The sequence below is a fragment of the Sarcophilus harrisii genome, chromosome 3 (assembly GCF_902635505.1).
Source record: "Sarcophilus harrisii chromosome 3, mSarHar1.11, whole genome shotgun sequence".
Taxonomy (NCBI): Eukaryota; Metazoa; Chordata; class Mammalia; order Dasyuromorphia; family Dasyuridae; genus Sarcophilus; species Sarcophilus harrisii.
In genome coordinates this window covers 466,738,937-467,027,294 of record NC_045428.1, presented here as the reverse complement: position 1 = coordinate 467,027,294, position 288,358 = coordinate 466,738,937, and the positions used below count along the sequence as shown (strand labels likewise).

The 288,358-nt window shown below is 34.9% G+C and overlaps 2 protein-coding genes and 1 pseudogene across 2 annotated transcripts; all 3 read right to left on the bottom strand.

Annotated features, from left to right (window-relative positions):
* Nucleotides 1-6,608: 6,608 nt before the first annotated feature.
* Nucleotides 6,609-7,422, bottom strand: LOC100923066 (annotated as a pseudogene).
* Nucleotides 7,423-54,333: 46,911 nt separating this feature from the next.
* PANX1 (pannexin 1) lies at nucleotides 54,334-110,500 on the bottom strand. Its single transcript, XM_003764315.3, has 5 exons — nucleotides 109,768-110,500; nucleotides 84,084-84,223; nucleotides 63,188-63,411; nucleotides 59,532-60,190; nucleotides 54,334-58,792 (listed from the first exon to the last, which is right to left on the bottom strand). The coding sequence occupies exons 1-5, from the start codon at nucleotides 109,946-109,948 to the stop codon at nucleotides 58,704-58,706; spliced, it is 1,293 nt and encodes a 430-aa protein (XP_003764363.1). The 5' UTR covers nucleotides 109,949-110,500; the 3' UTR covers nucleotides 54,334-58,703.
* Nucleotides 110,501-117,545: 7,045 nt separating this feature from the next.
* Nucleotides 117,546-208,400, bottom strand: HEPHL1 (hephaestin like 1). The gene is made up of 20 exons (XM_031961008.1): nucleotides 208,231-208,400; nucleotides 189,891-190,135; nucleotides 176,633-176,845; nucleotides 175,542-175,721; nucleotides 166,013-166,267; nucleotides 164,427-164,595; nucleotides 162,355-162,494; nucleotides 162,075-162,206; nucleotides 157,671-157,882; nucleotides 154,097-154,247; nucleotides 147,009-147,221; nucleotides 142,893-143,106; nucleotides 140,606-140,745; nucleotides 133,891-134,031; nucleotides 131,763-131,869; nucleotides 125,904-126,126; nucleotides 124,340-124,479; nucleotides 122,016-122,178; nucleotides 120,399-120,470; nucleotides 117,546-120,308 (listed from the first exon to the last, which is right to left on the bottom strand). Exons 1-20 carry the CDS (start codon nucleotides 208,398-208,400, stop codon nucleotides 120,109-120,111), a joined length of 3,480 nt encoding a protein of 1,159 aa, XP_031816868.1. The 3' UTR covers nucleotides 117,546-120,108.
* Between the last annotated feature and the right edge of the window lie 79,958 nt (nucleotides 208,401-288,358).

The following is a 288,358-nucleotide window of genomic DNA, read 5'->3' as shown; positions in this document are numbered from 1 at the left end:
CCCTTCTTTCCCCAACTCTCCCTCCTCATTTCTCAGGGGCTCTTCCTGCTGACCCTTGGGAAAAGAAAACAACAGATATGGGGAGTGAGAGAAGAAGCCAAAAAAGAAAATTAATTCACCCAATTGTTCCACACTATGTGCAATTTTCACTGCCACAGGAGGATAACAAGGTTTTGGGGGTCTAATACTAAGACAGACTGAGAAAGCTGAAGTACTTCAACCTATGAGAAGTCAGGGAGTTTTTTGGACCCTTGAACTTCTCAGGTTACTATTTTAATGATGTAAGGATAACCATAGACACTATTATATATATATATATATATATTAGCAATGCACCCTGTTCTTGTGTAACAGTCTCTATGCCCATCAAATATGAACATCATCATGTTTGCCCTCCATTATGTATTATATGAAAATCCATAAGAGCTTTCTCTCAACTTCTCTGAAAACATGCAGCCCTAGGCGCAAATGGCCCTCCTTACATTTACTAACTGTATGGTTCTTGGCAAGTCACATCCTCTTAATAATCAAGGAGACTATAAAATTAAAAATTGCAGCATAATTGTAATGGGTGGGATCCGGCCCATTGTAGAGTGCCTCTGATGGCATCACACCATGTGGACAGCTGATGAGCCTGAATTTGAGAGAGCTTTGATGAAATGGAACAGAAGAACCTTGGAGAGATACTGGAACATGCATAGATATTCCATAACTGGTTTTGTTTGACTGACCCAAGATGAATGGGAGGCTCTTTGATTGACGAGAGGCCTTCAAAAGGCTGAGTTAACTTTGTCTTGGTCTCTTTATATCAGCACTTTTGGGGGGATTTCAGTTACTCTGTTGCTCACAGCAGCTGATAACCAGCAATTGCATAGGAATAGAAACCTTAAGACTTCCTCTCTCTGAGGCCATGTGAAACTGTGAAAGAGCCTTGGTCTTTGTCCTTTTATATTCTAGATAAAAGGCATGGAGGTTCCAATCTTGCAAGTTTTTAAAGATCAAGATGGTATCTTGGATTCTACGTGCTCTATGATCTGGATTTCTATCCAGGATGGCATCAATTCTTCAAGGAATAAGGAATAGCCTTTGGCAATGATCTTTGGAAACTAAGCTATTGATAGGTGAGATGAGGACTTCTCTGGTAGTCATGTAACATCTGAATATGGATTTGGTGGGACCGATGCTATGTAGCAACTGAGCTATGAAAATGTCACCAAGGTTGGGTTTTTTTTTGGAGGGGGACAGCTTATACCTTTAAATCCTTGCTGTATCTTTGATATAATATCTCTTTATAAAAGGTAATAAGTATTATGATTAAATGGAACAGGGGCACTAGTCACTGGTACCTAATAATAAGGGAATGGAGCCTGTAAGCCCTCACACCAACTGCAGTAGTAAAAGAAATATTCCCTCAAAAGTCATAATGTGTCCTCAGATCTTTAGAGGCAAATGTAGCCAACCTGGCTCTTTCAGAATGAGCCAAGAGATATTTGCTAAGTTTTCTCACGAGGAGTTCCAAATACCAATGAGGTTATAAGTTTAGTTAAAAACAAACAAACATAAATAAAACCCAAATCTGGTTTCCAGTTTCTTTCATTTGGGGAAGAGGAATTCTGCCCCTGTTTATGAAGATTCTTTGGCCACTACCTCCATTAAATATATATAAAGTGCATATGTACATATTGCCTCTTCTAAAAGGATATAAGTTCCTTGAAGGTAAGATCTGTTTCATTTTTGTCTTTACATCTTCTTCACTTAAAATAGTTTCCTGCTTTGCCCTAAGGTAACTTGCACAAAACTTCCAGAAGAAGTCACAGGATACTGCCAGTATTTTTCCATCAATCCCTTTTTTTCTTTCTTTCTTTTTTTTTTTTTTTTAAGGCTAAACATGTACAATCATGTTAAATATTTTTCCACATTAATCAAATTGTGAAAGAAGAATCAGAATAAAAAGGAAAAATCAAGACAAAAAAAAATCCCAAAACAAAAAAAGTGATAATAGTGAAACTGCATTTCTCTAACCAATATTGATTCAGAGCATTTCTTCATATGCCTATAGATAGCTTTAATTTTTTTCATATGAAAACTGTTTCTTCATATTTTGATCATTTATTAATTGGGGAATGATTTTTATTCTTATGAATCTGATTCAGTTTTCTATATACTTTAGAAATGGGACCATTATCAGAAACACTGGCTGTAAAAATTGTTTCTCAAATTTCCATTTTCCTTCTAAACTTGCTTGCATTAGTTTTATTTGTGCAAACACTTTTTAATTTAATGAAATCAAAATTATCCATTTTGCAATTCAAATGTTCTCGTTGATTTTTTGTCATGTTAAAACTATAAAAATAGAGTGTTCAGAACAAAGGAAATGACATTCATCTGACCTTTTCAGAAAACCACAAAAGAGAGTATTCTGTTCAAATCATCACAATTTAAGAATTTTGAAAATAGAACATCTAGAGGATGATTTTTTTAAAGAGGAAGAGACTCAAACCATGATACATGAGAATAGGAAGAAAGAATTAGGTATATTTGGGTGATAAAGAAGGATAATTATTTGAGTTAGAGTACCAGATATATCCTCAGGTCCAGAGGACAGAATTAGGATCAATGAGCTTAGATCAGTGAGTTAGAGGGAGATATAAGGAAAAAGCTTATATCAGTAAAAGTTTCCCAAAATAAAATGGGCTGCTTCAGAAAGTGAATACTCAGTTACTGGATGTCTTAAAAAAAGAGACTGAATAACTATTTGCTTAAGGATTTTATAGATTGTAGTCATACTTCATCTCTGGGTTAGACTTTTGAGAGCCCTTCTAATTCTAAGAATCTATGTGTATATTTTTCACTTGTCACCAATTCTTCATGATCTCATCTGGAATTTTCTTGGCAAAGATACTGGTGCAGTTTCCTTCTCCAGGTCATTTCACAAGGAAGGAGACTGAGGTAAACAGGGTTAAGTAATTTGCCCAGAGTCACACATATAGGAATTGTCTGAAGTCAGATTTGAACTCAGGAACATGAATCTTTCTGACTTCAGCCCTGGCATTCTACCCACTTTCCCACCTAGCTGCCCCTGGTGTGTGTGTGTGTGTGTGTATGTGTGTGTGTACATTTGAAAACATACATGCATATTATATATATACATATATTTTATGTAACATGTATGTGTATGTATGTAGTATTTACAAAGTCAAAATTTACTTCAATGCCTTGAACTAGAATGCTGGTTTTCAAATTCTATTCTAAATTTTTCTCCCACACTACATTGTATTACATTGGGGTGGGGTTCACCCTAGTGGTTCTTGAAAGCAGAAAAAGAGGATATATAGAAGGGCAAGAAAAGAATTGAAGGAAGAAAGAATGAAGGAGAGCTTGATAAAGGATTCATGTACACATTTCCTCTCTCATTCAATTTTCTCTAGAAGTCTAACATATCTAACCTTTGTAAAATTCTATTGACCTCCTTAATTTCATATTTATTTTGTGGTCAGATTTATCTAGTTCTGAGAGGAAAGTTGAGGTCTCCCACTAGTATATTTTTACTATTTCCTTTTGTAATTCATTTAACTTCTTTTAAAATGTGATTATTCTACAACTTGCATGCACACATTTCCAAAGCACTTTGCAAACAGACCCTAGCTATGATTTGAAGCTCATATGATGAAACTCTCCATTCAAAAACAGATGAAAGGACACAAATATTCAAACTATTCTTCCTTATGTATTCTTATCTATTCTTCTGGAGAATTAGTATCTGGAAAGAAACTGTAATTTCATTGTTATTGTTTTAAACTGCATTTCAATAATTTTACTGAAAGATCACTTTCTTAGTACCAGAACATAATGGCACATGTTAGATCACTTCAGCCAAGTTAGTTTGCATTGTTCTTGTCCTTTACTTTTGAAGAAGACCAAAATGACATCACTGTGTTAGAATTGAGTTATAGTATATCCAACTATGGCTGATCAGAACAATATGAGCTCAGATTGCTCTAACACAGGTGAGACACAAAGAATACATATGAACATTTGAGGTAACTTTTCAAATTTTGCATATTTTGTGTTTCATTTGGGCTAATTCAATTCTGCTTTGCTCATAGAGCATAGCACTTTCTCTGACCCTTGTCCAAGCTGGGTGATCCTGTACCAGTGTGTTCCATGTCATACAATCAGTTCTGAAATTCTTAAGAAATATCTTGAGAATGGCAGCATATGACTTTTTCTGACCACTTTCTGAGCACTTGTCCTGTGTGAGTTCTCCATAAAATAATTTTTTTTGGCAAGTGTACATTTGGCATTTGAACAATGTAGCCAGCCCAATGGAGTGGTGCTCTCTGCAGTATAGTTGGAATGCTTGGCAGTTTAGTTCAAGAAAGGACTTTGGTGTCTGGTATCTCATCCTGCCAAGTGATCTTCAGAATTTTCCTGAGACAATTCAAATGGAAGTGATTCCATTTCCTGGCATGGCACTGGTATACTTTCCAGGTTTCACAGGCATACAATAATGAGGTCAGCACAATGGTTCTGTAGACCTTCACTTTGATAGTCTAATACTGCTTCTCTCCCAAACTTTCCTTTGAAGGCTCCCAAACATTGAGAAGACTCTGGCAATGCATGTGTCAATCTCATTATCAGTATGGACATCCCTGGAAAACATACTGCCAAGGTGAGTGAACTTATCCACAGAACTCAAAACTTCACCATTTACTGTTACTGATGGTTACACATATGGAAGGTGTAGTGCTGGCTGATGGAGGACCTGTGTGTGGGGGTGTTGTTTTTTTTGGGGGGGATTTTTTTTTCATTTATTAGGCCAAAATTAGTGGAAGCAGCAGAGAATCAATCCACACTTTGCTGCATCTCAGCTTCAAAGGCTGTACACAATCATCTGCAAACAAAAAATCATGCACCAACACTCTCTCCACTTTGGTTTTGGCTTGTAGCCTTTTCAAGTTGAAGAATTTACCTTCAATGCAGTAGCTGAATTTTTGATTCCACGTTTGTCATCATTGAAGACATTTGACAACATGATGAAAACATCAAGCTAAAAAGCATGAGAACAAGCACACAGCCTTGTTTCACTCCACTGGTGATTGGAAAAGCTTGAGAGTATCACCCATTGTCCAGAACCCGGGCAAGCATGCCGTCCGAAACAGAAGTACTATACTAATGAATTTGAATTAGAAAGAAAATTCTTCAATGAATCAGGTGTTTAAGAATAACTGAAGAGTGCATCTGCAAAATGCTTTACAAAATGAAGGATAAGAAATATGAGAAATACTTTGATTCTTTGGTTTATCATTAAAGGGAAGTTTTTTTGTTTGGTTGGTTTCCTCCCCCATAATATGCTGTCAAAGAGAAATTTGAACAGTTATAGCTATTGTAGAAATTAAGCTATATATTGCACAGATTAACTAAATGCTTTCCCAATCTTAGATGTCAATTTAGATTCATTAATCTACAACTGGCCTTACCTGTTCTGTCTACCACATAATTAGTCAATTAAATAGCTGTTTCACTGAATCTGGACAGACAACTCTAAATTTAATTGTTACAGGAGATTATGACAATAGCGTACACTTTATGTATTGCTTTTAAATACAAAGCTTTACACTAATGGTCCCATTTCACACTGACAATAATCCTTAATTAAAAGCTCTAGAATATTAGCATTAGCATATAATGCTTTAGAAGAGCATATCTGAGATTTCAGATTGGCAGACTATGAGAGATATTTGTACAATAGAAATTATTTTTTTCTAAAGGGCTAGAAATTGAAATAAAAATTATTCTTCATAAAACTTTATATAATCCTGACACTTATTCCCTAGGATAATATTGATAATCACTTAAATTTAACGTCTGTCCACAATTTTAATAGAATTTTAAAATCAAATTTAAATGAAAAATATGCCATGCTTTTGAATTATTGGATTATCTAATTATATAAGACTTTAACAAGGTTATTTATACCACTTCAAAGACTAGTAATCATGACTATACTAAAGTGCATCATACCATTTTTCTGAAGTTGATCTTTTTTGGTGTGAACTTTTATCAAAATTCAAATAACATCAATTAAAGTCAATCATATCTCACCATCAATTCTACCTACAATCAGTATGCCAGTCCAGATACTACCAGAATTGGATTAATGTTAACTGTTAATTCACAGTAGTCTCCCATGCTTATTCTATGTTAAGGTTTCACATCTGAGTTTTAGTTTTAACACATATGCTTCAAAGAGGATCTTAATTTAGTCCTGAATATGTTTCCGACTGCAGTACACAAAACCAATTTCCAACTATAGCCTACTTTCCCCTTAAGACTGAAAACATGTCAAATTATCTGTGCATATGTTTTGAAAATAAAAAGCTTTAAAAATTAAAAAAAAAATTCTGGAAACATCAATGATAACCTAGTTGCTATGTTTCAGGCTTCATAGCTTACCCACATTCTTGTACAATTACATAGTTCTGAGGTGACATAAACTTTCAAAATGTTTATTTCTTCACCATAAGAATCCTGTTAAGATCAAATTTCTGGAATTGTTGGAAAATGAGAGATTTGTAATGAATATGATCAAGTGATTTGCAGTACACCTATATAGCACTCCACCTTAACTTATGAACATTTGGTTTAAAACACTTGTTAGATACGTATTCAGTTAGGGATTTTACTATAAATTTCTGCCAGATGATCAGATCTTTGCAATTTATTTTGGAATGTTCTGAAGACATTCTACTTCTTCTGTCAATTCTATAAATTTCCTGTGCTTGAAGTTCCAGTGCAATTATAGACAATGCCAATAGAGAAGGTTTTGCTTTAGAAAACATAATCCTAATATTAGCCTTAAGCTAAGCTTCCAGTCTTTTAAAATTCAGGTTCTTTCTACTTTTGACCAGTAAGTTTTCATGTTGACTAATAGAGCTGTAGAAAATGAAAGGCAGTAGTAGCTTTGATTTTCCAGCACACCTTCTTAAATACAATCTTTTCTATACTCATCAGGTCAGAAACAAAATTTGTAGTGCTTTTTTTGAGATCTAATCAGTGGTTATGGGGACATTTTTTCTTCCTCTCTTGATTTCACAGCCAGATAAAAGCAATTTAATCCCATGTATCGAAGTTATTTGGGCTGTAACTTCATACTGGATAGAACTCTGTCTGTTGAATTAACAACTAAGGAAAAAATCTGTGTCAGAACCAAAGAACTGAGTTTGGTAAGAAGTTTTGGTTAAGAAGCCCTTTCAGTTTGAAGTCCTTCAGTCTTGCAGTCATTTGAAGGGCATTTTCATGAGCAGATCAAATTAATCTCAAGCCACAAACCTTTGGCTGAGATCTGGACTCTAGTTCCAACAGAACATTTATCTGGTACAGTACTTTCTGAGCATCAGTTATTACCAGTGTTTTTATCATGTTGAACTACTTGGAGTGGCTCTTCCTCGGTAGCAAGCCTTTTTCCACCCTCCACTCCCAGACTGTCCTTTCCTCACCCTGAAATATTAGTTCAAATGACTCCAAAGAAACAGGAACTATATGAAGGAGAAGAGAGGGGCCAGAATAGAGGGTGGGATATGATGGAGAGGAGTTTCTGGGCTAGCAGCTCCAGTGAGCTGAGGATGATGCCAGTCCTAGACTGTGGATTTCTGAGTGTAATTTTGTTTTTTATTTTTATTATTTTTTCATTCCTTTTTTAATTTTTAATACACAAAAAGGAAAAACCATGGGAGAGGGAAAAAAACAGAAAAAGGAAGTGAACATAGTATGTGTTTATTTGCATTCAATCTCCATAGTTCTTTTTCTGGATGCAGATGGCATTTTCTGTCCAAAGTCCATTGATATTGTTTTGGATCACTGAACAACTGAGAAGAATCAAGTCTTTCATAGTTGATCATCGCATATTCTTACTGTTGTTGGGCACAATGTATTCTTGGTTCTGCTTGATTCACTCAGCATCAATTCATGTAAATCTTTCTAGGCCTTTCTAAAATCAGTTTGTTCATAATTTTTTATATTTCATTATCTTCATATGCCACGATTTGTTTAGTCATTCCCCAATTTATGAGCATCTACTCATTTTCCAATTCTCTACTACCACAAAAAGAGCTGTTATCAACATTTTTGCATATGTGGGTCCTTTTCCCTTCTTTATGATTTCCTTGGGATACAGACACAATAATGGCACTGGCTGGTGCAAAGGCTATGAACAGTTTTATAACCCTTTGGACATAGTTCCAGATTATGCTCCAGGATGTTTGGATCATTTCACAACTACATCAACAATGTATGAGTGTCCCTGTTTTCCCACATTCCCTCCAACATTTATCATTATCTTTTCCTGTCATTTTAGTTAATCTGAGAGGTATGAGGTGGTACCTCAGAGTTGTTTTAATTTGCATTTCTCTAATTGTGATTTAGAGAATTTTTTCATATATAGATATGGCTTTAATTTTGTCATCTGAAAATGGTCTGTTCATATACTTTGACCATTTGGGGTCAGTATCATTATTAATTAATGAATAATTAATAAATCATTCATTAATTAATTTTTGGATCTGGGTCCAAATTCCACTTCTGAAACATTTCTCACCCATGTGACCATGAGAATCTAATTTAACCTATCTAGATCTTAGTTTCTTCAACTACAAAATGAAAAGATTGGATTTCCAGCTTCTCTTTTATCTCTATGGCCATGAACCAAAATGTGGTTTCCTAGAATTGAAAAGTTTACCATTTTATGGTCAAAGGATATGAACAGACAATTCTCAGATGAAGAAATTGAAACTATTTCTAGTCATATGAAAAGATGCTCCAAGTCATTATTAATCAGAGAAATGCAAATTAAGACAACTCCTAAGATACCACTACACACCTGTCAGATTGGCTAAGATGACAGGAAAAAATAATGATGATTGTTGGAGGGGATGCGGGAAAACTGGGACATTGATGCATTGTTGGTGGAGTTGTGAACGAATCCAACCATTTTGGAGAGTAGTTTGGAACTATGCTCAAAAAGTTATCAAACTGTGCATACCCTTTGATCCAGCAGTGTTACTACTGGGATTATATCCCAAAGAGATTATAAAGAAGGGAAAGGGACCTGTATGTGCACGAATGTTTGTGGCAGCCCTTTTTGTAGTGGCTAGAAACTGGAAACTGAATGGATGTCCATCAGTTGGAGAATGGCTGAATAAATTGTGGTATATGAAATATTATGGAATATTACTGTTCTGTAAGAAATGACCAACAGGATGATTTCAGAAAGGCCTGGAGAGACTTACACGAACTGATGCTGAGTGAAATGAGCAGGACCAGGAGATCATTATATACTTCAACAACAATACTATATGATGACCAGTTCTGATGGACCAGGCCATCCTCAGCAACGAGATCAACCAAATCATTTCTAATGGAGCAGTAATGAACTGAACTAGCTATGCCCAGAAAAAGAACTCTGGGAGATGACTAAAAACCATTACATTGAATTCCCAATCCCTATATTTATGCACACCTGCATTTTTGATTTCCTTCACAAGCTAATTGTACAATAATTCAGAGTCTGATTCTTTTTGTACAGCAAAATAATGTTTTGGTCATGTATACTTATTGTGTATCTAAGTTATATTTTAATATATTTAACATCTACTGGTCATCCTGCCATCTAGGGGAGGGGGTGGGGGGGGGTAAGAGGTGAAAAATTGGAACAAGAGGTTTGGCAATTGTTAGTGCTATAAAGTTACCCATGTATGAATCCTGTAAATAAAAGGCTATTAAATGAAAAATAAATAAATAAATAAAAAATAAATAAAAATAAAAATTAAAAAAAAAAAAAAAGAAAAGTTTACCATTTTAGCAAGGGAAACGTGAAATGTCTTTCATTTTGGTAAACCAATATTTCCACCTAAGTTGAACTAATCACTCCATAATAAATAGTTGTTGATTAATTGATTTTTTTTTTATCTCTCAAGAAAGAAATGTTCTTCCTACATCCCCTGTGATGGAAGTACAGGGAGAAACCCTTCTAGGCTGCCATGTTATAAATATCCTTTTCTCAAGGATTTGCAGTTTCTTGTGGGCAAGTGAGAGCAAGAAAATATAGCAACAGATTGTTACCAAAGAAGAGTTTTTAATCCTTCATGAAACAGAGAGAGTCAACATTTTCCAGATCTTCAAAGTATCAATCAGCACTATTGAGGTGCTGAATAGATGCTGAAGGCAGAGTAGGGTGTTACAAAAGATTTTGTAGACATTATCGGCTTGCTTTCAGGGAGCTTTCACTCTAATTAAGGCAATGGGCATAATAAATAGGAGCAAAACCAATCAAAGGATAGAGCTGAATAAATCATGAACAAGAACAAACTAGTATTCAAGGAGAGTACTACATAGAAATCTACATAGATTAAGAGCTAGAAGAGATTATAAAAGTCATCTAATTGGACTCTTTTATTTTACAGATGAAAAACTGAGGTCAGAAGAAACTTGAGCAAACAGTAAGGAGGAGAGTAGGATATGAACTTGCGTCCCTTGACACTAAATAAAACAATTTTTAGAAAACCATTTTTATAGTAGAAAGAGTATTAATTTTGGAGTCAAAAAACATGGGTACAATCTTGTTCATATTACTCACTATCTACACGACTTTGGGAAAATTCTTACCTGGTCTGGGCTTCAGTGTTCTCATCTATAAAATGGAGTTGGATTTGTTCTATAAAGTTCAGATCAGAAATCCTCTGAAGGATTTCCTACAGTTCTTGGGAAGTGAAGGAGAAGGGTTTGGGAGATGGGGAGGAAGGATAAAGGTTATAAGAAGGGAACCAAGTGCAAGATGAAGTGACTTCCCCAATTTTAAGGAGAACACCTGCTAGCTCAAGGAAAGCAGCTCTAGATGATCTCCAGTGATTCAGAGATGTTGTTCTGCAAATGGTTCTTTAAAAAAACTACATGCATATTTACACTAACAGTCAGTTATTGCTAGGTATTTCTGATCTTTTGAGATAGACCTGTCAACTCTTGCTAAATGACTAGAGACTAAGGCTTCCTGCTGGGATACATCTAAGTGCTCAGCTTCATTTTCTGTGATTTAAATTTAAAAAGAAATCTATCATGTAGGCATAAGGTAGGAATTTACAGAAAACATTGGAAGAAAGCATGTACTGAGATTCAGTTTTGCTCTCACCAAACACAGGGTAGTTTGGACCTTGATGTACCAGAACCCTGGGAGCCAATCCAGACTGTTGTTTTTTCCTGGAACATGTTTTCTTCACAGGTCCAGGCTAACTTTGGTCAAGCAGCTAGACAAGCAGTAAAAACGAATATAGAGGACCTATTATAGATATAAAACAAGCACACTGTAAATCCTTTCTCCCCCTTTCCCAGAAAGATGAGCAAGTCTATTGACGAAAAGTCCTTCTACATGCCACTGTCAAAAAAAGAATAAAGGGAAAAGTATATAAAGTCAATCAGTAAACAAAAAGCTCTTACTATGTGCTAGACATTATATAAAGTTCCAAGGGTACAAAAAAAAGGGCAAAAAATGTTTCCGTCCTCAAAAATCTCAGTCTAAAAGGAGAGACAACATCTAAATAAGAAATAAATAAGACCTTTTAAAATTTAATATAATCAAAATTTCCCATTTTGCATTTTACAATGTTCTCTGTTTCTCGTTTGGTCATCAATTCTAGATATGATGGCGAACTTTTCCTGGCTCTCCTAATTTGTTTATGGTATGACTCATTATGTCTAAAATTATGTACCCATTTTGATTTTATCTTGCTAAATGATGTGAGATGTTGGTATATACCTAGTTTCTACCATACTGTTTTTCAGTTTTCTGAGCAGTTTTTGTCAGTGAGTTCTTATTCCAAACACTGGAGTCTTTGGATTTCTCAAACATTAGACTACTATAATCATTTACTATTGTGTCCAGTATATTTAATCTATTCTATTGATTCACCACTCTATTTCTTAGCCAATAACAGTTTTGATGATTGTTGATTCATGATATAGTTTTATATCTGATATGGCCAGAGTACATTCCTTTGCATTTTTTCCCATTAATTCCTTTGATGTTCTTGACCTTTTGTTCTTCCAGATGAATTTTGTTATTATTTTTGTAGCTCTATAAAATAATTTTTGGCAGTTTGATTGGCATGGCACTAAATAACTAAATTAGGTAGAATTGTTATTCTATTATATTAGCTTGACTTACCAATGAGTAATATTTTTCTAATTGTTTAGATCTGATTTTATTTGTGAGTGAAAAGTATTTTATAATTTTGTTCATATGATTCCTGGCTTTGTCATGGAAAATAGACTCCCAATTTTTTATATTGTCTATAGTTATTTTAAATGGAATTTCTCTTTCTGTCTCTTATTTATTGATAATATTAGAAATGTTTATGTGAGCTTATTTTGTATCTGGCATCTTTGATGAAGTTGTTGATTATTTCAGGTAGTGTTTTTTAGTTGATATTCTATGTATACCATCATATTTTCTGCAAAAAGTGAATGTTTTGTTTTCTCATCACCTATTCTAATTCTTTCAGAAATTTTCATCTCTTATAGCTAACATTAACATGTATAGTACAATATAAAATAATAATGGTGATAATGTGTATCCTTGTCTCACCCCAATCTTATTGGGAAGCCTTCTTCCTTCTTCCCATTACATATAATGTTTGCTGATCATTTTAGATACTCTACTTAATTTTAAGAATAACTTCATTTATTCCTCTACTTTTTAGTGTTTTAAATAAAAATGAGTGCTACATTTTTTCAAAATCTATTTCTGTAACTATTGAGCAGTTATTATCTGTATTATTCTGTAATTATTGAGATAAATAATTTCTATTAGTTTTCTTATTCATATGATCAATTATGCTAATAATTGTCCTAATATTGAATCAGTCCTGCATTCCTGGTATAAATTCCACCTGGTCATAGTGTATTATTCTGGTGAAAAAAATTGCTGTAATCTCTTTGATAATATTTTATTTAATTTTTTGGCATCTATGTATCAGGACAATATTTGTGCCATAAAAGGAATTTGCCTATTTTCATTGCCTTTTTCCCTTCTTAGTCTACTTCCCTAAATAGTTTATATAGTATTGGAATTAATTGTTCTTTAAATTTTTGGTAGGATTCACTTATAAATCCATCTGGTCCTGGAGATTTTTCCTTAGGAAATTCGTTGATGGCTTATTCAATTTCTTTTTCTAACATAGGTTTATTTAAGTATTTTATTTTCTCTTCTGTTAATGTGGACAATTTATATTATAGAAAAAATAATAGCAAAGTTCATCTGGAAGAACAAAAGATTAAGAATTTCAAAGGGAATTAATGTAAAAATATTGCAAAAGAAGGTGGTCTAGCTGTGCTGGACCTAAAAGTATAGGATAAATCAGCAGTCATCAAAACCATTTGCTACTGGGTAAGAAATAGAGTAGTAGATCAATGGAGCAGGTTAGATGTACAGAACAAAATATTCAATGACTATAGTAATATAGTGTTTGATAAACCCAAAGACCACAACTTTTGGGATAAGAACTCAATATTTGACAAAAACTGTTGGGAAAACTGGAAATTAATATGGCAGAAACCAGACATTTACCCACACCTAACACTGTATACCAAGATAAGGTCAAAATGGATTCATGATTTAGACATAAAGAGTGATATTATAAGTAAATTAGAAGAACAAAGGATAGTTTACCTCTCAGATCAGTGGAGAAGGAAGGGATTTGTGGTCAAAGAACTGGAGTACATTATTGAACACAAAATAGATAATTTTGATCATATTGTTAAAAAGCTTTTGTACAAACCAAACCAATACAGACAAAGGGAAGCAATAAACTGCGAAGAAATTTACATTCAAGGATTATTATAAAGGCCTCATTTCTAAAATATTGAGAATTGACTCAAATTTATAAGAATTAAAGCCATTCTCCAATTGATAAATGGTCAAAGGATATGAACAGATAATTTTCATATGAAGAAATTGAAACCATTTCTAGTCATATGAAAAGATGCTCTAAATCATATTAATCAGAGAAATGCAAATTAAGACAACTCTTGGGTACTACTACATACTTCTCATTTTGGCAAAGATGAGAGGAAAAGATGACAAATGTTGGAGGGGATGTGGGAAAACGGACACTAATACATTGTTGGTGAATTTGTGAACTGATCTAGCCATTCTGGAGAGCAATTTGGAACTATGAACAAAGAGCTATCACACTGTGCTTACTCTTTGATCCAGCAGTGTTTCTACTGGGCTTATATACCAGTAGATCTTAAGAGCTCTTAAAGGAGAGAAAGGGACCCACATGTACAAAATGTTTGTGGCAGCCCTTTTTTTAGTGGCAAGAAATTGGAAACTGATTGGATACCAATCAATTGGAGAAGGGCTAAATAAGTTGTGGTATATGAATGTTATGGAATATTATTATTCTGTAAGAAATGATCATCAGGAAGATTTCGGAGAAGGCTGGTGAGACTTACATGAACTGATGCTGAGTGAAATGAACAGAATCAGGAGATCATTGTACATGGCAACAGCAATATTATATGATGATCAGTTCTGATGGACATGGCTCTTTTCAACAATGAGATGATTGAGGCCAATTCCAATGATCTTGTGATGAGGAGAGCCATCTACTCCCAGAGAGAGGACTGTGGGAACTGAGTATGATCATAACATAGCATTTTCACTCTTTTTGTTGTTTGTTTGCACTTTGTTTTATTTCTCTTTTTTCCTGTTTGATATTCTTGTGCATGATAATTGTATAAAATATATGCAGATATTGGATTTAACATATTTAATATATATTGGATTATTTGCAAATACAGCTAGAGGAAGAGGTGGGGCAGAAGAGGGGAAAATTTTGGAACACAAGGTTTTGCAAGGATCAATGTTGAAAAATTATCCATGCATAAGTTTTGAAAATAAAAAAACTGTAATAAAAATAATAACATTTTTAAAAGATAATTCCTTAAAATATGCTGTCTGGGCTTTTATGTTAAGGACCATAACTAGGTGAAGGGGCAGATCAATTTTCTGAGAGCCTCTATGGCTGTGAATAATAATATCTGAAGGAGTTGTAAAGCAGCCTTTACTGTCACAGGTGTTACTTGTGGACTGGAAATGAAATAAATTGGAGGCAGAAGAAAGAGGAGAGAGGTTAGACAATGCAACTGCCTCTCAGTCTCCTTGTATCATCTACTCACATCTATCATCATCACCTACTCACATGAAGAGATCCATTTTACAGTCTGAGTTAGATCTCCAGCAGCTATTGGGAGGTGGCTCTCATATCACAACACTTTTAAATTAAAAAAAAATTATCATGGCCTTCAGATAGTCCAATAATTCGTAAATTATTTCTCCTGGATCTATTTTCCAGGTCATTTGTTCTTCAAATGAGATATTTTATATTTTCTTCTATTTTTTTCTCCTTTTGATTTTGTTTAATTGATTCTGGATGTGTCATAGAGTCTTCTGCTTGCCCAATTTTAACTTTAAGGGATTATTTTCTTTAGCTTTTGTGCCTCCTTTTGCATGTGGCCAATTCGCCTTTTAAAGGAATTGTTTTCTTCAGATTTTTTTTCTCATTTGGTTAATTCAGTCAATTTTTGTGTTTTCTTTTGCAGCTATAAATCATTTTTCCTAAATCACTTGCATGCCTCTTATTTCTTTTCTCAGTTTTTTTCTATCTCTCTAACCTGATATTTAAAATCCATTTTTAGATTTTCCAAGGGATCTTTTGAGCTTGAGATCAATTCATATTCCTCTTTGAAGCTTCATATGTAGGTATGATGGTCCTCTTCTGAGGCTGTGTTTGAATCTTTTCTGTTACCATAGTAGTTTTCTATGGTTAGGGCTCTTTTCTCTCCCTCATTTTTAAAAGTTGAATTTTGCTATCGGGACCCCCAGAGCACCCATGGTGTACCAAGATTTTTGCACTGGGGGCCAGTTACCTGGTCACTGGCTTTCTAAGATGGGGTATCTAGGGCTGGTGGCTAGCTCACTGCATTAGGGTGGCCCCGCCTAGTTGCTCTTTTTGCTCCCTGGATTTCAGAACTGGCAGTTTACCTGCTATGACAGTGGTGTGCTGATCTAGGACCAAGAAGCCTCAGGTGCTGATCTGTATTGTGGCTAAGCACCTTCTACTGACTTGCTCAGATACCACCTTGCTGGACTCTATTCCATTTTTACCAAAGTAAGACAGACTTTTTTTCCCTTCTAAGTTATCTTGGGCTGTAAAAATTGTTTCACTCTGTCTTCTTGTGGATTCTGTCACTCCAGAATTCTTTTAGAGACTCAATTTAACATTGTTTCTGAGGAAAAGTAGGGAAAGCTTAGGCTACTTTCTGGCTTCTCTCCACCATCTTGGCTCCATTACCTGAGGCATCACATTGTAAAAGTACTAGAAGTAGACCAGTACAGCTGGCTGGCAAGGGACATACATGAAGTGGAGTCATGTAAGAAGACTAGAAAAGAAAGAAGAGACTGGATTGTAAAGAGCTTCAAATGAGAAATGGAAGAGTCTTATATTTCATTCTGAAAGTAGAAGAGTCATTGTGCATGGGAATGATATAGTCATACCTAACATCTCCCAAGAATAGAGAAGTTTACAGACACACTTGAATTCTATTAGGTTTACATTCTTCAGTTCATCACCACTCAGGGATTAGGTTATGTGACCACATGTGAATCTACTTAACAGTACAATCATTGAGCTCTCATCTCTTCCTCCTGATTCACAAGGATATCATGGGGACCCTTCATGAATGCTTTGCTGAAATCCCACCACACATACATCATTTTCTGCTCCACAAATCTATTGATCCTGTCAAAAAAGAAAAAGGAATGAGGTATTTAGTATGCACAATCTGTTTTTTTTTTTTTTTTTGAAGCTTAGAACAGGTGCTTTATTATAACAGCCTTATATACTCTTCACTCTGACAAAGTTATTTCAGTGCAATTTTAAAAAAATTAAAATGTAACACAACTTGCAAATGCCTATTTACATATAAATCTCACATAAATACATTTAAATAAGTGTTTGATACTGGCAGGGAATGGGAAATGGGATATAAACTAATCAAATATCTTTTAGATCAATTTTGAATTTTGGTTCCAACTCATTACAGAATGTGGGTACAATGCAGATTTTCTTTAAACTAACAAACAAAAATCAATAGACATCTACACAATCTGTTTTTGATGAAATAGATATTAGTGTCATTTTTTTTGGTAGGGAGAGGGTTTGTTTGTTTTATTGACTTTTTAAAAAGTTATTGTGTTTTTACCTTATATATTTATAGATTACTCTTAGTTGTAAAAACAGTAAAATAATTGAATAAAACTAGTAATGTAACATTTCCTCTCTGTAGCACTACTTGCTTTCACCTATTAAAAATATTACAAAATCTATTTTTTCTTCCTCTCACCTCATTCCATTGGAGAAAAGCTCAGGTAAAACAAATTTCTTGCAAGAAATTTTATAGGCAAAATAAAATTCCAATATGGCTACATAAAACAAATATGTGTACCACATATATATTTAAAAATGTGTATACATATGAATATGTGTATTATTTTAATCCCTTAAATCTTGAAGAAATTAAATTAGTACTGTATCATTTTATATTTAATTCTATTCTGTACATGATCCTATTCTGTATGCTCAGATCATGAGTTCAAGAATTCAGCTTTCATTTAAATTAGTTTAAAAGGTAAAGCTAAAAGGCCTTATCTTTAAAAGTCTACAAGTGGATGTGGTATAATGTCTATCCTTGCCTGTCTTTGTACAATTAAAGAAGGTATTATGTCCCTAACAAACCTTCTTAGGAGACAAGGAAATCTGCTATCCGTGGTTCACTAACAATATCCTCAGAATACTGATAAATCCTATAAATCAATCAAGCAATATTTAATGATAGAGAAGGATGGTTACTAACCTCACTTTTCTTGATATATTCAATGATGCTGTCCCCGCTGTCATGATGTTATCTATTTCATTGATTTCATTCATTTCAGTTCCTACCCAACTCTGAACTCTCCTAAATTATATGAAGGCCCGTGAGCCCTACTTTGGGGTCTTTGATCATTGAGAGATGCCACTGATCCAATTTATTGGTTTGTTATTCAATTATTTTAGTTGTGTCCAACCCTTTGTGACTCCATTTGGTTTTTTAAAATTTGGTTTATTAAAAAACAGAATAAAACAAAGAAAAACAGAGAAGGAAAACAAAACAAAACAGAACATTGTCATGTCCCAGAAGAATATGAGGGAGAATTCAAAATATTTAACAATAAATTTGTTAGGATATATAATAGTAGAGGATATATTAGAAGGGATATATAATAGCAGAAGAAATTATATTCATAAGTGTCCATCTTTCCTTTACTTCCTTATAGGTTATTCTTTTGTTCTCTGCTGCACACATTTTTTACTTTATTCTTTTTTCCCCTTTCATCTCCTCTATCTCCCCCAAGCAGGCTAACATTAAGCAAAATAATATTTATGGATACATATATAAATATATACATATACATACATATCTACTCCTCTCCCCTCACCCCATCTCCACATACATATTTTCCTATTTTGGTTACTCATTGTTTTAATTCTGTTCCTTAACTTGCTTTATTATTACTTAACCTTCCCCCAGATATGGATTCCTCCTTTGTCTTTTTCCCCTACTCTTCACTTCCCCTTCTCTCCATTCCTCCCCCTTTATTTCTTTATAGATTTTGAAGAGTGCTGTACTTCTTCAGGAACTATATGAACAAAACTACAAAACACTTTCCACACAAATAAAGTCAGATCTAACCAATTGGAAAAATATTAAATGCTCTTGGATAGGGCAAGCAAATATAATAAAGATGACAATACTACCTAAACTAATCTATTTATTTTGTGCTATACCAATCAGACTCCCATAAAACTATTTTAATGACCTAGAAAAAATAACAACGAAGTTCATATGGTAAAACAAAAGGTCAAGAATTTCAAGGGAACTAATGAAAAAAAAAAGTCAAATGAAGGTGGCCTAGCTGTACCAGATCTAAAATTACATTATAAAGCAGTGGTTATCAAAACCATTTGGTATTGACTAAGAAACAGACTAGTTGATTAGTGGAATAGGTTAGGATCAAAGGACAAAATAGTCAATAACTTTAACAATCTAGTGTTTGATAAACCCAAAGACCCCAGCTTTTGGGATAAGAATTCACTATTTGAATTCTTTTGGGAAAACTTCTGGGAAAATTGGAAATTAGTATGGCAGAAACTAGGCATTGACACACACTTAAACACCGTATACCAAGTTAAATTCAAAATGGATTCATGACCTAGGCATAAAGAATGAGATTATAAATAAATTAGAAGGGCATAGGATAGTTTATCTCTCAGACCTGTGGAACAGGAAGGAATTTATGACCAAAGAAGAACTAGAGATCATTATTGATCACAAAACAGAAAATTTTGATTATATCAAATTGAAAAGTTTTTGTACAAACAAAATTAATGCAGGCAAGATTAGAAGGGTAACAATAAACTGGGAAAACATTTTTACAGTCAAAGGTTCTGATTAAAGGCCTCATTTCCAAAATATATAGAGAATTGACTCTAATTTACAAGAAATCAAGCCATTCTCCAATTGATAAATGGTCAAAGGATATGAACAGACTATTCTCAGATAAAGAAATTGAAACTATTTCTAGCCATATGAAAAGATAGTCCAAGTCATTATTAATCAGAGAAATGCAAATTAAGACAACTCTGAGATACCACTACACACCTGTCAGATTGGCTAGAATGACAGGGAAAGATAATGTGGAATGTTGGAGGGGATGTAGGAAAACTGGGACACTGATACATTGTTGATGGAATTGTGAATACATCCAGCCATTCTGAGAGTAATTTGGAACTATGCTCAAAAAGTTCTCAGACTGTGCATACTCTTTGATCCAGCAGTGTTACTCCTGGGCTTGTATCCCAAAGAGATCTTAAAGAAGGGAAAGGGACCTGTATGTGCAAGAATGTGTGTGGCAGCCCTCTTTGTAGTGCCCAGAAACTGGAAACTGAATGGATGTCCATCAATTGGAGAATGGCTGAATAAATTGTGATTTATGAATATTATGGAATATTATTGTTCTGTAAGAAATGACCAGCAGGATGATTTCAGAAAAGGCCTGGAGAGACTTATAAGAACTGGATGCTGAGTGAAATGAGCAGGACCAGGAGATGATTATATACTTCAACAACAATACTATATGATGATCAATTCTGATGGATGTGGCCCTCTTCAACAATGAGACAAACCAAATCAGTTCCAATAGAGCAGTAATGAACTACACCCAGCAAAAGAACTCTGGGAAATGAGTATGAACCACTACATAGAATTCCCAAGCCCTCTATTTTTGTCCACCTGCACTTTTGATTTCCTTCACAGGCTAATTGTACACCATTTCAAAGTCTGATTCTTTTTTGCTATCACCTAAATAACTGTTTGGACATGTATACATATATTGTATTTAACTTATACTTCAACATATTTAACATGTATTAGTCAACCTGCCATCTGGGGGAAGGGGTGGGAGGAAGAAGGGGAAAAGTTGAAACAAAAGGTTTTGCAATTGTCAATGCTGAAAAATTTCCCATGCATATATCTTGTAAATGAAAAGCTATAATAATAATGATGATGATAATAATAATAAAATATGGTATTCTTGTTCTTCTTTACTAAAATATGATGGTTCTCTGTGGGAGCAGGTTTCTTGGGGAGGTTTTCTGGAGGTGGCCTTCGTTTCAATTGAAAGCAATAATCACTCCAAATGCAGCCAGGAGTTAAAATCCAAATTCTCTATTGTGTCCTTTAAAGTCTTGAGCTTCAACTCCTAGCTCCCTCTGAATGTCTCCAGCCAGCACCAAGGTGAAAGTTGGAATGAATCTCTCTTGACTCCGGGAGAGGGCTTCTGGCTCTCAATCTCCCGGATGCTCCTTCCCAGTCTTGTCTCCTTGTGGAGAGCCTTTCAGACCAGCTTTGGTCTCAGTGAGGGAAGTGAAGGAGGCCAGCCACCACAGTGGTGTGAGATGGGATGAAGGAATCTGGTTGGCTCCGAGAGAGGGCTTCTCCTGAAATGACCCTGACTGGCTCAGTGAAGCTCTATTTATGCTGGGTGTAAAAGGTTGACTCCTTTTCCAAGAGAGTGGGATTATGGGATCTGAGAGTGGGATTATGGGTTTCTGATTTGGGAATCTCCCCAAAGTGTGAACTCCGATGAGTACTTAAATACATTAGTGAGCTAGAGGATTTGCTAAGTACCATGCTAAATTAGGCAACTGATTTATCACTTTATAAGGATTCCAACGATAAAAGAACAAGAAAAACATTTATTGTAATATAATCTGAGACTTGGAACTGTGAGGAACCTTATTATCATTTCTTTTCATTCTTTATCTTGAGACTTTTAACCTTTTTTCCTCTACATGAAATTTGTGATTTTTTTCTAGTTCCATAAAGTAATCTCTTATTAGTTTGATTGGTATGGCATTGAATAAGTAAATTAGATAGTACTATCATTTAAAAATATTGGTTTGTCCCACCCATGAACAATTCATATTTTTTCCAACCACCTAGTTCTAGTCTTACTTCTATAAACAATGGTTTATCATTGTATTTATATGGCTCTTGTTTGTATCTTGGAAAGTAGAATCCCAAATTATACATATTGTAGTGATTTTAAATGGAATTTTTCTTTGTATCTCTTCCTACTGGGTTTTATTGGTGTCATGTAGAAATGCTAATGATTTCTGTGGATTTATTTTATATCCTGCAATTTTGTTGAAGTTATTGCTTCAATTAATTTTTAGTTGTCTTTCTAGAGCCAACATATCATTTGAAAAAATGCAATAATTATTCCCTCAATTACTTTTCTTCTTTTATTGCTGCTTACACCATTCTCTCATATATAATGGGAACGTTTTATTATGAATATATGCTACCTATTTTCAGAAAAGTTCTATTTATTCCTATTTACTAGTCATTTTAATGGAATTGGGCATGTATTTTGTCAAAATTTTACTGATTTTGTTTTTAATATGATTAAGTTTTTTCCCTAATATTAAATCTACCCTGAAATCCTGACATAGACCATAGGCTTTGTGATATATTATTTTAGCCTTTTTGCCAATATTTTTAAAAATACTTTTAAAATCTATGTTTATTAAGGATATTTATAGTTTCCTTTTTCTGTCATAATTCTCTCTAGTTTAGACAAAAGAATATTTTGTCATAGAAGAAATTTAGAAAGATCCTTTCTTTTCCTATTTTTGAATTCAATTTATAAAATACGAGAATTAATTATTTCTTGAATGTTTGACAAAATTCACTTGTGAATGCATGGGGCCTTGAATTTATTTTCTTTGGATGTTCATTTATGTCTCATTCAATTTTTTTCTCTGAAATTGGGTTGTTTTAAAATCTGTTTTTTTATGTGTTCTGAGGTGCCCCCAAACTATTCTTTTTATACGTTCTGTAATTTCCCCAAGTAATCACTCTGAAGCTCACCAACTTATAACCTGGAGATGATACTTAATTTTTTCTTTTGAAACTGGAGTATTTGCCTATTTTCTGCACTTCATTTCCTCTCTTGCTATCCAGGATTTTCCACAGATAACCAGCATCTACAGATGATTACAGATGTCTCAGTAGTGAAACACATATTTAAGATAATTTTGAACCCAGCATGTAGCTCACCTGGGCCTAGTTTCTTTTAACCCCTTGAAAACCCTATCTTTTATCAAAAGTAACCTTTCAGTTTGTTCAAGCAATCTCATTTCATCCTGCCTTTTCCGAAAGATTATCTTTCTATCATCCCTACTCTTTCACTTATCTTTAATCTCTCTCTCTCTGTCTACTGGCTCCTTTTCTATTTTCTGCAAACATGCCTATTTCTCCCCATCCTTAAAAACTCTCACTTAATTCTTGTATCTTGTTTAATGATTATCTCATATCCTTCCCTTCTTTCGTGGCAAAACTTCTTGAGAAGACTGTCTAAAATAGTGCCTCTACTTTTGCCATAACTCTCTTTAATTCTTTTCAGTCTGGCTTTCAACTTCAACATACAATTCAAACTGTTCTTTCCAAAGTTACCAATGACTTCCTAACTACCAAATCCAATAGGCTTTTCTCAATTCTCTTTCTCCTTGACCTCCCTGTAGCTTCTGAAATTGATGATCATCTCTCTGTCTTAATACTGTCTTCTCCCTTGATATTTATGGCACTATTCTCTCCTATTCTATCTTTCTGATTGCTCCTCTCCTTTGCTGGATCTCCATCTAAGTTGTGCTTGCTAACTGTCCATAACTCCAAGAGCTTTGCTCTGGCTGCTCTCTCTCTCTCTCTCTCTCTCTCTCTCTCTCTCTCTCCTTTCTCTCCCCCTCTCTCTTTCTTTCTCTCTGTGTCTGTCTGTGTCTGTGTCTGTCTGTATGTGTGTCTGGCTGTCTCTGTCTCTGTCTCTGTGTGTGTTTTCTGTCTGTCTGTCTCTGCTCTCTGTCTCTCTTCTCTCTCTGTTTCTCTCTCTCTCTGTCTGTCTCTGTCTGTCTCTGTCTCTTTCTCTCTCTGTATATATATATATATATATATATATATAATTTCATTTCATGATCATATCATCTTTTAGGATTTGATTATCATTTCTATGCTGATGATTCCCAAATTTATTTATCCAGCCCTAACTCCTCTGCTCACCTCTGTTCTCACATATCCAACTGCCAATTGGTTTTCTTGTTGGATATTCTGTTGACATCTTATACTCAACAGGTCCAATACTGAATTCATTATCTTCTTCCCATCCCCACCCCTCTACTCTTTCCAACTTTCTTAATATTCTTAGAATACCATCATCCTCCCAGTCAACTCAGTTTACAATCTGTCATCCTCACGTCTTCATTCTCAACCCCATACTCAATATATTGCCAAGTACTTTTGATAAAATGTTCGTAACATCTCTTGTTTATTTCACATTATCAAATGAGATATTTGTAAACCATTTAGCATAGCACCTAGCACCTAGTAGGCACGTAAATGCTTGCATCCTCTTCTCCTTTACCTCCCAGACTTTTCTCCTCAAGGTTGAAGCCTTCATTACCTCCTGCCTTGATTATTGTAATAGTCTACAAATTAATCTATCTGCCACAAGTCTACCCCCACTCCACTGCATCCCCCAATTAACTCCCAAAGTGATCTTCCTAATATGTAGGTCTAACATTGCAATTCCCCCTTCTGCATCTATCTATTCAATTAACTCCCTATTGCCTCCTGGAGAAAAATGTAAAATTCTCTGTTCATACATAAGTTCATAATCTTGATCTATCCCACCTTTTCTGTATTTCTCTACCTTACTCATGCCCACATACAATGCATAAATTGACTTTCGTGATGTTACTCAAAAATCCCATATCTAGACTCCATGTACTCCACTGACTATGAATTCACTGAAATTCTCTCTTCTCAAATCTCCCTCTTAGCTTCCTTTAGATACCAGTTAAAATTCTACCTTTTATACAAGAAGTATTTTCTGATCCCTTTTAATGCTAATGTCTTCTCTCTGCTGATTCCCTCCTTCTTTGTTTCTAAAAACTTTATAAACATAGTCATTTGCATGTTGTGTCACCCATTAGATTTAGAGTTCATATATAACAAAAATTATTTCTTGCCTTTCTTTGGAACCCTAATATTTAGCATATTGCTTGCCATATAGAAGTCCATATATGGACTAACTAATGGGAAGGAGACTGCTGGGAAGGGAAGAGAACACTGGATCTGGAATCAGAAGAGCCCAAGTTCAAATTTGACCTCAGAATCTTAACTCTGGATCCCTAGGCAAATAATCTAACTTCTGTTTGTCTCAATTTTTTCATTTGTCAAAATGGGGAGCATAATAGTAACCACTTTTTAGGGTTGTTGTGAAGATCAAATAAAAATAATATTTGTAAAGCACTTTGCAAATCTTTCAGCATTATATAAATTATTGATGTTATTATTATTCAGTAGCCCCCAATGTATGTTTAACACCTGGGGGAGTAAGTTTTTAATCAGTGGATAGAAAAAGAGAAGGGAAGGAGTATTTAAATAGCATTTACTATGCATCAGGTACCATGCTAAACACTTTATAAGTTTCTCATTCGATCCTAACAACAATCCTATAAAGTAGATTATCCCTTTTTTATGGTTGAAGAAATTGAAACTATCAGAAGTTAAGTAGCCCATTCTAAAGTCACATAGCTAATAAATGTCTGAGGCTGAATTTGAACTCAAGTTTTCATGACTATGGGCCTAACACTCTATTCACTGCAATACCTAGCTACCTCTCAGAGTATTATAGGCCTTGGGCAGGGGGTACTGTATAAATTCCTTTTTTTCTTCTTTTTTGGAGGCAATTGGGGTTAAGGAACTTGCTTAGTATCACATAGCTAGTAAGTATCTGAGGACAGATTTGAACTCAGGTCCTCCTGATTCCAGGGCTAGTGCTCTATCCACTGGACCAACTAGCTAACCTGTAGATTGTGTAAGAAAGAAGAACTCGAGATCTTGGCCCAATGGCCCCCTCAAAATTCATTTTCTTTTCATGAGTTAGTGGGGCGCTGAAGGACTATTGTGAGTATTTTACATGTTTCTGACTCAATCTTTGGTCTTCTGTAAGGTTTTAAAATTTATTTTATTTTATATTTTTGTTGGGTAAAATAAAGACTGTACCATACCTCCCATGCATGTGGTAACGTGGGTTTATCAGGGATTTGATGAGCCTCTTAACCGCATTTGAGAGAACCTAATGAGTTGTAATCTGAATAAATTTAAAGATTTTCCTAATGCATAGGTAGAAACTTATCTTTTTGTGTCATTAGTACCTAGAATAGAACTAGGTCCATGTTGATTGAAAGGGTTTGATGGGGCTGTAGGCCATAGGGTAACAAGCCTTCAGGGCCATATGATACTTGTCTGGTATGTTATACAAAGGGTTACTTTTCTTTTTTTTTTTTAATTCAATTTTATTTTTATTTTCAGTTCCAAACTCCCTTTACCCACTCCCTGACCCATTAAAAATGCAAGAATTAGGGAAACTAGTTGGCACGGTGAATGGAGGAGTCAAGAGGATCTGAGTTCAAATCTGAACTCAGACATTTAATACTTCCTAGCTGTGTGATCCTGAGCAAATCATTAACTCCAATTGCTGTCCAAAAAGGGGGCAAGAATTCTAATATCCATTACACATAAAAGTCATGCAAAACATATTTCTGTACTGATCATTTTCTGAAGAGGGGATCAAAAAAAAAGAAAGAAAAAAAGATTGAATCTATATTCTAAGTCAATCAGTTCTCTATTTAAAATCCTTCATCATGAATCTTTTGGAAATGTGGTGGATTATTTTATTGATCAATTATCAGTTGATTATCTTTATAATATTTCTGTTCTTGTTTTTTCCTGGTTCTAGTCACTTCATTTGTTCATACAAGTCTTTTCAGGTTTTTCTGAACCTTCATTTTTTCTTACAAGATGATTTTATTCTATCACTTTGAATGTCTCTGTTTCTTGTTTGTTCATGAACTCTACTTCTATCCATAGACCTGATAGGTAAATTCTTCCATGTTCCCCTAATTTGTTTATGATATCACCTTTTATATCTAAATCATAAACCCATGTTGAACATAGTAAAAAGTATAAGATACTGGTCTATACCCTGTTTTTTCCAGAGTACTTTTCACTTCTGTTAAATTATGAGTTCTTGTACCAATAGCTGGAATCTTAACAGTTATCAAAAACTAGGTTACTATCCTCATTTGTTTCTGTATATTGTGTACTTAATCTATTTCATTGAATAGCTATTCAATTTCTTATCCAATACCAGATTATTTTGATAATGACTACTTTGTAATATAGTTTGAGATTTGATACTACTAGGCTGCCTGCCATCATTTTTTTTTCCTCATTGATTCTCTTAATCTTTTTGATCTTTTGTTCTTCCAGATGAATTTTGTTATTATTTCTTTTAGCCCTATATAGCAATTCTTTGATAATCTAATTGGTATAGGACTGAGTAAATTAATTTAGGGAATATTGTCATTTTTATTATACTGGTTCAACCTACCTATGAGCAATTACTATTCCTCTAATTGCTTGTATCTATTTTTAGTTGTTTGAAGAGTGTTTTATAATTGTGTTCATGTGGTTCCTGGATATATCTCAGCAGGTAGACTTGCAAGCATTTTTTACTGTCTGCAGTTATTTTAAATGGAATTTCTCTTTCTAACTCTTCCCACTGGGATTTTATTGGCAATATAGAGAAATTATTATTTGTACAGGGATATATAAAATATATATTGTAACTTTCCTAAAGTTGTTCTTTTGACCAGGTTTTTCTTTTCAATGGACACACTAGGGTTATTCAGGTAGATTATCATTTCATCTGTGAAGAGTGATGGTTTTATTTCTGTGAGAAATAATACATTTGGACTCCAATCAGTATTAATCAATTTGATATGATTCTATAGAGTACTGGTTATAAATTCTGTATATTGGGCCCCAAAGCAAATTGTAAATTCACTTGCTCAATCATAGGAAGACAACTAGAAGACTTCCATCCTCGTTTTTCCTTATCATGATGACCAAGGTCAGTTTAACAGAGGAAACTCAATTACATGGAAAATCCTCCAATTTATTTTTCTATCTCCTGATCATTCTTTCTTGTCCAACATGAGCAAGTGACTATCTTGAATACCTAGTCAGTGGAGATGTTCCTTGCTTCACCCAGCTTGTGACCTTGCTGACATGTCATTTTTGCTTATGCATCATATGTCAACAAATAAGATTCTGTACTTTACCATGCCTGTTTTGCATATTTTGGCATCAAACTCTACAAATACAAGGTCCTGAAAGAAGCCAAGGTCATTGGTTCAGAGCTCAGTTTTTTTTACTATATGTTGGACAATTTTAATTCCTACATTTCCTCATTGCTTATGCTTGTTACTTCAATTTCTTTTCATTGCTTTATTGATACAGCTAGCATTTCTAGTACAATGTTGAATAATAATCAAGATAATGGACATCCCTGCTTTATCCTTGATCTTATTAGATCTAGTTTATCCCCATTGTAAACAATGCTTGTTTTTAATTTAAACAGCTTCTATTCATCATGTTAAGAAAAGCTCCATTTATTCCTATACTTTCTAGTGTTTTTAATAGGAATGGATACATTTTGTCAAAAAATTTTTTCTGTGTGTATTGAAATTGTCATATATAGTTTTTGTTGCTTTTTTATTGCTACAGTCAATTATGCTAATAGTTTTTTTTTTAATATAGTAGTTCTGCATTCCAGGAATAAATCTCATCTGCTTGTAGCGTATGATTTTTGTGATATATTGTGTAATCTCCTTGAATCTATATTCTTTAGGGAAATTGATCTTTAATTTTCTTTCTCTGTTTTTGTTCTCCCTGAGTTAGGTATCAAAACCAGATTTATATCTTAGAAATGTCATCTATAAAAAGAATTTAGGGGACTCTTTAAGTATTTTTATACAGTTTATATAGAATTGGAATTAATTTAAATGTTTGCTATATAACTCACTTGTAAATACTTCTGATACTGGTGTTTTTAATCTTGTTTTTATCTCAGGGAGCTCATTCATAGCTCATGCTATTTCTTTTTCTAAGGGGAGTTATTTAAATATTCTTGATTCTCTTCTGTTAATCTGAGCTATTTGTTTTTTGGTCAATATACATCCATTTCATTTAGATGGTCAGTTTTATTAATATTTATATATTTTGACATATATAATAATATTGACACACATATTTTTTCTAGTTGGGCAAAGTAGTTCCTAATAATTGTTCTTATTTCATCTTCCTGGTTGTAACTTCACCTTTTTAATTTTTGATACTACTAATTTGGTTTTTTCTTTCTTTTTAAAAATAATTCTTTTTATTTTGTTGCTTCCCCCATAGAACTATCTTCTTTTTTACTAGTTTGCTTTTTTTAGTTTTCAGTTTTATTAATCTCTCCCTTGATTTTCAGATTTTCTATTTTGATGTTTAATTGGAAATATATATATTTATTATTTTTGTAGTTTTAAAAATTTACTAATTTTTTCTTTTATTGATATAACCATTCAGAGATAGAAATTTTTCCAAAAGTTCTGCTTTTATTGCTTTGATTGTATCCCACAAACTTTGCTATGTTGTTTCCTTTTGTTGTCATTATCTTCACTGAATTTATTATTTCTATGATTTGTTTTTTGACCCATCTATTCTTTAAGTTTAGATTTTTTAGTTTCTTTTTCATCTAATCTGCAAAGGCAAAAGTATTCCTTTTCAATTGTGAGTTGAATTAAATATCAACTGAGATACTTTAGCAGCTAGAATACTGGATTTCTGAAATCTCTTAATTCCTTTTTCTTCAGCTCAGCTGAAATTTAAATATTAATTTTTCCAATTTCTGTGGAAAGCATTTTAATGCCTGAAATGGATAGTCTTTCTACACTAATGTTCTAATATATTCATTTTTTGATGGGAGGAAAATTTCCAAGTATGTATTTTTTTTAAACTAAGATCTAAGAGGAAGAAAAATAGATAAGATGAAGTCTGGTCTTAGTCTCTTCACACATAAAATGAAGGAGATAAATTAGTTGTTCCCAACATAGAGTGCTATGACTATCTACAGCTCCTTCCCTCAATCTCTCCTTTTCAATAATTCTTCAATTCTTCTAGCTCCATCAGAGTAAAGCATCAATTAAATAGTAATATATTTCAAAACCTTATGATTTTTTTTATAATATCCAGGACATCCAATGAAGTTGGCAAAAATTCCTTTCAAAAGAAATCTGTGGATGGAAGCAAAAGACTTGAGGATACATGGTGAGGGAGAAGAGAGGGAATCAATCAATCAGTCAAGATTCATTAAGAGACAATTTTGTGCTGGATGTTATACTGAACACAGTAGATGCAAAAAGAGACAAAAGGCAGTCCTTGCATTTAAAGAGTTTACTGTCTAATGGGGAAGACAAGGTGCAAACAAATACAAACAAAACCAGCTATAAACATGACAAAAAGGAAATAATTATCAGAGGAAAGCACTGGAATTGAGGATTGGGAGGAGATTTTCTGTAGAAGCTTGGGTTTTGTTTGGGAGTTATAGAAAACCAGAGGTCCATAGCTACAGTAAGAGAGGGCTAGGCATGCTACTGTGTGGAAGAGCAAGGAGGCTGGTGTTGCTGAATCAAAGAGTATGTGTTGGGGAATAAGGCATAAGAAAACTGGGGGAATAAGGTATAAGAAGACTGGAAAAATAAGGGGGGCTGGGTTATGAAGGACTTTGAATGCCAAACAGAATTTTATATTTGATGCTGGAGACAATAGGAAGCTGCTGAAGTTTATCAAATGCGGCAGGTGAGAGGTGGGGGTCATAGTCAAACTTGCTCTTTGGGAGAACCATTTTAGTAGCTGAATAGAGATGTACTGGGAGGGGGAGAGGCCTGAAGTAGGCCTCTTTCAGAGGCCTTTCAGTATCCACCAGAGACTCTTTCAGTAATCCAGGTGTGAAGTGATGAAGCCCCTGTATGTGGGGGAAAGGGAGGGTAGTGGGAGTAGAGAAAGAGCTGGATCAAGAAATCATTAAAGTGCTTGATGGACTAGTCCTGAAAAAGGCAAATATTAAAAACTACGATCTGAAAATACAGCAATGGTAATAACAGCTGTTGTTTGCATAGTGTCCACTATGTGCCAGGCCCTTTACAAATATTATCTCAAAGGAGCTTCACAACAATACTGAGAAGTAGGTGCTATTAGGATCTCTATTATTCATTTGAGGAAACTGAGGCAAACAGAGTTTAAGTGACTTGCCTATATAGCTTAAGTGTCTGAGGCTGGAGTTGAAGGCAGCTGTTTCTGCCTCCAAGCCCCAAGCTCTGTCCATTGTACCACCTAGCTGTGGCCCTATACTTCACTGGAATGGCTCTAACCTGATCTTTCAATTCTAACATTTCTATGTATGACTGAATATATCCAGAGAAATCTTGCTTTTGCCTTGTCTTGGGCAGGAGGAATGTATTAGGGTTAGTAAAATGTACAATTTGAAAACTATGATTTGATTATATCCTTGGTGTCTGGGCTTCTGGGGCTAAGGGACAAATAGGGGAATAAGAGACTAGGGGCCCCCTAACTCTGCTCTTGGGCCCCAAGCCCTAGTTGGAGCTGCTGAGGAAGAGGCAGACTCAGTAATTCAGATGTCCTGAAAGCACCTACACTGACAGCTTGAGCAGCCAAGGGCTGAGTCATCCTCCCTTTCAGAACCTCTTTGAGCAAAAGATGCAGCAAGGGTTGGAAGCATAGATAGAAAACAGTGGATGCTATTCTAGGGAGCTTCCAGTTCCCTTTCCTTAAAGGCTGACAAGGTACCAAGCCCACCAATTCCCTTCCTTGGAGGACTAAAGAGAGTTTGACCCCTGATGAATTCTTATAATCAGAATCCCCAGATTCCACACTGAACAAAACCTGTGAAATCATCCAACCTTCTCAGTGTACATATGGGGAAACTAAGGTCTGGAGAGAATGGTGGTAGTCAACATTTGTTTGTGCTTGAGTTGCAAAATACTACACAGCTTTTCATTTGTGTCTCCATAGCTTTGTGACATAAATGTTAGGATTGTCTCTATTTCACAGATGACAAAACAGAATCTGAAAGAGTCTATGGCACTTAAACTAGTGTCTACACTAGCTAGTCACACAGCTAGTCAATGGAATTTGATCCCCTGTCTGCCTGACTCTGAATTCAGAGCTTTATTCAGTGACTCATCTAAGGTCTCACATCAAGTTAATGTCAGAGCTGACTCCTAATTGGTGGGCTTTTCATTACAATGGCATTACTGATCTTAGTTTTCATCTCTCCGCCACCTCTCAATGGAAGAGAAAGGGAACTTGTGTCTCTCTGTCTCTCACTGGCCCCCCCTCTCTCTTTGTATGTCTCTCTGTGTGTGTCTCATTCTCTCTCTTTTTCATTCTCTCTGTCATTCTCTCTGTGTGTGTGTATTGGTGTGTGTTTGTAGAGTTGAGGGAGTGGAGAGGGAGAGGAGTGTAAAAGACAAAGAGAAAACAAGTTATCCTGGTACTTGGCAGTGGATAAGGCTGAGAATTTTTTTCCCCTTGCTATGGAAATAGCAGTGTTCTATGTTAGGGTCACTTTGTAGTGGCTTAAGAAGAACACTAAAGATAATTCAATAAATAAAAATAGGTTCTCTACCCTTTGGTTTTCCCAAGTCTATTAGAAAGTACAGATATTCTTCTTTAGAAAAAGTAATGTTTGGAGGGAGGGAAGGAAGGGAAAAAAGATGCTTGGGGCTAGATTGGTCAATGTAATTGATGTAAAAGTGTGAGATGCCTCACTGTAAATTAATAAATTGGTACTGTGGTTTATGAATCAGTCCCTTGTGAGGTGTGTGGGCACAAATTGATTTCCCAGAGCATGATTACCCCTAGATGAATTGATATAATTACTTTTCTGACTTTACCAGTCTAAGCCCAAGGTGCTACTCAGAACAGGGATTTCTGAGGTAATGGTGGGGGTGGATGGTACTTTTCTATAAGAATATCTGCCTGGAGGAAAAGCCAAGAATATAAATTATCTGTCCTTTGGTAACCTAGGAGGACCTCTTTCTGCTTTAAATTATATCCCATCCTCTGTCCCATGCTGGGAAGGATGCTTCATCTGGGCTTCTTGGTTGGCCCTCTCATTCTCCAATCCCCTCCTCCCTTCCTTAATGTACACAATTGTCTCCTAGGTTTCCCCTGAATTTAGGCTGGGACCTATCAGCAGCCATAGAGCACAGAGCCTGAAGTCAGGAAGACCTAAATTCAGATCCTATCTTAGACATTTATTAACAGAATGGTCCTGGATAAATCACTTAAACTTTGCTTCAGTTTTCTCATCTGTAGAACCTATCTAATAAGATTGTTGTGAAGATTGAATGGTAATATATGTGGGTAATTTTTACAAACCTTACAACACTATATAAGTGGGAGTTACTATAGACTGAGAGTGTTTTATGTCATAAATTCATGTCTTCACAGATTGATAACTTCCTGGTAAGACAAGGGAGAAAGTCTGTGGCCAAAAGGTTCCCACTCAGGAAGGACTCAGAAGCAGGGAATGGAATACATAAGAAGGAGTTGGGTACATGTATGTTGAAGGATAACAATTTCAAGTTTGCATAGAATTTGACAAATATCTCATTTCTCCCTCACAACAATTCTGGAAGGTAGCTATTACTATTATTATCTTCATTTTAGATAAGGAAACTGAGGCACGGAGAAGTTAGATGACTTGTCTAGTTACTAATACTTAGTAAATGTTCAAGGCAAAATTTGAATTCAGATCTTCCTGACTTTCAAGTTCAAACTCCTACCATCTAGCTGTCTATTTTATACAAATTATTTCATTTGATCTTTAAAGTAATCCCAATAAGGAAGGTACTATTATCCCCAATTTGTGGTTGAAGGATATAGTAATTGGTAAGGGTTTGAGTTATATCAAGAGTTTCTAACATTTGCTGCAAGCAACTTTCTGTGGGCATTCAGAGAATTTCTTTATGCTTCCAGATCTCTCTAAATTAATTGTGCCTGGGCAATCCCTTCCTTCCACTGCCACTAACATTAATTAGAACTTAAAGGGAATTTAGGAATCATTTTGTCTAGCCCCTTTGTTTTTAGAAATGAAGCAGGTGAGACGGAAAATGAAGAGACTTGACTAATGTTAGCCAATACATAGCAGAGGTAGAAGTCAAATACAAATCCTTTAACTATAAATCTGGGGTTATTTCCACTACATAAAAGCGGCCTCTATGAACACAACCATGTGCCATTGCATACATGTTCATTGTGGTTCCCTTCTCCCAACCCCTTCTAAAATCCCTTAACACTGATTCCTGACTCATGCTCCTCAAATTCTCCTTTGTTGGATTCACATCTGTTAAGTCCCTCTTCCCCCATTCTTCTTTAGGTCAGAGGAGCCAATAAGACAAGCCCCTTAGGAGAGCTCTGCCTTTAGCAGAATTGAAAATAACTCCATTATGAAGAACTAGGGTTTCTTTAGCCTCTTTCTTCCTAACCACAAATAGGGAAGCTTTACCTAGACAATGATGTCCTTGGGATTATCAGGATGCAGGATCAGAGGCAGTTTTCTAGCCATTAAAGGCCATAAAAAGTCCCAACCATGTAGAGTCTAGGCTCCTTGAACATGGTGGATTTCTGAAGTCACCTTATCCTGACCTACTGACCAGAATCATTTCCACAAAGAGAGAGGGCACCTCCTGACTATATCTTGCTGCACATCCTTGCTATGTTAGGGTAGAATAATGCTTTTGTTAATTGATCAGTGACTTTATAAATGTGAGTGCCTCATTTTGTCCCTGTATTGAGACCGAAATAACAGAGTAATAGCATTAGGGCTGCCCTCCAATTCCCATTTTTAGAAAGTCACATCCACAAAGGTGAAGATCAGACTGTAGAACTGTGGTGAAGACTCCCAAATACAGACACCCTGGGAAGAGGAGGTTGAGCCAGCCAGTCTCATTCTTTTACTCTGCTAGCTAGGTTGTTGTATGGATATGATGGATAGAGCTTTGGGCCTAGAATCAGGAAGACCTGAGCTTAGATTCTACCTCAGATATTTTATTAGCTCTATGGTCCTGGAAAGTCACTTTAAAGAAATTCCCATTTGTCTGTTTCATCATCTATAAAATGGGGATAATAATAATACCAACTTCACAGGGTTGATATAAGAATCAAATGAGATACTATTTGTAAAACAGTGTCTAGTATATAGATACTTAATAGGTGGTTATTGATCAAGTGATTGAGATATTTATGGAGCATCATTATGTAAAAGAGTACTAGATTTGTCTGATTTTTGAATTTAGACTCTGCTACTTATTATCTGTTAGAACCTGCTCTCTCTAAGGTCTAAATTTTCTCCTCTGGAAAGTAAAGTCATTGGGAGATTACCTGTAAGGTCCCTTTTAACTTCAGATGTATTATATTTAGTGAATATAAGGAAATTGAAACTATATTTCCTAATTGGCAAAATAAATGAACTATTGACTCTGTCAAGTCTATTAGCTGGAAATTCCTTCCAAGTTCTGTTCTGAGATTTCATCATGAGGTATTTGGCAAGATGTGACCTTGGACTCCTAAAGTCTATCCTAATAGGGAGCACTTTTTGCTAGAATAAAGCAAGTTAGAAGGAGTCAGAATATGGGACTGAAAATGATTATGAAATTGTATAAAGACTAGCTTAATTAATGTGCTAAGGTTTACCATTTGGCTTGTCACAGGCTGATGATTTTTTTTTTTGAATGCAACTCTCAGATAATCTACAAAATTATACTTAATTATTATCTGGATCAGTGGAGAAAATATTCACACATGTAAAATCACAAGCCCATCAAAATTTGAGACTATAATGCCAATTATAACATAAATTACTTATAGTATGGCATCCTTTCTGAGGCAGACCAAAGAGTACCCTGGTTAATCTCATCTGCTTTTACACCTGCTGTTAGGCAACTGCAACCAGAACCTCTCTCAAAAAAAATTTAACCAGAGAGAGAATGTGGGAGAAGAGAGATGGGGATGGTGCTGGATGTGAGAGGAGTCAGAGAAGGACAAGATTATTTATTGCCAAGTATCCATCAGAAGCTCTCAGAATTCTCAGGTCAATCTGACTATGTGACTTTCCTCCGGATGTGGCTTGTAATGCTGTCATGGTACATGTGAGCAGGGGGCTAGAGTGAGTGTAAGAGTACTCTCTGTATTCCCTTAAACATCTTAGAAAAATTCATGACTCAGAATCTCTGTGAAAAACAGCCAGATGGTTGGTGGGCCTTGTGGACGTAGTGGGCCTTCATCATCTGGAATATTTGGAAGCGGAACTGAAAAGGCCATAGAAGGGGATTCCCAGCTTCGTAGGTGGATTGCATAAGGCTTCAACTCTTGCCCTGCACCCCCATGCTTCTCAATGTCAGGATTTCTTTTTGGAAGAGATTTCTGTAACAGCTCATCATTCAGTGTTCTGCGTCACAGAGGAACACAATCTGGTTAAGGCCCAAAATAGGCCATTGGCTCCTTCCTGACTACCTATTCTTTATTCCAAAAAGCGCCTTTTTCTCTTTGTATATGATAGAAAAGGAACTCCTTATATGGACAGCTTCTGAGATTGGGAGAGAAACCCAGAGCCGGGGGCTAGAGCCTTGGCTGCCCCATACCTGGAAGGCTTATAACTGGACTAATCTAGACAAACAAGAAAGATGGTGATTCCTTACAAGAAGCCAATTTCTATAAAAAGTCTGCCCCATGAGGTTTCTGTCAAGACAGAGTTACCACTAAGCCAGCAGGAGGACACTTATTTTCAGACATTTTCCTGTTTTCCTAAATATTAATGCCACTTTATATTTTTAGCATTTAAAGTGCTTTCCTCTTACCATCTTGAAAAAATCAGTATTATGAGACCCATTTTACAGTTGAGAGAACTGAAGCTCAGAAAGGTTCATAGTTAAATGCATTCACTTTTAATACCTGAAGAAGTTAAAGCTTTAGAACAGAGCCTGGAAAATAGCTGGCCTTTAATTAGTGCTTGTTCTTGACAGATAGGTAGTAATTAGAGAAGGTGGATTTAGGTTCTATGAAATTAATTTAGTCTCTTTACTATACCACACTGTTTACAAAGCAAATGCTGATGGGCTTAGATACCCAGTGTTATCATTTTCAGTATTAGCATATTAGCATACTAGGGATAATCCCTAATCTTGAAATCTATTATGTTGAGGTCTAACCACAGCTCTGGTTTAACAGTGATAATGATTTAGTGATTATCCGCTTTATTTTAGAATAAATTGTTTTCAAATATATTTTATGTTGACATATGTAATAATAACACTCTACATTTCTGTAGTATTTAATAAGATGAAAGAGCACTTTTTTGCCCTTGATACATGGTGGGCTGAATGGAATCCAGCAAAAGACCATGTCCTTGGCAACAACCCAGTGCCTGAATGGGCTCCAATGAGGAACAAATTGATCTTGTGGAATTATTTTGTACCGATAGACTTACCTTGTACCTTGTACTGACACCCCCCATTACCTTATACAATCCACAGGTTAAGCTATTGATGTCATCTCCCCAGGCTGTCTTGTAAAAACAAGATGAACATGACTACCAGGTCCTTTGCTGACTTACACAATTAGCATAGTTAGCAAACCTTGTCTGAAGTCATTTTTCATAAAAGGTCCTTCCTCCTTGATAATTTTGAGTTAATTAGAAACTTTATCCACTTTATGGTGTTATAATAAAGCTTTGCTGCTTGACCTGGAGATGATTTGAGTCTTTGAATTCATTCTGAACAATTACCCATCTTTGTGACTTTTGTACTTCATCATGACTTATTGAACTCATCAATACACTCAAGTCTGTTGTCCCTGAAGAACTACATTCCCAAGGATTGAAAGAAAAGAAAAGAAAAAATAACCAAAAATAGCCTATGTGACTGCTGATTCACTGTCAATGATCTAGAAAGGATCATGGAGAATGGGAGAGGTGCTACAGGACTGGAGAACAAATTTTTTTGAAAAAGAAAAGAGTCTGGAAACACTAGGTCAGTGAGCTTGACTTTGATTCATGACAAAATTATAGATTTGAGGTATGTCCAGAGGAATGAGACCAGAGTGGGAAGGATCTTCAGATCATGAGACATGAGGATCTGAGAATGTTTAGCTTGAAGAAAAGAAATCTTGGGTGTAGGACATAAAGCTGTCTTCAAGTATTTAAAAAGTTTTGAAATGAAAGATCAAAAAAGGAGAAAAAGGACCCATATATACAAAAAGTATTTATAGTGGTTCTTTTATGATGGCAAAGGTCTGAAACACATCAGTTGGGAAATGACTGAACACATTTGTGATAAATGGACATAATTGCTATAAGAAATGATGAAAGGGACAATTTCAGAAAACCTTGGAAGACCTATATGAACTGATACAGACTAAAAGGATTAGGAGAACCACTTTTACAATATCATTAATTAGATAGAGCACCAGTCTTGAAGTCAGGAGGACCTAAGTTCAAATCTGGCCTCAGACACTTGACACTTCCTAGCTGTGTGACCTTGGGCAAGTCACTTAACCTCAATTGCCTCAGCAAAAAAAAAAAAAAAATAAATGAATAAATAAAAGAAATAATAACAACATTAAAGAAAAAATTATGCATGGCTTAAAATTTTCATTCATCCCCATTCCAATGGGCTGATGATGAAACATATCTTCCATCTTCTGATGGAAGAGTTGAAGGACTTAAGATGCAGAATGAGACTTTTATTTTGGTCAAGGCCAAATTATATGAATTTGTTTTGCTTTACTATGAGTATTTGTTACAAGGGTTTTCCTTTTCTTACTTCCTTCCTAAATGGGGAAGGAGAAAGAGAAAAAATGTTCATGAATTGAAAAACACATAATTTAATTAAATGAGAAAACTTTTATATGCAAAAGAGATGGAACTATTTCTGCTCAGCCTGAAGAGGGAGAGCTAGAATAGTAGAAATGTCAGAGAAATAGATTTAAGTGGGACAGCAGGAAAATGCTTTCCAACAATTAGAATTGTTGCTAAGTGGAAAGGACTTTTACAGGAGTCCCTCGTGGCTTGCGTCTCAATGAGCAAAGGTTGTAAGGTATGTTATAGAGATGTTTCTCAGGGATATATGAACTAGTTGGCTTCTCAAGTCATTTCTAACTTGGACGTTCTCTGTTCTCACTTTTGCTGTCTAATATTTTAAGACTCATCTTACTGTTAGCTATCTTCTCTTCCCTGAGAGATGTATGAAAGGATCCTACCAAAAAATGTTTTTTTTTCTGCATATGTATATATCTGTGCATATTTAATAGTATGTCATTCTGTTTTCTTTTCTAAAAGGATGATTTCCTTGAGAGTGAGAGATATGGAATTTCAAAGATTTGTTTCAGAGTGTAATTTTTCTCTAGGTGAGAAGACTATTTGGGAGATTAAATTTTGGTTACTGTGAGTCTTGAACATGTATGACTCTTGGTGACCCCATTTTAGGATTTTCTTGGCAAAGATACTGGAGTAGTTTGCCATTTTCTTCTTCACCCCATTTTACAGATGAGTAAACTGAGACAAACAGGGTTAAATGACTTACCTAGTTGACACACAGATTAAATTAGAATCACAATAATAACTGAGCTTTATATAAATGCTCCAAAATTTGCAAAGTGCTTTGCGTATATTATCTCATTTGAGCTCACAACAACTTTGTGGGGGTAGATATTATATTGCTGCTCAACAAGTATTTATTTAAATACTGGCACAGGAATCTGAAGGATGAATAAGTTTGCTGTTTAGTAGTCATACATCTTAGACATCATTTCTTTATTCTCATAACAGGAATGTTCATTTTAAGGAAATGATCTTTGGGAAAAACAAAATGAAAAAGCTGTTACAAATGAACTCTTTTGACTAAATTCAGCTAAATTTTCTGGAACAATAGATAAAACACTGTATTTAGAGTAAGGAAAAACCAAATTCAAATCCAACTTCAGACACTTACTAGCTGTGGTGATGCCTGTAAGCCATTTAACCTCTGTTTGCCTCCACTTCCTCTTCTGTAAAATGGGAATAGTAATAATAGCATCTATCTCACAGAGTTGTTGTGAGGACCAAATGAGATAATAATTGTAAAGCACTTAGTATGGTGTCTAGAAAATAGTAAGCCTTGTTATATATATGTATAAATGTTATATTAAAATGTTATAAATGTAAGTATAAATGTTAAGAAAATTCAACTTCAACTTTTACTCTAGGTACTATGTGCTAGACACTGTACTAAGAGCAGGGAGCAAAAAGAAAGTTTAAAGTCACCTCCAGTTCTCAAGCAGCTTTCAGTCTAATGGAAGTATTATACTCACAAGTATTTTTATATCCATCATACAGAAGTGCCCATGACTACATAGTTAGCAAGTGTCAGAAATGGGATTTGAACCCAATCCTTGTGGATACAAGACTAAAATTCTTTATACTATAATATGTTGCTTCTGAATCATAGTGTTGGAAGGGTCCTTAAAGAGTATCTGATCTTACCTCCTTTATTTATAGATGGACAAATCAAGATCTAAAAGGAGACAATTAGGAATTGAGAAAGGCATATGATGTCTTTACCTTGCTCCCATCCCCGAGTATATTGTTGGAATTTTGTTAACTGGGAGATCATAAAAGCCTCTTCTTTGCCTTTGGAGAGCTCCTCATCTAAAGAAAGCCAAATACCCTTGGCTTCCTGCCCCTTTTTAATTAATCCTGAGCTGATCATTGCTTAGGGATGAATCATCTTGGTTAAACGCCCAAATCCATAGCTGACATACCAGAGAGACTGCTGGTAGGTGAGAAAAGTCAGAACAAGTGTATTGATAGAGCATCACCTCCACACACACTGCTTCCTTTGACTCTGGCAGCATTTTTTTCTCATAGATATAACAGTTTGTTTATTTTGTCCTTCATTGTCCTTGGACACTCCTTCAATCTGTCACTCTTGAGCACATCCTCCTTGATATTCTCTCCTTGTTTGAATTTATGGGAATCCTCTTACAATTGCCAGGTACCATAAGAAGTCATAACATCATAGATTGAGAACTGGAAGGCCATCTGGTCCAATCTACCTTATTTTGCAGATGAGGAAATTGAATTGTAGGGAAGTTAAGTGACTTGACCAAAGTGATACTGGTACTAAGCATCAAAGACAAAATTTGAATCCCAGCAAGGATCTGGAAGGAGCTGTTACATCTTACACCTTGACTAAGCAACACTAGAGACCCTTTAAGTACTAAGTCTCAGACCTTGAAAGGCTTAAAATTCAATAGGAAGACAACAATTATAAATAAGAACAAAATTGTTTCAATTTTGAATATGCATATATATGGATGTATGTGGAGGAATCTGTCTCTTTCTTTCTCCATCTGTATCTGTGTGTTTGTCTGTCTGTGTCTATGTCTGTCTTTCTGTCTGTCTGTCTGTCTGTCTCTCCCTCCTTTCTCTCCCCTCTCTCTTTCTTTCTCTCTGTTTCTTTCTGTGTCTGTCTCTGTCTCTGTGTGTGTCTTCTGTCTGTCTCTCTGTCTGTGTATTTGACTGTCTCTGCTCTCTGTCTCTCTGTATCTCTTCTCTTTTCTCACTGTCTCTTCTCTGTTTCTCTGTCTCTCTGTCTCACTGTCCTCTCTCTCTCTCTCTCTCTCTCTCTCTCTCTCTCTCTCTCTCTCTCTCCCCCTCCCTTCTTCCCTCCCTCCCTCCCTCCCTCTCCTTTCTCCCCCTTCCTCCTTCCCTCCCCCCTCTCTGTGCTATCTATATAACTAAAGACCCTCAGGTCTTTTTAGGATGAATGATTGTTTAGTCATGTATACCTCCTTCTTCTCATACTTGTTAATTTGATTTTTCTTTTTTATCTATTGTTATTCAGTCATTTCAGTCACGTCCAATTCTTTTGACCCCATTTGGGGTTTTCTTGGCAAAGATGCAGGAGTGATTTGCCATTTTCCTCCCCAGCTCATTTTACAGAAGAACTGAAACAAACAAAGTTAAGTGATTTGCCAGAATCACAAAACTGGTAATTGCCTGAGTTCAGATTTGAACATAGGAAGAAGTCTTTCTGACTTGAAATCTAGCACTCTATCTACTGAGTCACTTAGCTGCCCTACTTCTCACCTAATACTTTACATTTATTCCAGTAAAATGTCATCTTATTTGATTTGGCCAGCCAAAGATGATTTAATCTGCCAAGATATTTTAAAATTCTGAATCTCATCCAGATTTGCATTGTGTAAGTATGTTACTAAGATAGGAATTTAAGAATTCATACTTGCATATTCATGTATTGCATGTGCAATGTTATAAAACTATGTATGTAACAAAGTTGGTTTTCAAACCACAATGACAAAGCAACTACATCATTTATAGATAAAGAAAGTAAACCTCAGTGAATTTATTACTAGAGATCACAGAGTCAATCAGTGACAGAGCCAGGATTAGAATCCACTGTTCTAGGCTTCCAGTTGAGTGAAATTTAGTTCTATGACATATACTTTATCTACTATGTTTCCTAAGTGTCAGGACCCTGACCTCCAGTGCTATAGGTTCCAGCCTACCCATCATCCTGGGGACCAACAACTATGGGGATGCGACCTGGCAACCATTTCTGCAGAAGCTACAGCTATTTTCCCTTAGAAAGGGAAGTTCTGGTTAAATCTTGGCACTGTAGAATAGATCAGTGACACAAACTGGTAGAATTTTGTCAATGGAAATTACATTAAAGAAGAAACACTAATATCTGCTTTGCCATTAAACCCTGGAGGATAACATGGGACTTTTCTTTCTGACTTGCAAATAAAACTTTCCATATGTGTTATTGCCTCCCATTAGAATGTGAGCTCTTTGAGAGTAGGGTCTGTCTTGCTTTCTGTCTTTATACCCAGTACTTGGCACAGTGCTTTGCATTTAGTATATACCTGATAAATACTGCATCCAAATACTCTTTCATTCATTCATAAGGTTATCCATCTTTGCTTAAAGAACTGTGGAAAGGCATTGCCTCTGGAGGCATTCTATTTCATTCATACCATTAAAAATTATTGAAGATCTGTCAAAAAGTTTTTGTTTATATTGATTATATTTATAGATATTTACCATTTTAGAAATAAAAACTAATTTTAATTTGTAGACTCTCTGAAAGCTTTTCAGAGACCCCCAGGATTTTCTGGACCATACTTTGAGAATCCCTGCTATTCCATTTTGGGGCATTCCTAATTGTTAGAAGCTAATTTTGTTTAATCTAATTTTCTTTCTTGTAGTTTTCATACGTTATTGATCCTAATTGTATTTTCTAAGGCCAATTAGAATGTGTCCACAATCCCCTTTCTAGACAACGGTTTTAATACTTAAAGAGCTAGCTTGTCCCTCTATGAGTTTAATTTTCTCCAAGTTAAATGTCTAAAGTTCCTCCAACTAATCTGATTCCCCTTCTCTGATTTTCCAGCTAGTCAGTGACCTTTTTAAAATGGGGCATCCAGAACTAACATCTTTAAAAGTTAAAAAATAAGTAAATAAAACATTTTGGTCATGTATTCACAGTTCAGTACAAACTGGTTCCAATCAGCTTCCCAAATTTTTACATTTTATGCCACTTCTTACACCCTCCATTTTACCAAATCAAAATTACTCTTCCCTGGCCTTATCCTGTTGTTTCCATTTCTGCTTCTTTTCCATTCTGAACCTCATTCTTGGAATGATTTCCTCCCCCAAATTCTGCCTATTGAAAACCTTTCTTTCTTTTAAAGCCTGCCCAGGTATTATTTTCTTCAAGAGGACTTTCTAGACTTGGGTGTCTATAAGTGGTTCCTTCAAGTTGATGAGTTTTATAATCTTATGTTCATTCTTTTATTTCCTTTATTTACTGAAGTATATTTATTATGCCAATGGATGTGTCTTTCATTAGAATGCTAGCTTCATTTCTTGGGGCATTATTGATGTTAATTCATTATATTTTCCTTTAGGCCACTTCATTTTCTTTTAATCCATTATATCTATTCATTGAGCTGGAGATTTTTTTTAATCTTTTTTTTTTGATATTATTCCTTTTTCTTTTTCTGAAAAACAATTTTTTATGGAGTTTTTAAAATATCTCTGCCATTTCTTTTTCTCTTTCTTATTTCTATTATTTGCACATCTATTGCAACATTAGAAGTGGATGATGAAGAGCTGAGCTCTTTTGTGACCCTTTGTTTCATCATCTATCCTCACTATATTCCCTCCTCCCCATTTTTAATCCCACCCTCCTCCATCTTAAAGCCTTGTGCTATTCTGTTTGGATTTCTTTTATCTGCTTGCCATAATATAACTTCATGTCACGAGGTGAAATGTAAGCTCCATGAGGCCCCAAATTGTTTTTGTCTTTTAATCCTTTGAACCAATGTACATTACATGTAGTATATACTTAATGCTAATTGATTTGAATTTTTCATTGTATCACATTAGTTATCATTTATTGATTTGTATGCCTCCTCAGCCTACCCTCCCAATAGATTATAATCATCTTAAGAACAGGGACTTTATATCTATGGGGTCTGCACAAATGGTACAGGTATACAAATAAATTATACTACCATATCCCTTACTCTATTCTCTAATCTCTATTCTCTATTCTCCTTGAAATTCTCTTCCAATTGATGGGATGCACCTTCTAGGAGAAACATAGCAGTAATCCTGAGGCCCCCAAGACCTTAGGAGTGCTATTGTTCTAACAATCTGTCAATTATTCTAAAGTCACCTGGCCTTAGTCCTACAAATATTGCTGTCAGATAAAAATCTGTTGGTTAGTGATAACAGTTTCTGAGAAAAATGGTGAGATGCATACCAGACTACTCCTCAACCCCACCTCTAAATCATAAAATTCAATATTGAGGTGCATACTAGACCACTCCTCAGTTGTACTTCTACGCTATAAAATGAGCATTTCAGTGACATGAAGAACTGGCTCTGCCTTTTCCTATAAATTTATCTTCTTGTTCCTTTTGAAGCAATATCCTTTGGGAACTTAGCCTGCTTCAATTGGCATTGCAATTATAATAAACTTTGCCTCTTGACTTAGAGATGGCTTTAAGACTGTAAATTCTTTTGAGACACCTCACAACACTGGTATGCAACCCCAACCTTTTGGGGTTTCTTTTTAAACCTCCACACAATGACCTATGTTCCGACTTTTAAGAGCTAAAGATCTAGGTTTATTTTTCTTGTATTCTTCATTCAAAACATAAAACAAGGTAAAATACATTGATTATGAATTTTTTAACTGATTAATTCTGAGCTTTCCATTTTTCAGAAAAGCACACTCATAATAGTAAATAGTTGCTTCTTCCAGGCTCTCCATCCCTTCATATTCAGCTCAGTAGCATATCATGCATTGTAGGCACAACTATGTATGTGAGAAACATTACAGGCTTATGCTGACTACATATTATCAAGAAAGATTGGGGAAATGGCTGAGCAAGTGAAAGGAGGCAATGATTTGGCATTTACTTTATGCTACCCATTCATTCATTTACATGGGAGAAGGAAAGAGAGTTGGATTTTGAAAATTGAAGGCCCATTGCTCCCCAGGGACATTTACAGCCTTGTTTTTGCAGATTAAAAAAGAAGATATATAGAATGCTTGATAGAGGCCACCATGTAAAAAGATAAAAATTAATAGCATCCCTGATTTTTACTGGATCAACTTTACAGTATAATTGATTTTTATAATTATTAGCATCTTCTTGAATTTATCTTACTCTAAAATGTGGTTTTTTCTAGTCTGAATTAATCTGATGGTTTGGAAGAAAGATAATGTTATTATTACTCATGTGGTTAGCTTTTGGGACACCTGCCTCTTGTCTGTAAGTCTCAACCAGATTAACTTTCAGTCACCCCTACCCACATCCACCCCAAGTCATTTGTTTTTGTCTGTCCTTGTACAATTAGGAGAAGTTAGCCTTTCCCCAAAGGGGCATCTGGTATCCTAACAAAGACTGGTGATTCTCATTAAAAAAAAATGGAGAAGTAAAACCCAGTTTCTCACCTCTTGCCTTAGGGAGGGAGTTTCAGTGTGAGGAGAGACAGTGGTGCACAGAAGTATGGTGATGTAGCCTCTTTGTACCTATCTGGGAACAGAATAGGCTTGAGGTAGAAGGTGAATCCAAAAGGAAAAAGAGTCAGTTCTCCTGCCTTTCCACCTTTGGAAAATGGACATTGTCAGTCAGGACCAGCCATAACTGATCTTGCCTGATAATTCAGTCCAATCACCATCTTCAACTTACTTTCTCCGTGAATGTATTGGGGAATTAGAATAGGTAGTGCAATAGGAGTGGGAGCAAGGAGATAGAACTAATGTTCCAATCTTGTCCCCAAAGAGCATAAATAGTGCTTCCCAGGACGAGGCAAAGGAAGGAAACCCCAGCCATTGTTTAGTTTGAAAAGCTTATAAAAATATTCCTAAGGTAGCACAGTGGATGGAATCAAAATTGACTCCAACTATGTAACTCTGGGAAAGACTCTTACCTCTGTTTGCTTTAGTTAATTCATCTGTAAAATGAGCTGCAGAAGGAAATGACAAACCACTCCAGTATCTTAGGAAAAAAATAGTACAAGTACGGTATCCCTATTTTACAGATGAACAAAGTGATATTCACAGAAGAGATAAGAGGGACCTGGTGGTGAGAATATAGGAGTTACTCAAATATTTATCGTATTTTAAATTTCAAAGAAAATCTCCCCAGTAAATTATCACACAAGGAATAAATAGCAGGGAGAGAATTTGAACCCAGGAAGAACTGCCATCAGGAATCTCTAACCCCAAATTCAGAATTATTTTTTATAATGGCTTTTTTATTTTCAAAATACATGCAAAAATAGTTATCAATATTCACCCTTGCAAAACCTTGTGTTCCAAGTTTTTCCCCCCTCTTCCCTTTCACCCTCTTCCCTAGACAGCAAGTAATACAATACAGATAAAACATGTGCAATTCTTCTAAACACATTTCCACAAATATCATGCTGCACAAGAAAAATTGGATCAAAATGAAAAAAAAAATGAGAAAGAGAAAAAAAGCAAGCAAGCAACAATAAAAAGGTAAAAATACTATTTTGTGATGCATATTCAGCCCCCAAAGTCCTCTTTTTATATACAAATGGCTATTACAAGTCTTATCACTGAATCACTTCATTGTTGAAAAGAACCATATGGATCAGAATTGATCATCATATAATCTTGTGGTTGCCATGTATAATGATCTCCTGGTTCTGCTCATTTCACTTAGCATCAGTTCATGTAAGTCTCTTTAAGCCTCTCTGTAATCACCCTGCTGATCATTTCTTATGGAACAATAATATTCCATAACATTCATATACCATAAGTTATTCAGCCATTCTCTAACTGATGGACTTGAAGTTACAAAAAGGGCAGCTACAAACATTTTTCCCCATGTGGGTCCTTTTCCCTCTTTTATGATCTCTTTGGGATACAGACCCAGTGGAGACCCTTGCTGGCAAATCCAGCATTTTTTAAATTGCAGCAGCATAGTGAGGTAGCACATCAGAGAGAGTGCCAGGCCTGGAGTCAGGAAGATTCCTCCTCTTGAATTTAAATCTGCCCTCATCTAGTAGCTTTGTGACCCTGGTGGGAAAGTCACTTAACCCTGTTTGCCTCAGTTGCCTCATCTGCCAAATAAGCTGGAGAAGGAAATGGTAAACGACTCCAGTGTCTTAGCCAAGAAAACCCCTAATAGGGTCACAAAGAGCTGTTCATGACGGAAGAAAAACTAGTCCAATCTCTTTATTTTATGAGACCAAGAAAAAAATAACAATTGTTCATAAAGCTAATAACTGCCAGAATTTGGGGTTAGATTCCAGTTTTCTTTAGTTCCCATCCATCATTCTTTATACCACACCCTAATCTTTCTACTTAAATAGGGATCCACATAAGGAGTACAGACTCTGGTCATGGAGAGTCAGAGACATTAAAACTCAACAAGAAGCCTAGAATTGGACTCAACTTCTAATTCAGTCAACTTGATTACTCAATCAAGGAGTGTGACCAGGGGTTATTTTTGAGGCTTCCTTCCTTTATAAAACAGGAGTAATAGTAACATGTAATTCACAGGCTTGTAGTAAGCTCAAATGTGATCATATGGAATAATTACTAACATTTTTATCACATTTTAAGGGATACAATTTTAAGGTTTAAGCTTTACAAATCCTCATAACAACCCCAGGAGGTAAATGCTAATATTACCACCATTTTACAGATGAAGAAACTGAGATAGAGGTTGTAACTTGAATTGTCACTCAGCTAATAAATGTCTGAGGTAGGGTTTGACCCCAGGTTTTTCTCACTACAGGATCCACTGGGTCACCTAAGCTGTTTCATATATAATTTTGCAGATCTTACAGTGCTATACAAAGCTATAAACTTTATGCTTTATATATTTATATGCTGTATGCTTTATCATTAAAATACGTATCTGATTATAAATTGGTAAAAACAAGATAAATTGCTCCCTAAAGAAAGATAAAATTGGCCATTTTTTGATAACATGGTTGTCTTCTTCTTTCAGGGATTCAGGGACTGTAGGACAAAGGGCAGTGTCAGTACTGCTGAGAATCAGCCAGAGGACTCCCTCTTATGTCCCTGCACCATCCAGTTTCTGTAACCACAGCTTTGCCTCCAACTCACAGAATTGTAACTTTGAGGCTAAGCCAAACTTCAAACTTCAACCCATCTGGCTTGAAGTGACTTGTTCAAAGTCACATGGGTAATAAATAGGTTAAGTAGTATTTGAATCCAAATCCCCTGACTTCATAGTACCCACAACATAGGGATAGTTGCTTAGGCTATAATGCACAGAGATATATTATATTTCATAACTGTGCATGATTATTTTATACTAGGAAATTTCCATTTCTCTGTGATACTGTGTATACTGTGATAAATTCAGCCCCATGTGTTATAGCAAAGGCACAAAACTTGGGCAGACATCAGCTCAGGGAAGATGCCATTTTGAAGTGTAGATCAAGCCTTATGTTGGGTACAGAAATGCTTTATCTTAGATCTCCTCATGGGCAGTTTATTCTTTTTTGAATTTATCATTGCTTATGCCAAATGATAACATTTTTAAATAAAGTACTTTGAAAGAGACAAGAGGGCCTCATGGGGCTTCTGTACTTAACAGTGCCTCCTTTATTGTAACAGCCCTCATATTTCCCAAGATGAACTAAGTTGTTTCACATTAAAATCTTTATGAGTATCTGATCTACCGCGAACTATCAAGGACAGAACACTTTTCTTTTAAAATGAAGAAGTTCCCATGGAAGCCTAGATTAAATTGGATCCTTAACTTCTGACCAAAATGTAAATTTTGTAATAGGGGACTTAGGAAAAAATAAGTCTGTTTGCCACTATTTCTGCTTTATGCTGACTTCTACCCAAATGAAACTACAACTTCTGATAAATAAACACTAGTCTCATACATATACTTGAAACATCACCTAATTAGTTTATAAGAACCTGGATTCAAATTCTAAATGTGACCTTAATATATTTGTGACTTTGAACAATGAGGAAGCTGAATAACCACTAAAGTCCCATCTAGGATCGTCTGTCATCAATTCATTAACTCTTGAACTTAGTCAACAGCCCCCATGAAGGAGAGCAGTTGGGTCAGCTATGTTTCATTCCTCTCCAAGTTATATTCCCAACTTCCCCAGTTCCCACCTCATTTCTTCTGTTTGTGTCACCTCTTTTGTTTTCTTACTTCATTAGAATATCTGGCCTAGAGCATATGTTTAATAAAGTTCACTTATTCATCGACATATCTTGAAAGAAATTCTTATCCCAATTCCAGATGTGTCCTGGAGGTGATGAAGAGGCCAGGTATAATGCATAAGGTTTGCATAGAAGATGGCATAATGAAATGAATCCTGCACGTGGAGTAGGAAGAAGTTGCAAAAGCATGTCCTTTACCTATTTTTCACCTCATTTCTTCCTCTCTAAAATGGGAATAATGTGGGGCCTACTTCACAAGATTGTTATAATCATTGAGATCCCTGGAAAGCTATTTGCAAACTTTAAAGTACTGTGTATGTCAATTTTATGAAAATGGAGTAAGATAAGGCTGGGATCCCAAAACTCTTTCCTGCAATTCACAATCTGAAATTTGGATTATGAGAAAGTAGGGATTCATTGGATAGTCGGCCAACAATCATTAAGTGCTGATCATGTGTCAGGCACTATGCTATCTCCTAGGGTTACAAGAAAGGTTAGAACAGATTTTTTCCTCAAAAAGTTCAGTCTATTGGGGGAGACAATATGCAAATAATTATACACATATAAGATATATATAGTATAGGTAATCTGAAACAAAAGCCACTTGGAAGTAATGTGGTGAGACTTGAGAAAGATCTTTTGTACAAAGTGAGATTTCATTTGAACCTTGGAAATGAGCAAAGGAAGCTAGAAGGCAAAGGTGAGGAAATAGAGCACTTATAGCTTTAGGGACAAGTATTACACAGGCAAGGAGCTGGGAGATGAGAGTATTTTGTGTAAGAACTGCAAGGAGGCTAGTGCAGTTGGATTATAGATTATACGGAGGACTGGTAGGAGGAAGAAAGGAAGGAATGGCTAGTTGATGAAGGTCCCTAAATGCCAAACTGGATTTTATGTTTGATCTTGTAGATAAAAGGGAATCATTAGAGTTTACAGGGTGAGATGCGATGTGGTCAGACTTGCACTTTAGGAAAAATTACTTTGGCAACTGGTTGGATTGAATTGGGGAGAGATTTGACACTGACTTTGTTGCAATAATCCAAAGTGAAGGGTGATAAGGGCCTGGATGCTGGGAAGAAGGAAAGATTTAAGGAGAAATATAATTCTTCCCTGAAAATGAGTTTGAGATTCTAATGAACATTCAACTTAAGATGTCCAAAAAACCAGTTGGTGGCAAGCAACTAGATTAGCAGAAACACTAAGGCTGGACAGATGAATCTGGGAGTTATTTGCCTAGAGAAGATAATCAAACCCATAGGACTTTCACCAAGGGAGATTAAATCTTAAAAAGAGCAGAAGGACTCAGAACCTAGGGGGACACTTCTGGTTAGTGGGCAAAACACAAATGAAATACCAGCAAAACATATTGAGAAGAAGTATAGGAGGGCTTGCCTTTGTCTCATATGTCTTCCCATTTTATTACTCTTAGTTCCTCTCTGAATTGACAGATCTCTTTCACACAGAATCAGAGAATTCTATAATTGGAGGGAGGCATTTGTCCTCAAATCCAATCCATACCTAAACAATCCCCTTCACAATACCTGACACCCTAAAAGGCCCTCATTGACTCATGCAGGGTCTATTATTATTATCTGTCTTACTTGTCCCTCGCTTCAACTCTCCATTCCAAACTATCTTCCTTATAGCTGTCAATGGTTCTCCAAAAGTGCCAATCTGACCATACCATTGTCCCCACTTATGGATCTAACATTACATGCTAACTATTTGTTATACTATACTACCTTATAATCTAAGATATATTCCTCACTTTGATAGAGCAAAATACTCAAGAAATTCGTGGCAAACTTGCAAAGACTTCACCAAGAAATTATCTCAGTGATTTCCCATTACTTTCAAGATCAAATACATCATCTGAAGTCTTTATAACCTCATCTATTCTTACCTTTCCATTCTCCTCATACTTATACTTTCTTTGTGAAAGTATTTGACAAAAATCAAATTGCAAAGCAAATCAGATGTTTTTGTGCTTATAGCTGAAGAGCATTTATGTGTCACTCCTTGACAAACGGTCACTCAGATCCAAAACAATTTCAAAGAATTCATGATTTTTAAAAAATGCTATCCACATTAAGAGAAAGAATTAATGGAACCTGCAGATTGAAGCACATTATTTTTCACTTTTTGTGGGTCTTCCCCCCTTTTGGTCTGTTTCTTCTTTTACAATAAGATTATTAGGGAAATACATTTTACATGATTGCAGATACAGAACCTATATTAAATTGCTTACCATGTTGAGGAGGAAAGTGGTGAGGGTGGGAAAGAAAAAATTTAGAATTGGGTGTTTAAAAAAATGAATGTTAAAAATTGTCATTATATGTAATTGAGAAAAATTGTGTTATTTAAAAAAATAAACAGTCATTCAAAATCATAAGAAGGACTAGCAGTAGGGAGCTGGTAAATCTAATATTGAAAAATTTCACTTCATTCTGTGGCAAGGGCCTTGTCCCTGAGAGTAGGTAATGAAAGAGCCCAAGAGCAACACTGAAATGTTCAGAGAAACTTCAACTTGGCATTAGGTGGAGCTTCACTTCTAAAACCAAACGAAGCAAGGCTAGTGTGAGTTTTGTGGAGGTCATTTCTGAGGATGCAGAAGAAAATGTTAAAAGATGTTCAGTGACTACCATGCAAAGCCATGTCCTCCTTTTGAGAGAAGAGCTGAATGAATGATTCCTGGCAACTGAAGGTATATTCTCCATCTTTCTTTTTTTTCCTATTCTAGTAATATAAGCCTTAGAATTTCCATCATCTAGGATCTTTAATTGGGAGTTTTCTTTCTTTAGTTACTGCCAGTTGGGCTTCTGAAAATCCTGGGTGTTTGAAATTCAATTGGGAGAGCAGTGGGGCAGACAGATCTTTTGTCACAAAGTCCATGAGCTTAATTCCCATTGAGAAAAAAGTATGACACACACAGATACACAAACACATTGTATTTCTTCAGAAAATTTTTACAGAAAAAAAATTACAGAGTGCAAATTAACAGTGCAAAATTACAATATTGTGTTTAATCTTTCTTTGTAAACATAGCAATCTTATTCGTATCTTATTTCCATCTCATTTTCAGCTTCTCACCACTTTTTAATAGAAGTCTGCAGAGGTCAGAAATTGACCTTTTCAAGGAAATAAGCAAAGTATTAGTATCTACAAACATTTTCTTGCAGTGTTTTAAAGACATTTGTGTCTTATGAAGAGATATTTCAAAAAAAATGTGGGTTTTCTGCTGTGGAGAGAGAGGATACCATATCCATTTTTCTTTTTGAGAGAGAGACTAACAAAGTCCTAAGTTATTATCCTTTTCCTGTCTGCTGGGGTCACCTTTATTAAAGAAACTATAGCAAAAAATAATTTTTCTTTCAGTTCAAAAAAACCCAACTGAGTGCAACATTTCCCAAATTAATTTGCTCGGTGAACACTTTGGGACTCAAAACATATTAATATGACCCATAAATGGTGTTCCAGGGCAGCCATAAAATATTCCCATGAAGAAAAGCCAAGGAGATTTGGCAGTTAAAAAAGGAACAAATTAGGCCTACTTCCATATCCCCAGAATTATTGTATAGAATAAATAATATTTTTGCACATTTAAGTAATTTCGTACTTAATATTTTAGAGGGAGAAATATCAGTAGCATTGACATTATCTTCTGGAGCCCTCAGACTTATTAAATAGGAGCACCAGGTTTCTGAAGAACAGTGTTGAAAAATGATGTTAGTGCTTGGGGTTTTTAAGTCAAGAACATCACTTTGAAACAGACTTTTAACCAGCAATACTGACAGAGTTATAAATAAATTTTAACACAATCATTTCCCCCACAAAACACAAGAGTCACTTATGGATCTAATATTACATGTTGTTATATTACACTACGTTTGTTATATTATACTACCTTATAATCTAAGATATATTCCTCACTTTGGTAGAGCAAAATGCTGAAGAAATTTATGGCTAACTTGCAGAGACTCCACCAAGAAATTATTTATTTTATCAAGTCTCATGATATAAATGGCAAACTATCTTTACAGCTAAAATAGGAACATAAGAATAAAAATACATCCTATTCAAAGCACATTACACAGTGGCCACTTGGAGTTAATTATTAGTAACTATATGTTATAATACCATGCCATCCTCATCAGTCTTTTGAAAAAAGGATCATAAAATTGGGGGGGGGGGAGACAGAGATAAGGGGGTATTACTATCAAAAACACTACCCAGAGAACAATTTATATGAAATCATAGGATGAAAATTTAATTTCTGGAAACTAAGGATTTAAATTGATCTCTATTTCCTCTGAGATTACCTATCCCTTGTAATTTCCATGGACTTCATGCCTGATAAACTAAATGCTCCTTGACCATTTACTTGCCACTGTCCCAGTCTAGAAGCCTTTAACTACCCATCTGTTGAAATCTGATAAGTTTTCATAGAATTACAAACAACTACATGAATTTTGTTGAAATACAAAGAATCACCATAGGCCTTTAAAAATCAAAATATCAACTTACAGGGAATAGGATCTTAAAGTAATACAAATGCCATCACCTGTGGCTTGGACTAAGCAAAATAAATAGAACAATGAAACTATGAAAAATATTTATGTAAAGATCAGATTTTCAGACCTTGGATTTGGCCTTTAGAAAAGCTGCTGAACTAATTCCCAATTAGGCAAAGATGATTGCACCTACTTTATCCAAGGCAAAGATAGTGGTTTCCTGCATTGGGCAGAACCCATTGTACACAGTTGTAAATATTCCTCAGCAGAGTGAGCAGATTTTTCCATATCCTTGAAAGTAAAGACTAAAAAGGTTCAAAATATATGGAAATTAGTTTTTCTATAGTAACACTTTAAAGGAGGGACAAAGCTTTTTTTTTTTTTTTTTTTTTTTACAAACATTATCAAATTCATATTCCCGAAGTCCAGGGAGAGGAAAGGTAAAGGACAATTATTCACCTTTTCAGGATAAGTTCACTATTTTATCAGAAAAAGAAAAAAGTCTCCTCTAAGAAAACAAAAGACTATTTTTCTTTTTTTAGGGAAGAAGTCTTTTGATTCTCTATCAAGGGTATCATGGTTCTAATACATTTCTACTCATTCTTATATTTCCCTTGTTCGATCAAGCTAGTAACTTAAGCTGTTTAAACCAAGAGAGTTCACTCAAAGATTGACAAGAGTTAATTCATCCAAATAAGATGGTCCTCCATGTTTTAAGATGATGTAGATAGTGTTGGTATTAGGATATAATTACAAAGACCGTATTTGTCAAAGAACCTTTCCAATGTCTTGCATACATAAAAATTCACATAGGTTTTAGCCACAGAAATTGCTTGTAACTGGGTATAATCCACCCTTCAGAAAAGCACAAACTTTGTTACTTATTCAGAATTATTTGTTGCTGTATTACATCGGAAATCCCATTGAATTTGGAGCTAGGTGAGACCTGGAAAAGTCAACTTAATATTCGAGTCTCAGTTTCATCATCTATAAAATGGGGGTGGAAGTAATGATACTAAAAGAATTATCTCACAGGATTAATAAAGTGCTGGAGTAACATGAATAGTTCGTTGCCAGGATGGTCAGGCTATTTTTCAGTTATTTTTCTGTAACAATATTATGTCTGGCTTGATTTTTGTAGGTCCTGTGCTGAAAAAGTATACTAGAGTTTATACACCTTGATATTAAGAAGATATGGACACAGCCCTGCCTTTAGAACCTATTGGCTATGTGACTATGAGTAAGGCACTTAGCCCTTCTGTGCCCACAGACAACTTTTAAAGATTATACATTTAAGTTAGTTGTCTGCATCTGGGGAAGGAATTCTTCACACCAATGATATTCAGATCCCAAGTCCAAAAAATGATATATTCCAAGAAGGATTGGGAAAAGAGGGATTAGAGGCTAGACCAAATCAAGTAAAGCTATAGTAAAAGTTCTTAATCATTTGTTATATGGTAGACTTTTTGGGGAATCTGGCAAAGCCTATGGCTTTCTTTCTTGGAAAAACATTTTTAAGAGCATAAAATAAAATACAGAGGATTGTCAAGGAAACCAATTGTATTCAAATCCATTATCAATTAAGAAACCTCACTAGATTTATGAACCCAGTTTAAAAACTCTGATCTAGAGTTGAAGATAACAATAGAAGGGACTAATTGTTTCCTTTTTATAAAAGAGTAAATAAGCTATCTTCCCCTGTAGGAAGTCTCATATGATAGGAGAACCTTATGCCACAATAACTATTCCATTTCCTCAAGAAGAGAATGAGATCAAAATGTCAGGAACTTAGCCACAACTTGCAGTCATTGCTGACTTCTCCTCAACTGGAGGAGCTTTATACCGGATTTTATTCAAAGATTTCCCACAAATATACAAGAATTTCGTAAGGAAAAAAATCATTTTGTTGTTCTACTGCCAACTGGAATCATCCAATTGGAAAGAGATCTAATCTTGGTGTTAGAAGACCTGAGTTCAAACTTAATGGATGACCCTGAGGAAGTCACCTAGATTTCTGGGTCTTAGTTTCTTCTGTGACTTCTAAGGTCTCTTCCAACTCTAGACTTAAAGAAACTTATGAATCAAGATTGGCTAGAAAACTGTCGCTAGACAAGATCCTGTGTTGCCAGTCAAACTATATGGGACCCTGGGAAAATTATGGAAGGGATGAGGGCTGCTTCCATAAATGGTAAAGAATCTCTACACAGTGTGGAGATGGCCTTTTTATAGATGTAATGAAGTCAGCTACCAGAACTATTTAACCCACTTGGAGATAGGTTAAGAGAGATCTTTTCTTCTACCTTTTCATTTCTTCTTCCAATCTCTCTTCCTCTCTCTTACTCATTAGCACTTCTGGCCAGAAAATGGTCAAAAAGAAATAAAGGAAAGCAAAATTCAAAAAAAGTTAATTGTAGTAATCCTAACAAAAAGTTTCAAAATGACCAAATATAACAAAAGAACACCTGTTATATTAGTGGATAAAATAGCAACATTCATTAGGCAGAGTGGTTTAAAGTAAAAATCCATCTAGCCAACCCTTCCTATTTTTGTATGGTCTGAGAGCTAAAAATTGTTTTCTTATATTTTTATTCATTTTATATATGAAAACAAAAATGTAAAAACCATTCTTGGTCCATGGGTTATACAAAAAAAAAAAAAAGAGGTGACACATTTGTGAAACGGACCACAGGATACCAACACCTATTTTAAGATTTACATAGCATTTAACATGTTACCTCCTTTGTCTCAACAGCACAGTGAGATATTATTATTAACATTATGAAATTTTGATACCCATTTCACAGATGAGGTAATTGAGGATGAAAAAGATTAAGTGATTTGTCCAGAATCACCCAATTAGTATTTCTCCTGACTCCAAATCCAGAACATTTAGCTAGATCACTTCCTTCCCTTACTAGTCCCAGAGAACCTAGAGCTATCAGTAAGGGCAATATGTTGGTATTTAAAACTTTACTAAAACAGGCTGCATGAGGGGGACACACAGGATTCTCTAAACAAACATATTCACACTATAAATCATGCGCCCAACATCAAAAAATCTGGGCTTGAGTATCTCTGGTATGAAGACATTTATGCTAATATAGCATAAGGAAACCAAGTTGTCAACATGTCTAAGGTCACAGTGAAATACATTCCAAAAGGTAGTAATACAAACTCAAAAAGTATCATGAAACAGAAAAAAAGATTTTTAACACTGACTTCTTAATTCACTTCAGCTATTTCCAAACTCCAGTTACAGAAAAATCTATCAATTTTTTAAAAAACTATGAGAAAAAGATACTATGATATGATCTTCTACAACTGTCGCATAAATAACTACACTGGATAAACAACTATGACTGACTAGTGAAGATTCAAGTTTGCTCAGCTAAGAACCACTATTCACTTCTATAAACATAGTTAACGGTTAAGATCCCAATGAGAAAATGCAATCTTTAAAAGGATTTACATTAAAAATTTCTGTGGTGACAAGATCTACATGATAGCTTTGAATTCTCACCTGAAAGAAAGTACCTCCTGTATATAGCACATCTGTACATATTATTATGTTTTAAAATTGTGTATAAAAATTTTTTTGGGGAAAATGCTAAATAACACCAGTACCACATTTTCAATCCTTTCCTAATGTGTTATATTTTGTCAGGAATTATTTACTGCTTTCTGATAGAAATACAACGCAAATTTATCTCACTTTTAAGTTAAAGAAATGTCCCTTCAAGTTGCATTTCAATTCAATCAAAACTTAAATACATTAAGTGAGTTCAAGTTTGAAGGAATTCCCTTTTGGGATAGAGTTCCCTTTGCAATATGAAATGTTCTTTCCTTTATCTTTCTACTTTGGCAGTTTGTATTTCTATGTTATGGTTTTTAAAACAAAGTTGTATTTGGAGTCACCCAGACGTAGGCTTAATTTGTTATTTTTGTCTCTATTTTAACTAGACTCTTTTCAGATTAGTTTTCCCTACATCTTGGACTTCCTGACTTAAATGACTGTTTTACAACAATATTTGTTCCCCAAAACCTTCAAACCAAACCAAACCATTGTTGAAGACATCTGACTGGTCAGTTCTAGAAACTGCTTAAATTAAGGATACCAAAAAAACCTAAAACATAATATAAAAACTTTAAAAATAGTCTAATTTGTATTATCCCCAAAATAAGACACTTAAGAGAAAGTCAGTTTTCCTACCCACTTGCCATCCATATATATCTTGTGGTGGTCCAACAGTAATTATTAAGTATTGCCAGGAGCTTAATATTCATTAATATCCTCACTTGATTGTTATAATCTGGAAGTTCATATCTTCTTGTTGATCTGCACTTGATCACCATTATCTTCTACAGAAATGCTTTTCTCTGGATCTCTCATTTGTGCTACTTCTTTTTATACCTTAACTGTTTTATTATTTATGCATAAAGTGGTCTGGTAGCTATACTCGAGGCAATCTTGCTTAGCTCTCATGTAATTTATTCAAGATGTTCTTAAATCACCATGACTTTGCCTTTTGGTCACAATACTGAAAATCTTTGACATCATCCCAGTGCTAACACTAGATCAGTTCCTTGCCACCCTCGCCAAATGTGCCCTTATTATGACTTGGGCTCAATATAAGGTGACGAAGAGACTGATTTTTTGATTTCTTTAATCAACAAGGCTTGCACCATAATTGGGATGCTACTCATCATAAAAGTCACAACACTGAAAGTTAGAAGGAAAAGGTCATTGTGAAGATTCTAGGAGTCTCTGGCGAATTCTCTTCTCTTCATTATTTGCTTTGGCTTCATCGCTTGTATCCTGATCTGTCAAAACTAAAAAGAAAACAAAAAAAGCCACATTTTAGATAGGAGAGAAAGAGAGAGAGAAAGGAAGGGAGGGAGGGAAGGAGAGAGAGAGAGAAAGAGAGAGAGAGAGACAGAGAGAGAGAGAAAGAGACAGAGAGAAATAGATAATAGGTAGGAAGAAAAAATTAATATAGGAAATAAATGGCAGGTAGATAAAGATTTATAGATATAGAGGTAGAGATTGATAAATATAGATAGATATAGAGACCAATAAAGATATATAAAATATATAGATAAATGGAAGAGAGATGGGAGAGAGGTATATAAAGATATAGATAAAACTAGATATAAATATTTTTATAGGTGCAAATATACTACATTATGTATTATACTATAATATATATAATTGTTGAATATTACATATAATGTATGTTATTTAACATAGAAAGATATATGGATAAACAGGAGATAGAGAGGTGCAGAAGCTGGGAAAGGGAAAAGGAAGATGAAAGAAGAGAAAGTGAAAGGGCCTTTGTGGTATCTCCTCTTCAGAAGTCTTTGGGATGATACTGGACTTTTACTCTTTCCTACCAGAAAATGCCCATTCCTGTTCATCTCCACACTCTTATTATCATTACCTAAAATAAAATTAAAATATGATTTGAACTTCAACAGAGGTGGTGATAATATCTATGTTTACCCAGAAAGGATAGATAACAATATTCTGAGGGCTGCCCTTTACTTCTGACTTTAAAAGCATCCCTACCGTTGAGCTCTGTTGCATCATTCCCAGGTTCTTCTCCCTTTTTGTTTGCGAGCTTGGAGGTTTTACCATCTATGACATCAGTCTTGATCATCCCAAGGTTAGACAAGAGTAGTATCGGGTCAGTCCCCTGACTGTTGTTTTTAATGTTCTCCAGGACTTTAAGACACTTGAAAGACTTAAGTTCACTTATATTTTCTTCCAAGAAAAGATAGTAGAGGCTCAAGTCATTGTATGCTTCCGACTTGAAATGTAGGATATCAAAGGTAGGCAGGATTTCATAGACTTTGAGAACATCAGTCTTCTGCCTAAAGGGAACCAAAAATGTGTATACAACCACAGGCACCAAAAGAGCATAAACCATCAGGTTAATGAAGCTGAGAAGCTGAAAAATCCCAACTGCAACAAGCTTACACTGAAACTGCTCTGGAACTGTGCTGTCATTTTTCAGGATTCCTGACTTGATGCTACAGACAAATTCATCAGACAAGGAGGAGAGACTGAAATAATACACCAGGTAGAAACAGGCCAGCAGTATAATTATGAAGGTCACAGCCCGGCAGATGAGGTACTTGACTATTAAATTCTTTGAGTTCTTTTTTGTCTTCAAGTACTGTTCCACTATTGGGTATTTGAAATGGCTTTCAGATATTTCCCAGAGACTGTAAAGTAAAAGAAAGAAAGAAGGAGAGAAAGGGAGAGAGAGAGAATAAAATGATTAAGTAAAATTTGAATTAGAACCTCATAAAATAAGTGGGATGGGTCTATACTTCCATACATTCAGTACTATCATATAAGTCACAGCTGTGGCTTGAATAGATGTGATCAAAGAAATGTGACCCTACATTAAATATTGCAGAGCTTATTTTATTTCTAGATAGATTTTCACTTATTTCATTAAATATTTCCCATTAAATATAAAATGTTCAATAACCATTTAAAATATTTTAATATTTTGATTTCCCTTTTGTCCTGTCTCAAGCAACTTTATACTGATTATACATGTGAAGTTATATTGCAAAAGAAAATAGACAAAAATAAAACAAAGGGTCAAAGGGTATGTACAATTTTGGGCATAATTCTAAATTGAATTACAAATTGTTCTACAGAATGGATCAGTTCACAACCTCACCAGCAGTGTATTATGTCCCTATTTTTCCCACATTCCTTCCAACATTTGTCATTTTCTTTTTCAGCCATTTAACCAATCTAATAAATTTGAGTAGTACTTCGGAGTTGTTTTAATTTGCTTTTTTTCTAACCAATAGTGATTTAGAGCATTTTTAATATAACTATTGATAGTTTTGATTACTTCTTCTGAAAACTGTCTGTTCATATCCTTTAACCATTTACTAAATGAGGAAATATTTTTAATTTTATACATTTGGCTTAGTTGCCTATACAATTGAAAAATCTGCTATAAATATTTTCCCTTAGTTTTCTGTTTCCTTTTAATTTTGACTGTATTACTTTTGTTTGTGCAAAAGCTTTTTTAATTTTATGTAATCAAAATTATCTATTTTACTTTCTGTGATCCCTTTCTCTTTTTTATCATATATTTTCTTACCCATAGATGTGAAAGGTATATTTGTCAATGTTTCCATAATTTATTTATGATATATGTATATATATATATACACGAATCATTTATCCATTTTGACCTTATTTTGGCATGCAATGTGAGATGTTGGTGTATGCCTAGTTTTTCCCAAACTGCTTTCAAGTTTTCCCATCAATTTTTGTCAAAACTCAGTTCTTATCCAAAAAGTTTGGATCTTTGGGTTTATGAAACACTAGATTATTATGGCCACTTACTATTGTGTAGTCTGTTTCACTGATCCAAGATTCTATTTCTTATCCAGATTATTTTGATGATAACCATTTTGTAATACAGCTAGAAATCTGAACTGTTAAGCTGCCTTCCTTTACATTTTTTCATTGATTCCCTTTATGTTCTTGATCTTTTGTATTTCCTGATGAATTTTTTAATACTTTCCTAGCTCTATAAAATAATTTTTGGTAGTTTGATTAGTATAGCACCAAATAAGTAAGTTAGTTTAGGAGAACTCATTTTTATCTATTAGTTTAGACTACTCATGAGCCATTATTTCTCCAGTTGTTTAGATTTGTTTTTATTTGTGTGAAAAGTATTTTGTAACTGTGTTTATATAATCCATGGGTTTGTCTAGGCAGGTAGACTTCCATGTATTGAATATTGTCTTCAATTACTTTAAATGAGATTTTCTATTTCTTTTGATTAAACTTTGTTGTAATACTGTGAGATTTATGTGGATTTATTTTCTATCTTGCAACTTTGCTTAAGTTGTTAATTGTTTCAACTACTTTTTTAGTTGATTCTCTAGAGTTCTTCAAGTACACCCAAAATATCATCTATAAATAAGTGATAGTCTGTTTTCTCAATATCTATTTTTATTGCTTTAATTTCTTATTTTTGTCTTAATTGCTATAGCTAGCATTTCTAGTACAATATTGAATATAGAGATGATAGACAACCTTGTTTCATCTGTAATCTTAGTGGAAAGGCTTTAAATTTTTTTCTTCAAGAATTTGGATGCAATGCCTTTGGTACATATGTGTTTAATATTATTATTTTATTTTTAGATATATTTATTGTCTATGGTTCTTTTTTAGCAAGCTGTAGCTTCCCAGCTTATCCATTTTAATTATGTCTATTTTTTCTTCTATTTTGTCTAAGATCATTATTTTTACCCCTGACTAAAAGCACAAAAAGGTGGAACCCAATAGAGTCATCCTTAGGTCTTGAGTAAGCAGTTCCCATGGCAGGTCCATGTGTGCATGCATTTTGGGGACAATTCTATGAGAACATCATTTAGTCATTAGAATTACTGCATAAGAGTTGTTGAGCCTTGTGATTGTTCAGTAGGATACTGAACCAAATCTGGCGTAGTGGACATCTGGTCCAATTCACTTAGGGGTTACACAAGCACAGAAAGTGTTAGTGTCAGGAGGCTTGATTTATTACTTTCTGCTGCAACATGTCAGCTACTTCTGGCTCTCAGGTCCCTGGGAAAACTTGAGATACTCCAACAAATCTAAATAGTTATTTATTAATATAAAAATCATAAATCCCTCAGAAAATACCTGGTGTTGGTCAAACAATACATTTTACCAGAGGGTGAGATCATCCAGAGAGTGAGGACAAAAGATTATTGTTATACCAAACTCGGGGCACAGCCTATTTGCTGGGTGGAAAACAGGGTATCTCCAGACATGCTGACAATGTATCCACATATATGTTATATATGTATATTTTGGATATGTATGTGTGTGTATATATATATATATATATATATATATATATATATATATATATATACATATATATGTATATATGTATACATATATGTATATATATGTATATATATGTATATATATATATATATTTGAGATTATCTCTGAGAGAACTTTTGTTTTCAAAAAGCAAAGGGCAATGCTTATCCTAAAGGAAGGAGTAGAATTCTAGTGGTAGAAATCTAGGCATCAGGTAAGTGAGAAAGCCAGTTTCCTGAAGATTAATTTTAGGCTGGTTTAGGTCTCAGGAATAGTGTAAAAGACTGTGAGAGTAAGACTTGGTCCCCACATAGCAAGAGTCAGTTAGAATCCCCTTGTAATCTCACCTTTGCTCAACATTCTCATTTACACCCACAAATGGGCTGGCACCATCTCTCACATCAACGCCACGAACACTCTTCACAGCTTGAATGGCCCGGTTGTAAACTTTGTCAAGCTCCTCCATGATAAACTTCATATCCGAACAAAGATGAGGGGCTGCAGTGAAACGCCAAAACAAAGTAGGCAAATACAACAGGATGGCGAGCAGCAACAAAATGTAAGGGAAAAACTAAAGGGAGAAAACAGAGAAATAAAAGTCATTAAACCCAGCCAGAAGCCTTCTTTGACTTTCTATTTCATGTCCTCTCTGTACAGTGCATCTTCAATAGACCAAGAAGTCAGGTTCAAAACTTTGGAGTCATTCTCAACTCTTTCCTCTTAGTAATCTCTCAAATCCAGTAAATTGCCAAAAGTCCTTGGGTTGACCTTTACAGCATCTCCCATCTTCTATTTCCTCACATAGTTGTAATCTTGTTTTAAGTCCTCATCACCACTCCTGGGCCATTGGAATAGTCTTTTAATTGACCCCCTCTACCTCCATCTCTCCCCTCCCTAATTCATCCTTCACAAAGCTGCCAAAGTGATATTTCCAAAGTACAGCTCTATGATGTTACATCCCTCCTCACGAAGCTCTAGGGTTTCTCTCTTGCTTCTAGAATAAAATACAAGTTCCTCAGTTTAGCTTTTAAAACCCTCTTTGATTGGGATCCAATTTAGCTACCTAGCCTGGTGCACATTACTTTCCCTTATATGCTGTATTATAGTCAAAATAGACTGCTTGCTTTTCCCAATTCTCCCCAATCTCTTGTTTCTGTGTCATTGTAGGAGTTTTCCCCCTAGCCTGGAATACACTCCCTCTTCATCTTTACTTCAGAGTCCCTTGCTTACATCAAGGCTTGGCTCACGCGCCATCTCCTTCAGGAAGCCTATCTTGATAGGTACTCTCCCCACAAGCCTTACCACAATTGCTGATAGTTCTCTCCCCTCCCCCCCCCCAATTTTTACTTTATACTTAATTTCAGGTACATATATTTTTCCTCAATAAAATGTAAACTTGGAGAACATAAGGTAAAAAGTACACAGCAGAAAACAAAAGAAAACCTACAAGACAGTAAAGAAAAGCTGGTTAGCTTTGAAAACAATGTGCAGTATTTATTATGTAGGTTCTGTTGAAATGGAAATTTTATAGGAAGAAAGGGAGGGAGGGAGAGAGAGAGAGAGGGGAAGAAAAGGAAGGAAGGAAGGAAAACAGGCTCTTGTTGTTGCTTATTATTGCTAACAAACAATAAATATTGGAGGTTCTTATATTCTCCAATACCTCAGTTGTTTGAGGCTAGTAAGGTTCCAACACCCATGTCTTTAGCAATCCTCCCTATCCCATCAGCAGCACTTAATAAGTATGTATTAAACATTTGCTGTGTGCCAGGTACTGTGCTAACCCAGCAAAACCTAAGATTACAATTGGTTTCCCTTTGTGGGTACTAAACACCAAAGGCAACAGTGAGAGTATCACCATATAATCCCCAACTCAGGTGTGCTCAGCCCAAACAGAAAAAGCCATCATAACAGAAAAACCATTCTTCCCTTAGAGTCTCTATTTATGCCCTATTCCTTACGCAGTACTGATCATCTGAATTTCCTACAGAGGTGGAGGGAGAAAGGTCCTTCTTTCATTTTTAGCAAAGACAGAAACCAGTTCAAACCCTTGGAGACTATAACTCTTGCTGATGTAGTCCCAGCTGACATATGACCATGTAAAATCTTCCAACTTGGGTCAAAGAAAGGACCTCTTTATATTTTCATGGTCTGCTTGGGAAACTAACCAGGTATGTCCTGTTAACATGCAGCTCTCCATGCATTAGTTCTGTTCAGTTCTAGAATGTATCAGTCATACATCCAAACTAATGCCATTCCTTAACCATAACACACTATATGTTATATACTCATACCCTTTAAAAATGGGAGGAACATCGGTAATAGAACCATAAAGATTCAGTTAGCTAGGTTTGTTAAGCATTTACCCTGTGCCAGGCATTTTGCTGCTTACTAGGGATAACCAGAGATGAAAAATGAAAAAGTGTTTGCCTTCACCTTCCTGCCCTAATGAAAGATACAATTAAACACAGGTATATGTATGTATATAAATAATAATATATATGTGTGTGTATACATATTATATATACAATACGTATATATGTATATACAGAGACATACACACATACATATATATTATTTATTGACATGCACATAGTTATACACATATTATGTAAGTCTATATTATGCATATCTCTATTTATGTTCTCTTTCTCTGAAGACAGATAAATTCTTCCTTTATATTTCCAAATTTTTCCATATTTTTCTTAATCACCCAGTTCATCATTTCCTACACCACGGTAATATTCCAACACAATCACATCTTATCTGAGATTCTCTAAGAAAATTTCTCCCAAATTTTCTTTATTTCTTCTATTCTTGGCTACATTGGTATCATTTATACAAGAAAATTTTAATTTAAAATAATCAAAATTATCCATTTTATACCTCAACATTGTTTTCATCTTATGATATAGCTTTAAGATCTGATACTGTGAGATCTCTTTTTTAATATCTTTCTTCCCATGATTTCTTTGAAATCCCTGACCTTTTGTTCTTCCAAATGATCTTTGCAATGCTTGGCTTTCTACAGCAAAGTGTACCCTCAAAATCTTACTTACAACCAGGAGTCTCTCATATGGATATTAAAATAATACACAATCCCTTGGCAAATACAATTATTTAAATAAAACCACAAAATTAAAGATAGAAGTCTTCATTATATTTGTAATGAGAGACTGTTGTACCTGTAAACCCCATCAGCTTCTAAGATGGTATATCTCCATATGGAGGATCATGGGGAGCTGTCTCTAGGACAAGAGTGAAGATGGTTTGGAGAAACATATGAACATTCTGAAACTGATTCTGGATAACACCACATAATTGGAAGGAACTATTTTCTACTGGCTTGTATAGCAGAACTGTTGATATATTCAGCTCTGGCTGCCTCTTTGCTATATTTACATCTAGGGGAACAAGGCATTTTCACTAATGGCATCTAGTGAGAGATCATGCTAAAAGGGGAAGGGCCATGAGAACTCCTTTCCTCACAGTTTCCCCTCCCTGAACTGAGGTCGACTGGCTCCCAAAAAGTAAGGCCTGACTGGTCTGCTCATGTGTTTTTTTCTGTTTTGGGGTACTAGAAGTGGACCTGAGGAATTTCAGAGGCTGGGAGAATTGAGGCATGGGAATACAGAAATCAGAATCTAGGTTATATTTTGCAGGGAGTACAGCATAAATACTCTAAGGGACAAGAGCAATCTTTAGGGGTGACATTTGGGACCTCAATCTAGCAAAAAGACTTATCTAGCAATTATAAGAGTTGGATGTGAACTTGGTAGGACCAAGGTTATGTAGGAACTAAGATAAGTTTTGAACCTAATTCCTTTTCCCCACCCCCAGTAGACACCAATGGAAATTATGTCCCAGAGATATTAGAGAGGAGATGTTTGGTTTATTCTTGCTAAAGGAAATATACTTTTATAAAAATTACAAATATTAAATAGTGAAATGGAACTGGGAGCAGGGATTGGGGAGTTTATTTACTAGTCCTCTAAAATGGGCAGGGAAATGTTAATGGTGGAGTTGAGTCAATAGCAGAGAAAATAGACATTCCCAAACCCAGTTGGAACTTGGAAAGAGAGATATTTCCAGCTGGGCTCTGGAAGAGACATGTAAATCTGTTTTTGAATTTATCTTCATGATATATAGCCCTCTTTCACAAACATCCAAACATACCTACTCACACTATATTAAGGTGTAAGGTTCATTAAGGTAAGTGAGAACATCTCTTTGATCAGATGTGGGCATGAGTACTTGATAGAGTGAAGTCCCAGGGTACAGTGATATGGGCCACACTTTTGGACTTGGCTTTTAAAAAAGAGAAAGTAGGACAGATCAAAGATCAAATCGGAAACAAAAAATGGAGAGAAAGAACTTCAGGACATGGAGAGCAAACTTGGGTCATTGAGGAAGACATAGATCTACATTTATCAATGCAATCCTTCTGAAGTAGCACCTCAGTCCCAGAAATGGTACCAATGGAAAGGCAAGAAGAACAAGTCTCTTAGAGAATGGACAGTGATTTCTCAGCCAGTTCTGGGAGTTCCTGAATCCAACTTAAAGTAGCAAAGAATAGCAAGGGATTAAATAATTATATGAAAGAGTAACCATTGCTCTCAGCCTCTACTTCTGTAAGTTAAATGGACTGTACAGGGTCAATAAGTTAGAGGCTAATTCTCTAGCAACCACAAGATTACTTTCACTTAACAAGGGATAAAAGAAATGGAAAAATGTTATTTTGCCTATTTATGGATAACACCACCATCATCTTAGTCACTTAGGTTTAAAACCTAGGAGTCATCCTCAACTCTTCACCCCCATTCCTTCATTCATATCCAATCTGTTGACAAATCCTGTCAATTCTACCTTTGTAACATCTTCCTTTTATACTTCCTACTACAGTGGGGTACAATCCCTCATTTCCTCTTGCCTGGACTATTGCAACAGATTTTTGATTGCTCTTGTTATCTCAAGTCTCTTCCCACTTTAGTCCACCTTCCATTCAACTGATCATCCTAAAGTTCAAGGCTGACCACATTATCTTCATATTCAATAAATTCTAGTGTCTATTACCTTTCAAAATAAATCTATATTTTCTCTTTATTCTATGCTCCAGGTACACTGGCTTATGAACTATTCCTCACATATAACATCCCATTTCCTGTCTCCATGCCTTTGTCTTGAATGTTCCCTGGTCTAGAATACTCTTATGATCCTTCTCTCCCCCTCTTATTCTTTTTTTCTTCCTTCATTTTCTTTAAGGGTGAGCTAAAATCACAACTTACAGAGGCCTTTCTCAGTACTTCCCAGCTGCTGGTGCCTTCCTCCCTGAGATTACCTTTTATCTACTCCACATATCTTATCTATTTATATATACATATAAATATCGAGATATGTATATGTATGTGTGTATATGTATATACACACACTCTTATTTGCATATTGTCTTCTCCATTATTAGCATGTGAGTTCCTTGAGGCAAGAGAGTTTTTAATCTTACTCTGTATCCCTAGCACTGTGCCTAACACAGAAAGCATTTAATAAATGTTTACCTATTTCTATATACCAAAGAGATAATAAAAAGGGGGAAAGGACCTACACATGCAAAAATATTTACAGTAGCCTTTTCTGTGGTGGCAAATGATTGGAAATTGAGGGGATGCCAATCAATTGGGGAATAAGTGAACAAGTTGTAGTATAGGGATGTAATAGAATACCACTGTACAATAAGAAATGACAAGCAGGCAGATTTTAAAAAAATTTGGAAAGACTTGTATAAACTGATGCAAAGTGAGCAGAACGAGGAGAACATTGTACATAGAATCAGCAATACTGTGGGATGAACAGTTATGACAGACTCAGTTCTTCTCAGCAATACAGTTAGCCAGGACATGGACAGAGAACTCACAAAGGAAAATGCTATCCATAACCAAATAAAGAACTGATATACTCTGAATGCAGATCAAAGCCTGTTTTTCACTTCCCTTATTCTTTTTTATGTTGTTTTTTTCTTTTGATCTGTTTCTTCTTTTAACAACTGTGGCTAATATGGAAAAGTGTTTTACATGACAGCACATGTATAAATTACATCAAATTATCTACTATCTTCAGAAAAGGGGAGGAGAGGGAGAGAAGAAAAAATATTTGGAACTCAAAATCTTGTAAAAAAAATGAATACTAAGAATTTTTATGACATATAAACTATTTACACATTTACCTACTCTCTGACTTATTGAAATAAGGAACTATCTATACTCCATATACAAATTTTATTGTTGTGAGTACTCACATGGGAACTGAGAACCCCTCTGTACCTTCAGAGGCCAGAAATGATCTAGATCGCAATATCTTTAGAAATCCTGAATGTGTACAAAAATGAAACAAATTATGTTCCCAAGGGAAACTCTGCCAAGAAGGAAGGTATGAATCTGAGACATGATTTATGACCATGACTGAACTTGGTCTGGGAAAACTCAGAGTTTAGGATCCAGAAGCACAGGCCATAATTAATTTTAAACTTTTTCGTTAGTGACAGTAATTGAGTATTACAAGTTTGATATAGTCTTCAACTATGCACTCATGACTAGAAGTTTAATTTCTTACTGCTAGAATGTTTCTGCAACTACCACTACCAACAAACTTTATGGCTTACTTAGTTTAGTTGAACAAAAAGTCTCCCATGACCTTGAGCTAATTTCCCCATCTGTAAAAAAAAATAAGGAAAAGATGAATCAAGAATATTGACAACATTTCTTCCACTTCAGAAATTCTATGATTCTATGAAATGATGAGAGTTTCAATAGAGTAGGTAAAATAACTTGAAGGTGATACAAAAGTACTGAGATACCCTCTTCCTTTAATAACTATAATATGATTTGTCATCCACAGCTGGCAGAAAAAAGAGATGTACTGCTTGTTCATGAAAAGGAGAAAATGTCCCCTGTCTCAGAGAAGGAAGGTTGCTCTGCCCTTATTCCAGTATACCTGGTTCATCCCCTAAAATGCTGAGAGGAACACAATCTGAGTAGACATATACACTCACCTTGCTACTCCTGCTGTTAACAAGTCTTCACTCTCCAGCTAATTTCACAGATGCATGTAAATAGGTTTTTGAAAAAATGTTAACTAACTTCCCATGATTCCACTGGGCACACAATAAATGGGTGATTAGTAAGGTTTCTGTTTGCCTCATTTGAGATTCCCACTAACACACCAAGGGAAGTTTTCACCCAGGCCCACACTGGAGGTTTGCATTGTTGTGAAATGTAATTACTAGGATAACAAAGTCAGCCAGGATTCATAGTCTCAAAAGCCAGGCATTATCTACCAGAGCCTACAGGAGAAAAGTATGATTTTCACCTTGGTCTCAAGAAATCTATTTCTAAGCCAGCTTGGTTTCAAAGGCAACAGAACAATAGCATATTATCTCAAACTGAGTGAATGAATGAACAAGTGGCTGTTCTTTGGGCATAGCAATTTTGCCCACCTGTCCCAGCCTTGTGGTAATCAATGTTAATGAACAGCTCACCACAGCTCATTGCAATTAGAAAAATGGTACTTTAATATATTAATTTCTGGGTATTTACTTTTTCTTTTGAGGTTTTCTCACACCAAAGCTATGTTAGCAGGAAAGAATAAATGAGTAGTACCACCTGTACCAGCACCTATGTTTCCTGATTCTATCCATATGCCTAACTTTTCTCCCAATGTACCAATCAATCACGTAGCAAGGAATTATTAAGCAGTTACTATGTCGCAGGCTGAAGTTTCAAAGAAAGAACACAAAGAACAAAATCCCCAGGAAAAAAAAGCGCCTTTCTCTCAACATTCTAGTGGGAGAGATAACAGGTAGATTATTAGATACAAGATACACATCTTTGGGGAGAAGGCAGTAGCAGATGAAGATGGGGTGGGAATGGTCAGATAGAAAATTTGGAAAGGCCTCCTGAAGGAAGCCTGGGATTTTGAGAGGTGGAGATGAAAAAGAGAAACATTCAAGGAATGAAGGACAGCCAGTAGAAAGGTCCAAAGACAGATGATGAAACGTTATATACAAGTTACAGAAAGAAGCCAGTATGGGTACCTTGAAGATTCCAGAGTGGCAGGAACATGTAAATAGATTAGAAATAGAGAAAGGTCCAAAGGCCTATAGATTGGTTGAATCTGTGAGAAGATGGGATTAAAAGTTAATTCATCAAAACAAGCATTTGAAAAAGTGACTAATTATAGACTCTAATATTTCTCTTCACCAAAGAACATAGAACAAACTTGAGCATGGCTTTTGAAAGACTCATAGCATTCTATAATCAATACAATAACAAAACAGAAATCCAAAAAACAAAGATGAAGTACACCATTTCCTAACAGAAAGTAATAAACTTAAAATGAAGAGATTTATTTTTTCAGACATGGCTAATGTGGGAATTTGGGTATGTTGGGGTGGGAAAGGAAGGAGAGGTTACTGAGAAATTTTAAAACAGTGAAAAATATGAAGCTAGGAGAAAAACATCTTACTAAAGGATACCTGTTTTTAGCAAAATTTGATTTAGGATATCTCATGAGTAACCTGAAGGCCTTTTGATGAAAAGATACCATCTGTCCATTTCTGTGTGAGCTAGAGGAGCCTGGGCAAAGAGTTAAGAGGATTTCATTAGTGGCTTTGTTTCAGTTTAAAACATTGGATTTTCAGACCTTACATAACCTTGTTTTATTTTCTGCCTCCAACTCTCCTGTTAAATTCCCCAGGTTTGATCTGAAGGAAGGAGAGGACTAGAACTAGGAATGAAAGAGGAATCTAGATTGTGAAAACATTTCCATTATGGAAATAAAAAGGTAATGAAGATTTAGGAATATCAATGGGCATGAAGGATGAGAGGACAGCAATACTGAATAAAAGGTTTGGTTGAGTTCAGGATTCAGTGATGGATTTGGTGCCACTGGAAAGATAAATTGAAAAGATAGTGAAAGCTTCTGTGTGGCATAGAAGAATAAAAGTTGTACTGAAAACCACAGAGCTGTGTTCAAATCCCAGCTCTGCGACTTCCTGACTTATAATTGTGCAATATCTCTCAGACTAATTTCCCTCCTGTATACAAGGGGGATTGAACAAGATTTTTCTTTCTTTTAACTCTTAACATAGTCATCCTCTCTCAATGTATGACACTGATTATAAAGATCTTTTTTTTCAGAGGCACTGTGATATACAAGAGGATTCTAGAAAGACCTAGGATTCATGTCCTACCTCTGACATTACTAGCTATGTCAAAATGTCTAAGCCTAAGTTTCTGAATCTTGAAAAATAATGAGAATGATACTTAAAGTGCTACCTCACAGAGTTGTTGTGAAGATTAAATAAAATAATGAGATTATAGATTTAGAATCAGAAAGGATTTTATGGGTCATATAGCCCAGAGTTTCTTAAACTTTTTCCATTTGTGACCCTTTTTTGTCTAAGAAATTTTTATGTAAACCTGGGTATTCAAGATAGCTATATAAATCAAACATTTACTGACAAGAAATCATAATTTTACAACCTCTATATTCAGATACATATCCTATATGGAGTTGAGAACTACAGGTTAAGAAACTAGGATCTAGTCCAACCCTCTTCAATTTATAGAAGAAAAGACAGACAGAAAAATGAAATGATTATATAAAAATGTTTTCCAAATCTTAATGACTTACTTAAATGCCAGTTATCATCATTGTTACTATTTTTGCTCTTAATTCAAAAGGAGTAGTTCCCCAACCCACCCTACTCAAAAAGGAAGCACATAATTGTTGAAGATAATTTTCAGCTATCTAGCTTTAAATATGTCTTATTCTTGGCCCTTACCAGAACCATAAGTGCTCATGACTGGAGTTTTATATAATCACTAGATATGAGTTTGATAATCACAGGGAAACCTAGATTTGGAGTTAGAAAGAACTTCACATCCAATTCTTTACTTAACAGATGAAGAAATTGAAGTACACAAACATTATAAAACTTGCCCAGGTCACATAGCTAGTGAGTGTTTCTGAGGTAAGATCTGAATCTTGGTCTTCTTGACTACAAATCTAGTGCTCTACCAACTATTATGTTATGCTCCCACTAATATATGGCATTACTGACATTTCTATTTCTAGTATATCAAGAGTCAAAGAAAAATTCATCACATAATTTTGAATTTGGTTTAAGATTATTAATTTTTAAAGAAATAAAATAAGCATTTCCATAGCACAGCATAATGATGATGATGATGATGATGACTTCTTATGAGTTTTTTCAACTTCAGCCTGAAGGCACACACCAAATTTGTTTCTGCACTGGCTAGATGAAAGTGCATGGGAATAGAAATGAGGAAGCTATGCTCTAAACAGAATAGAATCTCAGTTTTTCCACCTGTAAAATGAGGTCATTAGACCATGAAGTAATTGCATATGAAACTGCAAATCCATTATGTACAACCTGCCATTCCTTTAAAAAAAAAAATTCAATAATATAGTATCTCTCTAACTACATGCAAAGATTCTTCAATATCTGTTCCCACAAGACTCTGAGCTCCAAATCTTTGCAAAGTTTTGATTTTTTAAATAAGCTATATCTTGAGTTTTCAGTGCTACAGAACAGTATTATGCTGCCAAACTTCTTTGACTAAATGATACTACACTGCCATCTGCTGGCTTTATTTAATTCTCCTCAACTGCAAGGATCCATGACTTCTATAAGGACCATCAACTAAAGCCTATGCAACAAAGGGAGAAAAAAGAAAGAGATAGAAGAAGGTAGGAAGAGGAGAGAAAGGAAAAAAATGAGGTCCATATGAGGAGACTGTGTAGGCCTTCTGAGAGATGTAAGAGTTTAGGTGGTACTGAGTCTGGAATCAAGAAGTCCTGAATTCAAATGCAGCCTCATACACTAACTTAGCTACGTCAGTCAGACTGGTTAAGTCATTTAACTTCTGATGGCTCCTGTCCTCAAGGAACATAGAGTTTATAAGTAGTAGGGAAGAAAAGGCAGGCACAGATAATCATGCTACCATAAAATAAACACAATACCACACTTTCTGAAAATTGGAACTTCCAGGTCATCCAAACGGCTCTGGGAAGGTATGGCAGGTATAAACAAGTTGTGCCATATTTTCAAGAAGAATACACACAAAAAGCAGTGGGAAAAGTAGCATCAAAAAGATACAATAATGAGAAAATGAAGAGGGCTAGTCTTAGACAAAGGCAGCTAGATGGCACAGTAGGTCTGGAGGCAGGAAGACTCATCTTTCAGATTTCAAGTCTGACATTAGCTATGTGACCCTGCATGAGTTATCTAAACTTGTTTTCCTTATTTACCTTATCTGTAAAATGAGATGAAGAAAGAAATGGCAAACCTCTCCAACATCTTTGCCAAGAAGATCCCAAATGGGGTCATAAACGATCAAATGTGACTGAACAATAAGTCTTAGAAAAGATGCCATGAAGCTGCACTATCTTGTCTAGAGGAAGTTCTAAATCTATGATGTCAAGGCCCTTGTCATATTAGGTGAACACTGTCAACTATTCACTGAAAGTCACAGAGAGAAGTCAAGCAAGGTGACAAGAAATGGAAGTAGCAGTCCATTCCAGTAGAAGGAATACCTACTTCCCTGAGATAGATCACACAAGTACTGAGGTCTGTGAGAGGTACACATGAAAGACAATACAACATCCAATCCAAGAAGAGGATAGGGAAGGAAGGATTCAGGGAAGACTTCAGGAAGAAAATGGCCTTTGTACTGAATTTGAAAGAATGGACAGATTTCAACTGGCCCATAATAAGATAGGAATTTCATGAATAAAGAAGAACAAAAGCCAATGTATGGAGTGAGTACTAGATAACTTCATGTACATAGACCAGACAGCTGTAGCATCCCAGACAGGAAGAGCATTTGTGAGATATGAGCCAGAAATGCAGGATGACAGCATATTGAATATACTAAGCAGTTTGAATTTGATTTATTAGGCTTAAAGGAATCACAGAAACAAGGCAGAAACAATTTCTTCTGGAGAATACAACCTCTTATGAGTTTTTTCAACTTCAGCCTGAAGGCACACACCAAATTTGTATCCACACTGGCCAGATGAAAGTGCACTGGAATAGAAATGAGGAAGCTATGCTCTAAACAGAATAGAACTTCAGTTTTCCCACCTATAAAATGAGGTCATTAGACCAGTATTGCTTTTAGTTTTAACACTCTGATTTAATAATATTCTAGATATTCCTTTCTTAGTGTCTTCACTATTACGGAGAAAAATTAGAAAAATTGCCTTCATGAAGGATGGGAAAACTGCGGATGAGGAAAACAAAGGTTAAAATGATTTGCCCAGTGTCACAAGCAAGTGACTAAAAAAGCTAGATTTGAGCTTAAATATTCCAGATTCTAAATCCAATGCTCTAGTTGCTTCTAGATCTGGTATCTTACCTTCACTGTTTACACATTGAAAAAACTTCTCAGGGGGATATAACATGAGTTGGAAAACAAGCTAAGGAAAGAATGGGAAGAACTTCTGTCCTGGAACTAAGGCTAGTCTGAAATAGTAGATAGAGGATACAATATAACCATGAAGGGCAGACCCAAATGCTACAACTCATAGAGGGGAATTTTGTAAATCAAAATAACATGAAAGTAATACAATAATATAATGCTGTTAGAAATGGTGAATAAAAAGAATACAGAGAATCATAGTCAAGACACATTATGATCTGAGACTTCAGTGAGTTATAATTTTTTTGGCAATAAAGGGATTTGCCTCCATCTTCATTGCTGCTGACTGATCAAGATGGTGGTTGCCAAGGGTTGGGACAGCTGTGGCAATTTCTTAAAATAAAACAATAATGTTTGCCATATCACCAACTGTTCCTTTCACTTGAACAAACATCATAGTGTTATTAATTGACATAATTTCAACATTGTTGTGTCTCAGGGAATAAGGAAGCCAGAGGAGAGGGAAGAAGATGGGGGATTAGCTGTTCCATGGAACAGTTAGAGCACACACACGTTATTAAGTTCACTTTTATATTGGTGTGGTTTGTGGTACTCCAAAACAATTATAATAGGAACATCATATATCACTGTAATAAATATATTAATGATGAAAAAGTTTGAAATACTGTAAGAATTACCAAAAGGTAACACAGGAACATGATGTGAGCACAGGTTTTTGGGAAAATAGTAGAGGTAGCCTTTGCTTGCTACAGAGTTGTCACAAACTTTCAATCTGTTAAAAATGAAATATCTACAAAGTGCAATAAAATAAAGTGCACCTGTATTGGATAGCATTTATATATCATCTTAAGGATTGCAATGTGATTATATATAATGTGACCCTCACAATAATCTTCAAAGGAAGTACTATTTTATAGACATGGAAACTGAGGCTGAGAGTTTGTCTATTGTCCATCATTACACAGCCAGTAAATGCTAGAAGTAGGATTGGAATTCAAGTCATTCTGAGTCTGAGGCCAACTTTGCCTCTACTACACTACTCATCTGTGTCAAAAGTAACACACAACAACTACAACAATGCAAATGGAAAGAATCACAGAAAAAAAATGACACTGAATGTTACCTAGTTATAATGACCAAACTTGTCCCAGAAGAAGAGAAAATGTACCCCCCTTTTTTTTGTTTCAACATTCAGTTTTGTAAGATTTTGAGTTCCACCTTTTTTTTCTTCCCTCTCTCACTTCCTCCCTCCCCAAGACAGTAAGCGATCTCATACAGGTTATACACCACCTCCCTTCTTTGCAGAGGTGGGAAACTATGTGTGGGAAATGATGAAGACAATCACCAGTTTGGGTTAATGTATTAATTAGAATTTTGAACTTTTTTCTTTCTTTTAAAAATATTCCAAACAGTCAATTAGCATTTATTAAGCAACTACTATGTGTCAGGCACTATGTGCTAAGTGTTGGGGTTACAAAGAGAAGCAAAAAACTGTTCTTGTTTTAAAAGAGTTTATGGTGTAATGGAGAGACAGCAAGCAAATAATTGTATACAAATGAGAAATACAGAATAAATTTGGGGTATTCTCAGAGGGAAGACATGAAATCTTAAAGAGGAGAAGAAAAGGCCTTTTGAAGAGAGTATGACTTTAGCTGAGAGCTGAAAAGAAGCCAGGAAATCTAGGAGGCAGAGATAAAGAAAGAGAGAGTTCCAGGCATCTAACTCTGGTTGCAGGCAGTGAAAATGTTTAGAGTATATTAGGTTAGAGGAACAGCAAAGAGGGGAATAAGGTATAAGAAGACTGTAAAAATAGGAAGGAGCCAAGTTGGGAATGGTTTTAAGAGAATTTTATATTTGATCTTGGAGATAACAGGGAGTCATCGAAGTTTAGTGAATTGAGAGAGTCTCTGAATGGGGGGAGGGGAGAAGAAATAAATTTAGAAATGATGGGGAGGTAAAAATCAAAAATAGCAATTAATAATTTTTAGAAATAATTAAGAAGGGGTAGCTAGATGGCGCAGTAAATAGAACACCATCCCTGAAATCAGGAAGACCTGAGTTCAAATATGACCTCAGATACTTAATTCTTACTAACTGTGTGCCTCTAGACAAGTCATTTAACCCCAATAGCCTCAACAACAACAAAAAAATTATTAATAATAATTAAGAAGAATAACTTTTAAAAGTAACAATGACTGAATTTTCATGATCCATGCAAAGAGATCTACAGAAGACAGCTCAATCTTGAACCCTGCAGAAGAAGAGAGCTTGGAAGTCATGGTGAGGTGGACCTGGGGGGACAGGAAAAGTTCTTGTTTGGAAGGTCAAGCAGCAAAATTAGGTGTAATAAAGGTGCAAAAAAACCCAGACTGAACTGAGGAACTAACTATAGGAGAGAGGCACTCAGACTGCACACGCAGGCCAAAGGGTTGGGAGAATCACATTCCAGAAAGATGACACATCCACAGTCCTCTCAAAACAAATCCATTTGGATAAACCTGGTTAACAGTGTTTGGAGGAAAATTTGGGGTACAAAGGGAAATGGCATTGAAGAAAGGAAGAGACACAGATCAGATAGTACAGGTTTCTGTCCTTATAACCAGGCTTTGGGTGTATTAGTTTGCTGTAGTTGCCCACTTATTTTGCTTTTGTGTGCTTCCTCTTTAATTACCAAAAAATTATTTTGATATTGCAATAATTGGTCAGTGACTACTAAGAGGGGTTTATTTTAGGACTTAAAGAAAGGCCAAAGGGAAAAAGGTTTGATTTGGAAGGAAAGTCTGCCTTAGGAAGTGAGCAGAAAGAGGAAGTTATGAGTTCATTGATATAATTTGAGATATGAGCCTTTATAAGTTTGTAAGATAGTAATATGATTCAAATGCTGAGAAATTAGAATGTGACAAACCTAAAAATAGTTTAAAGCTCTGAGAGAAGGGTCTGTGTTGTCTTTCCAAAATACCTAGCACAGAACAGGAACTAAAGTGCTACTAGTTGAATTAAATTATTTGGTTTACATAAAAAAACCACAGCACTGTTGAATATATAATAGGTTATGTCTGAATGAACAAATTAACAAATGAAAAGTCATTTATTAAATTCTATGTTCCCAAAATTGTGCATTTTCTACCACTCACCAATATGGAACCTTCCCTTTGGTCAGGTCAGTCTCCTTAGTTTCCCCCCACACACATGCTCATGTTCCTATCTCTTTACTTTGGATTATGCTGTTTTCTGTATTGGATTCCTCTTCCACTCCTTTTCAGCCATCTAAAGCCCACCCGTCCTTTAAAGTTCAACTTAACTTCTACTCTTTTATGAAACCTCCCAAACTTTCTAATAAAGGTAGACCCAAAAGGTAGTCATCACCAGCTTGATGTCTACTTGGAGGGTCTCCAAAAGGATATGAGTTTGGCCCTATGCTGTTAACATTTTGATATTATTGATCAATATCACTGATCATTGACTTGTATAATGTCATGGTATGAGCCAGAAATTGAAACAAGGTGTTAACTCAATGGAATTGATAGAAACAATGCTTATGTTTACACCTTTGAGAGTTCACACATTAGCTCACACATTAATTCACAAGTTTGGGAGATTTCAGGATTCAGTATGAGATTCACAAGTTTACACCTCCCACAATCCCACTCTCTCAGAGGAGGAGGCAACCTTTGGGTTCACACCTTTAAGAAATCATATATAAGGAGCTCCTGGTGTCATTTGGGAGGAGGAGAACCATGATTCAGAGAGAATTGGAGGCTGAAGCTGGCAGACAAGCTGCAAGAGCTCTTGGAACCAAGGAGTGAGATAGGCCTCTAAGAAAACTAAGCGGGCTATTTTGAAGGAGACAATAAAGGATTTAAGCTTTTAACACCTGGCTGCATTTGAGGTGATTATTACTTGGAACTGAAACTAAGGCTGCCTCCAGAAGCCCTCCACCTCACCCCACCCCCAACCCGAGAAACCTGCTCCCGGAGAACCATCATATTTTAGAAAAGAAGAGAACACCACAATGTTATATGTGGCATTATTCCCAAAAAGGCAGATGATGACATTGGATGGCTTAGCCAACACATTGGATGATGAAGTCAGGATCCGGAAAGATTCTGGCAGGTTAGAACAATGGAACAAACAGAATAAAATATATTTTAATACTGAAAATTTTTTTAAAAATTGCACAGGTTAAAAAAAAAACCCTAATTTCTAAGTATGAGATGGGAAAGGCATGGTTGTGTGAAAAAGTATAGGAAAATTTATAGACAGAAATCTTTACAGGAGTAAAAGCCATGCTTCAGAAACTGTGATCTTGATCTTCAATAAGAAAACCTCCAGGATTATGGAGGAAGTTAACCTTCTGAACTCTGTCCTAGTTAGATTTTATTGGATAGTCACCTACAAAATTCCCACTTTCAAGGGGAAGAACACTGATAGATTAGAAAGGGGAAGGCAACCAGAATGATGAAAGGCCCTAAGGGTTCCTTTCCCATACTGAAAATGTTAAATCTACAGAATGCTTAGGCGATACATAAGAGTTTTTATTCTACTGAGTGAGTGCCTCATATAACCTAACTTGTCTAGACAGGCTCTCCAATCATTTCTTCTCTAGACACTTTATATGAACCATTGTCCATAAACCACTGTCTTCCTTTTGGTCATAAATAACTCCCACCCCCAATTCTGTAGCTTCAGTCAATTCAATCTTGAAATTGATATTACTCCTTCATGGTATTATTAACCATTCCTGTAGGCTTCAAACCAACATTCCCTCCCTTGGCCACCACCTCACTATGTGTAGAACCCCCTTATTAGAATGTAAGCTTTTTGAGGGCAGAAACTTCCCATTGATATTTGTGCCCCAATAATCCACATATATCCACAATAAGTATTTAATAAGTAGGGTTTTTTAATTGTTAGTTTGCTCATCTGTAGAATGAAGAGTTGGATGGGATTTGAAATGTCATTTCCAGTTCTAAATCTATGCAACTATACTAGCCTCTGGGGGCACAAAGCCAAAACCTGAAACAGTCCATGCCCTTGGATAATTGACATTGTACTGAAAGCTTTGGAACTCCTATGAAGTTACCATCTAAATGACATCATTTATCACTTGATTATGGTCCTGCTGTCCAATATTTTTAAAAAATAATATTTTATTTTCCCAATTATGTGTAAAAACAATTTGCATTGTCTAACATTTGAGGTGCACTGATGATCTCTCTCCATTGAGATATACAGATTCCTTGAGGGAGTAGAGTTGTTTTATTTCTCTTGTGTTCTCCCCAACCTTCCCCACCAACACAGAACTCCATGTAAAGAATTGGCTGTGGCACACAGAGAAGAAAGAATTCTAGCTTTGAAGTCAAAAAATCTGGTTCCCATTTCTGACCTTCTGAGTTTTGTGACTTTGAACAAGACACAACCACTCAGTATCCCAAGTTTCCTCATCTGCAAAGTGAAAATAAGAAATAAATATCTGAACTATAGCAATCTAGTGTTTGACAAACCTAAAGATCCTAACTTTTGGGATAAGAATTCATTATTTGACAAAAACTGCTCGGATAACTGGAAATTAGTATGGCAGAAATTAGGCATGGACCCACACTTAACACCATATATCAAGATAAGATCAAAATGGTTCCATGATTTAGGCATAAAGAACGAGATTATAAATAAATTAGAGGAACATAGGATAATTTATCTCTCAGACCTGTGGAGGAGGAAGAAATTTGTGATCAAAGATGAACTAGAAACCATTATTGATCACAAAATAGAAAATTTTGATTACATCAAATTAAAAAGCTTTTGTACAAACAAAACTAATGCAAACAAGATTAGAAGGGAAGCAACAAACTGGGAAAACATCTTCACAGTTAAAGGTTCTGATAAAGGCCTCATTTCCAAAATATATAGAGAATTGATTCTAATTTATAAGAAACCAAGCCATTCTCCATTTGATAAATGGTCAAAGGATATGAACAGACAACTTTCAGATGATGAAATTGAAACTATTACCACTCATATGAAAGAGTGTTCCAAATCACTATTGATCAGAGAAATGCAAATTAAGAACTCTGAGATACCACTACACACCTGTCAGATTGGCTAAGATGACAGGAAAAAATAATGATGAGTGTTGGAGGGGATGTGGGAAAATTGGAACACTGATACATTGTTGGTGGAGTTATGAACGGATCCCACCATTCTGGAGAGCAATCTGTAATCATGCCCCAAAAGTTATTAAACTGTGCATACCCTTTTACCCAGCAGTGCTACTACTGGGCTTATACCCCAAGGGATACTAAAGAAGGGAAAGAGACCTGTATGTGACAAAATGTTTGTGGCAGCCCTGTTTGTAGTGGCCAAAAACTGGAAAATGAATGGATGCTCATCAATTGGAGAATGGTTGGGTAAATTGTGATATATATGAATGTTATGGAATTTTGTTGTTCTGTAAGAAATGACCAGCAGGATGAATACAGAGAGAGAGGCTTGGAGAGACTTACAAGAACTGATGCTGAGTGAAATGAGCAGAACCAGGAGATCATTATATACTTCAACAACGATACTGTATGAAGATGTATTCTGATGGAAATGGATTTCTTTGACAAAGAGACCTAATTGAGTTTCAATTGAATGATGGACAGAAGCAGCTACACCCAAAGAAAAAACACTGGGAAATGAATGTAAACTGTTTGCATTTTTGTTTTTCTTCCTGGGTTATTTTTAACCTTCTGAATCCAATTCTCCCTGTGCAACAAGAGAACTGTTTGGTTCTGCACAAATATATTGTATCTAGGATATATTGCGACATATTTAACATGTATAGGACTGCTTGCCATCTAGGGGAGGGGGTGGAGGGAAAGAGGGGAAAAATTGAAACAGAAGTAAGTGCAAGGGATAATGTTGTAAAAAAAAAAATTACCCTGGCATGGGTTCTATCAATAAAAAGTTATTATAATAAAAAAAGGCACAAATTATCACACAGGCATATGAGAATCAAAAAATAAATATCTGTTATTGTGTTAACTACATCTTTGTTGTGGGAAAGCAAAAGAGAATAAAAAGGCAAAATGCTTTGTAAACCATAAAGGGCTATGTAATGTTGATTAAGAACAAATGCTTCTTGCTTTAAGAGCTAGTACTTTTGGAAGAAAATAACACACAAAGTTTAAAATTGCAAATAGAATGGAAGAAAAACATCCATCTGTGATGGAAACAGTATAATAGTAATAAGCATTTTCTATAATGCTTTAAGAGTTACAGAAGAAGGAACTGATAGAGAGTGAAGTGATTTACCCAGCTAGCAAATAATTCAAATTCTGGATTTGAACTTGGATCTTCCCAAGTCCAACTGTAGCCCTTTATGAGAGGAATACTGGTTTTTCTTAGAGCATGCAAATAAATATTTTTAGGAACATGAAATCCAATATAACTGGGATTCTCCTGGCTCTACAATTTGAACCTGTGAACTCCACTCAAGAACTGTTTTTCTGAGCTATTTTGTTTCCCTGGTTACTAACGTCTATAGTTAACAAATCCTGTCACGCTTAGGGCTGAAAACCAAAAAATCAAGCAGGGGCAAAAATCCCAGCACAAACAGGATAAGGATGCCAACTGTCAGGCCCCAATAATAAGCCAAATTCCATGAAATAAACATTAAGGAAGCCAGAATGAGTCAGGCAGAAATATTCCTTTAAAAAGAGGGTGAATGCTAGTGTTGTGTCTGTGTTCTGTAGCAGAATAGAGCGAAGTACACTCCAGTATTTGCCTTTTCAGAGCAGGATAAGCCTGCTGAGAGCTGCATCTTTGTGTTCCTCTAGGCAGATGGGGATTATAAAAGATGCACAACTACTCCATTTGTTTTCATGACTGACAAAAGGAATCAGTGGCTGGTACTGAAGGCCAGCTGAAACAGGGCTCTGCTTTCACTAGTGCATAAAAAGTCGTTATGAGCCACTTTATCACTAATGGAGCTTTTTTCTTGAGAAATGCCACTTAGTATAGTATAAGTAAAGTTCATCAACTTTAGTTAGCTGATGTTATTTTTTGCCTTCTAGGCAAAGAAGCATCATCCTCTGTGATATACTATCTTCCATACAACATTTAGTTTCAACTCCAAGGAGGAGCCCTATCAAAGCTGCTACATACAATTCAATTTAACCCAACAAATTCAAAAGAGAAAAGCACTGAAAATCACTTTAATTTCCCTATTAGTAATTTTGTTTTCTAGGTCAATCAGAGGAGTTTTCAGATCCTGACCCTGAAACACTATCTGTGTAACCATGGACAAATCACTCTGCACTTCTACCATCTTCCTCAGTGACATGAGTATTTTGAATAAAAGAACAGCATTTACTGAATATTTTCTGTGTACCAAACATAGTACTAAGCATTAGGGATATAAAAGTTAGACAATCCTTGCTTTCAAGAATTCACATTCTAGTAGGGTTAGCCAGATAACAAAAACAATAACAGTAGCAACAACTATCTTATATAGTGCTTTAAGGTTTGTAAAGAGCTTTATATAGATCATCTTTTTTGAGCTTCACAATAACACTGTAAGATAGATTTTATTTTTATCTGGAAGAGGAGGAAGAGGAAAAGAAAGCAGGGAAGGGAGAAGAAGAAAAAGGAGGAAAAAAAGAGCAGAAGAAAAAGAAGGAATTGAAGAGGGGTAAGGATTTGTACAAAGGTCTTCCTTATAAGGTTCTATTATGTCACCTATCTGCCCCATTATCTCTCAGGTTCTAATACTCTGGAGTAATGAAGTTATAACTACACTTACTTTATGGAGCCACAATGGGAGATTTTCTGAATCACTACTCAATGAACGCCTTTGCTGAACTGCTGCCCAGCAGTAGGAATCCACAAAAGCAGCCTGGCGCCAAGAGAATGAACTAGGAGAGAAGCAGCTTATCTGTGTACCTAGGAAACAAAGCAAAATATTATCAATAACTTAAAACATCTTTGTAAGAAAATTGATAACATACTTGTTAACATGACAGAAATTGTTACTACTTTGTAATGTCAGAATTTCAATAATGTCTTTACATTCCTACTCTTGAGATATTTACTCTTGCTATGGTTGAGGTGAAACACACACTAGGTTTCCCCACCCAGGGATTTTGCCTTGTGAAGAAGATGAGCTTAAACTGAATCTCAGTTTCTAGTGTTTTTGGCACCTTCTAATAGAATTCATGATATGAAAGGCAAAACAGAGGGAATGAAATGGTTTTTCTTGCTCAGATTAATAGGGGAAAATGGGGTCTCATGAATAAACTTTGATACCTCATATTGTTTCTTCGCCGTCTCCTCCTAAAACAATTCCAACTTTTCCTTGAGTTTCTTTGGTTGGGAAATCCACTGAATATCCCCAAGAGTTACAGGTTTAGTATCCTGTTACCTCAATTTAAGACACTTTATTCCTCCCCTCCTGACTTTGATTTATTTCGATGTGACATCTGTAATATGCCTTTTTACTATTTGTTCACCGATTCATTGTCCCGAACAGAATCCACTTCATTAGGTAACTACACAAAGCATATCCTAGGTGGGGACAAGATAGGGACACAGCTGGAGATGAGAAAAGGTTGTATTGGAACAAAATTCAGAAGATGTGGACAACATGGACTCTTCCAGGAATCTGACAATAATCTAGTCTAGTAATATAGGACCCATTTAGATGTTAGAGCAGGAAGAGTCCTTAGCACTCAACTAATCCAATTCCTCAGGCTATACACCCAATTAAATTTTTCTGTCCCGGAGGTAAATCCCTATTTTACAGATGAGGAAAATGAATCTGAAAAAAGCAAAGTTACTTACCTGAGTTACAGTAAATCTGAGGCAGAATTTGAATTCAGGTCTTCTTGAAGATAAGTCTAGAGCTCTATCTACAATCCTTGTTTTGCTCTTAAAAAGTCTGATGCAGGGCAGCTAGATGGCACAGTGGACACAGCACTGGCCCTGAAGTCAGGAGGATCTGAGTTCAAATCCTGTCTCAGACTTGTAATAAATAATTTTTAGCTGTGTGACCCTGGGCAAGTCACTAAACCCCAATTGCCTCAGGGGGAAAAAAGTCTGATGTGAAGAATGTGGGCCTCTTGGTCCAGTCTTGTTTCCATTAAGCCAATAGTGTAAGACATCATATAATAAAGTGCTAAAATATTATTTATATAATTAAAATAACTTACCATCTCATCCCCTGTTAAGAGTGTGTAAGTTTTTCCCCTTCAGGTGAAATAGTTCCAAGCCTGCTTCCCCACCTGCTTTGGGAACTTTAGGCATGTCTCTCTGCATGTTAACTAGGCTAGTCTTATAATGCTGAACATTTGCAAGGGGCTTAGTAATGGGCACCAGTATGGGGCAAAAAAGCAGGATATATTGCTAACTGATCTATCAAGGATCAAGCCTAAAGCCTGATTTCTTTAGTATTGTGTTCTATCACAAGAATGAGAAATACATATTTGAGAAACACTTGAGTTCCCAAAAGCAACTGATTTCTAATGAATAATAAGACTTTGTTTTCATACTTTAAAACAAGGTATAAAAAACCATACCACTGAAATTTTATAACAAGTGAGAAGAGGCAGAGTACATCATGCATGCTTATCTGCCTAGGAGGACAAGATAATAGGTACTGGAGGGCAGTATGAATAAAACACACAAGTAGCCAACATATGAGCCAGTTCCTTAAATAAGAAATATTATAAATTTACATTTAAGAGAATGAAAAGATACTGGATTATTCAGTAGAGAATCTTTTACTGTGGACAGTGAAACCTTCTTAAATCTCTCTCTTCTGTAGAGGAAATTTGTCTTTTTTTCCTCCTAGAGATGGGAGTCTTTTGCCTAGCATCCTACTGGCTGGGAAGAGCAATAGGCTGACCCTCAAATCCTTTCATGCTACAGGCACTTTTAACATCAGAAAGCAGAAATGTATTCCATGAGTTGAGTTTTCAGAAAGATATTTCAAATCCATATGAGAATGAGATCTGTTTAAAAGAATAATGACCTTTTTAAACCCCATATGGAGTCTCATAACTGAATGTGGAAGATGCAAAATTATGATTTATTATTAGTAAATGTTTGATTTGTATACCTAATTTATACCTATGTAACCAAGGTCACCAAAAAAATTTCGTGGGAGAAAAGGAGATATAAGTAGAAAAACTTTAAGAATCTCTGAATTAAACTATCTCAGGAATTTCCAATTAATAAAGGTATTCAAGTAATGGGTGAATGAGCACTTATCAAATATATCCTAAAGGGAATTCCTATTTAAATGTTTACATATGGATTATCACAGTCATCCCTGGAACTCTTTTCCAACTAATATGTTTGACCAAGTATCACTTTACGGCAAAGGGATGAAATATGTATTTATGAAGGTCTCATCAAAACTTGCACAAGATATGTCAAATTACTGCCTCATGCAGTGGTACATAGCACAGCTACAGGAAAGATGGAAGTTATTAGATCTCACAATCTTATATGTTCTGCATTGCAGTGGTAATTCAGAAGTATCTTCATTAAGTTTGACATTAAGATGCTGAATCCTTTCAAGGAAGGGTGCCCAAGCTGCTCTTAATCTTTTTTTTACTGGCTAGAGACCAGTCAATACTTGGACCATTGCGTGGCCTTGTATTTATGCTGTAAGGATTGGCAGAGTAGGCTATAAGATAATAATAGAAGCCTGGAACTAGTGATAGAAAACAGACACCACCATGCTCTGAGTGGATTAATGATAGATGAAAAGTATTGTCAAAAGCATTGTCAAGAACAAGTTCCTTAGTGTGGTTCTGATAAGACTTGAGTTTGGCCAATTCTTTCTTAATGTGATCTCAGGATGTTGTTATTGTTGGTTCTGCTTCTAAGGAAGCTTGTTCAAAGGTCTCTGTGACTATTGGGGCCAAGTGTCAGGGACTGACCACTTATGAAGAAGTCAGTATGTAATGGATCCCTATTTATTACAAAGGACAAGAATAGGAAGTGGGGTAAGAAAGTAAGGCAAGAATACCAGAAAGCAGACTAATGGAGTTGGGGTTGTCAGGATATCAGAAGGTGGATCTTCCTTGAGTATATCCAGGTAACAATGGGATAGTGAATAGAGTATCTTCACACAAGAAAATCCTTCACTTGTCTTAACCATTTTCAAATAGTTCTGACTACCTGCTAGCTTCTCAGGCTAACAAATATCTGTAGAAGATTATCCTGAACCTCTTGGGGTTTGGTGGAGTATTGCCTCCCATTACCTTCTGTGGGATTTTTTTCCTTTTTAGAAATTTACATTTCCTTCCTTATTATGAACTTAAGCATCAACAAACACACGTTTCAATTTAAGAAGAAAAACAAAATTGTATTTGAAATCATGAACTATTTTATAGTTTTAAAACATGTACATGTGAAATTTAAAATAATGACAAAGTTGTCCTGTATGCATCTCCTTCTGAACTTTTTTTGTTTTCTTCTATGCAATAAAATTTTTTTTCATCTCTATCATTACCCATAAATTCAGCCTGTCACCAAAGTTATTTCTTCTAACATATAAATACAGTCAAGCAAAACAATTTAACAAATTGAGCAGGTCTAAAAAGAAGGCCTCTTTTTGTATCTCTAGTCAACCCTTTTTGCTAAGAAATGTGTAGAATTATTCAATCATCTTTACATTAATCAGAATTTTGAAATCTTTCCAAGTTGTCATTTACACTATTGTGGTCATTGTATAAATTGTTTTCCTGCTTCTGCTCACTTCACTCTATATTAGTTCATACCAGTCTACCCCAGGGTACTTTGAGATAGAAGAGATATTTGTCATATTCATAATTTCTCAAAAAGCAGTAGTATCCCACTATCCCATTACATCCATATGCCACAATTTGTCCATTCATTCATCAATTGCTGGGCAATCACTTTGTTTCCAATTCTTAAAATTGCTGCTACAAATTTTCTGTATATATGAGAACTCTGGGGCAGAATGGCACGAACTAAGGTGGAGTGAAGGAGAACAATTTATATAATAACCACAATAATGTAAAGATTTCAAAATTCTTTCTCTTCCCCTTCTTCTCCCCACACCTTTTCCCTCGACACACACACACACACACACACACACACACACACACACACACACACACTCACTCTCTCTCTCTCTCTCTTTCTCTCTCTCTCCAACAGGCTGACCTTTCCCTCTTAGTTTCTCTTCCTAGTTGGTGTAGTAGATACAGCACCAGCCCTGAAGTCAGGAGAACTTGAGTTCAAATCTATCCTCAGACACTTAATAGTTCCTAGCTGTGTGACCTGGGCAAGTCACTTAGCCCCAATTGCCTCAGCAAAAAAAAAAAAACCCTAATACCAGGGGACCAGGGATACTGATCACTGTTCATGACACTTCTCCTATCTATGGGTATACCCAAAGGCTTTGCTTTTTTTTTTTTCCAGGACCTTCTTCTCTTTATCTACTAGTTACTCTCAGCAAGTGATTTCATCAGTTCCCAAGGGTTTAAATATCAAGGGATGACTCAGGATATAGCTAGGTGGCACAGGGAATTGAGTACTGAACTTGAAGTCAAGTAGGCTTGATTGTGTGACACTAGGCAAGTCACTTAACCACTACCTGACTAAGTTTCCTCTTCTGTAAGAGGGAATAATAATAGCATCTACCTTCCAGGGTGTTGTGAGGATAAAATGACAAAATATTTGTAAAGTATTTTACAAACCTTAAAGTTCTCTAGAAACGCCAGCTATTATTATCTATTATCTCTTGAACTACAGTGTCATATCACTAACTGCTTATTAGATATTTTGACCTGGAAGTCCCATATACATACATACATACATCTTAAATATATAACTCCTTATTTTTCCACTAAGCCCATGCCTCTTATGAATGTCCTGATTTCTTTCAGGTTTACATTCTTATGGCATTCTTGATTTCTCAATCTCCCTAATTCTACATATCCAATCAATTACTAAATCTTGTCATTTCTACCTCTACAACATCTTTCATATCTGTCGCCTTCTCTCCCCCATGGTCACCATGTTAGTTCAGGACTGAAGTCAATTCTCATCTGAACTATTACAGTATCCTAGTTGGTCCCCCAGGTTCTAGTCTCTTCCCTTTCCAATCCATCTTTCCCCACAACTACCAAAATTGTTTTCTTGACGTGAATGTCTGACTATGTCATCTACCTACTCAATAAACTCTAGTGGTTCCGTATGGCCTCAAAGATCAACTATAAACTCCTCTGCTTGGCATTGAAAGTCCTTTAAAATCTGGATCCCAATTTATTCTTCTAGACTTATTAAGCATTACACCCTTTTCCAAACTCTATGGACTAACAAGACCTGGCCTTCTTGCTGTTCCTCACATGTACTCTAACTCTCTATGTCTTTATATTAGTTGCTCTCAATGCTTTTTCCTAATGCATTGTTTTCTCATCTCCATCTCCATCTTCCTTGCATCCCTCAAAGCTTAGTTCAAATCCTTCTATCTAAACCTCCTTCCATATCCCAGTGCCCTATTTCTCAAAATCGCCTTGTATTTGTGTATACATATATCCATATGTGTATATATATATATACACACACACACACTCACATACCTGCATATCCACATATACAAAGGTACATATATACACATGCCCAATATCTTTCCTAATAGAATATGAGTTTCTTAAGAGCAGGAATGGCTTCATTTTTGCTTTTCTTACTACTGTGATAAATGATTAATTGGACTCCTATTTTATCCCAATCAATATTAACCATTTTGATATGTTTCATAGGGGTAATGATTAGAAGCTCTAATATTAAGCCTCATAGCAAGCTCACTTGCTTAATCATAGGAAGCCAATTAGAGGATCTCCATCTTGGTTTTTCTTGTTATGGTAACGAAGCCCAGCATGGCAGAGGTGGCTCCCTGGAAAGTCCCTGGAAAGTCCCCCAGCTATTTTTGTTGCCCCTTCATCCCTTGTCATTCCTCTATTGCCCAATATGAGGAAATGATCATAAGCACTTGACCAATAAGTGGTGCTGGTTGTCAGGCTGCAGCCTGCCTTTCTATAAACCCATGACTGCTCATTGACTTGGTAGATCTTCTTTAAAGTCAAGAAAGGTCTGTAAAGATCTTCTCATTAGCCCATATGTCAACAAAAAGGAGTCTGTATTTTTATATTAACCCTCCTGGAGGCCAGGGGCAAGATCTATAAACCAATGAGATTCTGTATTTTTAATTTGCTTCATCTGTATTGTCCAGGTAGCAAGCCCTATTAAAACTAAGGTCCTGCAGAAAGGGGGCATATCAAATTGTAAGAAGAAACTGAGGTTCACATCATTAGAGAGGAAGGACCACAGACCCTTTACTAAAGTGCTACTAGCTCAGAGTTCTGTCTCAACTTCTTTTATTTTAGGAAGGGCAATTAAAAAAACCCCAAACTCCCTAGTTCCTGGCATGTGGTAGATATTAAATAAATACTTATTGTTTTATGTCAAGTATCAGCTGAGAGGAAATAGATGCATTATGTTTGAAATACCACTTCTTACAAGAGAGAGTCATTTTCTGATCCCCTACCAGTTGCTAGTTTCCTCCAAATTCCCCAATTAGTTTACATACAACATACATATGTTGTATATTCACTTATCTATGTATACATAGTTTTCTTCAAGTAGAAAGTAAGCTCCCTGGAGACAAGACCTATTTCATTTTTGTCTTTATGTCCCCAGTACCTACCACAGTCCCAGGTCCATAGTTGTTAATAAATGTTTATTCAATTGGATTCTAAGATACATATGACCCCATTATCAGGCATTAAAAGGAAAGTAAGAAGAGCTCAGAAGAATTAAATTCTGACTATAACACCACAGATATTCCAAGTGAGAAAAAAATGGAGAAAAACAACAAGAAACTTGTATTAACAAAGAAAGACTAGGTACAAAAGATCAAAGAGACATTCAATTAGCACTTAGTGGCCATGTGGTAGGGAGGGAATGCAAATTTGGTTTGAAGCAAGAAGACAAATAAAGAAAAAAGCTAACAGAATTATAAAGTCCAGAGTAAGGAGCCTTGAAGCCATCTAGTCCAATCATATCCCTTTGAAATTTTCTCTTCTCTAGACCAAACACTGCTAGTGTGTGGTTTAATGAATAAAGGGCTAGACTGGGAATAAAAAAACCCAAGTTCAAATCCTGCCTCAGACATTTACTATTTGTGTAATTTTGAGCAAGTCACTTAAATCCCTCTCAGTCCATTTCCTCTTTGGTGAAAAGGAAATAATAATAGCATCTACCTCACAGAGTTGTTGTAAGGATCAAATGTGAAAATAAATATTAAGTACTTTTTAGTTTTTAAAAAGCACTACACAGAAATTATATGGAAGAGTATGAAGCCCTTTGCTAGTCAAGCTGCCCTCTTCTAGATGCCTTGTAGCTTATAAGTATCTTTACCAAAATGTGGCACCCAGCACTGAACACAATACTCCCAATGATCTGACTGAGGTCAATAATAGAGAGAGCGTTGCTTCCCTAGTACGAAAGTACATGTTTGTGCCTCTCCAAATGTAGCCCAAGACAGAAATAGCTTTCTTAGCTGTGAAATCCTATGGATTTACACTGAGTTTCTCCTCAGTTCTCCTTCAAATGAAATACTATCTAGGTATAGCTTTCCTACTTTGTACCTGTGGGTCCCCCCCCCCCCCCCAAAAAAAAAATCAGCTTTATAAATGTACAACTTTACATTGGTCTTTATGAAATGGCATCTGATTACATGTGACCCACTGTTCTGGCTTTCCCTTCTAACTATCTGTAAATCTGATAAACACAGCATTTATCCTTTTATCTAAAGCACCGATAGTAATGTGAAGTAACCTAAGCCCAAACTGAGATTCTTCCAGGTACTCAGACCCACCAAATTGACATTGAAATTTAAATGACTTCTTTTTAGGTTTTACCTGGCAGAATTTTAGAGTTGGATTTACCCTCAGTGCCCAGGTAGTCTAACCTATTACACCAAAAGGATCCTCAGTACAACATATCTGTTTTTCTACTATAGCTCCTCTTCTGAATCAGGCTGCCCTGAGGCAAAAAGATCTACCACCATAAGGTGCTCAGCATTCTCCTTATTCCCTTCCAGAAGTCTAGGTTATTCAGAGCTTACTTGCCTGATCATAAGGTTTGGATGTATTGGGAATTACCAATTTTATTCCTTCTTGTGAGATAGAAGACCACTGGTATTGATCATCTGCCCTAACATTGTCTCCTAAGGGTTTCCAGGCCTTTCCATATGCCTTTTCTTTGTAGGGACTTCCTATCCTGCCATTCCATTATTATTGTTCATTCTTCCTTTCCTTTCCTTTCCTTCTCTTTTCCTTTCCTTCTCTTTTCCTTTCCTTCTCCTTTCCTTCTCTTTTCCTTTCCTTCTCCTTTCCTTCTCTTCTCCTTTCCTTCTCCTTTCCTTCTCTTCTCCTTTCCTTCTCTTCTCCTTTCCTTCTCTTCTCCTTTCCTTCTCCTTTCCTTCTCTTCTCCTTTCCTTCTCCTTTCCTTCTCTTCTCCTTTCCTTCTCCTTTCCTTCTCTTCTCCTTTCCTTCTCCTTTCCTTCTCTTCTCCTTTCCTTCCCTTTCCTTCTCTTTTCCTTCTCCTTTCCTTCTCTTCTCCTTTCCTTCTCCTTTCCTTCTCTTCTCCTTTCCTTCTCCTTTCCTTCTCTTCTCCTTTCCTTCTCCTTTCCTTCTCCTTTCCTTCTCCTTTCCTTCTCCTTTCCTTCTCCTTCTCCTTCTCCTTCTCCTTCTCCTTCTCCTTTCCTTTCCTTTCCTTTCCTTCTCTTTTCCTTTCCTTCTCTTTTCCTTTCCTTCTCTTTTCCTTTCCTTCTCTTTTCCTTTCCTTCTCTTTTCCTTTCCTTCTCTTTCTTTCTTTCTTTCTTTCTTTCTTTTTTTTGCTGAGGCAATTGGGGTTAAGTGACTTGCCCAGGGTCACACAGCTAGAAAATATTAAGTGTCTGAGGCCACATTTGAACTCAAGGCCAGTGCTCTATCCACTGTGCCATCTAGCTGCCACTCATTCTTCATTTTCAAAGAGATACAAAGACATCACTTTTAAGAGCAATGGTCTTAACTTGCAAATGAATTAGATTTAAGTGAAGGAGAGCTTTACAAAATCATCATCCTTACTCTCTCCACAATCACTGGAGTCCAAATTTATTACTTTCTTCAATTAAATGAAATCTCATCATTGTAATTATTCCCTTCACTTATATAGATTCTAACCTCCTTATGCCTTAACATCTGTGATTTGTTATGGCTAAAAATAAATTCATCATCTTGTGCCTCAAGTCTGTTTTCCTCAAATCTCGGAGGTTTTTTTTTTTCCCTGCAGTTTGCTAACCAGGCTAGTCTGTATAGGAAAAAAAACCCCACACTTTCCATAACTAGGGTTTAAATCCCAAAGCTTTTCTAGTTTGATTAAATGTACCAGAGATTATGCTTCTTTGGAACAGCTTCAAAAAGTCATCACCTGTTGAGTGAAGTGAGCTGAACCAGGAGAATATTGTACAAAGTAACAGTCACACTGTGTGATGATCAACTAGATTTAGATTTAAATTAAATAGATTTAGCTCTTCTCAGAGACAATGATCCAAGACAATCCCAAAAGACTCACAATAGAAAATGCTGACTTCATCCAGAGAAAGAACTATGGAGCCTCAATGATCAAAGCATACTATTTTCACTTTTTTTCCTTTCTCATGATTTTTCCATTTTGTTCTGATTCTTATTTCACTACAAGACTAATGTAGAAATATGTTAGAAGTGATTATACATATTCATCCTACATCAAATTGCTTACTATCTTGGGGAGGGAGGGAGGAAGAGAGGGAAGGCAGGAGGAAGAAAATTTTGGAATTAAAAATCTTATTAAAAATGAAGGTTGAAAACCATCTTTACTTATAATTAGGAAAAAAATAAAATACTATTAAATGGGAAAAAATTTTTAATGAAAAAAGTCATCTGTGATGATACATCAGAATAGAACTTTGGTGAAAGAAAGTTAATAGTAAGAGGAATAAATATAAAAATTGAGAATCAAAAAACACTGCATTTGGAATTGAAGCATATGAATCCTGGCTCTGCCATTTAAGTATGAGTTGATCTTGGGCAAGTCATTTAGTCTTTTTAAGGCCTCTGTTTTTTTCAATTTTTATAGGAAGTTGGATTAAAACAGTAGTTCTTAATTTTTTTTTAATGTCATGATCCCCTTAGACAATCTGATGAATCCAGTCTCAGAATAATGCTCTTAAATATAAAATAAAATACATTGGATCACAAAGAAAACCAAATGTTAGTGAAAATAAAGACTTGACTTCAGGACTAATGCTCTGTCCACTATGCTATTCAATGTGCCTTGCCTAAGGTTTCTAAATTTAGCCAGTTAATACTTGCTCATACTTTTCCCCTTCCTACCAAGATAAAAAACTGATTCTAATAACTAACTTTTTCAAATGCATGAGACAACACTAGTTACCTAGTTGTGCATCCCAAACTGGGAAGGTGGAACTCAAAAAGACAACTATTTCCTTTAGGCCAAATCTTTCTTGGTTTATCAATATAATGATTTTATAAAAGGAGGCACAAAAATATACTTGAATTTAACCACAATAGACTGAAAAGTGATGTTTCTTGCAAAGTAACATTTGTTCCACTAAAATTGTTCCAATCAAATCTCATTTTCTAGAGTATAAACTGACATCTCAGAAAATTGTCCTTCTCACTATCCACATCCTGAGATATGTTGCTCTAAACTACTCAAGGGTTGAGTATTATCATCTTTCTATTGTATCTATAAAAAACTGGGCAACAACAATTTAATAGGGAAAGGTAAATTATTTGATTAAAGATAAGAGAGCAATTTCTTCAGGGACTAATATGTCAAAATCAGTATGTCTGTGTAATACTGCCTCACTATGAAGGAAAATGTAGACTTTTCAAATATATGCAACTTAATTACTTTAAAAAAACATTAAAAAGAACTTTGTTTAGTTTAGGCAAAAGCAAAGCAGTAGGTTAACTTGATGTGTGACTTTGGGGGCATCTAATATCTGCTCTGAACTCAAAGTTTCTTACTTATACATTGAATGAGTTGGCCCAAATAATCAATTTCTAAGTCTTTTATGGCTTTAAAGTTTGATTCATAGAGTAGTAGTGAACTTAGGATTCATGCATGGTTACCTATTATCAGAGGTAAACCAGGAGGTACAGTTACCACTGGAGCCAAGAACAACAACAAATAAAGTTAAGATTAAGAGGGAGAAAAGGGTTTGGCATTAGCAGTTTTCTTCTTTATATTTAAATAAGGATATGCATAAAGAATTCCTTCATATTTAAATGCCACATATGTCTTATATTCACTATAATAATGATGGGAATGCCCTTCAAGAAAGTATACTTAAGAATGAGAAGATATAAACCAAAAATAACTCTTATCTTTGTCCTAAAAAAATCCCCATGATCCAGAGGAATAGGAAGAAAATGCATGAGACTGAAAATAAGAATAATTTGATAATGTGTGAAAAATACACCCCAGAAAGCACACCTACCATATCTACCATCCTATTCAAATGACAAACTGTTGATACTGCTCAGAATGTATTTAAGGTAAGTATGTAAAATTTAAGCTTCTAGAGGGCAGGCTCTGTTTCATTTTTGGGTTTGGATACCCAGAATCTAGCTCAATGACTGATACAGAAAAGTTTGCTGAACTGAAAATAAAGTTTCCCTAAAACTCCACAGATAATTCTTGGGGATATGTATCTTGAAGTTGTTACAATACATGTTAGCCATAGCTTTTGAGGCAGGATGATGTTATAGTAGATAAAGTATTGTATCCAAATGAGAAAGACTTAAATTCAAATACTGCCTCAGATACCTATTACTTAAGTTATCCCTGGCAGGTACCTTTACTTCTCTCAGATTTAACAATAGCACCTACCTTACAGGGTTTTGGTGAGAATCAAATGAAGATGACACACATATACAAAGTTCTTTGCAAACCTTAGTGTACCTAATAAATGCTGATTATTGGGCACCTAGGTATCACAGTAGAGACAATGCAAGGTCACCTGAATTCAAATATATTTTAGATATTTAATAGATGTGTGACTCTGACTTGTCAGAGTTAAGTGACTTGTCACTTAACCTACTTTGTCTCAGTTATTTCGTCTGTAAAATGAGTTGGAGAAGGAAACTGGAGGATACACTCCAGTAAATTTGCTAGGAAAACCTCAAAATGAGATCAGATATGATTCAATCACAACAACAACGATCACTGTCATTACTGTCACCATCATTATCATTATTATTATATCCTTCAAACCAGACAGCCTTTCTATTTATAGTCTTTATTTAAATCAATCAATAATCATCTAATAATTGCTGACTATGCATCTAGAACTATGTTAGATTGTGAGCAAATACAGACAAAAATTAAAATATCACCTAAACATATATTATATTGTTGAAAATAACATGTACATATCTAAGTATATATAATATCAAGTCTATGGGAAGCAGGCAAATGAGAAAGGCTTCATAAAGGATATGATATCTGAATTAGGTTATGAAGGAGATTAGCAGATTTAAATGGCAAAAGTGAGAAAAGAAACTATTTCAAGCCCAAGGTCACATTCTGTAAAAAAAGGGAATTGGGGGGGACTAAAAATAGAGGATAACAGTAGTGGTGGTGCTATTGGCTTAGGTCATTTGCCTGGAGTCCATGTTGCAGCCTAATGTACTAAAAGTATTGCCTCATCCTTTGGTTGCATGAGTAAGAATGAGAATGGCACCTATTTTTCAGATGAAGAAAGTGAGAGTGAGAGAGATGAGGCAACTTGCTCAAATGTCACACAATGAAGAGAACTGGGATTAAATTTTAGTTTCTCTGATTTTAAATCTTATGTTTCTTCCACTACATTTTTAGGTCTAATAAGGAAAGACTTTCCTCTGATCCATAAAAAGGAGAGGAGTGAGTCTGTAGGAAATAAGCATAAAAGCCATCAAAGCTGGAAAACCCAGTCTTGCTCCATATAGTTGGTCCTGCTCAGGTACTATGCAATGGATGGGCTTATTTGGGAATATCCAATTTTAAGAGATGAAGAAAAACTGAAGGAGTACAAAAGCAAGTAAGATATTATTTTAACTATTTGTAACAAGATAAATCTTTTTTCTTTTTAATAAACTGCAAACAGTTCAGTATTTTAAAGTTTAAAAGTATTTTATTGATTTATTTCTTGTTGATAGATCAGAGTAAAATTCTTTTTTTAAAAAATGGAAACAAATGTTTTTAAATATAAGATCATCATTATTTCTAATTGTTCCCCAACTTCACAGTGATTAATTTAGAAGGAACAAATCCTGAGGAAAGGGATTTAGATATAGAATCAGAGATTTGTATCCTCAGATCACCTATCTCTTCTAAGTCATACAGATGGTAAATAACAGAGATAAGATTCAAACCCAAATTCTCTAACTATAAATCCTGTTCTTTTTCTAATATAATACTGTAAAAAAGATAAGTAAACACTAAACTAATAAATATGGTAAGCTCTCTAAGGGGAGAGATCATCTCTTAATTAAGTTATGTATTTCTCTTCCCTAAGGCAGTGCTTTGTACATGGTAGATACTTCATAAATGTTGCAAAGATTTTGAAAATGCACTTCTACAGAGTTTTGTTTTTTTTTTTTTTTTTTTAAATACACAAATGAGATGATCATTTATCTCTTTCAGAAGAGTTAAGTCTAAACACATTTAGGGACAGTGAGGTTTCTGATTCTATCTTTTGCAATTTTTACACCAGCAAACTTTTGCTTAAAGAGACGGGGGTTTTTTTATAATCACAGAAATGACTTGGATCATCTAAACCAAATTTTGAATCAAAAGGTTGAGACTAAAAACAAAGATGCTATCATTGTGACTGCTGCCAAGACTTATGAAATTAGAGGAAGCAGACAACTGTTCTAAGTGGTCATGGGACTTGGCTATAAAGAGAATAATTCATGAAAGGGTTATTATAGGTTTCAGATGGCAAAGTGAGGAAGAAAGTAGGGGGAAGGGATAAAATTAGAAAATATTCTAACTGTACAGTCCTCTAGATTACCAATGCTTTTCATGTGATATTTAAGGAAATAAAGATAGAGAGACAGTTATTTGGGCAAAGTCACTAAATCAATCAACAAGGATATATTCAGCTTCATATACTGTGCCAGGTATGGAAATACAAGGGGTAAAAATGTCCTTGCCATCAAGGAATTTATATCTCACTAGTGGAGACAATATACACACATGCATGCACGCACGCACAAAATAAAGTCACCAATCAATAAGCATTTTTTTAAGCATTAATTGTGTGTGCCAAAGCACAGTGCTAGGTAATAGAGATACATGTAAAAAGCAATTCCTACTCCCAAGGAGTTTATATTCTAATAAAGGAAACAAAAAGTACATTTATAAGTAAATATGTGTGTGTATCTGTGCATAGAGATAAAGAGAGGGGAAGAGAGAGACTAAATATAAATAAATACAAACTATTTGACTATAAAATAGTTTGGGAAGAAAAGCACTAGCAGTTGGTGGGGAACAGGAAAAGGTTTGTACAGAAGATAGTGCTTGGTGTGAATTTTAAAGGAAGAAGAGGGACTTTCATGATGGAGTGCATAAATACAATATTAATACAATAAAATAAAATAATACAATACAAAAAAATACAAATAATAAATATAGAGTTTACATTCTCACCTGGGGGGATCAAAAAGACCTCATATTTAGGGTGGAACATATTGCAGCTAGGTGGTGCAGTGGATAAAGTGACAGACCTAGAGTCAAGGAGACTATCCTCTTGAGTTCAAATTCAGCTTACTTAGCTGTGTGACCCTGGACAAGTCACTTAACCCTGTTTGCCTCAGTTTCCTCACCTGTAAAATTAGCTGGAGAAGGAAATAGCTAGTTCAGTAGTCTTGCCAAGAAAACTCCAAATGGGGTCACAGAGTCAGACATAATTGAAAATTGACTAAACACCAACAATATGAACTGAATTCCTTACAAAAAATAGACATTTTCATATTTCTTAATAATGGAAATAATGAATGGAAAAAGAGGAGCTCAAAAGTGAAACCAAAAGTTTTTCCCTTTCAGCTGTCATGTAAAATGAGTCACAAAGAGAAAAAAGGCAAATTTCTCAAGAGTTCATTTAAAAACAGAAGGGGAAAAAACTGTTTATAATGAAAACCAAGTTTATTTTCAGAGATATTACTTAGGATTTTTCACTAAAGTAACTAAAGTTATGGGACCGAGGTGACTGAGACTAATCTCAGCAGAACTCAAGTATTAGCAAATCAAAAAGTTATGGGTCCACCAACATACTATACTGTCTGTCCTTTAAGAACAATAGATTTAAAGTTAGAAGGAAGTCCAGAAGCCAGTGAGTCTATTTTCCTTATCTTAGAGATAAAGAAATGGAGGCCCAAAGAGGCTATGACTAGTCCAGAGTCACAAAGCAAGTAAGAAGCAACATCTGAAACCAAGGTTTTCTGATTCCAACTCCAGTGACCTATCTGCTATGTCATTACCTGCCCTTCCCGCCCCTTAATGTTCATGAGAATTGACATTTTGGGGGACATGACAATGTGTAAAATACTCTTGTTAGAAGGATTTACCCATAGAGATGAAACCATGGATCCTTAAAGTGTTGATTTACAATTTAAGGTAAAGCAATTACTTCTGGAATTGCTGAAAGGGACCTAGATTTGGAGTTAAGGGACTAGTTTTGGTTCTTGGCTTTGCCACTTATTAGGTGATCTATCTAGCTTAGTGCAGTTGAAACGGTCAGCTCCTGATTCCTGGAGTCAGAGGACCTGCATTTAACTCCTATCTCTAACATTGACTATCTGTGTGACTTTAGATTTACATATCTTAACCAATCAGGGTCTCAGTTTCCTCATTTTTTTAAAATGAGGGGGTTGGACTTGATTTTCATGTTTCTTCTAGTTCTTGTGGGCAGCCAGGTGGTGTAGTGTGCATAGAGCACTGGCCCTGAAGTCAGGAGGATGTGAATTCAAATCTGGCCTCATACACCTATCATCTGTGTGATTTGGGCAAGTCATTTAATCCTGATTTCCTTAAAAAACAAAGTTAAAGGTTTCTTCTAGTTCTGAATCTATGATTCTGTGATCTCCCTCAACTCTAATTTGCTCATCTGTAAAATCATAGTATTGCTATTGATGATCTCCAAAGTCCCATATACTTCCAAATCATATGGTCTTTATTAATATCACTTACATAAATACCAATCCATATCAGGAAATAAATAGGGATGGCAGAGACTATGAGTACAGTAGGCTCTCAAATAACATTTAAAAATGTAAAAAAAAAAAAAAAATGACCCATCTCTTAATGCCTCAAGAAGCTATAGGAGATCCATGGTTTTTGGGGTAGAGAATTGGAAACTATGAATTTGTTAGTCTGGAAATAGCTTTGCTAATATGAAAGCCTAAGAGGAAAGGTCTGAAGTAATGAATATAGATTCCAATCAACCAAACAACCAACAAACATGTAAATTCTTACTACATGCTAGATACTGTGTTAATTAATACTGTTACAATTATGCAAAAATGAATATTAAATATTTTCTTTCACTCAAACTGAAAAATGCTATCTACTTCCAGAAAAAGAACTGGTGAAGTCTGAATGTAAATCAAAGCATACCATTTTTTCACTTCATTTTTTCATTTTTTTTTGTCTGTGTTTTTATTTTTCACAACATGATTAATACTTTGCTTGCCTGCACATGTATAACTTTCATCAAATTACCATGTCAGGGAAGGGTAGGGGGAAAGGAAGAGAATTTGGAACTCAAATTTCTTTTCAACTTAATACATGTAAATTACATGTAAAGATGATTTTCAACAATGACTTTCATAAGATTGTGGTTCCAAATTTTTCTTCCTTGTCTTGTATTCTTATAAATTTGATTCAATTCTCTCTATATATTTGAAAAATGAGGTCTTTGTCAGAAACACTGGCTACAAAAATTATTTGCCACCTTTCTGCTTTCCTTCTAATCTTGGTTGCATTAGTTTTGTTTGTGCAAAAACTTTTTAATGTAATCAAAATTATCCATTTTGTATTTATAATGTTCTCTGTCTCTTCTTTGGTCAAGAGATCTTCCCTTCTCCATCAATCTGACAGGCACACTATTCCTTAAAAATCCAAGTCAATAGTTTTTTCTCCTTTTTTGTTGTTGTTTGATTGCAACAAATCTGTTTAGACCTAGTTGGCTCAGTTATATGATTTCCTTTAACTCTGTTCAGCAGCACATAAATACAAGTGGAGATGTCTGATGGGAGGTAGAGTTGGACAAGGTATCAGCATCAATGGTAAAAGGGAGTAAGGGATTCATTCAGAAGTAAAAACTCTGTAGATTTATACTGGTAAGCAATAGGATTTGAGACTAGAAAGGGAAGTGAAGAGTGATGATCTTAGAGAATATGGAGTAATGGAAGTATTGGTGGTCCAAACAGGATGAAGAACATTTTTGGGAGGGGAAAGTATAGTAAGAGATGGAATAATAGAAGGTTAGGATTGGATAAAGGAATTGAAGGTTTGGTAGGACGGGGTCAAAGAGGTTAGAAGAGTTTTACTTGCTGAATCAAGTCAATAAACATTTATTAGATGCTAAGCAAAGATTAGATGCTAAGCAAAGCATCTTTGCTTAGCATCTCGCTATCTGTGGACACCAAACTGAGATCTAAAAGATAAATGGAACTACTTAACCTAGGGAGTTTATATTTGTTTAGCTAATAGAGATCTTTTAAGTTAAGATTTATGTGCTCTGTAACTTAGCAATCTTGTACTCCAGGTGTTTCATTTTACCTTCTTTTCTTTGATTACTAATAAAGACTCTTTGAAAATCCTAGCCCTTGGATAAGATGTGGAAGAAGCTATTATGCCAGGAGAAGAGAAGACATGGGGAATACATGGTCACAATTCCACAAATATGAAGTGCTACCATGTGGGAAAGGGATTTGACCCTAGAGGACAGAACCAAAGAAGAAGAATAGAGGTTACAAGAGGGAAATTTGGGCTTGGTTTCAGCAAACACTTCTCAATAATTTAAGAGCAATCTAAAAGGGCAAGTGCTACTTTAGGAGATTTCTTAGTTCCCTCTGGTTGGAGGTAATCAAACAGAGTCTGAACAATCACTTACTGGCTACAGCTATTGAAAAATTCTTTTCATGTTTGAGTTGGGCTATATGCCCACCATGATGCCTTACAAGTCTGAAATTATGTGAACTTGCATAGAGGTCTGGCTAGGAAAGGACTGAAAGCAGCTATAGAGAATTATAGAAAAAACCCCAAGTAAAAAGAAAAAATTAGTAATAGTGTAAAAAAAATGGAATTGAGACAGGATCTCAGTTATAAAAACTAAGGCCTATTTCAGTTGAATTAGTTTCATTTATCCAGGGATTATTACTGCAATACTGCAATATGGTGCAAATTTTTCTAAAAATTTGACAAAAGTGTTTTGTTTTACTATGGGGAGACATGTTATGGCTCAATGGTCATTTGTTCATATATGAATTTAGTGTTCATAAGTAGAGACCTGCTTATACTTTGAAGTACTACATTAAATTTAGAGGTTTGTCCTCCCTGTCTTTCCTTGTGAAAGTCCTTCCTACTTCCTAAAATCCAAATTAAATGCCCTCTCTTCCATGGAATATTCTCTGATCCTCCCACAGATCACAACATTTTCACTTGGGTCTCTCTAGCACTTTGTTTTGCAATTCTCTAATGTATTTATCATGAGATCTTATCTATTACAACTATTTTTTGCAATTCTCTAATGTATTTATCATGAGATCTTATCTATTACAACTATTTGTGACTTACACTCACAAAAGACTATCAACTTCATAAAAGCAGAGCTTATCTTATCTAAACTTTGTATCTCCACTGGCACCTAGCTCTACAAACAATAAATGCTTGATAAATGTTTCTCAAATAAATAAACACATAAGACATTATTTATTGGTAAAAGATCATATTATTTAGTGTCTTCTCAAACACTCAATTTCCACAAATTTCATGATCATCTAATTAAGCACATTGATGTTTATTTTTCAATATTAGCTTTTGCTTAAAAGACTTCTTTTTGATAGAGTTGGAGAGCACCTTAGAGATAATTTAGAGACTATTCTTGCTTTAAGGATGAAGATCTGTAATGAATTGCCTATAATTGATACAACGATCTTATGATCTCTAAAACCTCTTCCCAATATAAAATTGGGTCCTGTGGTTAGTGTCTATATATATATATCTATATATATATATCTATCTATATATATAATATATATATATATATATATACACAAACACATCCATACATGTATGTATGTATATTGTGTGAATTATATAAAACATTCTATATTATGACAGATCATATTATATACACTTAATACATATAAATGTAGATTATATTATCCATGTTACAAAAGAAAATCCAAACCACCTCCCCCCCAAAAAATTATACACATAAACATACACTAAAAACCCCAAGAAAAATAAAGCAAAAAAAAAAGTATGCTTCAATCTATATTCAGATTCCACCAGTTCTTTCTCTGCATGTGCAGAGCATGTTTCATCACAAGTGTCCTTGGGAACTGTTTTGAATTAATCACCCTATTGCTGACTCATTTATATCAAATTACTTACTTTCTCAAAAAGGAAGGAGGGTAGGAAGGGAAAGAATCTGGAACTCAGTTTTTAAATGAAGATTAAAAATCATTTTTACATGTAATTTGAAAAAAATATAAAAGAATTTGGACAAAAAACAACCAGAGAGGTGAGATTGTTGAATCATTGGAGATGCTGGTAAATAGGAGAGGCATGACAGAATCAGAGAACCAAAAAGAACAAAGTCCACAAACTACAGCCCTGTGAACTTCCTGGTGAACTTTCAGAGTGTATATTAAATGTAGATAAAGAACTATAAATAACAAAAAAACCCTAAAATTGCTTTAATAAATCCTGATTGATTTATGGCTTCCTCAGGAGAAGAAAAAAGAAAAAAAAAAAGAGGCCACATCTCTGAGTTACTAAGGTGTAGCCCTCTTTTTCCTCAGCTGTCCCTAGTCCTTCCCTGGTCTCAGACCTCTGGATAACAGAGATACAGGGGAATTAAGATTTGTTCTGCTTTAATCTAGAAGGTAAGAACTAGAAGGAAGAAAGGAAAAATTACTGGTGTATATGTATGCACACATGTTTATATACTTATACATCTATAAATACATACTTGTATGTACACATACATGCAAGTAATTTATATCTTGCATGTACACTGGAATATCATGAACCTATGACTTTATTGAAATAGGGAATTCCAGGATGGGGTAACTTCTTGTGAGTCATACTCCCTTCCCCCTCTTTGAAACTTCTATTTTTTGTAAATTGCCTAGAACAGAAGTGTTTAATATGTAGCTCTCATGTTGGAGTCAGAATCAAATTAAAATGTAATTGGGAAACATTTGATAAAATAAGTAAAATTATAATAGAACATAGATAATGTAGTTTTCTAAGTTAATATGTACCTGCAGGGATTCTTATATATGACTTAGTAATCCTCATTTCTATCTGAGTTCAACTCCAAAGACTCTCACCAATCAGAGTTTAGATGATAGACAAGAGTCAGACAGATGGAGAGACAGACAAAAAAAAAATCAAACTTTCTAACAACTGGAGTGGTTGTCCCCTGCCCCCACTGTGGAAAACATCCATTTCTCATGCTGAACCATTTGACAGTACTAAGGACTTCGGTATATCAAAATTTTGACTCCATACTCACAACAGAATCTAAGTTTCTTGAGAACAAGGATTATTTTATTTTTGTCTTGGCAACCTCAGAACCTAGTATGGTACTTCTCATATAATAGATGCTTAATAAATGCACCCAATAACAATAAGAATCTGCTATAATCAACTATGAAAAGATTGGTTCTTCTCAGTAGTTCAGTGATCCAAAGCAATCCCAATAGGCTTTGAACAGGAAATGCCATTTGCATGCAGAAAAAGAAACTCATGAAGGATGGTACATGTTACTAGGTTGTAGTACTAGTTAGCTAGATGGTACATCTAGCTATGTACAAGATTAGGTCTCCAACAGATCTGTAATCTTTCTTCTATTGGTACTCCTGGGGTTTGATGGAGTCTGCTCTTACAGAGAGCTCATTATTAAATTTTTAGTATGAGCATTTCCATCTTAGAAATCTAGATCAGAGCTTAATTTATTGTCTAGATGTAAGAAAAAAAAGTTTTATAAGATTGAACGTTAACCTTTAAAGTATACCTGCATGTTTTGGAGAACTAAGAGTTAAACCTTTACCATTTCAGCCTTGGCCTCCCTCCAGTAGTGCAGATTATAAACAATCCATCCCTGCCTTGCCCATAGTTTCCAAAAAAGATCTACCTATTACACTGAGGCCCTTCCTGACGGTCTTTTAATACTTGATGAGTATTGTTATTTATCATAGCTGTCCCTTTGTGATTCATTCTCCATGCATGAATGGCCCATTTTTCTTTTTAACAAAAAGAAGTTTACTTAGCAATAGTATGGAAAGGATATCCAGCAGGAATACAGCACTCATCTTCTTTTGCAATTGTATATTTCTTGGACTTTTTTATGCTACCTATTGCACACACAAATATAATATAGCTTACTTATGCCTACCATATATTCCTCTATTTTGATCACCTGTAATTCTGATTACTTGTAGATTTTGTAGCATTATATTATGTAATTATATAGCATTCCCAGATGAATTTATACTTCTTTTTTCTGTTTTTTTTTTAATGTCTCCCATGGTTTTTCCCTTTTGCTTTGATTTTTCTCTCCTAACATGATTCATAAAGCAATGTGTGTTAAAAATAAATTAAAGAAAACTAAGAGAAGTGTAAAGTAATTCTAAACTGTAACTATAGACAATATACTATATCAGTATTACCTGCCAAAACAAAACCAGGAACTATATGGACATAATTATACTGTACCTTTTATACAAATAAAATGAGATTTAAATAAAAAACAATGACATTTATAAAATAAAAATAAGGCGCTAAAAATTGATTACAAAAATGAGGAGTCTGGGATCAGAACAAATGATTTTAAAGTTCCTTTCAGTTCTAAACCTTGGCATTCTATAGTACTATCAGGTCTTCCTGTTTCCAATTCATCTTCACACAATGGCCAATAAGATACTTTCTGGCCAAAATTAATTTTAACTACATGACAAAATATATATCCCTTCTCCTAAAATTTTAGGTCCAAGCTATCTTTTTAACTTTGAATTAGATTAATCCTCTTCATAGTTCTAATTAATAGCCTGTTATAAGAGACAGACATTGCAATTTGCATCCTCCTCCATTTGTGTGTGTGTGTGTGTGTGTATATATATATATATATATATATATATATATATATATATATATATAAAGACAGTGATAGATAACATGTAAAATCTTTCTTCGTATATAATAAAGGGGGCTAGTATATAATCTATGTTATATTATTAATTATATATAATATATACATTGTTTTATATATATATATATATATATATATATATATAATAGGGTGCTATATAATCATGAATTATCACTACTACGTTCCTAAAGCCAATAGAATTGGTTACCACAAAATTTGGCATTTCAATACACTTCTAATTTTCATACTGTTCATAAATATTTAATATCTATTAAGCAGAGTACCTGGCACATAGTAATTACTTAATAAATGCTCTCTTTAGCCACCTGCCTTCAAATAACTTCCAATTTAGTTGAGAAGAAAAACTCCCAATTTTTATATCTTTTGTTCCTGATACCCTCTCTATATCCTCTCAATTCTATATCACTATCTCAGGAACATGTTCACTAACTGACAAACTCAACAAAGATCAGAGTATGAGTAATTCAATCCATCCAACAAAGATAATACTTTTTACTACTTTACACAATCCAAAAACTTTAGTTAACCATCCAAAATACAAAAAATAAAAAAAAAGAAATAAAAAATAAATAAAAGAGAAAGAAAGCAAAATTAAAGGAAAACCCCCTTTTTGCTTCAACTTAAAAACTAAAATAACTATTCACCAGAAGCTGATAGCCCAAGGAAATTTCTATTCCTGATGCTTATTATGAATGGGGCTAGTCCCACATCAGGGCAAGACCAAACAAATATTCTATGTCTCACCTATGTCTCACCAACAGTCAAACAGAGCCTAACTTGGCCAGGTCTCCTCCTGATATATACCCTTTCTCACAGATTTCAACTTATGTTTTACTACCTTCAAATACAGTATGTCCATTAACTCCATATGTCTCTCGTTGAATGGATAATGTAGCTTCTTCAGCTATACAATATGGATACCAATAGCTACCTACCAATCTTACCCAATTGTTGAGCAGAAGATTAATGTGGGTAAAAAAAAAAAAAATGTCTACTTTGTAACTACAATACGAATAGCTTACATTCATATAGTACTTTAACCACAAATTCATTGCTTTCCCTTCATTTCCCAGAGTAAGCTGATGATTCATTAAAAAATGGAGATTTCCTCTACATTACTTTCCCTCCAATTATCACTGTAGTAGAACTCCTGCTGGAGTTCTTATCAAAGCTGGCATTCCCAAATATTTTGAGAAATTTTATTCCCAAATATTTTATACTAGAAACATATGAGTTTGTATTCCAACTCAATCTCACAAAGATCGCTACTGGAAGGCTCATAAATAATGAACTATTTTTAATCATGTCAGAGTATGATACCCTATTTGGAGTTTTCTTGGCAAAGACAATGGAATGGGGTTTGCCATTTCCTTCTCCAGTTCATGTTATAGATAAGAAAACAGAGAAACTGGGTAAGTGAATTGCCCAGGATCATACAGCTAATAAAGTGTCTGAGATCATCAGATTTGAACTTGGGAACATGAGCCTTCCCGATTTTAGGTCTGCCACCCTATCCCTTCAATTTTTAGACAAGATAAGAAAGGCTTTCTTCTACTACAGTGGGAAGCTCGTTTTAGACAAGTGACCCAACTCTGTATTTCCATTTCTTCCTGAAAAATGACTACCATGGAATCACAGATTTAGAACTATAATGGAAATCTGAGTCCAATATGTCCACTGAATCCAAACTTCATTTTTCAATGAGTCCGCTAGGGAGAGTGAGACCAAAACTTACTCAGATAATAAGCTCCAGAGGTTATATTTGAACTCGGTCCTTTGCACTATGGCCACTTTGCCATAACTGCCCTACCTATCTCACATAATTGTTGTGAGGATCATATGAAATAAAGCTAGGACTATTTGGGCGTGGTAAGCCAAGATATAGGATAACACAGTAAGCATAAAAGATTTTTCAGTCAGTCAGTCATTTATATATCTACATTGTGCCAGGAACATAGTAAGACCTTAATAAATGCTTGATGATTGAGCATCACCACTACCCTTTAATAATCAATCTGCTCTCCTCTAATTCCCTAGTGGTATGAATATACCAGTATACAGTGGCATGAATAAAGAGCTTATCATCAAAAATTGTGGTTAGAAATGTTGACCAACATTGCCCTATTAAATAATTTTCAAGGAATCTTACCAAATCTATTTCGCATTACTGTATTTATTCTGGAAAAAACACGTTGAGACATGGTGCAACTGGAATCGAAAATATTATAATTATCCTAAAACCACTGTGTAACGCAAAAAACACTGTAATGAGTCAGAAGACCTAAATTCGATTTCTGGTTTTGCAGCAGTTCTAGATTACAGAAAAAGCTACTTAACTTCACTTTCTTCAGCTCTAAGTGAAGATGACACTTAAAACTACCTTCCTCCTGGACTTTTTAGGAACAATGTGCTAAATTAATTGTGGGTGGTGGTTGTGGTGTTGTAGTGGTGGTGCATGTTATGTACATGGTTGTCAGGAAATGAAAAAAGGTCCGGATCCAGTGCCAAAAATATCCTCTGACTGACTTCTGAAATAGATTGGCGGTCAGTCCCTCCCTAAAACTTTTTATTTATTTTGTATATATATATATTTAATACACATATTTGTGAATATATTGACTCCCCTCGAAAAATAGAGTGTAAGCTCCTTGAGGGTAAGATTTAACTGGTTTTTGTTTTTGTTTAGCTAGCGCCTTAGCATAGTTCTTGACATATAGCAGGCATCTAAGGTTTATAAAAGGTTTCCTTATAACCCCTAATTCACAAAGTGAAGCATTTTTACAAACGAGAATTAAATCTTTAAAGAAACCAATGCACTCCTCAATCGCAATTAAAGGAAGTGAAGGAGCATGAAAGATAGTGACCCGAAAGCATGGAAAGATAATTCTCAGGGCCAAGAAGGACTGGGCTCCTCCTTTCTCTCCTCCCAATTCCCCCAGATTTTTACCGATGGAGATCTCCTGTGCGAAGGCCAGAGAGATAAGGAGCAGCGGCAGCCCCACTGCGATGCAAGTGACCATCTTATCCACCGCCAGCTCCAGGCGCAAACCCTTGAACTTGGGTTCAGTGGGCTCCTTGAGCAGGAAGTCCGAGAAGACGTACTCCGTGGCCAGGTGGGCTATGGCCATGGCGGCAGGGATAATCCCTCGGAGGACCGCCGGGGAAAGCTTACTTCGGGAACCCTGCTCAGGACTGCATTTCAGGGCTCAGGATGCTCGGCCGCGCCGGGTGGACTGGCTGACAGGCGTGCAATTTCTCATCCAGTCACAGCCTCAATGCGCTCAGCCCTGCTTTCACTTTCCGTTCGCAATCTCTCGGGTCTCATCCCAGCTTCTTTTGTTCCAGGTCGGAAGCTGAGTTAGCTCTTGGGGCGGGAAAGCTCGGCCGTACTAAGCACCGCCGTAGTTGTGGCTGTGGCTGCCGCTGCCTTAATGCTCTGAGCGTGGTTCAGACCAGGATATAAAGTGGCTCGAGCCTGAGCATTCCCAGGCCGGATTCTGGGCCCAAAGCAGCCTCGCGCTCCGCCTAGCACCGGGGGCAGCTCCGGCTCCACGCGACCCGTAGTATTCTCTTCTCACAGGAACGCTACACCTCCCCATAGACCTCTCCACTACGGCCCAAACTCTGGACTGCGCGCGCACGCGCCCTGGCTTCCAACGCCAGCCAGCCACTCGCTCTCACTCACTCTCTACGCTAATGAATGATTTCGCCACCTGGCCCACTGCTCATTGGCTCAGAGAACAAAGCTAGTTGCAGCTCCTCCCTGGGAACCTCCCCGTACTGTTCTGTGGGTGCTGCGGCTAGCTAAAGAAAAAGCTATAGGACAACAGGTGCTGCATTGGGTACCTATTCCAAGCTCTTAGTATCAATTTAATATTAAACTTACTCTTGTATTAATTTTGCTCGTTTCTCTTTGAAATCATCTGGGAAGACTACACAACAAAGGAAGGTGTGATTTGATTAAATGGGTGAAAGAAGTTGAAGTGGCTAAAGAGTAGTTTGAGTACCATTTTGCAATATAACCCTTAGGAAACTAGGTTACTTATGCTTCTTCCTCCGAACCATCACAAGTGACCTGTTTAAATTCTGTACCTCCAAGAAAAACATTTCAGAAGGGGTTGCTGATTGCAAAATAAATGTCCTGGAAAAAAGTATCTTAGGATTTAGGGCTGGAGGGGACCTTTGAATCAACCTTTCAACCTTTCCCATCTCTCATATCTTTCTCTTTCTATTTACACAAACCACCACCCTTATTACTTCTTACCACTTGCAAACTGTCTTTCTACCTCGACCGATGGGTCGATGTTATTCCCATTTTCTCCCTCATCTTCAAAACCTCTGATATAAAAAAAATTGCATCTTGTTAAAATCTCACAAGATATCCAAACCATACCTCATCTATGAATCTGTAAATCTCTTTCTAGAGCAATATTGGTAATAGTCTGGCATATATTGTGGGCATAGAATTTGGTATGTTCCTGGCCTCTCAATTTCATTCTCCCACATGAAAAATTGACTCTGCTCCAGAATTCTCTAATTTAATGACATTTTTTGACTTAGTTTTGTAGGCTTCTTGAAAAGGAAGCCCAAATCAGTGCTTTTATCTGCCACCTGGGAGGAAGAATATCAAGTAGAGTTGAGAGGTATGTCCATTCTGGATGCCTGCTGCTTCCTTGGACACTTATTTCAAAGTAACCATGAGCCATTACTATAGAAGAGAGCATTTGAAGTTGTGAGGTATCAGAGATATCACCAAGAGCTGATAGTATTCATGGGCCCTAAGCCTTGACAGCTTTCTTTCTCACTGTCTCCATTCTAGGTTAGAAAATTGCTCTCATAACTGCCCAGCTCATCTGACTGCTGTCTCTCCTTCCTTAAGGAGGAGAGACAATGGGGAGAGTTAAAATGAGACTGGAATTGCAAATACACTAGTTTATATCTTCTATTAAGACTTATCAAACTGTTGTACTCCAATGTCCTGGATAGGATACCTGGAAACTGAAACCCACTAATTAAAAAAAAATTTTCTGAAGAGAAAGTATCTAATTGAGGTATTAAATTCTTAGCTTACCAATGAATAAATTACAAGTAGGGGATGAATTGATATTTATAAAACATACAAACCATTAGATGAATTTTCTTGCTCAGCATCAATATACAAATCTATCAAAAATTACTTTTATACAAAGAAACAGTAAATACATAATATATACAGACAGCTCAATAGATATAGATATATGGTTTCAGAGAGAGAGAGAGAGAGAGAGAGAGAGAGAGAGAGAGAGAGAGAGAGAGTATGTAACTACTTCTCTTTATCTTGACAGGCTGAAAGTAGTGGCCACTCACAGATATGAGGCTAATAATGATCAGCATTAAAGCTTTAATCTGTTCCATATTTCTTACCTGGACTGAGTTGTCCCTCCTTAGGCAGCATGTTTATCTATCTGCTCTTAGGAGCTCATCACATTGATGCTGGATTTAATGTGGATACTGTATTGGCTTTTGGCCTGCCTTCATCTCAGAACTCCTAAATTCAAACAATCTATCAATCTTAGATTCCTCAGCAGTAGGGACTATAGTCACTTACTACCATGTCAGGTTTAAAACATGAGTCTTAAAAATAATTATAAAAAAAATTTAGACACATCATTAACCTTTTTTTTAAAAAAATAACTTTATTTTCAAAATATATAACAAAGTTAGTTTTCAACATTCACCCTTGCAAAACCTTATGCTCCAAAATTTTCTCCCTCTCTTCCTCTAGACAGTAAGTAATCCAATATGTTAAACATGTGCAGCTCTTCTATATGTATTTCCACATTTATCATGCTGCACAAGAAAAACCAGATCACAAAGGAAAAAAAAAGAAGAAAAAAAATCAAGAAAACAACAACAAAAAGATGAAAATATTATATTGTGATCCATATTCAGTCCCTTATAATCCTCTTTCTGGATGTAGATGGCTCTCTCCATCACAAGTCTATTGGAATTAGCCTAAAACACCTCATTGCTGAAAAAAGCCAAATTCAGCAGACTTAATCATTACCTAATCTTGTTGCTGTGTATAGTGTTCTCCTGATTCTACTCACTCCACTTAGCATCAGTTCATATGAATCTCTTCAGGCCTTTCTGAAATCATCTTGCTGATCTTTTATTATAGAACAATAATATTCCATAAATTCATATACCATAACTTATTTTACCATTTTCCAACTGATGGGTATTCACTCCAGTTTCTTGACACTACAAAAAGGTCTGTTACAAATATTTTTGCACATGTGGATTCTTTCTCCTTTTTTTATGATCTCTGGGATACAGACCCAGTGGAGACACTGCTACATTATGCAATTTTATAGTCCTTTGAGCATAGTTCCAAATTGCTCTCCAGAATGGTTGGATCAGTTCACAATTCCATCAGCAATGTATTAGTGTCCAAGTTTTCCCATATCCCCTCCAACATTTATTATCTTTTCCTATCATTTTAGCCAATCTAAGAGGTCACACCATTATCCTTTAAAGGCGTATAAAAGTAAATTAACAATATCTTTTCCAGACTCAGGATGGCTTAGCAGGCAGTCATTTAAGGATGTCAGAAAAAAATAAATGCTCTGAACATCAGGGAGAGAGAAGAGGAGAACCAAGGCTCTGTTTCCTTCATCAACCATAATGGAAAAGGAACAAAATAGAGAAAACAGATTCATAAAGCTTCTGCTCTCCTGGCCACCAGATAGAGAACAGTGGGACAAGAGCAAGAGCCAACTTCTTTCATGGCTAATTGGGGGCAGGAAAAAATCAAGATGACTTTAGAATTTCTGTGTCTTAGAGTCCTTACCTTCATTCAAATCAATCAATCAACAAACATACTAGGTGCTAAAGATACAAATTAAACAAAATTGAAACAGTTTTTGCCCTTAAGGAGCTAATATTCTACTGGGGGAGAAAGGACACAATCCTAAAAGATGTAGAGTTGGAAGAACTACTAAAGGTTGTATAGCTCAGAAAGATAGCATGGTGTAGTAGATAGCTAGGGTTGTGCTAGTAATGTTTAACAAGTTCTATACCCCCACAAATGTATTCACTCTATAGAGTTTAAGTTTAGTTTGCATAATTAACATTTTCTCCATTACTTTCTTAAGTCTTGCAAACCTACAAAATAATAAATCAAACTCTGATTTGTAGTATTTGCTGATTTCTGGATACTCAAAGGAAAATTTAACAATTAGCTCTTGTGAGGTGGCTTCAGCACATGCCGATACAGTAAGCTGGACTTGAAGATAGGAAATTCTAAGTTAAAATCCTTCTTAAGTCACCAGTTGCATGTGTGACCCTGAGCAAGTCACTTGGCCTTATCTGGGTACCACTTTCTTGGTATGAAAATGAGGGTATTGGATTTAATGACCTCTAAAAGGTCCATTCCAAATCTAAGCCATTAAGTTTCTTTTCCCTGTCTCCATTCCAGTTGAAGAAATACCCTTTATCAACTGCTCAACTCATCTGAGTAAGTATCTTCTGCCTTCCAGCAAGGGAAGAAGTTAAAATGAGACTAGAATTCATAGTAAATAATTTACATCTTCTATTGTAATTTATCAAGAATATTAATGACTATAAATCTAGTCATTTTATAGATGAAGAAACTAAGGCCCAAGGAAATTGATGTAGATATACACAAAATCCATTTTTAAATATTTCTTTACATTTCCTTTAAATTTTGTTATTATTAATTTTATGCTTATTTTTTATACCTTCCTTCATTTCTGAATATAGTCTTCTTCCTATACCCAATGAGTCTTGTTATAACAATGAATAAAAAATGTTTAGAAAAACCAACCCTTACGTTAATTGGGTCTAATCGCATAGTCAATATTCTATAGCTATATATAGCCATATAACCTATGCATTTCCTACTTATGCAAAATACCAAGGGATTTTTGAAGAATACTAACAGCTGAGAAAATCAATAAAGACCTGTTAAAGGACATGACAGTTGAATTGAACTTTGAAGGATTTCTAGAGGGAGAAGTGAGGAAGGAGCATATTCCAGACATATGGAGCCCTCTGGCAAAGACAAGAAGATGGAAAAGATGGAATATCATTTATAAAGAACAGAAAATAGGACAGTTTGGTTGGGATAGAGCAAGGACAAAGTGTAATCAAAATGGAAAATAGGCTGGAGCTAGATTGTGAAGGACTTTAAATGTCAGAGGAATGTGTATTTTGTTATACAGATAATAGGGACAATAATGGGGAGAAGGAGAATGATGGAGTGGTGGAATTACACAATCAGGCAATTTGGAAGCTTTGAGGAGGATAGATTGGAAAAGGAAGAAACTGGATTCACTGAGACCAATTAGAAAGTTCCTATAATAGTCCAGGTAAGGAGTGATGAGGGGTAGAACTAGAGCAGTTGTGCTGTGAGTAGAGAGGAGATAGATGCAAGAGATGTTAAGGAGGTAGAACTGGCAAGGTTTGGGTATGGTGCAGGGAAAAGGCACCAAGTCATATGCTTTCATTTATAATCCTACCAATTAGGGTTCAGATATACTCAAACAGTGCCTTCTTGAGGTCTGGAAGTGATACTGTAATTTCTGCCTTCCAAAATTTTAACATATTAATGAAAGTTTTCTTTTTTTCCAAGGAAAGACTCAGTATCAAGCTTAAAGAATTCTGTCCTAGTCACAAAAGAAAGCTAATTCTGTCTGTGGATCTACTAAAGAGCACTCTTTCCTGAAATTTATTTTCCTGACTAGAGCCAAATCAAGGTCTGTATTTTGATTTCTAGAATTTGGTGTCAGTTGTTCAAAATTATATTGCTAACATTGTTGTGCAGGCAGGGTTTTAAGAAATTCCATGAACTGTACTGGGTTCATGATTCCAGTCATCAAGTCTACCATATCATAACTAAACTGGCAAGTCCCTAAGATTTTTACTATCTTTAAACATAAAGTATGATCTATATAATATGTGAAGCATAGCCATGATATTAACACAACCATTTCAGAAGAATTAAAATGATACTTTCAAAGGCAATGAAAAGAAATATGATGGGTATAAGCAGGCAGTAGAATGTTAGTAGCATGTAACAACTGACATGGACTAGATGGAAGAAATGGCATGCTAAATATTATTAAGAGTATGTCTGGTTGGAAAAGGAGATATGTGAATAAAGTCATGGCTGTAAGTATCCAAACAAACAACTAGAACGTGATACCACTAGCTCCAAGGCTTTTGTTGTTCATAGTGTCGAACTCTTTATATCTCATTTGGGGTTTTCTTGGTAAAAGATACTGGAGCAGCTTGCTATTTTCTTCTCCAGCTCATTTTATGGGTGAGGAAGCTGAGGCAAAAAAGGATTAAGTGACTTGGCAAAGCTCACACACCTAGTAAGTGTCTAAGGCTTGATAAGTTTTATTGACTACAGGTCTGGTACTTTGTTCACTGGGCCACCTACATGCCCATTCCTTCAAGACACTAAATAACAAAGCTTTAAGTGCTTGAGTAGATCTTCTATAGATAAGAATGAGAAAACATGGAGAAGAATCCCTTAAGAGAAGATCTAGTGAATGTACCTATTCTGATAAAGCTATGATTCTTTCAAGGACCAAGGCAAAATATTAACAATTTTTGAAGTATGTATTTACTATTTTCTCCAATTGCATATTAAAATATTCTAAAGCATTTTTTTTAAAGTTTCAAGTTCTAGATTCTACTCCTCCTTTTTTTCTCATCTTTTCTTCCCCACTGCCTGAAACAGAAAGCAATCAGATATAGGTTATACATGTGCAATTATGTAAAACATTTCCATATTAATCATTTTGCATAAGAAAACTCAAAAGAAAAAGAATGAAAGAAAGAAAGTAAAAAGTAGCATGCTTCAATCTTTCTGAATACCAGTTTTTTCCTCTGGAAGCAGATATTATGCGGCATTATCAGTCCTTTAGGATTGTCTTGGTCACTGTATTGCTGAGAAGTACTAAGTCATTCACAGTTCTTCATCAAACAATATTGTTGTAATTGTGTACAATATTCTTCTGCTGCTCATTTCACTTTGCATCAGTTCATGAAAATCATTCTAGGTTTTTCTAAAATCATCTTGATTGTCATCACAATAATATGCCACAGCTTCTTTAACCATTCCCCAATTAATCAATCTCCTTTGATTTCCAATTTTTAGCTACCACAAAAAGAGTTGCAATAAATATTTTTGTACAAATAATTCCACACCTTTTATGTCTTTGACATGCCGACTTAGCAGTGGTATTGTTGGATCAAAAAATATGCACAGTTTTACAACCCTTTGGGAATGGTTCCAAATTGTTCTTCAAAATGGTTGGTTCAATTCACAACTCCACTATCAATGCATTTGTGTCCCAATTTTTCCTTTCCAACATCCACCAATTTCTTTTTCTGTCATATTAATCAGTCGGATAGATGTGAGATGGTCCCTCAGAGTTCTTTCAGTTTGCATTTCTCTAATCAATAGTTATCTAGAGCATTTTTTCATTTGAATATAGATAGTTGTGATTTCTTTGTCTGAAAACTAACTTTTTCTATCATTTGACCACTATTAATTGGAAAATGACTTGTATTTTTATAAATTTGACTTAATTCTCCCTATCTTTGAGAAATAAGACCTTTATCTGAAATACTTGTTACAAAAAAATTTCTCCAAGTTTTCTGCTTTCCTTTTAATATTGGTTACGTTGGTTTTGTTTGTTCAAAGCCTTTTAAATTTTACATAATAAAATTATCTGTTTTATATTTTGTAATGCTCTCTATATTTTCTTTGGTACTAAATTCCTCCCTTATCTGTAGATATGACAAATAAACTATTCCATGCTCTTCTGATTTGCTTATGGTATTACCCTTTATGTGTAAATCATGTGGCTATTTTGATCTTATATTGGTAGAATTGGTACAGTGTAAGATGTTGATCTATATCTAGTTCTGCCATATTATTTTCCCATTTAAAATACTAACAATTTAAAGAATACTTAGTGGTTATGAAGTAATTTATATACATTAATGTTATTATTATCCATATTTTTTCAAGTGGGGAAACTGAAACTCATAAAGAATAAGTGATCTGTTTGTGAAAATGATTAGTAAATGGTAAAAGTGAAACTTAAACACCAATCTTCTGATCAACCTCAAGTCAATATGTTATTCTACATTGCCTATTTTTTATGTTAGTTTTTGTCCTCTGCCATAAGGACCTTACATACAAACCCCAACTCCACTCTTACTAATTGGAACACTATCTTTCTGTCTAGGTGATTAAGCAAAATAAACCATGTACATTACAATCTATTATTATATCAACCTTTATTAAATAGAGTATTAGAAAGAAATAAACTAATCTTTTATACCTATAGTTCCATTAGAATTAAATCAGATGAAAAGAAAGAATATATCAAAATTGCTTATTCTAAAGGATAAAAACTTATGAAGGGTATTACATTAAAAATACATTTGTTATCATCATTACTATAAATTCTTTTGTTGAGTAATTTCACAGCATTCACAGAATTTGCTAGTGAAGACCATGCTATCACATTACTTATTAGAATATATTATATCATTTTTTTTGCTCTTGATTAAGTGAGAATCTGAGATGAGAATAATTGAGGTTCCCTGATTGACATTATAGACTTAATAATTATTCAGATATTGTTAAAATTTTTGGTGTTATTATAACTATCTTTAATTATCCTACTTCCTGCTTCTAACCCCAACCCATAGATGCAAAAGAATATAAATAAAATATCCCTTCACCACAATTTACATATAAGTATTCCTCAGTAACTCCCATATTCGTTTGATCTACTCTTAACTTAGATATGCTACCAATACACTTAACTACTTTGCAGGGAGTCAAGAAACTCCAGTAAGTAATGATTTGTTAGTCTAATGGTAAAGAATTTTGCTTTTATCTCTCTTATTTATTCCCCAGTAATAGGAAATAAGGTGTAGAAAGTGTTCAGTTAATTAGGAAGTTGGTTGGGCCTATAAAATTTCAATACTAATCTACAAAGCTTTTTAAATAAAAATAAAACAAAGCTTTTTAAAAAATATAAAAGGAATTCCTTTCAGAAGTCTCTTCTTTCTAAACTTTTCCTTCTCTTGGCTGCTTGCCCTAATCTCTTCTTTTTATTCCTCCCCCAAAGCTCCTGGTCTTTAAAGGCATAAAATTTATGGTTGGTGAGAAGTCAGTCACATAGATGAATTGTCTTATATTATTTCTCATTCTATTTTGATTGCAATCAAAAATGCAGCTTTGGAATGATTTCCTAAACTCAGTGAAAATCAGACTCAAATATTAAGTACTGAACTCTTCTGCTGGGCAGCAACCCTCCATTTCTGAAATTCCCACTATGGTCTGTTTGAAACCCCCTACATTTTGCTGCACAGGGAGGCCAGACACAAGTGAGAGGACCTGGCCTATTATTTCACAGATTCTAAAAATCCTACTTTTCTAAGCATAAATATGAAGTTGATTTAAAAAAATACAAACCTTGCAACAGAAATATATTGTCAAAATATTTAGTATTAAGTAAATTTGTAAACCTTCAAGTATGACTAAAAGTTTGCATAAAGCAAGCAGCAATTTTTTTTTTCAAAAAGAAAATAAAACAAAAAACCCTGATAACTTTACTTTTGATAACTAACCAATGCAGAGTCTGTTGATGTAACAGGTGAAAAAGAAAAATTAGGAGCACTGGCTTATTGAGCAAAGAAGACTCATTATTAGATCATATTCTGCCAGCAGATGCTTTAAAATAAATCCTGAAGATTCAGTAGGTAGTGACTTTTCTTGAATATCATAGAGAACAATCTAATTGGATGTGGGAAAAATCAGGGCCATCTCATTGGATTGCTACAATGCTTTCTGGTACTTTGTAAGTGACCCTTTAATCATCTAGGAACTAAATTTGATGGCTAGCTAGGAAAGCTTGAACTCTAGAGTAGAAAAATTGAAAATGGAGACATCTTTTTGGCATCATCACTTAGAGGACAGCCTTGAAGTAGACTTTTCTCGTCTGAGATAATATCTTGTGTATTTGTGTGTATGTGTATGTATTTATCCCTGAGAATTAATCATAACCTATTTCAATAGATAAAAGCAAATTGCTTTCAGTTATATTTTGAGGGCATCAGATGCCTGGTCTAGGATACAGTATCTGTTTTGTTATTGTAAACGTTGCCTTATATAATCTTGTTGCACTGTTTTTTTCCCATCTAAGGGTGAAGCTTGACTGCTTTTCATGCATGCTGGCTGAGGAAGGGCAGTTTACAAAGCATCAGTGGGAAGTGCACAAGTCTGAATAGCTCGGTAATCCATCCGGTTTCTCAGAGATCGGAGAATGAGAAAGAGAGAAATGACTACTAGGAAGAGCAGGAGGCCGATGATAAAAAGGATGACCAAAGCTGCCTTTGCTGCTCTGGGAGCCAGATTTTTGCCAAAGAAATGTATCTTTTCATTATTGATTCCTGTGAAAACAAGAAGTAGTGTTAGCAACTTTTGGATTTCTCTAATGGATTTTTTTTCCCAAATAGATAAGTTTGAGAGTTAATAGCTACCATCAGTAGGCACAGTGGGAGGGATTGGTTCTTCTTTAGAAGAGGGCTTCGTGGAATAAGGAATCCTGTTATCTGGAGAAATTAAATAAAAAGGATATCATGTCAACAAGAGAATTCTAAAGAGTAATTTGTTCCATTGTTCACAATACTGTTTCTTCAGTGTTTCATCCCAATCCTGTTATGCTCAATAGGACTAACTTTGGTCTTTGTTATTAAGACCCTGTAAGAAGTATCTCTTCATGTAGTCTGCACATAAGTGATGTATGAATATGCCCTTCCAGCCTTATTAACCCCCTTAATGAGCTGTCAGTTACAGCCAAATTGAATCATTTTTTGTCCCCAAATTATGTACTTACATCACTGAGCTCATGAAATTCACTGTGCCTGAAATTTTTTCCTCCTCACACTTTTTTTAAAAAAATCTTTCTTTTATTCTTATTTATATTCTGAATTTATAAACCAGATTTCCATTTAATCCTGCACCAAGCTGTATTACTGCATAATTGATGGACAAAATGGCACAATGTTGCATGTTACCTGCTTAGATAAATGAGTTTACATGCTATTCATTATTTGTGATGGTCCTTTATGTAGCCTGCATGTGGTGGGAAGAGACTAAGATCACATCTGCAAGGTTTTAATTTATAATGGACAAAAAAGCTGTTTTTTGTTTGGAATCAATTGTACATATAGACTAACATATTTAGGGAATTGAACTAAAAAGTGGGTGCATGAAGAAGAGTTGACTTCCTTAGTTCCCAAGAGAATATGGGTACTATACACATCTAGTGCATACAAGAGCCCAACAGTATTCTCTCCATCTGTCAGGAAAGACTTCTACAAAATGTTCTAGGCTTGCCTGAAAACCCAGTTTGCACTTGCAAATGAGTATTTCCACAAGGAAAAAGAACATAAAGATTACATGTAAAATACTCTGAATCTTTACTATATATAGCTCAACTCTTTTTTCTTTAGTGTGTACAAAAAAAGAAAGATATTGGTCCCAAATATGACCTATTTGTGTTTCCCTCTGAACTTCTTTTTATTACTTTTTTGCCTTTTTTTAAAACATTTACTATTAGACCCCTTTTCTCTCTGTTTTCCCTTCTCACTTCATTTGTAACTTCTCCTTTGTAACCAATAAATACAGTCAAGCAAGACAAATCCTTATATTAGCCATGTTAAAAAAAAAAAAAAAAAAAGCCTCATTCTGCACCTGTAGTTCACCATCTCTCATTAGGTGAAGGCATGTTTCATCATCAGTCTTCTAGAGTCATAGTTGGGTCTCAGCTCCATTCCATATGCTGAATTACTACCTATCCTATAAAAAAAATTCTAATGCTGCCTTTTCCAGGAAACCTTCCTTAATAGCTCTAGTGGGTGATAATTTTTCCTTCAGATTTCACATAACCCTTGACTGGATAATCATGTAACTGTCTATTTTAATTATTTGTATTTGTGTCTTATCCCCACTAGATTGTAAACTCCATGACAGTAGGTCCCATGATTCATCAAATGTCATCTCTTTTAGCAGTAAATATAGTGTACTATCACACAGTCGACATAAACACTGATTGCATTATATAGTATTAAATACGAATGATTTGGAATCAGTACCTAAGTTTCTGAAGACAGTATATGTTGTTTCCATGCCTGCATGGATGTGATCAGATACATGACAATGCAAAAGCCATGTTCCTGGATGATCTGCAATTAGTTCAATGGTCTGAAAGGTCCCAGGAAAGAGATCATACACATCTTCACGAAAAGATTTATCCAACTGTAGAAACAAAGTGAATACTTGAGTTTTTCTTTGCCTGGTTTCAGTGAGACTAATAGGGGGAATGTGGAGAGGGGAAATTCTTTAAACTCTTCTTATCTCCAAAATATCTTTAAAAAAATTTTTTTTGGGTACAAAATGTCTTTTGATTCTTCTTACTCATCCACCTACAGAGGGTTGACATAACTGAAGGCCCTAATGGTAGTAGCATCAGGCTTTTGATCATTTCCATTAAAAGTTATAATTTGTCCCCAGCTTTCATTCCAGGTCTAGGAAAACTTACCCATAAAAAAGACAGTATTTTGGGGGCTTCTATTTAAATAAATGATTCAAAGTCTTAAGGTATTAAATAAGTTGATATGGTGCTTTAAAAGTTAAGATGTAAAGAAGGATTTCCAAGTCAGATCAAAGCTATTCAATGATTGAAGGTAATCCTGAGTGTCCTAGTGTCCTTAACACACTAGGGTAGAACCCACTAAAGTTTCATTCTGTCCTATTAAGGCTTCAGTCCTTGTTTAAATTCCTTCATTTCTATTACCACTATAAGCAACATAGTCTATCAAAACTTCTAGGCCTTAAATCTTCACCACTGCAACAACCTCCTAAATTTGCTGCAGTGTGGGGCATGAACAAGTAGACTCAGGCTGGACTATAGAGTATTGACTGGGGAGTAATATCTTAGAAGAATAAAGATCAAGAAGAATTAGGTTGCAAAGAGCTCTTAAATGCCAAAAAGAAAAGATTATATGCAATTCCAGAAGTAATAGGGAAACTCTGGAGTTGATGGAGTTGGGAGATTTGTGAGATAGTCACTCCTGTGCTTTTGGAAAATCACACTGACAGCTCTGTTGAGGAAGGATTGTAGTGGAAAGAGACTTGATATGGAAAGATCATTTTAGAGGCTAATCTAATAAATCAGACTAGAGGTAAAAGAAGATGGGTAAGAGGCAGATGTGTGAGTACAGAGAAGGGGGCATATGCAAGAAATGTGAAGATAGAATTAATAGGAACAGACATTTGATTGGACATATGGGATGAGGGACAGTGAAGAGTTGAACATGATACCATAGTTGTGAACGAGATGTGAATATCTCTGGGAAGATGGTGGTGTCTTGGATAGACATAGGGAACTTTGGAAGAGGTGTGGGTTTTTGGGGAAAAGATAATCAGTTCTGATTTAGATATGTCAGGCTTGTCCCTATATTACATGTGAAAAAACTGAGGTTCAACTTAATTGACTTGCCCACGATCACACAATTGGCTAGGCATCAGAAGTGGGAGTCAGATTTGTATATCTCCTGACTCCAAGTTCAGAGTTGTTCCTACTGCCTGGTGGTACATAATGGTGATGTAAATGTCACATGTTAGAAATGATTCTTTTGGTCTCTTCCATCTGTGAGGATCTTTGATCTAAGCAAAGTTCAGGAGTTTTTCTTAACTCTTTTTCCAGATCTTTCTCTTTGAATGGGTTCATTAATATTTTCCTGAGGATCAGGGACTTTCTACTGAGAGATATTTATAAAAAGACCTGGAGCAAGATCTTGCATTCAAATCCCATTTCATCATACTAGTTCTTATGATCATGAATAAGTAATTTCAATTCTCTGGGCCTGAGGTTCACCATCTTGAGAAATCTTGTCTATCTTATAGAGTTATTAAAAGGATCAAATAGAACAAGCTATATGAAAACCTTTTTCATCCATAAAAATATGCATGAAACAATTCTTTTTTAACTGGAATATATTATAGAAAATAGGTAATTTTAAAATATGGATCATAGAACATATTATTAGGAAGATATATTTACATGATTATTTTCTGTCATCTTTGTGAATTGAGAGAAGATGTTGTGTGGAAGAGATAGTATGGTAAGATAGAATAAGAACTGTAATTTGGAGTCAGAGCAATCTCTACTTTGCCACTTATCTATTATTTAACCTTGGGCAAGTAATTTTCCCTTTCAAGGTACAAGTTTCCACATCTATAAAATAAGAGAGTTTGAACTCACTTCTAAAGTCCTTAGCTGTTAAGATCTCATAAATTGCAATATATCACAAATTGTATGAAATAACCTCTGTTCATGGTGAAAGTAAGTTCATTTCATGTTATGAAGTCTCCCCAGAAACATTAAGCATTTGGGACTCACTTGGCTTTTACTTACCTTGAAAAGAAAACTTTCTGCATGAAAATGAACGGTATGTATGTCAACTTCACTTCCTATTCCCAATAGGTACCAGTTTGTCATCGTATTTTCATTCATTATTAAACCATGGAGATTTCCAAATATCTTTCCATTAATAGCTGGGGAGAGGAATAAACTATTCATCAGTCTAAGAATATTCATTATTTAATCCATCTTTGAATTGTTTGGGCCAAAACTGAAAACATCAGTTTTCTAGATTTGAAATAATTTCTCCCTATTTACAAATATTCCCACTTATCAACTCAGACCTGCCCAAAAATGTCCCTAGACTATAAAAATCAAAAGCATCAAACACAACCCCACAATCTGATATGAATTCATAATAATGAATGAACAATAAAATATTTAAGTACTTTTGTTCAGTCATTTTCCAGTTGTGTCCTATTCTTTGTGACCCATTTAGGGTTTTTTTGGGCAGATATTGGAGTGGTTTACCATTTCCTTCTCCAGCTCATTTGAAAGATGGGAAACTGAAGCAAATGGGATTTAATGACTTGCTAAGGATCGGATAGCTAGTAAGTATTTAAGGTCCAAGTTGAACTCAGGAAAATGAGTCTTCCCAACTCCAGGCCCAGCACTCTATTCCAGCTGTCCTGTTAAATACATACTATAGGCCAGGCAATACCAAGTTCTTAATTCTAAGTTCTGGGAGTAAAAATATAAAAGACAGACACTGCTCTATAAGAGTTATATTTTGAAGGGGAGTGGTGACCCGAGAGGAATGTGTTACTTATTAAATTATACAGATGATGAATGGACCAAAAAAAAAAAAAAAAAAAAGGAAACCATTGGAAAAGTACAAACTCAAACTTTCCAACCTTAAAGGTTAGATTTTAAACTATTATACCTCAATTAGGTCCTCAAAAAATCTTGGCAATTCTTTCTTTATCAGTAGCTTACATCCAATTACATTTCTTATAGTATAAGTTCCAAACCTTGAATACTCTCTGAAGTTCCTAACTCTCCCTCTTTTAAAGGTCTATCATATGAGAAAAGGCTTACTGTGTATGACTTTAGATTAAGTTCATTCTGTTTGGCCTTAGAAAGTAAAACTGATAACAAAGGGTAGGAGTCATAGGAAAGCAAATCTAATTTAAAATAAGGAAAAAACTTACTATCAATGAGAGCTGTCCAACAAAGAAATGGGGTGTTCTCTACTATAAGTTTTTCATCAGAATTTGTAGTTATTTATCAGGGATGGTATAAAAGGAATTCATGCTCCCAAGAGATTTGGGCATTAGGTCCATCTCTCAGATCTGTAATTCTAAATGCTGTGATAATTTCCCATGCTCTGGAACAAAATAAAATATAACTCCAAGGGAAACCCGACAGGTGCTATTGCCTAAACTTAGATGGATATGCAAAGACACATGTCTTCAATTATTTTAATTTTCAAAAAATATTGCACTGTCTCTATTTCACGTTAAGGAGTTGTTGACATTCAGAAATGGAATTCTGAACCCATGCCTCAGCCCAATTTTTGATCTGACCTTTTCATGTTGTTGACCCAACTCTTACATACCATGCATTTTGTTGCTCTCCACAAAATCATCTGTGTGCTTAAATTTTCGTGGGTCCTTATTGAGATACTTTTTGATATTTTCATTCAGATACCAGGATTCGTTTTCATTAAACACCAAAAACAAAAGGGCAAATTCATAGTCAATATCACTTCTTAGTCCCTTTTCATTCAGCACTCCTTCTCTACAAGTTATCAAAGGACCCATCAAACCACTGTAAGTGTCCTGGAAAGAAAAGAGGCAATAGTTAAAGGTTATATTTAAAAATTTTAGTAAAAATCTCTGGAAAATATGTTCAGAAAAATTTTGTTTATTTGAGATAGCAATGTTAATAAACCATATGTCATAAACCCAGGGCCAGAAATGGAATTAGTTTGGAGATTATGTCTCAAATTTTATTTTGTATCCCTGACCATACCTAATGCAGGTTAATTATCTGTTAAATGAACTTTCCCCGGAATCCAGAAAACAGAGTTGAGTAATTTAAATTTTATCACTTTCATAAGATCTTTTTTTATAGAATTGAACTGCAACTTTAGTCTTTAGAGACTAAATATTTACAATACTAGAATGGAAATTGAGATCATTCTTAATTTCAGTCAAGCAGGTAAATACTTAAACTTTCTATAGAATCTGACTTTAGCTTGAGTTCTGGTCATAGCACATATTTAATATTTGTATTTATCTCATTTTAAAAGATCCATTATTTTCTCAATTCATTAATCTACTCTTTAATGAGTTGTTCTAGCTAAAGTATTCATCACCTGGTAACTAGGATTCTGATGACGAGCTTCTCTGAACTTGACTTAACATAGGATGGCACAAAAGTAGTTTGTCAAAAAGCCTAAACTTGAACCTTTTCCAAGCTGCTAGCTGCTGCTAGGGAATGGACTGAAAGTAGCAAGGTACAGTAGAAAGAGCATTAATTCTAAAATTGGAAAACCTAGAATTGATTGATCCCTCCTCTTCTGACTGCTAGTGTGTACCAATGGGTAAGACACTTTACTTAGTTTAGTATCCTCAATTGTAAAACAAAAGCACTGGGCTATATGGCATTTGAGGATCTTCCCAAAGAAAAGAAGTCTATGCTCCTTTGAGAAACCAGAATTAATTCAGTTTTACAATGAATCTTAAGAGGAGGACCTTAGTGGAGGCTTGAACTGAGCTATGAACCAAATATAACTCAAACTCTTAACATTCATTTAATCTTTATTTAATGAAATCTCTTCAGACATTTTAATGAGGAGGACAGTGAGGATAGGGATGATATGTGATGCTGGTCTTTCAGTCAGAAAGACTTGAGTTTTAAACCTGTTTTAGATGTTTACTAGCTATGTGAACTTGGACAAGTCATTTAATCTCTCTAAACCTGTTTTCTTGTCTGTAAAATGGGGATAATAATAATAGTACCCACTTCACAGAATGATTGTGAGGATCAAATGAGATATTTGTAAAGCTCTTTGCAAACTTTAAAATATCATCTAAACATTACATAGTAGTAGCTGTATTAGTAGTAGCAACAGCAGCAGTAGTAGAGACTTGCTTCATTTGCCTCCTTAGCAGCCTTGTGTTGTGTGGGTTTCTTCTCCAGGACCCTGTCTTTAATTGTCCAGCCGCTTTTAATGCTTTGTTTTCCCTTATTAGAAAACTACTTGAGAGCAGGTCTTGTTTTTCTTCATTTGTATCTTCAGTGCTTAACTAAATGCAGCTTAATGAATGCCCTGTTACATCTAAATCTAAACCTAAATCTAATCTATTAGTCAAATGGGAATAATACTCACCTTTTAAACTTTTAAACTTTAAAAAAAATTTTTTTGGGGTACAAAATGTCTTTTGATTCTTCTTACTCATCCACCTACAGAGGGTTGACACAGCTGAAGGTGAGATTCAATACACATGTCTATATCTAAATATATATATATAGATGCATATATATAAACATATATTTATAATATAAAGCACTACATAAATATTAGTTATTATTATTATTTCTTCCAATTGAAGTTAATTCCTTTTACTTTATAGTGGTCCATATGTCTCTTTTCCCAAAAAATAATACATAGAAAGTTATAGATCCAAAGGGGGAGAATAAAACATAACTTCACTTCTAAAATATATTAGATTTTTTAAAAATTGAAATACCCCAAGGGCTCTCCTCCACCTGGTTTTTGTAAGAAATTAACATAGAAATTTCTAGAAAAATGCTTTAAAATTAATTTATGTGTTCTGTGGTCTTTCTGACTGAGCCTAAAGTGAAACAGTGTAAAGGGGAGAATTTATGAGAAAGTTTAATAATTTTTTTTCTACTTGAAGACATGTACAGTTCTCAATGATTAAGACTTCCAGTTCATTCTTCATATTTACAAAGAAGTCAAAAAGAAAGTTGATTAAGGAAAAATAGAAAACTCTTATAAAGGTAATTCTATAGACACCAAAGAAAACAATTTAGATGAGAAGGAAAAAAATGAGAATTGTCTGAAGAAACCAGTGTAGTTTCATGGAAAACTTACTAAATAGTTCAAATATTTTAAAAACAGATCTGTAGAAAAGATGTCAGCAAGAAAAGGTTAGTGGAAAACTAGCTATATAGAGGAAATTAATGCAGAAATGGGACATGGACCCATAAAAGTTGTATCAGGAGATGTCTAGAATAGTCAGAAGCTGGCGAGGAAAACTAAGGACAACATAATAGATTTGAATTTCTTGTTTGTTCATTTAGTTTTAATCATACTAGGAAAAAAGGAGGATCAAAAAAGGAATTGGACTTTCTAAGGAGCAAATGGGATGGTGATAATTAAAAACAAGAAGGTGATTCAACGCTTTCTTTTTTCTTTTGTCTGCCAAAATAATTATGTATATTTGAACACCTATATGTAAAATTTAAAGTTCCTTGAATAGCTTGGATTATTTCATTTTGTCTTCATATCCCTATGTCTTTACAGTGCTTGGCCTATAGGAGATACTTAATAAATGCTTGTTACTTGATTAATGAATCAACTATAATTGTTGATTATCAACAATAGTGCTGTGAGAGTCCAAACAGTCAAGGGCATCATAAGCTGAATTGAGAGTTGTCCATAGCTTCCTAGAATATAGAAGAGATAGTCCCACTAGATTCTGCCCTTATTAAATCCCACCTGAAGTATTATTAGGTACATTTCTGGGGACCACAGTTTAAAAAGACATTAATAAGCTGGAGAGAGACAGCTAAGAATTGTCCTCAAACTTTTTAAATAGGGGGCCAGTTCATTGTCCCTCAGACTGTTGGAGGGCCGGACTATAGTAAAAACAAAAACTTTGTTTTGTGGGCCTTTAAATAAAGAAACTTCATAACCCTGGGTGAGAGGGATAAAAGTCCTCAGCTGCTGCATCTGGTCCGTGGGCCATAGTTGGAAGACCCCTGGATGGTTAAGGGTCTTAAGTCCATGTTATAAGAGAAGTGCCTGATGGAACTGGAGATGTTTAGCTTATAAGAGGTAAGATTCATAAGAAACATGATAGCTATCTTCAAGTATTTGAAAGAATACTATATGAAAGAGAGATTAGACATGTTCTATTTGGCCCCAAGAGATAGAACCAGAAGAATTGTACACAATTTAGACTTGCTATCAAGAAAAACTCGCTAATAATTAGTGCAGTCCAGAAGTAGAATGATGAGGTTGTAAACTTGGAGGGTTTCAGGCTAAGGCTAAAGTAAAATTTTTAAAGTAAAATTTACTAAATAAATACATTTTATTTATTTATTTATAAATAAATGATTTACTAAGGTAAAAAATTTCTGGCTATTGTTGGCTCTGTTATTGGGTATTTTTTTTTTAGTGTGGGACTAGACAAGGTGTTTGTTGAGATACTTTCTAGTTCTCAATGTTTTGAGAGTGTGCATTGAAATGACCATGGGCATATTTTTGACCCTTCAAATCTCTGACCTTTAGAGGCAGCTAGCAAGCAAAGTGGATAGTGTTGAACTTGGAGTCAGGAAGATTTGAATTCTTAAAACTTTCTCAGCTATTCACCAGGTCCTGAACAAATTATTTAATGTCTTAGCCACAATTTCCCCTTATGTAAAATGGAAGACTATAATATCTATCTCATGGGCTTGTGGTAAGGATTAAGTGAGAGAACATGTGCAGTGCTTTTCAAACTACAATGTACAATATAAATGCTAGATATTTATATCTAAAAAATGAGGGGGTTTGGACTTTGATGATCCTTTGATAGAAGGTTTCTTCCAGCTCTATATCTATGATTCTATGGCCTGACAAAAAATAGTGCACAAAAATAGTCTTTGAACATACAGAATCATCTCTATGAGTAAGGCATGTAGTAGAGTTTTATCAAAAGGAAGGAGGACTAACAATTCTTTGGTTTTTTAAACAATTATTTGTTAACAGAAATTCTCTCATCGCTACTGAAAAGACAACATAAAGCCCACGTGCTATTAACAATGATTCAATAGGGTCATTTTTATAGAGGAAGAGCAGGATATCTTCTAAGAATGATCATATTTTCAACATTAGTTTAAGAAAATTAGTATGATTAATATAGCATCTTGAAATAAGAATTAAGTTATGTGATAGATTTTCTCAGCTCTCTGACATTAGGAGAAATAGAAATCAAATCATCTCTGTGATTTCATTTCATACTCAACAAGTTGGCAAAGGTGACAAAATACAGGAAACAAAATACAGGAAATCAATGCTGCATAGGTTGTGGGAAAATAGGCCCATTAATGCACTATTGGTGGAGTTGTAAATTGATCCAATCATTCTGGAAAGCATTTAAAATTTTTCTTTAAAAGTGACTAAAATGCTCGTTCATACCTTTTGAGATGCTACAGCAAGGTTTATATGCTTTAAAGAGGTCAGGGTCAAAAACAAGTCTTACATATACCCAGATATTTATAATAGCACTTTTTGTAGTAGCAATGAGCTGGAAGAGTGTGTGTGTGTGTGTGTGTGTGTGTATAGAAACACACATAAATGAATATATATGTATATATATATATTCATAAATAAGGGAATGGTTAAACAAATTATGATAAATGAATTGGAATGGAATATTATTCTGGAGTGGAATGGAATAAGGAACTATGAATATGAAGACTACAAAGAAGGATGAGAAGACACAGGAACAGCTGAAAAGAAAAATAACAGAATCAGGGAAACAATATACACAATGACTGCAATAAGATAAAAAAGAGCAAGAGCAAATAAATTCAGAATTGAAAAAAATGTGAAATTAAAATGACTAAGAAGAGATCCACGTTTATACTTCCTCCATCTTTGAAGAGCTGAGGAAGGTGAAGTGGCAATGAGTGTGGAACATCACATACACTTGTTCCTAGAGCTGATTAGTTTTGCTGAACAGTATGTTTTCCCTTCATTTAAAAGGTTTTATCATAAAGGCTGCCTTTCTGGAGAATAGAAGAGTCAGGGATATATGGGGAAATGAAGGAGATGAAGGAATCAATAAAATTTTAAATGACTTAAGATGGCAATGGACAAAAGCTTTTATGGCTGAATTTTTCCTACTTGAACAATTATTGACTAGAGACCTACCACTTTGAACCAATCAGCAGCACTTACCAGTCACTTAAGTAGCACAAAATTTCAGCAACAGCTTTATGTTTATTTCAATTTCTCTCTAAATTATTTTGACACTTACTCTAAGTCCCAAACTTGAAGGTTAAAACATTAGCCTGTATTTTTTCCTTCTTCAATGTTTTGCACTATGAATGACATACTTTTTCGCTTATACTTATTGCTATTACTGAAGGATCAAGTTAAAAATAATTTTTAAACTTTACTGCCATGAATGTGAAGGTTATATTTAAAAGTTTCATAGTTGCTTCTTCATGTTACCTTCATAAAATTTGCTGTTGAGTAGTAGGCCCAAGGGATACAATTTGGGTCAGAGGGGCCTGGCCCTGACCTTTTAGGGATATTCCACTGGTATGTTTTGACTTCTCCTGAAACAAATAAAAATAAATAGAAACACTTTGTTAATATTAGTTTTGGGTCCAGGCCAATTACCTGAAATATCCAAACATGTAATTGTGCATATTAGTCTCCCATAATATCATTTCTTTTAATATAGACATTAGATGTAGCTGGCAGGTCCCAATTGTCCACATTTTGTGGAGTCTCCATGGAAGGTTTCTACCTGAGGCATACGTGTATGTACATATATTTACATTTAATAGTTATAGAATAGATAAAAATTTTGAACTCAAACTTAAAATTTCATAATGAACCCTCTGAATCCCATGCCCACAGATAAAAAAACTCCCAGTAGAGAAACTTTACCTAGTTAGGTCAGCAATTGTACTTCAATTTATTATATTAGAGAGTCACCTGGATTAAAGGTAAGGTTCAAGAAGTTAAATGACTTTCCCAAAGTCATATGATCATAACATGTCAGAGACAGGACTTTAATGTAGAGCTTTCTGTTGCTGAGGCTGGTTCTTCATCTACGTTGTCTCTTTGTTAACTTCATGATAAAGAGTTCTCCTGTTTTTCTGCAAAAACTCTTTGGGTAGATGTCAGGAAGAAGAGAATAGCAACTCTCTTCATCTGACCCCACGTGTTCACTTTCCTATTACTGTGATTTCTAGATTAGTTTTTTAAGTTTCCTTCCACTTCTGGACTCCCAAGCTTTGCAGTTTACCCTTTAGTCATAAATACATTGATGATTCTTGTGAGGAAAAAACTGGTTCTCCAGATTCTCCTAAACCCTTCTAGTATCACTTTAAGAGAGGGATTAGCCACACAAAATGATGCACTAGAGAAGCCTTTACTCATGGGAACAACAGAGTTTGTCTCTATTTCACCATTGCACCTAACTAATCCAGAAACCTACCCTTTGCAATTCTAAGATAGTCACTTAGGGGAAGATGAGATAACCTAAATCAGACTGGTCAAACATGTGGCTCATGCATGTGCCCACAACACTTCATGTATATCTAAATCAGATTAAAATGTAATTGGAAATATTTAGCAAAATAAATAAAAATGCAATGTTATGTTTTTAAAATCAATGTGTAGTCCATAAGAAATTTTCTGTGTGGTATAGTGGCCCCTGTTTCTATTTAAATTTGATACCACTAATCTAAAGCATTGCTACCACAAAAAAAAATTGGGGGATATGAGTGAAGAAAGAATAGTTTGCCTCTTCTTGCTTTCCTGATGTCTCCTGATGCTCTTGTGAAAGACCATTGTTTACTTTGCTCTCCCTACTTTCTAAATAAATACTACCCAATATTTAAATCATTCTTTCAACAATTTCTTCTATGATGAAGAGGCAACATGAAAATAGTAAGAAAGACACTAGAGTTGAAAAGGAAAGACCTCCTTGATCTGCTATTTTTTATCAGTGTGACTGACGTTGGTTAATTCACTTAACCTACACAAAAAAGGCTTCTATTTCATCACACATGTAATGAGAGGATTGGGCTTGATGGATGCTACCTCTAAATCTATCATCCTATGACCTTATGATTCTATGATCCTCACTGTTCTTCTTACTAACTGTGATTTTGGCCAATTCATAAGATCTTTCTGGGTCTCATTTTCCTCATCTATAAAATAGGTAGATAGATATTGATTAGGTGATCTCCCAGCTCTATATCTATAGAGATGATGCAATCAAGGGTTCCCAAATCCCCCAACCCTCATTTATCTCCCTCTTCTCCTAAGTCTAACATAAAATCAGCATTCCATCAATAGCTTAAGATTCAATGTACGATTATGCTAGTTTGACTGGTTACTTGAATTTTTCTGGGTGTTATTTGTGATTCTTAAACACATTGAAAGCTTCTTGATAAAGCCTAGAACTAAGCACATAAGAGGAACTCAGTAAATACTTGCTGATTGATTGATTCATTAGATATCTTATATTTAGAGTAATTATTGAGCCCTTAGGTGATATACAAGACACTGATGGGGCTGGCATTGCCTCTAGGATATCATTAGAATTTGAGATATCCCTTACCTGGCATTGTGATTGGCACTGCAAATTTTTCCCCACTATTCACGTCTTCTACACCATGAGCTGATATGGAGTATGGTCTGGTGGCTTTGTTCTTAAATACAATGAGGATGGTATCACCGACCTCTGCTCGAATCAATGGGCCTAAGGTAAAACAAAAGAACCATGAAAATTACAATTGTTCCTCTTAATATTCAAAGGGATCTAAGTTCATGAATATTAAGAATGAAGCTTGGTCATCTGACTGTCACCCCTTGTTCATTCCATATGATTAACCCAACTTTTCTTTCAATCATGCTAGTTGTGTGGTCCTGGGCAAGTAAATTAACTCAATTTCCTCACCTGCAAAATGGGAATAATAATAATACCTACATTGCAAGGTTGCAGTAAAGATCAAATGAGATAATAAATGTAAAGTGCTTAGCACAGTGATTGGTACATAGCAAGTGCCATATAAATATTAGCTACTTTTTTGTTGTAATGATTGTCCCTTGATGGCATCCTTTACTCTTTGGAGATCTTTACTGGTAATATTTGGAGCCTCATACCTGCTATACTTGATTCCATCGCCCTCTGCATGATACTTATCTTTAGTCCTTCAGCAGCAGGACTCTCCCAAGTCTTGTAGAGATAGAGCTGCTCTAGTAGAATATTTCATTTTAATAAATTTGAGTCATTGATTTTACTGGAAAGCTTGAGATCAATAAAAAGCTTTGTATTTGTTAAAAGTAAAACGGTCCTTTCTCTTCCTTTTTAACTCTGGCCCCAGTTCATTCTGTGCCTGAATTAATTTTTTTCAGATGGATAGATGGATAGAGATAGAGATAGATATTCCCAAGTTATTAGAGTGCATCCTGGAAGATATAATCACTCAAAGGATTTTGGTCATTTATTCATACAAGAATGGATAAAGAATGTCTATTGTTCATATTTCAACATCTATCTCAATTGATACCCTAGAGGGCTTATCCAATTCTGTATGTATGTATGTGTGGTATATGTATGTCTATTTGTGTGTATGTATATCCGTGTACATATATATATATATATATATATTTGTGTATATATAATACATACAAATATATATGTTTTATATATATAAATATATACACACATAGAGAGAGACAGAGAGACAGAAAGACAGAGAGAAGGTTGTATAAGCCCTATAAGGTATCAATTGAGATGCATGTTAAAATATGAACAATAGATATTTTTTAATCTACTTGGTCTTTCTCATGTGAATGTCCAGTTTTGTCATCTGTGAAATGGGAATAATAGTAATCTATGGTAATTAGCTTCATAGGTCTAATGAGAGAAGTAAATGGAATAATATGTGTAGTGTTTTCCAAATCTTAAAATACTATATAAATGTCTGTTTGGAAGAAAATAAATTTTATATCTCTGAAAAAACATCTTTTTCATCATAAAGTTGTCAATTTCAATATTTCATGTTGTTTGTAAAAGAAAATTTAGATATTCTATAGTTTGTATATGTATATTTATGTGTATATATATATACATATATATATATAAAACAAACATATATACACATATAAATACAAATCATACCATAATTTAGAAATGCAGACTTTCATATGCATAGTTTTATTAGGCAGATATGAGTCACTTGTATTGTGAAGATTTACTTACTTTTCAAGGGTATAGATTTACTGAATTCTGTCCTTTGTGACAACTTTAGAACTGCAACTCTTGCCTTAAGCTTTTGAAAATGAATAGCCACAAGTCATCTGCAATCAGATTATTTTAATTCACTCTTCATCTCTTGAAGCCCAAATTAAATGCCATTTCCCTGACAAAGTACTCTTTGATCTCCAATACCCATACTGGTTTATAAAAACCTTTCCCCTTAGACCTTATAATAACATTGGGATATAATATTGTATATTGTTGCTGTGTTATTATCTTATCCCTTCTATGAGGTTGGAGGTTGGTATCTTATCTAACATTTATGATGCCTATATTATTATGGTATGCCACTTTAATTACTCAGATGTTAAGTCAAACCTTAATACATTGTTGGTGCAATTGTGAACTGATTTAATCATTTTGGAAAGCAATTTGGAATTAAGCCCAAAGAGTTGTAAAACTGAATACGCCTTTTGACCCAAAAATAGTGTTATTAGGTCTATTTCTCAAGGTGACTGGAGAAGAAGGAAAAGAAGCTATATGTTCTAAAATATTTGTGACAATTTTCTTTGTAATTGAAATAATTGAATTGGAAATAATTGAAAACCGAGGGGATGTTCTTCAACTGAGGAATGACTGAGTGAGTTGTGGTATGTGATTGTGATAGAATACTACTATGCTGTAAGAAATTATGAACAAGTTGGTCTTTGAAAAAATATGGAAATATTTGCATGAAATAATGCAAAATGAAATAAGCAGAACAAAGAGAACATTCTAGTAAAAGCAATATTGTTTGAAAGGTAACCGTGGATAGAGTCAAGATAGCCGAGTAAAAAAAAAAAGCAGAAACTTATACAACTCCTCCCCCCAAATGCTCCAAATCCCTTTAAATAATGACTCTAAATAAATTTTAGAGCATCAGAACATCCAAAATGATGGAGTGGAACATTTTCAAGCTGAAGGCAACGAGGTCAGTGTAAAAGGTTTGTGACACCAGGGTGAGAGTTCAGTGTACAATGCTGAAGCTTCTGGACATCTTGGCCCAGGACACCAGGGAAGACACTCAGCAGAGAGGGTCTGTGGTGACAGGGTGGCAGTCAGGTGTGCAGGCCCAGCACAAGTCATGGGCCAGCACAGCTCCAGCCACAGCTCCTGCTCAGTGTCAGCAAAGCATTAAATCTTACAGCTACCATGGGATAAGGACACTTCTAACAGTTTCAGGGCAGAAAAGAGGACTTGTGGTCACGTCCCTAGAAGAATCTCTGAAGACAGTTGTACAAAACCTCTGAAGCTTGGGGCAGTGCACCCTTCATCTTGGAAATAGAACCCTACCTTAATAAAGAGTTGAAAGCCTGCTAGGAAAATGAGCAAACAGCAGAAATGGTTTCTGACCATTGAAAGTTATTATAGTGACAAGAAGGATCAAAGCATATAACTCAGAAGATGATAACCAAGTCAAAGCTCTTATATCCAAAACCTTCAAGAAAAATAAGAATTAGGCTCAGTCCATGGAAGAGCTCAAAAGAGATTTTGAAAATCAAATAAGAGAGAGAGGAAAAATTAGGAAAAATAATTGAGAGTGGTACAAAAAGGAAAAACAAAAAGCTATCAAGGAGAATGACTTAAAAAGCAAAATTGGCCAATTGGGAAAGAAGGTACAAAAGCTCACTGAGGAAACTAATTCCTTAAAGATTAGAATTGAGCAAATAGAAGCTAATGACTTTATGAGAAATCAAGATACAATAAGGCAAAACCAAAAAAGGAAAAACAGTAAAAGAAATGTGAAATATTTCATTGAAAAAACAACTGACCTAGAAAATAGATCAAATTATTGGTCTACCTGAGAGTCATGATAAAAAAAAATGAACATGAACATCATCTTTTGAAAAATTATAAAGAAAACTGTCTCGATATTCTAGAACTAGAGGGTAAAATAGAAACTGAAAGAATCCACTGATCATCTCCTGAAAGAGATCCCAAAATGAAAACTCCCAAGAATATTATAGCCAAATTCTGGAACTTCCAGTTCAAAGAGAAAATATTGCAAGCTTTCAGAAAGAAACAATTCAAGCATAGTGGAGCCACAGTTAGGATAACACAAGATTTAGCAACTTCTACATTAAAGGACTAGAGGGCTTGGAATATGACGTTCCAGGATATTCCAGAAACAATGGAGCTAGAATTACCACCAAAAAATCATTTATCCAACAAAAATGAGTATAATCCTTCAGAGGAAAAGATGACTATTCAACAAAATAGAGAATCTTCAAGCATTCTTGATGAAAAACCAGAGCTAAATGGAAAAATTGATTTTTAAATACAGGATTCTGGAGAAGCATAAGCAGGTAATCAGGAAAGTGATATCATAAGAGACTTAATAAGGTTTATCTGTCCACATTCCTACATGGGGGATGATACGTATAACTCATTAGAATTTTCTTATTATTATGGCAGTTAGGAGTATGTATAGACAGAGGGCACAGATATGAATTGAATATGAAGGGATAACATCTTTTTAAAAATGATGAAATTAAGGAATGAGAGAGGAATATACCAGAGGAAAGGGAAAGAGAAAAGTAAAATGGTGCAAATTTTCTGTCATAAAAAAGCAGCAAGCAAAATCTTTTATAATGGAGGGGAAATAGGGGAGCAGAAGGGAAGTGACTTAACTTTATTCTCATAAGAATTGACTCAAAGAGGAAATAATGGACAGATTCAATATGAGTATAGAAATCTATCTTACCCTGTAGGAAGATAGGAGAGCAATGGGAAGAGGGAAGGACATATTGGGAAAGGGAGTAGTCTTTATCAAAACACTTTTGAGGAGAGACAGGATGAAAAGAGAGAAAGAATAAATGGAGGAAAATATGGTTAGCAACAGTAATTGTAAAAAGAATTTCAAAGAAAATTTCTCTGATAAAACCTCATTTCTCAAACATAGAAGGAACTGAGTCAAATTTATAAAAAATAAAAAGTCATGCCTTGCTTGATAAATGATCAAAAGATATGCTCTGTGCCCAAAGGCTATACATTAATGCATATCCTTTGATCTAATATCATCACTACTTGGCATGAATAGCAAAAGAGATTAAAAGAAAAAGAAAAATGATCTATAGTGCAAAAATTATTCATAGAAGCTCTCTTCTCAGGACAAAAAAATTAGAAATTGAAGGGATGTCCATCAATTGGAGAATGGCTCAATAAACTGTGATATGTGTTTGTGATGCAATATTATTGTTCTATGGGAAATGATGAGCAGGATGCCCTCGGGAAAAAATCTCATGGTTCCTCTATGAACTCAAGCAAAATACAATGTACTGTATACAAAATAATAGCAATGTTTGGGGATAATTAGTTATAAATGACTTTGCTATTCTCAGCAATACAATCATCCATGGCTACTCTGAAGAACTTATGATGAAAAATTCTATCCATACTCAGAGAAAGAACTGATTGTGTCTGAATAAAAGCTTTCTCTCTGTCTCTGTCTCTCTTTGTTTTTGTTAACTTGTTTTTTCTTGATTGTTTTTATTTTCGTTGCAGTGGGAGATCTATGTTTTCTTTCACAACTTGATTTATATGGAAATGTTTTGCATAATTTTATGCATGGTTTCTTAATTATGGGTGGAGATAAGGAAGGGAAGAGGACCTAGAACTCAAAAATTTTAAAAACAAATATAAATACAAATTGTCTTGAATATAACTGGGGGAAAATTAAATAAATAAATCAAATACAAAAAAGGTAACCATAAATGACAACATCATTCTAAGTAATATTATCATTGAATTATCTGTGAAGGACTTCTGATATGGATTGTGTGAATGCATGCCTACAAGATTGTGTGGTTTAACTATGGAAGAATCTGTTTCTTCTGTGAATCTATTTAACTAGGACCATAATATTTATAGTACTTATTGGATTGTAAATATTAACTAAAATATGCCTTTAAAATTTAACACACCTCAGGAAAGTCAAGCAGAGTATCCTAGATCTTCCAAAGGTCATTTATCTTAGTGCCCTTTCTTCAGGCTCTCACCTTATCAACCAGTTCCACTAATTTCAGATTAAATATATTTAGAGTGGGGAAATAGTATTTCCAGGAGGTTTGAGAGTCCAAAATACTAACCAAACTTTTATCACTTCACCCTACTCTCTCTAAGTATTAAATCTTTCTTCCTGTTTACTTCTGGAAAAGCTATAACAGGTATTATTAGATGAGGTTCTCTATCACCTTAGAGACATTGTTCTTGATCTTGCTTTTCTTCTTCTGCAATTATTAATGTTGTTGTTATTATATAGAAAAAAATCATTCTTCTCTCATTCATCTTCATCTTGTTCTTCATCATGTTTGATGGACACAGAAATGGTCTGGGAATATCTTGCTTGCTGATATTATTATTTTGTATTCAATGTCTGCAGAGTTGACTGAAACTATTTTTTCTATTATACTACTGTTTTTGGTGATATAATAAATGATGTAATATCAGCTCAAATTTATATAATATTTTAATATTTACACATTGCTTTCCTCATAGCAGCCTTATGAGAGGAGGTATTGCAAGATGATCATGCCCATTTTTTAGATGCAAAAATAGTGATTTAGGAAAGTTCAGTGATGAAGTAAAGTCAGGTTTGTAGAGGGGTTTTGTAATTTTGGGAAAGAAGCTTTATGGTAATTAATGTCATAGGATTAATATGTAAATAAACTTATGTATCCATGCTACATCTGGAATTAATTTTTCAAAAATAAATAATTCCTTGCATCTAGGCTTTTTTTTTTTCATATAAACTGGGTACCCATCAAACTTTTAATAAAAAGAATGGCAAAGTATCAAAGCTAGATGGGATCTATAGGTCATCAGTTCAATCTACATCTCACCAGGAGCATACTAATATACTTTACAGTCAATGCAAGTTTTCCCTACAGTAAAAGAATAAGATAAGTATTTTGGAAAAATTTAGATAATGTTTTCTTCCTTTCCCTTCAAGTTCACAAAACTAAAAGGAAACAAGTATGGGTTCATGGAGAGAACAAACAGTAAACTAGTGTAGGATATGCCTTCCACTTACCTAAGATTTCCAAATGCTCTTCCCGGGGGGAACGGGCTTTAATTTCCACAAACTCTGCATTGGTGTATTCTCTATAAACCACCTTCTTGTACTGAGAACCAATCCAGTTTTCAGTACGGTTCATAAATATGTCCCCATATCTACAAATGGGAAAAACAGAAATTAATTTTATATTGTTGTATTTGTTCATCCTTTACTTTCAGAGAGGACCAATGACACCACACAGATGATGTCTTGACTTGGGCATGAATTGTATTTAAGTGAGGTAGAGTTGCACAAAGTCATCAGCCTCCCTCTCTCCTCTAGAATCATCTAAGTCCAGTGGCAAGACAAAAGTCAAGATGACTGAGTCTGGGATGAGAATACTAAAATGACAGCAATTGAGGAAGGATTTCTAGTTACAAAGAAAACAGCAATCTGGTTTTCTCTCCCTGTTCTCATATGCTTTTTTTGGTTTTGTTTTGACAGGGGGAATACCCTGGTCCTATGTATACATACACACACATGCAAACACACACACACACACACACACACACACACACATTTACACCAGGCATTCATATTTATTCTATAGTAATCCCTCAAAAAGACTGACTCAATTCTGCCAACATTTAATTCTATCTTATTTTGTCCTTGTTTATGTGCTATAAATTGTTTTTTAGTTGTTTCTCATATATAAATATTAGCTCCCAAGTTAAATTATAAACATTTTTTCAAAGGAAGATTTCTCTTTTTATCTATCAGAGTTTATAATATTGAGCATTCTTGAGGGAAAATGCTTGTTAAATGGATGGATGTTGAATTCACCATATTTCAAAAATAATTATCAAAGATTACTACTTTGAAGTAAGTCCTTTCCAACTCCAAGATTCTATGATTTTGTAAAACACTTGTAGAATGAAGCTAAACATGAATAGATGATTTGTTCTAAAAGGCAGATAATCCTAATGAAAAATAGTTTTTTATTGGAGGGGGAGCATTACATTTCTTAAGAAATTAAGTAATGATCGTGAAAATAAAATTTTAATTCACTTTAGAAAAAAATTAGAATCATAACTCATTGAGTTCTCTTGCATCAGCACCAGTTAAAATCATGTACTGACATGACGAGTTCTAAAAGGAAAAAATTAGTGAATTAATGACCTAATTAACTTTTATTTTTAAAATCTCTATTTTATGCTTTCCACATTTTAAGGTGGTTTTCCTATTTGTCCATGAGGTGGCACTATTGTGTTTGCCCTCCTTAGTAAAGACGCAGCCCACAGGTTTGAAAGCAGTCACAGAAACATTTCAGAGCTTGAAGGGCGGTTGATCCAGTACAACTTGTATGGGAACAGGAATACCATCTATGATATCATTCAGTTACCACATCCAAAAAGAAGGTAAAAACTCAAGAAGGAATTCAATTTTATTTCCAATTACTATTTATTACGTTTTTGAAATAAAGCACCTTAATATATTGAGAGCTGTGTATTTGTAGAAATGGGTTTATATAAGCAGTGTATAAAAATTATATAAGATAATGTCTAAATGAATGTATATTCAATCAATAAGCATTTATTAAGTACTTATTGTATGCCAGGCATATAATATATACAATACAGGTGCAAAGGACCCAAAAACAAAGATGAAAGTCCCTTCCCTCAAGGAGCTTACATTCCATTGGTAGAAATTATTTGCTAAGATGTGTATATAAAAATATATTAATAATAAATATAAAAATGATTATTTATTAATAAATTGTGTGTGGATTATTCATACACATGCCCCCTTGTCTGTCTTCTAATTCCATTTCCATCTAGGCTAGAACCAATCCTCAAAACTCACTCCCAGCCTACTCGTTATTGAATTCCATCCTCTTCCCTCCCTTGAACTATATAACTAAGGGATCTGAGAGTTCAGTACCTTTTTTTCACTCTCCACCCAAAGTATTACAGTTTCAAGACATTCATTCACTGTGTAGTCTGTCTTTCTTGCCATCCAATTTTTTATCTTTCCATGTTAAATCAAGGGGGACATTTTACAGACAGATACTGAGCACCATTTAAAAGTGCTAGTATTAGACATGCCCACAAGGAAAAATGTGCTCAGATGAAGGGATTCTTATTCCCTTTCAACAACAGAAATTGGCAGTGAGGACAAATAAAAATCTTTCTCAAAATTCTTATACTAAAGCCTGTAAAAATTAATTCATCTTTGGATTTCTATTTTTTAGCAAACTGTAGCAAGCATCCCCATCATTCACATGACCACCAACTGGATTGTAGTACCAAAAGTACCAAAGTACCTTTCTCCTCCTGCATCCAAGTGCTGTTTTTCAAACTCCCAATTTTTGTTAGGTGCATAATCCCATTCTACTTCTTCAGCAGCAATGTAAAAAGTCCTTATCATCCCATAGGGCTTCTCCAAAGCTGCCTTGTTGCCACAGCCACTGACTTCGTATATTTGTTTCATACCTTTTGTAAAGTGATCCATTGTGCTACAATACACCTTAAAAATGCCTGAAAGAGAAAGTGTTTGGTATTTGTGTAAGTGGTTGCTTGATTTTGTTTTCAAGAAATCTAAATATTTGTCTCCAAATCAAACTAAATCAATCTGAAATTATCTATATTTGTCTCCAAATCAAACTTAATCAATCTGAAATTATCTAATTCAGCCAAAAAATGTTTTCCTGTTTGGAATTCATTTATGCTGAAGAAAAATACTTTGCTTCCATAAAGCAATTTATCTCTATTTGCTACTGTTGGTATTTAATGGATATGTAACTTATTTTTAAGTCATTGATAGAATATTACTATTTTGGATCATTCTACCATAGTACTTCACTTCTAAGGCTCTGAAACCATGTAGTTTCTCCTAAAGGTAAGTGCATTATTTTGCACAATATCTGGCCAAAGCAAAATTTTCATTACTTAGGTCATGATCACATTATGGCAGAATTGGATGAATTATAATGATTAACATGAAAATCAATCAGCTAGTTGTTTTGTATTCAATATAAAAAAACCTTAACTCATATTTAAATTCAATTGTATGATTATTATTATCATCAACCATCATCATAACAGTTTTGCTAAATTAATAGATGTTTTGGCAATTTATAAATGTAAGCTAACCCATCACCATCAGATAACATAAAACCCAATTAGGATTTCTGAAGGCATCCAAACTGGAGAACAGGGATTTAGATTAACATTACAGATTTTTATTCCCCTTGCAGAGACTTATCAATAAAAGTGAACTGCTCAATGCACCCGCCATTACCCTTTTTTGGATTCTGAACAGCTCTAGAAAGGAAAATTTCAAATTATCTTCTTTGCATCTCATTATATATATTTTGTATTACTATCTAATCAATTCCATGCAATGCTCAGGCGCTCTTTCCGTAAATGGTACATGATGATGTTTCTGGGGATATGGAGCAGGACAGAGACCCTTGTGCAATCTTTTTTTGGTGGACCCCAGAATACAAAGTTAGGAAACTGACAGCAACCCAGTGAGACATTATGCAATTATCTTTTCAAAGATTAAAAAGGAAATATCTGAAGTAGATCAAAAAACAAACAAACAAACCCAACTCTTTTAATTACTGTCTTAGCATTCTTCCTTGTTCATCAAGGAATGAGGGATAGAGATTGGTGAAATGAATAATTTCCCAAATATAGAAATCATGCCTGGCATATTCCCTGCAAAATCATTAAGAAAGCTTTGAAAACTTTAAAAAACTTTCCAAAAATTGAAAAGTGAATGAAATGGAGTGAGTTATCATAAAAAAAGAGCAAATTCCTTGGCACTGAAAGTATTTAAAGAAAGGATGAAAGACTCCTTATAGATTGTAAATTGGAAGGGACTTTAAAAGATGATTTCGTTCAACTCTCCTGATGCTTCAGATAAGAAAACTGAGATTAAATAATGTAAAGATGATACAAATGGCAAAGTGGAGATTTTAACCTTCTGATATTATAAATGGGATTTATATATATTAGAAAACTTGATACCTTCTAAGGTCCCTTTCAGGTTTGATACTTGGTGATACTATGGTTGTAAGGGATTTGGGAATCTTCTTTTAGACAATAAGAATTGAATAAGGACCTTAACTGAGTTCTACAAATCTTGTAAAAGCATTTGTCATGCTTGGAAGAGAAAATGCTTTCTGCACTCAGAGAAATAACAATGGAGATTGAATGCAGACTGAGTATACTATTTTCATTTTTTTTCTTTCTCGTGGTTTTCCCCTTTTGTTTTGATTTTTCTTTCACAACATGACTAATGTGGAAATATATTTAGTATGATTGTATATGTATAACCTATATCAGATTGCTTGCTGTCTTGGAATTGGGGGGGGGGAGGTAGAGAGGGAGAAAATTGGAACTCAAAATCTTGTGAATATTGAAAATTATCTTTACATGTAATTGGAAAAAAATCAAATATTATTAAGTGAAAAAATATTTGTCATTATAAAATAATATAATTTCCACATTGGAAGGGATCTCATTGGTCATTTAGTCCAATCTATAGCTGATTATAAATTTCTTCTGTTGAATTCCTAACAAGTGATCAGCCAGTCTTCTCTTGATGACCTCTAGTGCTATTGTGAGGATCAAATCAAAATATAATTTTAAAGTACTTAGCCCAGTGCTTAGCACATAGTAAGTGCTATATCAATGTTAGCTACTTTTATTGTTGTTGTTATTACCAATTCTAATTGAGAGGAAATTTTTCTTTATGCTGAAATGAACTCTCTCCAACTTCCTCCATTGTTCCTAATTCTGTTCTAGACTTTAATTCTGGAGCCAAGTAGAACAAGAATTAGTGGGCTCATGGTGGCTAGCTACCTCAAGGAATGGAACTTTTAGAGCACTTTCCTCTATCCCCACCCCAAGCTTTCAGTCCTGAAGAGTAAAATTTGAGAAAACAGCTTTGTGTTGGAAGTCAAAACTGATTTTCTAGTCTGCCAGAGATAGGTTGAAATTAGAACTGCTTACAAGGCAAAGATTTTGGGGCTCCTATTCTCAGCTGTTCTCGAGCAAAAATTTTATAGCTCAAGCCTCCAGTGTATATTGTTGACAATGTCTTCATTGACAATACTGAGAGGCCTCTAAATAGTGATTCAGTATTTGAGGGGAAGAAGCAAAATACCCAGAAATAAATTTGGCATCGAAGGCAAAGACTCCTTTTGAAAAGCAGACTGATTTCTAGATACAGAATAGGTTCTGTGCTCAGAAGATGAGAAATTTGCTCTTCACTGTTTCTTTCAGCACTGAAAACCCATGATGCTACTGATTCTACTGTTGACATGGCACTTGGATATTACTCTGAGAGAGATTGTTAGCATCCATATCCCCTTCTAGAGTAGATATCTTTTAAAGGCAGGGAGCACGTTTTAAATTTCTTTGTAACTTCAGCATTCACCACTTGCTAGTAGATATTCATTGCTGCTGAGAATGATGGAATTGAAAATTTGACACAAGTGAAATTTCTACTCCAGTCTAATAAGTTTTTATCATGTTCTTTTGTTTCAGTTCTGACCCCATATGGGGGTAAAGATACTGAAATAATTTTTGTTTCCTTATCCAGCTCATTTTTATAGATAAAAACCTAAAGCAACCAGGATTAAGTGACTTGCCCAGGACCACAAAGATAAGTGTCTGAGGCTTCATTTGAACTCAGAAAGATGAGGCTTTCTGACTCATCTACTTTCGCTCAATCCATTGCCCCACTTAGCTGACCCAATATTCATTACATCCCAGGTATGTGTAATATAGGGCAGCCAGGTAGCATCCTGGATAGAGTCCCAGACCTGGAGTCAGGAAGACACTAGCTCCCCTATGCTCTATGAGTAGATAATATCTCATGGGAGAGTCTCTTATGCACTCCTTTGGCGTAAGGAGTCTTGTAGCAATGTAGCCTACTCTTAATGAACTGTTGGGCCACTGGAGAATTAAATTATTAGAAGACAGTATTCCTTGAATGACCTACCAAGGAGTGTTATTAATCAGGAAAGACCTAGTTAAGCCAATAACCTGGCTGGTTGTGACTCTTGGATGCTTCAGGGCAGCACTAATGAAGAAATTTATAGTTGAGGAAAATAAAGAAAATATGCTTCTCTTTAGAATTGAAGTACTCTGCTAAATGAGATGTGACTTTCTGGGAATAGGGTTGCCTCATTTTCAGGATTCTATTTATACCTGGATATGGTTTCTCAGGATTTTCATTTCTTTACCAATATAAATTATAAATTATAGTTTTAATTCTTTACACAGATGAATCTCTAACAAGTCAAAACAGATATAACTAGATTCTAGTTACTTGTAACATACAAATGAGTCATCATTATGTAGAGAATCTCATGGAGACACAGGGCATAACAATTGGACCAATAAGATGGAATGCAGGAATTTACCTGGACGGTCTGGCTGCATAAATGCTGTTGTAGCCATATGTGGAAATAGGGCCAAAGTATCCTTGTGAGTTCCTCTCAGGTGAATAGTATTCCCTTGAAAATAAACTCCATGCATATCTGTATCTGTACCCATTCCAATCATATGCCAGGAAACTTTATCACCTTTGCACATATCCAGACCTGGCTGATTGCCAAACATATAACCATTTACCGCTGTTAAAAGAAGAAGGAGATAAACAATTAGAAACAATGTTCATATTGTGCATGTAAATAATATATTGAGGCATAATCTTAGTGTAAAAGATATCAACTTGTGTCGAGTAGAAAGATATGCATTAAATATCACTAATTAAAGTTTTAATATCAGAGCTAGTTAAGGAATTTATAAAATAAATAAAGCTCAGAGTTGTTTACCAATAGAAAAGTGGTCAAAGAATTTGAAGAATTTCAAAAAGAAAAATTACAAACCATATACAAACACATGAAAACATGCTCCAAATTCCTAATAGTTAAGAAAATTTTTAATTAAATCACTTCTGAAATTCTGCCTTATACTTTGCAAATAGACAAAAATGATAAAAAAAAAATGGAAACAGTATTGGAGGGGCCTTAGGAAGATGGTCATGTTAATAATTAAAGCAGCTAAGTTGCCCAGGAGAAAGACTGTTGGACCTGGAGTCAGGAATACCTGAGTATAAAACCCTGCCTCAGACATTTCCTATTTGTGTAATTCTGGCCAAATCACTTAGCCTATATTATTTTTTGGGGGGGGGCTGGTAGTAATAGTGCATATCTTTTAGGTTTATTGTGAGGATAAAATGAGATATTTGTTATGTGCTTCACAAACCTTAAAGTACTAGAATTGATAGTAATAAAAATGATAGTATACTGATAATCATTTATTGTTATTGTTCAATTGAGTCCAACTTTTTGTGACCTCATTTGGATTTTCCAAATCCATTTAGCTTGTTATTTCCTTCTATAGCTCATTTTGTAGCTAAGGAAACTAAGGCAAATGGGATTACACAGCTAATAAGTATCTGAGGTCAGATCTGAACTCAGGAAGATATCTTCCTGACTCCAGGCCCAGTGCTCTATGCACTGCCCCCCCCCCCCCATGCTCAATAATAATTATAAGGGACATCAATAATAATAAAATAAAGTAATAATGATGATGATAGTAAGATTAATAATAATGTTTACTTGAGCTTTGAATTGATTCAACCCTTCTGAAAGGCAATTTGAGATTATATAAAAAAATTAAATTATTCATATCTTTTTGACTCATCAGTTTTACTTCTGGACATATACACCAAGAAGATCAAAAACAGAAAACAAAGCTCTAACATATATACCACATTTTAATAGAAGTCTTTTTTTCCATAGTAAAAAACTGGAAAAAAATTGAGTGCCTATCAGTTGATGAATGGCTGAACAAGCTATGGCATGTGAATTTAGTAGAACATTTTGGTACAGTGTGAAATGATGAGTATGAAGATTTCAGGAAAAAGTGGCAAAATATATGAACTGATGTAGAGTGAAATAAGCAGAAATAAAAGATGCATTTGCATGGTAACTATAATAATATAAATTTAAATGATTACTAAAAGGAAACCCAAATCTGACAACTAAAAAGACAATGATGGTCTCAGAGAACAATTAATGAAATATATCATTATATAAGGTAGGAGATGCATATAGAATCACTGTTACTGGCAGTTTTTGCTTAAATGGTTTTCTTTGTTACAAGATGTAGTAAATCTGAAGAGTTAGGAAAACTCCCTTGCCCCTTTTAAAATAACATTGATATGAAGACAAATGATGTCAATAAAAAGGATAATGTAAGGTTATACATATCTACAATGTGGTTGTTTCGCCTCATAGGTGAACAATGTTAATGTGAACAATAGCTAAGAGCAATGAATGCATTTATGGTAGAAGAACATATGTATCCATTGTGAAGTAATTTGATAGGATCATAGGATTTAAAACTGGAATGGACCTTAGATATTCCCTAGAGCAACTTCTTCATTATACAAATAAGAAAACTGAGGTTAAAGGAAAGGGCAATGATTTAAATAGTCACACTGATAATAATTAGAATTGGGATTGGCCTATGAGTCTAGAGCATTTTCTACTACACCATATGCTTGCATTTGAAAATTATCATGGTGATACATAAATAATAATAATTATAATGTCCACTTCTACTATGGTCATCTTTGGATGCCTCAAGATAAGTTAGGAGGGATTGTGGGTTTATATGAGCTGTAAGGAATATTAGAAGCCATCTGGTGAAATCCACTCATTTTACAGATGAGGTAGCCAAGATTTCCCAGGGATTAAGTCACTTGCCTGAGGCCACATAATTAGTAAGTGATAAAAGGAGGATTCTTGAAGATTAAGCCAAGGAAGCACCAGGAGCTCAAGAATGAATACTTTAATGATAATATCAAATCAATCATTAAATTCATACTTAGTTAATAGTAAATAATAGCAAATCATTAAATTACTTAGATTAGAGTCTCATGGGGAAGGCAGATTCTTGCCTCCAGTATTCCCCTCCAGTATACTGGAAAGAGAGCTGAATTTGGAGCTAGAGGACACAAATAGAAAACCTGGCTTTGGTATTTTTTGTACTCTTGGGACCCTGAGAAATCACTTCTTGCTGCTGGTGCTCAATTTTCTTTCCTATAAATTAAATATGTTAGACCAGATCATTATAAGGTTCTTTCTAGTTTTAACTGTCCTGAACAATGCAGAGATAACTCAAACACAAATACATATACATAAATACAATTACAAATGGAAAATAACTCTACATATTAATGTCTGCATTTTTAATTAGTTTTATTTTTAGTCAATGGAAATTTATGTTTCTCCCCTTATCCTCTATTTATTTTGGAAAAAATAATAAAAATAAATTCATGTAATTTATATGCATAGTCAAGCAAAACAAAATCCTTCATTGGTCATCTTCAAAAATTATGTCTTATTCTGTACCCTGAGTTCATTGCCTCTTGGTCAGGAAATCTGGAATCTGTATGTTAGTCATCTGGAATCATGAATGGTTATTGGATTTATCATAATCATTAAAGCTTTCTGCTGTGTAAATCATTCTTCTGGTTCTGCTCATTTTTCCTTCATCACTTTATAAAGTCTTCAAAATTGTCAATTTTTATAATATTGATATTATAGCATAAACTGTTCTAGTGCTGCTCACTGTGAAGTGAGTCTAAATCACTCCATACATGTTTTTCCACATCTGTTTGGAATTGTCTATTTCCTCATTTCTAACAGCACAATAATATTCATAAAATAGTATTACAGTATTAATTACTACAGTATTTATTATTTATGTAATTAATTTACAGTATTTATTATTAAAATAATATTACAGTATTATTATAGTATCACATTCATAAAATAGTAGTATAGCCCAATAGTATTACATTACCGTTCCTTCAGTTCATGGGCATCTCTTTAGTTTCAAGTTTTTTGATCTTGTAACTTTTGATAAGTTGCTATAAATCCTTTTGTATTATAAGATGTCTTGTGAAGTGGTTTAGCTTGACCAATGAGTCACTTTTAAATAACTTTTATATATAATTCTAATGTTTTCCAGAATGATTGCACCTATGGTTGCACGGTTGCACAAACAATACCTTTTTTTTTTTTAAGACACTTGTTTTATTTATTTATTTTGCCTGGCCCATAGTAGATGCTTAGTAAATACTAGTTGACTGAGTGTCATCTTTGACAATCTACTGAGTGTGAGGTGAAGCCTCATAATTAGCCCTTCTCTTTTTATATCATCCTTAGGACTCAATGTGCATATGTTTACTTATATACATGTCTTACACAAGCTCACCCCTTTTATCTAGTCTGAGAGTTTGGTGATTGCAGAGTAAATTTAAAATAAATAAACTCTGCCTTGCCCATACCTCCACTGGCAGCTTCTTAGCTAGTAGTAATGATTGTAGAATATCTCATGCATCCCACAGTTATTACATAACCATTGAGGGTTATGTAAACATTTGGTGCTGGCTACATTTCCAAACATCTCACAGGGCCCCATTCCACATACTCCATGTCCTGGCCACAGTCAGGGCTTTCATAACTCAAAAGCCTGATCATCTCCTTTACATGTGTTCAATTCCTACCTATCATTTAAAGTTCAAGTGACTCCTCTTCCGGGCTAGCTTTCTAATTAAGTTTCCTATCACACCCAAGTCATTTTCCAAAAAGTACATGGCCAATACTGAAGTTATTTTCTAATTCTGAAATGGGTATGGATAGTAACTGGCAGCTGCATGCTCTTCCCCTACCCACAATTCAGGTGTATCCTCAGCCTCAGATATCTTACTTTCTTCTTCTGTCCCTTTGCTCATATAGACAACCCTTTGCCTGGAAAACTTCTCTTGACCTCACTTCCTACCATGTAGGAAGTCCAATGCAAATGACACTTTTTCTGAAAAGCATTTTCTGTTCTCTCTTTTCAATAATGGCTTTCCTCTTCTAACTCACAGAGCACATATAGTTCCTAATCTGATATCATAGGATCATATGAGAGGACCTCAGAACCATATAGACTAACTCATTACTTTTATAGATAGATAAGAAAACAGGCCCAGGGGAAGTAAGCAAATAAGCTTAAGAGACCAGGTTTGAGCCTAAATCCTCTGATTCCAAACCCAGTGCTTTTCCCACTATATCACACTAATTCTGTGTATCTTGCTAAATTTCAAGTTCCATATTAAAGATAGACAATAGGTCATAGGGGATAGAGAAGTGGTCTTCTAGTCAGGGTAAGTAGTAACCTTAATCCATAGTAGTTTAGTAACCCCAAATCACTTAACATCCTGGGGATTTAGAAAGCTCTCTAAGACTATAAATTGTAGAACAGTAGCTGAATTTCATTGGCAGAAGAGGTTTCTTCATGGGAGATTTTTTACACTAATGAAATCATAATTCTAGAAATCCCTTTGTTGGACTGAAATTTCTATCATTGTAGGGATTATGCCGTATCTAAGCTTTATGTCTTTCATGATGTCCTGGTAGATGTTTAATACAAATCTACTAATTGATTTGAATATGTTGTGAAATAAAGCCATTAACCAAAGAGAAGGGTAAGTAGGTTTTACTGCTGAGGCTGCTATATTAAGCCTATTAGCTACAACACTGGATCCTCTGGATGCCTCCTTTCCAGTGGCAGTTTTTCTTAGATCTTAAATTCCCCATAATTAACTAAATAATAGACAGTGGTCTGAGAAATGTACCACTCTCTTTTCCCATAATTCATTCACAGGAGGGTTTCTACAATATTGAACTAGTCATCTGACAATATAGGAAATCTAGAAGGCCACATATTGTGGTGAAAAAGGGATGAATTTGAAATTCAAACGTTTCAGGTTGATCTCTAGCTTTGATACTATATTTGTGGCCATGGACAAATGACTTAAGCTTGCCTGATCTTGGTTTCCTCGTTTGTAAAGAAAAAGAGTTGGACTAGATAATCTCCAAGATTCTTTTTATTTTCAAATCTATGGTTCCGTTTCACCATTCACTCATTGCGCAGAACCAAATTTTAGTCTAGATGTACAGAGAATAAATATTTTCTAGCTGAATACTTTAAGCAATTATTAATTCTTGGAATCTTAATCTTTTTTGTGTCCTTGTCCTTTTTGTTAATCTAGTGATACATGTTCTCTCTAGTGAATACCCTTTCTTAGAATAATGTTTTTATAAGCATAAAATAAAATACATTAGATTACAAAGGAAACTAATTAAATTAAACATGATTATCAAAATATTTTTTAAAAAACAAGTTAACACACTCATTCAACCATTCTGGAGAGCAATTTGGAACTATGCCCAAAGGGCTATCAAAATGTGCATGTGCTTTGATCCAGCAATGTTTTCTACTGGGCTTGTATCCCAAAGAGGTCTTAAAGGAGGGAAAGGGACCCACGTGTGCAAAAATGTTTGTGGCAGCCCTTTTTGTAGTGGCAAGAAACTGGAAACTGAGTGGCTGCCCATCAGTTGGAAAATGACTTATTCAGTCAGGGCATATGAATATTATGGAATATTATTGTTCTATAAGAAATGATCAGCAGGATGGTTTCAGAGGGGCCTGGAGAGACTTACATGAAGTGATGTTAAGTGTTGTGAGTAGAATCAGGAGATCATTGTACACAGCAACAAGATTATATGATGATCAATTCTAATGGATGAGGCTCTTATCAACAATGAGATGATTGAGGTTAGTTCTAAAGATCTTATGATGAAGAGAACCATCCAGAGAGAGGACTGTGGGAACTGAGTGTGGATCACAACATAGCATTTCCATTCTTTTTGTTATTGTTTGCTTGCATTTTGTTTTTTTTTTCTCTTTTTTTCCTTTTTTCATCTGGTTTTTCTTGGGCAGCACAATAATTGTAGAAGTATGTATAGAAGAACTGCACATGTTTAACATATATTGGATTACTTGTCATATAGGGGAGAGGAAGGGAGGAATGGGAGAAAATTTAGAAGACAAGGTTTTGCAAGGTTCAGTGTTGAAAATTTTTCCATGTATATGTTTGAAAATAAAAAGCTTTAATTATAAAAAAAAAAAAAAACAATTTCACAGACTCCAGATTAAGAACTCCTGTTCTATTTATGTTCTATGATGGGAAAATGTATGACTCTTTGTTCAGTATCTCTAATTATCCCAAAGCTTCATTGGACTTATTGCAAACCCAGAAGATATTTTGTCAATTGTCTTCTGCATTTAAGAGGGAAAGTTACATTTGATAATTCAATTGAATGCTTCTACAGAAGAATTTGTAATGTGCCATATGAGTCTTATATTATCAGAAGTATTAATTAATCTTCATAATATTCCTGGAAGATTGATAAATTACAACATAATCATTTAAAGAGTATGGACTGGGAGACTGAAATAATTTCTTAGTGGGCAAATGCATCAAAAAACCTCAAGGAATCAAAATCACATAGCTGCAAAAGGTAGGTCTGAAATCCTAGAATATTTTACTCTTCAAAGCAAATGATTTTTCATAGGCAGAGATCATAAAGATTTTTGGTACCATTCATTCGGTTGGATTTCACAAACTCTTTATCCTCTTTGTCAACACCAAAGGGTCGCCAGGTAAACTTGCGAATATTTTCATCCAGGTACTGGCTCAGATTTTCATCAAACACTGTGAAGAGCAGATAGAATTCTTTGTCTATTCCTTTCTATAATGAAGAAAGAAATAAGTGCATGAAAATACATGACAAACAACAAAAAGGGAAAATTCTGAGCATTTTTCCCTTGTAAAATTGAATGCAGAATGCATTCTAACCAACATAAAGTTGCAAATTCAGCAGCTTATTTTTCTAATAAAAGGTTCTGATGAATGTCAACAGTGCCTCATTGACAATCCCCCATACAGAGGCCTTGTTTTGTGACAAACTTTCTCTGTCGTCTTCCTTTCAATAAAGGACACATAGAAAAGAAGCTTTAAAATATTATAGCCTATAGAATGCACAAGGGCCTAGGAATGGAATGGAGTAAAGAGAAATAGTGAGAGATGAAAAGAGTTCTTATAAACTGATGCAAATTTATCCATCAAGGCAATACTAGTTGGTGAAGATCAATAATAGCAATAGCCTAGAAGTTTGCCTCCATTAACTTAAAGAAAATTATCATAGAAGCAAGTGTCTAATTATTTCCTAATTGTAAAATTCTTTTTTTGGCCTTTACTTATTATTTTTACTCTTATAAGCAGTAGTAATTTTGATTTATTGGTTATTTAGTCCTAATCCTCTAACTCTATATTCTTATAAAATTCCTATAAAAATCACATAAATTATGTGGATCTACTCATTTCTGTGACTTTTCACTCCAAAATATCTTATCCCAGATCACTAATCCCTTATTGTGATTTTGTTGTTGTCATCATTGTTGTTGTTTTGCAAGGCAATGGGGTTAAGTGATTTGTATGAAATCACATAGCCTATAAATTTTAAGTATTTTTGTTATCTAGTGCTATCAAATGAAAGCTCATTAGAGGTAGGTACTAGCTTCTAAGAAAAAAAATTGTGTCTCTAGCACTATGTTTGTTTTTTTCCCATTCATTTGTTCATTCTTACTGATACAAATTTCTCAGTACACCAAATTGAGATACAATCTTTCCTTCAGAACTTTAAATGTTGGTACTATCCTTGCCCTTCCACAAATTAGATATATTTTGTATTTTGCTGTTCAGTTGTTTCAGTCTTGTCTGATTCTTTTTGACTCCATTTGGAGTTTTCTTGGCAAACATACTGAAGTGGTTTGTTATTTACTTCTCCAGCTCATTTTGCAAAGGAGGAAACTTAGGCAAACAGGGTTAATGACATGTCTAAGGTCACTCACATAGTTAATGTCTGAAATCAGATTTGAATTCAAGAAGATGACTTTTCTGACCCAGAGCTGGCATTTTTTTCACTAAACTACCTAGCTGCCCCAAGTTTTCTATTTACTCTTCTATGTACTTCTTGTTTCTGCTCCATAAAATGTAAGCTCTTTGTATGTAGGGACTGTTTCATTTTTGTCTTTGTGCCTCCTAGACCTTTTACTGATCCTAGTACACAATGGCTCATAATAAATGTTTGCTAAATTGAAATTATTTCACTTTATTATAGTGTTTCATTGGGATCATTCACTTGATTATGAGCTAGGATCTCTTTCCTAAGAGTGTTGATAATCCTTGATCTATTTCTAATCTCCTCCATACAACTGCCAATGTGATTTCCCAAAAGCATAGATTAGATCACTTAACTTTCCTACTCAATCAACACCAGCACTCTTCACTGACTCTGAGAATAAGTTAAAAAATTCCTCTGTTTGATATTTAAAACTCTTCACAACCCTGTCCAACTGACCTTTTCAAACTTATTATACATTATTCCCTTTCCTGCACTCTACTATATTTCAAGAAACCTGACTTTTCTTAGCTTAAAAATTAAGCACATGTATTTGTACTCCCAGTGAGGAGAAATTAGTAAGAAAGTTAATTAATGAGGGGCAGCTAGATGGTACAGTGGATAGAGCACTAGCCCTGAAGTCAAAAGGACCTGAGTTCAAATCTGTCCTCAGACACTTAATATTTCCTAGCTATGTGACCTTGGCAAGTCACAACCCCAAATTAACTCAGCAGAAAAAAAAAAAAAAAAAAAAAAAAAAAAAAAGAAAGAAAGAAAAAAAAAGAAACTTAACAAATGTTTGTTGATTGATTAATGGGGGGATTAATGGGTGTATTAGTGTGTCTTCCTTGTAATATGCCCATTTGGGTAAGTGTCAAAGAAGCAATATTTTTCCCAAGAGAGCTAGGTGGCTCAATGGATAGAGCACTGGCTTCAGGAGGATGTGATTTCAAATCTGGCCTCCAGCAGTTACTAAGTGTGTGACCCTGGGCAAGTTACTTAAATCTGACTACTGAGAGACACAGAAAGACAGAGATAGAGATACACACACACATACAGAGAGAGAGGGAGAGAGAGAGAGAGAGAGAGACTGAAAGAAAGACAAAGAGACAGGGAGACAGAGAAACAAAGAGATACACAGAGAGAATCCTAGGGGTCCTATTTATTTATCTATATCTGTTTGTGAAATAAGTAGAAATTAAGAAGTTTGAGAAGAGTAGATGCTAACTAGGTTGGTTAGATTCTTGTCTGAGTGTGTAGCTGAGCCACTCCCTGTCATTACATTGCCAGGAAAAAAAGGATCCTTACTACAAGTTTCAAACACGTTTTTCCCCTTGCCTTGAGCACCATTTCCCCAGAATGTACTTTTTTCTCTTTAAGTAGAGAATCTTGCAGGAAGAAAAAAATGTGTGAATTGAAATTCAAAGCTTCAAACCCACAATGAGATGCTTTTTTCCTTATGCATAGCAATTTATTGGCAAAGCATAGAGAAGGCTTTTATAATCAACACATTGATAGAATTTAGTGCCATTTTCTAATCAGAAATTTTATTTTTAGAGCTAATACTACAGAGATTTTTAAATCACATACTTGCCTTTGTCAAAAAATATGGCAATAATATTTAGAGTGTGTCATTTATAGGATAGAGTATTGGGCCTGGAGTAAAAAAGACCCAAGTTCAAATCTAGCCTCAGATACTTACCAGGTATGTGACCCTGGACAAGTCATATAACCTTGTTAGCCTCTGTTTCTTCAACCATAAAATGGGCTAGAAAAGGAAATGGCAAACCACTCCAATATTTTTGCTCAAAAAATTCCAAAAAGGGGTCACAAAAAGTCAGACATGATTGAAAATGATTACACAACAAATTATACTATTGAGTGCACCTTTCTAGAACAAAATTGTTTCTAATTCTATTCCCTCTGATATTTTAGGTCAATTTGATTTTATCTATTTGAGGGAAGCTAAATAAAGTACTGAAAAAAGGAACAATCTAGAACAAAATTGTTTCTAATTCTATTCCCTCTGATATTTTAGGTCAATTTGATTTTTATCTATTTGAGGGAGGCTAAATAAAGTACTGAAAAAAGGAACAAGGAACTTAATTTTCTGTTCCTGTTCCCATCACTTACTAATTGTGTGGCCTTGGATAAGACATTGTACAGCTGGCAAATGCAATAATCATTAAATACCTACTATATGGATTGTACCTGTGTTCCATCATCTTGTAGAGTGTTCCTTTTACAGACCAATAATGGCCCAATTAGACCAGAACTTGTGTCCTTGATTGGATCCACTGCTGAAAAGTACATATATGTCAAACAGGGGGGATCATCAACTGTTGGGCTTACGCTTTCAGGCACCATCCATTTGTATGTGAATTTATCACCTGGTTTAACATAGGCTCCCATCTTCTGAAACCCTTAGAAAAGCAAAGTAAAATAGTCAATTATACAAAGGGAGGCATATGAACAAAACAATATAAAAATCTTTCAGCTCTGTATTCAATCCAGAATGAGGTTCTATCACTGACAATGGTACCAAAGGATATCTTGCTGAATGGCACTATTCTTGTTCTGTCTAAAGTGGAATCCAATTAAAAATGACTACAGCTTTTTAGAAATTTAAGGCAAGGGACAAACTTCTTTTTCAATCCTTGATGCTGCATATTTGAAAGAGAGGAAAGAAGGGTTTAAAGATGGGACCATTCAGAGAAGAGTAAAAATGACAAATTTTATGTTTCTTCTTTTCCTTTTTTTCCCGAAGCAATCCTTTTTAGTTTTCCTAAGGAATTTTTACCATTACCAGTAACAAGAAACATACATAGGTAAAAATAACATATATTCAGTTAAATTTGACAAATCCTTAAGTGACTATTTTGAGCAAAAGTACTTTTTTAGTCATAATCCCTGCCCTCAAGGATAACAATAGAAGTTAGAATGTAGTAAAGGACAGAGGAGAAGTCCAATAGTCATGTGAAGTTCAAATAAGATTTTTTTTTATTTTTAAAAAAAATTTAAAATTCAAATGTCTTAAGAGTCTCAAGAAAAATTGTGGGATTCAATTAAATATAAATGGAGCTATGCCCTAATCTTTCTAATTTAATGTTCTTTCCATTTTACCATACTGAATCTGACAAAAAATTGAACTATTTATCCTAAAATTCTGATTTAATGCATTGAAGATCATTTGAAGTAGGAGAACAGCAAGGTGATCGTCCTTCTTGGCACTGATCCCCAAAGCTAGATTCTTCCAATATCCTTAAAAACTTAATTTGTTATTGATTCATGAATTAATCTAAATCACTAATTTATATTTTATATTTTTAGTTCCTCACCTAGAATTCTAACTAAATACCTGATGACAAAGTGGAGATGGTCACAGGTACTCCAAGACTATGTCAATGGATTAAAAGATCTGTCAAGTCTTACCGAAGTGGAAAATCTTCAAATATGAGCCTAGTGATAGGCCAAATGATTTCACATTTAGACCAGGTGTGCTAAGTTCAGAAACTCATGACCAGGGTAATACGTTTTTTCAGTCTCAAGGTAGTTCTCAAAGTAAATAATAGAGAGATTGCAATCTGTCTGGCTAGAGAGAAAGTTCCCACTGATGAAATCCCTTCTTCTTTAAATATTAAAGCACATTTTTAACTATAAAGTCTCTTGGATAAATATATCCCCTACATTTATTACCTTTTGACCATCAAGGTAAAAGTAGCCAGAATTCTATTATGAAATATCTATCCTTGGGGTCTTTTGGATAAAGGATGGGCAATGGTCTCCATATCCTAAGCCTGTGATTTAAAGAGGATCTGAATATTCTTATACTTTGAGCCAGGTTGGGATTATGTCTCCATACCACTCTTTAGGAGTATTATCAAGAAAGATCTGCAGAACCTAAGAAGCACTAAAACCAGGGCTTCTTAAATGTTTTCCATTTGAAACCCCTTTTCACTGGAGAAATTCTTACATGACCACAGGTATATGAAAATACAAATCAAACATTTAATGATAATAAATCATAATTTTGCAGCCCACATATTCAGTTACATGACTCAATATGAAGTTGCAAATCACAGTTTAAGAAGTTGGGCTGTCTACTCCAGCAAGAAGTAAATAATCAGTATGGCCAAATTCTGCCTTTAGGAGCAGCATCTGAGAATCTGCTCCCCTCTACTGTTGATTTCTCAGGGGCAATGATTAGATGTGAACAGGAATTCAGACAGGAAAGATTGCACTTGCTTCAGGCTACATAAGCAAGAACTCACCCTGTGTTTCAGGTTACTTAAATTGTTAGCCAAGCTGCCCCAAAATTTCACATAATTAGACTTGAACACATCTTTTAGAAGAAAATCAAGGTGATTTTCAGGATGTGTGAGGCATAAAAGGATTGGTTTTATGTGTGCTCTATAAAGAATTGATTTCAATATACACATCAGAAAAAGAACAAAAGGATAGTGCTGTCCAGCTTGAACTAATAGAATGGTTTTTACATGTCGGTGTTTGAATCAGAATTGTTTTCTAAGTAACAGTTACATTGTCCAGGTGAATATTCCTTTTCTTAACTAGACCAAAAATTATACCAGTGATGTTAGGTAGAAACTTTGTTCTAAATAAAAGACAGTCTTGTTTAAAGGAGAGAAGACTGCATTGGGAATCAGGAGACCATAGAATTGAATTCTAAATTTGCCAAAGCTAGCTTTGTGATAGGGCAGTCAGGTTTTTTTTCCATATGGACAAATATCAAGGAAATAAAACTGATGATTCTGCTGACAACACAGATGTAAGGAAGAGGAGAAATTGTCATGAGACTGGCCTCTTTTTTTTTCTCCCCTCTTGCTACCTGCTACCATCCAACCTATCATTGACTGAAATTGTACAGGTGGTCAAGCAAGCAAAAACTATCTAGAGATAGATATGTCAGATACAAACAAGCAGAGTTAAATCTAGGCATTTGTTTGTGCCCATGGCAAGTGACACTAAGTGAAGGGAATTGAGGGAGAGTTAATGGGGTGAAAGAAGAGTTTATCTCAGCTAGTCATCTGATAGATTCCTATTTTAACTAGTTCTTTCTAACTAGATCCCAAGTTCTATTTTTTTTTTCTATGCTGCTAAAAGTATCATCAACACATTGCAAATTTGTCATTTTGGGACCAATTTCTGAACAAGATTTCCCTAGTTAAAGCTCTTGGCAACAACTCTGAATATATGCACGCATACTATCATATATTTTGTCATGTCTTGTAAAGTTGTTATATTGCATTGCATGATAATATGTTATATTATAACAAAAATTGTTCATTAATTCTTCCATATGTGTCTGTCATCTTCCTGATTAGGCTGTAAGCTTTTTACTTTTACTTCTTTTGACCTTCCAAATGGTAAGTACATAATTATAAGTACAAATAAATGTGTGATTGCTACTGATCAAAGACTACATAAGAGAGATGTGAATTGAATATCAAATAAAGATGCATTCTATTTCTTTCACTCATCTTCCTTGCAAAATATCTCCTAATAACTAATACTTATAAACTATTATATTACATAAATTAATAAACTATAATTATATAGGTAACTATTACGTAAATTATATAAACTAAAAAAACTAATAATAGTAGTTAATATTTATATTGCATTTGCTATGTGCCAAACTTATTGCATTTGATCCTCACTACAACTTTGGAAAGTAGGTGGTATTATTTTCCCCACTTTACAGATGAAGAAAATAAGGCAAATGGAGATTAAGTGACTAAACTAGGACATAACTCAGGTGACATCTATGCAAAGACATATCTGACCCCACAAATACTCTAGCTTGCTCTTTCCTCAGATTTCTCACTGTCCTCTCCCTAGACCTGTCATTTGCATTTTTCTCACTGTCTCATATGCCTTGTTTCCAGTTATTTATGTATCTGTCTTTCTTCTGATTAGATGGAACATTCTCTGTGAGTAGAAACTGTCTTATCTATCTTTATAGCCCCAGTTCCTATTGTTAAAATATATTCCTGGAAGAACACAATTGACTCAATTATGTTCTTTCTTAACCATTTTGCTGTATGTGAATCTTCATAAACACCAACGGAAGCAGCTACTGTCCTTCATTGTCTCCTTTTTTCTTTTTATTGGTACAAAAAGAGTAAGTTGCTGAAGGTAGAAAATTCCAGAGTCCTGGGAATGTCCTCTTCCTTTTTCTAACCTAATGAGCTGTTGTCTTTGATTTAGTGGAACTAGCTTTATATTATGAGGATAATTCCCTTATCTATTTCCTGTACCAAATTATTGCATTTACTTTTTAACAAATACACCATTCTTTGACTCATCACCCGTATTTTAATGAATAGCAATCTTCCTTTTTCTTTGTTTTATATAATGTATAGATATTATTTGGTGAATTGTGAATGATAAATTTCTCTCAGTGAAGAGTGTGTACAGTGTGCCATACTCTGAGTATAATAAAAACTGTTTCTGATTCATTTTGGCTTATTGTATTAGTTAAAGTAAATTACTAGACCTAAAAACTGTTTAATAAATGCTTATTGAATTGAATTGAGCTGGTGAAGCTGTTCATGGTTTGACCAGTTGCATTTGACCACACAGACTAACACTTACCATCAAGGTTTGGGGCTGCATCAGATGCCTTGTTGTAGATCACACCATGGGGCAAAATGCTATAGACCCTATCTGCTTTGTTGGCAAAAGTCACTTCTATTGTATCACCCACCTCAGCTTTGATGACTGGGCCTGTGAGAGATTGAGTATGGGAAAGAAAAAGTAAAAAGAGAAGATAAGGGAAAGAGAGAGGAGGGAGAGAAGAATCTATTTAGAACCATCAGGTCTTACAACAGTAATCTGTCCCCCAAGTTGAAATATTTGGAATGATTTACTGTACCAAGTATTCCAAGATGGATTTCTGCCCCAGATCGGTTCTTTCTTCTGGTAAAAGTTGCATCACTATACTCCACATACTGAACTTTCCAGTATTTTCCTCCTATCCTAGTTTCCCCTTGTGTGAAGAAGGGCTCAGATTCACTGTGAAAGGATGCGGGAACTTGATTGAGAACGTTTCCACATGCACACCAAAAACCTCAATTAATGAGCATAAGCTCTTCATCTTTTTGAATCACCAAAAGAGATTCTGGACAAGTCCTGGGTAAATATTCTTCAACAAGTCCCTAGGGACATTTAACTAGCGGAAAAGGAAAAAGCTGGTAGAAAGTTGGGCATATGTATACACTAGCAACTCAATCCAATTCAATGAGCATTTATGGTTGCTATATTCAAAGCAATAAGGGTACAAAACCAAAATATTTGCCTTCAAGGACTAATATTTTACTGAAGGAATAAAGCACTTAAGCAGATAAATATAATGTAATTTGAGGATTGTGAGAAAGAACTAATAACTAGGACAGTCAGCAAAGATTTCTGTGATATCTGCTTGAGCCTTCAAGAAAGCTAAAGATTCTAAGAAAGGAGTTCTTAATCTCTTTTGTATTATGGATCCCATTGGCAGTATAATGAAGTCTATGGACCGTTTCTTGGAACTATGGCTTTAAATATATAAAAGAAAAAACTTATGATTACAAAAGAAAAAAATTAAATTAAAATGCAGTTATCAATGTATATTTTTATAAAAAAAAACAAACAAGTTTTTATACCCCAGATTCAGAACTCCTGTTTAAAAGCATGGATGGAAGGAGTTGATTCATTCCAGGCATTCATTCATCAAATACAAAGTCATAGAAGTGGGAGATAAAATGCCAAGATCTGGCAATGACAAATGGGTCAGTTTGGCTAAAACTGAGAATACACAAATTCAGTGGTGTGAAATAAGTGTAGAAAGATAAATGGGAGTCAAACCATGAAGGGTTTGATATGACAATAAGTGTGTTAGCCATGAATCAAAAAAAAAAAAAAAACAAAACACTTGTCCTTCATAGAACTCTAGCTAAAAAATGAGTAATTCCTTCGTTATTAGGAAGGACTGGATCCAACAAGGACTAGATTTTGTATATCTAATGATCTGCATATATGTTTGATCTTCCTCTAGAAGTTCTGGGGTGGAAAAGAAAGATTAGGACAGAACTTCTCTTTGCCTTGCACAGTGCTCTGCATATAATAGACATTTGATATATTTAACAAATTAATTCAAAAATATTTGTTAAGGTTTTCTACAAAGGAATAAATACATTTTCTTTGCATAACAAATTTTCATCATCTCATATTTAAGTCAAATTGAAATTCCAATAAGTATAATATATAATAAATTCTCAATTGTTTGAGATGTCCTCAAAACCCTTCAATAGAATTCTATTGCCTATTGTCTAGGATTATGATATTATTGATAATATGACATTCTTATTAAAAGTTAATGCCTGAATTGCTCTTCTTTAAAGAAGGCTACATTAATATATGTTTCACTCAAACTAAAACTATACTGACTATAGAATGGTAGATACTCAAGAAATATTTATTTTTCTTGAATGACCGGTTGAATTCTATATAAGTCAACATATATGCTGGACAAACTTAATATATTAAATTCTAGCCATTAAGGTCTAAGCTAGAATATGCTTTATAATTTCATTTAACTGCTAAATGAGATTCTGCCATATTCTTTTCTTTGTCTTACCGGGGGCTCTTGATCCATTTTGTGTTCCAAGGACCTTTTTTGTCAGTCTGGTGAAGCATATGGACCCCTCCTCACAACAATGTTTTTAAATGTATAAAATGAAATGCATAAAATAATAATACCCAATTACCTTAAATATATTAAAATTATCATTAAATTCTTGAACTTCACATTAAGAACCCCTACTTTACTGTATGTAGTAGGCAAGAGACTTAGCAGAGATTTATTTAGTTCTCCATTAAGACACAATGGATTTTTTTTTGTGAGAATCTTTTAAAAGTATCTATTCTATACTTAACAAAGAGATGACTTAACAAAGGGCAGAGACTTACCTGCCAGTAGCATTTAAGGGCAGGCCACTGTATTTATCATAGCCCTGAGGACCATAGTCCCAAAGAATTTTTTCTGCAGCAATAAAATAACTTCTCTCCTGGCCTGTCAGTGTGGATTGATGAATATCATTTGTGCATGCTTGGACATTATATTGTCCAAGCATACCCGCTGTAAAACAAAAGAAAAAAATATGAGTTAAGTTAAAATATTGCTGAAGGCTACCTGTCCTAAAGAGTTTTCTGATATTGCCACTGGTTTTCATGGCATATTATTACATTCCAAGAAAAACCTAAATGCCATTTATAATAAACATTTGCTAAAAATTTTAACGTTAGCCTGAAGGATTTTGTTATTTTTATTATTGTCATTATTATTATTATTATTATTATTATTATTATTATTATTATTATTTTGCTTAACTCTCCAGACTGTCTAAGAACCTATCCTAGCAGTGAAAAGACCTGCTACTATTTACCCTTTGGGAAGCCATGTATTCTTCCCTTTCCACTTTAGCCCTGTCCCAAGTTGTGATTCCTCAGAGCTCATCTGGGATGCTTGACTCCTTCCATAACTTGTCTGAGATGGACATCATAAACTCTGTTCCTTCTGATAAAATGGAAAACTAGGCTTTACCAGGTATGCTTTCATTGCCTCCTAAGATCCTCTATTATTTACCCTATATTCCATCTCTGCACTCTGTGCAGAGGACAAGTATCAATATCTGATCTACAGTCTTTAAGACTTTCAAGCTTTTTCGTCTGCCTTCCAGATGAATTTTCTTTTATATGTTGTCCCCCCCCCAATTAAGGGAGATATCTCACTTTTATATTTAAATCTCTAGGGCTTAGAATAGTTTCTTGTTTGTTAGCTAATTGATTTATCTTTATAAATCATCTAAGTTATAACAGATTAAGGGAAGAAACACTGTCGTATATCTCCTTGTGTACCAAAGAAGATTGTTTTCTTCAAGACCAGAAGAGGCCCTTCTACTAAGTAGTCATTTAATAAATATTTACTAAAATAAACGTGGAAATGAAAAAATATATATGTATATGTGTGTATGTATTAATATATGTCAGTTCTATCTCCATTTATGGCAAGTTTTAATAAACAAGCCATTTAACAAAAAATTAAGTTCTTACTATGTGTAAGATATCATGTGAAATATTGGGGATGCAAAGGTAAATAATGGAAGTTCCCATATGCAATTGGTTATGATCTAATGGAAAGGGATATGGCGTTTGGAGGAAAGGTTGCTCATACATAGCCTGCTTTGCATATAGTGTCTGATCAATGAATGTCAGTTATTGGTGGGAAGCCACACAACATAATGGAAAAGATGCTGGCTCTGGTATCAGAGAAAATGGGTTCAAATGCTTCTTCTGTCACTTAATTCCTTGTGACTTGAGTCTATTTTAACCCCTCTGGGATTCAGTTTCCTCATTTGCAAAATGAGGGATTGTAACTAAATCAGTTCCTTGAAGTTCAAAATGCATATGATTCAATGATTAGTGATTCCATGATTGTCAAACTAAGTGAACTATTACTTTCTATATTTCCCTGTCAACAATTTCTATCTCTTTACCTTGTAGATGGTCACTGACTTGACAGGTAATCATCCACTTCCCAGCATTTTCAGCTATCATTTCTGTGGTAAGGAAAGTAGCTGGGAACAGGTTGACAACATCCGTTCGATGTCCTCGGCTGATGAAGGTGTTCCCATAAAAGTAGATAGAGTGGATGTCAATCTCATTCCCCATCCCAAATAAGTGCCATGACACAGAATCCCCCACACATATCTCTGGCTCAGGGAAGTTTCCAAAAAGATAGCCATTAAGAGCTAGAAAAGAAAAAAGAAAAAGAAAAACCAAAAGAAACAGAGGTTTCGGAAACGATAGACTCTTACTGAAGTGTAAAGTGAGACTATTTCTTATTTCAGCATTTTGAAAGATTAGGTTTAAAAAGAGTTAGGCCCTTCACACAAACAACAAAAGCAAGTGAACAAAAAGAAATATGGAAGAAATGCTAAAACAAACATATACTAAAAACCAACCAAAAATTGTAAAAATTATCAATACTGTCAATATCTAAAAAATACCACAGAACAATTGAACCTATAATGGAAATTGAACATAGAAACCCCTTGAAATGTCCTGAAAGATATTCTCAAACAGAAAGGAGGAAACTAGCATTTTATTAAGCCCCTACTATATACCAGACATTGTACTAAATGCTTTCCTGTGTTGTTTAATTTCATCCCCCTAACAATTAATTTCATAATCCTCATTTTATACTTGAAGAAACTCAGAAAAATAGAGGCTAAGTATTCAGAGTCACACTGAAGCTAGTGTCTAAAATCACGTTTGAACTTAAGTCTTCCTGACTTCAAAACCAGTTCTCCTTCCACTGTGTCACTTAGCAAAATAAAAAGCTAAAAAGTGGCATGAGGAAATCAAGTGAGAATTAGGGTTCCAGAATAGAGTAAAAGGAGATAATTAAAAAAAAAAACATCAAATTTTGTTTTAAAAATATGAGTGAAAACATCATAAATTCCATAGACTCTATGAACAATATTAGCAAAAAAAAATTATACACATATATGCAGTAAGTGATAGAAGTTAAGATATTACTGAACTGTACAAACTATGGAACAATATGTGGAGTTAGCTGACAAACCTGGACAACAGAACACCCTCAGAAATTTCAGTATTGTTGACATCACAGAGAACTAAGAAAAAATTTTAAAATATGAATATAATATTTGAGAAAATCTAATAAATTTTTCCAAAGTTTGCTAAAGCAATTATCAGCACATGATAACAATATTTTATATGCCTAGACAATCTGTTGTTAAATTCCAACCTATATTGCTAAGAAAAAATATATTACAAGCAATTTGAATTGAATAAATCAATTACAATTACAAAAATTTGGGGGGAAAATGGAACTTTGAAAGAGAAAAAAAGTAGGATTACAGGAAAAGGAATACAATATTTACAGAATTAAGAAGCATGGACCATGAATCAAGAATTATCTCAGAAAAACAGCACACTCTATGAAAGTAAGAAACGATTATTTGAGAAGCTGCCTTTGAAAGATTTTCAAAGAGTTATAAAAATTTCAAAGAAACCTTTGAAAAACAAATATTCCTCCCAGAAAAAGAGATAAGCATTAAAATAACTCAAACTTCTCAAATCAAATTAAAAGTTGCTAACAAGATGTGTTAGCATTGTGCTGGTTAAATCATTAAAGATATCAGAAGGTTTCAGGGAAATAATAAGAAAACATTCAAAGGGGAAAGGAACAAGGGCAGATAATTCCACAGCAAATCTTCTGTCTTTAATAAAATAGAAATGCAAATTAGAATAACCTATAGAGTTAGTAATATTACAGAAGTTTTAAATAATGATTCTATCAAATACAGACTAATAGAATTTTTAAAATACATTTTCCTTACAGTAAGATAATGAAAAGACAAAACTAGTAATTATGGCATGATATAAATGATCTATCCTTCCCCACAAAAAAAGGTACAGAATGAATTTCAAAGCAGAATTAAATAATCTGCTACTACAGAAACATATTTAACCCACAAAGTTCTAAGGTATTTAAAATTTAAAATGCTATAAAATTTACCATGATATTAACAATATCAATCACGGTTCAATTAAAGCCAGATTGTGCTAAAATAAACATATTATATATTATGCTAAAAGGTTCTATCCAAAATGAGAATATACAAATATGTGTGCATACACACATACATATGCACCTAATAATTGTGCAGCAAATTATCAACAAAAACTTCATAGCATTTCATCAAGAAATAGTTGGAAAGAAATAAGAATAATGGGATGGTTTATCAATTCATTATCATTAAATGGTAACTCTACTGAAAAGATTGAAAAGAAAGCCATAAAGTTAAATACATTATGACACACACACACACACAAAAAAAAAAAAAAAAACCTAAAGCTATATGGTGAGAACTAAATAGTGGAAACAAAAAATATATTATTTTTTCAGGTTTATAAACATCTTAGCCAACAAAGATGACATGTAAATACATTTTTAAAAATATGAAAAATCATAAGTCTCCTTTGCTGGATCAGTTCATGCCATTGACTGTGGGTATCCCCAAGGGGTCTATCCTCAGCTCTTTTCTCTTCTCCCTCTTCCTTGGTGATCTCATCATCTCCAGTGAGTTCAGTTATCTTCTCTATGCAGTTGATTCCCTAATCTATATTTCTCTTTGATTAGGGCTCTTTCTGATCTCCAGTGCCACATTACCAACTGCCTTTGAGTTATCTCAAACTGGATGGCCCATAAATATCTCAAACTCAGCATGTCCAAAACAGAACTTATCATATCCACCCTGTCAAAATTTTCCTTTCCCCCAACTTTCTTATTACTGTCTGGGTCTTGACATCATTCTCTGATTCTTCACTCCAATTCATAGTATTTGCCTAATTTGTTGCCAAGTATTGTTTTTACATTAATAACATCTTCCTTATAATTCCCTCTCTCTATTTTGGCCATAATTTTAAATTGAATTCTGGTCAGAGATTAATTAAGCAAAGAGGGGTTTTTTTTGAGAGTTAAAAAAAATTTAGTAAGTTAAATGAGAGCACTATAGAAAAAATAAAAAAGTAATGTGTCATGGAAGTAAGAATTGGAAAGGGAATTAAATGCTTGCTATTAAAGGTACAAAACCATTTCTGAAAAACAAGCTGCTAGAAATTTTTAATGGAACCAACAGGAGCTAATGACTTCATGAGACAACAAAAATAATGAAAACAGTTAAAAGACATAAAAAATAGAAGAAAATTCTAGCTATCTCATAGCAAAACAGTTGACTTAGAAAGCAAATTGAGGACGTATAATTTAAGAATCATTGGAGTACCTGAAAGCTATAAACAAATAAATGATTTACACTGTATAAAAAGTCATAAAATAAAATTTCCCAGATCTCTTAGAACTAGAGAGAAAAGTGGAAATAGAAAAAAAATCCATCAGCCACCTCATGAAAGAAACTACAAAATGAAAAGTTCCAGGAATATTGTAGCCCAGATCCAAAGTTTCTAGTTCAGAGAAAACCATTACAAGAAGCCAAAAAGAAAGAATCCGAGTTATGAAGAAGTCACAATCAGGAGCGTAGCTTTTGTAGCAGCCACTACTATGAAAGAGTAAAGAACTTGGAAAACCAAAGTCTGGAAAGCAAAAAATATAGGTTTACAATTAAGATTTAAAGTTACTCAGTTAAACTGAGCATAATCCTACAAAGGGAAAATTGACTTTTGATGAAGAGAAGGCACTAAAGTGATATGTTCTTAGTTAATAGCTTTAGTACATTGCAGATGATCCATTCTTTGGATAAGGTATTGAAACAAAATTTGCCAATAAAAATGAAATGACAAATGCAGACACTCAGAGATTATATATTTTACATTTATGGACAATAACATTCTAAACCCAGTAGTAAAATATCATGTTATGAATTTCAGATAACAGTGTTTCTGTGAGTGAAAATATTAGCAATTCATTGACATCTGAGTGAAAAAAGAAATTACAAAACAAGAGCAGATTCTTCAATAATAATAATACAATTATTTAATATAAAATTATGCAGTAAAAACAGTACTTAGATGCAAGTTTCTCACATTGAAAGCCTGTTAATCAGTATTATAAACAGAAAGTTAATGAACTAAGTTTACACTTAAAAAAAAACAAAAAATGAAGAAATAAAGAATATCAGAGCAGAGATCAATAAAACTGAAATGATAATAATTGAAAAGATAAATCCAAAGCTATTTTTTAAAACAAATAATGGCTAATTTTAAAGAGAAGCTTAAATTTGAAAGAAGAAAAAAAGAGTTCACAATAAGGAAAAATATATGAAAGTTATTAAAGATTAATATACACAGTTTTGTATAAATAAATTTGAGAATCCAAAAGAAATGGGTGATTTTCTGCAGAAGTATGTGAATACAAAATGTGAATAATCTAAATAAACCAGTCTTAGAAGTATAAATGCATCAAAAAGCTTCCTTACAAAAATTTAGGTCCAGAGGTATTCACAAGTGAATACTATCAAACTTTTAAAAAAAGAAATAACTCTAGTACTATAAAGAATGTTCCAAAAACAGAGAAAGATGTAGGCTTTCCAACTTCTTTACACTACAGATATGGTTTTCATCCCATACTAACAAAGGTAAGCCTGAAAAAGGAAACCATATATTGTTAATGAACACTAACATGAAAATATTAAATAAAATATGTAAATATGAATATTTATAAATAAACATTACTACAATTAATTATACAAATGATAAATATAATGAATTGAAATGACAATGTTAATATACTAGCATTAAAATAATATATTTAAATATAATAGTATGTAAATATCATAGGAGAGTTATAAGTATAATATAAGAATTATAAGTATGAGAAATTTATAAAACAATAAAATAAATCAAGAGAAAAAATAAAACCACACAAACATGTCATTAACTACAGAGAAGATACCTGATAAAATTCATCATTCAGTTTACTTAAAACATTTAAAGACTCCAGAAAGAGAAAAAATTTTCTATAGTGAAAAAAATTTTTTTAAATTATATATTCAAAATGACAAGCTATAATTATAAACAAGTGAAACTTTCAATTCGGTATGAGCTTTTCCATTTTCATAGTTCCTTACTAGAATTTATGCTGCTCTAAAAGAGATCCATTAAAAAGTAATTGTATGACACATGGGATTTAAATATAATTGCCTATTTGTTTTTTAAAATACTCTTATTTGTATTTATGAGCCAAGCTTTATTTTATGTAGTCATTCTATGTTTCCTTGCACAATTCCTCTATTTTCTCTATGACATTTTCACTCTAAAGAGGAAGGTGGTGGAATCAAGGATAATGGAAGAAATTAAAATACCATTTACATCCACAATTTTCATTGATCTGTGAAACTGAGTCTGCTAGTTGCCAAAAACAAAAACTAAAAAAGAACAGCTAAGTTAGTCACATCTTCTTCCATTCTACAGTTCTTTTTTTTAAATACTTCTAATGATTCCTATTATGTTCAAGTCTGTTGGAAATCAACAAAAGGGTGGCAGTATACATATTATAAAAACTAACTCTGTGATATGTGTGATCCTGGGCAAGCTACAAAGAAATAACAATTAATAATAATAATATACAAGTAATACTTAAAAGTGTAAAATCCATTTATATATACATGGATCATATAATTTAATTTAATTTTCATATTAGCTAAGTGTTATAGTTACCAATATAATACAGTAGGGTGTAACATAAAGTGATGTAATTTAACAAAATAAATAACACATATTAAATGTCATATATGTATAACTATACAGAAACATAGGAAGTGGTCAATGCATGCTTGGTGCCATCACTATTTTGCATTTGGAAAAACTGCAACTCCAAGAGATTAAGTGAATTGCCCATAATGATACAACTATTGTCAGAAGCAGGATCCAAACCCAAATCTTTCTTGACTCCAAATCAAGCAATCTTTTTATGTAGCAACCTTCCTAAGCATGAGTTTGCCCATCTTCTGGGAAGCTTCATGTGACATTAGTCAAACTTAATACCATAGAGAATAACTATAGTGTAGTAACAAAAATCATAGATATGTTCAGAAGTTCATTGGAGATAAAAATCAAAGATAGGAGTTAGAAATAAAACCCTTAACATGGCTCTTTTCAGCAATGAGGTGATACAGGCCAATTCCAATAGATTTGTGATGGGAAGAGCCATCTGCATCCAAAGAAAGGACTATAGGGACTGAATGTAGATCACAACAAAGTATTATCACCTTTTTTGTCATTGCTTGCTTGTTTTTTTTTTCTTTCTCATTTTCCCCCTTTTTGATCTTATTTTTCTTAATATATGTGGAATTTTGTATAGATGAATCACACATGTTTAACATATATTGGGTTACTTACTATCTAGGGGAGGGGATAGAGGGAAGGAAAGGAGAAAAATTTGGAACCCAAATTTGCGGGGTGTGAATTTTGAAAACTATCTTTGCATGTATTTTGAAAATAAAAAGTTATTGGGTTTTTTTTAAAGAAATAAAAGCCTTATGCTTAAACATTATATGTAAAAGCACAAAATATGGGGACAAGCAAGATGAACTAGAGACACTTGTAAAGGGAGTCAGTATTGACTTTATAGTTAACATTGGGAGGTAGTGGAATGACCAGTGACAGATTATTCTCTGAAAGAGTATACCTTATTCTAAAGTATGGGAATAGAAAAAAGAAGTCCATGGAATAGCACTGTATAACATGATAAATTCACATAAGGAAATCCAGAAAGCAGAGGGAGGAAAATGAGGTGAATAGCAATGGAAGCTAAAATAGAAATGATGTCACAAATGAATCCTTAAAGATAAAAAGAAACCCTGGATACAGAGCTTTGTAAACCACTAACAAGCCAAGCACAAAGGTTTGATAGTGTAACAATAAATTACATCAATGATGCAGACATCTGTTGGTGTTCTCTTTCTGCTCAAATCAGAGATAGTAAATTTATTATTTTCTTTAATGAATATTTCTTTTTTTTTAAATGAACAAGAAGTGACAAGGAAAAAATTGTAATTCTGGAACTGATTCTGATCATTAAGGAAGAACAGGTTATGCAAGTTCAAATGGTGAGAATTTTAGTGGGAAATGGACATGTTATCTTATGTGATAAAAAACAGGAGGGAAGTCAGATGTAGTTTAACCCATTCAGAAACAGAAGTGGTTGGCAAGAGTTTAAAGCCAAGACAGCTTTGGTTATTATTGTTTTATTATTATTAACATAGGGTCTTCTAATATGTGTCAGGCACTATGCTAACCACTTTACAAATATTATTTCATTTGATCCTCACTATCTTGGAAAGTAGGTGTTATTATCATTACCATTTTACATTGAGCAAACTGAAACAGAGATTTAAGTAACTTGCTCAAGATCAAACAACTAGTAAATGTTTGTACCTGGAATTGAACTCAGCTCTTTCTAACAATTATTTCTATTACACTGTGCTACCACACAGTATTTTGAGTTAAGTTGAGTATACTGAATTGAGTTCCAACTGCTTCACTAGATGAACTACATTCTGACATATTGAAGGAAAAAATATTTGATACACATAAATGCTAAAGCTATTAGTGATCTTTGAAAAATTGTAATCAGAGGAGTGCTATAAGGGGTAAATGCCTCATTTTTCAAAAAAAAAAAAAGAAAATTTTTTTTGAAAACTATATGCTTAAACATTTAACTTTGATTTCTAGGAAAATCTTATGACATACTAAAAGAAAGTTGGTTTATGAAAGTTAAGTAAAAAAAATGAGGGTCATTAATAATACAGATGAAATAAGAACAATCATGCCTAGCTAATCTTATTTTCTCTTTTGACTGGATTGCTAGATGAGAGATATTGACTAATTAATTCATAAAATAAAGTAGAGAAAACATGCCTATATTCATAAAAGCATTCAACAAATTTTCTCAGGATGTCTTTGTGGATAAGATGAAGAGACAACAGCTAGATAATACTAATTAGGTAAATTAAGTGATTGCATGATTTAATGACTAAACCCAATCTGGAAAGAAGGCTTTAGTAAAGTATCACAAAAATATGTCCTTACTTCTGTATTATTTAAAATTTTAACAAGGCATAAATAATATGCTTGTTAAATTGTAAATGACACAAAATTGGGTAACAGAGTCAAGTTCCAAAAAGATCTCAATAGACTAGGACCAGGAAAAAAACTGATAGAGATAAGAGTAAAGTCTTACACTTGGTTAAAAAAAAAAGTGACTAAAAATGTAAAGTGGGGAGATATGGCCAATGATTTATTTCAACATTGTGACATGTGACAGTTGAAAAACTTGACACATTTTAGGTTATATTAAAAAGGCTATCCTGAAAGAGAAATGACACTCTCATTCTCCGTACTCAACTCTAATTAGACCACACTTGAAGAACTGTGCTCTGTTCTATAAGCAACATTATAAGAAATATAATATTAAGAATTCATCTGGAGAATAACTCTTTATGGGAGGACTGGAGATCATGGAGAATAAATTGAAGATACTAAGAGAAGAAAAGGCTGTGGCTAAGGCTGAGTAATGATACCTGTCCAAGTATGTAAAAAGTTGTCTGTGAAATAAATATCCAACTTGTTTAGTTTGACTCTAGGAGGTAGAATTAGGAGTAGTCATCAGAGGTTAGAAAGGACCAAGTTTTCAGCTTGATACAAAGAACAATTTCTTAAGAGTCAGAATTATCCAAAAGCATAATAGCCTGCTTTGAACAGTGAGGTTTCACTCCATTGAAGGACTTCAAGTGGGGTTTGGATAATGATTTATTAGTGATGCTGTAGATAGAATTATCTCCCAGGCACAGGTTGAGCAAGACAGACAAGTAGTTCTCTATCTACTCTGAAATTTTATCATTCTACAATTGTCCCACTGTTCTCTAAGTGTTTCATTGGTTATATGAAAAAGCATTGGATTTGGGAGTCAGGAAACAAATTTGAACTGTAGCACTGGCATTTACAATGTATCTTTGGGCAGTCATTTTATTTGGGACTTCATTTTCCTCATCTGTAAAGGAAGGAAGTTGAATCAAATGATTTCCCAGGTCCTTTCCAGGTCTAACAGGCATTCTATGATTTTTGAATCCCAGCACTCATACTTTCTACTTTCATGACATTAGGCAAGTCATTTAATCTCTCTCATCTTCAAACAATTTGTCCATGTGTAAAATGGAAATAAAATTAGCACTATTTATTGTCAAGGGACTATTGTGAGGAAATGCTTTATAAAATTGAACATGTAATATAAAGTGAACAATATTAATATGTTACATATCACAGAACTTTATAGCTTATTCATCTTTTTCATTTCATGGTTAAAGAAATTAAGACCAAAAAACTCCTCTCTCAATAGTTTCTTAATAGGACAGTATCTCAAGAACTAGAATTTTCATTTTTGCTTCTCTGTTCCCCACAATGCCAGACAAACAATAGGTGTCTAATAAATATTTTTATATTAAATTTTCTTAACATTTTAAAAGTGTTGATAACACTCACCATGCATTTTATTGCTTCTTTGAAAAACAGCATCATCTTTGTCAACTGTTCCAGGAGCAGTGCAGAAATTTCTGATGTTTTCATCCAGATACCAGCTTTGATTTTCATCAACTAGTGTGAACATCACTATAAATTCTTTATTAACATCAGTTCTGATTGCTGGATTATTAGCCAAAATTCCTGCAGGACAATTTTTTTATTGTAAAATCAAGGTAGATGCTAAGTAAATTAGGACATAAGTTTTAGCATTAAAAAATCATGAGTCTTTTACCATAGAAATAATAGTAATCATATTTATGTAGTATGCCATAATTTACAACAAACATCTATAAATTCTGAAGACCAAAAGAGAAAGCATTGCTTTGAGGAGGACCTATGCTGTACGTGGTAAAGGGCATTCTTATTCAGGTGTGGATTTGACTATAGAGCCTCTGAGGTGCTTTACAATTCTAAAATTCTAAGATTCTGGGATCTAGGGACTATAATTCATTGCGCTAGTTTCTAAAACTGGGAGTCATGAGTGGTGAGGTCAAGTTGAAAATTGATAGCCAGCATCTCCTGAAATGAGGGACTGCTAAGACGTTGTCTAGAAATCACCACAACTGCAGACCTAAAAATCTATCTGCCTATAAGTAAAGCAGACCATAATCACTCAGAAAACACCACCACCAAAAAAACTGGTCAGTTTGTTGTAAGAATAAATAAAAACAAAAATAAACAAGAAAAGATTACCAATCTGATCATTTGTTGTCATGGAGACAAAAGCTAAACAAATCATTTTATTTTGCTTAGTTGAATTTTTCACTTTTGAGCTTATTGTACACATAGATCCAGACATATCCTTTAAGCAGAATTATTCTGAAAGAAAGAATCCACCTACTGACAAATTGTAAAAGATTATGCCATTAGTTTGGTGTACCACCCTTTTCCATTTACAGTAATTTACATAATTATCTATCTGAAGAATTTCCTTATTTTTGAAGGTTGAAATGTGAAAATGGGGAACACATTTTGTAGGTGACAAGGGACAGATAGCACCAGAACTGTGTCTGTTATACATGTAAGCTAGTAATGGGATTGTTTCTTTGTACCTTTTTTACAAACTAGTAGTGGCCCTATTAATCCAGAGCATATGTCCTTTGGTGCATCAATGTGAGAATGATAAACCCAGGTCAGGCAGTTGGCATCTGCAAAAGTAGGAGCATATTCTTCCCTTGCAGGCCAAACATAGGTATAATTTTTACCAGGAGCAACCATGTCATCATCCTTATTTTTTCCAGATGTTCCATCAGGATATAGAGCTCCTTAGGAAAAAAAAGAAAAAACAGTGTTCACAGACTTGAAGCAAGGAAATAGTTTTCTATTTCTGGGTTCTGGGAACAAGTCACCCAAATTCAATTCATTGAATTCATCATAATTCATCACAAAAGGCATTTTATTAAATGACTATTAAAGATATAAGGCAGCTAGTTGATTCAGTAGATAGAATGCTAGCCTGGAGTCAGGAAGATTCATTGTCCTGAATTCAAATCTAACATCAGATACTCACAGTCCCTTGATCCATTTACCTCAATTTCTTCATCTGTAAAATGAGCTGGAACAGGAAATGGCAAACAATCCTAGTATCTTTGCCCAGAAAATCTCAAATGATGTCACAAAAAGTCAGACATATATGAAAAGTCTGAACAATTACATTAAGAAGAGAGACTAGACATGATTTCAGCTGGGACAAGAAACATGTCCTGCATAAAGAAACCTCCTTTACCAATGCTGATTGGTATCTTCTTAGCAACTTATAGTCTTAAGGAAGTAAGAGCTGAACCATAGCAGGTTTTTCTGCTTCCAAAGCAAGTTCTCTATGCAGTGATTACACCATTCTACCTCTTCTTTTCCTATCTACAGATGTATATTTTAAAAGTATATATCACAGTCTCTATCATTCAGTTGCACTTTTGCTCAAGAAATAAGATTTATAAATTAATAGTCTTAAAAATGAAAAGGGAGAACTTTCCATCAATGAAGAGGAAATTAAAGAAATAATAAGGGGTTACTTTTCCCAACTTTATGCCAATAAATTTGATAACCTAAATGAAATGGATGACTACCTCCAAAATATGGCTTTAGATTATCAGAGGAGGAAATAAATTGCTTAAATAGTCCCATTTCAGAAAAAGAAATAGAACAAGCTATTAATCAACTCCCTAAAAAAAATCCCCAGGACCAGATGGTTTATATTGAATTCTACCAAACATTCAAGAACAATTAGTCCCAATGCTTATAAACTATTTGAAAAAGTAGGAATGAAGAGTCCTACCAAATTCCTTTTATGACAAACATGGTACTGATACCTAAACCAAGGTAGGTTGAAAACAAGAAAAAAATTATAGACCAATCTCCCTAATGAATATTGATGCTAAAATCTTAAATAAAATATTAGCAAAAAGACTACAGAAAATCATCCCCAGGATAATTCACCATGATCAAGTAGGATTTATACTTGGGCTGGTTCAATATTAGGAAAACTATCAGCATAATTGGCCATATTAATAACCAAATTAACAAAAACCATATGATCATCTCAATAGATGCAGAAAAAGCATTTTATAAAATCCAACATCCATTCCTATTAAAAACACTTGAGAGTATAGGAATAAATGGATTTTTCCTTTAAATAATCAGTAGCATCTATTTAAAACTAGCAGTAAGCATCATATGTAATGGGGACAAACTGCAACCATTCCCAATAAGATCAGGAGTGAAACAAGGTTGCCCACTATCACCATTACTATTTAACATTGTATTAGAAATGCTAGCTTTGGCAACTGAGAAAGATATTAAAGGAATAAGAATAGGCAATTAGGAAACCAAATTATCACTCTTTGCTGATGATGTGATGGTATACTTAGAGAACCCCAGAGATTCTACTAAAAGTTTAGAAATAATCCAACTTTAGCAAAGTTGCCGGTTATAAATAAACCCACATAAGTCATCAGCATTCTTATGTATCACTATCAAAATCCATCAGTCAGAGTTACAAAGAAAAATTCCATTTAAAGTAACTACTGATAGTATAAAATATTTAGGAATCTATCTGCCAAGGGAAAATCAGAAACTTTATGAGCAAAACTACAAAACACTTTCCACACAAATTAAGTCTGATCTAACCATCTTGAAAAATATTAAATGCTCTTGGATTGGGCGAGCAAATATAATAAAGATGACAATACTACCTAAACTAATCTATTTATTTAGCGCTATACCAATCAGACTTCTCAAAAACTATTTTGATGACCTAGAAAAAATAACAACAAAGTTCATATGGAAAAACAAAAGGTCAAGAATTTCAAGGGAATTAATGAAAAAAAATCAAATTAAGGTGGCTAGCTGTACCAGATTTAAAATTATATTATAAGCCAGTGGTTACTAAAACCTTCTGGTATTGGCTAAGAAATAGACTAGTTGATCAATGGAATAGGTTAGGTTCAAAGGACAAAACAGCCAATAACTTTAATTATCTAGTTTTGACAAATCCAAAGACACCAATTTTGGGGATAAAAATGCATTATTTGACAAAAATTGCTGGGAAAATTGGAAATTAGTATGGCAGAAACTAGGCATTGACCCAACTTATCACTGTACACAAGATAAAGGTCAAAATGGGTTCATGATCTAGGCATAAAGAATGAGATTATAAATAAATTGGAAGAACATAGGATAGTTTACCTCTCAGACCTGTGGAAGAGGAAGGAATTTATGACCAAAGAAGAACTAGAGATCACTATTGACTACAAAATAGAAAATTTTGATTATATCAATTGAAAAGTTTTAACAAACAAAACTAATCAGGCAAGATTAGAAGAAACAATAAACTGGAAAACATTTTTACAGTCAAAGGTTCTGATAAAGGACTCATTTCCAAAATATATAGAGAATTGACTCTAATTTATAAGAAATCAAGCCATTCTCCAATTGATAAATGGTCAAAGGATATGAACAGACAATTTTCAGATGATGAAATTAAAATTATTACTACTCATATGAAAGAGTGTTCCAAATCACTATTGATCAGAGAAATGCAAATCAAGACAATTCTGAGATACCACTACACACCTGTCAGATTGGCCAGAATGACAGGGAAAGATAATGTGGAATGTTGGAGGGCATGTGGGAAAACAGGGACACTGATACATTGTTGGTGGAATTGTGAACACATCCAGCCATTCTGGAGAGCTATTTGGAACTATGCCCAAAATCAAACTGTGCATACTCTTTGATCCAGCAGTGTTTCCCATAGAACAATAGTATTCCATTACATTCATGGATCACAATTTATTCAGCCATTCCCCAATTGATGGACATCCCCCAAATTTCCACTTCTTTGCCACCACAAAGAGAGCTGTCATAAACATTTTTGTATATGTGGGTCCTTTTCCCCTTTTTATCATCTCTGGGATGCAGACCTAGTAGTGGTATTGCTGGTTGAAAAGGTATGCATAGTTTAACAGCCCTTTGGATATAGTTCCAAATTGCTCTACAGAATGATTAAATCAGTTCATAGTTCCACCAACAATGAATTAGTGTTCCAATTTTCCTACATCTTCTCCAACATTTAGCATCTTTCTTTTTTGTCTTACTAGCCAATCTGATAGGTGTGAGTTGGTACTTCAGAGTTGTTTTAATTTGGATTTCTCTAATCAATAGATACTTAGATACTTAGTATTTTCATATGATTGTAGGTAGCTTCATGGGACTTTAATAAACAGTAGCTTAGCATACCAGACAATACATAGTCAAATGTTAGATTAAATGTAATCAAATGATAAAATGTATAGAAAAGACAATAAACATTATGAGGTAGTCAAAGAAAGAAGAGATCAGAGTGTGCTGATTCCATTTGAAGCTTTGTTGACTTTACATTCCACTTTGAAGTCTGGGTACAATTGACAGAGGGCAGCCTTTGTTGGGAGAAAAGCATGGGCATGCCACTGAATCATAAGGTTCATGGCACTTTATATACAAAGTCTTTGTTTGTTACTGTCTCTCTTCACCTCTGTCTCTTACAATCCTCAGCTTCATTCAAGGCTCAGCTCAGGTACCTCTTCCAACATGTTGGGGGCTATCCTCTAGATTTTTAGCACTGAATATATATATACATATATATATATATATATATATATATATATATATACCAATGGAATGTATTGGATGTCTATTGTTTGTCCTCTGCTCATCACATGACCAATCCCCCTTCTTTTCCAATTATACGCTCTCTGATAATACGCCTTTTAGTTTTCTTACTTACACAATACTTCATTAAAACTATATATGGCAGTAAATCAAGCTATCAGTTAATAAACATCTTATTAAGCATTTACTCACACCAGTTTTGCAAAGCTCTGGTGAATATAAGCAGTGTCAAAAAACACTAATATTCTAATTCCGGTGGGGGAAACAACTTCCAAAAAATTGTACATGCAAGATCTACCTTTGCCTACCAGCAAGAAAGGAAGGAATCGAACCCCCAAAAAGTTGATTTCAGGTCAACCCCATAATCATTATGACTTTCTCAAAAAATATTACTAACAATCATTACATAACTTTGCCATAGTTAAATTATAGGTTTAAGCACTTCTCTATTGATCCCTATTGGCCTTTGGCTGCTTCTTAATCTTAATTCCTTAGAGACTATAATTAACAGAATATTGATGTTTAAAAGATGACCTTTTTTTTTACAGGAAGAATCTTAGGCTTTTTAAAAGTAAAAGGTCCCAAGGCAACCATTATAAACATAGAATCTGCTCTGATAAGGGGTAGAAGCTGTCATTACTTGTCTTTACTGGAAAATGGAATTATATTACTTAGCATTTTAGTGGAATTATACTAACTTTTGGGTATGGGTCCAGCCATGTTTTCCTCTTTGAACTGTGCTTCTGACTCTCCTAATTTCTCCACTTTTACTCTCCTGCCTTCTTAGTCTACAAATTTTTCCCAATGCCTAGAGCTTTGTCATGCTGAAACATCCTTCTTTTTGTTCCCTTTTATGTCTCATCTTTCCTCACTAGAATATAAGATATTTTGAAGGTAGGGACTATCTCTGTTTTTATTTGTATTTGTGACGCTAGAACTTAGCATAGTGCCTGGCACATAATATATGCTTTTTAAATGCATATTTCTTCCTGCTTATAACTGTCCAATTTTTACCAAATCCATTCCTCATTAATCAAATGAATATTGAGCCACTACTAAGCAACAGACAAGTATTGAGCAGGCCTGCAGCATCATTAAACCTTTTAAATGCAGAAATTACTCTGCAAAGCACCTTCTAAGAATGAAGTTGACCCTTTCATTACAATTAAACACTATAAAACTCTTAGGATCTTAAAGGAAACTTTATCACATCCCAACTCATATATGTACACTTAACAGAAGCCTCTGATATTTCCAATTTCTAAGGGATACCCACATTTAGTAAGTCAAGTTCAAGGTGTGACCACAAAGTAATGAAACCACAAAGTAACAATTAAATAAACATATCAGATCATACACATCTAAGTAAATGGTTTCCCTTTAAAAGTAGTCAGCTCTGCAAACAATACATTTATCTTAACTTTGATGCCATTGCTCAAATAAAATTTGAAATATTTTCTGGGGAAATAACTTCAGATCTGAAACTCTTCAGTGGGAAAGAATTTTTTCCTTTGAGGGGAAATGAATTTTAGGGGCAAAAAGGGTTTCATTCAGACTCAATTCTGATGAATGGGTGGCAGGCAAACCTCAATAGTAATATCATTTTGCTCCAAAAGAAAGAATAACCATAAATTAACTAGAATGAATGGCTAAATTTCTCATTAAGTAGTACCAAAGCAATTTCTTTATTTTCTTAACTAGTGATTAAATAAATTGTGATAGAGTACAACCTAAAATAGGAAATGAGGGTAAACCTGTGGTCTCAAACAAACTGAATAAGTAATAATGATGACAACTCACAATGATATAGCATTTTAATAATCACAAAGCCCATTTTTTATCGTGAAGTAAACATGTCAAGAATTATCATTCTTATTTTAAAGAAAGGAAATTGAGGTTCAAAATACAACTAGAAAATGTCATTTAATCAAGAAGTATTTTTATTAAATATTTTTAATGTACCAAGCATTGTAGTAAGCAGTAGGGACACAAAAAAGGGAGGGGGAGAAAATATTGTTCTGCTTTCAAGAAGTTTACATTCAGTTAAGGGAACCAATATATATACAACCATGCACCTTCAAGATTTATACAGGAAGGAGGGAAATCAAATAAAAACTTACTGTACATCATGGCACAATTCCTGTACTTGGTTCAAATCAATCCAATACAACAAACATTCATTAAGGATTTATTATATCCAAGACACTGAAAATATGTAGTACAAAATATTCCTTGCTTTTAAGGAACTTATTTCCACATGGTGAATGAATTATTAAAATAAGTTAAGTATGTGCAATATCTATCTGTATCACTTGTCCTAACTTCTCTTCTCCCTCTAATCCTTAATCATTAAATGGTTGCCTCAGAAAAATTGAGCTTTGGGAAGACTTTAATTTTAAATTTCTAGGTCACCTGTTATGAGCCAGAACTTGAAACAAGGTGTTGACTCACTGGAGTTAATGGAAACAATGCTTGTGTGCTTAGGTTTACACCTTTGAGGTCACACATTAGAGCTCACACATTTAAGAGAGTTTACACATTAGAGGTCATACTTTAGAGTTCACACCTTTAGAGAGTTTATATAAGCTAGAAGCCTTCAGGAAGAAGAGGAGACTTCAGGAGATGGAGAAAGCAGGAGTCAGTGGAGAAGTCAGTTGAAGAGATTGAGAGCCAGAATTCAGTCGGGAGATTCAGAGAGAGCTGGAAGCTGAAGCTTGCAGAGGACTAGCAACAAGAGCTCTCGGAACCAAGGAAAGCTAACTGGGCTATTTTGGTAGAGACAATAAAGAACTGGATTTTAACTCCTGGCTGCATTTGAGGTAATTATTACTCTGAACTCAAGTGAAACTAAAGCTGCCTCCAGAACCTCCCCAAGAAACCTGCTCCCAGAGAATCATCATATTTTAGAAAAGAAAAGTGCAATCACCTACTGCAACCTAGGCATTGTCAGTCATCTTGTTTTGCCATCTTGAAAAGCCATTGCTTTTCAACGACTCTGGCTCATTTAAATCCAATTCACTTGTGTGTCAAGAAATCATATGATTTGATTGGTCATCGTCAAGAATGAAGTATGAACACAATCACCACTAAATCTATATTGGTAGCCTCAAAGGTGTCTATAGGTTTAATTAGCATCTTTATGCAGACTACCAGATCAACATATCCAGTTTTAGGCTCTCCCTTAGGCTTTGGTCATGTATTGGCAATCACTTATGAGACATTTCAAACTGAATGTTTCAGAGATATCCTAAATGCATCATATCTAAAGCTAAATTCATCTTTTCTCTTAAACTTTTCCCTCTTCCAAACTTCACTTCTTTTGCTAATGACCCTTCCAATGCTTCAAGGTCATAATCTTAATTCCTCTTCCTCATTCCATATATCCAAATTTGCTGTTTCTAACTTCATAATATCTTTTGAATCCTATCCCTTTTACACCATTCAAACAATTTCACCTTTGTTCAGATCCTAATCTCCTCTCACCTCCTTTATTGTAATAGCTTCCTAATTGATCTTTCTGCCTTAAATCTCTCACTACTCCAGATCATTCTACACTTTGCTGCCAAAGTAATTTTTCTTAAGCACAGATCTCACTAAGTGACTTCTCTTTTAAATCAACTCCAGTGGTCCCCAGTTGCTTCTAGAATAAAATATAAACTATATTTAAGCTGTTTAGCTTTTTAAAACCTTATACAACTTGGTCCCAATATACAGTTCCAGAGTCTTTGGATATTATGTGCTCCTACACTCTGTAGTTTAGCCAAAATATCTACTTTCATACTCTTCATATACAACATTTCATCTCCCTTCTCTATGTCTTTGTATTGGCTATCTTCCATGCATGGAATGCTCTGAATCCTTAACTCTGCATCAAGAGTCCCTCTCTTCATTTAAGACATCATCTTCTATATGAAGACTTTCCTGATCCCCTCAATGGTTAATTCCCTTTATAAGACTATTTCATATTATTGCCTTTCCCTCATTCACTATTGTGTACTTCTTCCCTGAATTTAGTATTACAAATACTACTTTTAAATCTTTGCATAGATGTGCCCAGATTTAGAATGTCTTCCCTTTTCTCTTCTGTCCCCAAGGTTACCTAGCTTCCTTCAAAGTTCAGACCATACACTGTTTCCTTGAAGAGGCTTTTTTCTGAACTTCCCAGCTGTTAATGTTCTCTTTGTGTAAAGTCATAAACCATTCAAGTTTGTATTAAGTACCTGATATGTGCCAGATACTGTGCTGACAATAGAATTACAAGCAATAAAAGTCTTTACTCACGAGAACTTTACATTCTTGTGAATGAGACAACAAATGTATACACACACACACACACACACACACACACACACATACATCATGAATATAGTCAATACATTCTTATGTATATGTGTGTATTTACATATATGTTATACATATGTATGTGTGTGTTTGCAAATGTATGCTAGTTTGGGAGAAAGGGTTGTAATAGTTCAGACTAAAGATGATAGAAGTATGTTAGTAGTAACAGGGTTAGAGAAAAGTAGCAAGATCTAAGATTTATTCTAAAGGTAGACTCTATAAGACATGGTAATTGATTGTATATGGGAGTGTGATGGAAAGAAAAAGATACAGGTTGGACTAGGTAATCTCTCAAGTTCTCCTCATTCAAAGGTACCTTAGATTTCTTTCATATATTTCATAGATACATACATATATTCATATATTTATTTACTATTCTTTGGTGTAATGTAAAGTCTTTGAGAATAGAAAATGTTTAATATATATTGTTGCATACCAAATTCTTACCAAAGTATTGAGAACATATCAGAAACTTTATAGTGTTTGTTGCTTGATTGGCCAGTCAATTCAATCTCTAAAATTCTGTGCAAGATTACTATGAGTTATGAACCTATGTAAATGGAAAGATGCTGGTATTCTTCACAAAAACAGATAAGGATGAAGGAAGGATATGTTAAAGAAGGAAAAGAAGTTCCATTTGGAGGCCACCAATGTCGAGATAGGTTATCCAGTTTGAGATATTTCATATTGAGTTGATGATGAAAGACCAGAGTCCAGGAGACAAATTACAGTTGGGTGTATGACATAAATCACTTGTATAGAGATAATTAAACTCATGGGAACTAATGAAACTATTAATAGAGAAGGTATATAGAGAAACAAGAACCATGGGGAACATCTCTAGGTAGGGAAAGATATGTTTCATGATTCAGCAAAGGAAATTGAGAAATAGTCAAACAGGCAGAAGAATCAGAAGAAAGAATGATAATGAAAACACAAGGAAGAGAATCTAGGAAGAGGAAGTAGTCAACATTGTCAAATGCTAAAGAGAGCTGAAAAAATTTAAGGACTGAGAAAAAGTGAATGTGTTAACATCTAAAAAAATCCTTGGAAATCTTGGAGAAAGCAATTTTAGTTAAATGTTGAGGTCAGAAACCAGGCTAAAATGGGTTGAAAAGTAAATAAAAAGAGAGTACATGAAATGAGTGTACATTATTTTTTCAAGGATTTTGGCTTTGAAAGAAAATGGAGATGTAGGACCACAACTTAAACAGATGGTTAGATCACATGAAAATTATTAAGGATGTGGGAAATTTGGGTGAGTTTTCAGGCAACAGGGAAGCAGCAGTGACCAAGGAGGGATTAAAGGTTAGAATGAAGGTTCCAGAAGCTCTATATGAGGAACAAGATAAATTTCATTAGGGAAGAATTAACTTATTGTTGTATAACAAAAAGAGTCAGTTGAATTTAAATGACACAAATGATAGAGGGAACCCACTGCACTACATTGTGTGACTTCCTTCAACAGTGTTCAACAGCATAGATCCAAGAACTGAGATGGATGGGAGGTAGCCCAGGAATGGTTTTGGCAAAGCATGAATGGCCACAGGACAAGAGAAAAAGCTTTTGAAAACATAGATGAGTGTATAATTGAACTGGCTAATTCTTGAATCAAGATTATGAAGAGAGGAAAACAAGAACAAAGCTGAGATGATCAACCAGCAGAATGAGGAAGTTTTGATCAAGCATCAAGATCTATAAAAACAAAGTAACAATGTTCTTAAGGACATGATGCTGGGTCTTTATTTCATTCCAAGATTTTGGGTGATGATACACACTCAGAGTATTTCTTACATATGAATAACAATAATAATAATAGCATCTGTATAATACTTTAAAGTTTACAAAGTACATACATTATGATTATTATCTTGTTTTATTTGTACCCAAATCCTGGAAGGTAGGTGCTGCTATTTTATAGATTTTTTTAAAAATGACTTCCCCAGGTTGGCTCTGAAGTCAGGTCTTTCTAACTCTTGGCCGACCACACCATTTAACAGCTTCAAATATGCAATATATTCTTTCCTTAAAAAAATAATAGCTTTTTATTTTCAAAATACATGCAAAGATAGTTTTCAACATTTACTCTTGTAAAACCTTGTATTCCAAATTTTTCTCCTACCCTTCCTCCACCTCTTCCCTTCGACGTCAAATCATTCAAAATAGGTTAGATATTTGCAATACTTTTATACATATTTCCACATTTATCATGCTGCACAAGAAAAAAATCATATCAAAAAAGGAAATAAAATGAGAAAGAACAAAAGCCAAGTAAACAACACAAAAGGAGTAAATACTATGTTGTGATCCACATTCACAAATATATAAAGAGAGTACAAAGAATACTACTCTCTTTGGATGCAGAAGGCTCTCTCCATCATAAGCCTATTGGAATTGGCCTGAATGACCTCATTGTTGAAAAGAGCCATGTTCATCAGAGTTGATTATCATATAATTTTGTTGTTTCTGTATATAATGTTATTGCTATGTACAATGTTCTCTTGGTTCTACTCAATTCACTTAGCATCAGTTCATGTAAGTCTCTTCAGGCCTTTCTGAATATCCTACTGAATGTTTCTTAATAAACCAGTAATATTCCCTAACATTCATATACCATAACTTATTTAGCCATTCCCCAATTGATGGGCATCCACTTAGTTTCCAGTTCCTTTATGTAAGATATTCTGTTGACAACAAGACTGGTTCTTAAATGGGTTATGGAGAGGAAGAGATGAATAGCTGAGGGTAAAATCCTCGTGGAGAATCTAAAAATAAACTGTGAATCTAAGGCTTTGGAGAGGGGATATGGAAGTGAGAGATCTATTGTCTGAGTCTCATAGCTCAATCCAGCAATGAGAGATTACCCCCAACTCCATGGTAAACAAGAGTACAATGTTACTATAGTAAATTAGGGCAAAATTTCTGGAATCTACCGGAGAAGTAGGAGTTGAGTGCCTTCAAAACCAGTCCCAGAGCAAGACCAGAATTAGGGCATCACATCCCTGCCTCCCTTGCATGACACCTAGCGGGGTTAGGGTTATTCCACAGATTCCCTGCAATTCACTGTGATATTTCCTCTCTAGGAGTCTCCCAGTGGACTTTATTCCCTAGCATGGACTTTCACTGGACATCAGTTTCATTATCTGTAAAATGGTGATAATAATAGTATCTATCTCACAGAATTGTTGTGAAGATCAAACTAGATAACAATTGCAAAGTGTTCTACAAACTTTAAAGCTCTATATAAATGTTAGATATTATTATTGCTGTTGTTACTGTTGTTGTTATAACAGTACAGTTACTAAGATTTATTTATCTCAGGAGGGGAAAATAAATAAAGTATCCATGGGATATGGAGGTATGGGCTCCTCAGCACATGTATTGATAGGAACATTTGTACTCTATCCTACATTATTCTATCAAAGTCATCTGTCAGTTAGACTCAATCCACAGAATGGTAACCAATGCATAAAAATGTTGGAGGGACAAAAGCAATTACAGTGCATACAAAGATCCTCGGAATTATAATTCCAGGATGCTTCATGGCAATCCTGTGACTGTTTTTTTCCTTAAATCTCACTAAATCTACCAGAAATATCATTGGCTCTCATCTCTGGGCTCCTGTTATCAGGATCCCTATATTTATGTAGTGTTTAGAGTTTTCAAAAGTCTTGCAGATACATGGACTCATTCAATCACGTCATCAGCCTAAAGTTTCCATCTTTACAGAACCAGTTAGTACTGAAGGCATCATCTTTGTTGTGCACTTGATAAAGAAAAAGTGCAAGAAGCAGACATTACCCTAAATTCATTATTTATCAAGGGAAAATTATTGCATGGCCTGTTGCATTATTGTATTACTGTCTTGTCTGATGTGTTTCCCATTGCCAGTAAAGTAATACAGTTTATGTAATGTCTCTAGAATTATTCATTCTCTTCTTCCCAGTCATAATGCAAAGATGAAACCTGGAATTGTAAGGAAAATCAGCTGTGGAAAACTTAGTAACTGATCCATATAATGGCCCATTACAACTCCAAGTACCTGTGCTATACAATGCTGTCCACTTCTAGTATTAAAACTAATGGACTCAGAATGCAAATTAAAGATAGAGTTCTGCCCCTAGAATCAAGAAGAATTACATTCAAATTCAGCCTCAACCACTTGATCTTGGGCAAGTCATATAACCTCTGTTTGCTCCAATTCTTCATCTATAAAATGAGAATATTGGCTCCTACTTCCCAGGCTTGATATGATATCAAAATCAAATAATATTTGTAAAATACTTTGAAAATCTTAAAGCACTATATAAATGCTACCTATTGTTGCTGCTGCTGCTGTTACCACTATTATCACTATCACTACTACTACTACCACTACCACTTCTACCAACATCATCACCATTATTGAAAACCTGCATCAAGAAAGTCAGAATGACTGTGCAACACTGACAATTTATGCCGCTACTATGTCATCAAACTCCAGACCAATAGTGAGACCTAGATAGGAGAGAGAATGGAGATGAGGAAGAAGGAAGGAAGGAAGGAAGGAAGGAAGGAAGGAAGGAAGGAAGGAAGGAAGGAAGGAAGGAAGGAAGGAAAGGAGAGGGTGAAATAGTGGAAGGAAAAAGGAGAAAAGAAAAGGGAGGATAAGGGAAGAGAGGGGAAGGAAAATTGGGAATAGAAAAAGATAAGGAGAGAAAGATTAAGGATAAGTCACAAATGAAGAATTTTAATAATTTTATTGACATTCATTTTATACCACTTAAAATGCATCACACTGAAGAAGATAAAATTAGGAAATACAATGGAACTAGTCTTTACCTTCTGAATCTTTTTTGTAGAAAACTCCATGTGGATGCAGGGAATAAGGTCGAGAAGCAAAATTCTTTAAATGAATGACAATCACATCATCCACTTCAACCCTCAAGATGGGGCCTAGGAATCCAAGCCAGGGAGGTTTGGGAATCTCCTTGGAATAGGTCTCATCTGTGTATTGTTTGTAAATAGCCTTTTTGTAAACATTTCCAATCCTGTTGGGTCCTCTTTTGAGAAATAGAGTGGCAAGTCTGAAGTGAAAGGAAGAACATTTTGAGATTAACTTTTAAAAGCTGTAACAACAAGAACAACAATCATATCATCAAGTTCAAAGTCCTCTAAGGTTACTATGTCAATTATGCCCTTTGCATCTAAGAGAGAATCACAATATATTCTTCCATGACCTCCCTCACATTTTACTCATTCAACTAATATTTATTGCAAAGCACTAAGCTAGGTTTTATGAATAATAAAATAGAAATTTAAGACACCTACACCTAAAAGACACCTAAAAGAACCTACAGTCCAGAGACATCTGAGATACAGATGCACAGAAAATATTGGTATGTACTATGCAAGATCAGATGCCAATGAATACGGTAGTACTCACAAATCTGCTCTATGAGTTTTAAAAAAAAACAGAAATAATGATGGATTGTATAATCAAAGACAATTTCAAAAGAAGGTGATTCTTTAAATCTTGAGATTTGGGAAGAATTTGAAGAAATAGAGAAGACATTCTAAGTAGAGGGCATCAAATGAACAAAAGTGTGAAATGAACAAAAGGTGTACACATGGCAAGTATGAAGGGCAGGGAGGGGAATAACCTTGTTGAAGAAAGAGAAATCAAGAAGTGAGAAATAAATTTGCAAAGGTGATTTGGGGACAGTTTGTGGAGGGACTTTTGCAAGCAAAGGAGTTTAGACTTCATACTATAGGAAACAGGGAATCATTAAAAGTTTTTGAGCAAGGAAATGATATTACCAGAGCTATATTTTAGGGAAATTAATCAGGCAAAGTCAGACTGAATACAAAAGGATGATACTGAATGTGTGAAAACTAATTAGGAACGTATAAGTATGAAATCAGAAGGTCCTGATGGGTACTACTTAGTTGACTGTGATGGAAATGGAAAGGAGGAGACATCATAAAATCCTAGATTGTATACCTAAAAGAGATCTCAGAAGTCATCTAATGCAAAGCTTCTTAAACTATCGTTCACAGTCCTATAAGGGATCTCATAACTAATGTGGGGGTCACAAAATTATTAATTATCAATAAATGTTTAATTGTATACCTATTTTATATACCTATATGCCTGGGGTTGCATAACAATTTTGGGGGCAAAAAAGTAGTTAAAAGTGGAAAGAGTTTAAGAAGCCCCAATCTAATACAACTGCCTCATCTCAGAAATGAAAGACCAAGACTTGGGGTAGGAAAAGTTCACTGTAACAAAGGTAGCTGAACAGGATTCTTGCCCAGATCTTGCCTCTGAATCTCATTGTCTTCTCACTATGCTGAATGTGAAAGACATTATTAAGGAAGAGTTGAAAGTATTTCATAACTTAATTTTCTGTTTTCAACCCAAGGTCTATCTTAGTACCACCATTCCCTCTGTTGTTGAAGTCACACACCTTGGGATTATTTTTTACTCCTCTGTTTCTCATATCTAATCAGTTACTACATTCTATTGATTTCATTTCTCAAACACTATCCACATTCATTCCCTCTTTTATTTACTCTGCCACTTGCTTGGGACAAACTTTCATTATCAATAGCCAAGAATATTGCAAAGGATTAATAGAGCTTTGCATCTCCATCATCTTCTATGCAAGATCATTATACCAACACATCCTTCATACTTCCACCAAAATAATCTTCTGTCTGTATAAGTTTGTGTTCATACTTCTTATTACCTATCAAGAGAAGTTTTGTGCTCTACACAATCTTTTCCATCTGTATTTCATGTTTTTATTCTCCATTGACTTAATGTTTCAGCCAAATTAAATCATTTTCCTTAACAGGGACTGCTCTACTATCTTTCTTTGGATTATATTATATGCCAACATTCTCCCTCTCCTTATTTACCTGTTGAATTTTTGTCTAGTCTTCAATGGTCAATTCACACCACCTTTTCTCCACAAAGTCTTCCATAAACATTCAAGTTAATTATGATTTTATCTGACAAGTCATATAGTTGGCTCTAATATTTGTATTTTTGACTATCTGCATTTGGGACTTATCCCCCATATCCCATTAGACTGAAAACTCCACCAGGGACTAGACTATGAATTATCTAAACTTTGTGTATATAATAACATAGTTACCAGGTCCAGATGAACTATATCTTGGATTCTGAAGGAGAGGTGAAAATTGTGATTATTTAGCTACTGTCAGATTCTAGAAGACTATGGGGAATGGGAAAAGTCCTTAACCGACTAGAGAAAGGCAAATTTTTTCCCCATTTTTTAAAAGGGTAAAGAGTTTCATTTATGGAGTACTTTAATGTGTTTAATCACAATTCCTATCAAAATTCTGGAATGTATTATTCAAGACTTGACTAATAGGAATGACAAAGAGCCAGCAAGACTTCTTTGACAAGTCATACTAGATTAACTAGATTAACATATTTCCTTGTTAGGATACTAAATTGGAAGATCCTAGGAATGGCATAGATATAATTTATGTAGAATTTTAGAAAAATATTTGGTATAGTTCATGTTATACTTATCTAAATGATGGAGAGAGTAGAGCTTTCTTTAAATAGAACTTAAATATATTTGGGGCCTCGTTGATTGACAGGACAAAAAAAGTCATTGATAATTTAGCATTAGCTTGAAAGAAGTCCCTAATAATCTTCTATGGATTGAAGTACATGGCCTCTGTGCTCCCTTCTAAGACATCTAATTAGCAAAGCAGCTAAAAGTGGATTTGGGTCTGAAAACTTGAGTTCAAATACTGTCTCACACTGTTACTTAACCATATGAACATGAGCAAATCATTTAATCTCTGTCTGCCTCAGTTTCCTTATTCTTAAAATAGCACCCATCTCATAGGGTTGATGGAAGGATTAAATGAGTTAACATATATATACTTTGCAAATCTTAAAATGAGATATAAATTCTAGTTATTATTATTCGAACTCTGAGATTCTGTATTTCCATGATACTAAGATTCTGTAGTACATAATTTATACTCATAACTTTTATACTATTCCTGTGAGGTAAAGAGCAAACATTTATTATTCCTTTCATGTTACTGATAAGAAGATGAAGTATCTGGGTGGTACAGTGGACTGATTGCTGGATATGCAGTTCAGAAGAGCTCAGTTCAAACCTAACAGTTATATGCCTTCCCTGCCAAACTATCTTGTATGCAGTTTTTAAAAATATTTTTTCTGTATATATTTATATATGCTCTTGTTGTCTCCTCTGCTTGAATGTAACAACTTTACAAGTAGAGATTGTTTAATTTGTTTTATTTATGTCCCCAGTGTCTACCACAGTGCCTGGCATATAGTAGGTAATTAATTATAAAGGTTTATTTAATTGAGTGATATTTGAGAGTGAAAATTCATCAGGCCTAGAAGTTCAATCTAAGTGGGTAAAATGTCTTCATTTCATCTCCTTTTGCTCTAGGCTTTCTGTGTTTTTTCTACTTTTTTCTTTAATAATAGCTTTTTTTATTTTCAAAATGTAGGCAAAGATAATTTTCAACATTTACCCTTGCAAAATCTTGTGTTCCAAATTTTTCTCCCTTCCTTCCTGCCTCTCTTCTCCCCTAGATAGCAAGTAATCCAATTTATGTTAAACTTGTGTAATTCTTCTGTACATATTTCCACATTAATCATGTTGCACCGGAAATATCAGATCAAAAAGGGGAGAAATGAGAAAAAAAAAAGCAAGCAAACAACAACAAAAAAGGTGAAAACACTATGTTGTGATCCACATTCAGTCCCCACAGTCCTCTCTCTGGCTCTCTCCATCACAAGTCTTTTGGGACTGGTCTGAATCACCTCGTTGCTAAAAAGAGCCACATCCATCAGAATTGATCATCACATGATCTTGTTGCTGTGTACAATGTCCTCTTGGTTCTATTCACTTCACTTAAACAATAATATTCCATAACATTTATATTTCATTTAGCTATTTCCCAACAGATGGGCATCCACTCAGTTTCCAGTTCCTTGTCACTACAAAAAGGACTACTATAAACATTTTTGCACATGGGGGTATCCTTTCTCATTTTTATGATCTTTTTGGGATGCAGACTCAGTAGAGATCTTCTAGATCAAAGAGAATGTACAGTGATAGCCCTTTTAGGCATAGTTCCAAATTTTGGTTGGGTTTTCTAAAAAATAAAAAAAAAACAGATGGAATAATTCAGGGATTCACATTTAATTCCTCAAAGTTGTGACTAGTTGTGACTAGTATACACAAATTAGTCTTGTAAGTCTTGCATCATTTTTCTAAGTAGATCCACCAGTCTTATACTTGACTCAAAGGCAAATGCTCAGATATTTCTGGCATCACAGTTCCTGCATGATCTCAGTATTGAGTGACTGAGAATTAATCATTCAGAAATGATGGGACTGAGATATTACTATCAAAGTGGAAACTCCTGGCTGAAGGCAAATATGTGAGACGGGAGGGAACCCTGAAACTATCTAGTAGTAGATTCCAAAGACTTGACTGAAAATAGGATGAATCTTTAGGTTTAGTGTAATTTCCTGAGCTTCCCAAATCTCTCTGAAAGTTAGGTCAAGGCTGGTGAACCAAGCCTTGTATTTATACAAGTTATCACTATTGCCCCTAATTGTAAGCTAGAAAGATATACAGGTAGTACCTCACTCAGGCCACCTGATAATGCATCATCTTCTTTATGTGGAGATGACATAGTTGACTCACTAACAAAAGGAATGAGCTTTTGAGTTACTCTTCTGTAATAGGACTAGAGATGCTAAAGGAAAAAGCTTTGGAAATAAAGTTAGGAGTCCTGAGTTTAACTCCCAACCCTAACCACTGTGGTGACCTTGACAAGTCATTTCACTTTTATGAGCCTCAGTTACCTCATGCATTAAGTAGAGGTAATACTTATGCTATTGGACTCACAAGGTTATCATGCAGACCAAATATGTGTGTGAAGGAACAATATAGTGCAGTGAATAGATTGACTGAGCCAGGAAGATCTGGATAGAGTAATCCAGTCAATACTACCATTGTATCTTTAAAGGAGTGCCAGTCTATACCCTTATGGCTCCACTCACCAACCTCAGGATCAAAACTTCCCTCCTTGGGCATTATTCCTCTAAAAGTACCTTATCATCAATGGCACACAAAGGTTGATCAACAAATCTGTGAAATAACATAAATGAGACACAAACTCACTGACAACCAAAAATTCATGAAGTTCTATCATTGTGTTCTTGATCAAGGTTATGCAGGGATAGTTGGACACAGCCAATCTCTTCAAGGCCATTTCTTCTCACACTTCTTCCAACAGTACACAAACTCCACTGTTAGTTCTCTCTTCTGCCAATCTCCTATCCTCTTTTCTTCCTCTTCTTTTTCTCTCTTTTCCCTTTTTTTCTCCTTCATTTTTTCCAGAATTCCTCTCCTTCTCCTCATATGACCTTCATTGTTTTATACAAAGAATGTGCTCAGAATTTAAAAACTAGTCCTACATCCATCTCTGCAACCTTCATTCGGGCACAGGAATTGATGATGTGCCTAATATATGCAAAACACTATTCTAGGTGATGGGAATAGAGAAGGGAAAAAATAGTCCTTTGTGCTCTCAAAAATACTATGAGGTTCCAAATAATCTATTTGCCTTCTTCCAGTGTTTCAGACTGCAAAAGTCAACTAGGCTAGCAGAGAAACCCAGAACCAGATATTATACTCTCTCTGACCTTATGTAGCACTTTTTGAAAAGAGGTTTTCAGTTTTATTGATGTGTCTTGTTTTTACGTCATATATATATATATATATATATATATATATGTATATATACACACATTATATATATAATATACATTTTCAGTTTCTTCTCATTTTGTGTCAGGTCTCTTGTAACAAGATAAAACACTGAAGAAAAATTAAGAGGATAGTGACCTTATCTGAAAGTTTGAGAAATATTTCACATCTGTACCATCCCCAAACTCTCTTTTCTCTCTTTTCCCACTCTGTTAAAAGAAAGAAAATAACAAGTTTCTTATAACAAATATGTTTAGTCAAACAAAACCAAATTTTGCAATGACTGCAAACACAGATTCACATACATGGCTACACATACATACACAGATAATATTTATCTACCTACACATACATACACACAGTATACATTAGAAAGAAAGAAAATAACGTGTTTAGTCAAACAAAACCAATTTCTGCAATGCCTGCAAACATTATCTATCTGTCTATCCAACTAAACACATATATACATTTTTGTATACAGCCATATATGTATATGTGTATATATACATATACATTTGTATACAAGTCATTCTATACTATATGAATATCTATGCTAAATAAATGTAAATATCACCTTCTGGAAATGAATAACATGTTTTATTATCACTCTTCTAGAATTATGAATGCTCATTATATTGATCATAGTTCTCACAACTTTCAGGATTATATATACTCTTTTCTCTTTCTCTTCAATAATCATCAAAGATCTGTCATATTTAATTTTCTTTTAATCTATTCATATCCTTAACTTCATTTTGGATTATTTTTAGTTAGATTTATCTAGGGCCAATGGAGTAAATTAAGATCTCCTATTATAGTTTTATTATCTACTTGTAATTATCTTCTAATTATCTTTTTGTCTATTTTTGTTGTTGTCTTGTCTGATATTATAATAATGAGCCCTGATTTCACTTTCTTTTTTATGTTCATTACATAGAGAATTTATTATTGCTGAGATCTGAAGTCTTTTTATCTTCCTCTCTAAAGGGATCTAGATTCATGTTTTCTACTTCAAAATTATTTAGTAACTTTCTAATTTGTAAGTTATTTAGTAATCCATTTGTTTAATGGCAATATTGAGTCAGGCTCTGCTATTTCTTTCTATTCAGCCATCTCAGTCTTCTACTACACATGTAGATGATTGAACAAATAAATGAAGATGAAAAAAATAATAAGTTCTGGGGGTACAAATAAAAAGTAGGATAGATCAAAAGATCAATTCCTAACAAGAGAATAGGGTAACACATAAGACTCAGTCCCTGACCCATTTTTTTGTTTGTTCTTTCTTATTCTGCATATAAAAAGTGGAGTCTTTCATAGAGCAAACCATAGAATTCCTGGAATTACATTTTAGGTTAGATTTTGCAATGAGGGAATTGAAGGCATTAGAACAGCAACTGGTTAATTGTGGGAATTGGAATGAACCATACTGATTCCATCTTGTGACTCAATTCTGGAGCTGGCTCAGTTTCTTTCTGTTCAATTATGGACCTAGTCCAGTTTCTGTCTAAGACATTAGAAATGACTGGTAGGAGGTCAAATTGACAAGACAATCACAAAGAGAAGGATAAGAACAAAAGACTCAGAGGAAATAAATATGTAAGCAAACTAAGCACAAGGTATAAGGCATACATTTAACATCCAAGCAATAATACCTAACTACTGTTCATCTTGGAGAATGCAAATCATATATGTCCCTGCAAGGTGATAAGGGTGTAACTTCAAGGGAGTTTTCCAAAGGAATTAATCCCAGATGAAATATTAATTAGAATGCCAGGAAAGGGTGAGTTTGTTGTTTATAGCATAGCCCCAGGAAGATACTATTGGAAGCAAATGCAAAAGACTTCCTCACCACTACCCCCACCCCCAAGACATTCCACCACCTCTACAAGCATGGAAACTTATGAAGAATCCATTTCCTGTTGCTAAGAAATCCAGTTGAGTCAGGCCTCCTTGCTTTACTCACTGCTGTGACACAGAACTAGGATTAAAACAGGATGAAGCTACTGAAATCTGACCAAAGCCCTGGGGGCAGTAATGTCAGCACAGACACCTTTTCAGTCAGAAAGAGAATTTGTTTGCCAAAATTAGCCTTGTTATGGTTGTTGATTTTTTTTTCCTCTTCTAACAAATTCCATGGAAATTGCTTGAGGAAAGTACCTGCAAATCCTTGGAAATTAGTTTTGTGGGTGTGTTTTTTTTTCCTCCCAATAGATTGGTATCAAGATCAAGGTCTAGATATTCCGAGTAAAAAGTCCATGCCTAGGAATTGAGGCTTTGATGTATACAAAAGTTACTTTACTCTTCTGTAGTCAGTAAGTGGCAGCAGCATCCATCATACTGAACTAAATGCTTGCTATGTACTTGGTATCAAGGACACAGAGATCTGTCTTGTTTGCGTGCCATTTAAGAGTTTCTGATCTAGTTGAGATGATCGAACATGTAAATAAAAGGGTCAATAACAATACAATACAAATACAAGCCATGGGATAAATGCCCATAAAAAGTTGCATGGCATATGGGAAAGAACCCTGAATTTGGAGTCAGAGGGCCTGAGTTCACATTCCAGATTGACAACTTGCTCCCTTGTGTGACCTCAGATAAGTATTAACTTCTCTTGACCTCAGTTTTTTCCTATGTAAAATGAGATGGTTTCTGAGATCTCTTCTAGCTCTAAATCTAGATTGATTACCATCAATCTTTTGATTTTTTTTGATTGATCTCAATGATTGATTGATTTTTTGATTGATCTCAATGATAACATGATCTCATGGTTCCACTAAAAGAGGGGATAATCAATACTGTAGGAATTCAGAGAGGGGGAGTATCAGTGCAATCTAGGACATTTTGTGAAAACTTCCCAGAGGAGTTCAGGGCTTAAGGTGGGTCCTGAAGTTAGGGAAAAGTTGTATCAAGCAGAGAAGATTAGGGCAAAGATTCCTGATAGGGAGGTAACATTTCTGTGAGTACTTAGAAGCTTACTAAGGCTACTTAGGGAATAAACATTTATTAAGCATCTATTTGTCAGGCACTGTGCTAAGCTCTTTAATTAAGAGTTTTCTGAAATTGAAGAAGACTATTATTCCCCAAGGAGAAAGAAAAAGGACTAGGACCACTTCAATTCTGGTTAGAGAGAGAGAGAGAGAGAGAGAAAGAGAGAGAGAGAGAAAGAGAGAGAGAGAGAGAGAGAGAGAGAGAGAGAGAGAGAGAGAAAGGGTGAAGATTTGATTACACACTATAACTAACTGTAGAGCCTATAAGCCCTTCCTAATTAAGTTAATCATAAAGTCCTCTGTGCTTCCCCTTGAACTCTCTCCTTCTGAAACTTCATTTCCCTCAGAATCTTCTCTAAAATAGATTAGATTTATTACAAAATGAATCACTAAATTGTAGCTGAATACAGAGGAGAGAAAGGAAAAGTGTAAAGACAAAAGAACCTTTCCCCACACTCACTACTCTGGTCCTGTATTTTGAAGAAAGACCTTCAAAGGACAGTTAAGGCTCAGGAATCCTTGTGCAGAAAACTAGCCTGGGTTTGGACACAGTGAGATCTGTAGCATAAATATGCTGGTAAATGTTTAAAAGGTGACAGTCCAGGAAGAAGTAAAATGTACCTATGATAAACTTTTAAATTCTCTGGGAAGAATTGGCAACAGAGCAACATCATAAAAAAAGCAAGGGAGAGAGAATCAGAAGAATGAGTTCAAACCCACATCTGGCACTAGCTGCTGTTTGATGGTGGGCAATGAAATGAAGCTTCTCTGAATTTCAGTTCTCTGCTTCACCTGTAAAATGGGAACAGTAAAACATGCACTAATTATTGCTATAAGATTGTTGTAAGGAAAGCACTTCATAAACTATTGGGCAAATTACTTGGCTTCTCTCGGTCTTTCCTCATCTGTATGCTGAGAGAATTAGGTTCAGTGATCTCTAAGGTTCCTTCCAGCTTAATCTATAATGCCATGAATCAAAACTGTAAGGCATTCTCCTTCATCTGTTTTGGTTTTCTGTCACTTCCTCCCCACGCCAAGAACCACTAAGGTGGGCTTCTACCTGTTACCAGCCCAGAAGCCTCTTTCCCCTTCTCTAAAACCAACTCAAAGGTCCAGTTTCAAGTGGAAGGAAGAAGAGAGAGACTAAGTAGAGAGAAGGAAGGAGAAAAGAGGCAAAAGAAATGCCCTTTCAATGGAAAAGAGAAGGATGGAGTAGAAATGGAAATAGTAGAATAAAGAAATAGGGGGATAGGATTGATCCACAAAACATGACAACATTCTCACCTAAGAATTTAATACTTTTTGATGATGATGATGATGGTATGAGATAGTAAATAAATTGTGAACAATATCCTTTTTTTAAAAAAGTTGATCCTAATAAAATGACATCTTCATTTTCTCTTCAAAACTTGGACAGAGCCTTGTCTCTTTCTTGCAGATATACAAGGATCTCCTTAGTATCAGGTTTTACATTGGTTGACTCCATGAAGCAATAATATGGTTAGCACAGTTTTCCTTTTATCAACTTCTAAAATCCTGAGATGAGAGCAATTGTCACCACCATAATCAAGGTCCAGGAGCCATTTTGCCTACATAATTTTCTTTATTAGTTTGGCACTGACCAGAAATGAATTCTCCTCTATTGAACCAGCATGATGTTCAGGCCTAGGGTGAGGATTGAGGTTTGGATACTCCAAAGAGGAGTATCCCAGACTCAGAAGCTTTAATTAAATATTTTATTGGTCCAACTAGGATTAGTGTAAGTAGATCAAAATGTTGGCCCGGTTGCCAAGTAAATCAAAGGAGCTCATTTGTTCAAATTAAATCCAGCAAAGATGTACAGAATGGGAGCCTGGCTTGAATCTTTCTTATTAGATTCTAACTCCTAAATGTCACAATCTCCTTAAAACATTGTCATATAGTCTCAATTGCATTTTAAACTCTAGTTTTCAGGCTAGCAGCCAAGTTACTTAAATATATGGGAAATCTATTAAATTGTACCTTCTTAGTTTTGCAAAAATCTTGGCATTTAAGACCCTTCATAATCTGGTGCTACTCTACCTTTCCACTCTGGTTAAATTAATGCCCCTTCAAGAACAATTAGCCAATCAGAATATATATTGTCTCTCCCTGCTTCCACATCATATAGATACTCCCTGTTCCCACCTCTGTGGCTTTTTCTGAGCTATTCCCTTGGTCAATATTACTCTGCCTTTACAGGTTGAATTCTTATTCATCCTTTAAAATACAATTCAAATGACATTGTCTCTAAGAAACTTCTCTGATCAGTCAATAGCAAGTTTTCTATTTGAATCTTGAATTGTACTTTATCATGTAACATGAAATGCCATGTATATCTATTTGCTATATGTAGCTATTTTGCATTTTATCCTCCTATTAGACTATAAGATTCTTGAATGCAGGTGCCATATTTTACATAAACTTTGCAACTCCCCAAGTACTTACCAAGAAACTCGGCACATAGTAGGCACTAAATAAATAGATGGTGCTTTTGTTGGAGGACTGATAGCTCTAATCATTTATTTTCCATCTCATTCTCAGAACTATGGAGTTAGTTGATATGTATGACACTGGTCAGTTTGAGTCCCCAAACTTATTTCTGTTAACTAATTCCATCTGATGCCTCCTAGTTTATATAATCTTGTTGATATCAAAAATAGAAACATAACTGGAAAGTCTTGTTCATGTGACAATCAGCATGGAAAGTGCCTTCTTTTCCCCCACCTCAAATATTTAAAAAGAAAAAATCAGTGTAGTTCATGGGGGGATGGAGAAAGACCTTTGACTTCAGGACATAAGATCCAGGGGCTTAGTGATTATTAGACTTTTGGGGTTGGGGGGAAGCTGTTTAAGAGGCTACAAAAAATTATGAGGAATTCACCTGAAGTTAGACTACAGGGTTAAGGAAAAAGGAAGTAAACCATCTAATAGCTTCCCATTTTAACTAATTGTTCTTATTACTCAAGTATTAAGATCCGATTTTTCTATCTGGGAAGGGGTAGAAATATTGTTAGCAATCTCTAAATTTCAATGTCTTAGAATGCAGTCACTCTCGATTTAGTTGTGTCTGTGGCCAAGAAAAACTTAACACTTCAATTCTATCTATCTATCTATCTTTCTATCTATCTATCTATCTTTCTATCTGTCTGTCTGTCTATCTATCTATCTATCTATATTTTGTTGAGGCAATGGGGTCAAGTGACTTGTCCAGAGTTACACAGCTAGGAAGTGTTTGAGGTCACATTTGAACTCAAGTTTTCCTGACTTCAGGGCTGGTGCTCTATCCACTGCCTTTTATCTATATTATTTTAATGACTCCTAAACATTCTAGTAATGATTACAAATATGCTAAAGTAGTCTGATCCAAAAGGTGTTACTATCTAGTAGAGGATGTAAAATTGACATATTTGAAAGGATTAGGAAAAAACTAGAATATAATCAGGCACCAATATGAGTCATAAATTCTATGATTATTTGTGAAGGGGAGTGGTTGGGATAGATTAGGATTGTTTGAAAAACTTTTGTAGAGAAGCCTCAGGCTTTGAGGGCAGAAGTTGAATAGATGGAGACAAATTTGAAACCTTTTATGTTTTGTCTAATTCCTTCCTTGATGTCTTCCACTCTGATTAAATAGAAAGCAAATCATTTTTTGTTTTGTTTTTATTTTTCATTTCACTAACTTCTCAAAGAAGTCCTCATGCAATAAAAAGTTTGTGTAAAACTTTAGGAAACTTAATGATGATCTAATCCAATACTTTCATTTGTAAAATGAAATCAATGTTATTTACTAAGTAGGTAGTGAGAACTAAGCAGTTTAAGTAGTTTGCCCAAAGATCATATAGTTTTTAGTCACAAAATCAGAAATAAAACCCAGTTCTCCTAATCCAGTAAGTCTGCCTCCTGTCTACATTTATAGATCATATTCCTCCCTTACATCTCATTCTTTTTTTCATTCCTTAATTCATAGTAGCTCTTACAATCATGACATTTCTTTATGCAAAAAAAAATTAAAATTGTCTTCCCCTTCTGTCCAAAGTTAGAAGAAAAAAGAGAGAGGAAACAACAAAGCTAGAATTAATGACAGGAAGCAATGAACTTGACAATACAGTTTTCATATTTATGAATAGAATCACAGAATCTCAGTGGAGTAAGGGGCTCACTCAACACAATGAACAAGTATTCACCCAATCTTTCCCTTTAATAATCTCTTCTGAAGAGGAACTTTCCCACTGGAGGCAGCCCATTCCACTTTTGGATAGTTTAATTTGGAAAAAATTAAAAACAAAAAACAAAAAAAACAAGCCAAATTGCTGGAAACATTCTTAGATATCGTCTAAGTGCCTGATTTTACAACTAAGAAAACTGAGGTCCAGAGAGCACTTCCCTAAAGTTATACAACTAGTTGGTAGTTAGAAACAGTATTCAAACTTTGGTCTTGTGATTTTCAGATCTGACAATCCAGGACACTTTTCCCAAGACTATTTCTGTTCCTATCTCAGAGGACTTATGTTAATCAAACCCAAATAAATCAATCTCTTTGCAACTTCTACCGATTATGCTTAGTTATTTCCTCTGGGGTAAAACATAATGAAACTAATATCTCTTCTATATGACAGCTTATTAAGGACTGCTGCAATGTCATCTTTAAGTCATCTTCTTTCTTCCAAACTAAAAGTTTCAGTGTTGTTCATATGACATGGTGTCATCATGGTATATTGCCCTCATTCTCTTGGTTGCCCTTCTGTAGAAATAGAAGATCTCCCATTTGCCAATGTCCTTCAACAAATTCAGCAAACATTTTTAATAAGATATTTTTATTTTCAAAATACATGAAAAGATTTTCAACATTCATCCTGGTAAAACCTTGTGTTCAAAAATTTTCCCCTTCCTTCTCCCATCCCCTTTCCTAGACAATAAGTAATCTAATTTATTAGATTAAACTGGTGCAATTCTTCTTTACATATTTCCACATTTATCATGCTGCACAAAAAAAAATTAGATCAAAAAGGGGAAAAATGAGAAAGAAAAGCAAGCAAGCAAACAACAACCAAAAATGTGAAAGTGCTATTTGTTGTGATCTACATTCAGTCCCTATATAATCCTCTTTCTGAATGCAAATGGTTCTCTCCATCACAAGTCTTATTGGAATTGGCCTGAATCATCTCATTGCTAGAAAAAGTCATCCATCAGAGTTGATTATCATATTATCTTCTTGTTGCTATATACAGTATTCTCCTGGTTCTACTCACTTCACTTAGCGTCAGTTCCTGTAAGTTTCTCCAGCTCTTTCTGGAACCATCCTGTTGATCATTTCTTACAGAATAATAATATTCCACGATATTTACATACTGTAACTTATTCATCCATTCCCCAACTGATGGGCATCCACTCAGTTTCCAGTTTCTAGTCACTACAAAAAAGGCTGCCAGAAACATTTTTGCACATTTGGGCCCTTTTCCCTTTTTCCTGACCTCTTTGGGACACAGACCCACTAGAGATACTGTTGGATCAAAGGGTATGCACAGTTTGATAGCCCTTGGGCATAATTCCAAATTGCTCTCCAGAATGGTTGAATCAGTTCATGACTCCACCAACAATTATTAATTGTATTAATGTCTCAACATTTTCCCTCCAACATTTATCATTATCTTTTCCTGTCATCTTAACCAATCTGAGAGATGTGTAGTAGTACCTCAGAGATTTTAAAACATTTTAAACATTTTAAAAGAAAATATTATGACTACTTTGACTATGTTCAAAGTCCTCATTTGTATGGAAAAGCACATCGATCAGTTGGTTGAATGTAAGCCACAGTTGTTCATGAGATCAAATTACAGACTGGATTGTATACAGGATAATGGATCTTTATAAGCTTAAGCATCCTAGTGCTTCCTTCAGACAATCATAGAATTTGGAGTGAAAGGGGACCTCAGTGAGCTTCCAGCCTAACTGCCTCCTTTACTCAGTGAGGAAACTGAGGCCCAGAAAATTTTAATGATTTGCCCAAGATCATAAAAGAGTCTCTGACTGTAAAGCCAATGAGTTTACATTTTTCCATAGTTGCCTGTTTTTAGAAATAGATTATCATTTTATTTTCTGTCCACTATCTTGCAAACATATTCTGTAGCTTATAAAGAAAACTAGGGAAGAAAGTGAAGGTATACATTATTCACCTGAATTACATGTCCTTTATTTAAGATGGAAAACATATCACATATATGGTCCATGTCTCATTGGCTCAAAACATTGTCAGTGCCCCCGAAATGACCCAAGGCCTTACTAACACTTTATGACTCCCAGATGCTCACCCAGAAAATCAGCCAGCAGTGAGCACCAACTCTCCACTCAACCACCTCTTTTCTGAGAGTCAGGATTTAAGATAGTCAGTACCCACACTCTTCCTCTTATGGAGTCAATATTCAGGTTATTCAACATCTGATCTAATAAGATTCTATGGAGCTCTTTTCTGTCTTGCCTCTTGCCCCACCTCTTGTTTTGTTTCTTTTCTTTACTGATATTTTCTCCATAGCATTTTCTGTTTCTGATTGAAAAGACTTTTTGGCTAAGTTGGAATGAAACCAAACAGAAGTTTCTTGGAGTTCATTTTGGAGAAGTAGCAGCCCAGTTTTGATTAATAGGAGTCAAGTCACCTGTTTGTCAAGCTGACCATCAATGTTACTTCTAAGTTTCTCTCTGCGAGGAGGATTTGTTTGGTTATTTTGATCCCTTAGAACATTTTCAAGGGAATTTAGGTCTTCATTGTAATTAGTCCTCTGTTGTATTTCTCCATAATTAGAGCCAGGAGTTGGAATAGCCTAAGTAGCCTCCTAGAGAGTCTATTACAACTCCTGCTCTAATTACAGAGAAATATAGAAATGCAGAAGCTCAGAATCATTTTGACCCATCTGTGTGGCTAAGTAGAAAAAACATCTGCAACATTGCTACCCAGTTTTCATCCAGCCTCCATCTGAAGACCTCCAGTAAAGGGAAACCCGTTGTTACTAAAGGTGGTCCATTCTACTTTAAAAGATTCTAATTTTCAGGAAGCTTCTCCTTATATATGTCAGAATTCTGGGTCCTTGGCAACTTCTATCCAAGTCCTCTAGTGCTGATAGAGAAGTCCTTCTCAGCAGCTTGGATAGTAAAGGGACAGTCCTCTCTCAGCAAGCAAATTTGGACCATGCCTGCTTTGGTTTTTGGATACAAGAGAAAGGCTGTTTTTTTTCTTATATTACCAGTTCATAGCATGGTGGCTGATATATATGCACTTCATAATGCTTTTTGACTAATTTGTTTGGTAGATCATTAGACTTGACATTAAGAAAACATGTAAGAAAACAATGGACAAGTCACTTTATCACTTTGTTGCTCAGTTTCCTCACTGCTGAAATTAGAAGGTTAGACTTAATGGCTTTTCCAATCTATATAGAATCTATTTATTCCAATCCAATCTATAACTCTCTAATTGATTGATTTTAGGGATCTTAAATATTAGATACAGTAAGCCAATTGGATCTTTTCTCTGTTCCCTGCCACTAAGTGCTATGTCTTCAAATTTTGCTGGCTTACCCTCAAATTTATAGAGTAAAAACACATTTCCAAAAATGATTAGGTTCATTCAAATCCTTAAGAGCATCAGAATTTAGCTGTTCTATATTACCAATAGCACTTTTGATAGCTTCTTTTCTAAAAAATAGATCATGGGAATCCATGGAAAAACCCCTGCTTATCTGCAGCACAAATCACTGGAGTGCCAGAATAACTGTCAAAACATCTGAAAGAATGTTCAAAAAGTATAAAAATGAAAGCAAAAACTAATGATTCTGGAGTCAAGGAGAGATGCATGTGGTAGAGAAGAAGAAAAGGGAAGAATTTTAGATAACCCTTGAGGTATCAAGTAGAAGGAGGAGAAAGGAAAGAAGGAAAGAATCCCTGATGAGAAATGTTCTTAGGATATTATACATTCATTATTCCCATCTCCTCTCCACAAAATTTATTTCTTAATAAAAACAAAAGGAAAAATGAAGGTTTATAAACCTTTAGCAACAACTCCCTTGTGCATAACTCTTCAGTTTATAAAATTGTTTCTTTACAACAACCCCATAGAATCACAAATCTAGAGGTAAAAGGGACCTCACAGACTGTCTAGTACAGTTTTCACATTTTACAGTTAAAAAGATCCAGGGAGGCTAAGTCAATGGATCACACTCAAATAGACATAGGATTCCTGCTGCTGCACATTGACTTAGAAAACCACATATTAACATTATCTATGTTCTATTATATTTGTATTTATTCTGTTAAATATTTCATAACTACATTTTAATCTGGTTTAGGACATAATTTTGAGTATATAGCCAGCAAGCAAATGTGTGTGTGTGTGTGTGTGTGTGTATGTTTGTGTGTGTGTGTGTGTGTGACTTCTAGATTATAATTTGCCTAATGTAACACAAGTAGTAAGGGGGAACAGTTGAGTTACATAGCTTTTAAAACCCAGAGACTGTACTCAGATCTACGTCTTCTGAATCAGTCTAGACCTCCTTCCACCACACCACATCAACTCACCTAAAAAACCTGAAAATTTAGAATTATCTAATAAACTTGTTAAGTAACATTAGATAGACTGCCCTATTCCAGAAAGGATCAAGAAGAATAACAATCTTCTTTCTACCATTGATGAAAAAGAAAAAGGAAACAATGAATCAGTTTCAATTTAATTATTGTTTGAATCTTTCTGATTGTCTTATGCAATTGTGAATTGTGAATTTCTAAGTTGATCTAAAAATTAAGACAAATCATTCTACCATTTTCTTGTTCTCTAAAAAAGTTTTTGAAAGAGATTACTTCCTGGAGGATACTTATACTTCCTTTTCATTGAAAAAGAAAAAACCCTCAAAGCATCTGGAAACAAGTAAATGTGTGTGTGTGTGTGTGTGTGTGTGTGTGTGTACACAAAATATATATACAAATTCATTAACTTTTCATCCTAGGATGAACCTACCATTTTCCTACAAACCAAGCCTAAGCTACTACTTAGGTCGATAGGTTCATGGCAAAGTATGTTGTTGTCATTTTTATTTTAAATTCTGGTAAGGAAGACACCTGATTTTCCATCTGACTCTTCACAGAATTAAATCAATGGGGCTCCTCTTCCACTGGGAACTTTAAACACACACCATCCTTCCCAGATTATCAACAGATGCCTTTAATTGTCATACAACAAAACAAATCCCCCTTTCCACTTTAACTAAATTTACACTTACCCTAACTAGCCACATTAGTCGTTTCAGAAATATAAAACCTCCTAAAGCAGGAAATTTAAAAGCAAAAGCAAAAAAAAAATACAATTTTACTTACTTGTCTTCTGAGAAACTTTTCCCTGTAATAACATTCTTCCCTTGAGGTACATAGTCCCACAGTTCTTCTACAATCCCAATATAGTATGTCCTTGTGACTGCTTCAACCAGCCCAGGCAGACAAAGGAATGTGAACAAAAGGATGCAGCCAGTGAGCTGCTCTGGAGGCATTGGTAAATGTAACTTGGGCAGCGGTGTGCTCAGTAAAGAGCCTTGCCCTGTCCCTCCCCCTCACTCAGGACTAGTTATAGGTAAGGAATGGATGAAGCATGGCTCCTCCTATTTTCAATTTGGGGTTGGGACAGAGTTTGAAAGCTCATTGAAGTAGAGCAGGTCCAATGAGGGAATTCTTATGGTTACAAGATATCTTTCAGTCTTTTGGAAAATGTGCAACTGGCTTATTTGCTGCCCAGGTATATTTTTAAGTTTGTGTGTCCATTCGTCACATATTTTGTTTTGTTTTACCAGGAATGACAGTTGGACAATTTGACCACTTAGGTGCTTGAGGGTTTTTTTCCTTCTTCCTCTTTTTTTCCTCCACACCAATTTCAATCATAAGTTAAAATCTGAAAAACAAGTTAACTTGAATAGGGTACAAGGAAATATCATGAATTTGTGGATAACAATCTTGCACTGAAAGAGGGAGAGAAGAAGGATGATGTAATAGCTCTCTGCTATGTCCAACTTGTTTTATAGGGAAACATGAAAAGATCACCCATATCATAAATATGCAACCCTTTACTCACTGCCTAAATCTCCTAAATTCTCTCTGTGAGATCTAAACATCACCAAAAAGGAATCTGACTGCCCAGCTCAGCCCAAGATTGCTTAGATGGCTTCTTTCTTCAAAGAATGCTTTCCAAACTAAAATGAACCATATTTCCCAAAATTAATAAGAAAGTTATGCATTGAAGAGAACATTTTAGATACATGAATTCTGTAATTATTACTAGGCTTTTGAGTCTTGAACATAACTTTAAAAAGTCCATGTCTACTGTTGCCATGGAGAATAATGGGAGCTGGAAAGATGGGAGCTGTCCAGCTACTTCAGTTAAAAGGAAGCTCTAGGAGGGTGGGGTTGGCTGCACTCGACCAAACATAAAAACATCCACACCCTTCAGAATGCTGAGTGTTGTAAATTGAGTAAATGAGTTGTCAGTCTTGTACCTCTATTGCTTATGTTAATATCCAGTCTCTATGATTTAACCCTACAGCATGTCTTCTTATGTATCCTTGAACTATTTTTTCTCCCAAACCTGTCCCTGTTTCTCTTCTCAACATCATTTTCTACCTCTATCCTATTCTTCTTCACAACCCATATCTCAGGTCCTGACTGTGGCTTATTGAATAATGCTTCTAGTCCTTAATTGTACATGAATTTCACAGCAGTAATAATCCATCAGCTTCCAGACAAGTTGACTACATTGATGGAAACAAAGAATTAACTCAACTTTAACTCAAGACAGACTCTGTTTCCATTCTATATAATTTATTCATTTTTTTCCATGTGTCTCCAGAGTAATTTGACAGGCAGTATGGTATGGTGGAAGGAGTACAGCATTAGGAATCCCTCACTTCCTATGGGGTATTAGGCAAATAATTCAATCTCTCTAAGCCTCAACTTCTTCATATAAAAACAAGAGATTTGAATTAAATGATCTCTAAAGTCTCTAAATCTTCTATAACTGAAGAATTCTGTAACTCTAAGGTCTCCAAAGCTATGATTCTATAACTTTCATTTGAATCCCAAGTTTGTTACCTGTGTGATCTTGGGCAAATCAATTAATCTTATTGGATCACAAGTTCCTCATCTATAAAATGAGAAGTTTGAACTAGACATGACAATAAAGTATTTGTTGTCTCCACACCCTGATAGTATGTGAAAACTCTTAGAAGGTATATGTACAATTGGGTTAATAGGAGTAATTTGCTTCCTTCAGTATCCACAACCAATTCCACAGACTTTTCGCCACTATTCCTTACACACTCTGCCCTAATGCCTCTCATCAGACTTAAGTCTGCTTTTTCTTCAGATAATAGATTAAATATTAGAGCACAAAGGCTTTGAATTAAAATCTTGAATAAAATAATAAAATTAATGCTTATACCCCCCTTTCTATTCACATTTGCAAAATTTGTGTCATTGATATTTAAAATGAATAATTACAGGAAAAGGACTGTAGTGAGTGCTTTTGTTTCAAGTATTGTATTAAGAACTATTGTTGTTCAGTCATGTCTAATTCTTACAAAACCAAAATAAAGACTGTTTCTGGTCTCAAGAGATTTATGTTCCAACTGGGAAATAATGTAGAAGGAAATGGTGACTATGAAGGAATATTTTGGTTGAAAAAGTCACAGGAATTAAGAATGAAGGATAAGGGAGCAGATTGACACACTCTTCCTGATAGTAATGAAACATGGGTTGAATTATGGCCATAAAAGGGAAATGAGAAGGATACCAGAACATATCAATATAGTGGCAAGGTAGCTTTTGCTAAGATGGCAGAACATAAAAGTGACATCTGGCCAAAGAAGTCATACTAGTATAGTGGGTCACACATGAAGCATTTGTTAGTTGCACCTAAGCGCCTCAAGCTGGAAATTCTGAAAATTAAAGGACACTGTCTTTAATCCTGATGGCAAGTCATCTGGTAAGAGAAGATAATTGGAGAGTAGAAATGCAAGAAAAAAACAATGAGAACATTGGATCAGGCAGTATCCAAGAAATCTTTTGGCTTTAGCATTCTATGTTTCTAAGATACAGATGTGTCAGGCAGAGCAATGCAGACCGTGGGTCACTATATTGATTGTTAACTAATAATTAAGGAAGGTTTACATAGAGTGGGCTTACATAGCAGTTTCTGCTCAAGAAACAAAAGACTCGGTGAGCTTTTAGGACATTTTTCAAAGACGGTTGATTTGATTTAATTCCTCTCTCCCAAAAAATCTTAGGTAAATTCTAAAAATATGTAAATCTTAGTTTATTCTCTAGAGGAGTAAGTAGAGCTTAGCTTAGTATTTATTGCATGCACTATTCAAACATTTTATTTCTAGCATGAGGAAGAAAAGATACAGGCCACTATCTCCTACCTCATCTCAAATCAAGAAACATGAAAAAGTTTTAAACTTTTTATGGCAGTTAGATAATTAAGGGGATAAAGCCCTATATCTGGAGACAGGGAGACCTAACTTCAAATCTAGCCTCTGACATTTACTGGCTGGATGACACTGGGCAAGTTGCTTTATCTCTACTTACCTCGATTTCCTCAACTGTAAAATGAGAATAATAACAGCACCTACATCACAGGATTTTTATGAGGATCAAATGAGGTAATGGTTGTAAAGAGATTTAACACAATGCCTGATGTATAATAGATACTTAATAAATGCTTATTCCTTTCCTATGTCTACTTCCAAAATGTTGAAATTCCTATAGTGAAAACCCTTCTGGTGCACAGATGTGTTAGGTAGAACAATGCAAATCCCAGGTTTCTGAACCAAGGTTTCATAATCAGAAACAAGTCCTGATAGGAACACTTCAATAGAAAAGGAGCCACTTTAGAAATGGTTAATGCAATTATGTTCAATGGTAACAAAGAACTCAGATCACTGAGGGGGCAAAAGAGTCAGCACAAGCTTATTACTCAGTTTTCTCATCTGTAATTTAGAGAGGTTGAATTAGATGACCTCTGAGGTTCCTTCCACTTTAAGATCTAACATTCTGTGAGTCTGAAGAATGAAACTAAGTGTCCTGTAATGTTTTAAAAATTCTTCCCTAATCTGGATCTTCATCTGGAAATAAAACCTCTTTTTGGTCCATTGAAATCTAAGTTGTTTTAAATTATGTTGCTGTATAGAGATTTGACCTACATTGCAGAAAGGAATTACTATTTACTAATAAATACTAATAAATGAGTATTAAAAACTAATAAAAATTTACTTTTTTTCCTTTTTTGTTAATGTCCTGATGTGCATAAAAGTTGAACGAAGCTACAAAATCCTTTCCAGTAAAAGATTAGGATTTTGTTGGTTGGTTTATTATTGTTGTTCTTGTTAGCTACTATAAATAACAATTCACATTTATATAGCACTTTACAAAGAAGTTGCCTCACAAAAACCCTATAACAAAAATGGTGTAAATATTATCATCTCCATTTTATACATAAAGAAATTGAGAGTCAAAGAAATTAAATGACTCCTCTGGTTACATGGCTAGTAAGTGTCAAAGTCAAGATTTGAGACTAGTTTATAAATACTAGTTATTAGTGTTATCTGATGATACTGAATCCTCATCTTTTTCCTCATCTCCTCTTGTCATTTACCCTGATTCTTCTTTCTCAGTAACGGCTCACCTGTTCTTTCCTCACTGAAACCCATAACAACCAAGCACCCCAGAGAATGTAGAAGAACTGGAAGGGACAACTTAGGAAGGGAGGAGTTTCTGAGTTTTCTGGAACAGTGCCAGGTTGTTTGCCCCGATGCTTCCTAAAAGTCCCACCTGTGGAGAAAAGAACTACAGGAAACCCTGTTATATAGCATCAGAGACGCTATTAACTGACAGCAAATTGCAGGGTGTGGTTTCGGGAAGTTACTTCATGTCAAGAAAGAGGGGGCTGGCTTTAGGTGGGGACCTATAGTCCCTGAGACCTCCCTAACAGAAGGGTTCCCAGGAGACCGATGGCCTCCAATCATCTTTTCAAGATTCCCACAAATAACCCAGGTCTTTATGCACCTACATATACAGACTAAGACAGTGATAGAACAAGTAGCTACCTATGTTATGTGGCTTCAGAAGCCTTAAAATCTTCCCCTACCTGTTCAGAGACACTTGAAATTCCACAATTAATGTTTCATGTCTTAGGTTTGATATGTCCTAGTCAAGCTAGAGAGATCCTTGGTTATTCACCTTTCCAGTTTTTTATAATCTTTTCACTGGTTTTTAAAGCCTTTCACAAACTGGCACTTTTCTACCTTTGCAGTCTTTTTGCACTTTATTGCCCACCACATTTACTGCAATCTAGCAATGTTAGTCTCCTTATGGTTGCTTACACATGATACACCACTTCTTGCCCCTATTTTTGTCTCCCATGTCTGAAATGCTCCTTTTCCTCATCTTCCTATTCTGGCTTACCCAACTTCTTTCAAAACTCAATTCAAATCTTACCTTCTGCAAGAGGTTTTCCAGATCCATCATACTTGCTATAGCCTTCCCTATGAAAATATCTCCCATTTACTCTGTATATGTCTTGTATTTACATAGTTATTTGCATTATTACCAACCCCCATTAGAATATGAGCCTCTTATATTTAACCTTTCTTTCCTCATGTCCTTAGCACTTAGCATAGTGTGTGGCACATTATAAGACCTTAATAGAATTTTGTTAATTGATTAATTAACTGACCTTATTTATAGAGCAATATTTCAAGGATACATTCTTACATTGAGATGAATATTTCCTCCACTTATACCTCCCCATGGCAACATCACAGATGCTGTATTATTTAGTTGATCATCTTAAAGAGTTGTGAAGGCTGAAAAGTTCATCTCCCTGAATCCAACCCCCAAGTGATTCTCTCTGAACTTGGCTAGACTAGTTCTTACAGACAGATGTGGACTTATAATTTAAACCTTTTTTAACTAGGTAAAACCTTTCAGAACTTATGTATTGCTGGCAGAATTTTTTGTAATCTAAAGACATCTTCATGCCATAATGAGAAATAGCATCAGAACTTAAATAGAGATGGTCCATTGAGCTGGATCTCAATGTGAATGAATCTGTTGCCTCTTTTCCCAAGAACAAGTTTTGATAGTGGGAACAGGGAATCAAGAAAGAGGGCAAGGGTAGAAAGAGGGAAAGGCATACATTTTAGAGTTAAAAGGAATCACAGGGGTCACTGATTCCATCTCTCTATCCAGTTAGAGAATCCCTTCTTCAACAATCCCAAATTGTGTTTGTCCAACCCCAGTTCAAACAGCTCCAGTGATAAAAACTATTTCATTTTTTTAATAGTTTCATTGAATAATTCCTTATAACTGATAAAGTAGCGGAGTGATATGGCTAAAGGAAAATTAATGGATTGACTGTTCCAATAACTTAAGAAAGAGATGTTAAGAGCCTGAACAAAGTTGGTACTTTGTGACTGAAAAAAAGTGTCAGATGTGAAGATATTATAGAATTAGAAGTAGCAGGATTTATCAGTTGATGTATTACATGAGGTAAGTCCAGGATAATGTTGAAATTATGAACTGCAGAAGGTAGAAGCATGATGCCTTTGACAGAAATAGTGAAGTTTGGAAAAAAGTAGAGCTTGGAAGGAAAGCATGATTTTTATGTGGAGGTGTTGAGCTGATATAGATTGCTATTCATCCATGCTAAGATATCTTATGCTACTCTTATTGATATTCATCTGTAATTTCACCCTAGGAGGTCCCCTCAATATGTTGGAGCCTCCCCAATATCTTGTCATCACAAGAATTTAAGTAACTCATGGGGCAATCACCTTAATCCTTACTCTTGCTATGGGATTGATCCATATTTATTTTCTCATTCATATAGCCTTTGAAAACAATCATTACATCTCATAACAACCCTTCAGATATTTGAATGAAGCTCTCGTCCCATTTAATCTTTTCTGGGCTGACCATTCACAATTTCCTCAATCATTCTTTATATGATGTAGTCTCCACATTTCTCATTATTCTTGTATCTCTTTTCCATTTTGCCATTTCTCTTTGTCAATGTTTGGCTTTCAAAACTCTCCAAGGACCTTTCCTAATTTTCCTAACTATACTGCTCACTACATACTCTTCTGAACTACCACATATACTCTAATCATAAAAATCTGATCATAAAAAAAGTTTGATCATAAAAAGCCCAAAAAAGTACATCCTTTATTCTTGGTATTCTTCCTAACTCTCTGCCACCAAATAGCCCATATTGTTTTCATAGGCTCTGTACTCTAACCACACTTTTTGTATTCAGCACTTATGTCATTGTTTTTTAAAAATCTAGACATAGAATTTTTCACTTCATAAGATAATATATTGAGATTTAGAAGAGATTTCAGTAATTCCCAAATACAAACCTTCATTTTGAAGAAGAAAAAAAATGAGAGTTAGAGAAAGTAGATAACTTACCCAGGATCACACAATTAGTAAGTATTTATACCTTTGAAATTGGCAAATGTTAAAAATCAGGGCTTGATTTATTAGTTGACTAGACTTAAGAAAATGATGAATGAAATATTAATAAAATAAAATAAACTTAAAATTGTGCTAAAAGTACTTTTTCCCCTGGAGAGCTAGTTGTTAAACATTTATCAGCATACTGCTCTGTGGACACAAAATTTAGCTAAACTATTGACCTTTTCTTTAGGAGGGTGACTGGATTTAGAATCCATTTCCAAGTAGGAAACCGACAACTAGCTGTCTTTTAGCTATTTATAAATTAATTAAAACTATTCTTTTACAAAGAAACATAGAAATATAGAGAATAAAGTACTAATTTTGAATTAAAAAGACCTGGGTTAAAAATATATCTATTATGCTTACTAGTTATATAACCAGGAGCAAGTCACTTAACTCCTATGAACCTCAAGGAGTTCCTGAAGAACACATTACTAAACTGGGGAACATGAACTTTTAAAAAAAAATTATAACTATATATATTAGAAAGAAAAACCTCTGTCTAAATGACTACAAATTGCATAGAGTATCTGGGAATCAATCTACCCTTGTGCACAGAAGAGTTGAATAAATTCAACTGCAAAGTACTCTTAAAGAAATAAATAACTTAAATAGCTGGAGAAATATTTAGAGCTTATGTCTAGGCCATACCAGTACAATAAAAATAGCTATAATACTAAAGTTAATGCATACTTTTAATTCTATGTCAATCAAATTGTCAAAGGATACTTCGTAGAACTTAATAAAATAATAACAAAATTCATTTGGGAAAACAAAAGATGTAGAATATCAAGTTAAGTGATGAAAAGAAATAGTAAGAAAGGGGGAATGGAAATTTCAGATTTCAAACTGTACTATAAAACAATAATCATCAAAAACATATGGTATTGTTTAAAAAACAAAGGGGTAGCTGAAACAGATTAGAGAAGGGAGTATAAGAAAAAGTGAACTAAGTAATCCAATAAAGTGAAAATAAATTAGAATAAATAATAAAGAGTTAAAAAGCAATTACTTAGGAAAAAACATGTTTTTTAAACTGGAAAGCAGTCTGGCAGAAATTAGATCTAGATCAATACATATCACATATCACATTCTACAATACCTTCTAAATTGATAAATGACCTAAATATTAAAGATCATTTTAAAAATTAGAAAAGAAATAGATCATATAATTGTCACAGCTATATGTAAGAAATGTATTCTTAAATGAGTAAGAGATAGAGGAAATTGTGAAAGAAAAAAATATGACTTTAATGATGTGAAACAAAAACTTCTGCACATACAAAATCAACATATGGGTTAAGAAGGGAAAATATTGAATGGAGGAAAAATCTTTGTATTAGATTTCTATGATCTAAGATATATAAATATCTAAGAAGTATAAATTATTATATATGTATTTTACATGTGTATGTATACAACTAATTTTTTAATGTTGTTCAGTCATTTTTGTCATGTCTGACTCTTTATGAACCCATTTTAGGCTTTTTCTTGGCAAAAATACTATAATAATTTATCACTTTTTTCTCCAATTCATTGTACAGAACTGAGGCAAACAAATGACTTTTCCAAGGTCACATAATCAGTTCATTTCTGAGGCAAAATTGGAACTCATGAAGATGAATCTTTCAGAATCCAAGTCCAATGCTCTATTCACCCAGATACCTCATTGCCCAATAGATAAATAATCAAATAATATAAACAAAATGATTTGCAAAAGAAAAATTGAAAAGTATTCACAAATACATGAAAGAATACTCTAAATCACTAAGAATAAGAGAAATACAAACAAAAACAATCCTTCACCTCATACTCAGCATTTTGGCAAAGATGACAAGATGAAAACAATCAATGTTAGACAGGTTGTGGTAAGCTAGGCACACTGATGCATTGTTTGAGAAGATGTAAATTGTTACAATCATTTTGGAAAGCAATTTGGAATTGGGAAAATAAAGAAACTAAAATGTACATACCCACTGATTCTGTTACTGGGTTTTTTTACCCCAATGAGGCCATTGATAAGGCAAAAGTCCTCATAAATACTAAAATATTTATATACTGTTACTTTCTGTGATAGTAAAGAATTGGAAATAAAATCCATTGATCAGAAAATAGATAAACAACTTATGGCACATGAATGTCATGGTATATTACTATGCTATAAGAAATAATGAATGTGATGAATACAGAGAAACATGGAAAGATCTACATGAACTGATGCAGAATTAAGTAATCAAAGACAATAAAACAAAATATGTAAGTATTACAACAATGCAAATGGCAATAACAACCACACAATCAAAAAATCAAATGAATGTTGCATAATTATAAAAGCTATAACAATATGAGACTCTCCCTTTTCCAGAAGCATACAAATGCTGAATATTACATACTTTCATGATTTTTGACATATTGATCAATTATGCTATTTTTCTGATTTTTTATATTTATTTCTCTTAAAAATACTATTTGTTATATTAGATGACATTGGCAGGGAGGGAAGTACAGGGGGAAATAATAGTGATGTAAAAAACAAAATATTAATAAAATTTTAAAAGAGATTTTGTGAATGAATAGAAAGATTGCTATGAAGTCAAGAAAATCTGACAGACTAGCTTGTATGACCATGGTTGAGCTACCTAGACTTTTAGTGTCTCAGATAACTCTATAAGATAGTTACAGATGAATTGCAGATGAAGGAATTTTCATACCAGGAGTTCCTTATACCAATGAAATTATAGTTTTAGATACTAAAGAAGTATTGTTGTTATTAGTAAAATACAAAGAAATTTTAAAGTGTTATTGAATTCTAGTAGTTTTTTGATACCATGGATTTCCTCAGTTATCAGCACTATGATTTCTGTCATATTGTAAGCAAAGAGATAGAAGGAAGAGCTGAAGCTGAAAAAAGGAATCTGTTGACTGGGAATTTTTTTAAGTTACTACCTTGCATGAGACATTGTTAAATATCTTATGCCAATAAAACCTATCTTAAAAGCTCTGGTAGGTGGCTATTTGTAGGCATTTATTATATTTGTTTTTGTTTATACATACTTATATTTATATCTCCTTATCCATGTACATCTTGTTATCCCTAGATGGAATATAAACTCCTAGAGAATAGGCAATGATTTTTTTATTTTTTTGGAATCCTTGGGACTTAGCAAAGAGTATGGCATGTTGTATGTGCTAAATATTTGCCTAATCCACAATAATAATAATTTTATATTCTATGCTCTTATTTATATAGATATTCCCTCTAATGATACAATTTGCAATCCATCTATCATCATCCAGTTCAAGGTTTGTTCATTTCATCCTATAAGTTCTCCTCAGGAAGGTTTATTCAATATGTTGTACTTTCTTCTAAAACTCTTAATGCTCTAAAGCTACCAATGGAGCACATGGACTCAACTCCATTGAAAAATTGTTAAATTGTTAAAGGAGAAATCTTTCCTTTTCTAGACATAAATTGCTCTGATGAAACTCTTTGTGATACTTCTCCAATGATGCTTCATTATCAATATTTTACTGTCTAACCATCTTTGCTGGGAAGTGACCCTCAAGTTTAAATTTTTCACAGATCACTATTTATTACTTGAAATCATGAACTTGAAGTCAGCACTTGAAAAAATTTGTCATTAGAAATATGTTTCATGGAGAAATTTGGAGTCATTAAAAGATGTACAATTTCACAAAAGCAGTTCCACACTGATAACTCATGCTTTTATATATTTTGAGATATTTGCAAATCATTATCCTTTTTTAAAAAAATAAATGAGGACACAGAAGCTCTGAGATATTAAATCTTTTGCCTATTAGCCAACAGTTGGTAACTGCCTAAGGCAAGATTTGAAACCAGGTTTCATAGTTCTAGTCCCAATGATCTACTCTGACTATAAAGTCTTGTAATAGAGAATTTGGGGAACTATTCCTGTGGTTAGTATTCCAAGTTTTTTGCTTGCCATCTGGGGGAAGGGGTGGAGGGAGGGAGGGGAAAAATCAGAACAAAAGTGAGTGCAAGGGATAATGTTGTAAAAAAATTACCCTGGCATGGGTTCTGTCAATAAAAAGTTATTTAAAAAAAAGTATTCCAAGGTTTTTAGAAAATAGAAATTTTATTGAATATGTCAGTAGGTTAGTTCCACAAGAACACATGATTACAATAATTCACTTTGAAGATCTTTCTTCTGGAAAAAAATCTACTCAGGGACCAGAGAGAGTTCTTCTGTTTGCCTGATAGCTATAAAATCAGAGTGATTGAGTTAATTTCTAAAGGAGGAAGGCTACTTGAGGGAGGTGGTGATGAGAAGCAAAATACTACGGAGGAGGGAAGGGTTAAAGGAAAAGGAAAAGCATAGTTTGGGGTAAATAAGATGGCAGGAAATAAAGAATTAGTTATTTTAACTGTGAATGTGAATGCAATGAATTCTGCCATAAAACAGAAGTGAATAGCAGACTTGATTAAAAGCCAGAATCCTACAATATGTTGTTTATAAGAAACATTTAAAGCAGAGGGATACCTAAAGAGTGAAGGTAAAGGGCAGGAGTAGAATTTATTATGCTTCATGTGAAGTAAAAAAAGCAAGGGTAGCAATCCTGATCTCAGATCAAATAAAAGCAAAGATAGATGTAATTAAAAGCGATAAGGATGGAAACTATGTTGCTAAAGGATATCATAGATAATGAAGCAATATCAATATTAAATATATATGCACCAAGTGGTATAACATCCAAATTCCTAGAAAAGTTAAAAGAGAAGAAAAAAGAAGAAATAAACAGCAAAATTATCCTAGTGGGGGATCTCAACCTTGCTCTCTCAGAACTAAATAAATTGAACCACAAAATAAATAAGAAAGAAGTTAAATAAGTAGATAGAATGTTAAAAAAAAAAAAAAGTTAGGTATGATAGATCTTTGGAGAAAATGGAATGGAGACAGAAAGGAGTTTACTTTTTTCTCAGCAGTTCATGGAATCTATACAAAAATTGACCACGTATTAGAACATAAAACTCTCAAAATCAAATGCAAAAAGGCAGAAATAGTAAATGCATTTTCAGATCATGATGCAATAAAAATCACATTCAATAAAATGACAGGGGAAAATAGATCAAAAGTTAATTGGAAATTAAATAATCTAATCTTAAAGAATGAATGGGTAAAGCAACAAATCATAGACATAATCAGTAACTTCATCCAAGAGAATGACAATAATGAGACAACATACCAAAATTTGTGGGATGCACCCAAAGAGGTTATTAGGAGAAATTTTATATCTCTAGATATAGATGGATAGATAGATAGATAGATAGATAGAACTTACATAAAATACAGAAAGAGAAGATCAATAAATTGGGCTTATAATTTTAAAAGCTTATAAAAGAAAAAATTAAAAACTCTCAATTAAATATCAAATTTGAAATTCTGAAAATAAAAGGGGAGATTAATAAAAGTGAAAATAAGAAAACTACTGAATTAATAAATAAAACTCAAAGCTGATTTTATTAAAAAAACCCAACAAAATAGATAAACTTTTAGTTAATTTTATTAGGAGAAAGAAAGAAGAAAATCAAATTGTTAGTCTCAAAATTAAAAATAGAGAATTTTACACCAATAAAGAGAAAATTAGAACAATAATTAGGAGTTATTTTGCCCTAATCTAAGTGAAATGGAGGAATATCTTCAAAAATATAGATTGACCAGATTAACAGAAGAGGAAATTAATAGTCCCATTTTAGAAAAAGAAATAGAACAAATTACTAATTAACTCCAACTAATCAAGAAAAAATGTCCAGGACCAGATGGATTTACATGTAAATTCTACCAAACATTTAAAGAACAATTAATTCCAATACTATTCAAATTATTTGAAAAAATAGGGGAAAGAACTCATTTCTACCAAATTCCTTTTAAGACACAGATATGGTGCTGATACCTAAACTACATAGGATGAAAACAGAGAAAGAATATTATAAATCAATTTCCCTGATGAATATTGATGCAAAAATCTTAAATAAAATATTTACAAAGAGATTACCGAAAGTCATCCCCAGGATAATACACTATGATCAAGTAGAACTTACACCAGGAATGCAGGGCTGACTCAATTTTAGGAAAAGTATTAACATAATTGTTAATTATGTGTAAACTAGTTTGGTTATATTAATAATCAAACTAATAAAAATCATATGATTATTGAAATAGATGCAGAAAAATCATTTGATAAAATCCACCACCCATTCCTATTAAAAACACTAGAGAGTATAGGAATTAATGGACTTTTCCTTAATATTTTCAGTAACATTTATTTAAAACCATCAACAAGCATTATATATGATGAGGACAAACTAGAATCATTCCCAGAAAGATCAAGAGTGAAACAAGGTTGCCCACTATCATCATTATTATGCAATATTGCATTAGAAATGTCAGCTTTGGCAATAAGAGAAGAAAAAGATATTAGAGGAATTAGAGTAGGTAATGAGGAAATCAAATTATCAGTCTTTGCCAGTGATATAATGGTGTTCTTAGAGAACCCTAGAGAATCAGCTAAAAACCTATTAGAAACAATTAACAACTTTAGCCAAGTTGCAGGATACAAAATAAATCCACATAAATCATCAGCATTTTTATACATTACCAACAAGGTCCAGGAGCAAGAGATATAAAGAGAAATTCCATTCAAAATAACTGTTGATAGTATAAAATATTTGAGAATCCATCTGGAAAGAGAAAGTTAGGAACTATATGACCACAATTACAAAATGCTTTCCACAAAAATAAAGTCAGAGATAATAAGGTGGAAAAATATCAAGTGGGTAAACCAAGTGAATACAATAAAAGTGACAATACTACCTAAATTAATTTACTTATCCAGTGCCATACCAATCAAACTCCCAAGAAATTATTTTACAGACCTAGAAAAAGTAATACCAAAATTCATCTGGAAGAACAAAAAATCAAAAATTTCAAGGAAATTAATGAAAAAATACCAATGAAGGTGGCCTAATTGTGCCAGACCTAAAACTATATTACAAAGCAGTGGTTATCAAAATCATTTGGTACTGGCTTAGAAATAGAGTAGTCATTAAGTGGAATAGTTTAGGCTCACAGGACAAAATAGTCAATAACTATAGCAATCTAGTGTTTGCAAACCCAAAGACCCCAATTTTTGGGATAAGAACTCACTATTTGACAAAAACTGTTGGGAAAATTGTAAGCTAGTGTGGCAGAAACTAGGCATTGACCCACACTTACCACCCTATACCAGGACAAGGTCGAAATAGGTTCATGATTTGGACACAAAGAGTGATATTATAAGCAAATTAAAAGAACATACAATAGTTTACCAATCAGATCTGTGGAGAAGGAAGGAATTTGTGACCAAAGGATAACTAGAACTCATAATTGAACACCAAATAGATAATTTTGATTATATTAAGTTAAAAAGTTTCTGTACAAACCAAACTAATGCAGACAAGATTAGAAGGGAAGCAATAAATTGGGAAAATATTTTTACATTTAAGGGTTCTGGTAAAGGCTTCATTTCTAAAATATATAGAAAATTGACTCAAATTTATAAGAATTTAAGCCATTATCCAATTGATAAATTATCAAAGGTATGAACAGACAATTTCAGATGAAGAAATTAAAACCATTTCTAGTCATATGAAAAGGTGCTCTAAATCACTATTGATCAGAGAAATGCAAATTAAGACAACTCTGAGATGCCACTATACACCTCTCAGATTGGCTAAGATGACAAGAAAAGATAATGACGAATATTGGAGGGTATGTGGAAAAAGTGGAACTCTGATATATTGTTGGTGGAACTATGAACAAATCCAACCATTCTGGAGAGCAATTTGGAACTATGACCAAAGGAGTATCAAACTGTGCTTACTCTTTAATCCAGCGGTGTTTATATCCCAGTAGATTTTAAGAGATCTTAAAGGAGAGAAAGGGACCCACATGTGCAAAAATATTTGTGGCCGCCCTTTTCATAGTGGCAAGAAACTGGAAATTGAATGGATGCCTATCAATTGGAGAATGGCTGAATAAGTATGGCATATAAATGTTATGGAATATTGTTGTTCTATAAGAAAAAATCAGCAAGATGACTTTAGAGAGGCCTGGAAAGACTTACATGAACTGATGCTAAGTGAAATGAGCAGAACCAGGAGATCATTGTACATTGCAAAAGCAATATTATAAGATGATCAATTCTGGTGGATGTGATTCTTTCCAAAAATGAAATGATTGAGGTCATTTCCAATGATCTTGTAATGAAGAGAGCCCTCTACACCCAGAGAGAGGACTGTGAAAACTGAATGTGGATCACAACATAACATTCTCACTCTTTGTTATTGTTTGCTTGTATTTTGTTTTCTTACTCATTTTCTTTCCTTTTTGATCTGATTTTTTCTTATGCAGTAAGATAATTATATAAATATGTTTACATATTTAGAATTTAACATATATTTTAACATGCATAACACATATTGGATTTCTTGCCATCTAGGGAGGGAGGGAGTGGAAAGAGGGGGAAATTTGGAACACAAGGCTATGCAAGGGTCAATGTTGAAAAATTATCCATGCATATATTTTAAAAATAAAAAGCTTTCAAAAAAAATTCAGGTAAGACAAAAATAGGAATCTGAGGTAATATGTGTGATAATAGAATCAATATTGAAAAGATGCCAAAACGCTGGGCCAGAATAAATAAGATGAAATTTAACAAGGATAAGTACTCTTTGACCAGTAGATGTTAAATATATTAAAATATAAATTAGATACACAATACCAAAACGTTATTTTGCTGTACAAAAAGAATCAGACTCTGAAATATTGTACAATTAGCTTATGAAGGAAATCAAAAATGCAGGTGTGCATAAATATAGGGATTGGGAATTCAATGTAATGGTTTTTAGTCATCTCCCAGAGTTCTTTTTCTGGGCATAGCTGGTTCAGTTCATTACTGCTCCATTGGAAATGATCTGGTTGATCTCATTGCTGAGGATGGCCTGGTCCATCAGAACTGGTCATCATATAGTACCGTTGTTGAAGTATATAATGATCTCCTGGTCCTGCTCATTTCACTCAGCATCAATTCGTGTAAGTCTCTCCAGACCTTTCTGAAATCATCCTGCCATCTAGGGGAGGGGGTGGGGGGCAAGAGGTGAAAAATTGGAAGAAGAGGTTTGGCAATTGTTAATGCTGTAAAGTTACCCATGCATATATCCTGTAAATAAAAGGCTATTAAAAAAAAAGAAAAGGATAAGTACTCTTTGGTTCAAATCTTGAATAACCCGCATGAGTTTTATTATCTATCTGCTGCCAAAATCACTTTGCTACCACAGTTATTATAGTTATTGCCTTCATCTTCTCCCATCTTCCAGGCTGCCAAATAAGCCCATAAGTCAAAGAAGAAATCCTATTATTGAATTTGTAATACTTTGATTTTCAATTGCTCCTCTTTATGGACCATTAACCTGATAATATGAAGAATCCTGTTACTTACTCCCTCCATTGATACATATAATTATCAGGAGAATATAAGGAAGGATATTTAACTAGGATTGGTATATAACTGCAAAACAGCTATTTTAAATGTAAGAAATTCAATGTGACACTTTAAAAAAATCTATACCTCAGACAAATGAACTTAGGTAAGATTTTACCTCTCTGGGCCTTAAATTCCTCCCTTATAAAATGAGGAGTTAACTGAAGTTCTCTGAGGTTCTTTTCAGCTCCCAATCTATGATTCTGTAAATTTATTAGTAATTTCTTTAATTCTGCCATGTAAAACATTGCCCAAAGCTATTTTTGAAAGATTCCAAGAGCTCATTAATTTGCAGCATTGATTTATCCAAAGAGATTTTCTGGGTCTATCCACCATATATGCTCAATTATAGGAGCTCTGCAGATTGTCCATCTCATCCTATTTCCCCACATCAGAGCTGTTCTTGACAAAAATCCTCCTGGTCTTGCAAACGCCAAGAGTCAATGATGTTTACTGATTTAGGGAGCTGGATAACAGGGAATAATGGGTCTTAGATAAAAATTAAAATCCTAATCCAGTGTCTGTCCTCTCCAAGCTTGTAATTAATGATAGCAGTGGGACAAAAACAACATCTGTATTTATGGAGGAAAGAGTAAGCACTGTGGCCATATTAATTGAAATGGTCCTGGAATATAAGAAATAAAGCATATCCACAACTGAAAGACAAGGAAAAAAAGGCAGAAGAGAAAGTTTCAGAGGCCATAGACAAGGCAATAGCCCTATAGAGAAGGTTACATAACCTTCCTGAAGTTTCTAGTAAACAGTAACTTCTGCTCTAGAAACATAGACAACAGAAATTAATTTTTTCCTTCTAAAACTCTTGCCAGACAACCCCTCAATTACAATCAAAAGCAGAGATTTGATCATTTCAGGCTACTCCTTTATCTGATCACAAACTTTGTAATTCTACTTCTTTCTCTACTTTGCCACTCCAGATCTTGTTCCTCACTCTTGACAAGTCTTGTGTCTTTTGTTCTCTCATCCTATTGCTTTTTTTGCCCAATCAAGCCTCAAGCCCAGAATATTCCACAATCTGTCCCTTTTTCTCCTTCTCATGAGCTACTGTACAAAAGTAGAAAAAATAATTAAACAGTAAGATTGGGTACACCACAAATTTGTCTGTCATGATCTCAACTGAGCCCTCACTATGAAAAGGAAATCTAAACAAGTCTATGTCATTCACCATATTGGATTTTTCCAAGGTTTTTTAACCCTCATCAAAGCTCTCATAGCTCCCCCTCTCCCCAGCCTCTCAGCTGGGAGCTTTAGGTCATATTTCACCAGAAAAAAAATTGAGAACATGTGCAAAGTTTTCCCTCATCTCATATGCCTTTTTGCCACTGTTTTCACCTTCATCCATCTCACATGAAGAAGTGGTCCTTCTTGACAAGGCAAAGTTCTCTACTTACACAAGTGATCCCGTTCCATCTCATTTTCTCCAGAAGATTGTTCCTTCTGTCATCTGCACTCTCATTTATCTTTAGTGCCTGTCTATGAGCTAATTCCCTCTTGCTGTCAAACTCACACGTCTCCCCAATCCTCAAAAAATCTTCACTTTTTCCATCCATCTTTATTGTCATTCTATAGCTATCTTCTATTTGTGGCTAACCTTGAGAAAGCTTTCTACAAATAGGTGCCTCTACTCCTTTCTTCACATTCTCCTCTAAACTCTCTGCAGAGTGGCTTGTGACTTCATTATTCAAGTGAAACTGCTCCCTCCAAAGTTACCAATGAACTCTTGACTAGCTAGATCCAATGGCCTTTTCTCAATACTTATCCTTTTTGATTTCTCTATAGCCTCTGACAATGTTTATCATGCTCTTCTCCTTTATACTCTCTTCTCTCTAGGTTTTTATGTCATTATAATTTTGTCATTCTCCTGAGTCCAACTGCTCTTTCTCAGTTTTGGTTGGTAGATCCAGGGCATGTTTACTATCTGTAAATGTTTTCCCAGGGCTCTGTTCTAGACTCTTACACTTAGTGACCTCTCAACTTCCATGAATTCAATTATCCTCTCCATGAAGATTCTCAGGTCTAATTGTCTAGCCCTAAGCTCTCTCCTGACCTCTAGTCTTATATCGCCATCTGCCTATTGGACATCTTGAAGTGAATGTCAAGACATTTTAAACTCAACGTGTTCAAAACTTAATTCACTAACTTTTCTCCCAAATCCTCCCCTCTCGCTACCTTCTTATTAGTCTTGAGAGCACTACATCATTATCCAGCCTCAAAACCTCAATGTCATCTATGACTTCACTTTCTGGCTAAACCTTTCCCCCATATCTAATCAATTGTCAAGTCCTATTGATTCTACCTTTGTAGCATCCTTATAAATGATCTCTTTTCTTCTCTGATACTGATACTGCTCTGGTAATGGCTCTTGTCACCTCATACTTGAATGATTGCTATAATTATCTATTGGTTTCTTTGCCTTAAATCTTTCTCCACACAAGTCCATCCTTTACTCCAATGTCAAACTGAACTTTAAGCATTGTTTAGGTTCTTAGTCATCTCCAGTGGCTCCCTAGCACATTTGGGATCAAATATAAAATCCTCAGTTTTGCTTCTAAAACCTCCTGTACACTGGCCTTTTCCCTCCTTTTTCAGTTTTTTTGTATCTTACATTCCCCATAAAATCCTTCAATTCAGGGACATTTATCGACTTTCTTCCTTATATATATATTTTATCTCCTGACTTCAAGAATTTTCACTGGCTATCCACTATGTGTAAAATTTACTCCCTTCCCCTTTTGGATTTCTTTAAATGTTAGCTAAAGGCTCACTTTCTGCAAGAGTTTTTTCTAGGTCTTACTTTTAGTGCCTTCCCTCTGATAACTTCCCTCTAATTTATCATGCATATATTTTATTTGCATGTTTGTTTATATATGTTGCAATCTCTACTACACTGTGAGTACCTTGTGAATAGGAACTGTTTTTTTTTTTAACTTTCTTTGTGTTCCTGGTGTTTATCAGAGTGCCTTGTACATAGTAGACACTTCATAAATGTTGTTGACTCTCTGAAAAGCTTTCAATATCTTTCTCTGCTGATATATTGCTTGCCTGCTCAATGGGTAGTAGAGGGATAGGAAGGACAGAATTTAAAACCCCAATTTTTTAAATGAATGTTAAAAAGAAATAAAATTTTAAAAAAGAATTCCATATTAAAATGGCATTACTCATAAGAGAAGGACCACCCTAAATCATAATCAAAAAAGATAACATAGTGCATTGGAAAGAGTTCTGAATTTGGAGTCAGAGGACCTAGTTTCAAATACCACCCCTATGGTTTGCTTGCAGTAAATTAATTTAAACACTCTGGGTCTTCTTAATTATAAATATATAAAAAAAGATTCAGGCTAAATGACCTAAAAGATCACTTCTAGGTGATCTTTATAAGTCCATGATCTTAGTCAAGCTTGTGGGGAACTGGAACAAGAAAGTCACTTACAAGGGGCAGAATGGCCAGTTTCCAGATTTGCCAACAGTGTTGAGGAGGAACTGGAAGAAATGATGGAAAATTGCCAAAGAAAAACTGTTAGATCTTGTCTAGAGTTAGTTAGACCTTACTGCAGTAAGAACTCTGCTTGCTCTTTCCCAGGAGGAATGCCAGGTATTCCTGAGGGCAACTTCAGCAATCTATCCACTATACCAGGTAGCTGCTCCTAATTAGAAGTGAGCATCTGTATATATAGGAGGGGAGAAGATGAGAAACCATGTCCATTTTCTGATTGTTGTCTCATGTCATACAGAGGCTAGTTGGGTGATATTTAGTCCCTTAGACCAAGTATATCAAAAATCAGGAAATTTTCCCCTTGGAAATAAGTTCAGAGGCTACTCATTTGCCCTTAAATTTCTATCTTACTATCAGATTGCAATCTCTATTATTAGATTGTTGTGGCTGCTTACTCTAGAAAGCAAATTCATTATCAGATTTGGCAGCAACACAGATTTTTCCTCTGGTATGTGGCAGCACTTTGGGCCTGGGGGATGAACCTGGCAGCCAACTCAGCTTTGCTTTGCATTTCCCTAAAGTAGTACCCACCTATTGCTTCACTTGTAGGCTTCATGCAGCCAACAATTATCACTGAGATGGGCACAAAACCAACCACACCATTAAAATGATGTCCCGGTTAGCACTCTATGAAAAGCACACACAGGCTGATTCAGTCCAGATGAATCATCAAGGTTAAAGAAAAGCCATTTCTAAAAACCCAGTATTTCTTGGGAAAGTCTCTTGAACTGCTGAGCAACCAGGCTAAATTGCTGTTTCAGTCAGCAGGACTCTTTGTAGCTTAAGGAGCTCTGAGTCTCAGCCCCCACATTTTCTGTAGCACCTTTCAATGGAGTTGGCCAGGGAGACATTCAGTATCTCACAACCTAGGAGGGAAGATGGAAGGGGACGAAAATGGGAATAGACTTTTATTTTAGCCTCATGCATGGGTTCTTCTAATCAGGGCACTTGATGTGAGCAAAGGAGGCCATAGAATCTTCACAAGAGGTTTTTAGGAATGAAATAGAAAAAAGTTCCTAGGAAGCAAGGGGTGACCTTTGGAAAAGTTTTTTTTTTCTGTACTTTTATAACAATAGTGTAAAGGATTGACTCACTGTTGTACAAGAAACAATCTTTATATGGCATGAGGAAACTTTAAAAGGAAAGAAAATTTCTCTCTGTCTGTCTTTCTCTCCCTTTCTCTTTCTCCCCATTCCTTTCTTCTCTCTCCTCCCCTCCACTCCTCCTTCTCTCCTGTTTGTCTGTCTCTGTCTGTCTCTGAGTATGTGTCTCTTGCCCCTTCCCTCTTCTCTCTCTCTCTCTCTCTCTCTCTCTCTCTCTCTCTTCCCCCTTACCTATTTCCCCATTCTTTACCTTTCTCTCCCCTCTGCCTCTTCCCCTCTCTCCTCTGTCTATCTCCACATCTCCCCTTTTTCTCTTCTCTCCTCTTCTCTCCTTTTCTTGTCTGTCTCTGTTTTTTTTTTTTTGTCTCTCTCTCTCTCTCTGAATCTGTTTCTTTTTGTCTCTCCATCTCTGTCTCTTTGTGTCTTTCTCTGTCTGACTCTTGTCTCTGTCTCTCTGTATATTGCTATCTTCAAACCACTCAGCTCCTCCAGGTATAGCAATCAACAGTGTAATTTCTTTTTTGTTTATTATTTACTAAGAATCAAGCCTTGTTAATTCAAAGAAGGGTAAAAAAAATATGATCCCTGCTCTCATGGAACTTCCAGTTTAGTAGGGAGATAAATTGCAAATAATTGTCAATGCAAGATATATACAAGGTAAAAAATAAAGATGATCTTAGAAGGCAAGGCTGGCAATCTCACTAGACCAAAACAAATAAGAGTTAACAAAAATAGTTAAGCAAAAGAAGACCAAAAATAACAACCACCACCAAGCCTCATTTAACAGAGCATACAATTCCCATACTCCTTTTACTTTCTATTGAGAGAGAAGTGTATTTGTTTCTCTTCTTGGAGATCAAATTCGTTATTGTAATTAGTCTGAGTTGAGAAGCTTTCAAGGATGGTTTTTGTGGTGTTCTCTTCTTTAATATAATATATAATCTCTCTGGGAGCAGGTTTCTTGGGGAGGTTTTCTGGAGGCAGCCTTAGTTTCAGTTCAGAGTAATAAACACCTCAAACACAGCCAGCTGATAAAATCCAAATGTTTATTTTCTCCTTCCTTGATTCCAAGAGCTCTTGAAGCTTGTCCTTTGTTTCTGCCTCTGCTTTCTTCAGCCTCCAGCTAGCACAAAGGTTGAAGATAGAATGAATCTGACTCCACCTCCGAGAGTGGGCTTGTGGGCTTCTGTATCTCCCAGAGTGCTCTGTCAGCTTCAGCTTCTCTTCTTCCAAATATCTCTAGCCAGCACCAAGGTGAAAGTTGAAATGAATCTGTCTTGCCTCCGAGAGAGAGCTTCTGGCTCTCCCAGAGTGCTTTTTGGCCCTAAGAGCTTCTTGCTTATAAGAGTTCTCTAAAGGTGTGAACACAAGCATTGTTTCTATCAGTTCCACTTAGTACTTTGTTTCAAGTTCTGGCCCATAACATCTCCTTGTAAGATCAGATCAATCATACTGAATCATGCTAAATTAGATAATTATTGTCTCTATCAACTCTAATGAGTTAACATTTTATAAGGATTCCAACAGGTTTTCATTCACATTATTATGACCACTGTGTATATTGCTCTCCTGGTTCTTCTTCACTCACAATAGTTGAATTTAATTTAATTTATGATCCTGGACACTTCAGCAATACAGAAGAATCCTACAAAAGTAGGTCCTATACAACTAGAACCAGAGATTCACAAGTCAACAAAACGGCTCTCCAGAAAGCATCAAATGTGTGGCTGAGGAAAGACTTCAGAAAGAGCAATGAAAGATCAGGAAACATCTTCTTACAGTCATGCCCAAGCCCCCTGTTCCCTCTTTGAGATGACAGGTGACTATATTCTGAATGAAGAGGCAGCTAGATAGCACAGGAGATAGAAACTGAGCCTTCCATCAGAAAGACCTGAGTTCATATCTAGCCTCAGATATTTACTAGCTGTGTGATCCTGGAAAAAAATAAACTCTGCTTCAGTATCCTCAACTAAAAAATATAATAATAACACTTACTTCGCAGAGTTGTTGTGAGGATCAAATGAGATTTTTGTAAATTGCTTAGTCTACTGCCTGGCTTATAGTAGAAATTTAATTAAATGGTTGTTAGTTTCCTTTCTTTCCTTACTTTTTTGCTTCCTTTTCTACATTCCTTCCTTTTTCTCTTTCCTTTTTCCTTTCCTTCCTTTTATCTTTTGCTCTTTTCCTTTCCTTCCTTCTTTTTTCCTTCTTTCTTCTCTCTCTTCCTTCTTTCCTACTTTCCTCTCTTCCTCCCTTCCTTCTTTCTTTCTTTTCTTTCTCTATTACTTCTTTCTTTCTTTTTTCCTTCCTTACTTTCTTTTTTCCTTTCTTCTTCCTTCCCTCCCTCCCTTCTTTCCTTCCTTCCTTTCTTCCTTTCTTCCTTCTCCCTTCCTTCCTTTCTTCCTCCCTTCTTTCTTAAATTTTAATGCTTTCTCTCCTGACGACATCCCCTTATGGAGCTCAGAAACCAGCTGTCTACTGCAGGGAGGAAAGTATGAGTCAGATAATAAAAACTGTCTGAGCATTTTTGACTTCTATAAGACCATAGGAAAAGACCCTTAGAGGTATATAATAAGCCAGATATCCAACAGGGATAACTTTAGGTATAGACAGAATAATCACAACTGTCTGGGCTGTCTGTGTAGTGTGAACTGAAAGGCACAGAGGACCCAATTAACCCTAATTATTTCTGTCTCTGATCTGAACAGAAATTATCATCATTCAAATCATTAATTCGATGAAGGCTTGACAAATCCTAGATAACAGTACTCTATAGCTCCTAATAAGCTTATAGTGGTACTTAATGTTTTGGATGCACAATTACTTGAAATTGTAGAAGTTCTTTTCTTTTGTTGATGAAAACTTCTCATTTTACTTATAGAGAGGCAAAAAAAATAGTCCTAAATATGGATCTTTAGGGGAGGCAGTATTTAGGGTACTCCTCCCCTTTCAGGCTTCTCAGTCTATACAAATCAGCTGTCAAATCTCTCAGAGTCTGGAATCCTTTGAATTAAGAGATAGTCAGGAGCAAGCATTTATTAAGCACCTGCTATATGCTAGGCACCCTTCTAGGTGCTGAGGATACAAAGATGAACTAATCTGTAATCTCGGGAAACTCACAGTCTAACAAATGAGACAACAGATAAACAACAATGCACAAACAAGGGATGTATGGTTATGTGTATATATGATAAATTGAAAATCCCCAACAAAGATAAAGCAATAACATGAAGATAATGCATTATTAAGCATTATATATTATATTATGATATTCTATATTATTTAGCATTATTAAGTAGTAAAGGCTTCATGAATAAGGGCAGATGTTAGCTGAGACTTAAAGGAAGCCAGAGAACCTAGGAGGTGGAGGTCAAGAGAAAGAGAATTCCATGCATAGCAGAAAGGTCACTAATCTGGGTTTATGTTCCCCCTTTATAAAAATAACAAATGAATCAAATTAAATTGAATTGTCCAAACTCTAATCCTATGGATATATTGTCACAAAATCATAAATTGAGAGTTAGAGGAGACCTTAAGAGCCATCTAGTTCAACCTTCTCATTTTATAGATGAGGAAACTGAGTCCCAGAGAAGTTAAATGTCTTTCCTAAGATTGCATAGATAATATCTGCCATTGCCAGTGGCAGAGTCAGGATTTGAATCCAAAACCTAGTACCCTCTCCACTGTCCTGAGTTTCCTCCTATCTCTGAAGTTCCTTCTGTTTTGAAATCCTGTGGTTCTCTGCCAAGATGATCTCTAAGATCTCTTCTGGTTCTAATGTTTTGTGAATTGTGGTCTTGTTTCTTAATATGAAAGGGGTGGGGAGACAGAGGTGGAGGTGGAGGGGGTTTCATCTGAAACTCATTGAGGAGTATCAATAGCAGATGCAGTTTTATGATGTCTGTTTCCTAAGATGAACAGTGATGGGAAAAGCTAAAGTCATAATGCCTGAGTCATCCACTCACTGTTCGCACTACCATGAATAGACCAACTGGAGGATGAGGGGAGTGGAAGAGAGCTACTTGAGGATTTATGACCCATCACATCAATCCATAATAATAGTAGCTCACTTTTATGTTACGCTTTACAAAGCACTTTGTATATATTATTTTCATTTGATCCTCATCCCAATAATATGAAGCAGGTAGTACAAGTATTATATATCCCCTTTTATAGATGAGGATCCTGAATCTCCAAAAACTTAGGTCATTAGCCCAAAGTCAGAGAGCTTTTAAATGTCCAAACTGGATTTGAGGTCTACATCTTCCTATTCTAAATTCAGGAATCTTTCCACTTCAGCACAGGGACATAGATCACTAGCTAGTATATACAGAGGAGCCTAAACCAGTCCATAATTTCCAAAATTTCTGAAGGGTTAGTGTTGATTTTTACTGCTGGAAGTCAAATTCCTTATGTGAAGGAAGATAAAAAAGAGAGAAAAGAGAATGGGAGGAAGAACATGGGGCTCTTTTAGATCTTCAAAAAAAAAAAAAATGACATCTCCCTAACACTAAGTTCCCTCATCACCTCATGTCTAAATCACTGCAGCAAAACCTTAGTTGGCCTCCTATTTTCAGTTAATCTAGATTCAAGCCCCCTGATTATAATTGTATTCCAAGGCTCTAACTTGGGCTCTCTTTGACATCTTTACACTTTCTCACTTGGTTAGCTCATCAACTTCCATAGATTTAATTATCATCTCTAGGCAGGTGACTCCCAGGTTTAAAATGTGTGACATTTAGATGACATTTCTTATAAGAAGTTTCTTGAAGGCAAGGTCTCTTTCATTTTTGTCTAACACATTGTCTTTAACATAAAGAATACTCAATATTATATCTACATCTCAAAATCCCTACCATCATCCCTTTTTCTCTTCTCTGTTAGAGATATTGTTCTCTTTTGTCCCTGATAATGAAGCATTCTTCTTTACCAAGGTCATCCGCAATACCTATATTTTTGCTTTTATCCCATATTCTCCAGCAGATTGATCCCACAAAAATACCCACCCCATCATCAGTATCTCTCTAACTATTAGTTTCTTCCCTACCACCTACAAGTATGTCCAACTTTCTCTCATACTTAAGAAATCCTCATCAGTGGATGCCAATCAGTTAGGGAATAGCTGAACAAGTTATGGTATCTGAATGTAATGTAATATTATTGTTTCTGTAAGAAATAATGAGCAGGCTGATTTCAAAAAGGCCTGGAGAGACTTATATGAACTGATGCTAAGTGAAGTGAGCAGAACAAACAGAACTTTGTACATGGTAACAACAAAATTATATGATGATCAATTGTAATGGACTTGACTCTTCTCAACAATGCAATAATTCAAGATAATTCCCATATACTTGGAGTGAAAAATGCCATCCCCATCCAGAGAGAGCACTATGAAAATTGAATGAAATGATCAAAGCACAGTATCTTCACCTTTTTTGTTTGTTTGTTTGTTTTCTTTTTCATGGATTTTTTTCCCTTTTGGTCAGATTTTTCTTGCACAACATGATAAATATGAAAATATGTTTAAAAGGATTGCACGTATTTTACCTATATCAGATCAGTTGCTGTCTTGGGACAGGAGGAGATAAAGAAGAGAAGGAGAAAAATTTGGAACACCAAGTCTTAGGTAAAATGAATGTTGAAAATTAACTTTACATGTATTTGGAAAAATAAAATACTGTTGAGAAAAAAAAAAAGAAAAATATCAATACATTTTTAAAGATAGAAAGAAATACTCATCAGATTCTAATATCCCCTCATGCTTTTTCTTTCTATTCACAGCCAAAAATTTTTAAAATGTTATTTTTTCTCCACTTCTCCTTCTATTTACTTCTCATGCCTTTGCAATCTGGCTTAAAACTCAAAAAGTTGCTGAAACTATCCTCTCCAAGGTTATTTATTCATCTATCAGTTTTCAAAGCTAATACCCATTTCCAAGTCCTCATTGCTCCTGACCTGTTTGCAGTATTTGATAATGTTAATCACCTCTCAGCCTGGACACTGTCTTTCTCTGGGTTTCTATGATACTACTTTCTCTTGGTTCTCCTCTTACCTGTCTGACTACTCCTCAGGCTTTTTTTTTTTTTTTTTACCAGATCATCACCCATATCAATTCCCCTAATTATAGGTATACTCCAAGGTTCATTCTTAGGTCCTCTTCCATCTTTACACTCTCATTTGGTGAGCTCATCAGTTTCCAAGTATTTAATTATCATTTCTAGGCAGATGACTCCCAGATTTAAGTATCCAGCTGTATTCTATCTCTTGAGCTCAAAGCCTACATCACTATCTGCTTATCAGACTTTTCAAAAGAGATTCCCCATAAACTTTTCAAAAACAATATGTTCAAAACACAACTCATTATCTTCTTCCCCATACCTAAAAAACATTCTCCTTCCAAACTTCTATTTTTTTTTTTTTTGATTAGACCATCATCCTTCCAGTCTCTCAACTTTACACCTTAGTGCTATTCTCAATGTTCCTCTTCCAGTTCTTGGTCAAATCTTTTCATCTCTATCCCTCAAAGAGCTCTTGCATCCTTCTTCTGCTTATTCATCTTACTATCACCCTTGCTCGGGCTTCAACCCCTCTTTGCTAGATTAATTTAATAACAAATCAGTCTCTCCACTTCATTTCTTCCTAATCCATTCCATACTCCACATAATTGCTGAAGTCATTTCTTTAAAATGTAGATCTGATCACATCACTTACCTACTCAATACAGTCCAATGACTCTCTAAAATCTCTACTACGAAATAGAAAATCCTTTATAGATCTAATGACTTGGAATGGTCATATTCATATTCTGACTCTGTAACTTTAGGCATATGTCTTCAATCCTCACTTACCCCTTCAAAAGGGTTGAGAGACTAAATTTGTAATTTTATTAGTTTAGAGAATATCCTCTAAAAATACAGATTCTTATCTACTTACTACTTGCTTTTAAATTTCTGCATAAGCTGGGCTCAATCTAGTTTTCCAGTATTATCATATAATAGTGCCCTTTACCCGCTATGATTCAATTATGTTTATCTTTTTTACTTTTCTTCATACTGACATTCTATCTCTCATCCCTAACCCTTTATCCTCAGTGCCCAAAATGTATTTCTTACGTCCACCTCTTGGAAACCCTTGTTTTCTTCAGGATTCAGTTCAAGCACCCTTTCTATGTATACTTTTTCTGCTGCCTTCCCTCCCCAATTACCTTACATTTATTTTGTACATGAAAATTTTTAATTTTCTGAATTATTTAAGTCCATTTTATTAACTTGAAGATTCCTTGAGGACAAGATCTATTTTTTGTGTCTTTGTATTCCTGGTGTTTAGCACATGGTATATGCATAATAACTGTTTGTTAATGGAAATGATAAGACTAGTACATCAATTTTTTTTTCAAGTATTTAGAAGATTCCCATGTAGAACACTTTTTTTTTTTTGGCCTGGGTCCCTAAGGACATAAAGAAGAGCAATACAAGTGACAAGAAAGGCAGACTTTCCTTCTATAGACTTTCCTTTTTCTTCCTTATAGGAAGAAAATCCTAACAATGAGAGTTGTTCAAAAGTGATCTGAATAAGCTGTTACAAGAATTACTGTATTCCCCTGTATGATCTTCAAACAGGAGCTAGATGACCACCTAGATGGATTATTGTCAAGGCAGTGCTCACTCAGGTATAGATTGGATTAGATAGCTTCTGAAATATCTTTCAACTCAGATTCTATGATTTTCCAGTACTAGAACCAGGGATTATGCTTTCATTTTTACTTAGATCTTTTAGTAATTAAAGCCCCTTTCTCAAAGTTTTTGAAATAATTCTATGTTTGGGCATATCCCCACAAACTATACATTCTCTTAGTAATTATAGAATAGCAGAATGGCAGAGCTAAAAAAGACTAGAGTGTCTAATTTCAACCCCACACCCTTTTTTAATGTGAAAACTGAGACCAAGAAAATATGGGTCTATCATTCACTCCTTTGTTTAAATCTCTTTAAATATTATTTTCATTTGTAGTCTGTTGTACCATTCAAGTTAATAGGTTCCACTGGTTTGTAGAAAGAGAAACAGACCTGGAATTAGAATCTTTGCATTCATAGTCTGACTCTGGCAATAATTAGCTTGTGATGATAATTAGCTTGTGGGCATGTCACTTTATTTCTTTGATCATCAGTTACCACCTTGAAAGGATTTGGGACTAGAGCTGTGATTTCATTCAGGTAGAACACTCTTCAGGGAGGAAACTCTCTACAAAGGCAGGTGCTTATCTTCTCTGCAATTTAGCATCTTGGACAGTTGCCCAGAGCACTAAAAATGTAAATGACCTGCCCAGATTTATGCAGTCTATGGATTATCAGAGGCAGGGTTGGAACTTGAATGTTCCTGGCTTGGAAGCTAGCTTTCTATCCTCTACATCCAACTACTTTTTTCTGGGAAAATAGGCTAATAATGCTTCACTGTCTAATAGGGTTATGGTACATAAAACAATTTTAAAATCTTAATATTCTATGAGAATAAGAATTAGCATCTTTTACTCCTGACTAGAGCCAAAACTAGGGATTTTTACAACTGGAGCAAGTCAAAAATGGTGCCCTCAGTTATGGTGGGTATTGGAGGATAGAGGAACAAAAAAACTTGGGTTCATATAATGTTCAGTTGGAGCAGCAGCAAGAGTTGGATTATCTGGTTGCTCCCAATCCAATTCAATTAACATTTATTAAACAGCTATAATGCACAAACAGCTGAACCTTTGAAGTCTTCACCAGACATGGAGATATTTTGTATAAAAGCACAAAGATGGGCTATGCAATGTCAAATTCAGGGAAAAATAAACTAAGCCACTTTGTCTGGAAGTTCCAGTGCATAAATGGAAGTAACATGAAATAAATATGAAAAGTGAAATGGATGACAGATTATGAAGGAATTTAATGTCACATGAGTAATTTATAGTTTATCCTGGACATGTCAGAGATCCAATGAAGCTTCTTGAACAGGAGAGTGATATGGTCATGCTTATTAGACCAATTAGAAGGCTACTGTAACAATCCAAGTGAGAAGTGATAAAGACCTGAACTTGATGCTGACTGAAACAATAAATGAGAGAATGTGATAGGCATAAAATGGATGACTTGGTCATTGATTGGACTATCAGGATGCAAGGGAGAATGAAAAGTCAAAAGTGATGCTAAAGTTGCCAACCTGTATGACTAGACATATGGTGGTGCCCTCAACAGACACAGGAAAATTTGGAACCCATTTGATGGGTATGAGGCAAAAGTGTATAGTAGTTCCAGGATATAAACAGATATCTTAATGTTCTTAATGTTCATGTTCTCTCATAAACTCTCCATAAACTATTCATCTAACATGCTGTAGATCTTTTCCTAGGTCTTTTGACATCACTTGATAGTTCAGACTTCAAGCTATTTGTTATCCCTTATTAATCTTATATGACTAGCCTATGTCCTTTTCCTTTCCAATCTGAATGATATATATATATATATATATATATATATATATATATATTTGCCAATTTATGCATGTTATCATTGTGACTCACATATTGCAGCCTATATATGATTTATCATGCATCTTTCCTAGAGTCTTTTGGGTCACCATAATTTTTTTTCTTCAGAAAAATGTGGGATTCTATAATACAATGTCATACAGAATCACTAGAATAATGTTATTGCTTTAAAAAAAGAATGATTTTTTTTTGTCTTGGGAAGCAAATTGGGATTATTAAAAGTCTTGTGAATTTCCCAAATATGATATTCACTTTTTTCTCAATGAATGAATGCATGAAAAACCACATAAACATTTAACAAAGTGCCTTACACTATGGTAAGTACTAAGGATGTAAAAACTAAAAAAAGGAAATGTCTTATCCTCAAAAAACTTGCATTCAAATAGAGGAAACAATACATATAAGGGAGATATGACCAAGGATGGATGTTTTGTTTTGGGAGGAGAAAATGGAGGAAGAGAGAAGGGACAGAAGAGGGTCAAATGGTCTGGATGGATGGATGGATGGAATGTGAAGTTAAAGAATGGTCTAATGTTTAAGGCCAGCCAAGTCAATGGATATAGAAGGCTGTAGAATAGTTTTCATACATTTGATTACAAATTAACAGGATTGGACCTTCAGGCAGGAGCATCAAAAGATGAGTGGGATTAACTTCCCTAGAAACTGAAGCAAGGATTCCAAAAGATTTGGATATTGAAGTCCTAGTCTCCTTTCTGGTGTGGAAAGTGCTGATAGAGGTAAGATCAATAGAGGGAAGCAAATACCAAGATGGCCTTGGTGGCTGACTAGATTGGATCTAAAGTCCAAACCAGTGAACATCATCTAGTCTGGGAGTTAAATATGCTGATGTTCAATAAATTATCCACTCAGCAGCATATCATAATCTGGATTATAGATAAAACCTTCATCTACTTGATTTTTTTGTGAAGAGTTAAACCAGATTCTGAATCCTATTTAGGAAGTCACTTAATATTCTGGGGCTGATGCAATCAGCTCAATATCATCAGAAAACTAGTATTTGAAGCATCTCTCCATCTAGTGGGGGAGGGGGCAGGGAATCCTGTATTGTTACTCTCATGAGATAAGTGGCTCCATTTTAGAATTAGCATTTTTTCAATGTGAATCTACCAATCACATTTACTTCTCTATACTTAGGTTTACCCTTAGGTCAGTCTGCCTGTAAAGTTAATAGAAAAACTAAGTTTCTCTATTTCCCTTACAAGGCTAACAATGACTACAGGCTCAACACTTTATTCATTCTGTCATAGAGTGAAGGTAAAAGAATGCAAACTTTTCTGCCCTGTTTGCAAGGAAGGAAAGTTAGAACTTCAAAATTAATAATTTTTTTTTTCTCAGACAAGAAAAACTCTGGTATCCTCCCTATTTGGGAGAGACTTTTTAGAATCCTTCCTGTAACTATATGTCTTTGAATCAACATCATTCTAACTTGTTATGCCAAATTGAGTTGTTAAATCTCAGTCATAGAGAAGCTGTTTTGTTTTTTTTTTCATTTGGGTCCTGCACTGGAAATAATAACAATGATAACTTACATTGAAAGAGAGCTTTAAGGTTTGCAAAGTGTTATAGATATTATCTAATTTTATCTTCAGAATAATGTTTACAGGTAAGTTTTGTGGATATTATAATTATTCTCATTTTAATATGTTGGCTTAATAATATTTTATTTGCTGGAGGTGTTTGGTGGGGGTGAGGAGGAAGTAGAGCAAAAGTTGACAGCCTGAACAGTTTTACTCAGTCCTTTTCAATATTGCTCCCAAGTTGATTCAGGTTCATTACAGGAACTAAAAAGAATCTCTTCATTCCAGCATCACCCAGATCTTTCATGGTTTTGATAAGTGTAGTCATCACTAAGATTTGAAGGAGAACCAGGCTAATGCCACAAGATTGGTGGAAATTAAAAGGAATTTACTACCATTATTTGGAGTTTGAATTGAGAGTATAAGCAGTAACAAAGGAAAGAATAGTTTTTTTTTAAAAAGACTTAACATTTCTGAGGGTTTCTTTATTGTTCTAGTTGTAGATGTGGAATCTGCTTCACAAAAGAGCTAAATATAACTTTTGCGTTTGTAAGTTGAAAGAGTGACCATATCCATCTGTGATGAAGACTTACAGATCACAGAATGGAGCAGCACCAACAGCTTAGCAGAGATACCCAGCAGAAAACAGCAAAGTAGTATGATAATATTACCAGAAGTGTTTCTGACTTATGATTTGAGTAAAAGCTGACCCACAGAATGACTCAAACCTGGAATAGCTTTCTGAGACTGAAAATGTATGTTTGGAGAATGGTTTGAGCTTAGTACTACAGATGAGGGAACTTGTTAAGGGACAGGTCAATTCTTCGAGAGTCTCCACAGCTGTGGAACATAACATCTGAAGGAGTTGCAAGGCAGTCTTTGTTGACACAGGTGTTCTGGACTGGGAATGAGATAAATTGGAGGCAGAGGGAAGAGGAGAGAGGTCAGACAATGCAAAGGTCTCTCAGTCAGAGAGGTCAGAGAACAGCAACTGCCTCTCAATCTCCTTGTATCATCCTCTCACAAGAGGAGATCCATTCTGCAGGTCTGGGTTGGATCTCCAGTAGCCACTGTCAGGTGGCTCCTGTGTATTCCAACAGCTCTCCCGTGTATTCCAACATATGGTGCCCAATGTGGGCCAAGAATTACAAGAAGAACAAGAGCTCTTCGTGAGAAGGATCCTTCCAGAGTTAAGGAAGAAGAGCCCTGGTAAATGGGCTAACACATCATAGGGCCAAGTCAGGAGACTGATGAGAGACTTAAATGCCTGTTCTGACTACAATACTCTTCTCCATTTTTTGTTTTTTCTGAGAAGAATGAATACATTTATATAAGTATTTGTTATATGCCAAGCACCATGCTATTTGTTCACAGTTGTAGAGGGAATAAATGTCAGAGGCAAAATTTGAACCCATTCAGGTACAGAAGTCTTTCTATTATACTAAGCATCCTTCATAACAAGGGCAAAACACTTCGGGAGATCATATATATTTCTATTTTATACTTTTCTAGTTTAATAATCAGAGGACTACTAAACAAAATTATTGCTATGGTTTTAGCTACCAAAAAATCTTCTATGATCTTTACATTTGTATTTGGGACATCTTGCTGGAGGTAAAGCTTTAAGGTTGCATTTTATGCTATATAATCAAATGAGATTGTTGGGTATTTTTTGATGGGGGAAGGGGAATCAACCAAAAATAAACACAACAAAATGTTATATACTCTACACCTTTCCAAAAATTGTGTGACCATAAAAATTTTCCTTTATTATTTCTTTGTCTAAAAGCGTTGACAGATATAAATTAAATCTATCATTATCTCACTGAGGTCTCAGAAAAGTTCCCTGGTTTTATCTAACAGTTTAAAAAGCTGATTGCTATAGAGGACATTTAAGTTAAAGAAATGCTATCATGAGATCATTTTGGCTTCAGGTTGTTCTAAGATAATGAGGTTGGTCTGGATGATCTCTGAGATTACTTCCAGCACTAACATTCTATGAAACTCCCCTTGGATAGAATCCAAGGTGGACCTGTCTTATGCCTAATTGCACACATTATTAATGAATAATGTTACTGGCAAGGTACCAATGCAAATAAGACGAAAGGATAGTTGGTCTATAAGGGCTTCCAGAATGACAGAAGCTTTATTTCTTCATTCCTCTGATATTTTGCCTTTCTCACCTCTTCATATCCAACCAAATCCAGCTTATCCTTCAAATCCTACATCAATATCCACATATTCCAGGAAACTTCCCTCTATTATTCTAGCATCCCTCCATATTCCTCTCCTCTGGATTTCCATAAGATTTGATATATTTGCTATTCATTTAGCAATTAATCTTAATGATTAATTTTGCTTTGCTTCTTAACTCTTTCCTATGTGCATGTATTTCCTCTCCACGTAGGGTAGAAATTCCTTAAAAACAAGAGTTATATCATATTTTTTTTTCATCACTCCAAGTGTATCATAATAATTCCTGATATTTATATATCACATTAGAGTTTTTTGAAGTCAGACAAATATATTATTACTGAGTAACTATGTAATGCAGTGTATAGAGTGAAGAAAGTTAAATTTCCTGAGTGAGTTCAAATCTGGCCTCAGGCACTTACTAGTTGTGCGACTCTGGGCAAGTCACTGGATACTGTTTGCCTTAGTTTCCTCATTTGTAACATAAGCTGAAACAGAAATGGCAAACCACTCCAGTGTTGCAAATGGGGTTTCAAAGGGCCTGGCACAACTGAAAAAACACTACCACAACAATATATCCATTATCTTGTGGGAGCCTCATGACAACCTTTTGAAGTAAGTACTACAAGCATTATTATTTTTACTTGATTTTGTTTTTCCCCAAATAACTGGGTCAGTAATACAAGTTACAAGGATGTTTGAGACCCAGAATGATAAGAATCTACCAATGCCAATGCCAACCCTACAGGCAAGGTCTATGTGAAAACATTGTTATCCTGGGTACATAAGAATTCAAACAGAGCTCTTCAGTAAATGATCAAGCAGACACATATGGTCATCACACAACTATAGCCTCTCTTCAACCTTCATTCATTTCTCCATCTGCTCATAATATTTCCCACTATTATTAAGGAATCCATTAATTCTTTCTCCCCATCTTCCTTTTCCTTCTTGGGGTCCCCAACAGCATCCTGTTCTCAATATGCAGTCCCATGTCTACCATAGGCTCTGACAACCATGACTCTTTTTTGATGCCTAAGAAGTATTATAGATGATGAAAAAGAAGTACAGTTAAATCTGGGGAAAATTAGAGGCAATATTTGATACCAGTTCCTCTTGGCTTCAAATTTAGCCCTTTACCATCCAGTCATTTTTGTCCCTCTGTCAGGACTATCTTGTCAGTTTTATATGTCAAGACATAAAATATTATGCATGGATTATTTACTATGTGTTGGAGAAATAGCCATTGTTTTGAATCCCTAAAGAACTCAAAGTCTGATGACCGTTCTTTGTTCCTTTGATATTATGCTGGTACCTTAAAGTAGGGTATCTGCAATCTGACTGCGCATAAGAAAGGCCACAAGAGCACATTGTGACTGGGTATGCATAGAGACAATCAACTAGATGAAAACTGGAAAATCAGTCAATTTATCTGAAAACTCCCAAATATTCCGATATTCAGCACTGCATTGGTAAAACATATGGATGAGCCACATGTTTAATAATTACAGACAAACATTTACATAGTACTTTAAAATTTACCAAGTATTTTACCTCCATTATCCCACTTGAAATTCACAACAAGCCTGTAAAATGTCTACCCACAGGTGTTATTCTCCATGTTTACAAATAATAATGTAGAGGGCTGAAACTATTGAATCAATGCACTGAGGTCAGGACTGCAGAACACTTGAGGCTAACTACTGATTGGACAATACTCTATGGGCATATGCTTGGAAAATGGTCCTTTCCACTATCTGGACTGACTCAATGATTGGTGTATAGAGGATTGTAGGAGGAACTAGGGGGTGGAGTAAGATGAGAGAGGGACACACTCTTCCAGGTAGAGGAGGGAGAAGGTGGTCATGGAGATTCTGCTTCCATCCTGTTCAATCCTGCGTCTAAGACCAAGAATAAAGACTGAGGACTTTTGCTTATCCTGACTCTGGCTGATTCTGGGGTGTCCTGGGTGCTAGCACAATTGTTACATAATAACACAGAGGATCAGGGATTTTCCAATTGGTCGGTGAGCTTTAGAGATGGGTAAAAACTCATGCCATTCTGACTCTGGATCTAGCACTTGATTCATTAAGTCACATTGTCTCTGAACTTTGGATGGCTGCCATCAATGGACCAGTGTGCAGGCTGTGGAAGCAATCAGAAAAGGGAAATATGTATTTCTGGTTTGTTTTTACTTAACAAAGGCTTTGGGTTGATTTCAAGTTTAAGAAGCAGCAAGTCCCCTAGAGCTAGATGCCATAATAATAGTGGGAAGTTGCCTTTCTTTGGATCCCCAGTACATATTTCATGGCACAGGATAAGGGTTTAATAAAGATTAGTTGATTGATTGAATGAATGATTGATTAATCACAGCCAAACCAGAGGAGCATCTTTACATGCCCACAACATGGAAGGATTAATAATAAATGCTTGTTGAATGAATGAATGTTCTCATTTCAATCTTCATATCCACATGCAGATTCATGGCAGCCACAGTGAACAGCATCATTTTAAAGATGAAAGGCAACTATAAAAATAAATATATGTTACATATATAAAAGTACATTACATTCAAATGCACTTGTATAAATCCAAACACATTTTCATTTGTTCATAACCACTAATGATCCAAATAAAGATAGAATCTGAAGATTAATCTTGACACTAGAAACTACAAAGCTCATGAACTTACTATTAGTTCTTTCCTACTGTGAACATCAACCATGGGTGTCACTTAAATATCCTTTCTTTCACCCAATGAAAATAACTAGATACTTATAGGTATCTAAGTCCCAAGAGTTTCCTCATATATCCTCTCAATGACCATGTTCCCAACAAGCAGGAAGAAGTTTCAAGCCAAAATTTAAAGGGACTTCAATATTCTAGCATAATGATTTAATTTTACAGAGAAAGAAAGGGCAGGCTCAAGAAGGTAAAGTAACTTGCTTAAAGTCACATTACTAGTTAGGGGAAGAGCCAAGGTTTAGGCCCTTGTTTCTTGACTAATAGTCCAAGTCATTGTGAGAATGTCAATTTCCTTGGGTCACCAATTTAGCTTCCTCCTGATCTACCAGGAGGTTTTGGTCACTGTACTTGGAGTATCTTAGGCTGGTGGCAGAAGGACATCAGATTTTCTAATTCATCAACTGCCTAGCTTCATGCTACTTTGGTCATTATCCTTGTTGGCCAAAATCAGCTGCCCACAAAGACAAGGGAGGTGGGGAAATAATTTGGGAGGAAAAAGAAAAATAAGAAGCTTCCTCCCTTTTTATAGCTGAATCTTAATGCCAACTCTAATTATGCTTCATTAACTTTTATGGGAACAACAGCCTTTGTCAGAGCTCATTTTCCAATGGGAAACTGAAGTATAACAAGGTGAAAGTATGGGCCTATGGTGACTTGCTGAGTTGGCAACAAAATCTGCAGCTGAGCCTTGAGCTTGGGGTTCCCTTGGATAATAAAGTAATATGTTAATGAAGTTCTTTAACTAATAGGAGGTTTTAGAAATAATGATAGCTTTCATGCATCTCTAGTGCTTTATATAAATTACCTTATTTGATCCCCATAGTAATCTGTAGAGTATAGAGCAAGTATTGTCATTCCCATTTTTCTGATGCGAAAACTGAGTCTCAAAGACCTGAAGTGGTTTTCTCAAGGTCATATAAGTAGTATTATTGGCAAAGCTTGAACTTACACATAGGTCTCAGATCCAATACTATTCCCATTTCTTCTCCCTGTATAGCACAGGTGAGGATTTTACTCAGTTCTGATATGGGCACACACAGAAAAAGCCTGAATAAATGTGAAGTAATTATACCATTGAGGGTGAAAAGAGAGATTTCCCAAAGTTAAACATTCTCAAAGAAATCAGGATATGACTTGATTTTTAGATAAGTGTTAGCTTTTCCTAGGACTGGTACCTGGTATTCCCTCATGAAAAGTCTGACAGGATGAGAAAGAAGAAAAATAGGATTGCTGTGCTCATGTCCATCTAACATAGCAAACTATGAGTTATATCAAGGAATATGGGCATGACTGCTAAATGATATTTACTTCAAAGTCAGGAATGGCCCTTTTACATCTTACATCTCCTTCATGGGTTATTATGAATAGATGCATAATTTTATCTTTTAACTTTTTTGAAGTAATATCTGCATATTGTAGGATTATAAGGTTTTGCCTCAATCAGAGTTTCCTTATCTATAAAATGGAATGATGGGTTTATATGACCCCTAAATACATTTTTAATTCCAATGATCTACAATTTATATTAAGTCACTCTTCAAAACAAAAACTCCCCTTTAAAATAAATAATATTGTACTGGTAGTAAGCACCTAATGATTTTTTTCATTCATTTGTTCATTTATTCATTAATTCATCCTGGTACTGTTTTGTGGAATCCAATCTTAGGAAACTATGATTCCCAAAAATCAAAATGATGATTGACCCTAAAGGCAAAGGAAAGTTGTATGGAGTATGTAAATAGACTTTAGCCACCTACCAACAGTAAAGTGTATGAAAGAAATGGTGTAATAACTACATATACAGAGCTTTAAATTTTTCAATACAATTTGCATACATTATCTCATTTGATCCTTACAAAAACCTGATGAGTAAGTCCTGCAGGTATCATACTCCCCATTTTACAGATGAGAAAGCTGAAACTTAGAAACATTAAGCAAGTAGGCCATAGTCATACAACCAATAAATCAATCAAGCATTTATGAAACATGTACTGATTTGCCAGACATTACCCTAACCATCAGAGACACAAATACAAAAATTAACAATATCCCTCTCAAGAGACTTATGTTCAGTCAAAGGAAACATCACACACACACACACACATACACACACACACACACACACACACACACATAAGTATGTACAGGTATAAAGAAGATAAATACAGGGTAACATGAGGGAGAAAACACATAGCTGTGAGGAATAGGAAATGCTTCAGGAAGGTGGAAGGAATTGAGCTTTGAAGGAAATGAAAGAATGGAAGAAATAGGGCTAAGAAAGGAACTGAGTGTTCTAGGCAGGGGGATAGCTAGTGCAAAGAGTTAAAAATGAAACAGTATTATGTATGAAAAAGCAAAAAGTCAGTTTTGTCAGACTAAGGAGTGCATGATACTAAAGGAAAAACTGAAAAGGGAGATTGGACATTGCAGTCAGATTATAAATACATTTAAGTATCAATCAAAGGAGTTTCTATTTAATAATAGGAGGGCCAATGTAATTTGTGGAAAAGGGGAATAATATAGTCACACCTAAGTTTTAAGCCTTGAAATCTGTGTGGGAGACAAATTGGAGGTAAAGAGACCTATTAGGAAATTGTTGCAGTAGTCTAGGAAGGAAGAGATGAAAGGTGGTGATTATAAAAGTTAACAGAAGGAATCACTATGAGAGAACTCATGGGGGTAAAATTGGAAAAGCTTAACAAGTGATCATATTTGTGGGGTGATAAAAATAAGGAGTGGAGATTAACTTGAAGGCTATGAACCTGAATGATTGAAAAAGATGATGATGCCCTCAAAAAAAACATAGTCTTGTCAGATGTCCTAATTCGCACTTGCTTCAAGAACTCCCCAAATCTAAACCACTCCCAGTTTGGGTTACTTCAGTTGTGGGAATATCTTATAGACGTGGCATTGAGACTAAAAACTGAGCTCTAGAGAATGTAACTGCTTGATTCTTAGAATTCTTCACTGGAGAAGAAGCTATCCTGATTGTGTTTATCTCAACTGTGCACTATGGCTAGATTCAGCTCCATCCATGCTGCCTTTCACTCCTGGCAATTGCTTCACCATCTACTATGCTCCCAGACCAGGAACTCTCTTCACATCCTTCCCTACCAACCTGCCCCAACTTTCCCTGTCTGGAACTGTAATCAAATCTTTTCAGTCACTGTCCTAGAAAGGATATGTCCATCTCTCCTATGAAAGGAAAAGGAATGAGTATTTACATAATACCTTGTATATACCAATTGCTATGTTAAGTGCTCTTTTATAAACATTATCTTATTTGACCCTTACAACACTGTAAAGTAAGTGCTCCTATCCTTGTTTTATAGATTGAAACGACACACTGAGACAGAGATTAAGTGATTTACCTAGAGTCATATAACTTGTAAGGTCTGAGACTAGATTTAAACTCAGAATTTCCTGATCAACATCCAAAGCTTTATTCACTCTGTACCAACTGCCCACAGTGGCTCCCTTCATCGTCCATATAACTTTTTAAAACAAAATATCCCTTTCTTGTCTCCATTCTCCTATAGAGAATGACTTCCCCAATAGAATAAAACTCTTTCACAGACACTGTTTAGCTTTTTTTAATTTGTATACTAAAGATTTAGCATATAGCAAGTGTTTACTAAATGCTTTTTTTCAGTCATTTCTTTATTCAATTGATTTTTTTCATTCATCTGTAATAATCTAACTATGACACTAACCCACCCTGTCTCCCCAAAAAGGATGTCATCAAGTTAAAGGCCTGAAACTCTGAGTTTATGCACTGGAATCAGACAATTGAGCACTTACGGCTAATTACCTATTGGCCAATACTCTATTAGCATGGCCCTTCTCACTATTCTGTGCTGGCTCGATCTTTTAGGTGTATATAGATAATCGTAGGAGGGATTAGGGGGTAGAGTAAGACAAGCCAGAGTCACTTTGGAGGAGGATGAGGAGAAGGGAGGTCTGTTGGTGGAGAGCGTGTGGCAAGTTTTGTTGATCCCCTTCACTTCTCCTTCTAAAGATCAAGGACTTTTGCTTATCCTGACTCTGGCTGATTCTGAGGCCTCCAGGGAGCTAATCCAGACTTCACAATCAAGGATTCCAGAAAAGTTGGTGAGCAACATATCACCCAAAATATTGTGTATCTTCTCACCCCTACCTTTATCCATGGAGAAGATTAAAAAATGTACATTGATCACACTTTCCCTTCCCTGGTTACCTCAGACAAGTAATGCTCTATATATTCTAGTGGAATAGAATTAGATACCTACTCATTTCTTAACAATTCCTTTGCCCTCTAATTTTCCCTATATTCCCTTGTTAACAAAGCACAAATAGTGACTTGTAATCAAATAAATGCAGTCTTCTATGAAAATTCCAATGTTTAACTCAGGGTCTCCCAGAATACCTGATGGACTAATATGAAAAAAGGACACTGGTAAACACATCTTTCACCTGCCCATGGAGAAAGGGAGATACAATACTTTTTTTGGTTTTTTGGCCCTGATACCTTGCTATAAAAACTTAACCAAAACTCTATAGGAAACTTTCCTTCAGTTTTCTGTGGGACTATTACTTTGTTTCTGTTACCCTGACCACATGATGTTAATTCTCTTGGCCAAGCTACCAGTTGCAATGATGCAAGAGTCTCACTATAATAAGACTTCTGATTAACTTTAGTTATAAACATTCTGAACAACAAAGTTTCCATATTCTCCATGGTTCTGGGTTCTATACTAATACTTTATATTTATATGACAACTTTTATCTCAGAATCTCAAAGCATGTTATAACATCTCACAACTTCCCTGTGAGGGAGGTAGGAGGCAGGTATTATTATCTCCATTTTACATCTGGGAAAACTGAGGTACAGAGCTCATGACCAACCTGCTGAGCCAGTCCCTCAGAACTAGGAAGGGATTTTATACTTTCCAAGCCTCAGGGCCCTTGAAAGAAGTTCAGGGACAGCCTTTAGTTTCAGGACTAAAATGTGTTCTTCAAGAACATATTTGTGAGTGGGCTCAGTTATAGAGTGATTTTTTTTTCTTTCTAAGAAGTAATGCTTGCCATTTTGTGAGTGCTTAATAGATGTTAGTTGATTACTGATGAGAAGGTAGAGAAGAGAAGAAGGTAAAGATAGTTGGAACTATTGAGAAGTTTGGCTCTGATGAGCAGAGGCTCAACATAATTTCCTTCAGTGAGCAAGGGGGTATTCAGTAATGTGACCCCAGACTGTGCTGAACCTCATGGGAGGGACACTAAGACCCTTAAGAGCTTATTTACATATGTAAAAATGAGAGAACAAGGCTTCATGTTGTTGAGTGCTAATCTGTATGATCCAGACTCTGAATGTAGCAAGAATTTAAAAAAGAAAAAGTATCTGAGAAATATAGGACCAAAAGAGTGGATGTCAGTCATGCCATAAGCATGAAGAGTCATTAATGGATCACTTGCATGCTCCAAGAATATTCATGAAGTTTCAAGAAAACTAATTAAATCAGTCAGTCAGTCAGTAAACATTTATTAAGTCCCTATTATATGCCAGACATTGTGGTAAGTGCTGGAGATACAAAAAGAGGCAAAAAACAACTCTTACCCTCAAAAAGCTTGCAATCTAAAGGGAGAGACAATAAGTAAACAAAATATGCAAACAAGCTACATATATACATACAAGATAAATAGAAAGTAAATTTAAATTAAAAAGAGGAGGCACTAGAATTTGGAGGGGTTGTACAAGAATTCTTATAGAAAATGAGATTTTAATTGGGACTTAACAGAAGTCAGTAGGTGGGAATGAGGAGAGAGAAAATTCCAGGCCCAGGAGGACAGTCAGAAAAATTGCTTGGAGCCGAGAGATGGAATGTCTTATTTGTGGGGCAGTAAGGAGCAGGAAGAGAGGTATAAGCAGACTGAAAAGGTAAGAAGGATCTAGGTTGGAAGGGTTTTAAATGCCAACCAAGGCATTTTGTATTTGTTCTTGGAGGCAATAGGGAGCCATGGGAATTTATTGAGTAGGGAGATGACATGAGCTTTGGGAGGTTATTATGGTTAAATGGAGGTATTGGGGGAGACTTGAAGCAGGCAGACTCACCAGCAGGGTATTGCAATAGTGAGGGCCTGCACCTTCTCTGGAAGATTCATGGGGGAGGGAGGGGAGAGAGGAGATATGAGCAAGAGTTATGCAGAATGAGAAGGTGTGGATAATTTACAATGTTTCTCTCTAAATAAATGTCCTCTCCTATGAGATCACCAACCATTAATGTATCCAACAATGTGCAAGGAAATTTTTGTCTTAATTAAGACAAAAATGCTACTGAAACTGCCATCAAAAAGTTTACATTCTAAGGGGTGAAACAGAACATACTCATATTCAAATAGAATCATAAAGCAGGTGCAAAGGAGGCAAAGGAAAGGTGATGATGGCAAAGGCTTCCTGGAGGAGATGGCTTGAGTTAGTCTGGAAGGATGAGCTTGAGAATACAACTTTCTATTGATAAGAGTTCTTTTAACTACTATATTCTATATGTATTCTCATTGAACAAAAATAAGCCAATGAAATTCTAGGAGACAATATATATTGTGTCAGGAGTCTGACTTTTCCATATCTAGCATCTCCCTTTCCTCCTCTTCTGCCTTTTCTACTTCTCCAAATTTACAGCATGAAAAAATGTCCATCCTATTTCTAATAACGGATTTAAAAATGTTCTTGTCAGTATTAAGAACATAAGGAAAAATATCCTACATTTGGGGGGCTATTTTTACACTTTGTATATATATTTTATTTTTCCAGTTACATGGAAAACAATTTTTAAACATTCGTTTTAAAACTGAGTTCTAGTTTCTCTTCCTTCCTCCCTTTCCCCTCCTCCCCTCGTTGAGAAAGCACAACACATGCTTTTCATGAAACTTCCTTTCCCTATAATTGTTTCTAACCCCTGAGGGGGAAAAAATCTTACTTAAGTAAGATGCGTCCTCCCAAATTAAAGCACTAACTTCCATATGGATTTTGTATAATATGACCCATGTATAATAGCCAATAGTTTCTAAATCCATCCAAGGTGAACCATAGGCTGTATTCTGAAAACTCATGGTTAACTTGATCTGAGAATACATTTTTCTCACTTAAATATAATGGGTTTTTGGTGTATATCCAGGTGATTTAACATGGGAGGTACACACATGAGGGATGCTTGGGGTCTGGTCCTGGGAGACAGAATTGGCATGTGTGTGGACATTCCATGTTATTATAATATATGGTTAGGAGCATCCTGTCTCCAGTGATTGTATAGTAGATACTACTTGTCTTTACCTGATTAGGACAGTTTTGTTCTCGCTTTTCCAATGCTACAGCAGGGAAGAGACTGAGGACCATTTCACTTTCCCCCACAAACAAATTTCAGGGTTTGGTATGTTTCATTTGTCCATATCAATTCTAAGTTTAATGAGCAGAATCTTGAATCTGATGAGGACCTTGAAGCCCAAAATAACAGGTTGGATATTGTAGTTAGCCCAGCAGAGAAGCCCTAGAAAGGTAGGGTTTGAAGATACTCACCAAAGGAAAATTTTAGACAAGATCTCTTGGTAAGATTAATGTTATGTAGGGACTGAAATAAGCTGTGAACCTCATCTTCCTCTCTTCCTCCAGAAACCAGAATGTTATGGAGTGGAAGAATAATAATCTCCCAGGTACTGGAAGAAATATTACTATATTAGCTCTTATTATATTCAAAGTATATTTCAAAACTATTAAGTGTTTAAACAGATGCTTGGATTTTTAAAATGGGAGGAACAGAATCTGTGGTGACTAGTAGCCAGTGGGAAAAAAGAGAGACTTCTCCCTCAGCCTCCTCAGGATACTATATAACACTAGGAAATAGGGAATTGTAACAGTATTACATTACACTGTATTCACGCAAAGGCAGTTTAAAAATTGCATTTAAATTGAAACAAAGAAACAAATAATCCCAAAGTAATTCAGTTCCAAGATCAGCTCAGAAATAGATTTAGAGTGAGTTCTGGGTCTTAGCAAAGAATTGTCATATGGCATATAAGGGAGGAAGAGGAAGAGGGAAAAAAAATCTCCCCATTTTCCTGAATTGCAGGTCAGGCCCAGGGCAAAATTTTGAAATAGGAGGAGATTAATTTTGGCATTCTCCCACATTCATCTCTACATTTCTCCCCCACTTTCCATTTCCTTCTTTTTAGTCTCCTAGGCACAAAGTTCCCCAGAGGCAGCCCTCCCAGGCCTGTCATAACTCCACAAATTATCCATTGCTCCAAATTGCTATCTTTCTCTTCCCCTGAATTAGAAGCTCCCATGCCTTTGGTGCCATTGATATCAACTAGAGCAGTGGTTCCCAATCCACATATCAAGGATTCTTGGAAGGCTATAGAATTGTGTAAAATTCATTAAATGGTTCAGTATTAAGAATACTCAAGAAAAGCAGCATGAAATCCAATCCTATCTCTGACACATACCAGATGTATAACTAAAGGTAAGTTACTAAACCTCCTCTAGAAACTCTCTAAAGCTATGGCTACAGACAAGTTATGGATATGTATTGGTTGGGGTTCCTTACACTGATGAAATAACAAGATGGAACTAATACATATGAAGGGCCTGAGCTCCTGGATTTATAGGACAGCTCCCCAGTAGAAAGACTATCCTAGTTTCAAGGTACTCTATGGATATGCATCCCCTAAAATCATAACTCATGAACCTTCATGAAGGGGCTTATCTTTAATTGTCAGCCAAAAGACAAAATTAGTTCCAAAAATAAGGCATCTGATAAATGACATAATTAGAAACCAAGCAACAAAATATAAACCTGGGTATACTCTCCCATAGATACACGTAATATCAATGGGAAGAGCATATACCCATAGGTATATGGGTAAAATTTTAACATACTGATGGCTGAATGGAGGATGAGCTGAAGTAGGGAGAGATCTGTGGAGGAGAGACCAACCTGTAGGCTTTATTCCTGGGAGATCTTGATCTCTAATGAGAAGAAGGCTAGACTCTCTTTTCTCACTCTCTTTAAGTGCACCCACCCTACCACTCTGGGGAAGATTTAATGAATCATTTCCAGAGTCTCCCCAAAGGAGAAAAGAGAGACATTTAATATACATTATGACATGGGCATGGGACAGATATTTTACTCACACACACACACACACACACACACACACACACACATACAAGACATAAAAGACTCACAATCCTCAGAGACACATTGACTTCAAATAAAATTCAGTAATTTAACTTGTAACTACTGTTAAAATATGCTAGAAACCTGTAACTTAAATTTATCAGAAATAAAGCAGTCTGTGCATTTCTCATTTAGCATTTTATGTTTCCATCTTGGCTCGTCACTGAATCTAATCTCCATCTCTTATGACAAACACAGCCAGTGGACGTGGTCTTCTTCCCTATTTGGGGTCATCTTCTCTGATGAAGAAACTTTCTTTACTACTAATCAGTTTCAATGGATCCAGGACCTCCAAACCTCTCAAACTTACAAGTTCACCTCCAAGTCTAGACTCACTGAATTCAACTGGATTCTTGGTTAGAAAGGGAAAAAGTCACTTAAGGACTCAAGCATAAGTTTGTCTGCTGAATTACCCCTTCTCTAGTCATCATGTTACCAGAATGGGGAAAATTAACCTATTCCACAACCTTTTCCAGAAGACTTAGAGATTATTAATGCCATCTGTGGGGTCAAAGAAAGAGAGAGCCAGACAGAAGCCACCATTCTTTTTAACTGACACTGTGCCCTTCTTTTCTGCTACTGTCACCTATTGTGAGCAGACCAATAGGCTTTACCAGTAGGCTTCATTGCCTTTAGCATGATACCAAAGGGACAAGTCCTTTCAGTTTAAGGCTGCCATTGGGCCAGAAGCATCCAGGAAGTTCATTATCTCCAAAAAAACCCAAGCATTGAGTCACCATGTCCCTGGAGTCCCCAAAAGTTTCTAGGGAAGCATCCACCTCACAGGAATGAACTTTATAGGGCAATTCAACTCCCATTACATGAGAATGTTTATATCTTTCTTCTTTGTATTCTGGAACAACACTCTTTATATCTTAGACTTCTCCATAAACCCTCATGATTGAATATGACTTCCCCATATATGTTTGTTTTTTTGTTTTGTTGTTATTGTTGTTTATTCGTTTGGGAAGGAGTTTAGTTTTTGTTTTTTCTTTTTAGTGAACAAAGGCTTAAAAAGAAAAACTTTAAAGAGGGATTTCCTTGTTCTTCACTTTTTATTTCCATATATGATACAGGTGCCCTCTACTGGTCAGATTCCGTACAAAGGAATTTGCTATGCATGATAATGTTCTCTAAATGTTTCCTGAAGCATCTTTCAATCTTCTAAGGGGGGTTGTTCAGGCTATTTAATGTCTCCTGATATTGAGGGTTATGAGGACATTTGCTGAAAGATGATACTTAATTTAGATTCCCTCTTCCTTAGGAAAAAAACCCAGAAAATAAAAAGCAAAATTTAAAATGTTTGCCTTACTAAGGTTATCTGGCCTTCTTACTGATCCTATGTAACAATGTTTTTCCAAACACAGTCTGGTCTTCTTGACACTACCGCACTACAAAAGCTGGCCAGCAGAAAAAAAAATTTAATATACTGACTGCAGTTGGATGGGAAGATTAGAGAAGGAATATACTGGCTGTATTCCTGTCCCTTACATGTTTTCAGCATTACTCTCTGGCTTTCTCCCCAACTGTTCCTTTTCTTTGCCTTCTCTTCAATCCATAACCTGAATAGCCCTCAACATGTTTTTATTCAGATGATGAAATATTCCTCTCTCCTTCCTTCCTTTCCTACTTCTTCCCATCTTCCCTTCCTTTCTTTTCTCCTTCCCCCTTCCCCCTTCCCCCCCTTCCCTCCTTCTCTCCTTCCACCTTCATATATAGCAGTAACCCTTCTTACCTTCAGATGTGGCAGTAACCTGAAGGCCACCTGGCCTTTAGAGTGCTATAGTTCCACAAGCAATGCTGGCTGCCAAATAACAATCTGTTGATAAGTGATAACAAAGTTTTTGAGACAATAATGAGGTACATATTTACCAGACCACTCCTCAGTTCTACCTCTAAGCCATAAAATTGGCATATCAATGACCTGAAGCATCCAATCTATCTTTTTCCTATAAATTTACCTTCTTTCTCTTTACTAAATTCTTTTGGAACTTAGCCCAATTCAATTGGCATTACAATTATAATAAACTTTGCTCCTTGACTTGGAGATGGGTTCAAGCCTGCAAATTCTTTTGAGACACCTCAAGACACCAGTCTGAAATTCCAGCTTTTAGTGGTCTTTGAATATCAACACTTCCTTCCCCTCCTTCCTTCCTTCTTTCCTTCCTTCTTTCTTTTCTTCTGCCCTTTTCTTCTTTCTTTTTTTCCTTCTTTTCTTCTTTCCTTCCTTCCTTCCTTTTTATTTTCCTCCTTCCTTTCTTCTTTTCTTCTTTCCTTCCTTTCTTCTTTCATTTTTTCCTTCTTATTCTTTCCTTTCCTCATTTCTTCCTTCCATCTTTTCTCTTTCTTTCTTTCCAAGTCTTTTTGCATAAAATGATTGAAGTGGAAATGTTTTACATGATTTATTGTACAAGCAAAACCTATATCAGATTGTTTAGTGTCTTGGGGAGAGAAGGGAAAAAAAGGAATAGATAGAATTTGGAACTTAAAACTTTTTTAAAACAACAACAAATATTAAAAATTGTTTTTACATGTATGGTGGGGAGAAATTGAAAGATTATTAAATGTATTTATTCAACCTGTACCTCTACTACTTGCTAACTCTTATTTTGACCAAATTAATTAGCCATTCTGGACTTCAATTTTTACAGCTAAAAAGCAATAGAATTGGCCTTTAACACCTAGATCTCTAGGAAGGGATGGATATATATTTTTAAATTTAATCTGTATTATTAACATTTTCTTCATCATTTCCTAAGAAGTAGAAAAAACAAAACAAATTAAGCCCATATAGGTAGCTTTTGCTGATATCTGAGGTGTAAAACTTCACACTAAAATTTTGAAAATCAATTCTGGGGAGCCAGTTAGAACCAGCTCAAGTACACCCCTGCAAGCTCCTGGTATAGACCTGGGGTCCTGTGTTCCTAATCTGGTCAGGCCAACCAAATCTTTTCCTAGGGATTGGAAACTAAGCTTGGAGACAGATCAGGTCCAAGTACAGATATTGGCTTTGTTGAATCGAAATAAAAATGCAAATTTGAAACCTCTGCTAAAGGCTGAGTGGTGAGAGAACCACTGTAGACAGAAGAAGTGATGAGAAATGAAGTGGAGTCCTAGCAATTATAATGAGTTCTTTTTGAACTCATTGAGCATATGTATTTCTTTCTTTTTTTTTTTTTTTTGATTAAAGATTTTTATTTTCAAAACATGTGCATGGATAATTTTCAGCATTCACCTTTGCAAAACCTTGTATTCCAAATTTTTTCCTTCCCTTTCTCCCACCTCCTTCTCTAGACAGCAAGTGATCCAATATGTTAAACATGTACAATTCTTCTATACACATTTCTACATTTCATGCTGCACAAGAAAAATCAAATCAAAAAGGGAAAAAAATGAGAAAAAAACAAAATGCAAGCAAACAATAAAAAATGGTGAAAATACTATGTTGTGATCCACACTCAGTCCCCACAATCCTCTCTCTGGATGCAGATGGCTCTCTTCATCATAAGACCATTGGAACTGGCCTGAATCACCTCAAAGTTGAAATGAGACACGTCCATCAGAATTCATTATTGTATAATCTTATTGTTGTTGTGTACAATGTTCTCCTGGTTCTACTCACTTCATTTAGCATCAATTCATGTCAGTCTTTCCTGGCCTCTCTGAAAGTATCCTGCTGGTCGTTTTTTATAGAACAATAATATTCTATAGCATTCATTTATTATAATTTACTCAGCCATTCTCCAACTTATGGACATCCACTTAGTTTCCAGTTCCTTGCCACTACAAAAAGGGCTGTCACAACATTTTTACAAATGTGGGTCTCTTTCCCTCTTTTATGATCTCTTTGGGATAAATACACAGCAGAGACATATCAAAGGGTATGCACATTTTGATAGTCCTTTGGACATAGTTCCAAATGAGCACATGCTTTTCAAAAGGGAAATTTGGGTTTTTGTCCTTCTTTCTTGAAGACTATTAATGGCATCAGGAGGCTGATGTCTTGACTTGCAAGTGAATTGGATTTAAGTGAGGCAGAACTGTGAAAAATCATTAGTCTCACCCTTCCAGGGTCCTGTCAGTCCAGTGGCAAGACATAGATCCAGATAACTAGAAATATCACAGATACAGTGAAAGATCTTGATCTTTTTAAACTAAGATCATTCCCAGCTCTCAGTTTATCTGAGGCGAGTCCCATTCAGTGATTTAAAGCTAGATATGAAATGAAGCAAAAAATGGCTTAATTTTCCTATTCAAAAAAAAAAATCAAATTGGGAGGGAAAACCCTCAGGTTTTCAAAAGAAATATAAATTGGAAGTGAGAAAGACCAGGGGAAGGGAAGACATCAGAGTTTTCCTGCAGGGGAATCCTGAATTAGACCTTGCAGAAAAATGATTTTGACTCATAAAACTGAGCAGGCAGTGTGCTGATAAGCTACATGTGGAAATGCTCAGAGGCAAGAATCTGAATGTCTAGTGTGAAGAATGAGTTAATAATATAATTTATCTGGAACACAGAGGGGCTGGTGGACAGTAGTATGAAAAATAAAGCTGGAACTGGGTGAAATCAAGAAAGCAGAGGGTTTTTAATGAGTTTCTATTTTATACTATAAACAATAGGGAACCCCTAAAGGTTTTCAGGAAAAATCACAAGATCAAAGCTCTTTTTTGGGAAGATTACTTTGGAAGTTGCATAAGAATGCACTAGAAAGTGGAGAAATTAGAAGAAAGACCAATTAATTGTACTTTTACAATAGTCTGGGCTGCGCAGGGGTCCTCAAACTATGGTCCACGGGCTAGATGCGGCAGCTGAGGACCATTATCCCCCTCACCCAGGGCTATGAAGTTTCTTTATTTAAAGGCCCACAAAACAAAGATTTTGTTTTTACTATAGTCTAGCCCTCCAACAGTCTGAGGGACAGTGAACTGGCCCCCTATTTAAAAAGTTTAAGGACCCCTGATAGGTAATGGGAGAGTGAGCTAGAATCTTAGCTATGTGACTAGAAAGGGAGAATGAATTCAAGATGGGTAGAGGCATTATTGACAAGACGTGGCAACTTACTGGAGGGAGTAAATGAGGAAAAACAAAGAGCTAAAGTTAATTTTGAGATTTTCAGCCCAAGTTACCGGGAAGATTGTGGTGCCATGAATAGAACAGGATCATGATCATAAAATGTAAAGATAGAAGGGACATTGGAGATTACCTAGTTTAATTCCTTCATTTTACAGATGAGAAAAGTGATCTGTAATGTCACACATATAAGTGAAAAACCTCAGATTAAAAGCCAAATCTTCAATTCTATAACTCTCTCTCTCTCTCTCTCTCTCTCTCTCTCTCTCTCTCTCTCTCTCTCTCACACACACACACACACACACACACACACACACACACATACACACACACACACACTCCCTAAATACATACATATATTCATATATAAATGCAAATAAGGACCAGTCACCTTCCTCAGTTTTGGCACTGATCATTGAATACAGAAGGAGACAAACTTTTATATATTAAAAACAATTAATCAAATAAGATTAAAGTTAGTTAAAAGAAAACAATTAACCAGAATACAAAATTAGGTAACCTGATTTCTAATGTAAAAAATATTAGGGACTTTCCAAATTGGGAGGGCACGGGTAAACAAGTACAAGTCCCTGAAATCAGAAAAGGAGATGCCTCACTCTCCTCAGGTGTCTGTAAACAATTAAAGAAACTTGGAACCATAACATTGATCAGTGTGAAGGCAGTTTTTAGATAAGACATATGAGTTGCTTGAGATGTAAATTGTGAGAAAACTCCCAAGACTGATGTCTTTGGGTTTGATGGGTTCTCATCACAAAACCTAGATTCTTAGCTAAAGGTCTCTAAGCAACAGATAGAGGTTGTCCAGCTTCCCAGCCACACAGGGTAGGTTCAAACAATACAATAAAACCTTTTTCCAATTCCTATAGTTGAATAAAATTTTCTTATAAGACATAAATTGGACTAGACCTATAATTGAATAGAAATGAAACTGAGTTAGATCCAGAATTGAATCAAAAGATGAAGTCAGTGTGGTTCACTCAATTCCCACCAGCATTAGGGATTCTTCTAAATCCTTCAATTCTAACAATTGCATCAGTTTGTTATCCATAGACCTATTTTCACTGTTAGTCTCACTCTCTTCTCCTAATATGTCCTTAAATCCAAAGAACAAAGAGAAAAGTTAATAACATTCTATGACTTGGGAAATTGTGGATATATTTGAGTCTCAGGAGTTATTTGTCTCCTGGAAAAAAGCAAGGGGGGATATATCCAAGGTACTGGGCATAAACCCACATATTGGATCTATACCCACACTAGCCACCACAGAAGAAGCTAATGATTTTTAACGACAGGCATTTAGGTTCAAGGCCACTAAATTTTGATAAAACAAAATGAGCCCAGCATCAATTAGTATTTTTGCAGTGTCTCAACCTCACTAATCACCTGCTTTGATGTTCAAGCCATGAGACGTGAAATGTTTTATTTTTAAAAAGTGGCTTTCTCATCATTCTTCATTCCCAAATGAACCGCTTTCAAAATTTGTTTCAAAAATATTTTTTTCAAAATGTATTTCAAAGAGAAAGACATTGGAGGAAGACTAGACTCTGACTTCATCCAATCAAGGAAACAATTAGATAAAAGGTTAGAAATCTATGTCTAGGTCAGAAAGGGATGACTACTTTTTCACTGCATAGTAAAATGGAATCAGGTCAGATCTATGGATTTATTGATAACATATCATATCTCTGAAAGCAAACATATTCTCTGGTCTAAGCTCCTATAGTACATTGTACAGATTTAGATAAATAAGGCTTGGAGGGGTTAAATAGTGGAAGAAGAACTAAATCCCTGATTCTTTCCTCTACTTCTATAACTGCAAAATGAGGCATTTTTAGATATCCCACACTCCTTATATAGTAAACTGTATAATAAAATATTTGACTTAATTTTTTAAGGTAGTCTTGCTTGAAAAATCTCACAAGTCCAGATAATTTCTTGACTGTGTCTCCATTACTAACCTCTCAATATCATAGATTTCTTAAAACAATCTTTCTTAAAACAATCATATCAATATTTCACTAAGATCTTTAAATAAACAACATTTAATCATTTTTGCAAGGTATAATCATCACCAGAGATGAAGCCCAGAGAGCTTAAGGCTTATCCAGTGTCTTCAAAGCTAAAATCAGGCAAACCAAGACCATTTCTAAAACTCAAGGCTGAATTTGGTATAGACCTTATTGCACTTCTTTTCTTCCAAGGAAAGAAATCAGAAGAAATTATAGAGATTGCATTATGCAGAATTGCCATTAGCAGAGAATTTCTAGATGATAAAAGCCAGAGGCATCATGACATAGTAAATAGAGAGCTAACCTCAGAGTGAGAAAGACCTAACTTAAGTTTTAAGTCTGTCTTCTGCTATCTACATTGCAGCCTTTTCTCTGTCCATAGGACAAGTTGCTGGTGGAAAGGAATGTTGGGCTAATATCTCTGGGTTGGATACTAAGGAGATAAGTCTTTTGGATCAAGATTTTATAAGCATATTTAGAAATCATTCAGTCTAATTCCTGAAGTATATAGTTGTTGCTCTTCATTCTTGAAGACATCACTATATTAGAGTCTAGTTATAGTGTGTCCAACCGTGAATCAGACCTATACAAGCTCAGAATACTCTGCCACAAGTTGAACACAAATAGTTCCCATGAATATTTGGGGTAGCTCCTCTAACTTTGCATATCTTGTATTTCTTCTAAGCTAATTCAATTCTGCATAGCACCTTCTCTGATGTGTAGCCATGTGCCAGTGTCTCCCATGACATACAATATGTCTAAAGTTCTTAAGGATTCCTGACTCAGTAAGAAGGCAGATGAAATTCAGTTTATTCTGATAGTACTTTTATGATGCCCTAAAGGTTATTTGTAGGCCAAAGATCTATGGTGTATCTCAATTATATTATATGTAATTGAGTAATTGAGATATACTTGGTACTGATGGAGCCACAATGCTTAGTGATAAGGACATGATCCTGGAGACTTGCCCTGAACACTTACATGGCATTCTCAACAGGCCATCATCAATTAATACTGAAGTCATTGAATGTATACCTCAAATTATAGTCAGTCCACTTTAGGCATACTTCAACTGAAGAGGTTTTGAATACCATTTGTCTCTTCTTGTGTGGTAAAATATCTGGTCCTGATTCTCTTCCAACTGAGATTTACAAGGCAGGGGGGTTCCATTGCTCATACAAAACAGACTGAGGGGGAGAAATCTCTCTTAGTTATAGCTGACAAGATTCTCAACAGAGTTCTCCTAATGGTCATCTACCCCAGAGCCACGTTGGCTTCAGAAAGGACCAAGGAATGGTTCATATGATGTTTGCTGCCTGACAACTTTAGGAAAAATGCCAGGAGTAGAATAGAAGTCTATATACATTTGTTGACCTGATCAAGGTCGTTGTTACTTTCTGTCATGAGGACTTGTGGAAGATCATGACAAAATTTGGTTTTCTAAAAAAGTTCCTCAGTATTGTACAACAGTTCAATAATAACATGCTTGCATGGGTCCTGGATAATGAATGATGCTCTTGCACTTTCCTAATCATCAATAGAGTGAAGCAGTACTATATGATTGCTCTTATGATTTTTAGAATGATGTTTTCAGCAATGTTGTCAGGTGCCTTCTACATGGATGAAATAGCATCAAGTACAACTACCACACTGATAGAATTTTTTTCCCCTGAGGCAACTGGGATTAAGTGACTTGCCCAGGGTCACACAGCTAGGAAGTGTTAAGTATCTGAAGCCAAGTCCTCCTGACTTCAGAGCTAATGCTCTATCAATTGTGCCATCTAGCTGCCCCAATAGTAAATTATTTAACTTGAAATGGCAACAAGGGATCCATGATGGAATAGATAGACTGCTGGCCGAGGAGTCAAGAGGACCTGAGTTTAAATCTGGCCTTAGGCACTTTACACTTACTAGGTATGTGAACATGGGCAGTCACTTAACCAAAAATTATTTAAAATAAGAGGGGGGGAGTAGAGAGAGAGAGAGAGAGGTAGAGTAGGTCAGAAAATTCCAAATTTTTCAGATTTCCTCCACAGAGAAGTGAAAATTGTGCCTTAGAGCAAATGTAGAGCACTAAAAACAAGTGAGAGTTGGGGCAGAACAGTGGCCACCTTGGGACAATCAGGGAAGATCAGAAGAAAGATACCAGACTAGACCTTTAACCCCTCTAAAGTGTAAACCTCTCCAGGCTAGTTCCACTGAATCTTCATGTGGTGAGCTTTGTGGCTAGCTGGGTTGGAAGATAACTTTGACAGCAGCCACAGGAATTTTCACCTCCCAGACTGTGGAAAACTGGACATCTGCATAAAGAAAGATTGAGGAAATCTCTGCTGATAAGGAATGCCAAGCTCAGCTGTGCTGCCCAGACATGGCTCTGGGCAAGAAGGAACCAGCATATACCTGGTGAGTGCCAAAACAGTGGGGCAGGGACACTACTGCAGCTAATACTTACAAGAGGATGGAGTTCTTGATTTGAGGTCATAACTCAAGAATAGAGGTGGTAACTGAAGAAGGATCTGAGGCCAGAACTACTATCTCCCACATCCCAAACTAGAGGTGATTATACCAATAATTACCTATAAATTTTTAAAAATGGACTAAGGAAAAAATTTCCACACAGAAAGTTACTCAAAGTTATTCATAGAAGAGTTCAAAAGATACTTAAAAAATAAAATGAGAGAACTTAAGGAAAAACTAAAAAAGAACAATTCAAGAAACACCAGAAAATTATGAAAAGTAAACCAACTTTACCAAGTAAGAAACAGACTCCTTGAAAACTAGAATTGGAAAGGAGAAGCCTGCAAAGTTTAAGAGACCAAGAAATATATATATATATATATATATATATATATATATATATAATGAAAAAATAAAAGAGAATATGAAACATATCACAAGAAAAACAAAAGAAAGTTAACAGGGAAAGATAATGATGAATGTTGGAGCATATGTGGAAAAACATTAATACATTGTTGGTGAAGTTGTGAAGTGATCCAACCATTCTGGATAGCAATTTGGAACTATGTCCGAAAGGATATCAAAATGTGCATATCCTTTGATCCAGCAGTGTTTCTTCTGGGCTTATATCCCAAAGAGATCTTAAAGGAAGGAAAGGGACCTACATGTGCAAAAATATTTGTGGCAGCCTTTTTCCTAGTAGCAAGAAACTGAAAACTGAGTGGATGTCCATCAGTTAGAGAATGGCTGAATAAATTATGGTATATGAATGTTATGGAATATTATTGTTTTATAAGAAGCAATCAACAGGATGACTTTAGAGAGAGGCCAGGAGAGACTTCATGAACTAATGCTAAGTGAAATGAGCATAACCAGGAAATCATTGTACACGCAAAATCAATATTATACAATGATCAATACTGATCGACATGGATCTCTTTTCAACAATGAGATACTTCAGGCCAGTTCCAATGATGTTGTGATAAAGAGAGCCATTTACACCTAGAGAGAGGACGGTGGGAACTTAATGAAACATAGCATTTCTACTCTTTTTGTTGTTGTTTGATTTCATTTTATTTTCTTTCTCGTTTTTTCTTTTTGATTTGATTTTTCTTGTGCAGCAAGATAATTGTGTAATTATGTATGCATAAAAAAGAAAAACAAGAGATCTGGAGAACAGATTTTTAAAAGAAAAAACAAGAATAATGGAACTACCTGAAAATTATGATCAAAAAAAGAATCTTGATACAATAATACAAGAAATAATTAAAAGAAATGGTTTGGAAGTACTAGAATAAGAAGGGAAAGTAAAAATAGAAAAAAAAAAAATCCATTCATCACCACTTGAAAGAGATTCTGCAAGGAAAATTTACAGGAGCATTATAGCCAAATTCTAAAAACCCCAAATCAAGGAGAAAATACTACAAGCAACAAGATAAAAATATTCAAGTACACTGGAGCCACAATTAGAATCACACAAGACTTAACAGCAGCTACATTAAAAAATTGCAGGTCTTCAAAAACTATATATCAAAGAGCAAAAGAACTAGGGTTGAAAACAAAAAATATCATACCCAGCAAAGTTAAACATAATCCTGAATGGAAAAAAAAGACAATCAATGAACTGCCAGACTTTCAGAATTTTGTTGCAAAAAGACTTGAACTTAATAGAAAATTTGATATAAAATATCCAAAATAAAAATGGATAAACATCAAAGACTTCAAGGGATCCAGTAAAGTTTGTGTTTTATATGTGAAAATGTAAACCATATTTCTAAGACTATCATTAGCAAATGGATAGTTCAAAAGCAAGATTGGGGTACAGCTGAGTATTATATGATCCTGAAAAGCAAAACTATGTAAGAAAAAGCAAAAAGAATAATTGTGTTATACAAATGAGGTGTAAGAGAAAGAAATGACATAGAGGAATTAGATTGGAGGTTAGGGCTGGTAGTTCTGGAATCATACTCACATTGGGAATGGGTTAAAGAGGGAATAATACATATATATTACATACATATATATATATAAGTTAAAGAAGAAAGAATACATAAATATGTATACATGTATGTATAAAAATTCTAAATTTATTTTTAAAAATAAGAGGGGAAGGAATAGGATAGGAGTGAGGTATAGAGGGATGTGTACATTAACAGAAATGAAATAAGGTACAAAAATCCCATGGCAATGGGATAAAGAGGAAAAGAAAGAATGAGGGAAGAAGATAAAAGAAGGATCCTTGGAAGGGATAGGCTAAGTAATAGCAAAGCAAGGTAATGGGTAGAAGTAAAGCAGAGGAGTTAGCAGGGATAGTGTTATGCCATAGTTCTCTTTAACTATTCTGACTCTGTTTCCCTGAACTAGTTTCCTTTGTCTCAGTTTCCCTAACTGTTCTGTCAAATCCCCTTAGTCGTAAAAACCCACTCGGGTCCATTAAGATTGGGAACCGTTTACTCTAAGGTTATAAATTGCTAGCTAGATAAACAAGAGAGCAGAACTCCTGACCCTCCCCTGTTCTCAAGAATTTACAATATCCCTCTAAAGTATTCCAAGATATCTCACTGACATCTTTATCTCTGGATATTCAGACATTCTGTCTCTGGGCTTTTAGGAGTTATGGTCTCCCCACAACCTGACAGAAGCCTTCCCGCCTTTTTTGGGTCTTTGTTTTTAGGATTATTTAAGGAATGGGCAGCTCCTATTCATTGCTGGATTCCAGCCCTGGGATCAACATGGGTTTCCTTGGTCCCAGTACATTTTTATCTCTATCTGACTGGATAATTTGAGACAAGAGTCCTGTCCAGTCAATTATACTCTCTGATTAAAATATTGAAAACTCTCTAATCTCTCTCCTGCCTCAGTTTCTCCGGCATTACAATAGGAAATAAGAAATATACACAAACAACATAATCATCAGGAGTAGAATTTATTAGGAAAAAAAAAGAGGGGTAATAATCACTAGTCTCAGACAAACTGAAACCTAAGATAGATTTAATCAAAAGAAAAAATAGGGAAACTACACATGCATATCAGCCATATTATTCAATATTGTTTTAAACTATTTAAAGTAATAGATAGTATAAGGTTGTAATATTGTGGTAGTGAGGGAAATGATAAGTTGGTGGATTTAGAAAAATATGGAAAGACTTGGACTTATGAAAATTGATGTTAGCCACCATCAGAGAAATAGAGGATATTTGTTGTCTTATATTTTTAATTCTCTCTTATATTCTGCTGAACACATGGCAATATTTTTTTCATTTTGTGTTTCTTGCTGTTTTTTTTTTTCTTTTTCTATTTTGTACTTGTTTTAACCAAGTATATTAAAAAAAAAAAAAAAAAAAAGGCTACTAACCAATACCAAAGTGGAGAAAGAATTGGTGCATGACTTCTTGTTTGCAGATGTTTGTGTATTCAATGCATTTATGCTAATTTGGATGTGGCAACTAACATTAAAAACAACAACAATCACAGAGCTTCTCCACCAGCCAGCATCATACCATCTACCCATAGAACCCCTGATTACAGCAAATGGAGAAAATCTGACTTCTTTAGATAAATTCACTTGCCTTGATAGTATACTTTTCTGGAGATATATATATATATAGAAGATGGAGTGAATACATTATTTCCAGAATTAGCTCAGTGCCTGGGAGGCTTCAAAATAAAATATTGGAGAGAAGTGGTATTAGGCTGCCTACTAAATGCCATTATGATGACTTCACTGTTGTATGACTGTAAAATCTAAATAGTATGCCAGTGCCGTGCCAGGAAACTGAATTGCTTCCATTTGAATTGTCTTGGGTTGATTCTGAAAATCACATGCAAATTCTACTGCAGAGAGTGCAACTCTGATGGGCTGGCCACATTGTTCAAATGCCAGGCATTGTGCTTAACAGGAAGGATAATTCCCTCTACAGCATCCTAGACTATTAACTTTAGATAGAACAAACTCTTTTTTCTGCTTCTGGCCCATTCCCAGAGAGGAGCTGGGATGTCATCTCCTCATTTAGTATTCAAGATAGCCTCAAAGCCCCATGATAAACAATAGTCTCAGCTAAACCTGTGCCTGTGAATCAGCATGCTGATTTCTCCAGTAAGAATTAGTCCTTACACATCATGGAATCATAGACTTTGAGAACTTAAAAGCTGATAGTGATATTTAAGATTACTACTTAATTCATTTAACAAGCATTTATAAAGCAACTACTATTACTATTTTACTTAGACATTTCTGGATCATGTACCTATATAAATGCCAATTATTAATATGATTATTATTAATTTTCATGATATATTGTTTTTATTGAGAAGCAGCAGATAGAACATTGACCTCAGAGCTAGGTAGTTCTGGAATTACAGTGTGACATTGGTCAGGTCACCCTCTCTCAGTTATCTAGGTCACTCTCTAAGATCAGAATATGCAGAGAATGTGCCAATCCATTGTGGTAGGAAAAGTTCCTTCATAAAAGAGTTCTGTATACCAAAGAAGTCATATAATGCCGGAGAAACTGAGGCAAGATAGAGATTAATAATTTATTAAAAAGGGAGAGACATATTGGGACCAAATGGATTCATGGTTTGGTCCCAGGGCTGAATGAGACAGTTGTCTCCAAGAATCCAGCAAACAATGTGAGTTCTCAATGACATATATACACATGGCTCAGACTCAGGGGGTAGATTGAGGCAGGGGCAGAGGCAGGGTGCTGAGAGCTCTGACAGGGTGTAGTGAGTCTCCAGAGAGGGGGATGACATAATGGGGGGAGGCACCCCAGAGATGGGGATCTTGATAAGACAGTATCTGATAGCTTGGGATGGGGAAAGGCATTCTGATATTCTAAAACATAAACTCTTTTATCCTTATCAAATATTCTGATTAAGAGGGAGAAGTGGTTTTGCAGGACTGAGCAGACAATTATAAGCTGAAGCAGAACACTTAGGGAAATGGAGGCAGATTGGGTCAGGATAATTAGGGAAACTGAGTCAGTACAATAAAAGAGAACTGTGGCGTAACAGTCATAGATCATATCCTTGTCCCTATCCTCATGTGCAAAGCAAAAACTTTAATCCCCATCTTCAAGGAAATATGAGCGAGAAGGGGGATATAACATGTAAACAGATAAGTAAAGATGTGACAATCTGAATAAGGAGGAAGGGATCATTAACAACTAAGGAGGTCAGAGAAGACTTCAGAAAGGAGACAATACTAGATTAAGCTAGTCTGCAAAGACTTGTCTCAGATGTTCCATCCTTAAGGAAGCTTTTACTGACTGCTCAGCCTCCAATAGGATGTGATTCTTTTAACTTTACTAGCTGTTTATGATATCTAATTATAAGTATTCAATAAATATGTTAGATTAAGTTGAGTTGAATTAAAAATATTGTCTCCTTTGGCCCCCTCAACGGGTAAGTAGGGCAGGTAAGCAGGGATATTACAATAATATCCCCATTGGTAGAAAAAGAAATTGAAACACATAGGCTAAATGATTCATGGAGCAAGCTAAGGTGAAACTTGACTGAAAACCCAAATCCCTTCATTGCTATTAATCCTCTTTCCATTTCAATAAGTTGTCTCCTCCCTTAAATTTTCCATTAGCAAAAAGAAACCCAGCCCACTTTCTTATGTTTCCAGCAACAATAAAAAACCATTAGGACACAGCACTTCCAAGACTTGTCAAACCAGATGACTACTTGTGGTGATTCACCCAGTCAAAAACAATGCTGCCAGAAGGAATCCAGAAAGTATCATTAAGTATTACAAAGTCTTGAACAAGAAACTGAAGACCTTAGGGGCATGGGTGGTGTTTTCATTACTGCTACAGCTATCCGTCAAAGGCAAGGATCTGGCTGAAGATAATTTTTTGGCTAATGATAAAGTGAACCTTACAGGAGGTGGTAAGAATGTACTTGCTAAAAGACTGATAAATCTAATAAAAAGGGTCTTTAAAATGAAAAGGAAAGAGAAAATAAATCTAATATATAATATATACCAATGTTGTTAGCAGCTACAAGAAAAAAGAAAATACAGTAAGTAGTGAAAGTGGTAAAAATCTATAGAACATAAAAAAATGCAACAAAGAAGTGAATAATAAATCTATAGTCATACATAGTCTATATATAAATGCACAAAATAGGGATAAATAAGATGAACAGGAAATGCTAATATAGATAGATAATAGGAGAGACACACAAAGATTAAGTGATTTGCTCAAGATCATATTGCTAGTAAGTATCTGAGACAGATGAGACAGGATGACTCAGGTCATCCTTTCTCCAAGTCTCATACTCTTTGCATTGTATTAACTATCTACCTATAGGCATTATTATCTCTTTTTATATAAGAAGAAATTGAAGTTTAGAAAAGTTAAATGATTTACTTATGGTCACTATATACTAATGAAGTATGTCAGAATTAAGATTTAACTTTGTCACTTTGCCAACTATAGCATGATGAGGGATTTTAATTAGTTGCAAAGCTATAGAGCTCCCTCTCTGCTCCAAACAGAATAACTAATCATTTTTTTTACTTGCTTTAATGTTAATTTCATCATTCATAAGATAGAAGAACCATCAAGGGAAAATTCTATTTCAGATCTAATTCTCACCAACAAGGAAAAATTTGCTGCTGGAGTTTAAATGATGAAAACCTTGGGGGAACTGACCACTCCCTCTGAGAATTTGAGATAAAGGAGAGAAAAACCAAGTATAGCCTGATATGGATTCAAAATTTTAGGAGAATAGATTTTAAAGGCACAAAGAAAAAAAGAAATGAGTACCCATGAACTAGAATTCTAAAAGAAAAGTTGATCTAGAAAGGTGAAAAGCTTCACAGAATAAAATTCTGAAGATAAAAATGTAAATAAGTCTGAGGAGCAAGAGAATTGGAGATTTCCTAAAGAGAGCCAAGTGGATACATAGGGAATTCATGAACTTACTTTGATTTTCTTAAAAGTTTGTAAAATTCAAGCAAGGACAAATAATAGAGTGTGGAGTCCTTTAAGAAGCAATACTCGTAAATGCAAATTAAGACAACTCTGAGATACCACTACACACCTGTCAGATTGGCTAGAATGACAGGGCAAGATAATGCGGAATGTTGGAGGGGATGTGGGAAAACTGGGACACTGATACATTGTTGGTGGAATTGTGAATACATCCAGCCATTCTGGAGAGCAATTTGGAACTATGCTCAAAAAGTTATCAAACTGTGCATACCCTTTGATTCAGCAGTGTTTCTACTGGGCTTATATCCCAAAGAGACTCTAAAGAAGGGAAAGGGACCTGTATGTGCAAGAATGTTTGTGGCAGCCCTCTTTGTAGTGGCCAGAAACTAGAAACTGAGTGAATGCCCATCAATTGGAGAATGGCTGAATAAATTGTGGTATATGAATATTTTGGAATATTATTGTTCTGTAAGAAATTACCAGCAGGATGATTTCAGAAAGGCCTGGAGAGACTTAACATGAACTGATGCTGAGTGAAATGAACAGGACCAGGAGATCATTATATACTTCAACAGCAATACTAGATGATGATTGATTCTGATGGACGTGGCCTTCTTCAACAATGAGACAAACTAAATCAGTTCCAATAGATCAGTAATGAACTGAACCAGCTATACCCAGGGAAAGAACTCTGGGAGATGGCTATGAACCACTACATAGAATTCCTCAATCCCTCTATTTTTGTCCACCTGCACTTTTGATTTCCTTCACAGGCTAATTGTACACTGTTTCAAAGTCTGATTCTTTTTTGCTATCATCTAAATAACTGTTTGGACATGTATACATATATTGTATTTAACTTATACTTCAACATATTTAACATGTATTAGTCAACCTGCCATCTAGGGGAAGGGTGGGAGGAAGGAGGGGAAAAGTTGAAACAAAAAGTCTTGCAATTGTCAGTGCTGAAAAATTACCCATGCATATATCTTGTAAATAAAAAGCTAAAATAAAAAAATAGAAAAAAAGAAGCAATATTCGTGACAGATATGGAAATGTTTTTTAAAATTGCACATATTTAACCTATTCCAGATTCCTTGTCTTGGGGAGAAGAGGTAAGGGAGGGAGGAAGAAAAATTTGGAACACAAAGTTTTACACAAATAAATGTTGAAAACTATCTTTACATCTATTTTTAAAAATAAAATAGAAGAAGATGATGATGATGATCGAAAAGGAGGAAGAGGAGAAGGAGGAGGAGAAGAAAGAGGAGGAGGAGGAGGAGGAGAAGGAGAGGAAAAAAAGAGAGGGGAAGAAGAGGAGGAGAAGGAGGAGGGGAAAAAGGAGGGGGGAAGAAGAGGAGGAGAAGGGAGAGAAGGAGGAGGAAGAGGGAGAGAAGGAGAAGGAGGGAGAAGGAGGAGGAGACAGGAGGAGGGGAGGAGGAGGAGGGGAAGGGGAAGGGGAAGGGGAAGAAGTATACTTAACCCTGTTTCTTCAGTTTCCTCATTGTAAAATGAGCTGAAAAGAAAATGGAATCTACTCCAGTACCTTTGCGAAGAAAACCTCAAGAGGGATTGAACTGCCTGAAAGGACTGAACAATAAAGACCAGAATAATTTGAAGGTGATAAAGAAAAATACAGACAACATGAGCAAAAAAAAAAAAAAAAAAAAAAAAAAAAAAATGGGGGAAGGAGAGGGGGAATTTGGTTATTGGTGTGTGTGTGTGTGTGTGTATGTGTGTGTGTGTGTGTGTGTGTGTATTTAGCTGTACTAAGAAAAGAGAAGCAAAGAAGGGCAAAAAAAAAAAACCAAACTGCTTTTAAGCTTGAATGGGATGATAGCAAAAAACAGAGAGAAGGCTGACCTGTTCAGTTCTAACTTCATTTCTTTTTTTTTGAAAAAAATTAGTAGACTGGTAGGTAGAGTAGGGGAATGCTACAAATATAATTTGCTTATATTTTTGCAAACACTTTTTGGTCTTTCATTCTATGGGCCAGATGTCATAATTAGACATTCAAAACTGCTTTATTCCCCAGACTTAATGAGTAAGAATAAGGATCTTATGGTAACTTAGAAGGTCTTCTAACCTACTCATGTCAGGAATGGGTTCAATAGGCAACACTACATATGTTCCATAAAGGGTATATATAGCACCTCCAAAATCTATAAAGAAACGGGGGTGGGGGGAGAAGGGAAGGAGAGAAGAAGACAAGGGAGGGATCCTTGGGTGGGGGGAGGTTAAGTAATAGCAAGTCAAGTTATGGAGCAGAATTTAATTAAAGAACCATGGGGATAGGAAAGACATGTCTGTGTATGTGAGGTGTGTGTGGGTGTGAGTGTATATATATCTACATATGAATAGATAAATATATATTTTCTTAACTGTAGCTTGCTTGAGGTTTGTGAGGGGGATGAAGGGCGGGGGGAGAGAATAAAATAAATAAGGCACTCAGCAGAGAACCAAAGAACAATTTACAAGCAAGTAAAGAAAAAATAGACATTCATGAATATAATTTCTTGTACTAATATATATATATACTTTATTGATCTGGTAATTTGTTGTTATATATTTTGAATCCTCCTATTGTTCTGCTGGGAACATAATGTTCTCTTTTATTTTACTTTGTTTTGTATTTCTTTTCTGCTTATCTTTATTTTCTTACAGTTTTTTCAAATAAAATAAATTTTAAGAAAAAGAAAAAAGAAATAGATTTGCTCAAGTATCTCTAAATACATTTTACTACACAAAGAAAAATGATCCCACACTTGATGAGACAAAAAAACTGTGAAATTTGAAAAGAACATGGAAACATCATGCACTATCCCTGAGTGGTTAAAAAGAAAAAGAAAAACTATGAGAACAGAATATATGGCTTTCCCTGCAAATAATAATAATAATAATGAGTAGGAAAACTGGAATTTGCAATGGCAAGCCTCACCAAAGAAACAAAAGAAAAAAACAATAAATTGCTCCTAAGAGCAACTGGACTTCAAGAAGCAGCTCAGAGCAACCTGTGCTTAATCATACAGGAAAAAAAGATGGATATTTAAGAATAAAAAAAAAAGCTTTAAACATTTTTAGAAAGAAAGTCAGAACTCTGAGCGATTATTTCCCTCTCAAACACTTGCAAACAATAAAAATGTGGGACTAAATAAATGTAGCAGATAAGAACAATAAAAGCAAAAGAATGACAATAGAGAAACAAGTATGAAGCACAAAGAGTCAGGGATGAAGACAGGAACCTTGTAGAGATAACAGTGAAGAGGTGAATGATAGACAGAAGCTAAAATGGTGTCTTAGGTGAATCAATGTTTTTGTTTTGTTTTGTAAGATTACATTATTACATGGGAGAATACATAAAAGGGGGAACGTGGAACAGGAGAAGAAAAAGAAATGTGTAATATGCTGAGATCAAATCAAGGGTTATTAAGGTGACCTCTGTGGTCTCAAAAATAGAAGAGTCTATAGGAGATCGAGTAAAGGAAGTTACTTTGAAGATGAGAAAAAGTACCATTGATGAACACTCCTATGAGTGAAAATGAATGGTTAGCAAAGGAAGATGAGTACCTTTCACTGGATGAAGACTGGAAAACTGAGAGCTTGAAAATTCTACTTGTCCTACATTGGGAGGAGTCAGGAATTTAAACCCCTGAGAGCAACTAGCACTAGAGAACTGGAAGAAGGTGGACACAGGAAGGATATTTCCTGGCAAATGTGAAAAGAAGAAAAAAGTTAACAAGAGAGGGTATTGATCAGTGGTGGACTGCCTAATCAGAGTCATTGAGGATGGGGGGAGAAGTCCTAGCATCTGATAGTGGTTTTTTTTTGCCCCCAACACCTGCAATAATTGGCATTGTTGTGGGAGTAAAGCACAAGGGAAAGGGGAATGTGAGAGGTAAATCTTACAAGGTAGTGGCATAAAGCACCAAGATAGGGGAACTTAAAATGGATAACTTGGGATCTTTGACTTTATGAAGAATATAAAGAAAAGAAAGAGACCAAATAATTATAAACATCATGAATCAAACAATGAGGAACTAGAGTAAACAAAAAGAGAAGATAAATGATTAAGAGAATGAAGTAAATCCTCTTTGGAAAGGAGAACAAAAAAATAAATTTGAAAAATTAATGAACAGTTCTAACTGAAGGGAAGGAGAAGTGGGAGTCTATTTGACTAAGAGAAAAAAAGAAGGGGATATATATATATATATATATATATATATATATATATATATATATATAACTAGATAAAACCAGAAGGAAAAAAGGAATTAGCAACAAAATCTTAAAGGAAAAAGGATAAAATGAGGAACCCAATGGTCCCTAAAAAACAATTTTAGAGACAGATGGAGGAGAATATAAACCTAACCTGTAACTTTAAATGTTAATGGATTAAACAATCCCATAAAAGTGAAAAAGTGACAGATTAAATAAGAAAATCAAATTAGCTAAGAGAGTTGAACTCTTGCCAGAACCATCTCTAACCAAAAAGGCAACATCCTTTTTTTCTCACAAATCAAAAATTATATGCTTTTATTTCTATCCAAAAATTCAAATACTTTGGTTGGTATCAATTAGAGTAACTAAGCATTTTGGAAAAAATCATACTATATTAACCTTTGGACCACTATCTTATTTTCTACTTTATTGAGACTAGGATGGTCTTGTGCTATGTCTTTTCAAAAGTACAAGTGGATTTTTTGGATCCTTCTGTGGTGCTTGCCCAAAAGATAAGCTGGTTGGATCATAAGATCATAAGCCTAAAAAATGGAAGGGATATTATATTATAAGTACAATATTATTGTACTCCGTGATATTATAAGTACAATAGACTTAGTATATTTTACAGATGAGAGAACAGAGGCAGAAACAGTAAATAAAAGCATTTGTATAACTAAAGAATATTGGGCCTCTTTCTTCAACTCTTTCTTCATCCTGTCATATCCCCTTCCTCCAACACATACTATGTTACTTCCTAATAAATAGCCTCCTCTCAATGCCTGACTGAAACTTTGATTTATCTTCATCACTTTGTACATTGTTTTATCTCCTTTCAGGTGAGTATTCCTAATTATGACTAGTCTTTGAGAAATTGCAATGGACTAAAACAAAGATTCACAGCATTTAGGAAATTTCATCAGTCCAGGCTGGACTGGAATGGAAGCAAAATAGAATACAGAAGTCTTGAGACTTATATATTCATGTAATCTATTCCTCTATCTTCATGTGGTAACAAATGCACTTGTCCCATCCAAAGTATATAGTCCTATCCTACAAAATAGTGCTGGAGAAGATTTTCTCCTGATTTTATGGCAATTAGACCTCATTTATTCCAATGCCTTCATTTTACAAGTCAGGAACCTGAAGAAGAAAAGGGGCTTGCTCAAAATCATAGACTGTTCACAATCAAATCAGAATCTGACTCCCAGCCTAGTACTACTTCAACTCCTCCACACTGCCTCTAATATGAGAATCAATTATGTTTAAAAGAAAACAGGCAAATGATGAAAAAAGTATAACACACTCTGATTGGTGTTCAATTTAACTTGGATAAACTAGAATTCTAAGATTCCATCCAAATGAAAGGACAGGCTCCACCCCATCTCCATAGCCTAATCAATCAAGAAAACAGGAGCCCCTTGTGTTCAATAACAGTGGTCTAAGACTTTTTGATGAAAAAGTCCTTATATCCTAGGATTCCCCAATCTCTCCAGGTTGAATCTGCCACTTCCAGCAAACCCTGCCAGTTCTCTGAAACAATAGAGATGGACAAATAGAAATTTTTAAACTATAGTATGCCACCAAAAAAATTGATCTTAAGAGTCTTCCCTTCCCTCTTATTATTGTGTCCTTCAATATAGCCCGGTTAGCTCAGAGGTCTGTCTCTCTGCTTGCCAAGAGATCTTGCAGCTTTGTCCTTGACTTCTGCCTCTGCTTTCTTCAGCTTCCAGCCAGCACCAAGTTGGAAGATGCAATGAATCTCTTTTGCCTCGAAGATAGGACTTGTGAGCTTCCAAATCCCAGAGTGCTCCAAATATCTCCTTCTAAGATCAAATCAATCATATTGAACCATGCCAAATTAGATAATTATTGACTCTATCAACTCCAATGTCTTAACACTTTGTAAAGATTCCAACATCTTACTAGCACTCCAAAGTATTATTGAAAGAAAACTTTGTTGCTCTAGTGATAAGGAAACTATGAGTGGAGATGCATATAATCAAGAAGATGAGGGAGGGTCAATGATAAATAAAGTGTTCCACCCATAAGTTACAAGAAGGAAAGCTGCCAAAAGGGACTAGTCACTACTACTAAGTAGGTAGACCAAGATTCCTTTTCAATCCTACTCATCTAATTCTTCAATATTCAAGATATCTTTTATTGCCCCAAGTTTTAAATAGTATTTATTGTTGTTTTTGCTTTTAAAATAGATGCTGTATCCTCATACCAGCTGAAAGTTGGTAAAAGCTACACTAAAGATATATGAGCCACAAAATATTTGTATACTGCACTTCAGAAAAATGTTAGGAGTGAAAAATGTAGTCATAAAATCTTAGGTGAAACAAGTAGGTCTAGATTTGAAGCTGAAATAGGCCTTAGTAGGTATCAAATCCAATGCCTTCATTTTTTAAAAAATGAGTAATTGTATTTTTCTAATAGGCAAAAATCTATTTTCTCTCTCTCTCCTACCTTCTCCCTCACACATATTGAAAAAAAGAAAAGGTTTATATATGTATAGGGAAGTTGCACATTTGACATATATTGGATTGCTTGCTGTCTGGGGGTAGGGAGGAAGAGAACCATTTGGAGCACAGGGTTTTGCAGGGGTAAATGTTGAGGGCTCTGTTTGCATATATTTTGAAAATAAAAAACTATAAAAAAAAAGAAAAGGAAGATTTTATAACCATTATATATAGTCAAGCAAAACTAATTCCCCCATTGATCAAGACTAAAAAATATGTCTCAAACTGAAGTGAATCCATCACCTCTCTGTCAAGAAGAAATAGCATACTTTGAGTCTCTGAAATCATGGGTGATTATTACATTGATTAGGGTTCTCAAGTCTTTCAAATTTGTTTGTCTTTGCTGTATTATTATTGTACAAAACTACAAAACTATTCTCTCAGTTCTGCTCATCTCACTCCACATTAATTCATACAAGTCTACCAAAGTTTTTCTAAAATTACTCCCTTAATAGTTTTTTACAATACAATTATACCATAATGTGGTCAGTTATTCCCAAATAGTGGACATCCCCACTTTAAGTTTCCAGTTCTTTGCCACCACAAGTTGCTGTAATTTTTTTTTTTTTTTTTACAAATAAGCATTTTTTCTTCTTTCTTCAGTCTCTTTGGGATATAGGCCTTGTAGTGGCATCTGTGTATCAAGGAATATGTGCAGTTTGCTGACTTTTTGAGCATAGTTCCAAATAGTTTTCCAGAATAGCTGAGCCAATTTGCAGCTTCATTGCCTGTGCCTTAATGTTTCTGTTTTCTGCAGCTGTTCCCACTTTGGCTGTTGTCTTTTTCTTTTTTTTTTTTTTTGGTAAACTTTGTCAGTCTAAGATATGTGGTATCCAACCTCAAAGTTGCTTTAATTTACCTTTCTATAATTATTATGCTTTGGAACATTTTTTTCATATAGCCAGTGATAGCTTATAATTCTTTCTTAGAAGAGGAAGAGAAGGGAATAAACATTTATATACTGTCCACCGTGTTACTAGGCGTTGTGCTAAGTAAGCACTTTTTATAAATATCATCTCATTTGATCCTCATAACAACCCCGTAAGGTAGGTGTTATTGTTATCCCTATTTTAGAATTGAGGATACTCAGGCAGAACAAGATCAAGTGATTTTCCTAGGGTCTCACAGGAAGTAGAGGTCTGAGTCTAGATTTGAGCTCAGGTCTCCCTGACTCAAGACTCAGCACTCTATTCATTGTGCCACCAACTATCTCTTGAATACTACCTGTTGATATAACTGGTCATCTATTAACTGTCGATTGGCCCCTTATTAAAATAAAATTTCCTCAGTTCCTCATATATTTTGGAAATGAGACCCTTATCAAAGAAGCAAACTGCAAAACATTTTCCTCCAATCAACTTTTTTCTCTTCTAATTTTAATTCTATTGTTTGGTTTGCTTTTTTTTCAATATTATATGATAAAAATTGTGCATATTATTTTCTACCATCCTTTTTATCTCTTGTTTGATTATAAATTCTTTCCCTATTCAGAGATCTGAAAAGTGCTTTTTCCTTCTTTAATTTGTGAGTAGTAGTACCTTTGTGGTTAGTTTACATGTCCAATTAGATCTTTTTTTAGCTGATGGTATGAGACATTGTTCTATATCTAGTTTCTGCCAGACTGCTTTCTGGTTTTCCCAAAAGTTTTTATTGAACAGCGAGTTTTTATCTAAGTAGGCAGAGGTTTAGTATTTGTTAAATACTATTGTGTTTATTTACTTCTCTATGCTACATAGCTCATCTATTCCATTGAACAACCTCTTTATTTCTTAACCAGTACCAAATCATTTTGATGATTATGGTTTGGGAGTTTAGTTTGAGATCCGATACAGTAATACTCTCTCGCATTTTTTTCAGTATTTCCCCTGAAATTCTCAACCATTTGTGCCTCCAGATAAATTTTATTATTTTTTTAGCTCTATAAAGTAATCCTTTGACAATTTGATTGCTATGGGATCATATTATCATTTTTATTTTGCTGACTTGCTTTATGCATGAGAGATTAATATTTTTCCAAATATTTATGTCTGTATTTCTCTAAAGAATATTTTTAGTTGTATTCCTAAAGTTCTTTTAGTGGTAGATATTTATACATTTCCAATATTTCACATTTATTTAAGTGGAATTTCTAATTCTATCTTTTCCTGATGAATCTTGTTGGTAATATGCAAAGCACCTCATTTTCACAGATGAGAAAAGTAAAGCAAAAAAAAAAAAAAAAAAAAAGCTAAATAAATGCTCCAAAATTACACAGTTAGCAATTATTTGAGGCAGGATTTGAAATTAGGATTTCTTTATTCTAAACCTTACACTGTCAGTGCCTCAGCTATTTGCCTAAAACTTTATAATTCATAGTATTCCTAAGTGTTATATAGATAAGTATTCCTTTCTAATTATTGACAGATACTGATCTTATTTATTTTATGACATTAGACAATATTGAACCTGTCTAGGTTTGTCCAAGGTGGTATGATCCAACCTCAATGGTTTCTATTGTCTACATCTACATGAAGCAGTCATCCAATTTTTACTGGAGTACCTTAGCCTATTTCTTACTTTCATGCAAGTAGCAACAACTCCTGTAAAACACAGCCTTTGGAATTAGGCCTCCTTCTCTAGGTGGCCTAACATAGTGGAGATATGTTAACCTACTGCATATATGTGGTACCAACCTTTAAAAAAGAGATCTACTTGACACAAGAGCTACATTGACACTGATACATTGAAAACTAATGTAGGAATATTGAGTTCCTTTCTGATACTACATTTTAAGAAGGATGTTGACAACTGAACTGATGAGGCTCAAAGAAGGACAACAAAGGATGAGGATCATCTCACACAAGGATTGATGGGGATATCTGGGAATTGTTTGTCTTCAGAAAAGAAATTTTGGAGAATGGTAGTCACAGGGAAGAGAATAGGACATGACAATAAGCCTTGGGCATTTGGAAAGTTATCATTGGAGGTAAAAAAAAATATTTATTCAACTTTATACCCAAGGGATATAACTAGGTCCAAAAGAAGTCAGGGGAAGGCAGAGAGAATTATGGGGAGGCAAAGTTTTCCTCTATACAACTATCAAAAAGATATTCCTAAAATACATGTCTGTTCATAGGACAAAATAATAGCTTGTCTGTTTGGTGTTTAAAGCCCCTCACAAGCTACCTCTAGCCTATCTTTCAAGCTTTGTTACATATTAATTCCCTTACATGCTCTAATGTCTAGGCAAACTCCTTGCTGTACTTCATAGGCAACATTTCATCTCTGTGCCTTTGCCTAGGCTGAACACTATGTCTAGAATTCCCTTCCTCTTCAGTTTAGCCTCTGAGAATTCCTAGCTTCCTTCAGATTTCAGTTCAAGTGCCACTTCCTATGTATAAAGTCTTCCCTGATCATCCTAAGTGCTAGTCCTCTATCCCCAGACATAACCTCATTTGCACATAGTTTTTGTTATTCTTCATTTCAATCATATCTGACTCTTCATGACTCCATTTGGGTTTTTCTTTGCAAAGATATGAGAGTGGTTTGGCACTTCCTTCTCCAGATCATTTTGCAGACGAGGAAATCGAGGCAAACAGGGTTAAGTGACTTGCTCAGGGTCACACTGCTAGTAAGTTTCTGAAGTGAAGTTTGAACTTAGGAAAGAGTCTTCCTGGCTTCAGACTTTGAACTCTATCCACTGGATCACCTAGCTTCCCCATATATATTGCTTCCTATGACAGAATGAAAGTTTCTTGAGGAAAGGAATTAATTCATTGTGGGGAGTGATTGACACATAATAGACATTTAATAAAGCTTTTTGGTTGACTGACTGATAGGCTCAACGTAAGGAAAACTTTCCTTACAATTAAAACTATCCAAATGGGATGCCATGGTAGGTAGGGAGCTTCCCAATTCTAAAAGTCCTCAAGCAGTGATAGGATGATTCCCTTATTAAGGATAATTATGGAATAGATTCCAGATCAGTTCCAAGTCAGGATTCTAAGGTGCTTTAATATCATGCTGCTTGTGCTATCCCTCATCTCTGTCCAGAAAGAGATGAAGCAGTTATGAGACTGAAAGCTTGATACCAAAGGATGGAGCCTTCCTCGGCCATAATACCATTTCTTTGGGAGAAGAGAAATTCAAGCTTAATATTTTATAAGCTTCTTTTTCCTCATCAAAATATTCTCTTTACGAAATAAAAGATTCAAAACAGGGGGAGAGAGAGCATTTTCTGCCTCTGGCAAAAATTCTGCTTGTTATTATGCCTTTGGTGAGTGAAAGGCATTAGATGTTAACACAACAAAGACCCATAGGGTTTTTGGTTGGCCAATAAAGCATACTGAGACACCCAGCTCCCCATCACTGGAACACACCCAAAGTGTGTGAAATTCATCTCATAAATATACACAGGGTCCTACTAATGCCCTCCATAAAGTACTTATGGGGAGACAGAAACTACCAACAGTAGTTCAGAATGGAAAGGATTAAATATTCATTAGCTTGAATTTATTTTTTGTGGTCAAATGTACTGAAATTAAACTGGAGTGAGTTGTCTAATTTAAGGTTGCCTAATACTTTTAGACATTTAAGACTATGAAATGTCTATTTATTCTTTTCTTCATCCATCCATTCATTCATTTAACATATATTTCTTGATTTTCATTGAATGCTCAGTATAGGGAGATATGAAAAAAAGAAGCTTAATGGGATCAATCATGAGATCTGGATCTAACCTGCCAATTACTACCTATGTTTTCTTGGGCAAGCAATTTAACCTCTCTGGTCTTCATGAAGGGATTAGACTAAATGATCTCCAAAGTTCCCTGTACCTCTAGGTCTATAATAAAATGATCTCTACTTATATATGTTTTCAGTACAGCACCTGGCACAATAATAAATACATACATACAGAAATGAATTAATAAATAAATAAATAAACCTGGGTTAATAAACACTTGATTATATTTTTTAAAGTTTAAAAGAAAAAAATCTAAGCTCTTTAATGTCAGAGAAGCATCTTTTATTTGTATTCTCAGCACTTAATACAATGATAAGCAATGTTTAATAAATGTATTTTTTCATTCATTTATTCCAGAAACAATGCCAATACATACAGTGTGAGTTATGTAACTATGGTAATCAGAAAATTAATTGCAATACAATGTGGTTCTGGAGCTAGTCTACCACACAGTTATCTTTTTTTTCATGATTTGAGCATGATTATCTTCTCATTTTTAGAAAAAGAGCATACAGACCATAGTTGCTTCCCAGTTTACCTTCCCCATTTAGCAAATGAGAAATTTGAGCTCTTGAGAGATTGGAACTTGCCCCTGATCACAAGGTAGCAGGTGATAGTTTCCACAATAATCAAGTAATCCTTCCCTCCAACCAAGCTCACATCACAAAATGAGAATATGGGGGAGGGGGAAGAGAAGATAGGGTAAGGGTTTGCTTCAGATTGGTCCCAAGGTCATTTTAGCACTGAAACCCTCAGGATCACACTGGATCCCATTGACCCAGGATCATATGACCTTTCTGCATGTCTAGTCAAGTAGAAATATATTTGTTCAGCATAATTTACTAGAAAGTCTACTAACATAGCTCAGTTGTGCAAAAGAGAACAAGGAGATTTGTACATATAGTTACTCTTCTATGAAAAAAAAAAAAAGTAAAAGGTTTTTGGGAAAAGCTCCAAGAAAGTATGACATCCAAGAAATAGTTGCATAAAAGAATGAATGAATGAAAAATTTATTAAGGATGTAGTATTGCCAAATACTGAGATAGAGAAAGAAAAAGAAGGCAGTTTCTGCTCTCAGGAAGCTAGATGACACAGTAATAAAGTGCTAAGTTGTGGAGTCATGAAGACCTGAGTTAAATCCAGTGTTGAACACTTACTAGGCTATGGGACATTGGGCAAATTACTGAAATTCTATATGCCTCAGTTTTCTCAACTCTAAAATGGGGATAATAATAGCACTTATCTCCTAGAATTATTATGAGAATCAAATGACATAATATTTGGAAAGCACTTAGCACAATGCCTGGCACATAGTAGTTGCTACATAAACACTAGCTATTGTTATTATTATCTATCAAGGAGCTGGCATTTTAGCTGAAGAAAACAACATATGTAAGAGAATTCAGATGCAGGGAAAATGACAAGGCCCTGGAATTCCTGTGACTCATTGAGGTATTTGTCCTAAAAAAAAAAAAAAAAAAAGTGGTCTACCACCATGGATTTGGGTAAATATAAGTAAGGAGGGTGTCAAAGAGTTAAAGTACAGAGGGGAATTCGGGTACCCTACTGGGAAAGTGATAAGATTGTTGAGTATCAATGTTCAGCCAGAAGAGAAAAAGAAAAAGAGAATATTGGAAGGGTTACAGTTCTTATGGAATCTAATGAGCCACACTGTGATAAATCCAACAATTCACTGAATTCTTATTAAGCATTTATTACCTGCAAAGCATCATGCTAGGCACTGTATGTACAGAGACAAAAATGAAGCAGTTACAGTTTGTTAAACTGGGAGAATAAAATAAGTCCATAAGTCTTAGCTCAAGAAATATTGCAGAAGGAGAGATTCTTAACAGCTGTAAGAATCAAAGATGGCTCCATGGAATAAATAATGTCAATTCCATTCAATTCCATTTAAATATGGAATTCCACTAATATTTACTGACAAAATATTATATGCAAGGCATTATACTAGGATGTGTGGACAATACAAAGTATACAGGACTAAATGCCTAGATTCCTGAGTTCTAATTCTCTTTCTTATCATACTTTTCTTTAAAACCTTAGACAAAAATATTTCACGTTATTTTGGCCTCTTTTAAGCAAATTGTGCTCCGTGAATATTACTTCTCTATAAGAAACAATAAATATGAAGAATACAAGGATGAAATCTATGAACAAAGGTGGAAGGAAATAAACAGAACTAAGAAAACAAAAAGCATCATGACTGTAACATTGTAAAAGGAAATAATAAAACAAACTCAAGGCTATATAATTATAATAAGCTTGGCTTTGTAGAAAAGATGAGAAAATGGATCTCCCTACTTTTATTGAAGAGGTGGGGAAATATAAATATGAAATATTGCATATTCTGTCAGAGGTAATGTGTTGGCTAATTTTGATGAACTATTTTTCAAAATCATTGTTACTAGGGAAGATTTACTGGGTAGGGACAAGGGAAGAAATATATTCTGAAATAAACATGGTACAAAAGCAAAAGACACCCATACAATTATTAATCAAAAAGTATATGCAAAATATTTCTTTAAATTAACACTTTAAAGTTTTAGTATAAAAATGATCATAGGCTAACTTAGAGATAGAGATTGAAGACTGGTGGAGACCTTAAAGGTCAATCTAGATCCACCCTTTAATTTTTCAAATGATGATGCTGAAGTCCAAAGAGAGGCAAGTGATTTTTTCTAAATCACATAGCTTTATAGTAAGTGACCTATCCAGAATTTGGACCCCAAACCTCTGGCTTTATATCCCAACAATCTTTTCACTTCATCACAAATTTACATTCTTCTTGGATTGGAGTAGATAAAGAGAATGCAGTGAAAAGGAGAGTCACTTTCCTACAGAACAAATTTAATGATATCTAGTCTTCTCTAAGCTTCTTGGGTTTAAAAAATAAGCTTGGTTGGTCAAGAGGAAAGAAAAAAGACAATAATAACTTAACTTCCACCATCTGAAGTTGTCAGCCTAGGTTTTGAAGTAACTAGAGCTCAAACTTACAGGCAAAACAAATTAACCAAAAAACACCTTCAAAATGGAGTCAATTTGATCCAAGCTCAGAGATTTAGATCAAGGATCAAGTCAAGCTTACATTTATTAAGGGCCTACTATTTACTTATCTACATGGTAGGCCGGGTATGCAAGAAGAAGCAAGTAGGACATCTTGCTCTTTTACTACCATCCCTACTTTATTTCAAATTTCCCTACAACTCTAAAGAATAGTATCACACGGCTCATATTTTATAAAATGGTGCCTAATAATTCCCATAACCTCCCATTCTGACCTATATCCTAATTGCTTTTAACTTCCCAAAAATTCAGCAACCAAACTAGAGACTGTAGACAAAGCCTATCTTGGTTCCTAAGTCCACTGAAATAATAATAGCTTTGAAGGATGAGATGGCATTATACAAGTCTACTCGCCATGTAAGATATAAATCTATTATTATTATATTAACCCAAAATAAGATGCCAGATTCTGCATCTCAGTTTGAATTCAAGGTTTACCACTAATCCAATGTGCATCCTAGGACAGGTTGTTTATCATAATTATGCCTTATTTTCTTTGTCTGTAAAATGAAATGATTTGTATACCACATCAGAATCCAAGAGGCCTATAGAAAGCTTTCAGGGAGGGGGGTCCACTATGAAAGAAAAAAAAGACATCTTTATTTTCATCAATATTTAGGTGTTTTTTTTTTTTTATAATGCTATATATTTTTATTTTATGCCTTAAAAAAAGTATTCTCTGTAAGGGTCTATAGGTTTGAAAATACACAAAACTAAAAACAGAAAAATACTTTGGATGATCCTCTAAGGTTCATTTCAGCTCTGAATCCAAAATTTGAAGAGTTTCATTAGTTTAGAGAGAGAAAGATCACTTCTAGCTGGGAGGAATCAGAGGATTCAAATTAATTCAATATTATGAAAGCCTCCTGTCTTGAGAAGATTGAGGTAGGTAGAATAATCTTTGAAAGCTACTGACTTGTGATTAATCAATTAAAAACAAGAAGCAAGTATAGTAAAAGAATACTTGAACTGAGTGTCAAGAGACCTAATTTCTGCTTTTAGTTCTGCTATTTAACAAATATATTATTCAATTTAACAATCAGTGTTTATTATATGTGAGGTACTCAGGACACTCAAAATTTTTTTTTAAAAAAGTCCCTGACTGTTAAAAAAAAAAAAAAAAACAGCACAAAACTTCCATTCTGCTGGGAAGATATAACATTCCAATGATGAAGAATAGTGCACATGAAGAACAGTAGTATAACACAGGAACCACAGTTAACAAAATTTGTGTTTTGTTCACTGGGGGAGAAGAACAGGGAACAATCTTAATATGTTGTCCCCATTGCCTCCATCATAAGGCATCACCCACTGGAGGCCATTACACAATCACAGAATGGTAGCCCCTCTGATAAAAGAACCAAAACTCTTATTATAGAATGTTAGATAATGACCTAATAATATGATCTGTTATCTATTAAGGAAGATAGTAGGATAATCAGAAAAGTGATTAAATTGCCTGATAAGGAATGAACACCAAGAATACAGGAAACTGTTTCTTCCAACAAGAGGCTGGGGAAAATGGTGGGATAATGTCCACATTCAGGTCATATATATATCCTAGGATGGGTTTGGGGGCAGTGCTAAGGCCATATTAGTCAGACTGCTTTTCACCAGGTCATAAATGTATATATGAACAAGTAAATACAAGTAAAATTAAGGAGAAAAAAAAGCATTAAAAGCACAGTAGAAAGGGATCAGGGAACATTTCATAAAGAATATAAAACATAAGAAATAATATAGAATGGTAAGAGAGACAGAGTTGAAGCATTCCAAGAATGGTTTAAAAAAAAAAAAAAGCTTGTATTCCTATGCAAAGACAGGATTTACAAGTTTAAGTTTGGGGAATAATTATTAGACCAATTTGACTAGAAAGCGGAATATGTCAAAAAAGATTTTAAAAAAAGGAGAAGAGTAGAGAATAATATAGAACAAGAAGTGTTGGAACCAGAGTATATAATTCTTTGAATTTTATTGTAAAGCTTACAGGACACCACTGAAGATTTTTAAGCATAGAAGAAAAATATTCTGATTTGTGCCTCAGGAAGATTATTTGGGAAACTATGTGACGAGTAGAAAGAAAGGAAAAAGAATGTAGACAAGAAGGCCATTTGAAAGACCATTATATGTAATACAATATTACAATGTTGGGGCAGTTAGGTGGTGCAGTGGATAGAGTACCAGCCCTGAAGTCAGGAGAACCTTAGTTCAAATCTGCCCTCAGACACTTAACACTGCCCAGCTGTGTGACCCTGGGCAAGTCACTTAACCCCAATTGCTTCAGTAAAAAAAAAAAATTACAATGTTGTAAGAAATAATAAATGTAAAGATAGAAGCATAAAAAGAGCTATATCAACTAATGCAGAGTAAGATAAACAGAGTCAAGAAGACAATATATACAATAACGAAACAATATTAATGGTCAGAATAGCAAAGTCACACACACACACACACACACACACACACACACATGCCTCGGCCCGCGAGGCAGTGTGTGTGGACCCTGGAAGAA

What these genes read in the sequence shown, in the direction of transcription:
- PANX1 (XM_003764315.3), bottom strand. Translation starts at nt 109,948, where the DNA reads ATGGCCATAGCCCACCTGGCCACGGAGTACGTCTTCTCGGACTTCCTG. An exon ending in CGCACAGGAGATCTCCATCG is followed by an intron (nt 84,224 to 109,767) that starts GTAAAAATCTGG and finishes TTTGTTTCCTAG; the next exon opens with GTACACAGATAAGCTGCTTC. An exon ending in AATGAGAATGTTGAGCAAAG is followed by an intron (nt 60,191 to 63,187) that starts GTGAGATTACAA and finishes TTTACTTTACAG; the next exon opens with TCTCTGGGAAATATCTGAAA.
- HEPHL1 (XM_031961008.1), bottom strand. Translation starts at nt 208,400, where the DNA reads ATGCCTCCAGAGCAGCTCACTGGCTGCATCCTTTTGTTCACATTCCTT. An exon ending in AGTGCCAATCACAATGCCAG is followed by an intron (nt 131,870 to 133,890) that starts GTAAGGGATATC and finishes TATTTGTTTCAG; the next exon opens with GAGAAGTCAAAACATACCAG. An exon ending in CAACAGCAAATTTTATGAAG is followed by an intron (nt 126,127 to 131,762) that starts GTAACATGAAGA and finishes TTTTCTTTCCAG; the next exon opens with GACACTTACAGTGGTTTGAT.